We start from the raw sequence: 276,917 nt of genomic DNA, 5'->3' as shown, positions 1-276,917 counted from the left end.
TTTCAGCCAAATCGCACCGGTAGAACTTGAGAAGAAGTTCAAAATGTGTTTTCAAGATGGCGGCTGTGGCGGCCATCTTGGATTTCGGATCGACCCGAAAAATAACAACACTTTGTCGGGACCATCTCAGGATCATTTCAGGTAAGTTTCAGCTCAATCCCACTGGTCAAACTTGAGAAGAAGTTCAAAATGTGAAAAGTTAACGCACGGCGGACGGCGCACGGCGCACGGCGGACGGCGCACGGCGCACGGCGGACGGCGCACGACGACGGACGAAACATGATGACTATAGGTCATCCTGACCCTTCGGGTCAGATGACCTAAAAATGTTAATGTTATGACTATTTTTCAATTGTTAGTGAAATTCGAGATGGCGGCCATCTTGATGACGTCATAACAGGAGCTTATACAATGTTAACAATGTTTTTTTGTTGATGTTGTTTTTACTGATTGATAAGAGGTCAAATAACTGATTAGAAATAATAGTTTGCTGTTGGCAAACATTTTTGCTGCGTCAAGCCAAATATGAACAAGAGGCCCAAAGGGCCTTAACGGTCATCTGACTACCTTGGCAATAGTAAAATTAATTGTATATGGTGTCACTTTGTCAGGACCATGTTAGGATCATTTTTCAATTTCTTTCAACAAATTTAATTTCAAACAAGAGGCCCAAGGGCCTTAACATATAGGAAATTAATTAGATATAGTGTCATGGTAGCCATCTTCGATTTGGGATCAACCAGAGATGTAACAACACATTGTCGGGACCATGTCAGGATCATCTCATGCAAGTTTCAGCCAAATCGCACCGGTAGAACTTGCGAAGAAGTTCAAAATGTGTTTTCAAGATGGCGGCTTTGGCGGCCATCTTGGATTTCGGATCGACCCGAAATATAACAACACTTTGTCAGGACCATGTCAGGATCATTTCATGCAAGTTTCAGCCTAATCGCACCGGTAGAACTTGAGAAGAATTTCAAAATGTGTTTTCAAGATGGCGGCTGTGGCGGCCATCTTGGATTTCGGATCGACCCGAAAAATAACAACACTTTGTCGGGACCATGTCAGGATCATTTCATGCAAGTTTCAGCCAAATCGCACCGGTAGAACTTGAGAAGAAGTTCAAAATGTATTTTCAAGATGGCGGCTGTGGCGGCCATCTTGGATTTCGGATCGACCCAAAAAATAACAACACTTTGTCAGGACCATGTCAGGATCATTTCATGCAAGTTTCAGCCAAATCGCAGTGGTAGAACTTGAGAAGAAGTTCAAAATGTGTTTTCAAGATGGCGGCTGTGGCGGCCATCTTGGATTTCGGATCGACCCGAAAAATAACAACACTTTGTCGGGACCATGTCAGGATCATTTCATGCAAGTTTCAGCCAAATCGCACCGGTAGAACTTGAGAAGAAGTTCAAAATGTATTTTCAAGATGGCGGCTGTGGCGGCCATCTTGGATTTCGGATTGACCCGAAAAATAACAACACTTTGTTGGGACCGTGTCAGGATCATTTCATGCAAGTTTCAGCCAAATCGCACCAGTAGAACTTGAGAAGAAGTTCAAAATGTGTTTTCAAGATGGCGGCTGTGGCGGCCATCTTGGATTTCGGATCGACCCGAAAAATAACAACACTTTGTCGGGACCATGTCAGGATCATTTCATGCAAGTTTCAGCCAAATCGCACCAGTAGAACTTGAGAAGAAGTTCAAAATGTGTTTTCAAGATGGCGGCTGTGGCGGCCATCTTGGATTTCGGATCGACCCGAAAAATAACAACACTTTGTCGGGACCATGTCAGGATCATTTCATGCAAGTTTCAGCCAAATCGCACCGGTAGAACTTGAGAAGAAGTTCAAAATGTATTTTCAAGATGGCGGCTGTGGCGGCCATCTTGGATTTCGGATTGACCCGAAAAATAACAACACTTTGTCGGGACCGTGTCAGGATCATTTCATGCAAGTTTCAGCCAAATCGCACCGGTAGAACTTGAGAAGAAGTTCAAAATGTGTTTTCAAGATGGCGGCTGTGGCGGCCATCTTGGATTTCGGATCGACCCGAAATATAACAACACTTTGTCGGGACCATGTCAGGATCATTTCATGCAAGTTTCAGCTAAATCGCACCGGTAGAACTTGAGAAGAAGTTCAAAATGTGAAAAGTTAACGCACGGCGGACGGCGCACGGCGCACGGCGCACGGCGGACGGCGGACGGCGGACGACGACGGACGAAACATGACGACTATAGGTCATCCTGACCCTTCGGGTCAGATGACCTAAAAATTTGCTAAAAAATTACCATTTTTGAGCTTAAAATCCGATTTTTTTCATTTCCTGCATAGAAATAACTACATATATTGGATTATATGGTCCTGATATGTAATTGTTGTTCTATTGTGGTCATTTTGATGCCTCATTTGTCTTCTTCGGTTGAAAAATGTCAATGTTATGACTATTTTTCACATCATCTCATCGACATCGAAGACGACGCTCTGGCTTTCGACGAATTGGATACTGATATCTCGATTACTCTGATTTGGACTGCATGTACCAGCTACCAGACATGGCGAGTCAAGTCAGAGGATAGTGCAGTGAAGTGAAGTGGGAAAGCAACGCACAATGATAATGGTTATAATTGAGAACCAGCGAAAGAAATATGTGACATTGTGGTACCTATCTGACATTTTGCTAATAATATGCATAGGAAATAAACGAAACTGTGATTTGTCCTACCCGAGGCTAGATATTACTGTCAACTTTACATTCATGTTTCCTACTTATAAATCGCCAATAGTCAAACTTATTTAAGGAACTTATAACACACCAGGAAAAACTAGTGTCAGCGGTTTGGAGTTAGAAAATAGCATATAACCAGTATACGCACCCTGTGATGTTTTGTAAACTTAATGATGGTATAACAATAATTCTGTTTTGTATCTCTATATATTTTATTGTTTTTACTGAGTGATTAGAGGTCAAATAACTGTTTACGAATAATAGTTTGCTGTTGGTAAACATTTTTTGCAGCGTCAAGCCAAATATGAAAAATTTGCTAAAAAATTATCATTTTTGAACTTAAAATCCGATTTTTTTCATTTCCTACCTAGAAATCACTACATATATTGAATTATGTGGTCCCGATATGAATTTGATGTTCTATTATGATCATTTTGATACCTCATTTGTCTACTTCGGTTGAAAAATGTTAATGTTATGACTATTTTTCAATCTTTAGTGAAATTCAAGATGGCGGCCATCTTGATGACGTCATAACTGGAGCTTATTACAATATTAACATTGTTTTTTTTGTTGGTGTTGTTTTAACTGATTGTATACATGGCTTACAGTTTCAGTCTGCCAGCCAGAAGGTGTCGACGATGGCACACTGTTTCTGCCCTACCACATTATAGTACCACAGCCATGCCTCAGGGTTGATGGGCTCCCCTACGGTGGCTAACACTTTCAGGGAGGACCGGTTATACCTGGAATATAATCTCATCACAATGAAATATCACTGGATACAAGTTCTATTAAAGCCTTTTATATAGCTTTATGTACCTGCATATAATCTTATCATAATGAAATATGATTGGATAAAAATTCTATTAAAGCCTTTAATAAACTTTTATATACCTGAATTTCCCATGCTGAATATATAAAATTGTAATCAACAGCTAGATGTTTACAATAATTTTCTCACTATATATAAAGGCTATAAGGTACATCTTCAAAATCGTAAATGACAGTAATACTAACTTTGTGACAAATTCATCCCCAAACTTCATGAGAGCTCGGATAGCTGTTGGTGCCGTGTAGAACTTTGTCACTTCATACTTCTCTACAATTGACCAGAATCTGCCAGGGTCAGGGTAGAAAGGTGTGCCCTCAAACTGTCAAAAAGGATCAAATTCAATCATGTGTCTGTCTTTTGTCATAAAGTAGCTGACAAATTTCACACAGTTGGAGTCTATTCTACATCATGACAACAAATACTGATGGAATAAAACATTATTTGCACTCAGTCAAACTTGGGAAAAACCTGTGTTACTGCCTGTGTCGATTAAAGAGATGAACAGATTAAACCATGACAATTTTTTTTATTTTTGCGCATGGAAAGTTGTCAAATCTCTGCGAAGCAGACCATTTTATTTAACTTGTAAAACCATTAGTCAATGGACCATAACAGACATAGGTATGACCAGTGATCACTTACTATGACACTTGTAGAACCGTTAGTCAATGGACCGTAACAGACATAGGTATGACCAGTGATCCAGCCCACATCAGCCGTGCACCAGTAGATATCGTTTTCCTGGTAATCAAAGTCATACTTGAAGGTAGTAGCTGCGTACAACATGTACCCCGCCACTGTATGGAGCACTCCCTTAGGCTTTCCTGTGGAACCACTGAAAAGTCAAAATCTACAGTCAAACTTTAACATCAAATACTAGATCACAGCTAAATTGAATACTTGTATATAAGACTTTGCAATAAAGAGATTTGGTTGGTATGATTATCCACAGTTATTTTGTAATCCATCATAAAAATGAAACTAGAAATATGTATTATTCAAAAGTACCATCTTACATTCTACTAATAGCCCCGTCCCATCCCTACCCATTCAATAACAACCAACACAAGCGGCCATTATTTTTACCTGGTGTAGAGCATGAAGAGCTGGTCCTCAGCGTCCATCCACTCTGGTTCACACTCGGATGAGGATTCTGCCATTTCATCGTGCCACCACACATCACGTTCATGGTCAAAATGGACCTGCAGAAACAAATAAATATCTCATTATCTTATTTGGTTTTACTTTGTTGGGTATTCTTTCAGCATATTAGATCATGTAATGACAACATTCTAATAAGCCACAGGCAAATAAGCTTACTGTATTGTATGGGCATTGGTAGGGTTTGGTTAGGGTTCATAACTCATTCAGGGGACATAACCAAGTCAGGTGAGAGAAATCCAATCTCAGGGGACAGAGCCCAAGCAAGAAACAGAATCCAGCAAGGTTACATATCAGTCAAGGGGAAGAATCCAGTCAGGAGACGTAACCCAGCCAGGGGACAGAATCGGGCAGAATCAAGAATCAACTCGGAGTCTTCTGTACAAGGGTAAGCACTAGTAATCCACTTAAAGCGAAAAGTGAAATAGTATTATGGGAAACATTTGGAAGAGGAAAGTCTTTTGAAAAGAAGAGGAAAGGTAAATACTAAATTCAGTCATCTTTAACAATTATGACAGAAGGTAATAAAATGTAAACCTCAAATCCATTTAATTTGTAACAGGCCAGTAACATCTAAAGGACTGAAGGTGACAGACAACTTGTCTTTATTGTATATTATGTTGCATGTGAAATTGAACATCACTTGAAACTCCCTACTAAAATTTGGAATTCAATATCTGTCAAAGTAACTCACCTTCAGTTTACGAACTGGTCGCTTTGCTGGAATGTCATCCTCTGTATCACCGTGGCCATCCATTTCTTCTGTTGTTGTTAAGTGTTTCACAACAACACATTTCTTCACTTTATGGCCCCTATAAAATGAAACAAGTTAGTATAATCTTACACTTATTATCAGATACTTGATGATTAAAACTGTGACTTATAATTACCTTTCCCAGTCTATTATCATTTTTTTCAAATTGCCTTAAAATCACTTTTAATCAGATCATGGATATTGTAGCTTACCTTTCCACATCTACATGAATTATGGTTTTTTCAAATTATCTTAAAGTCAATCCTTTTTATAGAAATCTACACATTCCTAAGAATCTAAAAAATGCCAATTCAATGAAAATATGTTAAGAAACCCAAACTCTAAATACTTTAAAAAGATTTCACATCATTCCAAAGAGACTTTATTTCATGTTTTCTATTCTGACTTTGTATGTTACAGAGTTATCTCCCTTGTGGATATGTAATGAATGCGACATCATTATTCTGTGAGCAAACATTACATTTTTACATTTACCTTGGTTCATTTTCTCTGAAAATGCAGATAACTCTGTAATATGCAAAACAGAATTGCTTCAAGTTACCTATGTTACAATACACACACTTATTTGATTAGTACATACAATAATCATGAAGCTAAATGAAATTATTACACCAGAGTTATTAAATAACATGCATATGCCAAAAAGCGAAAGCTTTTGTAAGGCAGATACTGATATAAATGTATACCGTAAATTAGGAACTTACGCTTTCTCACAGATAATTAAGGCATCGTCTACAATCTTCTTCAGGTTCATGAGTTTTGTACCCCTCCAAACACCATCTACAAATCGTGAAATAGATAATGTCATTTTATCATACCATCTACAAACAAAAGTATATAATTAAGTTCAAGCATACAGACCAAAACTTGTACACTTATTATATACCAGGTACATAACAAAGGTATCAACTTATTTTGTAAATTGCATGATAATTCTGAAACTTAAATAAATTAGATAGCATTTTTATCTTCTAAACATATTGACTTAAATAAGCTATAATCAATAACCAACCAGCAGTCAGCACAGCAGAACATTGTGCATCTAATATCCTTTCCGCTAGAGATTCAGATGAAAACCCAGCAAACTGTAATAGAATGAATTCCCATATAAGTTATATAACGTTTTAGAATTTACCTATAAAATTATTCCCTTAAATCTTTCTTGACTGAAATGGGTGATATTTTTGTGGAGTATCTTAGTGATGGCATTAAAAAAACACAGAAAAAATATTTATGAAATAAGAAGTATATAGCGTAAAGTGAAAAATACAAGAGCTTCATAAGCTGAGACCGGGAGAGATTTTATTTCAATCTGGTGGTATTTTAAACACAGAGGCTATGTCTATATTAGGAGAACGAGCACTACTAGTTCAGTATATATACACTTGCTCAAGTAGATACGGTATTCATGTGTCAGTTTGTCAGTTATATAAAGCATTTAACTATTAAACAAACTGTGGCAAAATCATTTCACATTAAAGCGATTTTTTTTAAACAATAATCTATACTAAATATTAGAAATTACATCGAAAGAAATGTAAAATAAATGAAAATTGGATGGGATTTTTTATATGATGTGCTTCATAAATGAATACATATAACTTACCACAATTGAATGTACAATGCCAATTCGTGCACATGCCAGCATAGCAACAGACAGTTCCAAAATCATTGGCATATAGATAGCTACACGGTCTCCCTTTTTAAGCCCTACAAGTATATGGAAATATCTAAGTTATAAGTCAATGGAGCTGTGTACGTATTAAACATTGATCTGATAACAAAGTTTGCTTTGCAACAAATGTTACAAAATATTTTGAAAGCTAATAATGAAAAAGGGAATGAATTCGCATGTTTTGTCTCAAATATCCAATGTTAACTTTTAATATCTAAATTCCATTCCTTTCTCCTTCTAAAAGTTTGTAATAGATTTAGACCGTTTGAGTCCATTAATTATGTACATGTATAGCTGCATGCAATTTAAATGGACATGGTATAAATAGAAATTGACATATGAGGATCATATGATTTATATTTAAACTTATAGTCAATATGATCAAAATAATAATCAACTCACCAAGTTTCTTCAGGACATTAGCAAATTTGCACACTCTTTCTAGAAGCTCTTGAAAGGTGATTTTTCCGTGATCATCTGGATCATTTCCTTCCCTAGAATAAAAAAAAAAACGAAGTTAAATATCAGTTAGGTGTGTCTGCATTGGTGAAAGTATCATTAATTCCTAAATTTGAATGTTTAGGTGGGGAATTATTTCATCATCTTTACATACCTTTCTCTCTTAGTTCATGAGAGATCAATCTCATGTTCTATTACAGTTTATACTTTATACCAGTATATGTTACAACAGACCTGTACAATGTACATGATGTACAATGCTGCAGTGATCATGATCGTGGATGGGATTTAAGAATAACATAGCACTAAATATGTCATTTTATTTTTAAACAAGTACTCATTGTAATGGACACCATTACATAGTCCCAAAAACGCATCCCCAATTGCAACAAATCAAGAATGCAGTTGCACAGTGTATATGAACATCTTGGGAGAACTTTGATGCACTTTTATATAGGAATTCAGGTTCTCCTCAAATGTACATAACTACATAACTCGGTGATCATGACCCAGGACCTAGCCATGCCTTGTACCTGCGTATAGTGCGCAACCCAACTTTTCACTTGATAATTTATAAAAAAAGTGTGCAAAAATACGGTAATACAAGGCTATTTTAAGAGGAATTGATTTGGCAGTTATCATGACTATATGGCATCCCTTAAAATTTTAAGTTACAACCCCCATTTACCAATTTTCAATGAATTGCTGACGAAAAATTGAAAACAGGAAGTTGGCCCAGCGACAATCTTTTAAAATTTTTATCATATTGATCAGCATCCCTTAATACCCCTATATACTAATTTTTATTGAAATCAGAGACCAAAATATAAAAACAGGAAGTTAGCCCAGCGGTCATCTTGGAATACCAAAAATCTTTACAAAAATGTTTTAAAGTTGTTCGCCATCCCTTAAAACCCCTGTAGACCAATTTTCATTGAGATCGGAGATCGAAACCTGAAGAACAGGAAATGAGCCAGTGGCAATCTTGGTAAAGCGAAATCTTTACGAAAACGTTTGCATGTTGTTCGCCATCCCTAAATAATCCTATAGACCAATTTTCATTAAGATCGGGGACCGAAACGGAAAACAGGAAGTGGGCCAGCGGCCATCTTGGAATACCAAAATCTTTACAAGAATGTTTGCATGTTGTTCGCCATCCCTTAAAACCCCTATGTACCAATATTCATTGAGATAGAAGACCGAAACCTGAAAACAGGAAGTGGGCCAGCTGCCATCTTGGAATACCAAAAATCTTCACGAAAATATTTTCATGATGTTCGCCATCCCTTAAAACCCCCATAGACCAATTTTCATTGAGATCGGAGACCGAAACCTGAAAACAGGAAATGGGTCCTAGCGGCCATCTTTGAATTCCGGTCCCGTTAGTTTGTTTGTTTGTTTGTTTGATTAATTAACGTCCTATTAACAGCTATGGTCATGTAAGGACGGCCTCCCATGTATGTGGTGTGTTGCGTGTATTGTTGTGTGAGGTGTGTGTTGTGGGAGACTGCCGTATATTCATGTTGTGTCTTCTTGTATAGTGGAACTGTTGCCCTTTTTATAGTGCTATATCACTGAAGCATGCTGCCGAAGACACCAAGCAACACACCCCACCCGGTCACATTATACTGACAACGGGCGAACCAGTCGTCCCACTCCCTGTATGCTGAGCGCTAAGCAGGAGCAGAAACTACCACTTTTATAGACTTTGGTGTGTCTCGGCCAGGGGACAGAGCCCAGAGCCTTCCTCACAGGGGCGAACGCTCAACGCAAGGCCAAACGTGAGGCGGTGCCAAGGGAGGCATTAGGAAAGATAAAGTCAGTTAGGAAGAAGAGAAAAGATAAGATCCTAAATTTAGTCGCCTTTTATGATTATGCAATAGGGGCAGCAGGTACAATTCTAACGCCTTACCTGCAGGGCAAAGCCTTTAAGCACCACCCCACACCCTTTAGAGTCTGTCTACCAAGTTTCATGAGCATAAGCCCAGTAGTTTCTGAGACAAGTGACATAAACCATTCCGGCGGAAGAAAGTGGAAGAAATAAGAATAAAAATAATAATAATAATAAGAAACGGAGCAAAAACAAAATGTCCCCCCAACAGTCGGTTTTACTGTGATATGCCTGAAAAGCCCATGGTTGTGACATGTGTGTAGATGTTCAAACTTACTCACTGTCCGCCATTACACATTGTGGTCGAACTTCTCGTATGCCGAACCCTGTCCCTTGTTCGTAGAGTAATACAACTTTTGTCTAGAACTGCTCAAATCGCTCTGACAGTAGTGTGTTTACCTTATTAGGTGAATTGTCTTGCCTAAAAATCATTTTATAACCTTCTCAGAGTTTATTTGTTTAACGTGCGTGACTTTGGCTCGGGTATGGGTACAGAGTCCATAATGTACCTGCTTAATCTTATTGATCAACGATTTGATATTTCAACAATATTAATTAAAATACTAAACAATGACGTGGAATTTGTCAATATTTTATGTTATATGTTTCATAAGAAATGTAGAACAATACATTTATGCCATATTTTGCTTCTTGGTTATGTAAAAGAATTAGCCTGAGTGAATTGTCCCTTTAATTTATCAACTGTTTTAGACTTGCTATGAAAGTAATGCGACTTAAAAAAAAACTATGTTTGAAGCTCGTGTCCGTGTGATTGGATATTGGGTTTGTGAAGAAAAACTTAAGTATTTTTTTGCGAATTAGGATGAATTTATCCAGATTGATTCGTTATTAACGAAAATGTGAATGGGTAGCGTGAGCCCAGCTACATGCTGTAATATGAAAATCAATCAAAACACCACTTTTAGAAAATATCAGTGGATTTTATTGAATTATATATATTAACATGAATAGGTTTTAATGCCATGGAATACTTACAAATCCATTACATCTGTAGTATATGTTAGTAGATATGATAATGGGAGGTTTATCTGTCAATAATTTCCCGAAAAACACTTTACAGCCATTGCAATTTGATGGAGATCAATGAAGAAATGAAGCCGTCAGAGAGCTGACAATGCAATCATTTTTAATAACAATGACCTTGTACTGACCTTGAGTAAACAACTCTGAAACTATTGTCAAAGAAATTCCATTGCTTTACATCACAGATGTTTTATCAACATAAATTCATTTTATTTTAGAATATTGTATATATTATTTGAGTTATAATGTAGAAAGCTGCATTCACGATAGTGCTATGTAAAAAAATGAAATAACATGATTACTCAAATGCAGGACTATTTCCCATATGCGGTAGTGTGCCCAACCTATAAAGAGGGCTTTTGAAAGCTTGTCTGAAAACAATATTAAGTGTCAAGATTTGTCATGAACTCACAAAAGTACAAATTGGAGTTTTACCTCGCCTTAATCATAAAACAGTTGTGATTACTGATATGTTTTTTCATTGGTGCCTGCAAAGACAGAAGTTCTATCACAAAATTTGTATAAAATGAGTTTCATCGAATCTTGAAAGCACCATTTAAGGCTGTTTTGAGCATAGGGGCACGCAAAATATTAATTATATATATACCCGAGATTTTTTTTGTAATTTTTTTTTTTTTTTTTTTTTTTTCAAAAATAAAACTTAATCAAAGTACTGAAAGTACTGAGACTTAAGCCTCAAAAAAGTTACAAATGAAGAATTCTGATTTGCATTGATTACATAAATGATAAATGTCAATGCACAATAGCATATCCATCAATTGCTGTCAAATTGCAATGGTAAAGAAATTGTTTATACACCTTTTTAAAGTTAATTTTCTATTTCCTTCTACTCAATACAAAGAACATGTGTGCGATACAATAATGTAATTGAAAGACATTGCAATTTCTAAGATAAATGAATTTGATATTGGTGAACAGCATATCATACACTTCATGTAAATTCCAAGTTGGAAAACTATGAATTCCAGTTAAAAAGGTTGTTTTATAAATGCAAGCACTCTTTTATAAGATGACAATTTATTTCATTATGCATACACACATATATTAGTAGCAAATCACAAAATAGGATCACTACAGAAGATCACTGGACCGTTAGTCAATGATGCATAAATATCACTTTCTCTCTTTCTTTTGAGAAAATGGCAACAAAATGTCATTTGTCGCTCTAAAATTTTGTTATCATGTGTACCTTGTATTTATCATATCCTTTATATCCCTTTATGGCAATCTTCAATTTACTCTGACAACATCAATTGGATAGTATCCTATATCTAACTTATTTGCGCATATACATATTATTTCTTTCATTCCGGCATATTTAATCGAAATTGATTGAAAAGCTCTTTTGTATCATTAGCAATCGATCTCCATGAAGCTAGAGTGCATCATGGAATTTGCCTCCCTCCAGTTGGTATTCATATTGACTATGAATGCCAACTGAATGCAAATGCTTAATATCTACAACCGGATCTCACTCGAGGATATCTGTGTTTTACACAATATCATAAGCCACCTATATATATTTCAAGTTATTTTGTAAATGTTGAAAATATCAAAATACATTTTAATTTTCATGTATACTTTTCAAACCATAATAAAACTAGGAAATGATTACTAAACTACCAAAAATACCAGATCTTTAATTAAAGGCATTTTACCCCGATTTCATTAAATAAGTATGGTGTAATTTAACAACAGTGTTGAATGTCCAGTTACATAATCATAACAACGATGGAATGTTTAATCAGTCTATACTGATTTCATGAAAATTTTGGGTATAGTAATTGTCCATCCGGTCTTGGATTTAATCTAAAAATGAGAGGTATATTTTTTCTAGAATTAGTGGGGAAAAATAAACACAAATCAGTAAATTTACTTTAGATAAATTACATATTTTTAACAATATCTGTATTATCAAGTATTTAAACAATGAAATTATTATCATTGAAACATCTCATTAAATTCAGTATGTATTCAAAATAAAGGTAATAGGATTTCATTCTCTTTTATTAATATGAAATTTAGATCTGTGAATCAATTATTATTTGTCATGATCATATGATCGATAGATTCCAATTTCCAAAATCATTTTTTTACCCATTTGTTGTTTTTTATTCGCATATGATTTTTTCATATGTATTTTGAGGAAAAGGCAAAAAAGATGATTTCAAGGCCATTACATTAATTAGAAATGATCATGCCCCACATGTATATGGTATATGGATTTAATGATTTTAGTGAGACCCCCAAAGTTACATCTTTGTTAGGCTAGTGAGATGCAAACAACATATTTCACTTTGAACATTAGTTTACATAAATGTGATTATTTTGTATGTTTATTGGAACTAAGAGATGAAAAATAATTATTATACCCAAAAATATATAGCATTTATTCATATCAGTTTATAGCACATGATTTGTTGTATTATAACTGCAAGAATTGGCCCTGCAGGTAGGGCGTTAGAATTGTACCTGCTGCCCCTATTGCATGATCGTAAAAGGCGACTAAATTTAGGATCTTATCTTTTCTCTTCTTCCTAACTGACTTTATCTTTCCTAATGCCTCCCTTGGCACCGCCTCACTTTTGGCCTTGAGTTGAGCGTTCGCCCCTGTGAGGAAGGCTCTGGGTTCTGTCCCCTGGCCGAGACACACCAAAGTCTATAAAAGTGGTAGTTTCTGCTCCTGCTTAGCGTTCAGCATACAGGGAGTGGGACGACTGGTTCGCCCGTTGTCAGTATAATGTGACCGGGTGGGGTGTGTTGCTTGGTGTCTTTGGCGGCATGCTTCAGTGATATAGCACTATAAAAAGGGCAACAGTTCCACTATACAAGAAGACACAACACGAACATACCGCAGTCTCCCAGTACATTCACCTCGCACAACATACACGCAGCACACCGCATACATGGGAGGCCGTCCTTACATGACCATAGCTGTTAATAGGACGTTAATAAATCAAACAAACAAACAAAAAGAACAGTGTATCCATATAGCTCAGATACAGTATAGGTCAACTGCAGTGAAATTAGCATGTCGTAGGTCAACATCATTTAAATTACAGAGTTAAAATGTTACTGGATGTAATCCCTTATACTCAAACCATACAAAGTACAGCTTAATTAAATCAAACGTAAGAAATGAAATTGTAGACCACAATTTAAATTGACTTCATGGTCTGACTGTATGTACTTGTTTCACTTCACCATAGATGTAAATATAATAATTTTTGCAGTACTGCCACAAATAATAATATAATTCAAAAATGATTTTTAGTTTCATGTTATGCTGATTATATGATATTATGATACACAATTATGTTTTTACAATTATTGTTATTATAGTGAAAAAAAACTAATAATTTCCTAATGATATGAGTAATCCGGGATCCATTATAAAAACTTTAAGCTGTTAGGCAGATTTCCATTTCCCAGAAACAGATACTGTGTGTTTTAGAAACTTAATTCAAAGCTTTGTGTATCTATCAGCAGTCAAATGTCTTAAATTATAAATAAAAAATTGTGACCGACTTTGATATAGATTATTTCAAAAATATTCAACTGATCACAGAAAAACCATACTGGGTGTATGTTTTGATTGATATTCTTTTTAATCAAAATTTTTATAAATAAAAGAGAAAATTTTAAAATAAAGAAAGCAAAAGTCTTATATTCATTAAAAGAACTTTTGTCCTACACTCTTGTATTGCTCACTTATATATGAAAGCAAAACCACGCACACAATAGGGCAGCCTTATATTGTCGTATATCTCAGATCTGTTTTTAAAAACATTATTTAATGCACACAGAAAGAAACACTTAGATATGTAAGTTAGATGGGGGAGTCACCAATGTCTATAACTTGTGTGGACAGCAGTCAGCTGGAAGGTAAGGTACTTACACATGCAGGCACAGAGGGATTTGGGGGGGGATGTAGTACACAGTATAGGTCAACAGCATTTAAATTAGAGGAAAAGGGTGAGATGTAGTACACAGTATAGGTCAACGGCATTTAAATTAGTGTGTCATAGGTAAACGGCATTTAAATTACTGAGTTGAAAGGTTACTGGAAGTAGTGCCTTAGACTCAAACCGTACAAAGTACGGCTTAAGTCAAAAACATACCTGCGCACTTTAGATATGGATATGTATAATAGTCAATATTATAGGTATCATATTTTCATATTAGGATATCTTGGATATGACATACGGTGCTGATACTGTAAGTTACAAGATAAACAGAATTTACATGTCCCTGTAGTTAGAGGAAGCGCTGTTATTAGGACAAATACGGCACTCTACTCAGAATAACTCTGTAGCATCACAGAAGCTTAACGTTCTGTCAAAAATATATAGTAAAAATATATAAAAATACAACCTTTTTTTATATAAATTTTTTAACCAACTATCCATTTTCATTTCACAGAATCATGCATTTGCGTAACAAAATTATCCCTCAAATACAGGAATGTTACTCAAATGCAGGACTAATCCTGGTTATACGGGAGTGTCCCCAACCTGATGAAGTATTTGTTAGTAGCTCCAGACATTCGAAACAAATGGTTCGACCGTTTGTAAAACTCTTTATTTCAAGTATAAATCCTGACGGACCTGCAATTTGTGATTCATGCCTGTGAGGGCTTTGTCAATGGTCGTCTGAAAACACTATAAAATCACCAGGTCCGTCTTTAATTCATTAACGAACAACTAGGTCCAACCAGTCATACCGCATAATCGAAAACAGCCTTAGTTGTTGAGTGTTCGTTTATGAATTAAAGTTGTATGGTCTACAACTTTTGCTCTTTTTGTCATAGTGAAAACTGTTTAAGTTTTATACATATTTTTCTCCGTCTGTCTGAGTTTTAAACTTTCTAATTTTACCACTTTTTATAAAGTTATAGCATTGGCAGTATTTTTAGTTATAAAAGTAAAATATCTTTTTAACGTGTACACGTGAAAAATAGACTCAAAAGATGCCAATCATTCCGAGCTCTTCCGAACATCGTCGCGACAATCTCGCGTAACACGAGAATTGTGAAACCAAGAGAAAATGTCAACAATTTTTCATAAACAAAACATGTGGTTGACCTGGTTGACCTCAGCAGACTGGATCTACAAAGAAAATAATGCTCGCACATTACAATATTTGACACACAAAATATTTTACGGCAATGTGTTAATTTGATGTTTCAAATAAGCATGATTTGCTCATATTAGCCACAAGGAAAACGTAAACAAACACATGTGCGCTTACGCTAGTTACCTGGCTCACCACGTGCAGGCCGTGTCGAACGTCAGTCACGTGACACGATTCGGATTCCGACAAAACCCGAAGTAACTGAACATGGCGGTGATTGAAGGCACTTTATTCAAAACCAGGAATATATGATCCCTAGATTTCGGCTCTCTTATAGGCCGACATATGCTTTTGGGGAGCTAAATCATCAAGTTACATGTCAATGTTCAAATATCAAATGTTTAAGTGACATATTGTTACAGTGACATTAGCATGCAATATACTCCAACAATGCTAGAGGTATAGCACGACGAGACACTTTTGGAACATTACGTCGTGTCTAACCTCTAACTTCCGATAAGGCCATTGACCCGATGCTGAGGTAACATTTTCAAAGTTCGGATTGTGACAAAATAAAACATTTAAATCATATTTAAATCCTCATCAATGCCAAATACCTACCTCTTTTTCATAAATCAACAATTTTTTTGACAAATCAGCTGTAAAATCCATCTAAAACAAATATTTACATCACCTAACGTAAACTTTCATGACCCAGACAAAACTTAATGATGAAAGCGATCCGCCTGGTAAATAGAAAAAACGAATTGCAAAGTCCCCAAACACTTGATCTGTCTGAACTTTTACTTGCATTCTGCCCGCTTGAATACACGTTCCATTTTTTGTAGTAACCAACCGCCATATTTAAAACTAGCTCAAAATGTTAAAAAAAGGATTCATCATATCTAATCCGCTAAAATACATTTTTGTGAGGCCTTAAGTTATGGGTTTCCTTGATAAATGGAATAATTAATACCTAAACTGTAAGTACACATCAATGTTATCACTGTTAGAGCAATAAATATTGATATTATTGCACTTTTCATTTCGCCTTCATCTGACTTCGAAAGCTGCATCAAAGAAATGACCCTTTGGAAATGAGAGTCGACAGTCAGCAAAACAAACGTCAGATAAAAAAACAGCTGACCAGTCGACTCTCATGTTATGGGAGTACTTGCAATATAACTTTAAAGACAGACCTGGTGATTCTATATTGTTTTCAGACGAGCCTTGACAAAGCCCTCACAGGCCTGTATCATGATTCATCAACTGCAGGTTCGTTAGGATTTAAACTTGAAATAAAGACTATTACAAACGGTCAAACCGGTTGTTCCGGATAAACGAAATGGGCCCTAGACGCACTACTGTTCGGTCACCGCTACTGGTACTCCAACAATGTTAGAGGTATAGCACGACGAGACACTTTTGGAACATTACACGTGTCTAACCTCTAACTTCCGATAGGCCATTTACCCAATGCTGGGGTAACATTTTCAAAGTTTGGATTGTGACAATATAAAACGTTTAAATCATATTTAAATCCTCATCAATGTCAAATACCTACCTCTTTTTCATAAATCAACAATTTTTTTGACAAAATCAGCCGTAAAATCCATCTTAAACAAATATTTACATCTCCTAACGAAAACTTTCATGACCCAGACAAAACTTCATGATGAAAGCGATCCGCCTGAAATAGAAAGCCCAGATCCGCCACCTGGTTTGTAATGCCTAGTAAGGTTCATTGTTTCTTTTCTAAGAAATTTGAATATTTACCTCTAATTTCCCTAAAGGGCCCCACTCTTTCTTCTCAAGGGGGTCAGAGCCAAAAATTATAGGAATTCTGTTAACCCCAAGGATGTTTCTGGGCCAAATTTGGTTAAAATCCAAGCAGAAACTCTAAGACTAGTAGCAATTTATAGGATTTACCTAAATTTTCCTATTGGGCCCCGCCCCTCCTGCCCCCAGGGGGTCAGAGCCAAAATTTATACAAGTTCTATTCCCCTTCCCCCAAGGATGTTTCTGGCCAATTTTGGTTTCAATCCATGCAGAACTCTAGGACAAGTAGCGATTTATAGGATTTACCTCTATTTCCCCTATTGGGCCCGCCCCTCCTGCCCCTGGGGGGTCAGAGCCAAAATTTATATAAGTTCTGTTCCCCTTCCCCCTAGGATGTTTCTGGCCAAATTTGGTTACAATCCATGCAGAACTCTAGAACAAGTAGCGATTTATAGGATTTACCTAAATTTCCCCTATTGGGCCCCGCCCCTAATGTCCCCGGGGGGTCAGAGCCAAAATTTATACAAGTTCTATTCCCCTTCCCCCAAGGATGTTTCTGGCCAAATTTGGTTACAATCTATGCAGAACTCTAGGACAAGTAGTGATTTATAGGATTTACCTCTATTTCCCCTATTGGGCCCCGCCCCTACTGTCCCCGGGGGGTCAGAGCCAAAATTTATACAAGTTCTGTTCCCCTTCCCCCAAGGATGTTTCTGGCCAAATTTGGTTACCAACCATGCAGAACTCTAGGACAAGTAGCCATTTATAGGATTTACCTCGATTTCCCCTATTGGGCCCCGCCCCTCCTGTCCTCGGGGGGTTCAGAGCAAAAATGTATACAAGTTCTGATCCCCTTCCCCCAAGGATGTTTTCTGGCCAAATTTGGTTACAATCCATGCAGAACTCTAGGACAAGTAGCGATTTATAGGATTTACCTAAATTTCCCTTATTGGGCCCCGCCCCTCCTGTCCCCGGGGGGTCAGAGCCAAAATTTATACAAGTTCTGTTCCCCTTCCCCCAAGGATGTTTCTGGCCAAATTTGGTTACAATCCATGCAGAACACTAGGACAAGTAGCGATTTATAGGATTTACCTCTATTTTCCCTATTGGGCCCCGCCCCTCCTGTCCCCAGGGGGTCAGAGCCAAAATTTATACAAGTTCAATTCCCCTTCCCCCAAGGATGTTTCTGGCCAAATTTGGTTACAATCCATGCAGAACTCTAGGACAAGTAGCGATTTATAGGATTTACCTCAATTTCCCCTATTGGGCCCCGCCCCTCCTGTCCCCGGGGGGTCAGAGCAAAAATTTATACAAGTTCTGTTCCCCTCCCCCCAAGGATGTTTCTGGCCAAATTTGGTTAAAATCCATGCAGAACTCTATGACTAGTAGCGATTTAAAGGAAATGTTGACGGACAGACAGACGACGGACGGACGGACGGACGGACGACGGACGACGGACGCCGCGCCATGACATAAGCTCACCGGCCCTTCGGGCCAGGTGAGCTAAAAACGAATTGCAAAGTCCCCAAAACGCTTGATATGCCTTTACTTTTACTTGCATTCTGCCCGCTTGAATTCACGTTCCGTTTTTTGTAGTAACCAGCCGCCATATTTAAAACTAGGTCAAAATGTTACGGAAGGGATTCATCATATCTAATCCGCTAAAATACTTTTTTATGAGGCCATAAATTATGGGTTTCCTAGATAAATGGGATTATTAATACCTAAACTGTAAGTACACATCAATGTTATCACTGTTAGAGCAAGAAATATTGATATTATTGCACTTTTCCTTCCGCCTTCATCTGACGTCGGAAGCTGCATCAAAGAAATAAGCCTTCGGAAATGAGAGTCGACAGTCAGCAAAATAACGTCCGATAAAAAAACGGCTGACCAATCGACTCTCATGTTATGGGAGTAGGCTACTGGTTTAGACTGGTTCCCGCCTCAGTTACCTCCCTTGCGTACGCTTCACTGAGGACCGGTAGCGGGTAGCCATCTTGAGTGGGAATTCCAACTCCAGAGTAGTGCGCATCATTTCTGCGCATGATATGTCATCATGGAGACGGCTACTTCCGTTAAGAGAAAATAACGTCATTAACGTCGTTCCTGTGAACACTCTAAACTCTGTTAGCACGAAATGATTTCAAAACTTAAGATCTTATTTACTTTTGTTTATATATCGTTCAAATAAATTATTTATTCTTTACGTTTAAGATCCGTCGCTTCGTGCGTAAAGGGGTTTTTCCACGCCTAAAAAAAGTGATGCAGGCGAACCGGATATGTAGATTGACCAATCAAAAAAATCATCATGGTTACCCGCTATACCGGTCCCTAGTGAGCGGAGCGCAGCCTGGCGGAGAGTAGAGAACTAAGGGAAGGGAACCAGTCTAGCTACTGGTTGGGTCATGTTCAAGGGGAGCAACTCTAGCCAATTGTACATTATAATTGGATAACGAAACCGACAAAATAAATGACGAAAAACAAACCAGTAAAATGCTACTTTGTTTCCACGGCCTTCTTTGACATGTCTATCCACAGCGTTGTAACATATATTTGTCTGTGCTCCCTCCATCCATTTTATATAGATGCGTCCTTTTCTACAATCAAAGTTGTAATCTAAGAACATCCCGGTCGGTGGACGCTTCCAATAAAACTGCTGTGCGATTTCACTCCAAAACCCTTCTGGGTCTTCGACTGATCTTTTATACATAGCAAGGTATTGTTCAAAACTTTGCACATGACTTTCTCGTCGCAAATGGTCCAGAGGTTGGAACAACTGAACGCCTGCATTACCGTCGGCTGCCATCTTGGATGCAACTAATCCGCGCGTCGGGTAAACTAAAAATGGGTGCGTTCGAATCGAATGTATGCAGCAGGCCTAGGCCAGCGCAGATCAGAGATGATGAGGAAGAATGAAATGGCGATATATCTACATATGTATATAAATAGAATGTTCCCCAATGATTAGTTTCATAATGAAGACTGCATGTTTCTGACGACTACATATTTATTTCTAATTAAAACTATTCATAAATTGCAGAGATTTAAATTATCTACATGTATGTCTCTGATAAATTATCAATTAGATGCCGACAATTTTTTTCAATTTTATGACAGATATAGGCCTACTCCATAAATATTCATAATCCTACCTACAACGTACTCCTTTGTTAAACAAAAAGATCGATTATAGACAACACTTTTCCTGGTTTTTTTTGGGGTTCATTTTTTCACTATTATTATTTGTTGTTGAAACCCACTCCCCCCCCCCCCCCCTGTAAAGTCAGAACCATACAATTATAATCTAGTTAGTTTCTCAGTGCAAGGACGTATCTCACTTATAAATCCTTGCTCAGTGGTACAGCTAGTTTACATATATTATGCCATATAACGTTAACATAATCGTTATAGATCTAGATCATTTCCAGATGTCATGGGTCTAGATTTGAATTAATTAAAAGTTTATCATTCATGCATGGTGCGTGCCAGCTGAACTATGATACATGATTTTTATATACAGTATTAAGATCATCACCGCCAATTTTACAATCGGCAGTGGCCCTGCCGGTAGGGCGTTAGAATCGTACCTGCTGCCCCTAATGCATGATCGTAAAAGGCGACTAAAACTTTTCTATTCTTCCTAACTGAATTTATCTTTCCTAATGCCTCCCTTGGTACCAACTCACTTTTGTACGGCGACACAGAAGTAACACGAAAAATATTTTTTTTAATGTAGGACACAAAAAAAAGATTATATGTAGGGTGAAAAATTTTTTTTTTCTTTTACGTGCTCACGTAATAAGTATTACGTGCTCACGTTATAAGTTTTACGTGAGCACGTAAAAGAAAAAAAATATTTTTCACCCTACATCAATTTTTTTTTTTTTTTTTTTTTTCTGTCCTACATAAAATATTTTTCGTGTCACTTCTGTGCCGCCGTACTTATTACGTGAGCACGTGAAAGAAAAAAAAATTGTCTTAAATAAAAAAAAAAAAACATTTACTTTTGGCATTGAGTTGAGCGTTCGCCCCATGCGAAGAAGGCTGTGGTTCTGTCCCCTGGTCGAGAAACACCAAAGTCTATAAAAGTGGTAGTTTCTGCTCCTGCTTAGCGCTCAGCATACAGGGAGTGAGACGACTGGTTCGCCCGTTGTCAGTATAATCTGACCGGGTGGGGTGTGTTGCTTAGTGTCTTCGGTGGCATGATTAGTGATATAGCACTATAAAAAGGGCAACGGTTCCACTAAACAAATAGACACAACATGAATATACCGCAGTCTCCCAAAAAACGCACCTCGCACCACATACATGCAATTTATCGCATACATGGGTGGCCGTCCTTACATGACCATAGTTGTTAATAGGACATTAATTAATCAATCAATCAAACAATCGACAGACGTACCCTGTATGTTCCTGTTTTATTTATTTATTTATTTATTGCTGTTTTTATTCTACTTATTAAAGGCCCACTACCTTTCCGAAACGGCTTTTATTTTTTAAAATGGAAATGTAAAACGAGATTGATAATTTTAAAAAGTCGCAAAAGTTATCAACTTACCGGTAATGCTACACTTATCATTATCTTCTGAACAATTTAATTTATATAGATAAAATGTTAATTTTCATAACGCGGGTCGTCTTATGTTTCCCGCCGTCGTCCTAAATATCGCGCGGTAGTTGATCATCACTGCGTCAGAAGGCAAAACAGTGAAATAAATATCAAATGTTATCAGGTATATTACACAGGACATCTTGCATAAACTTCATGTTGTAACCTCATCTTAGACCATCGATATATATATTTTCTTTTGTTGTTAATGTTTTTAGAAACCTTTAAATTTTGCTCCGGAAAGGTAGTGGGCCTTTAACTGTTACACAAAGGATGATAACTTTGATATTTAAAAAAAAATCAGATGGTGTAGGCACATTTTTAAGGAAAAATATAATGCATTGATTGGAATACAATGAATAAAAGAAAAAAAAATGTACTTCTGGTGTTGAATGTAATTTTTTTGGAGAAAAAATCTCGACTGAAGTAAGAATTTTAAAATGTTTGCGAAGCACGACGACGGAAGGGAGTGACTGTCATTTTCAATATATGCATTTCAGGTCTAGAAACAATATCATAAGTAAGTCAGTTTCTAGACAGCAGATGATGATGATTATTATTAATCATGGCAGAGATGGACGTGTAGACCATTTCATTCTTCAATACCATGCATACTATATCATGCATATATATACATCTAATTAAGAGAAACTTGTATACATGTGTACCCGTTCATGCAAATACATGCAAATGGCAGGCAGGACCACATCAGTAATTATGATCTAATTTATGCAGAACATTGACCAGAATATGACGTATACATGTCTTGACACAATTTTATATTTTCGGTCAAATTGTTATTTCTCATGTCACTCAGATAGTTTCCTTTCTTACTTCTTGAGTCCAATCGTAAAAATGTGCAAGAAAATATATCATGTTATATACGCGAACACCGAGCCTTAGTGGAATCTTTGCTAAGAATTTCTTACATTAACTGGAACTGCTATGCTATGCGAATATTACTTTACATAAATCTTCAGTCAATAAATGACGCAGAAAGGATTGTGTTATTTAAAGTGTGTTTCATCATAAATGGTAATCAGCACACAAATATAGCTCCACTGAACTATAACAGTTATATACACCGATAAATAACAGCCGCACGTGTATAAAACACCAAGTCCATTTCCTAAGGAAATTTGTCAGGAAATGTTGTACGCAGGTCGGTAAAATATTCAACGATCCATAAATTACGGAAATGGATGCAAGGAAATCAAGCTCCGAATTGAAAGCAGCACACTAAGAGAGTACGTAGACGACAAGGGGATGTCTCACGGATAATAACAAGGCTGACACAGGGCGTTACCCGGAACTACATTTGGTGTATAAATAGCGGAAACACGCCTAAAAGCTTCCGATGTTCTGTTTCACTAGGCCAGATAGTGCTTGTAGAGGCCTATATTTAGACTAACACTATGAAGAATAATATTTTTGAAAGCCAAGCATCTTTGTTACTAGTAAAAAAATAACTGAAGCATAGTGACCTTTTTAACGTCTAACAAAAAAGGGACTGGAAAGTACTAAATAGAACTAAAAACGTGGGTTTATTCTTTTTATAATTACATGGTCCCAAGAATACACTTTACATTTTTATATTCAAGCCAAAATGGATCAAGCTAAATTAGATATAGGTGAAGGAAACTAACTTGTATAAACTTGGCCTCTTTATTTTTGGTAAAAATTACGTTAAAAACCCGTTTTACGCGCACTTGGGCTCACACCAAATTTTCTTTTCAAAAAACTTCTTCATAACTCACACACATGTCTCTGTCGTAATATAACACCCGGGTTGTTTTTCGCCATAACTGACATACGATCGCCATCATATGCTAATTTCAAAGGATATCGGCAAATCATTAAATCCTCGATAATCCATGGGTTACTATTACTGACTTGATATAGCATTAGTGATAGTGCTTTTTAAAAATAATTAATCCCTGGAGTATCGAGGATGGTGGCAAACAGGAGTCGCACAAATATATTAGAGCTCTATCAATACACAATCGAACCTTATTCAAACCTATTTATGTAAACTTTTACGGACTACTATGGGAATATATATATGGCCACGCCACCATTACAAAGAAATACTATGTCAGCTAGTTATCATGCTGACATATATATTTGTTGTTCTTCGTCAAAATATAAACAGATGCATATAACAATTATTATACTGTAAATTACTTAAAAAATGTAACACATGTTATATTTAATTACACTTACAATGAATTTTGTATATTATACGTAGTAGATTTCAGAAAAGATGGCGATGACGTCACACAAAGGTACATCCAGGCGCTCAAAGGTACAACTCCGTTATATCTACACATAAACATAGAGGGAAAACAGCCCCTTGCGATGTTTGTTTACATTTAATTGTAATAAATAGTACGACAATCCGAGAACTATTGCGTTATTTGAATTATAAAAAGGGTAAATAAAAATATTTAACAATAGTATTTAGATATAAACATCTGGTATTTATATATTTTACTCCGTTTATACTCCATTTTCTACCGCCACGAGAAAAAAACACGGTCGCCATTAGACCTACGTATAAACATTGACAGAAGTTACAAAATTGACAGAAACTACAAATTAAATTCCAAGTTTCCCCAAATATTATACTGATATTTTAATAAGCAATTACTGTTTTCTAAGTCTTACTTGGTAAAACACCTTACGATGTGTGATTATGACCAAATTAAAATTTGCTTTCGTAGATACCCCAAGCGCACTGCAGCCATTACGTACAGTACTGCCGAGATCCCGAATTTCGTCATTTTTCATAGTCACAAAATTATGTATTCTGGTTAACTTTTTCGTTAGAAATTTTGGAATTTAGTTTATAACATTCAAATGAGTCATTTTATAGTTACTTTTTATCATATTTTTAAACAAAACTTCGAGTATTTTAGAATTCTCAAAGCCGTGCGCAATGTGTCCTGGTCGGCATTTATACATTGTAGTAATTACGATCTACATTGTAGCTATATTCATAAATCTAAATGTAGTCTATCTAACATGTATTCAAGTTATTTAAAAGTAATATCACCTAAATTTGGGACTTCACATAACGGCACATGGAATAAAAGTGATTAAAAAATAAAAAAAAATAAACTCATGAAATTGAACGATTTCACTATTTTATTTTTCGAGATATCGGCAGCCATACTGTACGTCTACGTACACATACATGTATATCTTCATTTATGTGTAACAGTGGTTTATACCATTCATTTAAAATAATATATACATGGGAAATAACGAAAGATATATATTTTACAAGTACTTATTAAGATATGTGTTGGTAATTACGTATAAATATTATTAATTTCCCAATTATCGGCTGTTGCCCGAGGTGATCTACCAGCGAAGCCATGCACCACTCACCGTTGAGTTTTTCCTTCAATATGTGTAACACTAATATAATTGATGACCGCAATAATGTCTTATGTAGTGGTAATACAACAAAAACTGTGAGATGGAACAAAGACAATGTAGATAGTATATGCAATGACCTTCAAGCAATAGTTCAAGACCTTCTTAATATATGTGATATGTCGTTAAATTCTCAAGAAAAAATTGATGAATGTGTAACCAAATTTTGTGGTGATATAAATCATGTTGTTTTACCAAACTGTAATGTTAGAAATACAAGTAATAAGAATCAATACCCGCAACAGTATAAAGGTGATAAAGAGGACAAACCATGGTTTACTGATGAATGTAAAAATAGATATAATGAGTATAAACGTGCATTATTTAATTTTAATGTTAACAAGACACATGATAATCATGCGGTTCTTATAAGTAAAAAACAAACTTACAAAAAGTTGGAATATAGACTTAAGCGGCAATACAAACGACAAGAAGGTGATATGGTAGAGTTTCTCAGAAAGAATAACCCCAAGAAATTCTATAAATATTTTTCAAAGCGTAAAAATCATGTATCTCAACCACATATTAGTATGGATGAATTTTTAGACTATTTTAGTAATATTAGTAGTAACATTGATACAGATGACACTAGTGACGAATTGTGGCATAACGATATAGATTCAACAATATTTAATGAATTAGATGAACCATTTACTGAAGAGGAGATACATTTTGCAATTCGTAATCTGAAAAGAGATAAAAGTTGCAGTGAAGATCTAATTTTAAACGAATTATTCTTAGATTGTGAAGATATTTTTATACCTTGTATATCAAAACTCTTTAGTAGAATTTTTGAATCCGGGTTCTTTCCAGAAGTGTGGTCACGTGGCTCCATTGTCCCAGTACATAAAAAAGGTGATATAAATAATGTCAATAATTATAGAGGTATAACTTTAGTCAGTTGTATGGGAAAGCTATTTACCGCAGTGTTAAACAGAAGGCTGATTAAGTGGGATAAGGAAAATTCTGTTATAACTGATGCTCAATTTGGTTTTAAAGCTGGTCACTCAACAGTAGATGCAATATTCGTCCTTCAATCACTAATTAATAGAACTCTTAATAAAAAGAAACGTTTGTACTGTTGTTTCATTGATTATAAAAAGGCATTTGATCTTATTGATAGAGGGAAACTTTGGTGTAAACTTATAAAACACGGAGTTCAAGGAAAATTTTTAAAAATTATTAAGTCTCTCTATGAAAATGTAAAATCATGTGTGAAATACAATGGTCATATATCAGAATATTTTGATAACAAAATCGGTCTCTTCCAAGGCGAAGTTCTCTCACCAATTTTATACAGTCTTTTTGTGAATGATTGTGAAATGAATTTTATAAAAGAAAGTTGTCAACCGGTTGAAATTGGTATGATATCCCTGTTTTTACTTATGTACGCGGACGATACAGTGCTTATTGCAGAAAGTCCGCATGCTTTACAAACTATGTTGGATGCAATGTTTTTGTATAATAATGAATGGAAGCTTACGCTTAATGTAGAAAAAAACTAAAATTGTAGTTTTTAGAAATGGTGGTATTGTAAGACAAGAAGAAAAATGGTTTTACAACCATAAAGAAGTAGAAGTGGTAGATGATTTTAACTATCTAGGTATGTTTTTTAATTATAATGGTAAATTTAACAAAACTCAACAACATGTAGCTGAAAAGGGCAGAAAAGCATATTTTGCATTATCAAATAAATTAAAAAGTCATTGTTTTAACACCGAAACATTGTGTTCAGTATTTGACACTTACGTAAGTAGTGTATTAGGTTATGCATGTGAAGTATGGGGTTTTCATAGAGCACTTGAGGTTGAAAAAGTACATGTTAGTTTTTGTAAAAGAATTCTAGGCGTCGGTAAAAACACTTGTAACGATCTTGTTTACTATGAGTTAGGTAGATTGCCTATGCATATTATCAGGAAAATGAAAATATTGAAATACTGGGTAAAACTTAAAGAAACCGATAATTGTATATTAAAAGCATGTTATGAGCAAAGAATATCAGATAATGATGATTGGATCATGAATGTACAAGCCGAACTGAATAAGCTAGGATTGGGGTATTTGTGGAATAGTACGTATGAGAGTAATATTGTATATAAACTAATTGAACAAAAATTTTATGATGTATGTACTCAAGAAATTTTAAACAGGATACAGAATTCCTCAAAAGGAATTTTATATCAACATCTAGTAGACAATTTTGGTTTACAATATTATTTAAAGAAACCCATTGATCAAAAGTATAAAAACAGTATTACAAGTATACGATTAAGTAGCCATAAGTTAAATATTGAAAGTGGTAGGTTTCAAAATGTAGCACGACCTAATAGAATATGTACAAGTTTTGTAATACCAATGATATAGAAGATGAGTTTCACTTCATCCTTAAATGTCCTCTTTATACCCAACTACGAGTTAGATATCTGAACCCTTATTATTTTTATCATCCAAGTGTGTTCAAACTTGTTCAATTACTCAGTGTAAATAATGTTAAAGTTTTAAATAATCTCGGAAAATTCTTAAAACTTGCATTCCAGAAACGTTCTCAGTCTCTTAATACACCGTAACTGTATAGTATCTGATGTATGATAATTGTGTACTAATGTTTGTGTTTTATTGTATACAATCACTCTCCTGTACATGTTTAAATTGTTCAATATGTATTAAAAATGTACTTTGTGTCTTATAAGCCGCAAGGCTTACGGAAATAAACAAATTGAATTGAAAAAAATTGAATTGAATTGACCGTGGTCTGGCCAGGTGGTTCACTTTTCGTTATATTTATATTAAATAGTGTTATGAACAGATTTTTCGTGTATAACAGAAATATGATACATTGAAATCAATTATCTATTCATAACTTTTTCACAACATGGATTTCTACGTGTGAACAAAAAGCGGGTACGTGTGACGGCCCGGCACCTCTTCGCAAGCTGGCTTCAACACTAAATCTAAACAAATATATTTAGCAATAAACAATTGTAAATATAAATGTCTGTAACCACTGAAACAATAAGAAACTATTTTGAAATCAGAATTTGTAAGTATGAAAGTGTATACTTTTGTCAACGTATCGATTATGTATCAGGGATGTACGTATCTGTTATTGTTTTTATTAGTCGCCATACCGTGTTTGTACCTTTGAGGACCCGGATGTTAACTTTCTGTGACGTCACGCCATCTTTTCTGAAATCTCCTATTATACGTAGTACTGGTGAACGTATTGGTATAGTACAAGTCCCGCCTCAAATCACAGGGACCTGGTACGAATTTCTATATATAATAGTATCATAAATAAAACTCAACGACCTTCCTCTAGACTACTACTTTCACCAATTCTTGATGGCTCTTCGGGAATATAATATTATATTATTGTATCATATTTATACAAAATGTATATAACATTGTTGGTTAGAAACAGGTTCATGTGCTTCAAATTGACTTGCACTACATGTATAAAGACCCTAAATATATATTTTACATGGACATTTTCAATTGTTAAGGGCAAGGACTTAGATGATGAGGATAAGTCACTCAGGATTTTGCACGAATACGTCGCGACTGCTTTGGTGGTTGTGCACTGACCATAACGCTGGACAGGATTAGAAGTCGTGATTTATTAGACTTTTTCTTGGTGTTTCATTTGACTCATAAGACTGCATTTGTTGAGAAAAAATATTGTTGTTTTTTTGTTCCCAGTTCACAGGCGTCACGTTGTATTTAGTAGAGTAAAAACACATTGACAAATCCTTCTCACTGGTAAATCCTTGTCAAGGGGTAGATTAAAATTTGGTAAAAGATAGTTGAAAGGACGTCTGAAAATATGACGGGTCCAAACATGGATATCAAAATTTCCCAAATCCCTGTGGCTAATCTTTAGGCTATGACAACAATATGAAAGAACGAATAGATGAGTATGACGCTGATGCAATCAAACTTAAACAACACATTTCAAAGACTGATCATCAAAACGCCCAACTCACTGAGATCCTTCATCGTGAAAGAATGAAGAGAGCGAGGACATGTGATTTTTTTTATTCTAAGCTAATGGAGCTACATAAAAATCACAGAAGGTGGGGTAAGAGAAACTAATGGAACCAAAACACTGATAGAGAGCTGTATCTCCGGATATAATGGAACCATTTTCGCCTATACTTAAAGTACTTTGATTTTGTCTCAAGTGGTCAGACTGGATCTGGTAAAACATTTACCATGCTTGGTCCCAGTGAAAATGCTGATAATTTCCAACACAAGAAAAGGGGCATTATACGCCGAAGTTTTTAGTATATATCTTTTCAACCTTATTACAACAGAACAAGAGCTAAATGGTAATACAAAGGAGTTTCTCACGAAATGCACATTTCTGGAAATTTACAACGACCTAGTGTATGACCTGCTGGACCCCTCCACCATGAGTCTTTCATTAAGTGAGAGTATAAAAAGGGGGTTTATGTAAAGGGTTTGGCAGAGAAAGGAGTCACAAGTGCTACCGAGGCTTACCAGGTTTTGAATGATATAATTAAGTAACCATCTTGGACGAAGGTAATGAGGGTATATGTGGCATCAGCGTAGACAGTTCTCCGAGACCGGCTGTCATTTTGTCACTATATGCCGTACCAAAACTGGTGAACATTTCGATGACTGCCTTTCAATTCGTGAGAAAATACTGAAGAAATACCATGACACTCATGACATATTCATTGCGGGTGATTGGAACATTTTCTCAAAAAAATGCGGATATCGATTGGAAATGACAATTCATACCTTCGAACATCCGAATGGAACGGACAAATCAACCATAGACTACATCGCCGCTCATTCTTCTTACACGAACGCTCATGGCCTACCGGCAGTGCGGAAACTTGACGAAACTCTCGGTAACACCTCGTACAATATACCGATACAAACGTGCGTCTCGCTCAATATTGGACTGAAGACGGTAGACGGAAAAGTCAACATACCCAAATATCAGGACATCCTCGGAGAACAACTGAGAAGCAGACATCGACCTCACTGAGCCATCTAATGAACTCACAATTCGTTGTCTGATAAACTCGATAGTCTCTGCTGCATCGAAAGTGACACCCAAGCCAAGCATGGTAAAGAGAGGGAAACAGCACGTTTGGAACGATGACATCAAGATGCGACCAAAGTAAACAAAAGTGCCTTGAACGAATGAAAAAAACCTGGAAAGCCGAAGGACGGACCATTAGCTAAATCGGATTGATACAAAGAAAATCCTAAGAAAACAGCGAAGGATGGAGATGGGCGCAGACGAGACAACTACCTCAAGCAACTAATTTCTATCCCCCGAGGTGACTGTCGCACTTTATTAAAGATTGTCAACAAAGGGAAAGCATCTTCTGGGTCTATGCTCAGAGAGCTGACGGTAAACTCGTCCACCTTTAATACGACATAGAAAATTATGGAAGGATGGAAGTGTAACTTTCAGCAGCCGAACCCGCAGACCCCTTAACCTGACGCGAAGACAGCTCGAAACCTGGAAATTGAGATTGACTGACTTCATCAAAGCAAACAGCAGAGAGATCAGAGGTACTGGAGGAACTAGTAACCCCTACACAGGTAGATAAGGCCATATCTAACCTTTACTCGAGGGGATCAGCAGATATATACAGAACCGCAACAGAACACCTGCAGTACGGAGGTTGGGAACTGAGGAACATCTAGCAACTATTTTCAGCCTACTCATATCGGAAGGCAAGGTGCTGGGTATATTGACTGCGCCAGTGAGTGACAAATACCGCAAACACACTTCGATTTAGGCAGCAATAAACTTTACTGTGTTTCTTCAGATGAACAACAGGAAAACGAGGTCGCACTATAATAACATAACATAGGATCCGGAACCGGGTTTTATATCCGGATACACAATTACTGGCGTAACCACTTTTTCTTTTTTTCTTTTTTTAAGAAGTCTATGAATGAAATTAAGTCACTTAATGAAGTGAATACAGAAGTGAACTTGATATTTAAGATGATCAATATCAAACTTATAAACTCAGTCAATTAGTAAAGCAAAAATGAAATTGTATGCGACTACAAAATTCACACAACTACATAACGGTTTCTTGACCATAAAAAATAAAAATACACGAAAGGAAAAGTTCCACTCCCAAAAATGTTCATGTGTATATGACAAAGTCATCAAAGTGTTTTGGGAGTTTATGCTCACGTGTTGGTCGAGAGTTCATTAGAGGCTGAGTAACGGGCAAGTCTGTTGCATTTAGAGAGCCCAATGGGTCTACGTCAGTATGAAGACATGTATCGCCTTGAGGGTCAACTATTTCAACTGCATTATCAGGTTGAGGAATATTGTCCGGTGGCTGGGATATCGCACTTGGAATATCTGGGACTTCGGGCGGCCGTGGTTCGAGTGCTTCCATAGGTGTTGTCAATACAAATTCTTCGTCGGTCGACGCGTCGATGATCGGGAAAGTGTTCGGAGTGCTTGTCGCGTAGGTGGTGGTTACCTTATAACAGTCCACAAGTTTCACACGGTAAGAGGAAGATCGGATTTGGTTACCTACAAATTTGCGGATATTGCACCACTCTCCCTCCACTTTGACAACAAGATATCTATCCCGTGCTTTGTTTTTGTTCTTGTCATGATGTAGGTAGACTAGGTCACCAACGTGGATAATTTGACGAGGTGGTTGTAAGCCAGACGGGGCCTTACATTTTTCACTGTACGAGTGGTTTGTCTCTCTGGCTTGTTTCTGCTGCAATGCGAGAATTTCATCATCCAAGGGAACTTGTTGGTTGAGGAATTGGTCGCGTTGAGACAACATTTCTCTTGATGATAGACCACGGCTACGAATGCGTGTGTTGACTCGAGCAGTAGCGAGTGATAGTTGTAAGGGTGTCACCATTCGACACAATGGATCCTCACGAAGAATTTCGTCCTCGAGCTCCTGAATAGCTCTTTCAGCTACAGGGTTCTTGTTGGGGTTTTTCGCGTTACCGACTTCGATCGTCATGCGGTACTTTGCTAGAAGCTCATCGCCCACCAAAGATTTGAGTCCTGGAGCAGCATCAGTTCTTATAACTGCAAAGGGACCATCTAGCGGACAGATAGGAATGCACAACTGCAAAATTCCATCTCGGAGAGTGTCTCGACGTTCGTCTTCAATGAGCATTGTTGAGGTGTATGAAGTTACACACTCACGAACGAGCAGAATAAGTTGTCGTTCCCGCTTGATAACATCGGCTGCGAACTGACTGCCGACTGCCGCGGGAGGATCGGAGGACGTTTGAGTGACCACGAATGTCGGAGCTGTCTTTAGTGAGGCACATTGATGACAACCCTCAGACACGCGGTGGATAGCAGTATCCATATCTAGAGCGTAAAAGTATCTATGCACAACTGTTTTGAGTTGATGGTGTGAAGGATGTCCTAATCTGATATGGAGAGCTGTGAGTAATCCGTCGAGAACCTGTCGTGGGACGATAATGCTGTTTGTTGATTTCGCAAAAGGAGTATTTCGTTTAACAACCAGCAGTCCATCTCTGGAAAGCGAAGCTACATTTAAGTAGCGTTTGACGTCACGTACGTTGGTTAACTTTTTTGATGGGCGTGTGCCTTGTTTGAGATGTGCGCATGTACGACGCAAATCGCTACAGTCTGATTGAATGGCTAGCCATGCTGACCGACTTATGAATGGCATAGCTACAGATCCATTGACAATTTCACTTGACGAGACACTGCGCACGACCGATTCTGATGACAAGTGGACAAAAGTGCAGATCTGACATATGGGTTCTTCACAAGGTGGTGCGTTGCGACTCGAGAAATCAGCAGGCAGATTGGCAGTGCCTGCTACATGTCGAATAGAAACCTGGAACCGACTGGCAGTTGACAGGAAAGTCGTCACACGAGGGCTAGCAGAAAACTCGCCACGACAGAGCTTTTCGAAGGCTTGTACACATGGTTTGCTGTCTGTGAGGACACAAGTATTGACGGATGACTGGATGATATATGGTGAAAAGTGTTTGATAGCAGCAGCAATGGACAATGCTTCTATTTCACATGGGAGCCACTTGGCCTGGTTTTTCCGGAGCTTTGCGCTAAAGAAACCACTAAGTTGGGTTTTTCCGTCGCGCGTGATGTAAAGTGTGGCGCCTAAGCCGGGATTTCTGACTGCTCCATCTGTTACAATCCAGAGTTGGTCATCCGATCGTGGTAAGGTGATGGTGCGGTTGGAGAGTAAAGCCTGCTGTGCCGTTCTGAACGCGTCTCTCAGTTCATCTGACCACAAAATTTTGTCTTTTGATTCACGTCCTGCTACTGCGTCATCCAGGGGAGACATGAGTTTCGAACAGTCCTTGAGTACCCTTGCCATAACTTTGTAAGCTCCGATGAAAGATCGGAGTCCACATACGTTGTGGGGTGCGGAACATGTGGAGAAGAGCGGAGATACGATGCGGACTTGCACGGATTGTTCCGAGGCACCAGGTCCATCCCAAGATCGAGGTTTGTTTGGGCGCGATAACTGTTTTGGGTGCGGACAGGTTCAACCTACTGTGACGGAGTGCCTGGAGAACATCAGTCCAATTTCGCAACAGATCTTCTAATGTGTTTCCACCACAGTAAAGATCGTCGGCGACTTTGGCTATACATCCCTTTTCGACGAGATCTCCCAGAACACGACAAGTAAGTTCCTCTAGGGCTGTTTCTGACCCAGGCATGCCCATAGCACACCTTGCGTACACACGGACACCCTTGAATGGGGTCACTACACCACAGTATTTCATTGATTCGCGAGACAAAGGGATTTGGTAAAACGCCTTTGTGAGGTCTGTAGTGATGATGTACTTCCACTGCGCGATCTGACGTAAAGTAGAATCCACATCGGGCATGAGGGCTGGCTGTGGTTTGGCATATCGACCAACGTCAGCGAAAGCAGTGACCAATCGGTGACCCCCTTGTGGTTTCTTTACCAGAAAAGAGGGATTAACATATTCCACAGCGATATTGATGTCCTCAGGACGCTTAAAAACACCCATATTCTCAAGTTCATCAAATTTCTCTTGGAGTTCTTCGAGTTGGTTTCGTGAATATTGTGGGACCCTGCCTTTGCGCTGTGGAGGCTGGACGGGACCCATATTAACATGTGCTTGGAATGGTCCGACAGCACCATTGTAGCCTTGAAATGTTGGATTGAAAACGTCATCAAACTCTAGCTGTATTTTCTCAAACTCTGCTTTGACGTTTCGTGGCAAAATGTTATCGGGGTCTAGTTTGATACGATCAGAGTGACGTGCTGAAGTAGTAGGTGTTAAGTTAGGTGCAGTGCTGATATGGCAAGACGGGGTGACTTCGGATGATGTCGAGAGATCTGGTGACGTTGTATTCCTAACAACACAGACATGATCGTTCTTTTTCACATGTTTAGGATTGTCCGATAAGTTTGGGATTCTGATTTTTCCCGCTATGGCTATCACAATTGAAGGTTGCGGCCAGGCTGTGTGGCTATCACTGATTATCTTGTGGGGCTCCACGGCGACTTCTTGATCACGGAACTCCTCAGGAAGATCAATTTCCAAGTAATCGCCTGGCCAGATGGTGGAATGAGATGTGGCGCGTATTATTCGCCGAATGGTGTGTTTGTCTGTTGGCGATGGAGGCGACCGATAGGGGTAAGACGACTTGTCTCCTATCATAATTTGGCGTTTTGCAGGGCGGACGATTACATCGTTTGCTTCCATGAAAGGAATTCCTGCGAGAACGTCCGAATCTAGATTTTCGACAACAAGACCTTCGAAATACAATTCAGTTCCGTCGCGACAGAATGAAGCTCGTGTTTCACCAAGGACCTTCAGCGGCGAATAACCGTCTGCTTGGTTTGCGGTCTGAGAAGTTTTTGTAACCTGCAAACCCAATCCAGCTGCACATGATGCACGCATCATATTTGCAGTTGCCCCACTGTCAATCGTAAGGCGTACCACATCATGAGAATGGAAGACGTCCATGTAAGGCGATTGTTGGACCAGAACCCTTCCAACGATAGAGGGCTGAGGTTGTGTTTCCTCAATCTCGTCATATGACTCGGGAATGTCATCTTCAATGCTGATAATTTGTCTGGCTCGAGCAAAAAAATTTTTGTCCTGTGTTGGGAGGAAGCTACACTTACTGAGGAAGTGATTACTGACTCTTCCTTCAGCCTTACAAAGAGGGCAAAGTTTAAATGTTTTTTTCATAGGTAGCGCCTTTTCAGGAGGCGTGAACTGTTTAGGACGATGGTAGGAGACCGCTGTTCGCATAGCTCTAGCATCCTCATTGGTCTGAAGTTCTTCACGGAGGGATTCCAGGGCTTGAGAAATTTCAGGCTTTATTGACGCCAGAGTTCGAGACCGAAGTTCCGTGCCATACCTCTGTTTTACTAGTTTTGGAAGGTCGGCATGGATGAGTCTCAGCCATGTCAGGACAACAAAATTTTCAAGGGACGGGGACATTTCCTCATCTTCATCAATCTCCTCGCCGTGATGGGTGATACCAGAGTCGCGTCGTAATAAATTGTCTTCCGCGAATGCCATCAATCTTTGGTACAAGTCCTCTGGCCTTTCGGTTGGTTCTAATTTAATGGCACAAAAGTCAATGAGGTGCCCTCCTGTTGATTGGAAACCGAAATGAAGGCGGATTTGTTGCCAAATGAAAGAAATTGATGTTGAATTCTTAACAATGGTGTTTCTGGCAATGATTGGGGCATAGTTGGCAATTTGGCCTAACATTAACTCTAAAGAAGTTACTTTTTGCTCACGAGTTTTCCTTACCGCCCTTGGTAAATCCTCGCCGTCATTCACGAAGCCCCTGTGTGGTGTGTTTCTTGATTTTTTTAGCCAATGAACACCGTCAACGAGGAACGGGGCAAAGTTTGGGTCAAGGGAGAGTGTATAAATAAGGTTTTGTTTCCAGTTCTCAAAAGAATTGACAGTTTCTGTTTTTGTAAGACACCATTGTTTCGAAGCCCTTTGCGCCATCGTTCAAATCGAGCATGTAAACACAGCAGCAATTACACTGCGGTGCGGTTATACTGTCACCTGTTTTGTTGTGATGATAATTAAATGTTTCTGAGTTCGTAGGACGCTGCCACCACGCCAGTAAGTGACAAATACCACAAGCACACTTCGATTTAGGCAGCAATAAACTTTAATGTGTTTCTTCAAATGAACAACAGGAAAACGAGGTCGCACTATAATAACATAACATAGGATCCGGAACCGGGTTTTATATCCGGATACACAATTACTGGCGCTTGATATGCTGAAAACCGACCATCTTGTTACCAATATTCAAGAAAAAAGGATCAAAGATGGATGCGAAGAATTACAGAGGGATAACTTCCTCCCAATTATACTCAGAGAGCCTGTATCTCTGCTTGTGGAAAGACTAAACGCAGCGTTTGACCCATACCAGAGTAAACTGCAGCGAGGATTTACGAAAGGCATCTCGCCCCTTTGTAGTGGCCTCATTCTACGTAAAGTGATGAACCAACGCCCAAAGAAGCCTACATTTATCTCTGTGCGTCGTCGGTAGTCAAGTGGGAGAGACTTAACTCTACCGATGATGGGAAAAAAAAAACACAACACAATACATGAGACTATAACTCTACCGATGACGTATCTCTGATAGCTAACAGCGAGGTCAACGTATGATCTCCAATCGAGGTGCTCATTAAATGTGGTATACTACTACAGCAATGGATTTATTTTAAACATCTCCGACCCACCTAAATCGGCCACGCTCAGCACTGAAAACAACAATGGCAAACGTAAATGGATTCTCTTCGGGACTGGCCGGCGCTGCAAGAACGGTCTGAACCCGCAGACAAGTATCTGAACACTTTCGTTGACCCTACGCTCTCTTTTGGATTGGAAATTTTCTTCTACCATCAGACAATTCAATGGAGCCGCTGGAGTTGGTATTCCGCAACATATTAAAACAGGTCTTCTCGCTCCCAGATCGAGTGGCGGAGGCAGCGATATACATGTATATACTTACAGGCTCCATCCCACTGTTTCACAAGAGAGCATTGGGTTTGATGAGGACAATAGCGGAAACAGACTGTTTGGAACGGAACATAGCGGCTCGACAACTGGTGTGCAACAACCCAAACAGCTAGTTCAGAGAAGTGTCAAAGATAGCTCAGAGAAGTGTCAAAGATAGCTGCACTCTACGAGATACCTGCAGTCTCCGATTTTTTCGAGGATACGCCTACGAAACATCGTTGGAAACACATTATGGGAAAGGCCGTCAATCAGCTCTGGGAACATATCCTAACACATAGAGCTAGTAAACTCTATCCCTCCTTGGAGTACCTATGTGTCGAGAGTTTCCGGGTTGGATGTTTATACCCAAGCCTCACTTCGGTTACGTCCGATAGCCGAGACATCGACAGGTTATCAGTTAAACTGCACCTCTTAACATCGACCTACGTGCTCCAAAATGATAGGAAAATATTAAACTAGAATCAAATCGACCAAACATGCCTTCTCTGATTCGGCAGAAATTGGACTTGCGCGGACAACTGTGAATCCCTTACTCGGAGAATGGTCATGGTCATGCAAGAAACCAGATTCTTGCAATACAACCTGTCAACAGCAAACAACGCCGTAAAAAGTGAGATCAACTTGTGGCTCCGTGTTTTTAACTTGATATATCCATGAACTGGTGCTGTGTTATCCATGAACGCTTTTAATATATATTTAACACCCAAGAAATATAGCAGCAGTGTATAGTCTACTGTACATGATAGGGAACACTTTGCTGCCAGACTCAACAAATTCGTATATGCCGTATATGACTGTATATAGAGGCTTTCAACTCTACCTAGAACTTTTACGATACCAGATAATTAGGGGTGCTCCATATACTGGAGGGAATTCAGCAACAACAACAATGGCGATCGCGGGAACTAAATGTTAGTACTTGATATTATAACTCCAGTAAGAGGAAAAGATGTTTAAGGTCTTAAATGAGGTTGTTTTAACGACAAACCTCGATACCAAACTCAAAAATCTTCAAAGCAGTGACAGCAAGTTGGAAGACATCTTTCCCCTGTAACTACGGAAGCAAATTAGGCCTAACGGTATATGTGTGCATATCTAGTTGTACAGTCTGTTTTTATTAGGAACAGTGTGTTGACTATGGCCGTTTTCGTTTATTCGGAACAACCGGTTCGACCGTGGGTTAAAGTCATTATTTCAAGTATAAATCCTGGTGGACCTGCAGTTTTTGATACAGGCCTGTGAGGGCTTTGTCAAGGCTCATCTGAAAACAATGTAAAATCATCAGGTCCGTCTTTAATTAATAAACGAATAACTAGGTCCAACCTAACCAGTCTAGCCGTATATTAATCGAAAACGGCTTTAGACTTGTTTGTGTATGTTTTGAAGAAAAGTGTTAGGCCGTTTTCGTTTATTCGGAACAACCGGTACCGGTTCGACCGTTGTTTAAAGTCATTATTTCAAGTATAAATCCTGACGGACCTGCATTTTTTATACAGGCCTTTGAGGGCTTTGTTAAAGCTCGTCTGAAAACAATGTAAAATCACCAGGTCCGTCTTTAATTAATAAACGAACAGCTGCATGTACATTGTAGGTCCAACCAGTTAAATCGTATAGGCTAATCGAAAACGGCATTAGATTAGCCGGAGCCTAACTCGATTTGTCCTCTTCTACTTCCAGAATATAACTTCCGTTCACTTGATTGTAGCTCTTCTACTTCTGGAAGCTCTTCCGTCTATAGGCTGAGAAGACTTCTCTTCTTAGAAGAGCGCAAATCGAGTTGAGCTCCTGACTGTTATAGTCTGCTATATATCGATGTAATGATCCATAGTGATCATGGTAGTTTGAGCCACAGGGATCTGAGAGTTAGTTACAGTTTATATAGTTATGGACCTACCACAGCTCTAAGACAATTTTAGATTTTTTAGTAGTCTATATAAAAAAAATAGGTAAAATTCATACTCTACATCACAGGGGTCTGAGAATTAGTTACAGATTATATAATCATGGACCCACCAGAGTGCCCTAAGACCATTTTAGACGTGTTAGAGGTCTAGATTAAAAAACGATAAAAATCATACTCAACATGGTACTATATACGAGAAGGGTGGAAACCTCACAGCTAAAAATTTCTAACCCGCCTACCTTTAGCGGCTATAAAAACACATTTCTAGTACATCGTCATAAAAACGGTTACTACCGTTGGAAAGAGCGATAATATTCCTTTCATAATCATCCAACTCATAAAGTATAAATCTTGACGGACCTGCAGTTAGGCCGGCGAGGGCTTTGTCAAGGCTTGTCTGAAAACAATATAAAATCACCAGGACCTGGGCCGTTTTCGTTTATTCGGAATAACCGGTTCGGCCGTTGGTTAAAGTCGTTATTTCAAGTACATGTATAAATCCTGGCGGACCTACAGTTTTTGGTACAGTCCTGCGATCATGAGGGCTTTGTCAAGGCTCGTCTGAAAACAATATAAAATCACTAGGTCCGTCTTTAATTAATTATCAGAAGAAGAAGAACCAAGCCGTTTTCGATTATACGGGTTGACTGGTTGGACCTAGTTGTTCGCGATCGTTTATTAATTAATTAAAGACGGACCTGGTGATTTTATATTGTTATCAGACGAGCCTTGACAAAGCCCTCACAGGCCTGTATCAAAAACTGCAGGTCCACCAGGATTTATACTTGAAATAATGACTTTAACCAACGGTCAAACTGGTTGTTCCGAATAAACGAAAACAGCCCAGCTGGTCAAACCGCATATATCGAACACGCCGTACTGAACGGAATCGCTCCGGAAGTACTTCCGGTGGAATAATGGAGGAGACTGAAGATGTTGGATGTCAACATTACAAAAGGAAATGTGCACTTGTGGTAAGATGTTAATTGCTTCGGTGAATGTCATAACTTCATGAAATACATCTTGTCCATTCCTTTTCATTGTTTTCATTGTACAAATCATAGGTTACTGAGTTTATCAGTAGACTCGTTACACGGCTCTACGTTATAACTTTGCATTTCCTAACTTAATTTCGCACAGTACGTAATTTCGCACACCTGACGATTTTTCGCGATCTTCCTTTAAATGCCAGAACGATTTGCTCTGTTGTTTATGTTGTGACTAAAGGAGGCCTCTCACTGTGATTTTGTCATATTTAGTTAAACTTTTCAGGATAAGTTTGTTTTGAAAAAACGAAATCGAAACAATACGGCCTATCTCAGTAAAGAAATTTATAGAAAATAAACCACTTGACATAAAATAATTCTGGGTGATAAATAACTGATTCACGTACAAATATGTAGAGAAACTATCCTTTTTTAGAATATATCGAAACCCGTATGAAAATCCATCAAATATAAGCGGAAAACAGATATTTTCTGCGGACACGCTATGACTTTCTTGACCTCGTTTACATTGTTTACTATGGGGAGCGGTCGTTTTTCGTAACGAAAATGGCGGCGAAATTTCACTTTTTCATTTAGAAATATAATTGTGTTTTGATGTCATTTCAAGATTGGAACTGTACTTAATCTTCGTTTATGATGTTGTTGGTCCATGAAATGTTTGAAAATAATTATTTTCTCCAAAAACAAGAAAGTTTGAGGGGTGTGCGAAATTACGTCCCCCAAACCCGTTCAACTACAGGTTAACCTCAAGTTAATAACAGCTCCCGTGCGCAGTGATACGTCTGCGCATATCCGGTTACATACTCGTGTGTTGTGAAGAACTTGTACATCTGCCGATGTAAGTCCAGCCTTTTTGGTTCGGAATGAAAGTATTTGAAATTCATTAAAATCAATGCCAAAAGTGTGCGAAATTACGTAGGTGATCACAATCGTCTGGATTTAATACTTCTTCTTCTTCCAGATATAGAGTCAGACTCAAAGGGTTGAGTGCATTTGACTCTGGGAGGTGGCATGAAATTTAATGTTGGTTGCATTACATGATATTTTTTGTTTGTTTGTTTTTTAATATAGATCTATATGATAAAAACTTGTTCTTTAATGGGTGGTAATGATTGGCAAGAACAGACCTGAAGGGGTTCATGTTTGTTATGCTCGCTACTGAAGATGGTTGGGAATTCCAGTCTGTGATGGTTCTGGGAAAAAACGAATATTTGTAAACATTTTTGTTGGTGTAAACACAGGAGTTTGATGTTCTGTCAATATATATATAGTGTAGTATACATATATAAAAATACCCTTATTCTTAATGATTCTTAATGATGTTTTCCAGCACAGGCTCCTTATAGATCCTCTTTGCTGGACTCATAATATTATTTAGTTACCTATATTCTCTTTATAGTTATTGTATTTGATTTCCTGTGATTGTCCAATCTGTTTTTGAAGGTATCCAATGTCTTAGATGTAACAACATAGTCTGGTAGGTTATCCCATATTGAAGCAATCCTAACGGAGAATGAATTCTTCCTGATCAATGTTTTAGTATGCTGGGGGAATATTTTCAGCGAGTTTGTCCTAGTGCTAGATCTCTCTGATGTGTCGGACCACATCCTTATGAACTGGGTTGGTTGCTCCTTTGTCATATCTCTCTGTAACTGCCTTGTTCTGCTTTATATACTATATGAAAACATATATAGTATATAGGGGTGTTTTTTTTATATGTTTACTATATATTATTGACAGAACATCAAACTCCTTTGGTGTAAATTTTGTTATATTTGTGTGCACCTCAAGTTCTTTTGTCTCCTTGCGATAAGTGTTGAGATGGAGTTATGACAACAGTTTTATTAATTGTAATGATCTTATGGAATGTTACCAGTCTGGCTATTTTTCTTTGGACTAGGGGCTCCCATTCTAATGATTGTAACATGTTTGTGACACAGCCAGGGTCTCTTGATCTATGGTCATTATAAACAAATCGAGCAGCCCTTCTTTGTATGTTCTCTATGGCTAGGACTTGTTCAGATTGGTAGGGGTCCCAGCAAGGTGCTGCATACTCAAGTGATGGTCTTACTAATGATGTGTATGTTATTGCCTTGACTTTCCTGGTGCAAGATGACATGTTGCACCTCAGGAAACCTAGTGTTTTATTTGCTTTGTTGGTGATTGCTTGTATGTGATTGTTCTAGTTAAGATCTGATGTGAAGGTAATCCCTAGGATTTGGTTGTGTAAAGAGTATTGATTTTTAGGTCACCTGAGACAAAGTCTCAAGTGACCTATCCTATTCTAATCGCCTTTTGTCCGTCGTCGTGCGTCGTCCGTCGTGTGTTCATAAACAATTTACATTTTCGACTTCTTCTCACAAACTGCTGAAGCAATTTCAACGAAATTTTGCACAAACGTTTTAAGGCATAAGGCCAATCAAAATTGTGAATTATATGACCGCCCCCCCCCCCCCCCCCCCAGGGAGCTGTGGAAAACACATTTTGAAGCATTGTTTGGTCATTTATCATAGAAAGTTAGTCAAATGTTGTCAGAATTATCCATATAAGATGGCCATTGAATCTTATTAACGAATTTTCCATGACTGACCCCCAGGGGCCTAAGGGGCGGGGCCAAAAGGGGTCAAATAGGCTAAAACTTATAAAATCTTCTTCTGAAAATGAAATTCTGGAACTGGTAGAATCAAATACTCTTCATAGATGGAAAGGTCTTAAGGTCCTTTGCAAAAATTGTGAATTATATGACCCTGGGGTCTCATGTTTCCCCCTCAAGGTCAAGTTTACTATAGTTTATATAGGAAAAACACATTTATGAACGTTATTTGCTTATTTTTCATAGGAAATTAGTCAAACTGGGTTAGAATTATTAGCCTGAGATAGTATTTTATCGTCTTATCCATATTGGTCCTGGCTGACCCCCAGGGGCCTTAGGGGCGGGGCAAAACGGGGTCAAATAAGCTAAAACTTCAAAAATCTTCTTCTGAATTCACAGGTTTGATGGAAGCATATAATCTTGATAGATTGGAAGGTCTTAAGGCCCTTTACAAAAATTGTGAATTTCATGTCCCTGGGATCTCAGATTTTCCCCTGGGGAGGGGGTCAAATTTACAATAGTTTATATAGGAAAAACACATTTTTGAACATTACTTGCTTTGTTTTCATAGGAAATTAGTCAAACTGGGTTAGAATTATTAGCCTGAGATAGCATTTTAACATCATTTCCATATTGGTCCTGGCTGACCCCCAGGGACAAGAGGGGCGGGGCCAAAAGGGGTCAAATTGGCTAATTTTTCAAAAATCTTTCTTCTTAATTCACAGATTCCATGAAAACAAATACTCTTCATAGATTGAAAGTTTTTAAGGCCCCTTACAAAACGTGTGAATTTCATGGTCCTCGGATTTTCCCCTGTGGAGGGAGTCAAATTTACTATAGTTTATATATGAAAAACACATTTATGAACATGATTTGCTTAGTTTTAATGGGAAATGAGTCAAACTGGGTTAGAATTACTAGCCTGAAATAGCATTTTAACTCAATATCCATATTGGTCCTGGCTGACCCCCAGGGACCAGAGGGGCGGGGCCAAAATGGGTCAAATAGGCTAAAATTTGAAAAATCTTCTGAATTTACAGGTTTGATAGAACCAAATAATCTTCATAGATTAAAAAGTGAAATTTATAAAATCACTAACACTGACTGACTTTTAGTTTGGTTTTGTTTAATGTTGGCAAAGCAAATTGGAATTTTAAGCATAAGGTTTGGTAAGATAATACACTAACTATCAAAATGAAAAACAAAAAATAAAAATTCTAATACGAAGGTTCAACTTTCGTTTATTCTGATTCGTAAATACCTTTTACAGATTCGAACCAACTTTGCAATGCTCTTTCTGTATCTGCACTCAGGTGACCGTCAAGGCCTCTTGGGCCTCTTGTTAATTATATATAAGTGTGTTTCTCTTCTTGGAGATGTTTATGATTGAGCATTTTTTGGCATTGAATCTCATTTGCCATCTCTCCTCCCATGACTCGAGTTGGTTTAAGTCATTTTGAAGCTTGTGACAATCATCTATGGATGTTATATCTTTGTACAGTAGGCAGTCATCAGCAAAGAGCTTTATGTTGCATGATACAGAGTTTACAATGTCGTTGATGTATAACAAGAACAGGAGGGGGCCAACCACTGTCCCCTAGGGGACTCCAGAGAGGACTGGGGCACTGTCAGAGCAGGTACCGCTTACAAGGACTTTTTGATGCCTGTTGTGTGGAAGGAAGAAAACCAGTTGACAGTTGATGCATTAATTCCATAGTATTTCAATTTAGAGAGTAGTCGAATTTGTGGAACTTTATCAAAGGCTTTAGAAAAATCTAGAAGTGCGATATCAGTTTGTTTATTAATATTTGCCCCATAATGTGATCGACTGAGAAATCTCCAGATCTATACGTCTATACGTATAGTCAGATTTGGCTATACAGTCAAATCTAGCTATATAGCCAGATTTAGCGGTGCTACCAGACCTGGAGGAGGCACATACAATGTTGACACTTGCCACAGGGACCTGGCTCGAATTTCTAACCAACAGTATTGATATTATACCGTTGGAGGCCTCAAGTTCGTGAAATTCCAATCATGCGCAGTGCTGTGTTAATGGGTCACGACTGACGTCATTCACTAGAGACACTGGATATTATTTTTAGAACACATAAGATTGCAGTAATATTTCCTTCAAAGACATCTAAAAAGCGGATGTTATCATACCTAGAACATTGTAAAACACACATTTACATAAATCAGATAAGTCTATTTTTAGATCATATTGAGAGACGCAGAAACTGTGCTAACGCAGCTCATTGCATCAATGCATTTACGTCTGAACGATCTATTGACAAATGCAACCTATGGCTAGACCACGTTTTGATTTTAGAGATGTCCCAGACTTATGTTATCTGATAACTTATAATAAGATATGATAATGTTTTCCATGATCGCTACATGATTTTTCTTAAAACGATTAACAACTAGCAAGTGCTTTTTCATATACAATTTATGTTCAAATGTATCACTAATAGCATGTAAACTTACTGCCATAAAAACACTAAATAAATTGTGATTTAAGTAAATTATGCCGATGTTTTTTGAGATATTAAAATTGTCATCATCCGGGATCACGAACTTGGGGCCCTATCAAGGCCGCCATTTTGTTTTGTAATTATAAAACTTTTAGTCTGCTCCCAGAAGAAAAGCAAAACAATGACCGATGTCAACCAACACTTCACACAATTTCAAAAAGGACAAAGAGCACATCTGACATGCATAATGTTTTCTACGTTTCTGTTGATATCCGAGAGGATTTGATTATCATGATGAATATTGGTCCTTCAAGAATATCGTAATTGGGTTATAGGTAGACATTTGCCTGTCTGCTCTAAATGTTGTCTCCACTTAAAAGGGTTCCTCAATAACCAAGTCAAAATCACAAAATCTACGCTTGTGGTGGTACAGAGTACCCATAACTGTGTTCACCAACAATCTCCTTTGGAGGTGTAATGTCCTGTATTTTGTAGAAACTCCACTTAAACATTGTGTAGCCATGTTTACTTCTTCTTTGAAACCCTTCCTGACCTTACCAACCAGAGCTACATAATTTGCATGATGTATTCAAGATATGTAAAATTGATAAGTGTTCCAAAGAAAAAAAATGAACATGGCGGTTAGGTTAATGTAAATGAGCACCGTGATGTTTAAATGGATTTTGTTGTGATAAATACCACACAATATGAATATGGGGAAATTGTATGTAACAGCTCTAGAAAAATGCTCCGCTAAACTGGAATTTGAACCAGGACCATCGGAACACTAGCTGGATGTTCTACCAATTGAGCTACTGGTCACTGCTGTTTATTAAAATTATAGCCAAACCCAGAACTGCCACACTCCTCCTTCACTTTCTTTGCGCTCTGAAGACTCAGTCATTATGCAACTCAGGTTCTGGTATCCCTCTTTAAGCATACTCTCAGTGTTTGAAACAGGGATTGGTCACAGCCCCAATTGTAGGTACCCTAAAAACAATGATTTTGGCAAATGTTCTGAAAGGAAGTCTTCATTAAGTTTTGTTTTTATTTCAGTCACCATGTTGCAAAAAAGTGTACACATGTAGAGTGTGTCATGATGATCAAGAGAATCACCAACTTGTGAGACAAGAAGTTCAAGAAATCAAATGTCTGATTTGTGAAAAGGTTCAGAAAGTAAGTAGTAAGAAATACTAAAAAGAATATCTACTGCTAGTAATATTCTATTTAGTACTCAGTACTGTGAAGTTGCAATTACGAAAATACATTTTCCTTTTTGTTTAAGTAAATTACTCTAGGGAAGGGGTCTTTATTCAGCTTCAAAAACACATAAAAAGTCACTATTTTATGGCAGTATCAAATATGCTCCAATGCTGACAATAAATTATATTTTAGCTCACCTGGTCCGAAGGACCAAGTAGAGCTTATGCAATACCGTGGCGGTGGCGTTCGGCATCCGTCGTCCGTCAACAATTGACTTCTTCTCCATAACTGCTGGCCAGAATTTAACAAAATTTGACTGGTAGAATCGTTATGGGCTACTGACTGAAAATTGTACAAATGATATAGGGCTTACCTCATGGGGGCCTGAGTGGCGGGACCAAAAGTGTCAATTTGACTATTTTTTGATATAAAGGACTTCTCTAAAATTAATCATGGGACAACACTCATAATGTAATGGTAGTATTCTTTTAGGATGGGGTTTCAAAATTATACAAATGGTTGGGCTGACCCCCCGGGGCCTTAGGGGCAGGGCCAAAAGTGGTCAAAAAGGCTATTTTTCATATAAATAACTCGAATTCTTCTGTGAAACTAAGCATGGGATAGCACCAATTATTCAATGGTAGCATTCTTTTTGGGTGGGGATTCAAAATTGTACAAATTGTAGGGCTTATCCCCCTCCCGGGGCCTGAGGGGCGAGGCCAAAAGGGTCAATTTTACTATTTTCATATAAACAACTTCTTCTCTGAAACTAAGCATGGAATAGCACTCGTAATGCAATGTTAGTATCCTTACAGGGTGGGGATTCATAATTGTACAAATGATAGGGTTAACTCCCTGGGGCTTGAGGGGCGAGGCCAAAAGGGTCAATTTTACTATTTTCATATAAACAACTTCTTCTCTGAAACTAAGCATGGAATAGCACTCGTAATGCAATGTTAATATCCTTATAGGGTGGGGATTCATAATTGTACAAATGATAGGGTTAACCCCCTGGGGCCTGAGGGCAGGGCCAAAAGGGGTCAATATAGTGACTTTCATATATACAACTTCTTCTCTGAAACTTAGCATTGACTAACATTCATAGTCATATGATATTGATAGCATCATTATATGGTTGGGATTCAAAAGAAAACTAATCGTCGGGTCAATTTTGGTATTTCTGATTGTGAGAGTTTTTGTGATAATTAGTAAACAAAAATAAAGTTCTATCTGTTGTTCTAGGTGGCTAGAATGTGTCAGAATGAGGATTGTACTACAGTGTTTGGGAAATATTTCTGTGAGAAATGTCGGCTATACGACGACGACAACAAGAAACAGTTCCATTGTGATAAGTGCGGTCTATGCAGGTTTGTGGTTGATTTACTAAATGATGAAATGATTGCATAAAATTTCTGGCCATTTCTGGTCTACTCCTTGAAAGTGTTTTTGACTAGATTAATTATTTTTCCCAAAATTGAGATAACAATTTCTGGTCTACTCCTTGAAAGTGTTTTTGACTAGATTAATTGTTTTTCCCAAAATTGAGATAACAATCTTCTTCTTCTTAAATTAAACCATACCTACACTCTATGTGCTGTTATATTCATAATACTAGTGTTACATGTACTTTATCTATGGTGCTTTGTTTTTAACTGCTTTAGATGACTCTTTATTTGCACTATTTTAAGATTTAATTGTAAGATTTGCATATTGTACTCAAATTGAAAATCATTTTGTGAAATACCTTAATTTTTATGCAAATAAAGATTTAGTTGTAAGATTCACATATTGATTCAGATTGAAAATCATTTTGTGAAATACCTTATGCAAATTAAGTTTTTTCAATCATTTTGTGAAATACCTATATGCAAATTAAGTTATCAACCCTAGAAAAGAAGCCGTGCTTGCTAGTTTAATGTCTTCATACCACACCTCTCAATGATCTTTGATAATCTCTACATTAAATATCTTAGGTCATGCTCAAAATTAGGTCTCTATGACCTCCATTTCATCTTTAATCTACATGAACAATTGTATATTATAGTAATATTAAAAATTGTATTTCAGTCCCTCTTCATAGATATACTAACAAGATATTGTGTTTTGTTTACAGGGTGGGTGGAGAGGAGAACTACTTTCATTGTGATACGTGTGGTGTGTGTCTGGCCAAAGAATTGAGGAATGCTCACAAGGTGCGTTATCATATGTTCTGCACAAAATTAAATATGCTGTAATCAGTTGTAACATTATATATATATTACAGTCAAACTCCATTATCTCAAGATTGACTGCAAAAACATTTTTGAGTTATCAATCGAATGTCACTTTGTATGTTTCAGTGTATTGAGCAGGCATCTCGCTCTAACTGTGCTGTGTGTCTAGAGGACCTACATACGTCAAGAATAGCGGCTCACATACCCCCATGTGGTCATCTTATCCATTAGTAAGTACATACGTCAAGAAAAGCGGCTCACATACCCCCATGTGGTCATCTTATCCACTAGTAAGTACATATGTCGAGGATAGCGGCTCACATACCCCCATGTGGTCATACAATCCACTAGTAAATACATACATCAAGAATAGCGGCTCACAAACCCTCATGTGGTCATCTTATCCACTAGTAAGTACATACAACAAGGATAGCAGCTCACATACCCCCATGTGGTCATCTTATCCACTAGTAAGTACATATGTCAAGGATAGCGGCTCACATACCCCCATGTGGTCATCTTATCCACTAGTAAGTACATATGTCAAGGATAGCGGCTCACATACCCCCATGTGGTCATCTTATCCACTAGTAAGTACATACGTCAAGAATAGCGGCTCACATACCCCCATGTGGACATCTTAGTACGTCAAGAATAGCGGCTCACATACCCCCATGTGGTCATCTTATCCACTAGTTAGTACACGCATCAAGAATAGCGGCTCACATACCCCCATGTGGTCATCTTATCCACTAGTAAGTACATACGTCAAGGATAGCGGCTCACATACCCCCATGTGGTCATCTTATCCACTAGTAAGTACATACGCTTAGAATAGCGGCTCACAAGCCCCATGTGGTCATCTTATCCACTAGTAAGTAGATACGTCAAGGATAGCGGCTCACATACCCCCATGTGGTCATCTTATCCACTAGTTAGTACATACATCAAGGATAGCGGCTCACATACCCCCATGTGGTCATCTTATCCACTAGTAAGTACATATGTCAAGGATAGCGGCTCACATACCCCCATGTGGTCATCTTATCCACTAGTAAGTACATACGTCAAGAATAGCGGCTCACATACCCCCATGTGGTCATCTTATCCACTAGTAAGTACATACATCAAGGATAGCGGCTCACATACCCCCATGTGGTCATCTTATCCACTAGTAAGTACATACATCAAGGATAGCGGCTCACATACCCCCATGTGGTCATCTTATCCACTAGTAAGTACATACATCAAGGATAGCGGCTCACATACCCCCATGTGGTCATCTTATCCACTAGTAAGTACATACGTCAAGGATAGCGGCTCACATACCCCCATGTGGTCATCTTATCCACTAGTAAGTACATACGTCAAGGATAGCGGCTCACATACCCCCATGTGGTCATCTTATCCACTAGTAAGTACATATGTCAAGGATAGCGGCTCACATACCCCCATGTGGTCATCTTATCCACTAGTAAGTACATACGTCAAGGATAGCGGCTCACATACCCCCATGTGGTCATCTTATCCACTAGTAAGTACATACATCAAGGATAGCGGCTCACATACCCCCATGTGGTCATCTTATCCACTAGTAAGTACATACGTCAAGGATAGCGGCTCACATACCCCCATGTGGTCATCTTATCCACTAGTAAGTAGATACGTCAAGGATAGCAGCTCACATACCCCCATGTGGTCATCTTAACCACTAGTAAGTACAAACGTCAAGGATAGCGGCTCACATACCCCCATGTGGTCATCTTATCCACTAGTAAGTACATACGTCAAGGATAGCGGCTCACATACCCCCATGTGGTCATCTTATCCACTAGTAAGTACATACGTCAAGGATAGCGGCTCACATACCCCCATGTGGTCATCTTATCCACTAGTAAGTACAAACGTCAAGGATAGCGGCTCACATACCCCCATGTGGTCATCTTATCCACTAGTAAGTACATACGTCAAGGATAGCGGCTCACATACCCCCATGTGGTCATCTTATCCACTAGTAAGTACAAACGCCAAGAAAAGCGGCTCACATACCCTCATGTGGTCATACAATCCACTTGTAAGTACAAACGTCAAGGATAGCGGCTCACATAACCCCATGTGGTCATCTTATCCACTAGTAAGTACAAATGTAAAGGATAGCAGCTCACATACCCCCATGTGGTCATCTTATCCACTAGTAAGTACATACGCTTAGAATACGTGCTCACAACCCCATGTGGTCATCTTATCCACTAGTAAGTACATACGTCAAGGATAGCGGCTCACATACCCCCATGTGGTCATCTTATCCACTAGTAAGTACATACGTCATAGCTCACATACCCCATGTGGTCATCTTATCCACTAGTAAGTACATACGTCAAGGATAGCGGCTCACATACCCCCATGTGGTCATCTTATCCACTAGTAAGTACATACGTCAAGGATAGCGGCTCACATACCCCCATGTGGTCATCTTATCCACTAGTAAGTACATACGTCAAGGATAGCGGCTCACATACCCCCATGTGGTCATCTTATCCACTAGTAAGTACATACGTCAAGGATAGCGGCTCACATACCCCCATGTGGTCATCTTATCCACTAGTAAGTACATACGTCAAGGATAGCGGCTCACATACCCCCATGTGGTCATCTTATCCACTAGTAAGTACATACATCAAGGATAGCGGCTCACATACCCCCATGTGGTCATCTTATCCACTAGTAAGTACATACTCAGATAGCCCACATACCCCAGTGCATCTCAGTAGTACAGTCAGATCGGCTCACATACCCCCATGTGGTCATCTTATCCACTAGTAAGTACATACGTCAAGGATAGCGGCTCACATACCCCCATGTGGTCATCTTATCCACTAGTAAGTACATACATCAAGGATAGCGGCTCACATACCCCCATGTGGTCATCTTATCCACTAGTAAGTACAATGTCAAGGATAGCGGCTCACATACCCCCATGTGGTCATCTTATCCACTAGTAAGTACATACGTCAAGGATAGCGGCTCACATACCCCCATGTGGTCATCTTATCCACTAGTAAGTACATACGTCAAGGATAGCAGCTCACATACCCCCATGTGGTCATCTTATCCACTAGTAAGTACATACGTCAAGGATAGCGGCTCACATACCCCCATGTGGTCATCTTATCCACTAGTAAGTACATACGTCAAGGATAGCGGCTCACATACCCCCATGTGGTCATCTTATCCACTAGTAAGTACATACATCAAGGATAGCAGCTCACATACCCCCATGTGGTCATCTTATCCACTAGTAAGTACATACATCAAGGATAGCGGCTCACATACCCCCATGTGGTCATCTTATCCACTAGTAAGTACATACGTCAAGGATAGCGGCTCACATACCCCCATGTGGTCATCATCCACTATCCACTATAAGGATACGGCTCATACATGTGCATCTATCCTTAGTATAAGGATAGCGGCTCGCATACCCCCATGTGGTCATAGCTAGTAAGTACATACATCAAGAATAGCGGCTCACAACCCTCATGTGTTCATCTTATCCACTATAGTAAGTACAAATGTCAAGGATAGCAGCTCACATACCCCCATGTGGTCATCTTATCAACTAGTAAGTACAAACGTCAAGAATAGCGGCTCACATACCCTCATGTGGTCATCTTATCCACTAGTAAGTACAAACGTAAAGGATAGCAGCTCACATACCCTCATGTGATCATCTTATCCACTAGTAAGTACATATGTCAAGGATAGCAGCCCACATACCCCCATGTGGTCATCTTATCCACTAGTAAGAACAAACGTCAAGGATAGCGGCTCACATACCCCCATGTGATCATCTTATCAATTTGTAAGTATATATGTCAAGGATAGCGGTTCACATACCCCCATGTAGACATCTTATCCTTTTATGCTGTTTGTACAGAGGTTGCCAGTAAGGGAGCTACTGTTGCAGTGGAAGAGCTTCTGACTCACTGACTTAAAGTCAGACATTTACCATCTTTTCTGCTACAATAGCAGCTATCACTAAGGCAGACTTTGGTTAAATTCCTAGTTACTGGCTGTTTTTATATATTTTTTAATGGTAATCTAGTTTGCTTGATGTTAAAATCTGTAATAATCTCAAGTATTTTGTCATCTTACAGTATATACATCAAAACATATTTCAATCCTATACTGCACACTGTCAGGATTCAGTCCCACTCTTGTTTTACTTGTAATTGTTTTTATTTTATTGAAAAAATGTCTCATTTTTAATATTTATAAATTCATATTAATTGTATTTAAAATCTCGATTTTTGGTCTAAAATATTTGTTCCTCAAACCAATTTAGATAATGCAATTGAATGCATTGATATTGAGCCATTTTTGATAAATTGTTTCTCTGTTTTTAATAAAACGACTAGCCCGCCGGGGTTCAATTTCTGTCACAGACGTGAAAAGTTCAGGGGTTCCGATCTCTTGGATTTTATCTGGGCACTCCGGTTTCCTTTCACTCTAAGACCCCTCATGCACTTTCATACGGGCTATCAAAAACGTTTTGTATAAGTTTTATAATTAGGACTATTATCTATCAACGCATGCTATTTCTTATAATGAATGTTGCTGACTTATGAATGTTTTGAACCTTGTCAATATTCAACGATCATTCTTTTTTCCAGTGCATGTTTTAAGGAAATGTTGAAAACTGGGTAAGTTTGATTTATTTTTAGAAAAATTATATTAATGTTTTATACACAAATGAAGTTATCTAAATGTCAATAAAAGTTGTAGTTTTGAAGAACTTGGAAAATCCACGATAACGTTGTAAAACTTATCAATCTTAATTGAACCTTATCATTCTGGTGTTGACAAAAATATCTATACACACAGAATATAAACAGTTATACCTGTCTACTTGTAAAGTGTACAAACACCATGCTTGGAACAGCTAGAGGGAACTGGTCTTTATAGACAGTGATCTTTATACACAGGTTGAATTGTGTTGAGGTTGGTAATTTGGGACCATAGAAAAGTGGTGTTATTTAGCAGGTGGTCTTTATACAGGTGGTCGCTAAGAGAGGTTTTACTGTACCAAGATCAGATTATTGAGGTATTAAAATTGATGTTGTAGGAACTATGCTTGTCCTACCTGTAACCATTCTATGGTGAAGATGGACAACGTGTGGGACCACATCGACGAGGAGATTGCCAACACACCGATGCCTGACGAATACAAAGATTACATAGTACACATACTCTGTCGGGATTGTCACAAGGTCAGTTAACAATCCTTTGAGGCCAAAAACAACATGCTTAGTGTTTATGTTCCCCTCATTAAATGAAATGGTAGCAAGATGTATTACTGATATCCATCCAGTCCAGTCACACGCCGCGTCCTGCTCTGTTCTACCCTATCAGTCTCCTAGATTCCAGTGCAACATGGAGATATCAGCTGTTCACTAGTTTAAACCAATTCTTATACAACGTAATACCTGCAGATATATCAATACAAGCGATTTGTTGCTAGCTGTTTGGTAGTAATTATTTACAATGAATATTTCTAAAATTTATGTGTGTAGCGTTTCTATCTTTGGCTTAAAATCAGTTGATAATTTCATTTGACAGCAAGATATCTTAGCTTATCACATGTACAGATGAGGTTGTAAACATCCAACTAGTCAATTGTAGAGTAAACACACAACTTAACAGCAGCATGCCATGCTTTATTTGATCCTATTCCATGTTACAGGAGAGTGCAGTACTGTTTCATGTGCTTGGGCTGAAATGTCAGGAATGTGGGTCATACAACACATGTAGAACGGCAGAGCCTCAAAATGAGGAGGAGAACAACTCAAAACCAGCTAACACTGATGGATCAGGAGATTCTGCCTCTGGTACTACTTCAACATCCTAGAAGGAATCAAATCTGAGATCAAAACTTTACATTGTGGACATTGTGCTATAAAAGGCTACATCTGTGAATTTGCCAATTTTTCCTGGCTGTGAATTTAACCACTGAACATTGTGTTAACCGACAATGGAGCAGGAAGTGCTGATATGGGCTGGAGTAATATATTTTATCTCAAAATCTAACTTTTGGCATTTATATCTGAAATTATTCGCATTATATTTAATGTAGGGGTATTAACATTTATCACATTGAATCAGAAAGTTTTGGTCTAAATTTTATGGCAAAATAAAACTAATGCATTTGTAGCTGAAATTATTGGCATTATATTTTATGGAAAGTATAGTTTTGAAAATAGAAGTTTTTATATAGATCTGTTAATTAAATGTTTTGTTTTTGTTCATGTTCATTCAATTGGACCATAACATTTAGATTTTCTGTTGAATACATCGTTATGGATATTGATTAGGCGAAAGTACAGGGTCAAAGTTTACAGCTAATTATTCAGGGGGGGTGATATTTCAGACTGTTGTCATGTGATCTGTCATGATATCTGTGATTTACTCTTTTACGGATATCTAGCTTGTGTACTGTATAACATGAAAAGTGGCTTTAAACCAGATATGTTTTGGATTATACTCATAATAGAATTTTTTAGAAAATTTATGTAAAGACGTTAAAAAAAGGAGAATTGTTTTAGAAATTAATTTAAAGACATAAAATCTTATTATTATGAAGTTTTTTATTGTGATATGACAATCAAGTAGAAATCATGCATTGCACTTATAGTTCAGTAATGCATTAAGACTCTAAACAATCTGACTAAAATACAGACCCTTATTATCACTACGTTGGATAATAGGATCTGACAACATCCCATTAGGGGTCACGTTCAGATGACCTTTGAAAATGGCCAATCAAGTTGCTGCTGTCAGAATCTTGTTTGGTGATGAAACAGTTCAAAAAGCGGTCATAATTATATTCTGGGATGAAATGCCATTTTCAATTGCTGTAGCAAGTTGTAGAAAATGCATTTGATTTGGGGTATAGGTAGTATAAAGGTCATTTGAACGTGACCCCATATGGAATGTTGTCAGATCCTTTATTGAACTGAGTGTTTATAAGGATCTGTTTAATCAGATTGGACTCAGAAGGGGCATTGTTGGCCAAGCGGTTATGAGTACTTGGCATTTTATACTGCTAGCATTTCTACATAGTCCTATAGGTTGTGAGTCTGAAACCCACAGTGGGTATAGGAACTGATCATAGGTCTGTCAACTGTTACTCCAGACGATGTGACTTTCATTCATCTCAAAAAATCTGTTCATCCTCAATAGAAATTTCCATATTTTTCGGATGATAAGGTGCACCTGTGTTTAAGTTGCAAAGGCCTTGTTTTTACGTTTTTTCAGGTTTTTTTTGTACACGTTTAAGTCACACTGGTAGATAAGTCTTACCGAAAAAATGAAACTTACCAAACATGAAATCAGATGTATGACGAAAATGAATTTTTAGGCAAACAACTTTACATTGTAGTTTTGAAAATAATGTGTTCTATATCATGCTGTTTTAGTTTTCAGAAACCTTACAATAAAATATTATTTTCTTTTTTTTTTAAATAACTTACATTTATATGTATTTATTTTTCAAATAGGGTAGAAGATATCTAATCTGTGGACTACATTATATAATCATAGCAAACGTGTTATTTTGGAGTTGATTTAGAGGATGTCTTGATCTTAAAAGTGATTGAGATTACGTTTTCACCCCGTCCCATCTGGTGTAGACAGAAATGAGGGCATTCATGTCTTTCAGACATTTCTAGTATGTTTGAGGGAGTAAAATTATCTTTTATCGTTATATGATAAGATTTCTATGAATGTTTTTCAACATTCATGTTTTAATCATAATAAGGTAGCCTCATGCTAAGATAGCCATTCTTTTACAAACAATACTGCTGTTAACATTTTCTAGTGCTTTATTTGTTACACAGGCCAGTTTCTCTGAATATTTGATATAAAGAATCTGATTATGTCTATTGAATTGAATATACATTGTATATGCACATTTTATATTTAACATAGATTATCTAACCACCCGAGCTGTAGATCTTCCAAGACAATCCATGAGGATACATGTAAGATGTTTACCATATATAGCCAGGTAATCTGCGAGTCTTTGCTTGGTCACAAAATTTTTATCTGTGAACTATTTAGAATTGGTTAGATTTTAGCTTTTGATTCACGAAATTTGAAGGTTTTTTACAGGTCAGAATTGTTAAAGTTTTGAACCGAAACAATAATTGACTACATTGTATTTGCAGTAGTTATATAATTACAGTTCAATGGGCATTAGGAATAAAAGTATCCATAAAACGTCCATTGCTATAAATCATAAACGTAAGAAACATAAATAAATAGTATACAAAATTAGTTTTTTCTAAATTCAAAGTATTAATTAAGAAACTTGAGATTCATTTTGTACGTACATATAATATATGTGTACATGTATACCATAATACATATAAGGTACACATTGTTTAAAATTAGCTATCGTATAATAAAATAAGTGATACAATTATTGTAACATGAACACATTTTTTTCTAGTCATACCAGCAACAAAACTAAATTAGTATCTGAATGTTTTCCAGTTAAAATTTCACCATTTATAGATCAGTTACATAAAGTCAGTTTATCATTTTTTATCTTCAGTGTTCTTTGAATTTCTGTGTTCAAGTATATTACAATATAATTTGCCAATAATCCTCTGAATGACATTAAATGTATGCTATGGTATATATCGGTATATGTTATTTAAAGTGAAAACACTGATGAATTTGCAATTCATTCATAGTTTATTAATGAAATCTGTTTAATAACTATGTTTGATTTAGATCATCACACATGTGCATGTTATTTAAATACTGTCTATATAAATACATGAAACTGTCATAAAGCTATAAAATCTTGATCACTTTTATCAATAGCATTACCACCATATCTTAAATCTAAAATCTGAATTACAATTAGTAGTATCAAATATCAGTTATATAGATGTGAATATATAATTAACAAATTGATTAATTAAACATTTTAAGCAGACCATTTAGATATTCAATTAAATTGTATTGATTTTTCACTTTTTATCCTGTGATATTTACAACCAAAATTGATTAATTGTAATTATGAAGTAAACTGAAGTTATTAATGGTGCATTTTCAATAATTCAAACATTCTAAGCTGACAAATATTTAGTTGAAATATATTGGTGTTTTACTTCACCATAAGAAATTTACTTACAATGTATTCTTACCAGCTTACTTTAAGAATATATCTTGATTCGTGAAATTTAAACCTTGAAGTCTCATTTCCTTTTGACAAAACACAAATATTTGACCATGTTTTTTACCCCACCAGATCCAAAAGGCCAGTGAGCTTATGCCATGGCGTGGCATCCGTCTGTCATTCATCAACATTTCATAAAATTCTGCATGGATTGTAACCAAATTTGGCCAGAAACATTTTGGGGAGAAGGGGGCAGAGTTTAATGTAATCTTCGAGGAAGTACACTTCACCCGCACTCCAAACATTCCTTGGCATAACAAGCCAGGCGAGTGATTCAGACCCCCTGGGCCTCTTGTTTTCATGTACCATACAAAATGTTCAGTACATCACGTATATGACATCAACCATCCATCAGCATATTCGCTGATGTGAAAACAGTAGAATTCATTCATCATTGCATGGAAACTACATCGTAGACTGTCCACAATGTTATATTCTAGCATAGACTAACTTAGCAATTGTTACTAAAACCATTAATAAAACACGGTGTGTTATATAGTAGTGTTGTGAGCTCAAATTCTGTGTTCATTATGAATTATATCCTTTACGAATTATTATATACGTGGCTCAATACAGTGAATTTGAAGTCTGACGTTATGGATTAAAATCATGGAAAGCATAGTAGTTAATTAAATACACAGTATCAACGAATGTAAATCCTGTAATACACAAGCTATCGAATCTTATTAACGTGCTGGAACAAAGTTACTTTTAAATCATCTTTCTTACTTTATTCACCCCGAAAGTTTTTAATGAACTACCAAGGAAAGTTTATTTTAGGGGTGAATTATTTTTAGGGGTTCAATAAAGGTTATTAATTTTGATAAAGAAAATATAAGATGCATGCAATTGTATGTGTTTTAGTTTCTTTCAACATTTAAAAAAAACCATGAAAACGTGATATCTAAAAATCCAACGATTAGACAAATCTTGTCAAGGTGATTTTATCTTTGTATCAAAGAATTATTTAGTATATTAATATATGTATGATCATTTGCTATAATAAACTTTTCAAAATAGACGAAATCCACGTGTTTGCCTCTTATTTTCAAACAAATACCAAAATCATCAGAAACATGTGTCTAATTTCAACCGTTCCCACTAAAATTTTGTTTCTGTCTAGATTCTATGACTATTATTGAAATTTCAGACAGTTCCAAGCGGTGAAGGAAAGTCGCTGTAATAGAAACTATCTTTTTTTCATGACTTCTAAATTACGCGATTTCCAATGTAACAAATTCACGGCGGAGATTGCTTAATTGAATCTAAATATCTTCATATGTAGTGCAGCTAGATGTTAGTTCATATATATAAACTTTAGCGAATTCACGTTGATCGGGAAAGTAAATCGCATGCGAAAGTAGCTTTACAGTAGTTAATAACATGCCATCTGGGCACTGTCGCAAGTGGACTTTGACCTCGTGACCTTCAGTTAGAGATCTAGTGGGTGAATAAAAAAACACTCGCACTCATACACCTTTCACCCTCGCATATACCTTTCACACTCGTACACCTTCCACACACGTCCATCTTTCACAGTTGCAACAGCGAGTTTCAAAACAACACATCTATGTAAAGCACTTATACAATAGATCTTTGTATAACCAGGGAATGATAAACGCTCGACTTTTCCATGCATAAAGTCATTTACTACTAGTTTTCCTCTGCTTGTAGCTTACAGCATATACATCGCGTTCCACGTTGTGCGAGACCCCCAAATTGTCCTTCAAGGCCCTGGCTCTACTTAAACGGGCGACCTTGAAACAGCCGGTGTCGTCAGTGAAAGTGGTGTTGTGAAAACCTATCTCCTGTCTAGTGCTATGTCGTCTGCCACCAGTCGTACAAGTGTCACTTTGATTTCGTAGAAACGACCTATCTGTTATAGATTTAGATGAGCCATCACTTTTGTAAGAGGTATCATCGTCCGTTGTAGACTCCGAGAAGTCTCCATTGATGTTGATAAACAAAGGATTTCCTAATTCTATGGCGTCTATCTGAACACCAGGGTGGGATTCGCTCTCGTTTTCGGATGGAAGGGTTGCCCTCGGCACATCCTCGACTTTGCTCTCCATGGCAGATTGATAGACAACCCTACAAAGAAAAACATTCCTTTTTGTACTTAAATATTTTTTGGAAATATTTCCAAACGAGTGTCGGTTAGTTATGTCGATGGCTCCCAGGCCCGAGCTGTATTCCATCAACCAGAAACAAGAGAAAGATCCGATCTGCTGTCGAAGCGATATCACACATGCCTTTATTATTGTGTTTAGGGTTCCGTTCCACTTTCGAATATGAATTTGGATAAGGTCAACTGCAGACCAACCATGTTAAGTTTTTTTGTTCAATATTTTAACACTATGTTGGTAATCTGAGTTGTGAAACATTCCTAATATCCTATTTTCAACAGTTTTTAGATTATTCGAACACATTAAAGATGTTTCTGTTGGACAGAAAACATTTCTGTATATTTATCTTTTACAAAACTCACAGTCGTATCGAATCTCAGGACATCGGATTGATAAAATATTCCACATTACAACTCAGTTTCATGGCAGATGAACTGTTTAACTGTTCCGCCACGACTTACCTGAATATCATGGCCAGTAAAACAGCCACAATAATGACGAACACTCCTATCACTATTCCAAGCGCCACTTTGGAGTCTGGTTTATCTGTTAACACAAAATTCAGAAACTGTAAAAACAGATTACTTGATTTCTAAAGTTCTGGAAAAAAAACCAGCATTCAATTATCTATTTTGAACCTGAATTATTATTAAATGAAAATAACATTTTCTCGACAGTATTCAGAAGTGTTAATGAAAAAGAAATGACACTAAAACATTTTTAAAATGATATGCTATACCTTTCGTGTCGACTTCATCCATACTATAGTCGGTGTGGAGCACAGGAACTATAACAATTGAACAAATATCAAACAATTACTATAACGAGGAAAGACCGTAACACTGATCACGAGAAAAATAGTATTTCTACAAAATTTAGACGAAAGAAAATTTTTGTTGAAATATTTTCGTCCTTACAATACAAATGCGTAGAAAATGCGTTTTGCTGCTCATTAAGGTATTTAAATGGTTATTTATTAAAACCTGTTGAATTGTGTTTTGAAAGATCACATATACCATGTAACTAACCTTTTGTGATATGTGAAGAGCTGACCCAATCAGATGTGTTCATGCTGTATAGAAGCGCGCTGTCATTGGTCAGATGTGATAAGCTTTCTGACTGGTAGAAACTTGCGGGTGTTGGACTGATAGTTTTAATTTGATTTTCATTAGTTGATGCCAATATCGTTTGTTCGACATTTAAAGTAGTCTTACTTTCGGTGTTAATACTTGAGTTTCTGATTGTAAGCAGTTTTGAAGACAATGATAGACCTTTTAATGAACTGGAATCTAAAGAACTGGATGATATTGACGTAGCATATATCATCGTGGCAGCTGTCACCCTGCTTAGTTCTATCACGGCTGGCGAAAGCTCACTACTTCCCACAAAAAATGATGACAACGTTAGAGGAATGGATCCTGATATCGTCTGATCCAGACGAGGTGAGGACGGGAGAAGCGATGATGAGGACGAGGAGAGCGATGGTGAGGACGAGAAGAGCGACGGTGAGGACGAGAAAAGCGATGGTGAGGGCGAGAAAAGCGATGATGAGCCAGGAATACTGAGCGTAGCAGTAGTGTTGAACGTACCTGGATTGGATGGGAGGATGGACCCAGTTGGTGAAGTCAGTATTTCTGATGTTGTACTGGTGTCGACAGAACACCTTCCATCCAAACCTGGTGTGCATTCAAGAAAGGTTTTAACAATTTGATGAACAGTATTGTCGGTTCTTTTCTGAGATTTCTCGAAATATAGTCGTCTTCGCGAAAATTCGAATCGTGTAATAATAAAACAATTCCAAATTAGGGATCTGCTCTGGTGAGGTTTCAGTCTCGTTGAAGTCTCGTTTCAACAATAATCAAAGAGTTTTTGTGGTTTTCAAAAACTAATTTTCTCAATTTGTAGCAAGTTGTCATATAGAAAATATGGAAAATAAACTTCTATTGGTTGTAGAATATTTTATTAACAAATTTTAAGAAACGACAAATTTTGCGGCCATTTTGAAAAGGTGCATTTCTTATACTTTGTGGAGAGGTGGAATTTCACCCTTTTTTACATAAATATTTTCACTTAACTCGATGGTGCGACAACATTTTTAGCTTCATGTATATCAAGTTACTTTTTGAATTGAAAATGATAAGCATTTAAGTGTGGAATAATAACCTATTTGTTATAATATTTTACATTTTAATGACGATAAAGTGATTTGAAGTTTAAGCAAGAAATGCTAAAAAAATAACAAATTTTGTAACGGGACAAAACTCAAGCACACTAACCCCCTATTTTTGTAATTGTTTAGAGCAACTTGTTTTCGTTTTAACTACAAAATTGAAAAAAAGTAGTCATCACAACTTTTTCTGTGAAGCGTTAAATCTGTCAAAAAAAACGAGGCATTTTCACCTTCAAAATTTAGGGGGTAGGGGTAACATAGAAAGGTGTTCCGAGCAAAGATAATAAGTTGACTGTGTGATATCATTATTTTCTTAAAAGAAAAAATTGCTTTTGTCAATTTTGTAAATATTTATCGGACAACTAGTTTGCAAAATGTTGCTTTAGTTCGTCGTGTGTATGCTCAAAATCTTTGATTCATGTTAGCTCAAAATCCTTTTTATTATATTTCAAACTTTGGAATTAATTCCTATTTCCAAAAATCCATATATTAAGAAAAAAGTTAGTTATCAGAAAATTTTGACTTTTCACAAGAGCAGATAAGCAGTACACAAACCTTATGAAAAATTTATTTTTGAATTTTTTTCTTGTGAAATTGAAATGAAAGTTTCGTCCGCGAGATTAACCAGTTATGTATTATAATATGATAAAGTTACAGTTTCATAACTCTATAGAAATTTAATTTCTGTCGCATTCTCGTTTAAAGAATAACTTTGTTAAGGATTCAGAAAATAACATTTTTGATGATTTTACCATAATTGAGTCATTTGAATCGTAAAAAAGGTTCAGAAGGTGTATTGTGTTAAGTGACCTTTGAGCATGCAATATTAAAAATAGCAAAATTTCTTGAAAAACGACAAAAATGTATGATATAGAAAGCAATTAAGTTGCTAAGTGTCATTACATTAAGAAAGAGACGATATTTAAAATGTTTATAAATGTGTATGAATAAGTTGATATCCGAATATTTCGTCTTAATGCTTCAAATGTACCATGATACTCACATTCACTGTGAGGTATCCAGGATCCGTCTGATTGGCACGTCACTGCTTTACAAACTACTCCATCACTAGACCCGTGACACATTATATATGCCTCCTCCCCAGGTTTGTACAGATGTTCTCTCCTCCCGTTTATCTCCTCAGGTTTGTACAGCTGTTCTCTTCCTAAGTTCTCCTCCTCATGTTTGTACAGTTGTTCTCTCCTCCCATCGTCCTTCCTGAATTCATGCAGATGTTCTCTCCTCTCGTCCTCCTCCCCGAATTCATGTGGTTGCTCTGTCTTCCCGTTCCTCCTCACCGTTTGTTTATTACAATAATAACTCATCACATTTATACGTACATGTCCCCGGCAGTTTACATTGTCTGAGTCACTTTTCAGATGTGATGAAATGTTTAGTTTGAATCCATTCAGTGTGATGTTTCTCTCAGTCCTGAACTCACGGCAAGTATCCAGGCAGTTGGAATTCTGGACACAGACCTGCCAGCAGCAGCCTGGGAGGCTTTGATCACTGCTGTCATGTGTGATACGAACGCCATATACTGCTGAGTTAAACGTGAGTTGATATGTCATATCATTAGCAGGGAGGGGCACACTGAAAGAATCTTTGGGGTATGCTATATTAAAGGTAAGATGCCCTCTGTTCGCGTCTGAAAAAGAACAAAAATTAACTCCAACATGGCGATTTTTCTAGTTATGTAACAGAATAATTAAATTAAAAAATAATTTATTTGCAAAACTGTTTCACATTTCAATCAGTTTTATTGCTAAATTGTTCTTTTGTTGACATCGTGTTTATTTTGAACGAATTACTTTCTTTATATCATATCAGACACTGTAATATAAAAGTAATTTCTATAAAATTGTATTAATTTTGGAGGGGTAAACACGGGATTCGTTGTATGCTATATCGAATGTGATTATTATGCTACAACTTACCTGCGCTCAGAACAAATGTGCTGTTGAGGAACGGTATTATCCAAAGATGGAGTAGATATGCAGAATCAAGCTTCATTTTCATTTCTGATCAAAACAATAATATATTTAGTTGTTGTTAGCAAAAAATGGGGTAGGTTTGACACACAACACATCTGATATTTCGCTATGGAAGACTAAGTCAGCTTTGACGCAGTCTACGATGACGTGATATGATAATTTATCAGAGACGTGTCCATAACATGGTCCCGGTTGCAGGTGAGAGGGAAACGGGTGATAAAGAGTGATAGGGTGTAGGAGTAGCGATATCAGACACGGTGCTAACAATACCAAAAGGTGTGGAGACCATCAGAACTCTGCTGATTACGTATCTAATTGTCCCCTCCGACAGCTGCTAGATGTGGTACGTCTATGTACTCTAGTGACCAGGACTAATATGCTTATACTCTTTATCAGTTAGGATTTATTTGTTGTTAGATGATCATTAAATAAGTCGAAATATTTTAACACGTTAACTGAACTTCCCTGTAAAACAAACAAAATGTCTAGAATGAGGCCCATAAAACTGCATTTAGTTACTGGTATATTTCTAATGTTTATAATGCTAGAAATGGTGCAGAAATATGTGTTATGTATTTTTGATATAAAGTCATATAATTCATATTTTAATTCGAAACAATAACACGTGTTAGTTGGCTATATAGGTCCCAGGCTTTTAACTGTATACATTTTGTATATTAATTACCTTGTTCAATTATCTTTAACTTACTTAATTCATATAGAATTGGTGTAGGTTTAATAATAGAATAAATTTAAAGAGAAAAAATCTCAAATTATTTTAATTATATTTTACTCAGTATTTTGTAAACTATTTAGCAAGTTTATAAGTAGGTATCATGATTACCAAACATAAATAGACATCTTGTATTTTGTGAAGATTTTGAATGTCAGGAATATTGTATCTAGATTCAAACACATGATTTTCTATCAGGTGTTTAACAACTTTAATGTGTATCATTGTAAATCAAATTCTTTGCAACATTTTGTCTTTATTGGAATACATTGTATGAAATATATGTTAAAATTGTATGAAATTATTATCACTTTACATCCTGACCACTGGCATAAACAACGAACCTCTGCCGTTTGTTCTTCTCTAAAGTATGGTGTTCCGTTAGGGCCAAATTTCAATTATCGCTCCTCCGCGTATAGGTCGAAGGAGCGAAGGAGCGAAAACACGACGGCGAAGGAGCGAAAATAAGACGGCGATGAAACAATGAGCGAAAACACGACGGCGATGGAGCGAAAGTTGAAATTGAAATCTGGCCCTAACGGAACACCATACTACAGCCTCAAGTATCATCTTCTAACAAAAGGGATCCGAAAGAGAACTTACACACAAAAGTTGTATAAAATGTTCATAAGCATTTGGTAAAGCCTACACCCATTTTATAAGCATCACTACATATCTAAAAATGATTTAGATCAAGGTAGCTGTTTTTATCATTCTTGTTGACTTCAAATTCCATTTAAAGGAAGTTTGTTTTATTGGTGTTTTTATATACTTTGATATGGGCGTATAAACATCAGTCTTATTCAGCAATGATTTATACATACATTTTATATAGATGTAGAGAGCATCTAGATAAGTATATGTAAATTTGTTGTAATATGATTTTCATGTCACTAGTTTATTTTAACGCGATTTTATCATTTTTATTACAAATGCTTTTCAGTTTAATCAGAGTGATTACATGTGTAAAACAGGTATGTACGGCGGCGTATTAGGGCCACTATATAATTTATTTTGTACGTACAAGTTAGTATCTTGTACGTATAGGATAGTATCCTGTACGTACAAGTTAGTATCTTGTACGTACAACTTAGTATCTTGTACGTACAAGATAGTATCTTGTACGTACAACTTAGTATCTTGTACGTACAAGATAGTATCTTGTACGTACACTATCTTGTACGTACAACTTAGTATCTTGTACGTACAACTTAGTATCTTGTACATACAAGTTGAGTTGAACTGCTGTTCATCACTTCAGAATTAGGGCCACTATATAATTTAATTTATCTTGTATGTGCAACTTAGTATCTTGTACGTACAAGATAGTATCTTGTATGTACAAGATAGTATCTTGTACGAACAAGTTATTATCTTGTACGTACAAGTTACTATCTTGTACGAACAAGTTATTATCTTGTACGTACAAGATAGTATCTTATACGTACAACTTAGTATCTTGTACATACAAGTTGAGTTGAACTGCTGTTCATTACTACAGAATTAGGGCCACTATATAATTTAATTTATCTTGAACGTGCAACTTAGTATCTTGTACGTATTTTCTTGTACGTACAAGTTAGTATCTTGTACATACAACTTATAGTATCTTGTACGTACAAGATAGTATCTTGTACGTACAAGATACAAGATAGTATCTTGTACGTACAACTTAGTATCTTGTACATACAAGTTGAGTTGAACTGCTGTTCATCACTACAGAATTGAGTCACCCGCCTGATATTTTTCGTAATTAAAGATAGTCAGTCTACTTTGCATTGCTTCAAGCACGATCACAGGTTTATTAACTTATTTGACAATATTAAAAATATAAATATATATTAATGAGGACAATATCTTTTTCACAATCGTAATTTGAAATTGCCGGATTATGAGTTGAAACTGTATAGTCACTTGCATCCTTTTGAAACTGACACTGTTCCTTTCGAGGAAACTGTATAGTCGCTTGTTTTATAGATAAGCTATATTTAGTGATAACATGGATATGATACATCTCCGATAAATGATAAGTTTTATCTATTAAAAAGAGAACAAAATAAATTCGCAATTTTCTTCAGTAATTAAAGTTAAATACTTCACACTGGTGCCATTATTGGAAATGTGGAAGCATTTATTTTACTTCAGAATAGTACGTAGTATTGAAAATAATTAACTGCCTCCGAAAAAAATCCTAGGCATTATGCCCTAATTCGAACGAGTTACTGATTGCACTGACAACAAAAGCAAAACAAATTATTTCATATGTGTTTTTGTGTTTATTAGACATATATACACACATCAGTTATTGTCCAAATGATGATCATAGTTAATACTCCGTTATAAACAATTACATGTATATGTTCGGAAACTTATCACAGCATCACATCTCGACTAAATGTTGAAAGGTATTCTTTTTTCCATTTGGCTAAACAAAGGGTACGTAATATACGTATAGCTTCATGCGATGCCATTGTGACAGTAAACCCGTCACAGCCTTTAATACCGAGAGTTTCAATATTATACTATCTTGAACGTACAGGATAATAACTCGTACAAGATAAATACATTTTTGTAGTGTCCCTAATTCGCCGCCGTAGCATACAAATGTTTTATTCTAATGTATACAAATGTATTACTGTGAAGTATGTAAGATCATTTGTATACAGATGTATTTTGTTTGTTTGTTTGGTAAATTAACGTCCTATTAACAGCTATGGTCATGTAAGGACGGCCTCCCATGTATGCAGTGCTTGCGTGTATGTTGTGCAAGGTTCGTGTTTTGGGAGACTGCGGTATATTCATGTTGTGTCTTCTTGTGTAGTGGAACTGTTGCCCTGTGAAGTATGTAAGATCATTTGTATACAGATGTATTACTGTATGTGAAGTTAATTTGTATTAGAAATCCCCGTTTGTTAATTTTTTTTGAAATAATAAACATTGCTGAAGGACATTTGGATAAAAGTAATAAACACATTATTTTTCAAAGTAAATTATCCTTAAATTTTGCTGAATATGTTTTAAGTTACGCATAATGAGAAGATATTAAGTATAATACAGTAAGAATAGGACCAAAATTTGGGTCGGAAATTCACTCAGCAGTTTTACTTTGACAGGATAATTTATTTTGAAAAGGTAATGTGTTAAAATAAACACCTATATAATACAAGATAGCGTATAGCCGGTTAATTCCTCAGGTCAAATATTTCTTAATTTTGAGAACGCGAAAATCTGATTTTAACATTTTAAATTTCGAGGTTTGGCTAAGGTAGTATATGTGATTGATCCACCTTAACATTACAACGCCTCGTGAAATTATTATACTCCCAAACATTGATATACCGTAATTCATAAAAGAAACTCCATTTGCAATGCTCATTTGATGGTAACGTGTAATTTTCTATGAAGAATGTCATATGTCAAAGTAGTGGTCCAAACGATACTTATAGCCAACAAACCACTTTGAAAAAATAACGCACTTTGAAAAATTATTTCAAAGTGCGTTAAATATGGTGCATGTTCAACGCACTTTGAAAAAAAACCATTTCAAACTGCGTCGACTTGCACCAGATTTAAACGCACTTTGAAATAATTTTTCAAAGTGCGTTAATTTTTCAAAGTAGGTTGTAACATAGCGGTGATCATTTGGAAATAATATTAAGTAAGTATTGTAAGGATTTTCTCATTTACAGGAAATTGTATGAGTTAAAACAAGGAGCAAATAGAATCCATCAAAACATATATCATTTCAACATTTTATTGTGTTTACTAATAACATTGTAATACAATTAAAATTTGTTAAGAAATAGTAATAAGGAATCATTTATTTCCTGTAATTGAATGATGAATATCAATAATAACATTGTATGGTCATATAATACGAATAACGGTCAAGACCGAGGTTAGATTGTCGAAATTTTAAGCAATATTTCATGCTTGGTAATTTTCCAGTTTTAAATAGCATTTTGGTACAAGGCAAACCTTGTTCATTGGATCCTCTATTGAATATAACAGACGTTTTCTTCTCCCATAGGTAGTAGTTAATGAGAAAGATCATCATAATCGGTCATCATGCCTTCATCTCTAATTGTTTATTATTGTAACATAAAACTTTGAAGTTCTAGTCAAGACGCAAACAATGCTAAAAGAACTGAGTGTGTAAATAAACACTTTTAACACATACATTAAGTCTGTCTGAAAACACCTCCCTGTACAGACAACATGCCTAATGAGACTACTTTCTTTGAGACTGAAATGGACAATTTCAAAACAATTTGACTTTATATTCTGGCGAAGCTTGTATCAGACAGGTTCGATTTTATTTCAAAACTGCATCGGTTTGTGACGGTTTGTGATCAGACCATTTTAGAACTGTTGAGATTCCATCCACCGTCACCATAGATTCCCGAAGAGTGTAAGGATACCAAGAGTTCTAATATTTTAAAGATGACCTCCGTCTTATCGCAAAGAGTGCCCAAAAACTAGTTTATGGCAATTGTTATCATTAGGTCAGACCTTTTGGCCGATGACAAAATGGCGGGCGATAATATTTCAGCTCGTATAATTTTTATACTACTTAGTGCCCCACTACTCGTAAACGCGGTGTCTCCTGTAGAACATACTGAATTCACTTCACAGTTTGCAGAGTTGAGAAAAGAGTTTCAATCTAAGATAGACTATCTGTTTAACGTGATTCAGGAGAAGGATGGCGTCCACTCTACCGAGATAGCCAAACTCCAGCGACAGATTGATGCCCTACAGGAGAAGGATGGCGTCCACTCTACCGAGATAGCCAAACTCCAGCGACAGATTGATGCCCTACAGGAGGAGTGTGGCGATAGAAAACTCCACCAAGACTCGCAGTGGTCCGAAAGTGACAGGAATACAACATTGCGCAATCCTGATGATGACACGGCATCCCCAACGACCATCAGAGGGCGTCCAGATCGCCAAAATGATGTTCCTCCTGAATCACGTGACCGTCGGTTCTCTATCTCATCCCAGAGACAAGTCAGAGTTGGTATGTTAATTTATACTATTTCTCTGTCAGTTCCTTAGAAAATGCAGTTTATATTTATCAATTGATTTTCGCAGAGAAGAGATATTAAAAAAAATGTGTTGATTTTTTTAGAATAGAAGTTACCTATTCTACTGCGTAGCTAAGCACTGACAAAAAACCTGATATTTTACCAAATCGTCTCAAACAATTAGAAACTACATGTAGTATCAGCCTACCTATTTTGAAACTCATATACAAAATGAAATTGGGATTCTGACATACCGACCATGACCGCAATCACAATTTTAATAATGCAGAAATCTGCTGCATGACTTTATTCACAATGTCTGCTGACTTATTACATTCAGGACTGTGTACAGTATTCTTACAATTGTACTTATTTACAGTTCCAGACAACAGAAGAAATGTGGCGTTCTATTCGTATCTACAGAAGCCATTGACCAATCCTGCAGCCAATCAACCAATCATATTTAAACCCATGATGCTGACCAATCTGGGCTATTACAATGTGCAATATATACCATGTACATCTGGGCAATATGTACAATGTAAACACAGGTATTTTTCAATGTGGAGTACCGGGAGTTTACGTTTTAAACTTCCATATACTGTGCCTACCAGGCCACGACATCAATACAAGTATGGTGAAGAATGGAACTCCTATTGGCTACGCGTATGCTAGTGGACAAGGTGGAGGGTATGATCATGGTGGAAATACGGTCATTGTTGAATTAGCTGTAGGGGACCAGGTATGGGTTCGACCCTACGCTAACCAGAATCAAGCAACTCTAAACAGCTACTACACAAGTTTCTCTGGTTTTCTACTGTATCCATATGAACAGTATTAAAGTGTGGATATGAATGTTATAGTTTGGTAGACTTTGGAGATAAACCCTTACCTTTTCTTTCCGTTTGATGGTATCTGAATTCAAAGATAGAACATCGTAAGGGAAAAATAATTTGTTAATGACAAGTCAAATTTGACATCCATTTCTTCGATAAAGCAGACACATATCAGTTAAGTGTAGAACAATCGACAGAGGAACATATTCCTTTTTAGTAACTACTGAAAAACGTTTTGTTGTCGTGTTTTATTTTCGCGTCATCGTTAATTTCAACATACATACAATATACATGATATCGACCTTAGAGCTTTCATGTCGTCTTCACCAAGCTTACTCTGATGATTGTTGGACGGTTCAACTTGTAAATAGTAGAACTGGAAGCATTGGAAAACGGAACATTCATAGCCAGGAAATAAAATACAATTACACAATTAATAACACAATATATATAATAGATCGCAAAACTATAACAAAACAAATGGCAACAGACATGCATACACCACATACAAAATAAATTGAATATTCATCTGAATGAAATACATGCACAGTCTCAACTCGGATGATATTTTACTCGGATAATCAGGAATTATCGCCCACAAAATGACTTTCGATATTGTCATAGCTTTAGCCAAATATCTAACGTATAGATACCGAATAACCAAATGATTTCCCATAGACGACAATGTTAATGTTTGTCACTGTCCAGGTTGAAAAAAAGTTTTCAAGTCTGGTCATTCACCACACAACTGTGAATAAAATGTGTTAAAGATATACCATCTAGCTAAACTTTTAGGTGGGGATGTCATCTTTTGTTGAAGTCCGCACCAAAAAAATAATCAAAATTTTAAAATTAAAAGAATTTCAAAATTTCTTTTCACAATTTACAATTACATATATATATATGCCCAATCCACACATGAAACATTTGAAACTGATGCACTTTGTAGCACCCAATTATCAGGCTCCGAAACATTCACCTTTCTGGATTTCCAGAAATCTGTTTTAGTTTGGTTCTGTGGTTCCTGAAGGTCACGCCGACAGACGATTTCAAAATGACGATAATATGGTGATGGTCCGTGTCAACTGTTGTACTGTTTGTACACGCTCCATCGATGAAGTGTGAAAAGTGTGAAGAGTTGAAATGTGCCTAGGTCTTCTCCGACAATACCAACCAATCATTAGAAAATCCCTGAAAAGAAAATAAGTCGACAACATGTAAATTCGTCATTTTTTATAAGTGAAAATATGTCTTATTTCATATACATCTTCAAGTAAGCAAGCCAGCGTGTATATCGAATCGTTAGATATTTAATTTAGTTAGGATTAAGAGGGGATAATGATAATTGAGCACGTGTAAACTATGTATTTCCTACGAAGTTGAGATAGTAAAATATAACCTACCTTCAGTGTTGAACTCTTTAATATCCAGATGGAGGAACAATGGCTTATTACAAATAAAACATTTTTTCCAACACTCTTCTTTTCTAGTCGACCTTTTGTAGACCTTTCTAGTCTTGATAAAGTTAAATCGTCTTGCAGTACTCGGATGTCATTTCCTGTCTTCGGGATTTCTCTTTATTCGGTGCCTCAATAAGTCTGTTGGATATAAAGATTACACACTAAATATATGAACAATTTGGTTTACTGAGATTGAGTTCCTTTATATATATTCAGTAACATCGTGTTATGGTTTAACCTGTACTTTATAGCTAATCATTTTCTCGTGTGAACATTTCGTGACATTTAAGGTTAATGGATTGAAATTTTGGTATTCGGACATAAGAGATTTTTGTATACATCATTATTCCAGTACTTATCATTTCACGAATCATATATTCACCAAATTGTGAAACTATCATGTTCATGAAAATTATTGTTAAGCAGAATATTCTCAAGTAGAGAATAAAGAACTGTATATAAAGTATCATACCAATGAGTTTTGCACACGGTTTTCGACATTCTTTGAAAGCAAAATACAGTTTGGCGATGGTGGCCTGTTCACCAAATGTTTCCAGCCAATGTTGAAGCAGGTTGGAGATCATATCTAGGGCTTTGTGATGATCCATTTCTGCCAGTTCGATAGCCTCCTGTGTTACACCAAGCTCCACAAAGACAATGAAGTAGGACTTTAGGATTAGTAAACTGATCGATTCCAGCTCTTCACGCAGGGGACTCGAGTTCAAAACGCTCATCGGAACCCCGATATCTGAAATTTGTGATTGTATGACATTGTCATTTTATTTCATGAACATTGATATAGGCATGTCAAGGGACAACGAAAATGATGTAAACAGCGATGTGTTGTTTCTGCACATAGCTAACAATCGTGTAGAAATTGTACATTTATTACATCAAGAAGTCTTATTCAACTTAAGCAGGTGGTCGTTGTAAGAAGTTGGTCGTTATAAACAGGTGGTCGCTAAGTCAGGTTTTCATGTTTTATTATTAAATCTGTTCTAACATAATGCAACCTTATGCGCAAGCGATTTTTAATTACAAGTTTGCATTGAAAGGGCATATATGAACACAAAATTAAGCAAAACGACAAAATTTTCTGGATATAAAGTACATTTTGGGGCAGTATGAATTTTTAATAACAAAATAAAAAAAATACGTTCAACTAGACAACCTTTTGACTTCCCCCTATACCAGCGTTACAAAGTTTAGAATAGAAACATAAAGGATATACGTACCTCCAGGTACCAACAGTTGATCACTAGTCGGAGTTGCCCTTATGTCCGTTAACAAGGATGTAAAATCTAGATTGCAAAATTCAAAAGCATTTTTTATTTTCTGAAACGTGGCTTCCTCTTCGAATTCGTTTTTCCACGCGAAAATAATCCTGGTCACTTGTGAGAGGAAGTCTCGTTTGTATTCGTGATCTCGGCGGATCTGTTCCACTTGGATGTCACTCATTCCTAGATCAATGAAGAAGAGGATGTAATTGTTTCCAATATGCTTGGCTATTCGTATTACCTCGCGTTGGTTCGGTGTTCTTTGTAGGATGTCTTGGTCAGATTCCTGTGAAACTAAATAACAATATGATGTTAACATTACAAAAAAATCCGTACTTTTCATCTTCTCGCAATTATTGTATCACGATGTATTATTTGAATGATTGCAGTTGTATAAACTTTGTGGAATAGATAATAGTGATATATCAACGAAAGCATATTTCTAACCGACTCAAATAGATGTTATGAACGCAAATAATCATATAAATCAAATTTTAATATATATAGATATCTCAACTCAATGATTACAGACGTAATGGAACCACGCGCTCCCGAATAACAAAATGTTCCTGCTCCATCGAGTTGTCATACAAAGCAATTAGAAAATAGTCACACTAGACGTGTAAGTAGATCAGTTAATGATAGCAGAACCACGATAGATTTAATAAACAACTTCGTGCGGACTCGTATCGTTTAATCATGGTTTATCTGATTTGTTTTATAATACTTACCACTTTTCCTAGTGTCCACCAGTACTTGTGAGTCATCAATTTCATTCTGAAAACATGAAACATTTTCATAAAGATTGGTTATGTAATATTAGCATGCGTTTTATCAACGGATCCGAAAAAGTAACTATAATGAAACGCGCCGTAGCAGCCAAAAATGCATCAATGATGGCGGATAGGGGAATTGTCGTCGACGTCGCATGCTATTTTTGATCAAAACAAGAAAGATAATATTCTTTTCAAAAGGAAATTGTATAAATTGTGTATCAAAATGTTGAAACTATATAGCATTGCTTTTATATCTGCTCTGTTGTTGGATACTTAAGATACTTATTTTATAGTCGAAGTGTGTCTTAGGTATGAATGCTATCATTTTCGAAAAAAAAAAACGCTTTGCATTATGATACCGTACACATTTAGTACAACTTGTACAAATCCAATAACTGAACGCATTATTAACTTAGTATATGCTTATAAGTAAAGTTAACTACCCTCCAATAAACATCAACATTTACAACAACGGGAAATGATAAATGCTGTATCATGTCCTTCATGATTGTTGTAAGTCATGAACTAGACTAGATGTCAAACATTGAATTAATGCTGCATCCATTAGTTGAGAGACACTGTGCATACCTTATATCATTACAAAATATATACTTTGACGTTCCTGAATGTACCCACCTCCCTCTCCGAGAACCAGACTGCTGTAGATTCGGATGTCGGCTGTCTGTTTTCTTCGTTTCCTTTAACTTCGAAGTCCTCGCTAATGTAGCTATCAAACATCAGATGACCTTGGTTGTGTTTCTCCAGTGTGGCTTCAATAACCCCTTTGATGATTTCTCGGATTTTAAATCCGTCACCTGTCCGTACTTCATTGGCAACATCTGAGAATAAAGTGACTTTGAGCTTGGAATCTTTGCAATGCATCGCCATTTTCCAGTAGTGGCTGAGTATAAAGCATCCGAGACCCTGTTGGAGGTAGTATTCTTGTGGCTGTCCGGGGACCGACATCACTTCAAACCGGTGGATGCATGAGGCGAGTATCTTGTTGTGAACTGAGGGAGGAATGAAACTTCCGCGGAAATCGAAACAGAGGGTTGAAGTGCGAACTACAGACGGATTGTCAATCAGATGTTTAATTATGTCTGGAGTTGCTTCAGTCAGCAGACATGGCACGAAGAAGAAGTTTACTGATGATTCTTGTTCCTTTGGAAGAGGCTTTACAATTAACTCTAGACGATCAAGATATAATAAAATGGTGTCACGATGTTCTAGAAACCTTTCCGTTGTGTCGTTGGCCCAAGCTTTCTCAATAAAGTCCAATGTTAGAACACCTGTTTTACCGTAGTTTTCTAATGTGTCTGAGTCGTGACCATGCTGCTGAAATCTTACGAGTGTCGTCACTATCAATTTGAAAGCCTCTATGAGCCACTGTGGATCAATGATGATTTCATCGTCTTCGTCATCTAACTGGAAACACAGGACGTTTCGTATCATATGTAGGTATCTACAGACATAAATAAAAAAAGATAGTTTAAAGGCCCACTACCTTTCCGAAACGGCTTTTAATTTTCAAAATGGGAATGTAAAATGGGATTGATAATTTTTTAGAATCGCAAAAGTTATTAACTTAGCTTTAATACTATAATCATTATCAATTCCTAAACAATTTTATTAAAATAAATTAAATGTTAATTTTCATAACGCGGGTCGTCTTATGTTTTCCGCCGTTGTCCTAAATACCGTGCAGTAGTTGACTATCACTGCGTCAGACGGCAAAACAGCGAAATGAATCTCCACAGTTATCCTATATTACACAGGAAATCTTGCACATGTTTGGTGTTGTTACCTCATCTTAGGCCATCGATATGTGTTTTCTTAGGTTATTAACGTTTTTAAGAAACATTTAAATTTTGCTCCGGAAAGATAGTGGGCCTTTAATAATTGGTTTACATAATCAATCATCTTTTTCAACACAAATTATGGAAATTAAGAAGAACAAAAATATGAATGTTCCAGCGTACTCTTAATGGAAAACCACACCCTTTTTATCTTTGCTGTCTATGGAATTATTGACAAAATAAAGAAAGATGCAAAGTATCCATGATATGAAACATTAATTCTACTCACTTCAGCATAGCGATGACATCATGTTCGTCTAAAGGGACAATGAGTTGTCGTGCCCTCATTTTAACCTCCTTCAGGGTCATGACCTTCACACCTTGACCTTTCAGGAGCATAAAATCTAGTTCGAGTGTGATCCAACTGGCCGGAAGTAGTTGCCCCCAGTGAGATTGGTGTCTTGCAGCGTCCAGTACCCGGCACCAAATCTTGTCATAAGCTGTTACGTCATCTAGTGTGTTGTCGATAGATGTGAATGCTGTGACGTGTTTCCGGAAGGCGTTCGCTACACTGCTGCTCCTGTTGATCCGGTACAGAACTTTACCTTTCACTACGTCACGCTCTTCCTTAGATTTAGAAATATATACATTTGATAAGTAAACATTTAAAGTACAAAATACGAATCATGAATATAATATTTATATCGTGATAAGGAAACTGATAGATATAGGATCTTACATGAGTGATCATTTCTTATTAGATTTTATGAAACGGATCTAAGAAATTTTTATTTTTGCGAGCCTTGGCAAGCAAAAATTAAAACCTCGAGACGAGTTTCATAAAATATCATATGAAATGAACACAAATTTATGATACTTTTTATCACATAACTCCAAAAACCTACACAACAAAGAATTTCACGTCAAAATATCTTCCAAAAATCCAACAAAGGCCGTCATTTTCCCTGACGTCATTTTTTTCTGTCTGACGTCACAATGAGTTTCCAGCCGATCAAAATCACTCCAGGTAATATTACACTAGTGACATATGCAAAAATATTACACGGGCGAGATCACTGGATATCAGACTGATTATAATATATGTTTACTCTATTATGACTTGATGTTCAACACGTCTCAAGCACTTTGAAGGGTAGCAAACATGGGATATACAGTGATAATGATTTATACAGTGGTAATTATTTATACAGTGATGCTAATTTCATTTCAGATATCACAATATTATCCCAGATCACTCAGTAATATAAACGAATAATGTATGAAATTGTCCTCTGTAAATTCGATTACAACTTCCAAATGGAAATATTGTCCCTAAGCACACTACCTACCTTAGGTACTTTGTCGAGGTGGGTACCCACCAGTATGACCGGAGGTTGGTAGTTGTGATCAGAGAAGGTAGATAGAAATCTAAGCCAGAAAGAAACACGTTCTGAAACAGTGAATGCGAAACATTAACCTGGATCATTTACCGAAAGCCACTTTAGTTAAAGTCTCGATAAATTTTGCATACTGTTAAGATGAAATGTTCCTAGTATCCCTTTCATAGTTTGAAAAACAATCATTTTTCATATGTCATGTGTAGATATATTCATTGCTGGCCCTTGTCTAAATACATGTACATGTATGGAGCCTCATAAATTAGGAATATAAAGGTAAACGCGTATATTCACCTAAGATTGCGTCATTTTGAAAAGAATCATGAAGACTAAAACACATCAGGACTATTGGCACTTTGGTTGAGAAAGATGTGTTGGAAGGACGAGAATAGCATCTCTCCTCCGAAGTCAAATATGCTGACACGTGCTTTTAGCCCTTTCTGGCCAAAATCCTCGGTAGGCCCACTGGACAACATGACTGCCACATCCGACTTTTCTGTATTCATATTGGTAGGTGTACCGGACAAACTTAATCTTCTTATTCGGTTCTTTACGACGCTTGGAACAGCTAAAGTAGAAATATCAAATATCATACAACAATAAAGGTCACGTAATTAGTATTTCACCTAAGATATATTTTACACCCCAAAATATGTTCAGGCTGTAATTACAGTAAGTTTTGTATACGGCAAACCGTACAAACATCCGTATATCAATATAATATTTAGGAAAGTATTTAAAATACAAATAGAAATCCTTCGAATTTTGAAGAACAATGACACCAACAATGAATAAATCGATTTCTAATTCCGAACTTCATTTTTGTACCTTTTATGCTTTCTTTCGCCCCTTTAGCTTCTTTAGCAAACACCGAGTCTACTATGGCGTCTCTGATTTCCTGGCGTGTAATTTCCTCCTCCATTTCTATCAGCTGGCGATGCTGGTTTACAAGGTCTATGATCATGATATTCCGAAGGACATCCAACTGATTAGTAGCTTTAACTTCTCCAACATTCTGGCCAGTCATTCGGAATACTAAGGTCGTTTTCCCTACTTTTTCGTGTCCTAGAAACACCATTCTAATACAATATGAAGCGACTGTCACACCTTTAATAGCCTTTCGATACCTCTTTGATGAGTTACAGTCCATTTTACCAAAAGTATGAATGTATTGAATAACGGACCGGTTATTCAACCTCCGGATCTGTGGGGGAAGACCTGAAATATGAGACATCACTGAACAAAGTACAGACAAGAACCTTCAATTAGTAGACTGCACCATACTGTTATTATAATTTAACTAATCTTTGATATTTTGTTTATTGTGTTGATTATCAGATAAACTGTAGATCGTAGTTATGCCCATACGATAGGAAACAAAATTCACTTCATCCTTTTTAAATAGATTATATAGTATATTTTCATATGAAAATTCATTCAAGTTTTCTGCATTTTCCTCTTCTTTTGTGTAAAGAAGAATAGTCGTCATAGTTGTTGTAAAATTTCAATATAAAAAGGAATACCGCTATGTTATCTTTTAAAAGGTGTAGACCTAAAATGAACTGTCATATCTGTATTCTGTATTTGTTACTAAGCATGGGAATTTCGCGTCGAAATTTTCGCTAATACGTCAACGCGCCGATATTATTAAAAATGAATATTGTGTGATAACAATTTGATTGTAGATACACAGCGCAAAAACTTCCCACCGAGAACAATAACAAAATTGAGTAAGCAAATTACTATTCCAAAATACACATCTTGAATCTAGACAGACATACCTGTTCCATTCTTCAGTCGCCATTTTATATATTCCCGGAGTCCTTCATTCCCAGAAGCCAGGTCTAGACAGGTCCGTCCTTTGTCATCCTTGTCTAACAACCCAGCGCCTTCCACAGCCCCACACAGAGCATCTAACAAGCCTATGTTATAACCAGACTCAGTTTCATGTCGCGCCAGAATACAGCACCTGTGAATGCTAGTCCAACCACTGAACAGTTTATTCCTCCGCCGAATTAGATGTGCCGAGTCTGGATACCGCACGAGTAGTTCCTCTAGAAAATCTACGGTTCCACAGCTTGCGAGTTCGTAATAGATTGTCCAGCCAGTCTCGTCATAGAGCTCTTCTCCATCCCTTATCCTTTTCTCGATCACAGTGAAATTTTGTTTCAACACTGTCTCCTCCATCTCTTTACCAATCGCGTTGGGGCCGACCACCGAGAGCCGAATACTTTGAAAATAGGTTGACTAGATGTAATTATGAAACTTCAGAAAAAGTATTATATGAAACCAGGCTTAAAATAACAAAGTTTACTTGTATAGAATTCAATTATTTCGAACATTAAACAACTTCATTCCTTTAGATCTGCAGCTACTACTACATGGAAGTCCAGATTTAACTATTGAAGATAACATTACAATATGTCAGAGCACTCAAGAGTATATAACTGAATGTAAAAGGTTATATTTACATATGCCCCTATATAGTCAACGGGAGGGGAGTTGCGTTCAAATTAGCGTAAACGCAATGACGTATGAATACAAACGCAGTGCAGGTTCGGACTACTTCTAGTTCACGCTTCGATAAGATTTTGCGTCATAAGTTGACGGATTTTAAAATAACAATAAAGAGTTTTTATTAGATCCAATTAAATATGTATTTGACATCAAAACAAAACATGTGTTCAAGCATTGTAACGGTAATAAACTACAAAACGAATCGCTGGTCGGGGCTACAACCGGGGGGCTTTCCTCAGGAATGTTCGGGGAATCCCATAGTTACGTCAGATCTACATGTGTGTACGGTCACTCATCTCACCTAAATATACAGAACATCTGATTGTCGGTGAATAATTCTGGGAGCGTCTAAGCGAACAATAGGTTAACAGATCATATACAGGTTTCCAGAAAAAAAACATTACAGGTAGCCTATCCGAAACAGTATCATCAGCTTAAATGGCCCCGTCTTTGCATTCAAAATAGGCCTACACACACGCAAATACTTGTCTATCCTCCGTACAATAAAATAAAAGTCATGACTGCGAAGAATTTAGTGTATATCGCATTCTTAGAACGATACATACATGACAAACATTCAGCAGCTCAACGGTCATACCATCAATAGGCTTTATCACAGTCACTTTCCTCGGTTGAAAATCAAATATGGCGGCTCGCTACACTTCGGACCGCATCACTACCCTGACAACGATACATACCGGTAGTCGTTCCGCCTTGGTTATCTCAATATTATTCGAAATGGACATTATTAATATATATTATCAAATGAAAAAAAATATATGTTGAAAATAATTGAAAAGTGTCATTGTTGTATTTCAAACTAAACTGCAGCTATAACATTCAACAATCGGAACTATATCTTCGGTCATCCTGACTACCGTAGTTACCCAACTTAGCAACCATCACCGTTTTAAATTGTACGTAAAGGTAGATTTATTTATGTAAATATATAGATTGAACAGTGTTTTGATTGCGTTAAAGGTGGTATGAACGCAATGGGATACAGACATATTCTACATGTAGCGCTAACGCGCTACATTGAATATGTCTGTATGCCATTGCGTTCATACCACCTTTAACGCAATCAAAACACTGTTCAATCTCTATTTAACCCCCCTCCCTCCTCCTTTACGTTTCCTATTTATAATATGAACTATATGTAATAAAAAAATGTTTCTTAATATCCTTCCGATGCTGACGATCGAAGAGAAACGTAATTAAGAAAGCAACAGATTGACAGGAGAAAGATACCAAGGCACGGGATGTGATGAACTTTAAGTAAAGCAGCGAGACAAGAACAGCGATCAGTACAACTTCAGTCGTCAGCATCGGGAGTGATCACAAATACATACACTTCAATAAATTAAGTAATTATATACATTTATTTAAATAAACTCTCTCTTCCTCTCTCTCTCTCTCTCTCTCTTTCTCCCCCCCCCTCTCTCTCTCTCTAAAATCTTGTAAATATGTAAATATGTATATTTTGCCATTTTTGTATTCTTTGTTATAAAATTGATTATAATTCTGTAGGGAGAGGGCTTCATATAAGTTGGAAAACTTGTGCCCAATCCCATTGTATATAAAAATTACACAATAAAATATGTTTAAATCAAAAATGAAACCAGGCTTAAAATAACAAAGTTTACTTGTATATCTTAGCAAATAAAACAAGAAAAGGGCAAGCAAAACATCATATCTGTGCCAACTTTTCTTATATATTTTCATTCTTACCATTCAGTTCGTTGATCTATGATCTGATTTATTGAAAATTTGCTAAATACGTTAAGATAATATCATAAGACTACACATTGCCTTGCAGTTCATTTAAAAACATTTTTTACTTCATCGGGGTATGAAAGAAATTTTGTTTGCAAACTGTGTGATTCTGCGTAGCGGATTGTCACAACATTTTGCAAAAAAAGAAAGAAGGGGTATCACTTTGGGCCGTTTTACGGCCAATCAGTGAAAAGCAAAATAGTTTGCATGAAAATGCCTTAGGGTCAGCTGCATATTGTATGCTTATAAGAATATCCGATTTTTTCTGCGCTCATGGTTATTGCATAGGTCAAAGGTCAAAGGGTGATAATTCATATTTTCATTGTTTAAACCTGATTGATTAAATATTAAAATAGAGATAATATGTTTTGCAGGTTTTGCATGTAAATATTGGGTTTGTGAAGTTCAGTCAGAAAACTGATGAAAAATTCAAAAAGCAGGTCACAGTGACCTAGTTATGTATTTGTTCTGTTTTAGCATTAAACACTCATTTTTTGCTGAAAAATAAGATTTTTATGTCTAGTACTACATGTGAATCTTGACATTACCTGCTTCAGATGATTATATCCTAGGGTCACATTGGGTATGTCACGTTCATAAATTAGCTCATGGTATCATCTATCCACTAAGAATCCATGGTTTTCCCATGTTTTTAAATCATTTAGGCTTGTTTTATGAACTTATTTCAAGCTACGCCTTCAATGAAGGTAGGATGTAAGAATTGCGCTTGCTGCCCCAGTATATGATCGTAAAAGACGACTCAATTTGGAATATTTTGCTTATCACTGAGTGGCCGTCAAACGGCCCAAACTGATACCCCTGCTTTATTTCATAACCCGATAAAGTTAAAAAAAAAAAGTAATTACATCAATGCTTATAATTATTTTTTCGACTACCTGATAACTTAAGATACCTTCAAAAGTACGATTCCATTGATTTTCCAGTGCATTATTTTTTCTAAATCCATACGCAACGTCGACGTCTTTATTGTGACGTCATGATAACGTCCGGTTTTCGCGCAATTTTCACATTTTTTTCTTCATTTCAGTATGAAGAAAAACGTATCTTCCAAATCAGAAAGTTGGATTTAGTATAAAAACAAATAAAAATTAATTATAGGGACTTAATAATTGATGAATAACTGTATTAAGATTTATTTCTCTTTGAATTAGTACGTAACTTTTAGTTAATTTTTTCTTTTAGTTGAACTGTAAGAGAACGCTGTGTTTCCAACGTCAATAATATAAAAGTGATGGCATTATATCATAGTTTTACCTTACCTTGTATGTGACAGCTCAGAAAACTTGTTGATATCACCACAATTATCACCAATTATTAATGTTTTGGGCATTCGCTGAATGAAGCTCCTAAAGAAGATAGAGTCCCTCAACACAACAATCTATCAGGACATTGGCTGAAAGAAACTTCTAGTATCTCCCGTGACAAGACGGAGGAGTCGCAGTCACCAAAGGTCCGTAATCAAACTGGTTGTGTTTTGTTATGATTGTAAATATAAGGCTTAATCTTAATCAGCATGTTCGTGACCCACCAAATTAATCAATCTACTGTTGACTTTATTTGAAGAATCGCCAGCTGTCAATTAAACCGCACGTGACTTTGCATTTTGTATTGTGTATGCTTCGATGTCTGCTCCAATATTGAATAGGTTCACGTGAGTTTGCGGCACGTGGAGCGGCTTTTCTACAAACAAAATATAGCTATTGGGAAATCGTGATAACCCTAGCTGGTGAAAACCTATATCAGATATCTTAAATTGGTTGACATATTTTTTAATTAGATTTTTAAAAATAATGTCTAAAAATATGTTATATCAAGGTTCAAAGATAAGTTTCTATATAAATATATCATACTTATAACAAAGTTTGGATGATCGCCATATCACTATTTAAAACAAAAACAATTGTTTATTTATTGACAGATTGAAAGACAAAATAGAAAAAAAAGGTTGTCAACCAAGATCTCTCCCTACCGTGATACATTTTATATAATCAATAATGCTTGCTTTTTTCAAGTGTAAGTTATATAAGTATATAATTATACCTGTTTGGTACTCTTCATATGCAATATGTTCCTCAACCATAATTGACCTATATTTTTATGTTTAGTGTATTCATTGAACAAAAAACTCGATTTGCCCTCTTCTACTTCAACTATTTAACTCCCGTTGTTCTTATGCTTCTGGAAGCTCATTCGTCTCTATGTTGGAAGATCTTCTGAAAATACTTTTTTTTAGATGAGCGCAAATCGAGTTTATCTCTACGAGCATTATGTTTGTATTCCCCATAATTGCATATAATTGACATTTCCCTTTACATATTATGATTAGGAAGCTAATTACAGACAGACAAATCCACCAAGAAGATACATGTATATTTATTTTATCTACCAGTAATCTTTTTATAACACATACAGTACAGATTTATATATGGGTATGCTGTAATCTGATGTAACAATAGACACAGTTCCAGTTAATGATATATACCAACAATAGAACACACAGTATCAAACAAATATAGCACTAGTATATACACACGTGATGTAATGAAATAGCTTTTTTCACTCCAATATTTTTTTCAGAAGGATGTTTAATACAGAAACAATTCATAATCCTCAACTTTTACATATACATTCAAGATTTATCTATTTTATCTAATTACATTCACACATATATAACAGATACGTACAAATAAAAAGTAATGTATGAAATAAAAAAAGAAAAGAAGACGTTTTCTTCAGTGCTTTCGTGTTGTTATGATGAGCGCTAAAAATCCATCGAGCTTTCTTTTTTATTTTACACATAACATATATATATTTATATAATAGTGCAATCATAATCTGACATAAATATATCCATTTATATAAAAACAACAATATAGTATAAAACATATATAACGTGAATGACCACACACTTTTATAACAATATAATGCAAATGTGATGTACGAGTATTTTAACTATCATCCACGCGAACAACTATTAAAGAAAAAATAGCGAAATGGTATCCCACGAAACTAACAATTATACAATACTTAATATTATGTTACAATAATCTGTCTGTATGATACTGGGAGTACATCACAATCGAGAGGAGTAAAATTTATGGCATTGATGGCTGTCACGTGATATGGTTCTGGTGAAGATGGTCATATATTGTATTCTGTTGTCATTTCTGGTTTCTTGGTTCTTTAATAATCAGTTGGTCGTTGTCATAACCGGTGTTTGTGTGGTTTCCGGATTTGTTGTTGTCTCGTCTGGTGAATATTTAGTTGAATTCTCGCCTGTCGGATTTGTTGTTGTCTCGTCTGGTGAATATTGAGTTGAATTCTCGCCTGTCGGATTTGTTGTTGTCTCGTCTGGTGAATATTGAGTTAAATTCTCGCCTGTCGTTGTCCACGGCTTGTGTGTGGTTGATGATGAGGACAACTGCGTTGTGTTACTGTCTTTGGTTGTTGTCTGTGTAGAAAAGTGCATTGTACTAGACTTCTCAACACTTGTGGAATTTTCGGTTGTCATACCACTCTCAGTAGCTATCACATCAGGTAGGTGTGTTGTTATTGTTGCTTTTGTTGTTAATGTTGTTGTTTCATTTGACTGTTGCTGTGTCGTTGTCATTTGAGGCGAGTTTGTCGAGGTAAATAGTTTCGATGTGTCCTTAGTAGTTGTCGTCACAACTGGCAGCTTTGTAGTTGTTGAAGATGATAATGATGATGTTGTTGTTGGTTTTGCTGTAGTTGTTTCGTCGGATCCTTTTGTTGTCATTATGGGTGCATCCGTGGAGGTATGTATTGTTGCTGTACTCATAGAAGTTGTTGCAACTAGTAGATGTGTTGTTGTTGCTTCTGCTGTTGTTGTTGTTGTTTCATCTGCTTCTGACGACGCCTTTGTTGTTGTTGTTGGCGAATCCGTTGTGGTGGAGATTTGTGATACAGCAGGGACATATACAGGCGCGTTATTATCTAACAAAACAGAATCAAAGATTTACAGACGTTTACAACAACTGTTGAGAATGCACATTATTTTTCAAGAAATGATAAAAAGAGATATTTGTTTAGATTTCTGTTTTTGCTCTTATAACAAATATTTCCTGATTTGACTGATCGTTTTCTAATATAATATTAATGCATACATGTACATTATTGCTATAACCAGTCAGCTGGAATTGTGATGACAACTTTATACAAATATTTGAATAGAAATTAAATAAAAGTTACACTTACAAATGCCAGTCTGACTTTGTGTTTCAGAACTTGTAGCTGTTAAAAATAGATCATGAATAGATTTCATTGCATTCGTTCACATATTTGAGCAAAAATTATCCTCAATCATTATTTCTGAGGGCCGGAGTGTCCTAAGTAACTGGGACGTAAAACGAGATAAACAAGCCATTTAAATCAAGTAACTAAGGCGACTGACAAGATTGCAAAACACTATATACTTATTTTATTCATTCCTATTGATGATATCAGTTCAAAAGGATTTGAATTGTTTTTCATGCTAGTCATCATCATTTAATGGGTTTAATATAAGTGATCTTGTCTAAGCAAAATATTTGTAATTAATCTGGATCGTGGGAGTTACATGACGGCAATCTGGATCGTGGGAGTTACATGACGGCGAGTTAGCGAGATTCAACTGTAACTAGATGACTTACTGGCTAGAAAGGCAATCATTCCAATAGATATTCCTAGACCTGCTAATACAAGCACAGCTATCAGACAGTTGATGGAGGTCTTACTGCATGCTTAAAGGTAAAAACGCAAATCTTGTTATAACAATAATATTAGCATATCGTTTTTCTCGTAAATATAAATCAACGAGATAATTTTGATGATGGAGATATTGGAAATTTATTACAGATCAAATACCATATGTGAGTTATTCTGGGCTCATCGGTTTTTTGTTTGTTTTTGTTTTTGTTTTTTTTTTTTTTTGTTTTTTTTTGGGGGGGGGGGGGTTAAATATTTAATGAACATTCTCCGTTTTCTCCCTCTCTCTTTTTGTTTTATAAAACGTAACGCTAATACCGCAAATTGGGATGTTTTTGCGTTGATATTGTTGTTGTTTTTTAAACCGAAAGTGGTGGGTTTAAACGTGTTTAACGTGTTGGCGTTTTCTGTGTTATGTGGCAAAAGTTAAATTCATCTACGTTCTTTTGTTCTTTTTTTTCTTCAAATACGCCAATTTATCCTACTTTAACATAAATGATGTGTCACGTTTTAACTTACATGTAAAAAGCTGTCCAGCCTCCAGATTGTATTGTTCGCCCATTGTTTATATCACGGTTGACCTAGAAATGTGAATGGAAATCACTATGATCACAACAAGGAAGTAACGAGGTATGTAATAAGGTAAACCAGTGTAAAGAATGGCTACATATACCCACACAGTGAAATAAGTTAGATTCCGGAGCGGAGGAGGTGTAATCCCTTTTTAATCATCCATTGATTTTATTATTTTCATTTTGACAAACATTTAACGTTAATATATTGGCGTTATAACATCTTTTCCACACTTTTTTTTCTATTTACAATAGTTATCATCACTAAATGCATCCGTTTTTTGTTGGATTTTTTTTAGTGTATGGGGTGGAGGTTGCCAAACTACAACCTTTGCTTCTAAACTAATTATATATCGCCTTTTTTTCTGCCGAACAGCATGGATACATTTTGGTAGATCCGGCCTTCGGCTGCCACTTGTCGAAGGGGAAATTGCGCTCCATTGTGTTGTATAGTTAAATATTTGTCTAATTGTACCGCATTACTGTTCGTATCCTATTATGTAATCGTGTTCGTTTTGTATGTCTTGATAAAGGGCAGATCGCCTCGAAAATTTGACAATTTTTTGTCCACACGGTCTGAATTACTTCCTTGTCCTATATATATATGTACACTGTATATAGGCGTCTCGCCTTTCTATAACAATGCAAACTCTATTCATTGTTTACATGTGCTTTTATCACTACATATATTAATCATGCTTGGAGCAATGATAACACTGAAACGCCACATGTTTGTGCAATACATAGTCTCCTAGTTTTCTAAAATAAGTACATGTAACTATATGGTCATTGTTGCTATTTAATCTTTGATATCATAAAGGTTTTTTTATGTTGGTATCTTTATCACTATTAGTCTAACATTCATACTTCGGGTCACTATGCTTGCTATACTCTGATTACTGTATAATTTCAATTTTGCGGGAGTAAATATACTGTCGATTTTCTCTGAGATACCAATATTCGCGGAGAAAAAGTGTTCGTACATTGACATTTTTTATAATTTCCCGACAGTAAAAAACCTTACTGGTTATCTTTCTTGTCATTTGTTCTATTATATAAGCAAGTATTAAAGGTATTAAACACTACACAGACAATATTTCTTCATGTAAAATTCATGTGAACACTTTTTTTGTGCCGGTTCACGTGAAATTCACGTGAAAAAAATATTGCCTGTGTAGCCGCGAAAACACAGTAATGCAAATAACACCAGATATTATGCGCGATCTTGCCGTGACGTCATTACATTAGCATGTTCAAGGTTATACACAGAGTTAGCTGATCAGGGTACGCTGACAAAGGTCTCGTATTACATTCCAAATGTATAATTTACTAGGTGGCTTGGAAACATAAAATACCAGGCTTTACTTGTCGATTTTATCCAGATAAAAATAATAATAATAAAGACGTTATCATTTGCCTCGATTCGAATACCCCCGTTCAGATACATTTACGATATTATTGTTTCAAAGGTATAACATATTCATGTATATATGCATTAGTGTTTAAGCTTGGCTTATCTTGAAAAATACAAACCTTATGATAATATCATAAATTATAAATGTATTTAATTATATTCAGTAGACATTATTAAATATACATGCATTTAGGTAAGTGCTTATATATATATACATATTTACAATATCAAAGAAACACAATTTAACAAAGCATGACAATTTATTGACTCGTGTCCAATCTAGGCCTCGAACTTACGATCTACGGCACCCAATCGCCTAGCCAAATATACCTGCGCCTTCTACCACTGCGCCACATCCACATCCCCCAAAAAAAGGATGTTTCTATGACGAAGTCATAGTCGGTTCGATATGCTGACATGATCACTGTGAAAATTGTCAAATTAAATCTTTGGATCAACAACACATAGTGAATATGATACATTGTGTTATATATAAAGAGGAAGCAAAAACAAGTCATTTCAAAGCAAGCACTGGTATAACTGAAGTAATACAATATTGAAAGCTGCATAGTTTGTTTCAAATAAAACCCAAAATATTAAATTGTTTATGACGATTCAAAATCATCCTAATAAACCCATTTAACTTAATGCATACAATATTAATTTGATTTTTAATATGACATTACGTGTTAAACAATAAACTCACCTCGTCCTCTGTTAAATCAGGGTAGATGTGTAACAAAATAGGAGTGGTCACGATCTTAACCACTACAGTAACTAACGCTACTATAACACACATATCTAAAGTAACAGGAATACCCCTCTTACATACCAAAGAATGCCGGTGAAGATTGGTAGGCCCATATACCTATCAATTTGTATGCAGCGAGCGACAGACCGTGACCATATTTTTATCCTCAACCTTTAAATCTGCAATCTCTATTATCTGTTAAATGCATTTTAATAGGACTTTTTAAAAGACAAAAACGCAAATAATTATAATACAGTGACATGAAGACCAAAGTTCAATTTCAAAATCAATAAAAAAGTAGAAGTGAAAAATGTAGCCTAGACAAAAAAATGAAGTGGTCATTGAAAAATCATTGTAACATTAAAGAATCAGGAGACCCAGGAATGTGTACAGGTGATAACTGATTAGTCCAAGTCAAACTACATTTATATAGGCTATGGTGGTGAGGGTGGAGTAGATAACGTTAGCGTGAATACATTGTAAGGTTGACGGACTCTATAGGGATCAACCAACTAAATAAAAAAGACCTTCGAAATGGCCCCTGTGTATACAAGATTGAGCCCAGGATAGAATTTTAACCCGGCCGCTGATTTGCTGGCTAATTATGAATTTCAAAAGTAAAAATGTTTTCTGACAGGTAATTATTCCTAGATAACCATGATATGAATTTGGAAATTCATATTGAGATTTAGGTTCAAAATATCAACTTTGATAATGAATAGGTAAAAGCATTAGAATTTCAGGATTTTTTAGTGCAAAATGCGCCTGATTTCAATAAAGCTACCCTGGTTGGAGTTTGAGCAGAAGGACCCAAACTTTTTTTCTATTTAGTGTTATATGAGAACCTAGACCTTAATTATAGAACACAATAGCTAACTAATATTCCTTTGTTTTAATAATACGGTACAAAACTTTAACAAAGTTTAACACTGTGGTCTATGTAAAATTATTTAGTTGGTTGCTCTCTATACAGCTAAAGTCATTGGCGAGTGTGCTGGAACATAACTATTTAATAGACTTAGTGTATTTTGGCAAGGGAACAAAACCCTGGAACATGCAAGCTTTAGATAATCGAATAGTAGATACTCGGAAATGTTAACATCGTAGGTTGGGGATGTAGGCATGTCCATTGCTTACTGGGAAGTAGAAATCAGCATATGTATTCGCTGTATGTAGATGAGCCATGATTCTGTGTTAGTCGATAAAGTAATTATTCTTATAGACTGATAATGTCGTCAATGTCTTTAGGTTAAAATAAGTGACTACCTTTTCTGTAAGCTTGTTTACATGTGCTCATTCCCAGCAAAAATACTACGACCGAAACAGCTGGTACTTAAAATAAATTTTAATCGTTTACTGGAGCATTCGGTCATCAAATATCAGTCTACACTTCCTTAGCCAATCATAATCATATGATGGGCTATTCAATTCGACTTATGTCCCTGGTCCGTCCTTCCGTTAACGATTCTTGATACCGCTATTTCTCATAAACAACTGAAGAGATCTTTATTAAAATGCAGGTTCCCCAAGGGCCCTAGCTGTGCATATTGCATTTTGGGACCAATCGGTTAACAAGATGGATGACAGGCAGCCATCTTGGATTTTGATAGTTGAAGCTAGTTACCGCTATTTGTAGTTGAAGCTTGAAAAGCAAAGAAAATATCCCTCTTTGCATTGTCAGACATGAATCAGTCTTTGGTGGGCGCCAAGATCCCTCTGGAATCTCTTGGGTTTTTTATATTACTGGGACAGTTATCGTCTTTTTATTGTCACATACAGGAGAACTGTAGCATTTCACTATGAAAAGTGTGTCAAAAATCCACATATAGCTATGTACTGTATTCTGATTTAATTAAAAATGTTTATTCACCATTGAACATTCATATAATTAACAACGTGATGTTATATAATTGCAATACGTAGTATGTACAAAATATAATGAAATAAATGTCATAAACATAATTAAGAGGTTCATTTTAAGCATTAACATATTGGCTTTCGGAGAAAATCGCTACAATCTGTATTTTCCGTCTGAAACACAATGCTGATTTGTATACGGTAAGCAAATATTTTGACAGCAACAAAAAATATATTAATGTTGGAAATATGGTATTGCACAGGTCTAGAACAATGGAAATATGCTATAAAGCATCGCCCATACAACCTTATAATACACCGGTACGCTGTATTAGCCAAATATATGTCTGTGAAACGAATTAGGACTACAAATTACAATCACTTGTAACTGAGAAGTTCAGTGCATGTAGACCTAATGAGAGGACTTCTTTGTATGGAATTATCTGAAATCCTAATAATCACTGTGACAATTTGTGACTGTTTATACATCAACACGTGTCATGGTTCGAATAGCCTGATTGTTTTTTTTCACAAATAAATGCTGTATACTAATAAATATCATTACAACAAAAATTGTAAACATAATTTTGGGGAACATCCCGCAGGTATTATACAGGTAATTAGTACAATTATCATAATACCAACACCTTTAAACATTATCGACATAAGTATATCGTAGTTGGTTTTTTTCAATAATAGTATTGATATTGAGCTTCAAAGAAATTACGATTTAACTCTTGTAGACAAAAACAAAGATCATTTTAGTTGAACTTGTATGTTCAGTCCCATTTCTGAAGTTAATAAAACTTCAAACCCCATTTACGTAACAAATTATTTAACTGCGTTGCTACCTTACCTTTGACACGACGGTGGAAAACGTTTTTCGCCAAAATTGGCAGTGACATAAAAATGCAAAAGTTTCAGGGACAAAACTTGTATATCATTTCAATATATGAAAGAGATCTCGGGATATCGTTACTTACCATTTGTTTCTAGAAAGCAGTGGAATCTATGATTAAATAGCAACTAGAACAAATGTATATATCAAATAATATTTTTATTCTGATCAAATAATGCATTCATGTAGATAAATTGGTCGCGATATCTCTATATTAAAAAAACTTGATAACGAAATAATAATGTGTCTTATGACTAATTCTGCTTTTGTAATGACAAGTAAAGCAAAGAAATAAATAAACAATTGCTCAGGAAGTATCATAGAATTGTCAAACATGTATGATAATCAAGCATGAACGGTGATAATTCTGTCAATTCTTTAATCGGTAAAACCTTTAGACACACATAAAACATCTAAGTATACGATTGAGACAGTTCATTATGAAACTTCAGGGATGGAGTTACTAAAAGCTAGATAAATGGTAAAAGGCGATGATGATAAAATCAGAATCTGAAGATGTTAATTATCATACAAAATGTCTTTGTGCACCGTATATATACATAGGCACTGTATTATACTAAACAGATCTGATGTATTTCAGGACTTGATTATACATGAGTTAATGAAAACCAAATGACATATTAAATAATGAATAATGAACAAAATATAATGCAATAACTTTATATTTATCACAGATAACGAAATTATACGTCATAAGCTTTACTGATTAAATTGCTAAAACCTTCATATGCTGAAACTGCCAAGTCATCAGATCAACGTTAGAAACAAAGTTCATGCTATAGTTAATTTAGAGCCCATTTTTGAATATCGTTTATTGATTCTACATGAACCAAGACGTCTGTACACCTAGGTGAACGTTTGACCTAAGTATTAAGTTTCTGTACACCTAGGTGAACGTTTGACCTAAGTATAAAGTTTCTGTACACCTAGGTGAACGTTTGACCTAAGTACAAAGTTTCTGTACACCTAGGTGAACGTTTGACCTAAGTACAAAGTTTCTGTACACCTAGGTGAACGTTTGACCTAAGTACAAAGTTTCTGTACACCTAGGTGAACGTTTGACCTAAGTACAAAGTTTCTGTACACCTAGGTGAACGTTTGACCTAAGTATAAAGTTTCTGTACACCTAGGTGAACGAAAGTATCTGTACATCTAGGTGAACGTTTGACCTAAGTATTAAGTTTCTGTACACCTAGGTGAACGTTTGACCTAAGTATAAAGTTTCTGTACACCTAGGTGAACGTTTGACCTAAGTATAACGTTTCTGTACTCCTAGGTGAACGTTTGACCTAAGTATAAAGTTTCTGTAAACCTAGGTGAATGTTTGACCTAAGTATAAAGTTTCTGTACACCTAGGTGAACGTTTGACTTCAGTATAAAGTTTCTGTACACCTAGGTGAACGTTTGACCTAAGTATAAAGTTTATGTACACCTAGGTGAATGTTTGACCTAAGTATAAAGTTTCTGTACACCTAGGTGAACGTTTGACTTCAGTATAAAGTTTCTGTACACCTAGGTGAACGTTAGACCTAAGTATAAAGTTTCTGTACACCTAGGTGAACGTTTGACCTAAGTATAAAATTTCTGTACACATAGGTGAACGTTTGACCTAAGTATAAAGTTTCTGTACACCTAGGTGAACGTTTGACTTCAGTATAAAGTTTCTGTACACCTAGGTGAACGTTTGACCTAAGTATAAAGTTTCTGTACACCTAGGTGAACGTTTGACCTAAGTATAAAGTTTATGTACACCTAGGTGAATGTTTGACCTAAGTATAAAGTTTCTGTACACCTAGGTGAACGTTTGACTTCAGTATAAAGTTTCTGTACACCTAGGTGAACGTTTGACCTAAGTATAAAGTTTCTGTACACCTAGGTGAACGTTTGACCTAAGTATAAAGTTTCTGTACACATAGGTGAACGTTTGACCTAAGTATAAAGTTTCTGTACACCTAGGTGAACGTTTGACCTAGGTAAAAAGTTTCTGTACACCTAGGTGAACGTTTGACCTAGGTATAAAGTTTCTGTACACCTAGGTGAACGTTTGACCTAAATATAAAGTTTCTGTACACCTAGGTGAACGTTTGACCTAGGTATAAAGTTTCTGTACACCTAGGTGAACGTTTGACCTAGGTATAAAGTTTCTGTACACCTAGGTGAACGTTTGACCTAAGTATAAAGTTTCTGTACACCTAGGTGAACGTTTGACCTAAGTATAAAGTTTCTGTACACCTAGGTGAACGTTTGACCTAGCTATAAAGTTTCTGTACACCTAGGTGAACGTTAGACCTAAGTATAAAGTTTCTGTACACCTAGGTGAACGTTTGACCTAGGTATAAAGTTTTCGTACACCTAGGTGAGCGTTTGACCTAAGTATAAAATTTCTGTACACCTAGGTGAACGTTTGACCTAAGTATAAAGTTTCTGTACACCTAGGTGAACGTTTGACCTAAGTATAAAGTTTCTGTACTCCTATACTCCTAGGTGAACGTTTGACCTAAGTATAAAGTTTCTGTACACCTAGGTGAACGTTTGACCTAGTTATAAAGTTTCTGTACACCTAGGTGAACGTTAGACCTAAGTATAAAGTTTCTGTACACCTAGGTGAACGTTTGACCTAAGTATAAAGTTTCTGTACACCTAGGTGAACGTTAGACATAAGTACAAAGTTTGTGATATGTTTATGTCTGTGATAGAAATCCTGGGATTACCAGTTCACTTTGAAACTACTTTTTTTTTACGAATGTAGATAATTCTTGATAGATCTTTTATGCGAGTTGTAAATATATCGGTGTGTGTTATGTTTTAATAAGATACTTTTGAGTACAATAAAATATGTGATTTAAAGTAGTTCTTTAAATGTAGCATCCTTTTGTTTGTCTCTTATATTATCTTTTGTACATGTTGTGTTGTGTTTACTAATTAAAACAAGAGGCCCAGAGGGCCTGTATCGCTCACATGGTTTGTAATGTCTAGTAATGTTCTGAATATAGGTTTATTGTTCTTTCCAGAAGGAAAATTGAATATTTACCTCTACTTCACCTTTTGGGCATGCGCACCACCCCTCCTGCCCCCGTGGTGTCAGAGCCAAAATTTATACAAACTCTGTTCCCCTTGCCTTAGGATGTTTTTGGCCAAATTTGGTTACATTCCATGCAGAAATCTTTGACTGGTAGTGATTTAAAGGATTAACCTCTATTTTCCCTACTGGGCCACGCCCCTCATGCCCCCCTGGGGGTCAGAGCCAAAATGTATACAAACTCTATTTCTCTTCCCCAAGAGATGTTTATGGCGAAATTTGGTTTCGATCAATGCAGAATTCTAGGAATAGTAGCGATTTATAGGATGAACCTCTATTTCCCCTATTGGGCCCCGCCCCTCCTGCCCCTGGGGGGTCAGAGCCAAAATTTATACAAACTCTGTTCCCCTTCCCCCAAGGATGTTTCTGGCCAAATTTGATTTCAATCCATGCAGAACACTAGGACTAGTAGCAATTTATAGGCTTTACCTCTATTTCCCCTATTGGGCCCACCCCTCCTGTCCCAAGGGGGTCAGAGCCAAAATTTATACAAACTCTGTTCCCCTTCCCCCAAAGGAGGTTTCGGACCAAATGTGGTTTCAATCCATGCAGAACTCTAGGACAAGTAGCAATTTATAGGATTTACCTCTTTTTCCCCTATTTGGAACCGCCCCTCCTGCCCCCGGGGGGTCAGAGCCAAAATCTATACAAACTCTGTTCCCCTTCCCCCAAAGGAAGTTTGTGGCCAAATTTGGTTTCAATCCATGCAGAACACTGGGACAAGTAGAGATTTATAGGCTTTACCTCTATTTCCCCTATTGGGCCCGCCCCTCCTGCCCCCCGGGGGGTCAGAGCCAAAATTTATACAAACTCTGTTCCCCTTCCCCAAAGGATATATCTGGCCAAATTTGGTTTCAATCCATGAAGAACTCTAGGACTAGTAGCAATTTATAGGATTAACCTCTATTTCCCCTATTGGGCACCGCCCCTCCTGCCCCTGGGGGGTCAGAGCCAAAATTTATACAAACTCTGTTCCCCTTCCCCCAAGGATGTTTCTGGCCAAATTTGATTAGAATCAATGCAGAACTCTAGGACTTGTAGCGATTTAAAGGAAATGTTGACGGACGGACGGACGGACGACGGACGGACCGACGGACGACGGACGCAGCGCCATGACATAAGCTCCCGGGCCCTTCGGCCAGTTGAGCTAAAAATGAAATCCTGGGACTGACAATGCAGAATCATGTATAATTGTCCTCTAGATGGCTAACCTTAATAGTTTTATATTGGGCCTATATGTTGATTGTACTATGATGATAAAAGATTGCATTTTAAGTTGAAATACTTGTATCTGATCATTTTGTGTTTGGTTATACAACAGGAGGCCCAGAGGCCTGTATCGCTAACATGGTTTATGAAGCCAAACAATGTAAAATGTAAATTTCCTAAGGATTTTAAAGAACTACCTCCTATTGTCCTTCTATTTGGCCCTACCCCTCTAGATCCTGTCCAACAGGGGCCAGAGCCTTAAATGATAAACTCTGTTTTCCCTCCTCAAAAAATGCTTCTGGAAAAATTTGGTTAAAATCTGTGCAGAACTCCATGACTAGACAAGTTAATTTTGTCACAGAAACAATTTCATTAATGCCATGTACCAAGCTAATCAACATCTATCATTAGTTTTGACAGTGAATTATCACAAGAAAAAAATAATTTGATAAATCAATACCATTCTAAATGACTGAATTGCATTTACAACTTGACAAAAAATGTAAATAATGATATAAAATATGAAGCATAGAAACTGCATATCATATAGAATGTAGCATTCTTGAATCACAAAACACTTATTACCTCAAGATATGAAGCGCCCTTCATTATAATGAGTGACTTGCACACAAAGCATTAAAACAAAATCATTTCAATCAAGCACTTACGACTAACTGTAGCAATCACTCCTTTAAGTTTCATTTACCAAGCAAAGTTTAACAGTATATAGCAATTTAGCTAAAACATACCTTATTAGCAACTTTCACTCTCACTTACAAGTACTAAAACATACCTATCTGAAATAGAATCGTCTTGTGTCATCCTCACATATGTTTTACAACAAATTATAATAAATTAACAAGAATTAAACCAAACAAATGCCGACGAATGTAGAAGAAAGCACCATCCAGATATAGTGGAGAACATAATACAGCTACATGTTGTCAGACAAAAATAATGAAATTTAAAATAAAACGGCATGAACATGAAATTAGTAAATTCGCATTTTTTCATTTTACATAAAAAGATAAATCTACTGAATTACTTATACTGAAGTCAATAGGTTTTTGTACAGCTGCATGGTTCTGCACTAATACAACAGACCTAACAAGTGATTTATTTTTTCGGACTTAAGCAAAGGGAGATGACTGAAGATTGACAGCTATGATATCTAGGATTATTATTTATGTATCTTCAATGTAACCATTTTAATAATTATGTTTGTTGTTTTATGAAATAAACCAGTCAAGTCACAAAGTTAATCAAAAGCAAAAATCCATGTGATATTTTTTACAAAATATACATTTGTATATTTATTTGAATTACACTTTTTAGAATATGTAATATCGAATATCTTAATATTAATATCACATACTTAAACCACCCAACCAGTAGTACAGATCTAGTTAAAAGATATATTGACAAATTTTGTGTTTTTATCATTGGCACTGCAATTTCCTTTTGATAAAAGTAAAAGATTAACTTATCAGATTCATACTATGATGCTGACATAGCTGTATAATTATGAAACATACCTCTATATTGCACTTTTTTTATTAATTAATAAAAGGGATTTTCAAAATCAAATGAACAATACGAAGCTTTTAACAGCTTTGAATAACTAATTTTATGAACAATATGATGAAGTAGAATGTGCATTGTATGGAAAAGTGTATGATATCCATCAAGTTGTGAGAGAAAAACGGAATATTCTTACAATTGTTCTGGAAAGATGGAAACAGTATGACCTGTATGAGTTTGTCATCCGCTTTCATCTTTCTCGTTGGATGAAAAGAAAGTACTAATTTGCATTCCATTCCTAACTGGCAATGCAATTTATGGTGGTAGGTGTTTTGTGGTAATCAAAGCTTCTCAAAATAGAAGTATAATAATGCATTCAATTATGGGTTCTGACTACAACTTGTATTGGAACTTAATGAATAAATATGATAAATGATTATCACAGGAATTTGATTTTCTATTTTCATCTAAGGATTTACAATGACTTTTATTCAGGATATTTTTAAATTGATAGTAAGAACCCATCATTTACAAGACTGTTATAACAAACAGACGAGATCAACGAAATAAACATTCAAACAAACATCTACAAAACAACGTTACGAGAACTCTGAACATTGCTGGGGTCAGTCATCCCCCTATATGGATCGTCATCACCAGTTTCATCGTCATAATCGTCCATCAGTGGGACTGAGGAATCGTCTCCTCGGATCTGCAGTTGCATGTAAGGTTTGGCCCCTGTAGGAGAGACAGAGAAACCAATTTTACCAACATGATATCTACGTATAACCAACAAGTAGTGAAACATCAGATAGCCAAACTTCTACTGTATCAAGATGGTTTCCGACCATTCCTATGTATAGAAAGACCTGTATATCATAAATATTTATATTTCACTGACCACTCACAAATACCTCGCTAACCACTAACAGGTTGAATATAGTGACAATCCTCAAGACATCTCCTAGAAACCACTGTAGTAACATTTCTTCAACGACTACATAAACCTCTGTACAGTGATAATCCGTCAACGACTACATAAACCTCTGTATAGTGACAATCCGTCAACGACTACATAAACCTCTGTATAGTGACAATCCGTCAACGACTACATAAACCTCTGTATAGTGACAATCCGTCAACGACTACATAAACCTCTGTATAGTGACAATCCGTCAACAACTACATAAACCTCTGTATAGTGACAATCCTCCAGACATCTTCTAGAAACCATTGTAGTGACAATCCTTCAACGACTACATAAACCTTGGTAGATTGACAATCCTTCAACGACTACAAAAACCTCGGTAGATTGACAATCCTTCAACGACTACAAAAACCTCGGTAGATTGACAATCCTTCAACAACTACATAAACCTCTGTATAGTGACAATCATTTCGCCTCCAGACACCTTTGTAGTGTTATACTACAGGGAACTGTAGTAGTTCGGTTTGTAGAACTAAAGTGTCAAACCTTTAGTTCTGTATTGGAAAAATCCTTCAAATGTCACAAAGCATCTGTATAGCAACAATCCACCTCATAAACCTCTGTATAATGATTGATCTTTCACCAGTCATTTCACCAGTCATTTCACCAGTCATTTCACAAGTCATTTCACCAGTCATTTCACAGTCATTTCACCATTCACAAGTCATTTCACCAGTCATTTCACAGTCATTTCACCAGTCACTTCACCAGTCATTTCACCAGTCATTTCACCAGTCACTTCACCAGTCACTTCACCAGTCACTTCACCAGTCATTTCACCAGTCATTTCACCAGTCATTTCACCAGTCATTTCACCATTCACCAGTCATTTCACCAGTCATTTCACAGTCATTTCACCATTCACAAGTCATTTCACCAAGTCATTTCACCAGTCATTTCACAGTCATTTCACCAGTCACTTCACCAGTCACTTCACCAGTCACTTTCACCAGTCATTTCACCAGTCACTTCACCAGTCATTTCACCAGTCATTTCACCAGTCATTTCACCATTCACCAGTCATTTCACCAGTCATTTCACCAGTCATTTCACCAGTCACTTCACCAGTCACTTCACCAATCATTTCACCAGTCATTTCACCAGTCATTTCACCAGTCATTTCACCATCATTCACCAGTCATTTCACCAGTCATTTCACCAGTCATTTCACCAGTCATTCACCAGTCAGTCACTTCACCAGTCATTTCACCAGCCACTTCACCAGTCATTTCACCAGTCATTTCACCAGTCATTTCACCAGTCATTTCACCAGTCATTTCACCAGTCATTTCACCAGTCATTTCACCAGTCATTTCACCAGTCATTTCACCAGTCATTTCACCAGTCATTTCACCAGTCATTTCACCAGTCATTTCACCATTCACCAGTCATTTCACCAGTCATTTCACCAGTCATTTCACCAGTCACTTCACCAGTCATTTCACCAGTCATTTCACCAGTCATTTCACCAGTCATTTCACCAGTCATTTCACCAGTCATTTCACCAGTCACTTCACCAGTCATTTCACCAGTCATTCACCAGTCATCCATCATTTCACCACAGTCATTTCACCAGTCATTTCACCAGTCATTTCACCAGTCATTTCACCAGTCATTTCACCAGTCATTTCACCAGTCATTTCACCAGTCATTTCACCAGTCACTTTTTCACCAGTCACTTCACCTTCACCAGTCATTTCACCAGTCATTTCACCAGTCATTTCACCAGTCACTTCACCAGTCATTTCACCAGTCATTTCACCAGTCATTTCACCAGTCACTTCACCAGTCATTTCACCAGTCATTTCACCAGTCATTTCACCAGTCATTTCACCAGTCATTTCACCAGTCATTTCACCAGTCATTTCACCAGTCATTTCACCAGTCATTTCACCAGTCATTCACCAGTCACTTCACCAGTCATTCACCAGTCATTTCACCAGTCATTTCACCAGTCATCCAGTTTCACCAGTCATTTCACCAGTCATTTCACCAGTCATTTCACCAGTCATTTCACCAGTCATTTCACCAGTCACTTTCACCAGTCATTTCACCAGTCATTTCACCAGTCATTTCACCAGTCACTTTCACCAGTCATTTCACCAGTCATTTCACCAGTCATTTCACCAGTCACTCACCAGTCATTTCACCAGTCATTTCACCAGTCATTTCACCAGTCATTTCACCAGTCATTTCACCAGTCATTTCACCAGTCATTTCACCAGTCACTTCACCAGTCATTCACCAGTCATTTCACATTCACCAGTCATTTCACCAGCATCACCAGTCATTCACCAGTCATTTCACCAGTCATTTCACCAGTCACTTCACCAGTCATTTCACCAGTCACTTCACCAGTCACCAGTCACTTCACCAGTCATTTCACCAGTCATTCACAGTCACTTCACCAGTCATTCACCATCATTCACCAGTCATTTCACCAGTCATTTCACACAGTCATTTCACCAGTCATTTCACCAGTCATTTCACCAGTCATTTCACCAGTCATTTCACCAGTCATTTCACCAGTCACCATCACTTCACCAGTCATTTCACCAGTCACCGTCACCTCACCAGTCACTTCACCAGTCATTTCACCAGTCATTTCACCAGTCACTTCACCACTCACCAGTCATTTCACCAGTCATTTCACCAGTCATTTCACCAGTCATTTCACCAGTCACTTCACCAGTCACTTCACCAGTCATTTCACCAGTCACTTCACCAGTCATTTCACTCACAGTCATTTCACCAGTCATTTCACCAGTCATTTCATCAGTCATTCACCAGTCAACATCTCACCAGTCAGTCATTTCACCAGTCATTTCACCAGTCATTTCACCAGTCATTCACCAGTCATTTCACCAGTCATTTCACCAGTCATTTCACCAGTCATAAAAAAAATCCTACTCAGGTTCCAGTATTGCAACCTTTGTATAGTGGTCACTTGTCAGACCATGGAAACCTCTGTACATGTACAAACTTCTGGAAGTAACAACTGTAAAATGACCATAAACCATCTCAGAAAACATATGTACATTGTGTAATGATAAGATCTGACCATTAGAAGCCTAGGTCTACTGGACATCTTTCAGACCTACCTTCTACATCACCATCTCAGAAAACATATGTACATTGTGTAATGATAAGATCTGACCATTAGAAGCCTAGGTCTACTGGACATCTTTCAGACCTACCTTCTACATCACCATCTCAGAAAACATATGTACATTGTGTAATGATAAGATCTGACCATTAGAAGCCTATGTCTACTGGACATCTTTCAGACCTACCTTCTACATCACCATCTCAGAAAACATATGTACATTGTGTAATGATAAGATCTGACCATTAGAAGCCTATGTCTACTGGACATCTTTCAGACCTACCTTCTACATCACCATCTCAGAAAACATATGTACATTGTGTAATGATAAGATCTGACCATTAGAAGCCTAGGTCTACTGGACATCTTTCAGACCTACCTTCTACATCACCATCTCAGAAAACATATGTACATTGTGTAATGATAAGATCTGACCATTAGAAGCCTAGGTCTACTGGACATCTTTCAGACCTACCTTCTACATCACCATCTCAGAAAACATATGTACATTGTGTAATGATAAGATCTGACCATTAGAAGCCTATGTCTACTGGACATCTTTCAGACCTACCTTCTACATCACCATCTCAGAAAACATATGTACATTGTGTAATGATAAGATCTGACCATTAGAAGCCTATGTCTACTGGACATCTTTCAGACCTACCTTCTACATCACCATCTCAGAAAACATATGTACATTGTGTAATGATAAGATCTGACCATTAGAAGCCTATGTCTACCGGACATCTTTCAGACCTACCTTCTACATCACCATCTCAGAAAACATATGTACATTGTGTAATGATAAGATCTGACCATTAGAAGCCTAGGTCTACTGGACATCTTTCAGACCTACCTTCTACATCACCATCTCAGAAAACATATGTACATTGTGTAATGATAAGATCTGACCATTAGAAGCCTATGTCTACTGGACATCTTTCAGACCTACCTTCTACATCACCATCTCAGAAAACATATGTACATTGTGTAATGATAAGATCTGACCATTAGAAGCCTATGTCTACTGGACATCTTTCAGACCTACCTTCTACATCACCATCTCAGAAAACATATGTACATTGTGTAATGATAAGATCTGACCATTAGAAGCCTAGGTCTACTGGACATCTTTCAGACCTACCTTCTACATCACCATCTCAGAAAACATATGTACATTGTGTAATGATAAGATCTGACCATTAGAAGCCTAGGTCTACTGGACATCTTTCAGACCTACCTTCTACATCACCATCTCAGAAAACATATGTACATTGTGTAATGATAAGATCTGACCATTAGAAGCCTAGGTCTACTGGACATCTTTCAGACCTACCTTCTACGTCTGTAAAGTTTCCTTTGTTCTAACCTATACAATCTTAGTGACCAACATTCAGACTAGTGTTACAAGCAACCATCAAACACCAAAGAAACCCATAAAAGTATCCATCAAGCATACATTAAAACATTGTTTACAGAATAAATCAATGAGTATAAATCATTGTCACAATTATGATAATGTCTGATAAATGATGGTCCATTAAAAAGCATGAATTAAAATCAGGCAAATGAAACACATTTAAACATGCAAATAATTAGTAGTGTTAGTACAAGCAAGTTAATAAACAAAGGAAATAAAAGCCTACCACATGGTGTCCAGCATACTTCACAACATCCACATGCAGATAGGACAGTCATGCATTGCGGTATAATCGAAGGATAGCTAAATGGTCGGCCACAGACATTACATGGTCATTATATTGAGGTGTAAACAAAGTTTAGGATTGCTAAATGGTCCGCCATCGGTCATAACATGGTCATTAAATTGAGGTGTAAACAAAGTTTAGGATAGCTAAATGGTCGGCCACAGACATTACATGGTCATTATATTGAGGTGTAAACAAAGTTTAGGATTGCTAAATGGTCCGCCATCAGTCATTACATGGTCATTATATTGAGGTGTAAACAAAGTTTAGGATTGCTAAATGGTCCGCCATCGGTCATTACATGGTCATTAAATTGAGGTGTAAACAAAGTTTAGGATAGCTAAATGGTCGGCCATCAGTCATTACATGGTCATTATATTGAGGTGTAAACAAATTTTAGGATTGCTAAATGGTCCGCCATCGGTCATTACATGGTCATTAAATTGAGGTGTAAACAAAGTTTAGGATAGCTAAATGGTCGGCCATCAGTCATTACATGGTCATTATATTGAGGTGTAAACAAATTTTAGGATTGCTAAATGGTCCGCCATCGGTCATTACATGGTCATTAAATTGAGGTGTAAACAAAGTTTAGGATTGCTAAATGGTCTGCCATCGGTCATTACATGGTCATTAAATTGAGGTGTAAACAAAGTTTAGGATAGCTAAATGGTCGGCCATCAGTCATTACATGGTCATTATATTGAGGTGTAAACAAAGTTTAGGATTGCTAAATGGTCGGCCATCAGTCATTACATGGTCATTAAATTGAGGTGTAAACAAAGTTTAGGATTGCTAAATGGTTCGCCATCGGTCATTACATGGTCATTAAATTGAGGTGTAAACAAAGTTTAGGATTGCTAAATGGTCCGCCATCGGTCATTACATGGTCATTAAATTGAGGTTTAAACAAAGTTTAGGATTGCTAAATGGTCCGCCATCGGTCATTACATGGTCATTAAATTGAGGTTTAAACAAAGTTTAGGATTGCTAAATGGCCAGATAATGGTCATTACAATCAAAATTTTAAATAGGAGTGGAGGTCAATTCTATTTACACTGTCTTTTGTTTATCAACAATATTTTTGTCTCCCTTTGATCAATTTAAAAGTAAAGGGCGCTGGACATCACAATGAATGTTTGAAATAGGTCATTTTTACCTCTGGCTTAAGAGTCAAATGATCTATGGTATACAAGTTTAGAAGATTCATCAAAAGCTGTACTATTTAAAGCATGGAAAAGAATCACTGAAGTTTTCGTACTAACGTGGAAGATTCCATTCCTATCATGTTTCCTGAGAATGAATGCTCAATTGCTCAATCTACTTGGTCTTTACATGATCTTAAATCCATATTTAAAAATCTTAATACAAGAGGCCCAGAGGGCCTGTATCGCTCACCTGGTTTTTTGTTAGTAATTATCACAAGAAAATTAAGTTGCAGAGAAAAAGTCATTTATATGGAAATTGACCACTTTTGACCCCGCCCCTCAGGCCCCCGGGGGTCAGCCCTATCATTTGCTCAATTTGGAATCCCCAGCCTACAAGGATGCTACCATTGCATTATGGGTGCTATACCACGCTTAGTTGCAGAGAAGAAGTCATTTATATGGAAATAGCCAAATTGACCCCTTTTGACCGTGTACCTCAGGCCCCCCGGGGGTCAGCCCTATCATTTGTACAATTTTGAATCCCCACACTATAAGGATGCTACCATTGCATAATGAGTGCTATACCATGCTTAGTTGCAGAGAAGAAGTCATTTATATGGAAATAGCCTAATTGACCTCTTTTTGACCCCGCCCTTCAGGCCCCCGGGAGGTCAGCCCTATCATTTGCACAATCTTGAATCCCCACCCTATAAGGATGCTACCAATGCATTATGGGTGCTATACCATACTTAGTTTCAGAGAAGAAGTTGTTTATATGGAAATAGCCAAATTGGCCCCTTTTGACCCCGCCCCTCAGGCCCCCAGGGGGTCAGCCCCATTATTTGTACAATTTTGAATCCCCAACCTATAAGGATGATATCATTGCATTATGGGTTAGGGCTATCCCTCATGCTTTGTTTCAGAGAAGAAGTCGTTTATATGGAAATAGCCAAATTGACCCCTTTTGACCCCGCCCCTCAGCCCCCCCGGGAGTCAGCCCTATCATCTGTACAATTTTGAATCCCCACCCTATAACGATACTACAATTGCATTATGAGTGCTATCTCATGCTTAGTTTCAGAGAAGAAGTCGTTTATATGGAAATAGCCAAATTGACCCCATTTGACCCCGCCCCTCAGGCCCCCGGGGGGTCAGCCCCATCATTTGTACAATTTTGAATCCCCACCCTGTAAGGATGCTACCATTGCATTATGGGTGCTATCCCATGCTTGGTTTCAGAGAAGAAGTCATTTATATGGAAATAGCCAAATTGACCCCTTTTGGCCCCGCCCCTCAGGCCCCTGGGGGGTCAGCCCCATCATTTGTACAATTTTCAGTTAGTAGCCCATAAGGATGCTACCAGTCAAATTTTGTTGAAATCCGACCAGCGGTTATGGAGAAGAAGTCGATTGTTGACGGACGACGGACGCCGGACGCCGGACACTGCGGTATCCCATAAGCTCACCTCGGTACTTTGGACCAGGTGAGTTAATAATAGACATTTTCAGTAAAAGTACAGATGTCTAGCCAAGTTGTTGACACATATATCATGTTATCTTTCTTTTATTCCCAAAAATCTCTATTTCGATTGTTTTTTATTAAGCTCTAATTTAGGGTTATGTGTCATAGAGATAAACAAAAGATATACTATTATAAGTCTATTGTATCCTTGAGGTTAATCTCATGCATGGGTACTACTGACATTAGAAACCGATAATTAAACAAACATCTAGTGTTACAAGAAACACAAAACTGTTAGATACTGTATCCTCTGGAGGAGGATAGCATATCAACTGTATCGGGTAACAGAGAACTAGGCATCTCTTGTACATTCCATTGTGTTAATATATAATATTGGAAGATGAAGTTCATTTAACTAATTTATCCCTTTTTCAATTCCAAAGCTGGAACAGTTTATTTAGGGGGAAATTCTGCTAGATTTTTTTTACCTTCAAAGTAAAAAATAAAAAGATTTATAAGTAAATTTAGACATACAACTAGAGAATCGTCCATCTTTCACAAAAAGCTTATACAATTTACATATGATTTAGTTGTCAAAAGACTATCAACATCTAGTAAAAGTGTTACTCAAGCATTTTCAGGTTTAGAAACATCTAGGGTGGAATGAACATGCCTGGACTACGATAGTGTTTCTCCTGATACTGGATCTGACAGTGTTCCGTTCAAATCAGCACTTATAAGCTCCAAGTTATCATCTGAAAAATTAGACTAGAATCAACACAAAACTTACAATGAAACAGTGTGCTGAATAAGTCTCAATAACCAGAATTGGTGGTTCCCACAGATTATCTCATCATTGTTTGAAATCAGGTATCCATAAAAAATATATCAAACGTGCAGTTTTTGGAAACAAGGGACACAACCCAGTGGGAGTTAAAATCAAATGAGTACCTTGAGAAAGAGAGGAGACAATTTATATGGCCAGTAGTGCCATTTTTATTGTTAATTGATCATAAAGGATGAAGCAGGCATATGGAAACCAAACCAAATATTTAACTTGTTAAATGTTTACCTATAACAAAACCAGTTGAACAAGATGAAATTAAAAGAGGATTTATATTTGATAAACATCTATTCCAAAAATATTTTTGTTTAAATCATTTGAATTCCATATGTTTCTAAATACTACACAAGTTCTATCTAACCATTTCAATAACATGATGTAGCTCTTCTCAAAAGAACATGTTAATAAAATACATCATTAAATTCTACATTACAATGGGTACGATTGTAAATATATACCGGGCACAGACAATTGTTTCATCTTTGTAATTATGACAAATGTTTTCACTAAATATCAATTTTAGACTATGTTTTCATTTTCATAGTATCTTTAAATGTCAACAAATAAAAAGTCCACGATGTGATACCTGTGAACTACGACAGAGAGAATACTTAAGATAATCTTTGATCAGGATATGTTAGAAGTTTTAATGAAAGCATAGATTACAGCAGCTGACCTATATCCTTGTGTTACAGTAAGAACAGATATAAAGAAAATCCATATTGCACCATAAGCTGTTGTCAATTTCAAGACTGAAATTTCTTGTATTTTCATATAGCATTACTGTACAGTGCTTGGTACAGTGCTTAGTTATTACACTATACCATTTTACATGTTAAGTTAAATATGAAGGCATGCATGTTAATAAAAGCAACAAATAAAGGATTAAAAAGAAAGAAAAAAGAAAAAAAAACAATGAAAACAAAAAAAAAGTGTACAACTTACTATATATATGTTTTCCCTTTAATAGCTATTCTAATATTACACTGGTGTATTGCAGGGCATGGTATACATAAAAGGGAGACATGTTTTTGGCAAAAAGATTGAAATGAAAGTACAATTTTCATTTTAATTAGTTGAACTCTATATATATGATCAACTCATAAATTAACTCCAGACAAATAAATTAGTTCTACCACTAATTACAACACATTTACTACACATAATCTAAAGTTGTTCAGGATAACAGATTCATGGTGTCAATCCTATAACTCAAAATAACATACTTGAAAGTCTATATGTAGCGACCCCATCCCCACAACATTCAATTAGATTGTATAACAACTAGATTAACACTATAATGGAATAGCAGTATTTTGTTTGACAAACAAAATATTGACACAGACATACTTGCAATATGTGTGCAAGAAAGAAATTTAAGAATTCAAGAGTTTAACCATTAAAGACAATAATAGAACTTTTATAATATTTGTGAAGGAACTATAATTTATAAAAGCCAATAATTTATAAATATGGAATCTACAATGAAGTGTTAACCGAGTGCATTAAACAGTAACTGTTGTACATCATATTATGTGTATACACACTAAGCATGAAAAAGTGTTATATCCAAGCATTAATTACTTTATCAAGTTAAAACAAAAATTAGCATTAGGTATGATATCAAAATACTAGTATTGTTCATTTGTATGTTTAGGCAAAATTTGGCCCCCAAAACAAATCTGATTAAAGCTAATGGTAATAAGTTCACCCCAAAGCTGGAAGGTTTCATTCAGAAATTCCAGGTATGGGTAAAACAATAAGCAAATTTTAATGGTGAAAAGTTTATCCATTATTCTTTAATACGATTTAATATGATCCATCATTTATCGTATTATCCATCATTCTTAAATTTCAAAATTCAGAAATTCCACTGTTACTTTTAGTCAAAAGTTGAAAATATAAAAAAATTTGAATTAAAATTCTATAATAGAACTTGGAAATAAATGGAGCCAAATTTCTTCTGTGTTCAATTTCTCCTGTTAGGTTTAGTTTGCGTGTTAGTTTTACTGTGTCTATCGCTGCTGAATATGAATGAACATTGATATCAAAGATTACATACATCTCATGTGGAGTGTAGAGCTGAGACAACATTTACAAGAGCCCTTTTTTATTTCTTCAAGACACATTTGTGTAATTGCAAAATTGATTTTTCATACGGCTTAATTTACTAAAGTTATCAGCTTTCATGTCTTAATATTCTATCAACCTTGGTCATACATATATCGATTTATGTAAAGAAAAAATAATGGGATTTACACCCAACAAAAAGAAATAATGGGACTGGAGTGAGGACTTATGTTTTGTAATCCATTAAATAAATCAAAATTTGATACAACTTCTAATTCAGCAGTAACAGAAACATTAACAGTATATTCATTCATCATGTACAGAATACGATTCTAGTTTTAATGTGTTGTTAGGCTGTTCTGTGACTAGCTCATTGTCCGATAGATCCCCAGTAGAAATAGGCGTACCTTTAGACTTTTGTCGACTCGGTAACAGGAATACAATGGAGAGCGCCATGACAACATGCCAGGCACTGTGGGTATATTTGTAATTTTCCTCCGTTTCTAAAAAGGCAAAAATCACAAGGCCTGTTCCGGCAAACAGTATTCCAGGCAGCAGGAACTTTACATAACGCCACTTTGAGGGATAACAGTTCTTTCGTAAACAGCACTGTCGCACCTGGGAAAAGAAATCACAAGTTACAGGCAAAATGTTGAAGACTCCAGTTCTACACAATTCACTTTCAACTCTTATCAATGAGCAAAGCCATTATTAATCAGGTGGCAATAGAACTTGAACATAAGTGATGGGATACCACTACATTATTTTTCAGCACTCTGAATAATTTGCAAAGGGAGGGGTACAATATTGACGTTTCTTCAAACCTAAAACTTAACAGGAGATGTGTCAGAAAAAGTAATTTGGTTTCAGGATAAAGTAATCGATGGCAAGTTAGGAATTGTGTAAACATCTATCTGAAACAAGGGCACAGTTGATGTAGACTCCTCAGCATGACTGGAATTCTAATAATTGTCTCAATTTCTTCTGATTTTATATCATAATGATTAAATTACATAATAAAAATGTTGTAGGAGTAATTAGTATACTTTAATAGCATTTTTATGGGTAATTGACAAACTTTACTGGGTATTTTACCCATGTATGCATCTTCACTGGAGCACTGAATTTATTATAGAAGTAGATATGTGCTTATTTTAGGTCATTTCAATATCTATATGGAAAATGAATCAAATTTTTACATACCCATGATATTGACATGATTATAATTCCAGCGGCAGCAGGCACTACAAACACCCAGAGGCCATGACGGTCATATTCCACCCCTAGGGCAAGGCACAGGGCACCAAGCATGTGGAAAAATGAGCGGACTGATGAGGAAAGGCGCGCCATGGCGAGAATGGTTACCCAGAAGGACATGATGGAGCCAAGGAAGTCACAGTAACTCAGCACATCATACTTCATCATACAATAGTAGTGAGTTACATCCTTTGTGTCACAGGCATGGTAAAACTGGAAAATAAGTCAGACATGGTAAAACTGGAAAATAAGTCAGACATGGTAAAACTGGAAAATAAGTCAGACATGGTAAAACTGGAAAATAAGTCAGACATGGTAAAACTGGAAAATAAGTCAGACATGGTAAAACTGGAAAATAAGTCAGACATGGTAAAACTGGAAAATAAGTCAGACATGGTAAAAGTGAAAATAGTCAGACATGGTAAAACTGGAAAATAAGTCAGACATGGTAAAACTGGAAAATAAGTCAGACATGGTAAAACTGGAAAATAAGTCAGACATGGTAAAAGTGGAAAATAAGTCAGACATGGTAAAACTGGAAAATAAGTCAGACATGGTAAAAGTGGAAAATAAGTCAGACATGGTAAAAGTGGAAAATAAGTCAGACATGGTAAAAGTGGAAAATAAGTCAGACATGGTAAAAGTGGAAAATAAGTCAGACATGGTAAAACTGGAAAATAAGTCAGACATGGTAAAACTGGAAAATAAGTCAGACATGGTAAAAGTGGAAAATAAGTCAGACATGGTAAAAGTGGAAAATAAGTCAGACATGGTAAAAGTGGAAAATAAGTCAGACATGGTAAAACTGGAAAATAAGTCAGACATGGTAAAAGTGGAAAATAAGTCAGACATGGTAAAAGTGAAAATAGGTCACAACAATGGTAAAACTGGAATATAAGTCAGACATGGTAAAAGTGAAAATAGGTCACAACAATGGTAAAACTGGAAAATAAGTCAGACATGGTAAAAGTGAAAATAGGTCACAACAATGGTAAAACTGGAAAATAAGTCAGACATGGTAAAAGTGGAAAATAAGTCAGACATGGTAAAAGTGAAAAATAAGTCAGACATGGTAAAAGTGGAAAATAAGTCAGACATGGTAAAACTGGAAAATAAGTCAGACATGGTAAAACTGGAAAATAAGTCAGACATGGTAAAAGTGGAAAATAAGTCAGACATGGTAAAACTGGAAAATAAGTCAGACATGGTAAAAGTGGAAAATAAGTCAGACATGGTAAAAGTGGAAAATAAGTCAGACATGGTAAAAATGGAAAATAAGTCAGACATGGTAAAAGTGGAAAATAAGTCAGACATGGTAAAAGTGAAAATAGGTCACAACAATGGTAAAACTGGAATATAAGTCAGACATGGTAAAAGTGAAAATAGGTCACAACAATGGTAAAACTGGAAAATAAGTCAGACATGGTAAAAGTGAAAATAGGTCACAACAATGGTAAAACTGGAAAATAAGTCAGACATGGTAAAAGTGAAAATAGGTCACAACAATGGTAAAACTGGAAAATAAGTCAGACATGGTAAAAGTGAAAATAGGTCACAACAATGGTAAAACTGGAAAATAAGTCAGACATGGTAAAACTGGAAAATAGGTCACAGACATGATAAAAGTGGAAAATAGGTCACAACAATGGTAAAAGTGGAAAATAGGTCACAACAATGGTAAACTGGAAAATAGGTCACAACAATTGGTATAACTGGAAAATAAGTCACAACAATGGTAAAACTGGAAAATAAGTCAGACATGGTAAAACTGGGAAGTAAGTCACAGACATGGTAAAACTGGAAAATAGGGCACAAGCATGGTAAAACTTGAAAATATGTCACAGACATGGTAAAACTTGAAAATATGTCACAGACATGGTAAAACTGGAAAATAGGTCACAGATATGGTAAAACTGGAAAATAGGTAACAACAATGGTAAAACTGGAAAATAGGTCACAACAATGGTAAAACTGGAAAATAAGTCACAACAATGGTAAAAGTGAATCAAAATACTGAAAGAACTAAATGGCTCGGTCTCAATGATTGGAGGAATATATTTCTAAGGTCAACACTATTTTTGGACAACAAGAAATAAATTTTGCCAGTGTTCCTTCCAATTTTTACTTTTGAGGATTCCTTGGACACCAAGGTGTAAAATAAGAAACACATACTAAACTCTTGAGAGCCCATTCTAATATTTCCTATAATGTTATATGCCAAATGATTTTATAGCATCTTTAACCTTTTCCTTGTTAATTTGATATCAATGAAAATATCCATTCTGAGTTCTATTCCCATCAAGTTCCTGGGACCACAGTATCAGTTAACTAGTATTGTTTTGCAGCAGAGACAGACAAGAGGCATATTTTTCTATGCCAAAATGTCTTAAATGTAGTATATGTCAGTCCTCTAGAAGACTTATCAATATAGTCATACCATTTCTGAATAAATTGGTCAATTGGTCTACTTTTAACAAGTTTTTGTAATTATTCTTTTGTAAAACAGCAAGTTGATTGATATATCCAAACATGATTTAAACTAGCTCTGGATAAAATATCTTAAAAATATTACAGCCATTTTAAAAAATGCCTGGTCCATTTTCATGTAAAGTATACATTAATTTATGAATATTACTTGATAATTTATTTGATGTTATGTTTGTTTGTTTGATTAATTTTGGTCCTATTAACAGCTAGGGTCAAGTAAGGACAGCCTCTCATGTATGTGGTGTGTCGTGTGTATGTTGTGCGAGGTGCATGTTTTGAGAGACTGCGGTATATTCATGTTGTGTCTTCATGTATAGTGATGCCAAAAAGTAATCATTCTACATTTTATTTCAATATCAAATGGGTAACTTGTTAGCTCGCCATAGACCATTAATTGTTTTGTACACTTTTTTAACTTAAGGAAATTACAAATGATTTTTTCTACAATATTTGTATTTTCAAATCCCCATTCTTCTGATGAGTATAATAAAACTGTCATTACAAGTGAATAAAATATTTTCAGTTTAAAATCAACAGGAAGAGATACATTCCTTGGTTTCTTAAAAATAGCAAGCACGGATTTAATTGTTTGTTCAGCAGTTTTTTCCTTTTCTTTAAAAATGCAACCATTAATGTTAAAAAATATACCTAGATATGTATACCCTTCTTATCATAATAATTCTATATCCCATAACGTAAACTGGTGTTGTTGGGCCAATCTAAGTTTTGAGAATATTACAACTTTTATCTTTTTGATATCAGGTTATAATTTCCATGTAATCAATATTGTTCAAATCTATTTAACATTTGTTGTAGAACAGTGTCATCGGCATATAAAATGATAAAAAGTTTGGGATACATGTCAATATTATCTATAAATAATTTGTCAATAGTTGTCAGACAATTAACATTCTTTTTCCGCCAGATAAGATTCCAAGTCATCAAGGTAGATTGAAAATAGGAAAGGAGATATAAATAAGGTACCATACTGTGCCTGTATATGTTCAAGGTAAATAAACAATGTAAGCTGATCTTGCAAAATTGCCTTACAGCGTTATAATAAATGCAGTATGTCTCATTGCATTGGATGTAATTGATTTTTCAGAGTGATCAGAGAAGATTGATAGTCAAGGAGGGAAAACAAAAGATGACCTGTGTTATGGAAATTAATATTTGATTTATTTTGAATAAATTGTTCCGAAGATGATGATTAGTGTCATATATGTCATATTGTGTCATAAATTTAATTTTTTATTTATTCTTTACATTTCAAGCATGTGTATGTCATAAAAAATAAACAAATACCAAGTATATGCTTAAATCATATTAAAGTTAAATTCACAAATCACATCACTAATGTGTATTGTATATACGGAATGAAGATGATGATGGTAATTATTTGGATAAAAAATGTTTACAAAATTAACTGTATTATATATACGGAATTTGAAGATGATGATAGTAATTATTTTCAGATAAAAAACTATTACAATATTAAGCTAACACAGTTGAAAATTATTTCTTTCATTTTGTTCACACAAATTTTCCCCTGGACTGGTTCCAATTGAAATGATATTTGCATGTAGACATTCTGTAAAACATAAGGAAACAATAAATGTATTAACAGAGTAATTACTGACAAGAATTCAACGGAAGTGGATGTGTCGTCTGCACAGCATCACAAAAAATAGTTATTTACAGTTGAAAATATTGTCAATAATTAGGTGAAGTTATCCAATCCCGTAACTCTTGCAAATATTGATAGATTTTGACCAGTATCGAACCCATCTTAGATCTCATTGATATTAAGCAATACATACACCAAATTTGGTTAAAATCGGACAATAAATACTACAGTTATTGAGCAGAAACCATATTTTGACGATTTTAAAGTCCCATAACTCTTGCAAATATTGACATATTTTGCCCAGTATCAATCCCATCGAAGATCTCATTGATATAAAGCAATATCCCAAATTTGGTTGAAATTGGACAATAAATAGTTATTGAGCGGAAACCAGGGATTTATCTGTTTTGACAATTTTAAAGTCCTGTAACTCTTGTAAATATTGACGGATTTCAACCATTATTGAAATCATCCGAGATCTCATTGATATAAAGCAACTTATAAAATTTTGTTGAAATTGGACAATAAATACTATAAAAGTTATTGAGCGGAAACCATGGATTTATCTGTTTTGACGATCTTTAAGTCCCGTAACTCTTGCAAATATTGACAGATTTCAACCATTATTTAACTCATCCGAGATCTCATTAATATAAAGCACCATATAAAATTTTGCTGAAATTGGACAATAAATATTTAAGTTATCGAGCGGAAACCATGGTTTTATCTGTTTTGACAATTTTAAAGTCCCATAACTCTTGCAAATATTGACGGATTTTGACCATTATCGAACTCATTCGAGATCTCATTGATATAAAGCAGTATACTAAATTTGGTTGAAATCGGACAATAAATAATTAAGTTATCCCCAGAAACCGTTTCCCAGACGCCGATGACACCGAAGACGCCAACATAGTGATACCTAAGTGTCGCCCTTGCGTTGCAGGCGACACAAAAAGGCTGATATCATATAATCAAACTTTTTTTTCACAAATAGCAATACCAGTTTAGAGCAAATATTATTGAAATTTATTTCCTGTTGTTCTTTAGTCCTCCTGTTCTTTAAAGAGTTTTGTCCTTCATAAATTGATTGTAAAATAGCAGTTGTTATATAATGTCTCTGACAATGTGCATAAAGAAGTATAAGTATAAGCATTTGTGCATGGGCACGGTGATAAGTTATGAAAGGCGTAAAGTCTATTTTGCCGAGTAAATAGTTCAAAGAACTAATATTGTTCATACCCAAAGATGTAATCGCACTAAAAACAGTGATCATGTAGTATAGGCTTTTGTGTGATTGCATTTGTTGTAAGACTGTGCCAGGTGGTAGAGATTAGTTCCGCTCGAGTGATCACACAATGCAAGTGAGAGTCGGGAATATGGGCTGTATCCCGGAACACCTACATTTTAAAAACATCTACCAGCAAGTATCATAAAGGTAACTTTACCTGTGTGTGATCTACCTTGATTTTTTACCTGGACATATATACTATGTTTTGCATTATGGGCAAAAGGTCGTCAGATGGATTTTGGTAATTGTATTTAGAGGTATTCGTATATATTTTTTTTGCAAAAACGAACAAAAAATAACAAAGGAAAATAAAAGATATTTATCACCGATATTTTTGGCCACACAAAACAGCACTATACATTTTTTTATGTCAATATTTCTATCAATTTCGAATTAATTTCTTATATTATGGAATCTAATAAAACTTAAATAACATACGACCTTAGAGACAAACATCAGAATGTTAGAAATATGTTAGTGGAAAAATTGAAATTGAATGCATGTAGGAGGGAATCCGTCCAAATGTTCAAGATTTGTTACAACTGCTTTGAATAATCGTATATTGACATATATCCTACACTGTTCTATGTGGTTGGACAAGGAGAACACTTGTTTCATTTTTTATTTCCTACAAAAGCCCAAAATCTATTTTTTTCTAAAAATATGGTAAAGAATGGAGGTAATATACATGCACATGTACATACATGTAATATTTTACTGAGAATATACAGGCACTTAAGTTACAACTTTATAAGATAAATATAAGTTTTGTTTAATGAGGCGCTCTATGTTTTCTATACTAATATTTGAAAAATGATGTATTCGTGAGACAAAAAAGGGCACAAACCATACATGTAGTCCTTAATTAAGTTCATAAGTTATATAACCCATGACAAAATATACAGATTTTTATGAAATGTCTACTTTCTGATCAAATGGACAGCAAACTACATTGGTAAGGAGAACTAACATTTATTTTGTAAAAAATAAAATAAAAAAGATAATAAGGGCCCAATGGGCCCGAATCGCTCACCTGCAATCTGGTAATCATACATGGTTCATACTTAACAAAAAGAGTAAATAAGAATTTATATCATCCCTAAGCACATTAGAGGCCTCTTTGCCTCTTAGTTATTAAAAAGAAGTCATTTAAAGATTTTAGCCTATTTGACCCCTGTGACCTTGAATGAAGGTCAAGGTCATTCTTTTGAACAAACTTGGTAGCCCTTGATCCCAGCATGCCATAGGCCCAACATGTTACATGCCTAATATCAGGTCTCTAGCCCTCTTGGTTATTAAGAAGTTGTTTAAAGATTTTAGCCTATATGACCCCTTTGACCTTGAATGATGTCAAGGTCATTTATTTGAACAAATTTGGTAGCCCTTGATCCCAGCATGTCACAGGCCCAATATCAGGTCCCTAGGCCTCTTAATTATTAAGAAGAAGTCGTTTAAAGATTTTAGCCTTTTTGACCCCTGTGACCTTGAATGAAGATCAAGGTCATTCATTTGAACAAACTTGGTAGCCCTCTATCTCAGCATGCCACATGCCCAATATCAGGTCTCTAGCCCTCTTGGTTATTAAGGAGAAGTCATTTAAAGATTTTAGCCTATTTGACCCCTGTAACCTTGAATGAAAGTCAAGGTCATTCATTTGAACAAACTTGGTAGCCCTTGATCCCAGTATACCACAGGCCTAATATCAGGGCCCTATGCTCTTTGGTTATTAAGAAGAAGTCGTTTAAAGATTTTAGCATTTTTGACCCCCGTGACCTTGAATGAAAGTCAAGGTCATTCATTTGAACAAGCTTGGTAGTCCTTCATCCCAGCTTGTTACATGCCCAGTATCGGCTCTCTAAGCCTCTTGGTTATGAAGCAGAAGTCTTAACAAGATATTTCAGCCTATTTGACCCCTGTGACCTTGAATGAAGGTCAAGGTCATTCATTTGAACAAACTTGGTAGCCCTTCATCCCAGCATGTCACAGGCCCGATTTCAGGTCTCTAGGCCTCTTGGTTATTTAGAAGAAGTCTGTTAAAGATTTTTACCTACTTGACCCCAGAGACGTTGCATGAAGGTCAAGGTCATTTATTTGAACAAACTTGGTAGCCCTTCCTCCCAGCATGCTATAAATCAAATTTCAGGACTCTAGGCCTCTAAGTTTTGGAGAAGAAGTTGTTTTAATGGAAAAGTTGACGCCTGACGGCCGGCCGGACGACGGACACTGCACTATAGCATAAGCTCACTTACCCTTTGGGCAGGAGAGCTAAAAATTAACAAGAGGCCCAGAGGGCCTGTATCGCTCACCTGGTTTTTTGTTAGTAATTATCACAAGAATCTGACAATTAGAAAAATAAGCAAAATTGACTCCCAAAGTTTAATTTTGAATCACAACCACACAATGATGCTATTGATACCATACAAATATGCTATCCAATACATAGGTTCAGAGACAAAGTAATTTATATGAAAATAGTAGCCTAATTGACCTTTTTGACCTCGCATCTATTGCCGTTTAAGGCCCTGGGGGTCAGCCCTATCATTTGTACAATTTCAAATCCCAACCCTATAAGGATGCTACCATTGCATTATAAGTGCTCTTCCATTCTTAGTTGCAGAAAGAAGTTGTTTATATGGAAATAGCTAAATTGACCCCTTTTGACCCCACCCTTCAGGCTCCTGGGGGGGTCAGCCCCATCATTTGCAAAATTTTGAATCCAAACCCTTTAAGGATGTAACCTTTGCATTATGAGCGCAATCCCATGTTAAGTTGCAGAGAAAAAGTCATTTATATGGAAATTGACCATTTTTGACCCCGCCCCTCAGGCCCCTGGGGGTCAGCCCTATCATTTGCTCAATTTTGAATCCCCAGCCTACAAGGGTGCTACCATTGCATCATGGGTGCTATACCATGCTTAGTTGCAGAGAAGAAGTCATTTATATGAAAATAGCCAAATTGACCCCTTTTGACCCCGCCCCTCAGGCCCCCGTGGGGTCAGCCCTATCATTTGCACAATTTTGAATCCCCACCCTATAAGGATGCTACCATTGCATTATGGGTGCTATACCATACTTAGTTTCAGAGAAGAAGTCGTTTATATGGAAATAGCCAAATTGGCCCCTTTTGACCCCGCCTCTCAGGCCCCCGGGGGGTCAGCCCCATTATTTGTACAATTTTGAATCTCCACCCTATAAGGATGATATCATTGCATTATGGTGCTATCCCATGCTTGGTTTCAGAGAAGAAGTCGTTTATATGGAAATAGCCAAATTGAGCCCTTTTGACCCCGCCCCTCAGCCCCCCCGGGAGTCAGCCCCATCATTTGTACAATTTTGAATCCCCACCCTATAACGATACTACAATTGCATTATGAGTGCTATCTCATGCTTAGTTTCAGAGAAGAAGTCGTTAAATTGGAAATAGCCAAATTGACCCCATTTGACCCCGCCCCTCAGGCCCCCGGGGGGTCAGCCCCATCATTTGTACAATTTTGAATCCCCACCCTATAAGGATGCTACCATTGCATTATGGGTGCTATCCCATGCTTGGTTTCAGAGAAGAAGTCGTTTATATGGAAATAGCCAAATTGACCCCTTTTGGCCCCCCCCTCAGGCCCCCGGGGGGTCAGCCCCATCATTTGTACAATTTTCAGTTAGTAGCCCATAAGGATGCTACCAGTCAAATTTTATTGAAATCTGACCAGCGGTTATGGAGAAGAAGTCGATTGTTGACGGAAGCCGGACGACGGACGACGGACGCCGGACGACGGACGCCGGACGCTGCGGTATCCCATAAGCTCACCTCGGTCCTTTGGACCAGGTGAGCTAAAAATGATGTGAAAACTTAGGCAGCAACTAAGGGAATTAGCAAAATTGCATCTATCATGTAATCAGCTAAAATAGGAATGACAAACCTTGAAATCGAACTCATTCAACATGATATTTCCTACTTACATGCATATTTTTGTAAGTTTAACTTCTTTCCAAATCATCTTATATAAATTGGTATGGTATAAGAAGTGACTTAGAGAGTTTTATAGGTGGTATTTCATTCAATGGTGTACATATCACAGGTTTAATTCTCGAGAATATGATGTAACAAATCACATATTTTCACGACGAAGATTATGATGTCGTAAGCATGTGCATTTTACAACACACTTTTGCAGGAAATTTTCAATATGTTTTTTTCACTAATGTCTTAATCATAATAAATGTTTTATAATAAGATATTTCATCACGAGGACGATTCTATAATCACAGGAGTTTGACGTTCTGTCAATAATATATAGTATACATATATAAAAAATACTCCTATATACTATATAACAAGAGGCCCAAAGGGCCTTAACATATAGGAAATTAATTAGATATAGTGTCATGGTAGCCATCTTCGATTTGGGATCAACCAGAGATGTAAGAATACTCTGTCGGGACCATGTCAGGATCATTTCATGCAGGTTTAAGCCAGAACTTGAGAAGAAGTTCAAAATGTGTTTTTGAAAATGGCGGCCATCTTGGATTTTGGATCGACCCGAAAAATAACAACACTTTGTCGGGACCATGTCAGGATCATTTCATGCAAGTTTCAGCCAAATCGCACAGGTAGAACTTGAGAAGAAGTTCAAAATGTGTTTTTGAAAATGGCGGCTGTGGCGGCCATCTTGAATTTCGGATAAACCCGATAAAATAACAACACTTTGTCGGGACCATGTCAGGATCATTTCATGCACGTTTCAGCCAAATCGCACCGGTAGAACTTGAGAAGAAGTTCAAAATGTGTTTTCAAGATGGCGGCTGTGGCGGCCATCTTGGATTTCAGATCGACCCGAAAAATAAGAACACTTTGTTGGGACCATGTCAGGATCATTTCATGTAAGTTTCAGCTAAATCCCACCGGTAGAACTTGAGAAGAAGTTCAAAATGTGAAAAGTTAACGCACGGTTCATGGCGCACGGCGGACGACGACGGAGGAAACATGACCACTATAGGTCATCGTGCCTAAAACTTTATATTGTATATAGGAGTATTTTTTATATATGTAAACTATATGTTATTGACAGAACGCAGAACGTCAAACTCCTGTGCAATGTACATGTAATATTGATGAATTATCTAGTAAACTACTATAATTATTACTATAATTTGCATGTATAGGTAAACTCCAGTAGACAAAGTACATGTATAAGAAACTTGTATGAAACAGACAATAATTACACTTTCTTTGATCTTTTTACCTATTGTTATAGAATGTAGGCGTAGCGGGAACACACCGAAATATGTTTATCAAGAGTCAAGAGTCAAGAAGTTTTATTTAGAGTCGCATACATGAGGAACATAATAACATTAGCACTGTAGTGCTATTCTTGCGACAAACATATGTAAAAAAATCACAGTACAAACAGGTAATATATATATAGACAGACAACAATTTAACCAAAACAAGCATGCAATAGATACATAATATTTAGTTGGAAACAGCTATCACAGTTTAGCAGAAATAAGAAAATTTAATTTAAAGGTAACAAGGACATAGTCATTCAGATCCCCCGCCAATGGAGATATCAAAGCTGAAGTAAGTTTGATTGTGGAGACTTATGTGTATGAAAAAAACCCAGGAAAAAGGAAGTTGAGCTAAAGAAAAATGGAGTATAATTCAAGAAGAGCGGGACTGCAATTGTTGAATCAGGTATACAGACTTGACATTTATATTAGACTATATACACAAAGATGGGTGGAGTTTTGCAAAGTAACATTTACCATGATATTTTCAGCAATGTTTCCATGGTAACGGAAAAAGTGCAAAAAATGAAAACCTAAAAATAGCAAAAGGTACTACTAGACCATAAGAACAATGTGTCTATGAAGTTTCATGGAAATATCTCTGCTGGTTTTAGAGTTGTGCTCCGGAAACGATTCTTACACAAAAATCTGCCATTTTCAGCAATGTTTCCATGGTTACAGAAAAAAGTACAATAAGTGAAAACCTTAAAATAGCAAAAGGCACTACTAGACCATAAAACTAATGTGCCTATAGAGTTCCGTGTATATATCTCAACCGATTTTCCAGTTATGCTGCGGAAACGAACCTTGTACAAAAATATGATATTTTCAGCAATGTTTCCATGGTTACGGAAAAAGTGCAAAAAATGAAAACCTAAAAATAGCAAAAGGCACTACTAGACCATAAGAACAATGTGTCTATGAAGTTTCATGGAAATATCTCAGCTGGTTTTAGAGTTGTGCTCCGGAAACGATTCTTACACAAAAATCTGCCATTTTCAGTAATGTTTCCATGGTTACAGAAAAAAGTACAATAAGTGAAAACCTTAAAATAGCAAAAGGCACTACTAGACCATAAGACTAATGTGCCTATGGAGTTCCGTGTATATATCTCAACCGATTTTCCAGTTATGCTGCGGAAACGAACCTTGTACAAAAATATGATATTTTCAGCAATGTTTCCATGGTTACGGAAAAAGTGCAAAAAATGAAAACCTAAAAATAGCAAAAGGCACTACTAGACCATAAGAACAATGTGTCTATGAAGTTTCATGGAAATATCTCTGCTGGGTTTAGAGTTGTGCTCCGGAATTGATTCTTACACAAAAATCTGCCATTTTCAGCAATGTTTCCATGGTAACAGAAAAAATGCAAAAAATGAAAACCTAAAAATAGCAAAAGGCACTACTAGACCATAAGACCAATGTGTGTATGAAGTTTCGTGGAAATATCTGGTTTTAGAGTTATGCTCCGGAAACCATTCGTACGGACGGACAGACGGACGGACAGAACCCATTTGTATATCCCCCGCCAACTTCGTTGGGCGGGGGATAATTATGGATGTGGTAAATATTCATACCTTATTGACTGCCGTAAGTTGGAAGATTACGCCACCTTGGACATTTAGAAAATGTTCATCGTCTGTCACGCGCTATTTGATCAGTAGACAAAGTTTATCCTAAATTATGATAGAGTTGTCTTTCTTCCATTGTGTATTTACACGTACATATGACGTCGTGATAAACAAATCTCCATTTCGTCCTGAAATTTTTTTGCTCCCGAACTAATATGATTCAAATTACAAAAATCATTATTGTAACAATTTTGATGTTTGAGGTGAAATATTGATTTCATATTTTTCCGTTGCGGGATAACTGTCACTAGTATAGGGACTAAACGTGTGGGGCGAAGCTATGAAACTAGGGTGGGTTGGTATGATTAACTTTGGTTATGAAATTTCTTCTTATGTCTGGAGAACGGATTCAAAGTCACAGCTAAGAAATCTAGTACTGTTACTGTGAATCTCATCACATCACATGCGGACTATGGGATTTATAGATATGTATATGTAAGATGCATGTAAGATATGCAGTATACTCACAGTAGAAAAAAACATGGTGAAGAAATAGACTAGAGCTTCCACGAACAAGCGTCGATGTAATGCCACGAAGATACTTGGTATGAAGAAGAGGTTACTCAGGGTCAGCAGCAGAGCCGTCAACAGTAGTATCGTATCTGATTCAGCCTCAGTAGCATCGGTACAGCCGTAACCACGGTAACCTGGATAAGCAAACAAATCTTATTTAACCATCCCAGAAAATGAAACAAGACATCTAAAGATTTTCACTTCCATCATTGAATAATCTGTTTTATCCTGAGAAATTGTTCCTTTTCCTTTACTTAAAATGATGTATTGTTAGAAGTTGTGTGGATTATGAATATTTCGATCATTTTTCAAAACTTTCTGATATAACAAGAGGCCCAAAGGGCCTTAACGGTCATCTGACTACCTTGGCAATAGTAAAATTAATTATATATGGTGTTACTTTGTCAGGACCATGTCAGGATCATTTTCAATTTATTTCAACAAATTTCATTTCAAACAAGAGGCCCAAGGGCCCTAACATATAGGAAATTAATTAGATACAGTGTCATGGTAACCATCTTCGATTTGGGATCAACCCGAGATGTTATAATACTTTGTCGGGACCATGTCAGGATAATTTCATGCAACTTTCAGCTAAATCTCACCGGTAGATCTTGAGAAGAAGTTCAAAATGTGTTTTCAAGATGTTGGCTGTGGCGGCCATCTTAGATTTCAGATAGATCGGAAAATAACAACACTTTGTCGAGATCATGTTAGGATCCTTTCATGCAAGTTTCAGCTAAATCGCACAGGTAGAACTTGAGAAGAAGTTCAAAATTTGTTTTCAAGATGGTGGCTGTGGTGGCCATCTTGGATTTCAGATTGATCGGATAAATAACAACACTTTGTTGGGATCATGTTAGGATCCTTTCATGCAAGTTTCAGCCAAATCGCACTGGTAGAACTTCAGAAGAAGTTCAAAATGTGTTTTCAAGATGGTGGCTGTGGTGGCCATCTTGGATTTCGGATCAACCCGAAAAATAACAACACCTTGTTGGGATCATGTTAGATTCCTTTCATGCAAGTTTTAGCCAAATCGCACCGGTTGAACTTGAGAAGAAGTTCAAATTCTGTTTTCAAGATGGCGGCCGTGGCGGCCATCTTGGATTTCAGATTGACCCGAAAAATAACAACACTTTGTCGGGACCATGTCAGGACTTGCAATGTGTTTTCAAGATGGTGGCTGTGGTGGCCATCTTGGATTTCGGATCGACCCAAAAAAAATAACAACACCTTGTTTGGATCATGTTAGATTCCTTTCATGCAAGTTTTAGCCAAATCGCACCGGTTGAACTTGAGAAGAAAATCAAATTCTGTTTTCAAGATGGCAGCTGTGGCGGCCATCTTGGATTTCTGATTGACCCGAAAAATAACAACACTTTGTCGGGACCATGTCAGGATCATTTCAAGCAAGTTTCAGCTAAAACGTACAGGTATCTATTTTCAAGATGGCGGCTGTGGCAGCCATCTTGGATTTTGGATTGACCAGAAAAATAACAACACTTTGTCGAGACCATGTCAGGATCATTTCATGTAAGTTTCAGCTAAGTCGCACCTGTAGAACTTGAGAAGAAGTTCAAAATGTGTTTTCAAGGAGGCGCTCCTGCGGCCATCTTGGATTTCGAATCGACCCGAAAAATAACAACACTTGGTCGGGACCATGTCAGGATCATTTCATGTAAGTTTCAGCTAAATCGCACTGGTAGAACTTGAGAAGAAGTTTAATTTCTGTTTTCAAAATGGCGGCTGTGGCGGCCATCTTGGATTTCAGATTGACCCGATAAATAACAACACTTTGTCAGGACCATGTCAGGATCATTTCATGCAAGTTTCAGCTAAATCGCCCTTGTAAAAGTTGAGAAGAAATTCAAAATGTGTTTTCAAGATGGCGGCTGTGGGGGCCATCTTGGATTTCAGATTGACCCGAAAAATAACAACACTTTGTCAGGACCATGTCAGGATCATTTCATGCAAGTTTCAGTAAATCTCATAAATAGAACTTGAGAAGAAGTTAAAAATCTGTTTTCAAGATGGCGGCTCTGGCAGCCATCTTGGATTTTGAATCGACCCAAAAAATAACAACACTTGGTCGGGACCATGTCAGGATAATTTCTTGTAAGTTTCAGCTAAATCACACCTGTAGAACTTGAGAAGAAGTTCAAAATGTGTTTTCAAGATGGCAGCTGTGGGGGCCATCTTGGATTTCGGATCAACCCGAAAAATAATTACACTTTGTCGGGACCATGTCAGAATCATTTCATGCAAGTTTCAGCTAAATCGCATAAATAGAACTTGAGAAGAAGTTCAAAATGTGTTTTCAAGATGACGGCTGTGGCGGCCATGTTGGATTTCGGATTGACCTGAAAAATAACTACACTTGGTCAGGACCATGTCAGGATCATTTCATGCAAGTTTCAGCAAAATCGCATTGATAGAACTTGAGAAGAAGTTCAAAATGCGTTTTCAAGATGGTGGTTGTGGCAGCCACGTTGGATTTCGGATTGACCTGAAAAATAACAACACTTGGTCGAGACCATGTCAGGATCATTTCATGCAAGTTTCAGCTAAATCGCACCTGTAGAACTTGAGAAGAAGTTTAAAATCTGTTTTCAAGATGGCAGCTGTGGCAGCCATCTTGGATTTTGGTTCGACCCGAAAAATAACAACACTTTGCCAGGACAATGTCAGGATTATTTCATGTAAGTTTCAGCTAAATCCCACCGGTAGAACTTGAGAATAAGTTCATAATGTGAAAAGTTAACGCACGGCGGACGGCGGATGGCACACGGCGGACGACGACAGACGAAACATGACGACTATAGGTCATCGGTCAGATGACTTAAAAACATATTTTGACTTTGCCTTTTTAATGCATCACAATATCTTTTAATCCTAAGAGTGCTGTTTAATACTCATTTAAACATTGGAATTATCCGAGGTTTCAGCCCTGATTATTGAAGATAGAGAGACATTACAAAGGAAGAGGATCACAATAACAAACCATTTTTTAAAGAGAGAGAATCACAGTAAGGAAGATAATCTCTATCAAGGGAGATAATCAAATTAAAACAAGGAGCCGCAAAGCGTGGCATTATCCCCCGCTCCCCAAAGTTGGTATAAAAACCCAAATACATCAAGGTCAAAGTAACAATTATTCGAGTATGATTTTAAATGTATGCAAGTATGAAATTAAACAAGAGATCCCAGAGGGATCTTGGCTCCCACCAAAGAATGATCTATGTCTGATAATGGAAAGAGGGATCTTTTCCCTGCTTTTCAAACTTTTTCAAACACACTACATTTAAAATTTAGACAGATCGCTATAGTACTTTCTAAGAAATAGTGGTAACAAACTACAACAATGAAATCTAAGATGGCTGCCGGTTGGCCATTTTGTTTACCGATCAGTCCCGAAAGGCATTATGGATCAGTCCTTAAAGGTACTATGTACAACTAGGGTACAAGGGGAAACTATGCATGGAATTTGAGAAAGATCCCTTCAGTACTTTATGAGAAATAGCGATTACAAAATTTAACTATCAAAATCCAAGATGGCCGTCGGTCGGTCATCTTGTATACCGATCGGTCCAAAAATACAATATGCACACCTAGGGTCCTAGGGGAACCTGTATATGAAATTTGAGAAAGATCCCTTTAGCACTTTTTGAGAAATAGTGGTAACAAACTTTAACTATCAAAATCCAAGATTGACCGATCGGTCCCAAGATGCAATGTGCATAACTAGGGTCCTAGGGGAACCTACATATGAAATTTGAAAAAGATCGCTTCAGTACTTTTTGAGAAAAAGTGGTAACAGACTTTAACTATCGAAATCCAAGATGGCCGCCTGTCGGCCATCTTGTTCACCGATCAGTCCCAAAATGCAACATGCACAACTAGGGCCCTAGGGGAACCTATATATGAAATTTGAGAAAGATCCCTTTAGTACTTTTTGAGAAATAGCGGTAACAAACTTTAACTATCAAAATCCAAGATGGCCATCGGTTGGTCATCTTGTTCACCGATCGGTCCCAAAATGCAATATGCACAACTAGGGACCTAGGGGAACCTGTATTTGAAATTTGAGAAAGATCCCTTCAGTACTTTTTGAGAAATAGCGGTAACAAACTTTAACTATCAAAATCCAAGATGGCCGCTTGTTGGCCATTTTGTTCACCGATCGGTCCCAAAATGCAGCATGCACAACAAAGGCCCTAGGGGAACCTATATATGAAATTTGAGAAAGATTCCTTCAGTACTTTTTGAGAAATAGCGGTAACAAACTTTAACTATCAAAATCCAAGATGGCCGCTTGTCGGCCATTTTGTTCACCGGTCGGCCCCAAAATACAATATGCACAACTAGGGTCCAAGGGGAATCTATATATGAAATTTTAGAAATATCCCTTCAGCACTTTTTGAGAAATAGTGATAACAAACTTTAACTATCAAAATCCAAGATGGCCGCCTGTCGGCCATCTTGTTGACCAATCGGTCCCAAATGCAATATGTACAACTAGGGTCCTAGGGGAACCTACATATGAAATTTGAGAAAGATCCCTTCTGTACTTTCTGAGAAATAGCAAGAATTGTTAACGGACGGACGGACGGACGGAAGGACGACAGACCACGGACGAAAGGTGATTTGAATAGCCCACCATCTGATCCCAGAGGGATCTTGGCGCCCACCAAAGAATGATCTATATCTGACAAAGGAACTACACATAAAATTTGAAACAGATTGCTTCAGTACCTTTCAAGAAATAGCAGTAACAAACTTCAACTATCAAAATCCAAGATGGCTCCTTGGTGACCATCTTGTTGATCAATCGGTCCCAAATCACAATATGCACAACTAGGGCCCTAGGGGAACCTACATGTGAAATTTGAGAAAAATCCATTCAATACTTTCTGAGAAATAGAGATAACAAACTTTGAATATCAAAATCAAAGATGGCTGCCTTGCAGCAACCTTGTTGACAGGTCGGTCCCAAATCACAATATGCACAACTAGGGCCTTGTGGGAACCTATATATGACTTTTGAGACAGATCCCTTCGGTACTTTCTGAGAAATAGCGATAACAAACTTTAAATAACAAAATCCATGATGGCTGCCTGGCGGCCATCTTGTTGACCGATTGGTCCCAAAATGCAATATGCAGAACTAGGTCCCTAGGGGAACCTACATATGAAATTTGAGACAGATCCCTTCTGCACTTTTTGAGAAATAGTGATATCAAATCTTAACTATCACAATCCAAGATGGCCTCAAAATCTGTGTGGCACAACTAGGGACCAAGGGTACCCTTCAGGTGAAGTTTGAACAAAATCCCTTCAGTAGTTCTCAAGAAATATCGAAGACAAACTTCAACTGCAAAAATCAAAGATGGCTGTCTGGCTGCCATCTTGTTTTTCCGATCAGCCTCAAAATCTGTATGGCACAACTAGGGACCAAGGGTACCCTCCATGTGAAGTTTGAACAAAATCCCTTCAGAAGTTCTCAAGCAATATCGATAACAAACTTCAACTGCCAAAATCAAAGATGGCTGCCTGGCAGCCATCTTGTTTTTCCGATCAGCCACAAAATCTGTATGGCACAACTATGGACCTAGGGGACCCTCCATATGAAGTTTGAACAAAATCCCTGCAGTAGTTTTAAAAAATAAAGCATTGTTTACAGACGGACAACGGACGACGGACGACAGATGCAGGACAACGGACCACGGACGCAGGGTGATTTGAATAGCCCACCATCTGATGATGGTGTGCTAAAAAAAAAAACAGAAAAAATTCCAAAAATTGAAGGTCCACAACAGCAAAAGGCACAACTAAAGTACTCGTCTGATGTATACAGAAAGTTTCATCGAGCTGCGTTGAATGGTTTTGGAGTTATTGTCCGGAAAGAAAAAGAAACAGTAATTTGGTATATTTGACCAAGTTTGACTTTTCGATGGTAACAGAAAAAAATCCAAAAATGGTAGCAAAAGCAAAAGGCACAACTAGGGCACTTGTCTGATATATTCAGAAAGTTTCATGGAGATGCCTTGAATGGTTTTAGAGTTATAGTCCGGAAAGAATAGGAATTAGTAATTTGGTATTTTTGACCAAGTTTCCATGGTAACGGAAAAAATTCCCAAACCGGAAGGTCGGCAATACCAAAAGCCACAACTAGGGCACTTGTCTGACGTATACAGAAAGTTTCAAGGAGTGTGTTGGACGAATTTTGAGTTATAGCCCTTAAAAAAGGATCTTTGATGAACGGACAGAGCCAAAAACAATTTCCACCTGCAAACGCCTTTCGCGGGGGATAACAAGATAAACTATGATGAAGATAATCAAGGAAATGAGAGACTGTAAAGGGAGATAATCAGTATAAGGGATATAATAACCTGCATAACAGGAACAAGCACTGAAGACATGAAGACCACTGATGTATTCCTGACACTGGCCAAAAGTACCACACTCTTCATCCACACAGCGCGATGTAAAAGTCAGTAAAGAAATCATCGGCAGCTGGTTACATGCCTCAGGGCTCATCGTTCTAATGAAATAAAACAAATGTAAGAACATTTTAATTTACTGTGAATGTTATTAAACCAAAAGTATTTAACTAATACTAATCACTGCTATTTGCTCTGGTGAAAGGGATCAAGATCCTACACCCTCAATACTCCTGGTTACTATCACTGTTGTTATAACCACCCCTGTACTATGTCATAGCAAAACTGGGGGCTCTGTGTGCCATAACAGACGAGATATGTAGTTTGGTCCTTTGATGTACACCAAAAAATCAAATATCGGTGAACTGTGTGATTTGAAGTTGGGTATCACTCTCAGTGAGTCTCCAAAGGAAGTCTCTGTAGACCTGTGATTGATCAGTTTTTCCTCAAATGCTTTCAGTATTACATTGACATAGTTCACCTGTAGATATATAATGACAGTGATAAGTGATAGTTACCCCTGGACTATCGAGGATGGAGATCCTATTGTGTTTGGAAAGTAATGGAAAAATCCCATTTGGTATGGTAGGTAACACATCATTTTTTTAAGAATTTCATCTGATAACTACATAATCCATTAACACCTCTCAAAATACTCACTTGTTTTTGTTGAAGCACATACTGTGAAGACCAAAGTACCAGCGTCCCTCCTCAGGGTAGGGTACATATACTTTGTCCTTCATCTTCGGACCATGGATAGATGAATTAACAGACAACTTGATCCCTCCCTCACACTCGTCAATGAGGTGTTTCCCTGGTATAACATTCTTTATCATGCAAACCCATACTACAGCATCCTGGTCTGGGGCCTACAACAAAATATTGTTATCAATGTCCATCATACATAATATCCTGGTCTGGGGCCTACAACAAAATATTGTTATCAATGTCCATCATACAAAATATCCTGGTCTGGGGCCTACAATAAAATATTGTTATCAATGTCCATCATACAAAATATCCTGGTCTGGGGCCTACAACAAAATATTGTTACCAATGTCCATCATACACAATATCTGGTCTGGGGCCTACAACAAAATATTGTTATCACAGTATCTTTGTTAGGGGCCTACAACAAAATATTGGTGTCACAGTATCTTTGTTAGGGGCCTACAACAAAATATTGGTGTCACAGTATCTTTGTTAGGGGCTTACAACAAAATATTGGTATCACAGTATCTTTGTTAGGGGCCTAAAACAAAATATTGGTATTACAGTATATTTGTTAGGGGCTTACAACAAAATATTGGTATCACAGTATCTTTGTTACGGGCCTACAACAAAATATTGGTGTCACAGTATCTTTGTTAGGGGCTTACAACAAAATATTGGTATCACAGTATCTTTGTTACGGGCCTACAACAAAATATTGGTATCACAGTATCTTTGTTACGGGCCTACAACAAAATATTGGTATCACAGTATCTTTGTTACGGGCCTACAACAAAATATTGGTGTCACAGTATCTTTGTTAGGGGCCTACAACCTAACATTATTATAAAGCATCATTATCAAAACAATTGACACCACAGCATACTAGTTAGGGATTAAAACAAGATATTGTTATTATAGTTTAAACTCGTTTTCTCAAAATCGCTTGACTCGAAATTCTGGCTGAGTCAAATTAATTTTGAAGTCCTGTTTTTTTCCCTTCTTTGTATATGTATTTTAAGATTTGATGTCTTGAAACTCTGGTTGCGTCAAAGTCAATTCCTGGTCCCTAGAACGGATATTCAGCAAAAAATATAGTCGCTATTTCAAATTTTATTTCAGTCAAAATTTCAAATTAAAATAAAATCAATACAGTATATACAAACAATTGAAATTCACCTGCATGATTGTTATGTGTGTGTATATTTTCGTATTAATTTAACATCCCTTTATTTATAACGTACATTGTACTACATAAGTTTGTTGTAGGAACCGCTGAAGTTAGTATACCACTTACAGGAAATCAGGGTGCATGCCTATTATCGTGATGATCATATTATCGTAATTAAAGTTTTTTTATGCATCTTAAAAAAAAATTTAAAAACATCCAAAAAAATTTAACCAAAATAATTATATACAAACCTTATTACAATGTACTTGAAAAATCACGATAATATGCTGATCACAGTAATAACATGTACCTGGTGGTAATAGTCATTAGATCTATAAGGACTGTTGAATACCATGTTCTAATCAAACCTAATGACATTCCTTTTGAGTAAAATTCTGGATGAGTCAAATTATCTTTGTTGGTCCTTTGAATTTTGAGATAACAAGTTTCGACTGTACACATTGTATTTTGTAGCTGATACAAACCCACTTAATACATCCTGGTCAGGGACCTGTAACATAACGTTTATATGTTTAACTAGGTTTTAACAGGTGTTTTTAATGTCCTTAGTTTAAGTTTCAATGTTGTGATGAGATATTTAGGTAATTAGGTCATAGGCAATATCACATTTGATGGTGCAGCTGGATTAAAATGATGCACAAAATAATGTTCCCTAGTGTTGTACATAACATTCATCATGTTCACTGTGTTTCAATGTTGATTGTTTTTGTGCTTTCCATTGATCCGTTAATATGTATGAACTAAACAGAAATCTTTTATAAAATAATGAAATAACTCTGATAATAGAAAGGAAACAAGAAATGCTTTATGCAATTTTCATTAAATGTTTTATCACATACCATAATTGACCCGGAATCGTGAAGCCATGTCATATACGGCCATGTTATCAATTTAGTTTAACACATGTATAATAACATTATTATGTCATAGGTAAAAATAATCATATAATTGAGATATAATGTGGCATTAAAGCCACACTGTATGTAACTATCAACAAAAAGTCAAGTTAGATTCGACCCAAACATTGTTAGTATTTGTAGATGTAGTTGAAATTAGGTGATATCAAAAAATATTTATAATGATTTCTTAATAACTTTGGCACAGCGGTTGTTGAAAGTGGATACTTGTAAAACATGCCTTCAGTTTAAACTGGTCACCATAGAAGTTACGATTATTGCCGAACAGAAGACAGAAATTTCATGACCCGTTCTCGGAGGAGTTAGGGCACACGTTATATAGTTACGGTAGTCACATGACCTTCTCGGCAACGACGTTACAATGTCAGCTAACTTCAGCTTGTTTCACTAAATGAGACCCACCTAGGGATGTTCAATATTTATTTGATTTTTATAAAAAGTTTCCAAATCATTATCGCTCATCTTGACTTTGATTTAGCCCTGTCTCTGCATGATCTACAACTGGATTTTTTTTCCAACATTCTTCTAAATCATGGAAAAAATAAGACAGATACCGATATTGGAACTTTAAATTTTGATAAATAGAATCTTACACTCATGGATATATAACATATATGAAACTTATTTAACTCATCAAATAATTTGATATGTCACTCAGCTGGCATATCAAACTCTTGAACTTGTTTAATATATTTCATATTTCATTTCATATAAGATAGCCACTCATGTAAGATCCTCTATTTAGAAACATGAGAGGATAAATACCGTCTGATCTTTCACCATCTCCAACTCAACCTTGAGCGTGCTTCCCGAGTCCTGCATAGAGAAGATGTTATAGTGCGTCAGAATGACAAGATTGTCAGGGACAAAAATCTTATTGTTTGGCTGTGGGTACATCATTGCATCAGGAAACACGAACAGTGAGGCAAAGTCCTCGGAGGCCAGACGAAGGGTTCCCAGTGATGGCAGGATGAGACAGGCTTCGTGTGCCTTCAGGGATCTCGTCTCATTCCCTTCAGTTGTTATAGAGTAGTTCAGGAGGCTCTCTGAATCGTTCGACTTGACCGATATAAACCGTAAAATACCATCCATATCACTTGAACTGTTACTGTTTTGCATACTGATCACATGTTTGATGGAATCTGGAGTGTGAAGAATTTGGTGTCGTCGCTTCATCTTTGCTTCTAGTTTGTACATAAGCTGACATCCTGAAAATTAATTTAAACTTCAATATGAGTGTTTAACCAATAGCAATAATCACTTAAAAGATAACCTTCTTATTGATACACAAAGAGATATCTGTAGCATTCCAATAAACGTTTACACAGATACAGCTGACAGTACAATTGTGGCAATACCCTCCGAGCTGTGAGAATCTACTACACTTTTTAAGCACTGTTAATTCCACACTACCTTGAGATACTTTAATATTGTCATTTTTTGATAATTAATTTTTCTTCGTTTTCATACCAAATCTGGTTTTCTGATTGGCAAATTCGTTTTTGCATACCACTAAAAAAAATCCGAGAATGGCACAAAAACCTCACGTTATCCAGACCTCACAATAGCGACATTGACATCGCATATTGATTCGGAAAAAGAATCACTTGAATAATCATTAGAATGGTACATTGAAACATACTTCATTTTATCAAATAGATAATAAAATTAATTATAAGCATTGATGTCACTATTTTTTAATTTCATCAGGTTATTAAAAAATATGTGAATCTGCTTATACCCCGATGAAATAAACTCCGGATTTCAAGAAGTCAGTCGAACCATCAAAACAGTTCATAGAAACCCACTTCATGTAGTCCTACCAGAAGCTTTTGTCAAAATAAGCTTGTAATCTAAGTTACTACTCCGTGCCATCTACCATGTGTAATAGAAAACTTTCATTTTCATCATTATAAAACTATAAAATTTTCTCAATTTGATCAACTTTGCTCTAATATATTATATAGGTAGATAGAAAGTAACTACAACGACTATGATGCAATCGCAGAAGAATGAACATTTATCAGAAAAGTTGTTATTCAAGTCAATAAATGGCTTCTGAGAATTGAGAAGTACCTGTAACAAGAGGCCCAAAGGGCCTTAACGGTCATCTGACTACCTTGGCCATAGTAAAATTAATTATATATGGTGTCCCTTTGTCAGGACCATGTCAGGATCATTTTCAATTTCTTTCAACAAATTTTATTTCAAACAAGAGGCCCAAGGGCCTTAACATATAGGAAATTAATTAGATATATATAGTGTCATGGTAGTCATCTTCGATTTGGGATCAACCAGATCTAGATGTAACAATACTTTGTCTGGACCATATCAGGATCATTTCATGCAAGTTTCAGCCAAATCGCACCGGCAGAACTTGAGAAGAAGTTCAAAATGTGTTTTCAAGATGGCGGCTGTGGCGGCCATCTTGGATTTTGGATCAACCCGAAAAATAACAACACTTTGTCGGGACCATGTCAGGATCATTTCACTCAAGTTTCAGCCAAATCGCACCGGTAGAACTTGAGAAGAAGTTCAAAATGTGTTTTCAAGATGGCGGCTGTGGCGGCCATCTTGGATTTTGGATCAACCCGAAAAATAACAACACTTTGTCGGGACCATGTCAGGATCATTTCATGCAAGTTTCAGCCAAATCGCACCGGTAGAACTTGAGAAGAAGTTCAAAATGTGTTTTCAAGATGGCGGTTGTGGCGGCCATCTTGGATTTCGGATCGACCCGAAAAATAACAACACTTTGTCGGGACCATGTCAGGATCATTTCATGCAAGTTTCAGCCAAATCGCACCGGTAGAACTTGAGAAGAAGTTCAAAATGTGTTTTCAAGATGGCGGCTGTGGTGGCCATCTTGGATTTTGGATCAACCCGAAAAATAACAACACTTTGTCGGGACCATGTCAGGATCATTTCACTCAAGTTTCAGCCAAATCGCACCGGTAGAACTCGAGAAGAAGTTTAAAATGTGTTTTCAAGATGGCGGCTGTGGCGGCCATCTTGGATTTCGGATCGACCCGAAAAATAACAACACTTTGTCGGGACCATGTCAGGATCATTTCACGCAAGTTTCAGCCAAATCGCACCGGTAGAACTTGAGAAGAAGTTCAAAATGTGTTTTCAAGATGGCGGCTGTGGCGGCCATCTTGGATTTCGGATCGACCCGAAAAAAAACAAACACTTTGTCGGGACCATGTCAGGATCATTTCATGCAAGTTTCAGCCAAATCGCACCGGTAGAACTTGAGAAGAAGTTCAAAATGTGTTTTCAAGATGGCGGCTGTGGCGGCCATCTTGGATTTCGGATCGACCCGAAAAATAACAACACTTTGTCGGGACCATGTCAGGATCATTTCATGCAAGTTTCAGCCAAATCGCACCGGTAGAACTTGAGAAGAAGTTCAAAATGTGTTTTCAAGATGGCGGCTGTGGCGGCCATCTTGGATTTCGGATCGACCCGAAAAATAACAACACTTTGTCGGGACCATGTCAGGATCATTTCATGCAAGTTTCAGCCAAATCGCACCGGTAGAACTTGAGAAGAAGTTCAAAATGTGAAAAGTTAACGCACGGCGCACGGCGGACGGCGCACGGCGCACGGCGCACGGCGGACGGCGGACGACGACGGACGAAACATGATGACTATAGGTCATCCTGACCCTTCGGGTCAGATGACCTAAAAACAGGTATATTTCTCCTGGAGTATCTCAGAACACTTCGTACAAAGCAGCGTGTTGTACATTGTGATTTCATAAATACAAGATTACATTACAAAAGATTATAAAGAAGCTTGGCTTGGGGGTTTTCAAGCCTATGTAAAACGTGATACATCTCTTTATATCTGACTTTGTGAACTGTGTAGTTTACTGTATAAGCAACCCTTGTTTCTGTTTAATGTTAGTAATCCATATTACAATGATCAAACAGACTTACGTAGCAATGAGAAGCTGACATGAAACTCAACCAGGGAGGCTGTAACATTGTCTGGTACATCTATTCGTACATAATTATGTTCATTAGCCACCAGTCTGTCCACAGCGATTTGACAGCCCTCAGTCTGCTCGCGACAGTCCACAGAGAGGTCAGTGTCAGACCAATAGTCCGGCAGGTGCTCCGAGGCCACAGTGATCTTGACCGGACACACAGTGACATTGACATTGTCCACCATACAATGGCTGAGATACAGTGTATATCCTGTGGTGACATCTGGTGGCAGGAATCTGTTAATAAAACACAAAAGTTTACATTAATATGTGTAATGGTCCACATAAGTTTACACAAATGTTTACATTAATAAGTGTTAATGATATACACAATTTAAACCTTAGTAACATGGATATTCCGTATTTGCATATTTCCTTGCAAGAAGGTATAGATTGTGACGTCATGTTTAGAGCACAGCGTCATACTTATCAGAGAAAATGATGTGAGTTTCACTTACAAAGCTAAGACTCACAAAGCAATGACATCACAAGATAATAAATGACGTCACAATGGATATCTACCCCCAAGGGAGATAACTGTAATATGTAAAGACGGAATACACAATTTAACATTAGTATTTTCACAGGAAAAATATGAAAAAATATTTCTGCATTAATTCAAAACAGATAAAAACAGACGATAATACATGGAAAATGTAATGCAAGACAGTCGGAGAAACCTATAGCCATTTAACAATACATTTACTGTAAATCAACTTTTTACTTCTTACATTTCAGTTATTCTGGGGGCATTAAAAAATCATAAAAATAAATTGTCACAAAAGCGTCACACTCAGGTAAAGAACCCTATATGCTTTGTATGTTGTTCATAATGAAAATGCAAAATGTTGATGCCACAAAAATGATTTGGTAAATACAGTATAAGAAGAGAGTAAGAACTGATTAGTACCTTAGTATAGTAAATAGGGCTGGTGACTGAATTGAAACTTTAGTGTGCTTGCTCATTGATAAATCTTCAATGTTACTCAGAACACGATTAATAAATCGTATTCCCATGCCGTAACTACATGTTTTTCCATTTAAACCCTGAAACAAACAAAAAGTACACATTAATAAATCAGGCAATCATCTTCAAATGTAGCTTTTATTTATTTTTTTCTCTGTGTATTGTGTACAATGACTGTATAATCAACACATATAAATGTATACATGATGTACGGATATGCTTCATGTGAACAATACAATACAAAATCTGCTGTAATGTCTATTTACATCGCATGTTAAGCAATTATGATTATTTTAAGAACAAAACTGAGGCCACACGATCCGGATTATAATGCTCAAGTCACATATATTTCTTTTCCCTTCTGTAACTTTCAAATACAGTAAAACAGTTTTATCTCACACCCAATACATTAAGAGCCATGAAAAAAATTCCAAGCTTTACAGATATTTTGATGAGGTGAGATCAGAGAAAAGTTCTGATCAAAACCAACAAAATCCTTCAAAATCAATTCCATTATCTAATTGCACAAGCTTGAGTCAACAAACAAGGTTAACAGTATATGATTGTATTTGTTTTGAGGCATGACTTGTTATCCTTTATATCTCTCACCTTTTGTGTAATTTTTTCCTGTGTCTTTGGCAGAAAGGCAGCTACAAACCATGTCCCGGGTTTTGGACTTATCACATGATGAGGGTGAGACAGGTTGTTGGTTCTGACCTCCACAAAATGGAGGTCAGATCGATTTAAGTAAAAGTCTGCTGGGTAAGATGCATTGTATGGGCTTACTAATGGGTAGCCACCATGCTGGAAATATCTGTAAGGAAAGGAATGAAAAGGACATTTTATGTATGTGTATAAGAGTTATCCCCCTTGCTATATTCTTATGAGGATTGACCTTGGCTTTATTGTCTGACCACATCTATTATAACAACTGATTTTTGGCAGTTCACTGGCAAAATCATTTTCATTAATTATTTATGCATTGTAGATATTGCAATTCTCAAAATGTTCGTAAGTTTTAGTGGTGAATAACATATTTAAAGCTCTTCTTGATTCATGAGTATGAAAAATATGGCACATATAATGTTAAGTTAAACATTGCTACCATATATCTTATAGAATAATTCATCATTTTATATTTACATTTATGGTGTATGGTTTGCTATATACCTTTTAATACCATCAAAATTTGACGTTGATTTTTGTATGAGCATCATTCTGACTTGTAGCACTGATTCAGCAAACACATACATTTCATGTCCTAATTTCAAATGTTGTAAATTAGCTCATTCCCATAGATACTAATTTAATGAATATATTTTCAATGTACATATAAATAACCAATATCACATGAACACTGGATAAAAAAATGAAGTCATTGTAGAATTGTTTTTGTGTTGAGCTTCCGAAATTCAACACTAGGAAATCTGGATCAGCGGTTACATTATTCAATCAGTCCCCAGGCTGTCCCAATGGTATATGTATTGTATCAAATAAATATCTCATTGTGATTAAAGGTATTGTTTATGGAAAACAGGTCAAAATGTAAATTTAGGAAATAATTGTTAGTTTTTGTCGTTCCCTGGTGTATGAATGGCATTTTTTATTTTATTTCAACATGACATGTTCATATGAAATTACTTCTTAAATCAGCGACATATGACGTACTGCCTCATCTGTTAATGACAAGGACAATATTTGATTTCATGCAGTCAGAAACAAGAGGCCCAGAGGGCCTGTATCGCTCACCTGGTTTTTTGTTAGTAATTATCACAAGACTCTGACAATTAGAAAAATAAGCAAACTTGACTCCCAAAGTTTAATTTTGAATCACAACCATACAATGATGCTATTGATACCATACAAATATGCTATCCAATACATAGGTTCAGAGAAAAAGTAATTTATATGAAAGTAGTAGCCTAATTGACCTTTTTGACCTCGCATCTATTGCCGTCTAAGGCCCCGGGGGTCAGCCCTAACATTTGTACAATTTCAAATCCCAACCCTATAAAGATGCTACCATTGCATTATAAGTGCTCTTCCATTCTTAGTTGCAGAGAAGAAGTCGTTTATATGGAAATAGCTAAATTAACCCCTTTTGACCCCACCCTTCAGGCCCCCGGGGGATCAGCCCCATCATTTGCAAAATTTTGAATCCAAACCCTATAAGGATGTGACCATTGCATTATGAGCGCAATCCCATGTTAAGTTGCAGAGAAAAAGTCATTTATATGGAAATTGACCACTTTGACCCCGCCCCTCAGGCACCCGGGGGTCAGCCCTATCATTTGCACAATTTGGAATCCCCACCCTATAAGGATGCTACCATTGCATTATGGGTGCTATACAATGCTTAGTTGCAGAGAAGAAGTCATTTATATGGAAATAGCCAAATTGGCCCCTTTTGACCCCGCCCCTCAGGCCCCGGGGGTCAGCCCCATCATTTGCACAATTTAGAATCCCCACCCTATAAGGATGCTACCATTGCATTATGGGTGCTATACCACGCTTAGTTTCAGAGAAGAAGTCGTTTATATGGAAATAGCCAAATTGGCCCCTTTTGACCCCGCCCCTCAGGCCCCCGGGAGGTCAGCCCCATCATTTGTACAATTTTGAATCCCCACCCTATAAGGATGCTTCCATTGCATTATGGGTGTTATCCCAAGCTTGGTTTCAGAGAAGAAGTCGTTTTTATGGAAATAGCCAAATTGACCCCATGTGACCCCGCCCCTCAGACCCCCGGGGGTAAGCCCCATCATTTGTACAATTTTGAATCCCCACCCTATAAGGATGTTACCATTGCATTATGGGTGCTATCCCATGCTTGGTTTCAGAGAAGAAGTCGTTTATATGGAAATAGCCAAATTGACCCCTTTTGGCCCCGCCCCTCAGGCCCCCGGGGGATCAGCCCCATCATTTGTACAATTTTCAGTTAGTAGCCCATAAGGACACTACCAGTCAAATTTTGTTGAAATCCGACCAGCGGTTATGGAGAAGAAGTCGATTGTTGACGGACGCCGGACGACGCCGGACGCCGGACGCTGCGGTATCCCATAAGCTCACCTCGGTCCTTCGGACCAGGTGAGCTAAAAAGGAAAAGGAATGGAAGGCAAGGGGGTGGGCCACAATGGGGCCACAGTGTTTGGTAGAGTATAATGGTTTATTGTCAATTGTATAAACTACATCAGTAGACAAATTTGTCTGTCCTGTATTGCCAACAGAGTATTATATTGTATTTGTAGTTAACAGAAACTGTCTGAAAACTTTATCTACTATACACAGGAATAAAGTCAATCTTATTAAAACCATATATCTTCGATACACATACACTATGAAGTGTAAGCATAAACTGAAGGTTTTAAGGAGATTGGAAGAAAGTGATGTGATTTGTAAGTCTGTAACATCAGATTCCCCACATGTGTGGTAATTATAAGTTTTGATCCAGCCCAAGCAGACATTCTGACAAGAAAAGTATAAAGCAGTATTAGTTTGAGAGCTGTCTTGTGTGTGATGCTATATATATTCCATGGTGAACTACCACAGGCCTACTATAATGGTCCACCAGAACAATAAAACACATGGAACACAGACATATATCAGATCAATACACAATCCTTACCAGGCAAGTCTAGCATGACCTGTTTAATTTTCTGCTAGAAATTATTGATTCTGATCATCCGTTGGGGAGGATATGGTAAAATATCCAGATTACTCACTCATGGGCTGAGGAATGATACTAAGGTTTTGTTTTTACTGCATTACGTTTATTCAATAAAATTGTCCTGATACATGTCGTACCCATGTTGTGTAAGCTAGTTTCTCCTTGAATGACGGCAATATATCTATAATGATTTGGTGTACCATCACAGGTTTCAGAGAGTATTATTAGCTTTTTTTTTTATAAGCTAAAGATGTGTTCACAGCTCCATGGAGAATAAGGATATCTTAACCCTTCATCTAACATAGCTAAGACTAGCCAGTACTACAGCCAAATCCTAGCAATGGCCAGTCAAACCCTGCAGCAAAACCTGCCTAGCAACAATCTCTTTAATTGTACATGTGATCATCTGTAGCTAAAAGTTATATGTGTCATATTTTTCATACTCACGAATCCATAAGAGCTTTTAATTAATATTTTGTTCGTGCACCACCAAAAGTTACCAACATTTTGAGAATTACAATACTTTCAATGCATAGGTTTTAATCTTACTTTTATTTTTAAAAGTACAAATAAGAGCTGAAAATGATTTTTTACAGTACTGCCAAAAATTTACATTTACATCTACAGTGCAGTGAATTGAGTAGATATGGTCAGAAAGTCAAGTTAATGTAGTCTACAATTTCATTTCACATTTTTACATTGTAAGTATAGGGCTTGGTATTTGAAGGTCTAAAACGATACGATACGTATTGACAATACACTGAAACAATACATGATACATATTGACGATACAGTGGACCTCTTTTTCAAATTCAGTTGACCAATGTGTTTTGAATATTGTGTAAATAAAAGACAATTTTAATAAAACATTTTATAACCAGGAAATCAAAGTACTCAAAGTACTGCAAATACAACGCAACAGAAACAGAACAAGAGATCCCAGAGGGGTCTTGGTGCCCACCAAAGAATGATCTACGTCTGACAATGGAAAGAGGGATCTTTTCTCTGCTTTTCAAACTTTTACTACATATAACTACATATGAAATTTGAGAAAGATCCTATTTTCTGAGATATATAACAAACTTCAATTATCAAAATCCAAGATGGTTACCTGTCGGCCATCTTGTTGACAGATAAGTCCGAACTATGCAATATGCACAACTAAGGTCCTAGGGGAACTTACATATAAAATTTGAGAGAGATCTATTCAGTACTTTAATTCTGAGAAATAGCGGTAACAAACTTCAATTGTCAAACTCCAAGATAGTGGCCTGGCGGCCATCTTGTTGACTGAGCAATCCGAAAATGCAATAAGCACAACAAAGGCCCTAGGGGAACCTACATTTGAAATTTGAGAACGATCCCTTCAGTCCTTTATGAGAAATAGTGGTAACAAACTTTAACTATCAAAATCCAAGATGGCGGCCTGGTGGCCATCTTGTTGACCGATCGGTCCCAAAATGCAATATGCACAACTAGGGCCCCGAGGGAATCTACATATAGGATTTCAGAGAGATCCCTCCAGTACTTTCTGAGAAATAGCGGTAACAAACTTTAACTATCAAAATCCAAGATGGCGGCCTGGCGGCCATCTTGTTGACCGATCGGTCCCAAAATGCAATATGCACAACTATAGGGCCCCCAAGGGAACCTACATATAGGATTTCAGAGAGATCCCTCCAGTACTTTCTGAGAAATAGCGGTAACAAACTTTAACTATCAAAATCCAAGATGGCGGCCTGGCGGCCATCTTGTTGACTAATCGGTCCCAAAATGCAATATGCACAACTAGGGCCCCAGGGGAACCTACATATGAAATTTGAGAGCTATCCCTCGAGTACTTTCTGAGAAATAGCGGTAACAAACTTTAACTATCAAAATCCAAGATGGCGGCCTGGCGGCCATCTTGTTGACCGATCGGTCCCAAAATGCAATATGCACAACTAGGGCTCTAGGGGAACCTACATAAGAAATTTGAGAAAGATCACTTCAGCCCTTTCTGAGAAATAGCGGTAACAAGAAATGTTAACGGACGGAAGGACGGACGACGGACCACGGACGAAAAGCAATTTGAATAGCCCACCATCTGATGATGGTGGGCTAAAAATACAATGAAATCAAATGAATTTCCAAAATCAAGATACATAAACCATATTATAAAGACTTTAATATCAATTAATTTAAGAACATTCAACTGATCTCAAAAAATACAGAATTTTTTTTAACATTTTTCTTGATTTAAGTTCCTACATGAAAATTACAAATAAAACAAAAGTCTTCATTTAAATGAGTTTTATCCAATACTCTTGTTTCTTATGTTGCACATACACTTATTTTGGTAAAACCATGCACATATGAGGGCAGCCTTATAAGTTATTTTGCCTTTACCTCAGATCTGTTATTAGGTACACAGAAAGAACATCTGATTAGCTTACTTCATAACTCTTAGACTAGTAAGTCCAATTTGAATCATCATTAACAGAGATTATGTAAGTAAAGTTAGACAAAGGAGTCACCAGCAGGCAACAGTTGGGGAGTACTGGCATAAGGTAAAGTTGATGACCTAGATGGGCTGTGTATTCTGTGTATTCTACCAATCAGAAGGCAGTCTTCCCATGACTACTGATTGGTCCAAAGTAATATTGTTCAATGAATAGGGAATTTATGAATGGAAGTTTATGAATGAATGGTTCAAGAGGTCACCACTAGATGTCATTGTAGGGCAAGTCCTACTCAGTCCTACACATCAATAGTAAACCAGATAGCAATAATACAAATGCTAGTCGCGTTGTACTAAAAATCTACCAAACGTTTGATCCGGTTTATCATCTAGGTGTTAATTAATTTATGTCAATTTGTATTCTTAGTTATGAAAAGGCATTTCTAATCCATCTAGGTGACACAGATGCCTTAAACACTTCCAATTGATTGAAATGCTCTTACTTGAATGATGTTTTAGAATAAATTTTGTTTGGAATTTCCTATTTTTATAACAAAAACAGCAGTGTGAGATGTAAAACGATACAGCGATATTCAACATGTTTGCCTATCAATATTCGATACACTGGTGAAAACCGATACATATCAGTATATCGATATATAGATCCAGCCCTAATTGTAAGTAGTAATTGTAAAGTGATGGTTTTCATCTAAACATACATTAGGCATAAAAACCAAGATTTTTTTTTTTACAGTGCGTAATATCCATGTTGTAACTAATGTTTGTGAGGCATCATACAGGGTTGTCTGTCCATTTGAATGATTTTCACAGCTTAATTCATTATACCTTATTTTTTTTGATAGATCACGGAAAAAAACATGACATGTCCAAATTTTCGCTCATTTACAGCACATATAACTTTAAAATGACCCCTTTCTTAGTAGTCCCAAAATGTCAATTCCATCATAATTAAACCTGTGGTATAAACATAACAAGATATCCCAGAGGGATCTTGCCACCCACCAAAAATAATCTAAGTCTGACAATGAAAAGAGGGATCTTGTCTCTGCTTTTCAAACTTTTACTACATAAAGTACATATGGAATTTGAGAAAGATCTTTTCAGTACTTTCTGAGATATATAGCAATAACAAACTTCAATTATCAAAATCTAAGATAACAAACTGTCGGCCATCTTGTTGACCGATCCGTCCCAAAAGGCAATATGCACAACTAGACCCCTAGGGGAACCTGCACATGAAATTTGAGACAGATTCCTTCAGTGCTTTAATTTCTGAGAAATAGTGGTAACAAACTTCAACTATCATAATCCAAGATGGCAGCCTGTTGGCCAGCTTGTTCACTGATCGGTCCAAAAATGTAATATGTACAACTAGACCTCTAGGGGAACTTGCACATGAAATTTGAGACAGATTCCTTCAGTACTTTCTGAGAAATAGCGGTAAACATTTTCAACTATCAAAATCAAAGATGGCTGCCAGCTGTCGTCCTTGTTGTTCACCGATCGGTGATGCAATAGACGGTAGACCCCTAGATTCCTTCATTACTTTCTTAGAAATTAACTTCAATTATCAAACTCCAAGATGGCGGCCTTTCCACCATGTTGTTCACCGATCTGTCCTAAATTGCAATATGCAAAACTAGACCCCTAGAGGGGAACCTGTACATAAAATTTGAGACAGATCCCTTCAATTCAGTTCTTTCAGAGAAATAGCGGTAACAAGAATTGTTAACGGACTGAAGGAGGGAGGGACGAAAGGACTGAGGAATGAAAGGATGGATGAACGGACGGAAGGACGGATGGACGAAGGACCACGGACGAAAGGCGATTTGAATAGTCAACCATCTGATGATGGTTGGCTAAAAAAGGCAACCTGGCTATAAAAACTTTACTGTCACTGGAATTGGTTGGTGGTCATATGCGTACACAAGTTTGACTGTACACATATGGTATTTGTAAAATATCTGACCAGTGTATGAAGGCCACTTGGCTATAATGACCTTATTTCCATATTTGTCACTTTGGTGGTCATTATAGGAAGGTTTGACTGTACCTAGCAATCATGCAACTTATCTCAGCAACAACTATCAACATTGGAGCCCATTTAATAATTAGAGAAATGTACTTTTCAGACAAGTCTAGATATATCTATGCATCTGATAAAGCTACAAATAGTTATTCAACTGTTGTCTTGGTATATATACATAGCTAGTACCACTTAGGCCTACCATGCCAAATACACTGTACCACCAATTTGGCAGGCGATCGAGATATTCATCCCAATGGACATTCTTGACCACATACCGTATTTTCCGGAGTATAAGCCGCTACTTTTTTCCCTGAAAATCGGTAGTGCGGCTTATACATCAGTGCGGCTTATCCGTGGACGAAAACCAAAATCTGGACGAAAACCAAAATCTGACCATGTTTTTGCATGATTACGTCGTGATTCACATGTGAAAATCGTTAGTTTTACTCGCCAGTTTTGTTAAGTTATACATCGACCAAATCACTGTAAAAAGTGTTTAAAAGATAAAATATGCAATGAAAATATATTAAAGATGAAAATAAGTAGATATTTGCAGGCAGGTAACAGTGATATAGTCCAGTAAAGATAGGGTGTTACCCCAAAATAATTGCAACAGAATTTTTTCTTTGTTTTTCATACAGATCTGACTTTGTTTTATACAAGAAAAAAAGTCGCCACAAGTAAAAATTTGGGAAAGCGTTTTTCTTGACTCCCAAAAAATCAGAAAAATAGTAATATTTGCATAATTTGCCAACTTTGAAGCCAAATATAAACTTACATGGTTATCATATATGAGATACTAGAAAATTACTGTATGGCAAGAACGTTATAAGGACAGCACAGATTGCCAAAAACCTAAGTTGAAATCAACACAGGGAAAAAGTATGACAGCATGAAACTTGCATAATTATGTCCTTGTAACAGCCAAATATGCTTTTGTTGGATTGTTAAGATAAAAAAATGTTATTATCAACAATACCATTGATACTCATTTTGGTGGAATCTTTTTAAATAAAACTTGTTGATTAAAGGCTTTAAAAGTAAAACATTTTACTTCCACTACCTGAGATAACATGGTTGCTCAAAGTTGGTCTTTTGGCCTTTTCCAAGGATATGTTGAAGTCCAAATTGAATAATATGTCTTTTTTTATTCAAGAATTATTCAGTAAGTACCGTCTCAAGTGTTTAGATAGTTATTAATTCAGATTCTATGTAGGCTATATATACTCACCTAAAAGAGACAACTGTATTAAGATATTCCCAAAAATAAAAGACGTGAGGTTGATCAAATCCTCATTTAGTGCCAATTTGACTTAACTTCTCTAATTGGCTAAGTCCTTAAGTTGAAATATCAAAAATGTGAATATCTATTTTGTGACTAATCAGATTGCAAAATCCTTTGGCAGATATTACCACCATAATGGAACGTTCTTTATAAAGTGAAATTGAAGATTCTTTTTGATCAAATATTTGAATAGGTCAGTTTTTCATTTTTCCATAATGGAACCGGATGGGTGTTACATAATTTTCAATGAGATAAAAGGATAAAATAAAAGTTCAATTTCAATTTTTTAACTGACAAGAGATCCAAGAGGGATCTTGGCGCCCACCAAAGATTGATCTATGTCTGACAAATGAAAGAGGGATCTTTTCTCTGCTTTTCAAACTTACACTTCTTTTTTCTGCTTTTCAAACTTTAAACTATCAAAATCCAAGATGGTGGTCGCAAAATGCAATAGGCAGAACTAGGGTCCTAGATGAACCTACATATGATATTTGAGAACAATCCCTTCAATACTTTCTGAGAAATAGCGATAACAAACTTTAACTATCAAAATCCAAGATGGCTACCGGTCGGCCATTTTGTTGACCGATCAGTCCCAAAATGCAATATGCACAACTGGGGTCCTAGGGGAACCTACATATGAAATTTGAGAAAGATCCCTTCAGTGCTTTCTGAGAAATAGCGGTAACAAACTTTAACTATCAAAATCCAAGATGGCTACCTGGCGGCCATCTTGTTGATCGATCAGTCCCAAAATGCAATATGCACAACTGGGGTCCTAGGGAAACCTACATATGAAATTTGAGAAAGATTCCTTCAGTGCTTTCTGAGAAATAGCGGTAACAAACTTTAACTATCAAAATCCAAGATGACGGCTGGTCGGCCATCTTGTTGACCGATCAGTCCCAAAATGCAATATGCACTACTAGGGTCCTACGGGAACCTACATATGAAATTTGAGAAAGATCCCTTCAATACTTTATGAGAAATAGCGGTAACAAACTTTAACTATCAAAATCCAAGATGGCTGCCTGGCAGCCATCTTGTTGACCGATCAGTCCCAAAATACAATATGCACAACTAGGGTCCTAGGGGAACCTACATATGAAATTTGAGAAAGATCCCTTCAGTGCTTTCTGAGAAATAGCGGTAACAAACTTTAACTATCAAAATCCAAGATGGCTACCTGGCGGCCATCTTGTTGACCGATCAGTCCCAAAATGCAATATGCACTACTAGGGTCCTAGGGGAACCTACATATGAAATTTGAGAGAGATCCCTTCAGTACTTTCTGAGAATTAGCCGTAACAAACTTTAACTATCAAAATCCAAGATGGCGGCTGGTCGGCCATCTTGTTGACCGATCAGTCCCAAAATGCAATATGCACAACTAGGGTCCTAGGGGAACCTACATATGAAATTTGAGAAAGATCCCTTCAGCACTTTCTGAGAAATAGCGGTAACAAACTTTAACTATCAAAATCCAAGATGGCTGCCTGGCGGCCATCTTGTTGACCGATCAGTCCCAAAATACAATATGCACAACTAGGGTCCTAGGGGAACCTACATATGAAATTTGAGAAAGATCCCTTCAGTACTTTAAGAGAAATAGCGGTAACAAGAATTGTTAACGGACGGACGGACGGACCACGGACGAAAGGCGATTTGAATAGCCCACCATCTGATGATGGTGGGCTAAAAATCATCACAGTTCTGATTCATTTACTGGCAAAATTTTATGACAAACGAATAAAGCATATTCGAAAAATTTAGATTTTTGTATTGCAAATCTATGGACTTGGTATTTAGCCAAATTAACGTGATAGGAAGTTTTTCCTACTAAATAAGATGTGCATATTTATACCGTTTTTACAATAAATGATCAAGATAACAGGTACAAAATATACAAAAAAGGATATAACATATTTGGAAGCATTTACTTTTTTATTTTCCGAAATATTAACTATCAAAATGGGAGTTTTGCCAAAAATCTAAGTATAAAAACACTTCAAATTGGCACGATCAGTCAACTTGACGGGTTAATATTTAGTTTTTTCTAGCTAATGTATTTTCGATTATGCTTTAATATCAAAGAAAAGGTAATCCATTAAGACATAAAACATTAGCTGATATTGTTCAGGGTAAGATTTTATAAATGTTTGCATCTAAAAAGAACAATCAAAGTACTGAAAGTACTAAATGGCTCGGTCTCGATGATTGGAGGAATATATTTCTAAAGTCAACACTTTTTTTTTTGGACAATAAGAAATAAATTTTGCTAGTGTTCCTTCCAGTTTGGACTTTTGAGGATTTCTTGGACACCAAGGTGTTAAATAAGAAACACATACTAAACTCTTGGGAGCCCATTCTAATATTTCCTATGATGTTATATGCCAAATGATTTTATAGCATCTTTAACCTTTTCCTTGTTAATTTGATGTCAATTAAAATATCCATTCTGAATTGCTATTCTCATCAAGTTCCTGGGAACACAGTATCAGTTAACATGTATTGTTTTGCAGCAGAGACAGACAAGAGGCATATTTTTCTATGCCAAAATGTCTTAAATGTAGAATATGTCAGTCCTCTAGAAGACTTATCAATACAGTCATACCATTTCTGAATAAATTGGTCAATTGGTCTACTTTTAACAAGTTTTTGTAATTATTCTTTTGTAAAACAGCAAGTTGATTGATATAATATCCAAACATGATTTAAACTAGCTCAGGATAAAATATCTTACACGTACATCTTAAAGACATTTAAAAAACGTCTGGTCCATTTTCATGTAAAGTATACATTAATTCATAAATATTACTTGATAATTTATTTGATATTATGTAGTTATGCCAAAAAGTAATCATTCTACATTTTATTTCAATATCAATTGGGTATCATGTTAGCTCGCCATAGACCATGAATTGTTTTATACACTTTCCTAACTTGAGGAAATTACAAATGAATTTTTCTACAATATTTGTATTTTCAAATCCCAATACTTCTGATGAGTATAATAAAACTGGCATTACAAGTGACTAAAATATTTTCAGTTAAAAATAAACAGGAAGAGATAATTCCTTCCTTAGTTTCTTAAATATAGCAAACACGGATTTAATTTTTTGTTCTGCACTTTTTTCCTTTTAAAAAAATTTTTCTTCTTTTCTTTAAAAAACGCTACCATTAAATGTTAAAAATTAAAATTTTCATTGAGATCGGAGACTAAAACCTTAAAACAGGAAGTGGGCCAGCGGCCATTTTGGAATACCAAAACCTTTACGAAAATTATATATATACCTAGATATGTATACCCTTCTTATCACAATAATTATATATCCCATAACGTAAACTGGCGTTGTTGGACCAATTTACGTTTTGAGAATACATGTATCACAACTTTTATCTTTCTGATATTGGGTTATAATTTCCATGTAATGCAATGTTGTTCAAATCGGTGTAACATTTGTTGTAGAACAGTGTCATCGGCATATAAAATGATAAAAAGTCTGGGATACATTTCAATATTATCTATAAATAATTTGTCAATAGTTGTCAGACAATTAACATTCTTTTTCCACCAGATAAGATTCCAAGTCATCATGGTAGATTGAAAATAGGAAAGGAGATATAAATAAGGTACCATACTGTGCCTGTATATGTTCAAGGTAAATAAACAATGTAAGCTGATCTTGCAGAATTGCAGAAAAGGTAAAATCACCACTTTCAGAGTGATCAGAGAAGATTGATCGTCAAGGAGGGAAAACAGATTGATCGTCAAGGAGGGAAAACCACCTGTGTTATGCGAATTTACATTTAATATATTTTGAATGAATTGTGCCGAAGATGATGATTAGTGTATTATTAACGATAATCTAAATATGTTTTCTAAAAATATTAACAAATAATGTCATATAGTGTTATAAATTTAATGTTTTATTTATTCTTTTTATTTCAAGCATGTACATGTCATAGAAAATAAACAAATACCAAGTATATGCTTAAATCCTATTAAAGTAAAATTCACAAATCACAACACTTATGTGTATTGTATATATGGAATGAAGATGTCATGATGATGGTAATTATTTGGATCAAAAATGTTTAAACAACATTAAATGTATTATACAAATGTATATATGGAATTTGAACATGATGTTAGTAATTATTTTCAGATCAAAAACTATTACAGTATTAATTAAGTATTAAGCTACCACAGTTGAACATTATTTCTTTCATTTTGTTCACACATTTTTCTCCTGAACTGGTTCCAATTGAAATGATACTTGCACGTAGACATTCTGTAAAACATAAGGAAACAATAACTGTATTAACAGAGTAATTACTGAAAAGGCTAATATCATATAATTAAACATTTTTTTTTTATATAAATATCAATACCAGTTTAGAGTAAATATTATTGAAATTTATTTCCCGTTGTTCTTTAGTCATCCTGTTCTTTAGAGTTTTGTCCTTCATAAATTGATTGTATTATAGCAGTTGTCATATAATGTATCTGATAATGTGCACAAAGAAGTATAAGTATACGCAGGTGTGCATGGGCACGTTGATAAGTTATTAAAAAACTGGCGGATGCTGAATATGAAAGGCGTAAAGTCTATTTTGCCGAGTAAAAAAATCAAAGAACATATATTGTTCATACCCAAAGATGTAATCGCACTAAAAACAGTGATCATGTAGGCTTTTGTGTGAGTGCATTTGTAAGACTGTGTCATGTGGTAGAGATTAGTTTCGCTCGAGTGATCACACAATGCAAGTGAGAGTCGGGAGTATGTTTATGTAAGTTTTAATTGCTAATCTCTGATGATTGTTGATAAAATATAACTCAGGATAATTGCTAAACATTTAACAGTTTTCTCCACGTTTGTTGTAGATTGAAACAGCTTTTTAATGCCGTTCTACGGTAGAATTATGAAAAAGAAATCGGCATTTTCATCGATCTACAAATGTAGTAGTCCAAAAAAATCTCACTTCGAGTTATACGAACATTTTATGTATGATTTGTGTCATTCGGTTCAAATATTTACTTCGTTAATTACGTAGTTTACTGAATATGCTACATTGTATATATATTATCAGAACGTCAAGCTCCTGTAGGCCTACATTTGATGAAAGAGGCTAAAATGTATTTAAAGTATGGTTTAGTGACAACCTCTAAATGTGCTTAATATGTATATATAATCTGATAATGTATACATGTGCTTATAAAATTATCGATAATTATGGATGTGGTAAATATTCATACCTTATTAACTGCCGTAAGTTGGAAGATTACGCCACATTTAGAAAATGTTCATCGTCTGTCACGCGCTATTTGAGCAGTAGACAAAGTTTATCCTAAATTTTGTTAGAGTTGTCTTTCTTCCATTGTGGATTTACACGTACATGTGGCATAACGCAGCCGTGATAAACAAATCTCCATTTCGTCCTGAAATTTATTTGCTCCCGCACTAATATGATTCAAAGAACAAAAATCATTATTGTAACAATTTTGATGTTTGAGGTGAAATATTGATTTCATTTTTTCCGTTGCGGGATAATTGTCACTAGTAGGGACTAAACGCGTGGGGCGAAACGAAGCATTTTCGGGACGAAACGTCTTCATACGTTGTAAACAACATTTTCGGGACGAAAAGTCTAGATACATTGTAAACAATTCAAGTGAAAATTTTCCAACCTAAGATCATTTGGATAATGTATATGGTAAGGATATGAAAGCAGTAATCTACTAATCCTATTTCAACATTACAGATACGCTTATTTCAGTAACTTTCATATTCAAAATTTGCTATTTAAAATTCTCGGTAAAATCAAAGTTGTTGAATACACCGCCGTTAGGAGCGCTAGTATCTGCGAGCAAGTTTTAAGCCAATCATATTGAGGAAATTGACTGAAAGAGAATTTTGCAACCACGATCACAATGGCGAGGTGATTACCTCGCCAAAAACGGTATTGCTAGCTAAATTCAAAGGTTTGGAGCCGTTTTCATCCTTCTTTATTTCTTGGATTGACTGAAATTATTTTATCATTTCAACTTATTTGTACTTACCTAAAGGTTTTCTTACTATATACCCGATTTCATATTTCAAGTATTGCAAAAAATAGCAGATATTGTACTTTAAAAGTGGTCAAAAGTGTAATTTTTTTTAAATTTTCTTATTTTTCGGGTGTTCAAAAAACGACTTTCCTAACATGAGATTTTTGGCGACTTTTTTCATGGTAAAATACTAAGATCCTCCAACCCAAAAAGCAGAAAACAAATTCTGTTGCAATTATTTGGAGGTTAGGCCTCTATTTTTCATATTTTTACTGGACTAATACCAACTTCTCCAAAAAAAAGAGTTTTCAATGCACTTTAAAATTAGACTAAATTGTCTGAGAGCATTTATTTCTTTATGATTTTATTTATTTCTCTATGATTTATTTCGTCTTTAAAAAGACTATAACTACTAAGACATGTAGTAAACAGTTATACATGATATATATAATACAGCACAATAAATATGATATACAATCTGTTAAAACTTGAAACCTAATCCAGGAAGTATTGTTGCAATGCAAAGGAGGATCTACATCATACATGTACAATCCTACTCAGATAGTACAAAAAGTGAAAAACCTGTTTTATATAAAAGGAATTTAAATCCCCAGCAAACTGCATTCAATATCCCTGTAATGATTAACAAGGGGTTTCATTATCTTTCAGGAGAGGCTGTACAATTGCAATTTCAGGGGGTACTTTTCTACACCATCTGTATGCTATCTAGTGTAATTTAGCCCAAATCAGGCAGTACCACAGCCAGGTTCAATTGGCAAAAAGTACTGGGTACCACCTGATATTGAAACCCCTGAATTAAGAACACATTTAGTTATCATAAGTTAATATGAAAACCTGGTTAATATGTAACAATTTTGTGTTGTTTTAAACCTACATAATATGAAGTGCCAAAACCAGAAATGGTAAATGGTGACACAGGTAAGTTTTGATACTCGATCACTGCTGTGTGTCGACACATGCACTCCAATTATGTGCATACAGTGAATAATTCGCATTCATGCAAAAAACAGTTTTAATAAAAAATTTATATATCTTTATCCAAAGTCTCAATTTGTTTCATTTGAGTTTGTTCTACCCACTTAGTACGTAACATGCATAATACGAAAGGATTTGAAGTTTGTTTGTTTGTTTGATTAATCAATGTCCTATTAACAGCTATGGTCATGTAAGGACAGCCTCCCATGTATGCGGTGTGCTGCGTGGATGTTGTGCGAGGTGCTTATTTTGAGAGACTGCGGTATATTCATGTTGTGTCTTCTTGTATAGTAGAACTGTTTCCCTTTTTATATTGCTATATCATTGAAGCATGCCGCCGAAGACACCAAGCAACACACGGTCACACCCCACCCGTTCACATTATACTGACAACGGGCAAACCAGTCGTCCCACTTCCTGTATGCTGAGCATTAAACAGGAGCAGAAACTACCACTTTTATAGACTTTGATGTGTCTCGGCCAGGGGACAGAACCCAGAGCCTTCCTCACAGGGTGAACGCCCAACTTATAGCCAAAAGTGAGGCCGTGCCAAGAGAGCCATTAGGAAAGATAAAGTCAGTTATAATTAGGAAGAAGACAAAAGATAAGATCCTAAATTTAGTCGCCTTTTACGATCACGCAATAGGGGCAGCAGGTATAAATAATTCTAACACCCTACCTGCAGGGCTCATAAAATTAAGGGTCCCTCGGAATTTGTAATAGCAGGGTTGGACAGTACTGGAATGTTCTAAAGATTCTGATCCACATGAAACTTCTAACTTCTGTAAGAAGTGTAAGTTCATGTAAGTTGGTATGTTCTTTGCGTGTATGTCTGTACAATGAACAGAAAACCTGTAACTTCGATTCTTCATACATGTACATCATCATCCACTGGGATGTACTAAAGATTGGAGAATTTTTGTTACTTAACAACACATGCTACATTAAATAGCACTGTATATTTGTATAATGTAAAGGTTTTTTTTATTATGGAATATATACAGAATAAACACCATTTATGTTAAGGTCAAAATAGTGCAAGAATAAACACCATTTATGTTAAGGTCAAAATAGTGCAATACATATCACAATACAGCTGTTGTGTATCACAATATATCGTGGTGGCTTCCAGTGATTTTTCTCTTTATATAACTGGGGTCGGTGAACGACCCCATTCCAAAAGCCAACCCCCCCCCCCCTATTTTTCCCAATTACAATTAAAAATTCCCAAATCAAATATCTGAAAAACAAACAAAACCCGAAAAATCTCTCCTCTTGTTGTTTAATCTAAAAACAAACTACTCTGAAACTGTTGTCATGGTCGTCACCTTTTGATAAAATGAAACAGTTTACTGTTTTACAATATCTAATCCCTTATTATACCATGTTCAGTGTAATGGGTAACTTTTTCCCAAAACTGCTCTTTTTGCAATTAAAAAATTTCCAATTTGTTACAAAAACCTTTTTCCCCAAAATACTCTGAAAAATCACTGGCTTCTGCCCTAGCGTGGCAGCCCTACTCCTCATTTTTTTAGACCTCAAATTAACCTACTGAAAATCTTTGAAAATATTTTCTTTATTTCATTTCTTCTGCAAATTGGTCTATGTAGGTTTGGTTTATTTCATAAAAGGTCTTGTTAGGTTGAATATGGTTATAATCAGGCAGATTGGTGTGACTTACACTTGTGTGTTGTGAACTGGACAGGACCTGGGTAAGGATGAACACTGGATGTCCCAGATCGTCTCTATGGTACCGGCTGGCACATGGAGGGAAGTTAGACTCACTGTTTGATAGCCACGATATTCATTTAGGCGAATTGAGGAAGTCCATTGTACATCCATTGTAACTGGAAAATTAAAATTTAATTGAAAGTTTAATTAGAAAACATCCTGATTCTTATTTTTGCAGCCAAGAACCTATATACATGTATAATTACCTGTCATTTCAGTGTACAGTGAAATATTTAATTAATCATGATAATATCTTCATTTTTAAATTGAATTAGACCTATATGAATATAAAAATGGACAAAAAAGAAAGAAAAATAATAATACTTTTTACAGCAGTGTTTATTAGTCATACCATAGACACAACAACTAAAAAACTATAAGTAAATTCAGGTTGGGGAAAACCACTCATACGAATAGACCTGTGTCATGTTTTATGAAATGATATGGATTTCCCCTGAGTAATTTTCACTCTAAACGGAGTGAAAGTCTATATCAACTCATTCAACTGTCAGTTTCACTTTCATTTTCTACTATCATAATATCGTCAAAAACATTTGATCTGTGAATATTCCCCAGTGAAATTAGACTAAATAGGTAAAAATTAATAAAACTTGTTTTCATCTTTTCAAGAAAAACAATTTTCCATTCTAAAAAGATAAATGTACGATCACGAGAATTGAATACAAAGGCTGCATATGATGTAGACAATGCCCCGAACGGTAAAGTGCTGTCAGCTAGGGCATGTAAACATTAGGGAGTATCAAACACTGATGAAGCGGCACGTGATGAAATAATAAAACTCTTACCTTGTCCAAAACATTTCGTAAGTGCCAATAAGAATACTGAAATAGTGAAAACATAGTTGCTACCAAAGGTTTTATCTTTCGACGTAAGACATCCTTTCACCACTTTCTCCATTGCTGTTTGCAAATTCACCCCGGAAGTTGAGTTGCATCAGGGGAGGCAACCAAGACAGACTATTCTGTATTTTAGCACACAAAGTCTCATTTAATTTGAAATCTAAATTTGTTTGATACATGCGTACATTTTCGTTCCACTGACTCAAAAACAATTTCAAAAAATAAAATGTAGTAGTGATATAAGCTGTACAATATTGGTGTGAACCACAACATTTGCTAAACCTTAGAACGAATCTACAACAGTAGCTATCTAAACCTGCCTAATACACACAGTGTATGAACGGAAGTGTATAGTATTATCATTAGTTGCTTTTTGTATCGTCACTTGTGAGTATCAAAGCGGGATAAATGAAAACAGGCATGGTATACGGGTCAGTAAAACACCAAATATCTGTATTAATCGTAACTACAAATATGTTTTAACATTATAGACATCCTCGGAATATATTTCCTCTTTATAACAAGCGACTATACAAGTGCTCTCACAAGCAACTATACATCGCAGTTTCAAAACAATGCAAATGACTATACAATTTTAACTGATCATCCTACAACTTCAAAATACGATTAAATCAAAGATATTGTGTCCATTAATATGTATTTATGTGTTTTATATTGTTGGATTCATTTATAAACATGTGATGGTGCTTGAAATGATGAAAGCCAGACAGAATAGCTTAAAATAGTGCAAAACATTAGGCGGGTGTCTCAATTCTTCGGTGATAAACAGCAGATCAACTCACGAAAAGGGTTTGAAATAACACTCAAAACTTCATTAGTCACTGGTAGTTCAAATTGCTATCCATGACGCCGTTTATAACTTTAGATTACAGCAAAATTGTATAGAATAAATAAAATTGGCAAAAAATATCCACTATCCGTTGTTTCATTTGTCTTAGCAAGTGACCGAGTACCGCTATACAGACTCGCAACTACGAAATTTAAAAAATACTATACACATCCGTTCATACACTGTGCTATAGGCATGTAATTAGCGCCTTTTTGCCTACTGATAATATAGGCATCTTTAGCGTACTAGTATCTCAAATTGACTATACAAATTACCACATATGACCACTTCAAGTTCGCTATTCCTGCCTTATTTATCATTAGGGTTTTTTTTCTGTTTGTTTTTTTCCTCTAAAATACATATGTTTATCAAGAAAAAAGCCTTACAATACATGGGCAGATGTAGCGGACAATTGAAAAAGTGGTCCAGTGTAGTTTTCAGAGCTAAAAAGTCTATAATAGTCTTAGGGCACTCTGGTGGGTCCATAACTATATAAACTGTAACTAGTTTTCATATCCTTGTGTATGCAACCCGCTAGTAAACATTAAAGAGACAGCCGTTAACATTTGGTGGTACATCCCAGGGGCGCCAGCAGTATATATATTATTAGCATAAGATAAAGTAATGTAACTTTAAGCTTGTAAAGCAATTTCATTTTACATACGTGTATACGGTAGACTATCATGAAACTGAAATCCGCTTCATCCTGATTAATTAGGGCACCAGAACCAAACTTAGGTTTTTAAACTCGCGGTTTAAAGTCTTGTAGTTACTAGATTTGCAGTACTAATGTATATTAGCATATGTTTGTTGTGGACTTTAAATTACCCCCATAGCATATTTCATCAAAACGTGTTGTGGCCATATTCATAATATATAGGGTCAGATCTGGAAACCGGACAATTGCTTATATATAAACGAGATTTCAGATGGAGAATCGATAAGGCCTAGCCAACAAACTATGATATCATACTTGATTTTTTTAATCAGCGTGAAAGAGAAAGAATTAACAGACATGAGGCATATCTTTTTGCCCCATTTTCGCCGACTGAAATGTTGATATTTGAAAGGGGGAAAAAAAGATTATATAATTATGGACCAACCAGGGCCTTAAGACCATGTTTAGGCGTTTTAGGGGTCTAGATCAAAAATCGGTAAAAACAAGGAGACGCAAAGCGTAGCAATATCCCCCGCACCCCACAGTTGAATAAAAACCAAAATACATCAAGGTCAAAGTAACAATTATTCAAGTATAACTTTAAATGTATGCGAGTATTGTAAAACTGGAAAAAACCAACAGGTAACAAAAAGAAACTGTAATTTGGGTTTTTTTTTCTGAACTTCTATAGTAACAGAAAAAAAAATCCAAAAATTGAAAGTCCGCAATAGCAAAAGGCACAACTAGGGCACTTGTCTGATATATACAGACAGGATCAAGGAGCTGCGTTGAACGGTTTTGGAGTTATATTCCGGAAACAAAAGGAAACAGTAATTTGATATTTTTGACTAAGTTTCTATGGTAACGGAAAAAAGCAAAAGGCACAACTAGTGCACTTGTCTGATATACTCATCAGAAAGTTTCGTGGGGCTGCATTAAACGGTTTTGGAGTTATAGTCCGGAAACCAAAGGAAACAGTTATTTGGTAATTTTGACTATGTTTCCATGGTAACGGAAAAGTATCAAAAAAATGGAATTCCGCAATAGCAAAAGGCACAACTAGGGCATTTGTCTGATGTATACAGAAAGTTTCAAGGAGTTGCATTGAACGCTTTTTTGAGTTATAGCCCGGAGAAGAATCTCGGACGGACGGACGGAGCTCCGTTTCGCGGGGGATAATCATACTCTACATATAAACTATATCACATATTGTGTAGAAGGTTAACGGAATGTACCTGTGACTTAGGGGGCGCTTGCATTAGGCGGCATTGGGCCGGAGGTGGGGGGGGGGGGGGGGGGGGCTCGAAGCGAGAAAATGTCGTCTATAGTTCTACAGTAATATTGTAGACAAAAATATTTTTTAATAGCCAGATAAGATTGTCGGAACTTTCTTGTGAAGGTTATAATGGCTTGTAGCTTAAATTATACTCTATATGGTACTAATACATAATAATCCTTGTACAAATTAGCTTGCGAGCGCCGAAGTCTTGAGACTTTTTTTATAGTTTGGGGTTTTGGGGTATCCCCCGGGAAAATTATTACCATTTAGAACGGCTGAGATGAGTTTTAGGATGTATTTTGATGAATTTGCGAGTGCCAAAGGCGAGAGATTTAGTTGTCTATGGGTCCAGGGGTCTCCCTTGGGAAAAATAATACGATTTCAGTGGCGTAGGAAGATGAAACGTCATGGGGGGGGGGGGGGGCAAAGGTCCTCAATATTTTGTAAACCCCCCCCCCCCCCCGCCACACCTACAGGAGGAGATTAATTCAACTCCCAACCATATAAATAGATGCTTTATGTTCATTTTTCATATATCACTAAATTTAATCCTTGTACACAATTATAGACAGTGGGGTCGCTAAAAGGAATTTAACGAATACGCAAATTGGCCGAATTAGCGTGTGAGCGTCGAAGGCGCGAGATTTTGGTGTTTTCTTAGGGTCTGACGGTGACCCCCGGGATTAGTTTTATGTATTTTGATGATTTTGCGATCGCCCGACAGCGCGAGATTTTGGTGTTTGGGGGGTCCGGGGTCTCCCCCGGGAAAAAATTACGATTTAGAATGGCTTAGATGATTTTTACGATGCATTTTGATGAATTTGCGAGCTCCCAAAGGCGTGAGAATTTGGTGTTAGGGGGGTCCGGGGGTCTCCCCCGGAGAAAAAAATTACGATTTAGAATGGCTGAGATGAGTTTTACGATAAAGTTTAATGATTATAAAGCGTTCTTAACATGGTAATTTTTCGATTTAAAGCTACCTGCATTTAGAAATGATAATTGTGTCGTCATAACATTATGCAACCCTACTCAATCTGAATATACCGGCTTCACACCATCGGCACATTGTTGTGTAACATAAAAAAAATGAATTAATTGTCTCGCTAAGACATATAAACAAATTGATCTTTTAAGAGACATTTTTTTTAAATAGCACATAGAATCCCTTGATGGACATTTTTAGTCTAGTTTGTGTGTATTGAATTTTCACTATTTAAGCTTTGACATTATGTGCTTGAACGTTTTAGGAAATGCGCCGCGCAGCGGAAAATTTTCTAGAATGAAGTACGAAAAATGTGTAGGAGGACCCTTTTTTCTTTCAAATAAGCATTTTTAGAAAATTTCAGTCGGCAAAAATGGGGGGGGGGGGGGGGGCAAAAAGACATGTTTGCCCCCCCTGCCCCCCCTGCCCCCCACCCCCCCCCCCCCCATTTTTAAGACTCATATTTTTTCTCAGAATAACAACATATGCTAGCCCTACCCCTTAATTTTGAGCTGCAAAATACACCATCTTCAGCCATTTATGCCAAATTAAACCCTTTATAGAAACAGTTGTGGTATTAAACTTTTGTTAATATTTTGCATTTCAATAGGGAATGGGTTGTTCTTTCTAAATTAGGCAGAAAAATGGGGGGTCAGTGTGCTTACTTTTTTGCCCCATTTGAATATGTGTTATTTTTCAGCATTTAAGAGTAAAAAATAAAAGTGTCCAAATTACCATTAAATGCAAAAATAAAGTGACAAAAGCGTAGCACTTCACGCAATAATGCTCAATATTTTAATAACCACGAACCTAGTAAAGATTAACAGCAAAAATTAGCTCGATACAGCTAAAAATGCTGGTGCAGTGATGATTTAAGTAAAAACAATTTCAGTAAAAAATGGTTAAACTATGGCTCTACTCAAAGAGGAAAAAGACACAATTTCAAAATGGCCGCCAAATGGGCCATTTCTTAAAATCCCTGTATAAAAAATCTACTGAAAATAGAAATGTAATTTTTTGACAAAATTTGCATCTGGCAACTTACTACAGATATTGATAAAATATATTTGAAAATCTCATAAATTCTTTGATCTTTGTCGAAACGAGACTTCAACGGGACTGAAACCTCAGAAGAATACATCCTTAAGGATGTATTTTGATGAATTTGCGAGTGCCAAAGGCGCGAGATTTAGTTGTTTAGGGGGTCCAGGGGTCTCCCCCGTGAAAAAATATTACGATTTAGAACGGCTGAGATGAGTTTTAGCATGTATTTTGATGAATTTGCGAGTGGCGAAGGCGCCGTATTTTGTTGCCTGAGGGGTCCGGTGGGTCTTCAACGGAGGAAAAATATTACGATTTAGAACGGCTGAGATGAGTTTTACAATGTATTTTGATTAATTTTAAGCGTTCTTAACACGTTAATATTTCGATTTAAAGTTACCTGCATTTAGAAATGATATCGTCATACCATTATATTATGCAACCCTGCTCGATCTGAACATACCGGATTCACACTATCGGCACATTGATGTGTAACTCAAAATAATAATGAATTAATTGTCTCATGTACTGACTCCGTCACGTCAATGATCAATAATTATCAATTAAGTAATTACATTACATGGGGGAATAAAGAAAGAGTATTATAAGAATCAGTTCGAATTATGTTACACTAATTAGATAATTAATTTCACTCGCTGTTATTTACGTATTCTTAGCTGAAATGAAGACCTTGAAATTTATGCGGTGTAAGGAAGTTTGCCAAATTGCACGTGACGTGACGTCATGGACCGCCATATTGCTAAATGCAGAAGATAGGCCAAAGGTTTCGTAACGAGATAGACCTGAGGTCAAAACAATGGCCTGTTGCTGCAATACTTCTGATAATAAGGTTAGACCTTTCAAGGTAATTTCGACCAGTTTGATCTATGATTGCATGATAAAGCACATATTTTTTTAAGCAATGACGTCCCGTGTGGTCTTAGCGGTCCGTAACGAGAAACTCAGAAAGGTCAAAGGAGAGTTCATGAGTTAAAGAAGGACAGTTCCAGACTTAAGCCAAATGAGAATACCGTACTTAAAATTGAAATTAAAGTGAACCATTTATGCTATACCGCCAAATAACTTTTAAGTCCACAAGTGGCACATGACGTCACTGGATCGGCCTTGTCGTTATGCATGGACGACAGATCAGAAAGGTTTTTGAAAATTATCCAAATTAAGTAGCCTAGGCCTAACTTTGATACGTTGGTTTGAAGAAAAATCTCCAAAAGACTAGTCTAAACCTATACCATTCCTTACTTTCAATAATATTGACAAAAGTGAATAACATATGTCACAGGAGAGTTGAAAATGTAGCACTCAGCCAGACCGGGATTCAAACCCAGGACCCTATGAGCACTAGCCGAGTGCTCTACCGACTGAACTACCTGGTCACAGATGATCGACCCAGTCCAATTCAGCTAAACATACACTGTGATTAACTGTGTTTAATAACTTTGAAGTTGAGCTCACTCTCCTATCCATATACTCTTCAAAGGAAATATCTGCAGGCCTGTGAGGCCAGGCAATAAGCAACTTAGGTTGGACAGAAATGTTAAAAAAGGTTTTGAGTTCAGTACAGGTACACAAAACTCCACAAAATAGTCCACCAGAATCCCTCCTGCTCCATGGCAAACCACATTTTTTGTTCAAATCCAATATGGCCGCCTGAAGTTAATAACTATACATTCAATATTGATATAGTCATATGATTGGAACTAGTTGGCCAATAGTGCTGTAACGGTCCATGTTTTTTCAGCACAGTTCGGTTTCAATTTTTTTTTTGGATTGGTTTTCGGTTTATTTGGTTCGGTTCAGACAAATCTATTTTAAGTCTATTTACTAGGCCTATCAAAAACAAGTTTTGCTTTAGATTTATTAAATATGGTACATCGCTCAAACAAAAGTTTTTTTCTCTATCAAAATTTTGATAGAACAAACACATAAGCAGCAATGATTTATTGGTTTTTGTGTAATCTGATTGTTCTCATTTACAGGGTAGTCAACAATCTTTGGATGACGGACCCCTTAAGGACAGACAATGTCGAGACATTGTTTTCCTGCTGATTTTCATCGCATTTTTGTGTGGAATGGTATAAAACTGAAATTTCTATTACTTTAGTATCAGACTCAGCAACCAACATACCGATATACACATAAATATATAATACATAAAGATGCTCCACCGCCGACATTGCCCGACAAAGTATAAATGATATTCATCTTTTGAACAATAATTGGTGTTTAATCGTGTATATATGTCTAATTAACACAAAAAATAACATAAGATAATTTGTTTTGCCTTTGGTGCATGCGCAATTAGGACTTATTCCATATAGGATATAGTGCCACGGAATTTTTTTTGGGATGCAATAAATTTTTCATATTTTTAACTTGAAGTAAAATTAGAAGCTTAAACTTTTCAGTGGTGGTAATGGTGTGAATTAAGTTACTTTTGTAACTGAAGAAAAATACTAAATTGTCTGCTTTTGATAGTGGAGAAATACCATTTGTCAAGATGAAGCACTCTTTAAGTCAATAGATGTACAGGTAGATGGAAAATAAAAAATTACGTACAAAGATGTAAATGTACAATGTATCTTATATTTAGCTCACCTAGATCAAAGGGCAGATGAGCTTATGTCTCGGCGCGGCGTCTGTTGGCCTGTCATTCGCCAACATTTCCTTTAAAACGCTACTTAGTTATAGAGTTCTACATGGATTGTAACCAAATTTGGCCAGAAACATCCTTATGGGAAGGGGAACATAGTTTGTATATATTTTGGCTTTGACAACCCAGGGGCAGAGGGGGCGGCCGAGCCCAATAGGGGAAATAGAGGTAAATCATATAAATGGCTACTAGTCATAGAGTTCTACATGGATTGTAGCCAAATTTGGCCAGAAATATCCTTTCTTTGGTGAAGGGGAATAGAATTTGTGTAATTTTGGCTGTGACACCCCAGGGGCAGGAGGGGCAAGGCCCAATAGGGGAAATATAGATTAATCCTTTAAATTGCTACTAGTTTTAGAGTTCTACATGGATTGCAACTAAGTTTGGCCAGAAACATCCTCTGGAGAATGGGAACAGAGTTTGTATAAATCTTGGCTCTGACACCGGGGGGGGGGGCAGTAGGGGCAGCGCCTATAGGGGAAATAGAACTAAATCTTTAGAACTAAATCCTTTAAATCGCTAATAGTCATAGAGTTCTGCATGGATTATAACCAAATTTGGCCAGAAACATTCTTGGGGAAGGGGAACAGAGTTTGTATAAGTCTTGGCTCTGATCCCCAGGAACAGAAAATGTAAAATTGCCCTATTGCCCAAAGCAGGTGAGCGATGCAGGCCCTTGTTAATAGATCTGTTGACATGTATGCACTTTTACTGCAATTTGAACTAAACAGTATAATACCGGGGGAGGGGGGTTGAGGGTGGGGATGGGGATGGGGGGGGTGGGGGGGGGTGTTAGTCAAAATAAAGAAAAATAACATGGTAATTAATAATCTACTATTTTTATTTCATCTCAACTTTAATCTAATAAAAGTTATTATAATAACATAGCACAATTTAATGATTTGTAACTTATCTGTGTTGTAGGTGGGTATTGCAGGTCTTGGAATAGTACGAGGAGACCCCTATCGACTTATCTATGGGGTGGATAGCTGGGGTAACACATGTAATCGTAACAATGACCCAATCACCAGTGCTATTTACTCCGGAAAGGATATGACTGGCATGAAGTAAGTTAATCAGTTGAACATTTACATACTTGATCAGAAAGATCCAAGTGTTACATTCAAGGTATTTTGATATCGAAACTTCACCTTTGATATGTAACTTACTCCACTCAAATACCTGGGTAGATATTACTCAGCTGTTACATCTGTGTGCTGTTTTTGAGGTGACAAGATTAGGCCATAGTTGTTTTTTTTTCTGTTTTGCGTCCTTTGGATTCTCAAAAACCTACCAGCCAGCAAGGAAAAAAAACAAACACGAATAAAAAAACACTGAGCCCACGCTTTGTTTGGGATGCTTCCACTTTAACCAGTTTTGTTCTTGCAAGTGGTAGAATAGACAATATTTCATAAATAATCTCCTTGTTAATGATTCATTGGTATGGAGCACAAAATTGAATGCAACAAACATACATATTTTAATATTAAAAATTATTAAAAGAATTGTCAGATTGAAGCATGAGAAAATAGTGTTTTTCACGGTGTCTGTTGTAAATTAATCTATTAAATGCTGTTGCTCCATATAATATAGCCTTTATAAAAAAAGAACATTTAATAATAGCCTATATATGCATTGTTTTGGAACTTGTTTTCTGTATTTTATACATACATATGCAACACCCTGACAACAGTACATCCATCATAATTCTGCTTTGTCATTCTCTGCAAGTCAGCACTGACCATGGCGATTCATACTTTCATTAACCCAAGTTGTCATAACTGTTCTACGACAACTACATAATCGACATACAGTCTGATAGAATACAACTACAATATGATTTTTAGCTCACCTGGCCCGCAGGGCCGGTGAGCTTATGTCATGGCGCGGCGTCCGTCGTCCGTCGTCCGTCGGCGTCCGTCGTCGTCCGTCTGTCCGTCAACATTTCCTTTAAATCGCTACTAGTCATAGAGTTCTGCATAGATTGTAACCAAATTTGGCCACAAACATCCTTGGGGAAAGGGGAACAGAACTTGTATAAATTTTGGCTCTGACTCCCCGGGGGCAGGAGGGGCGGGGCCCAAATAGGGAAAATAAAGGTAAATCCTATAAAACGCTACTTGTCCTAGAGTTCTGCATGAATTGTAACCACATTTGGCCACAAACATCCTTGGGGGAAGGGGAACAGAACTTGTATAAATTTTGGCTCTGACCCCCTGGGGGCAGGAGGGGCGGGGCCCAATAGGGGAAATAGAGGTAAATCCTATAAATCGCTACTTGTCCTTGAGTTCTGCATGGATTGTAACCATATTTGGCCACAAACATCCTTGGCGGAAGGGGAACAGAACTTGTGTAAATTTAGGCTCTGACCCCCTGGGGGCAAGAGGGGCGGGGCCCAATAGGGGAAATAGAGGTAAATCCTATGAATCGCTACTTGTCCTACAGTTCTGCATGGATTGTAACCAAATATGGCCACAAACATCCTTAGGGGAAGGGGAACAGAACTTGTATAAATTTTGGTTCTGACCCCCGGGGGCAGGAGGGGCGGGGCCCAATAGGGGAAATAGAGGTAAATCCTATGAATCGCTACTTGACCTAGAGTTCTGCAGGGATTTTAACCAAATTTGGCCACAAACATCCTTGGGGGAAGGGGAACAGAACTTGTATAAATTTTTGCTCTGACCCCCTGGGGGCAGGAGGGGCGGGGCCCAATAGGGGAAATAGAGGTAAATCCTATAAAACGCTACTTGTCCTAGAGTTCTGCATGGATTGTAACCAAATTTGGCCACAAACATCCTTGGGGGAAGGGGAACAGAACTTGTATAAATTTTTGCTCTGACCCCCTGGGGGCAGGAGGGGCGGGGCCCAATAGGGGAAATAGAGGTAAATCCTATAAATCGCTACTTGTCCTAGAGTTCTGCATGGATTGTAACCAAATTTGGCCACAAACATCCTTGGGGGAAGGGGAACAGAACTTGTATAAAAATTTTGGCTCTGACTCCCCCGGGGGCAGGACGGGCGGGGCCCAATAGGGGAAATAGAGGTAATCTTATAAATCGCTACTTATCCTAGAGTTCTGCATGGATTGTAACCAAATTTGACCAGAAACATCCTTGGGGGAAGGGGAACAGAACTTGTATAAATTTTGGCTCTGATCCCCTGGGGGCAAGAGGGATGGGGCCCAATAGGGGAAATAGAGGTAAATCCTATAAATCGCTACTTGTCCTAGAGTTCTGCATTGATTGTAACCAAATTTGGCTAGAAATGCATCCTTGGGCTAAGGAGAACAGAAAATTGTATAAATTTTGGCTCTGACCCCCTGGGGGCAGGAGGGGCGGGGCCCAATAGGGGAAATAGAGGTAAATCCGATAAATCGCTAATAGCCATATAGTTCTGCTTGGATTTTAACCAAATTTGGCCCAGAAATATCCTTGGGGTTAACAGAATTTGTATAAATTTTGGCTTTGACACCCTTGAGCAGAAAGAGTGGGGCCCAATAGGGGAATTAGAGGTAAATATTCAAATTCCTTCAGAAAAGAAACAATGAACTTGTATTCAGAACATTCCTAGGCATTACAAACCAGGTGAGCGATACAGGCCCTCTGGGCCTCTTGTTAATATTGGAAGTTTAATTAAACCAAAGAAAAAAAAGTCTGTTACATATTTGACTAAGAAAAGGTGTGCATAAATACATGTACGTGTGTCCAATCAGCGATGTCTCTTTGTTCAGTCAAAAGAATTGCTATGGATTTTAATAGTATATCTATAAAAATGATTTAATATATTTAATATCAAAAGTACATCAGCAGATTTTTAATAATATAACCTGAACTGAACTTAGCCTCCGGCACACTTACTTGGATTGGGATATTCTAGTATTACAGTTTAACTCGTCGAAATCATGATGCCAAAGGCATTAACTTTTGAAACTTTTATTTTTTTATGATCTTGAAGTTTTAACTCAAAGAACGCACCAAACATACCAAACCCCTCTAACAATTTATTCCTAAGTTTACCTCAAGAGGGAGTCAGACTTTTATCCAAAACAGCTATTGTTCTTTAAAATCTTGTCAACAAATTGTATCTCAAGCTCGGGCACTGACCAAACAAGAATCTGCGAATAAGTTTGGTTCTCATACTTGGAATGCATATGGATATGTTATCGTTTCATCATTCTAAATGACCAAAATGTATACGACCGAATATGACAACTTTTCAGCCGTCCTCACCCTGTCATATTTCAGAGAAAAAGATCGAAAACATCCTGCATCATATCTCGATTGCTAGATGCCTTCTCGTGGTCCTTTCGGCGCTTGAGCAATTGCGAGATCAGTGTATTCGATGTGAGTCAAGCGTTGAGGTGATGCTTGCCACAATTGACTAAAATTTATTTTTGGACGTCTTTTTACAAAATCTAAAAAATAATAACTTGTGTTTGTTTTTGCCTCACAACAGCACAAAACCTACCCGCACGCGGACGCAAAACAGAAAAAAACACAACTATGGCCTTATTAAGGGATAACAAAATACTAATTGGTACCAAACCTGCAGTACATGTGTAACAGGAGAGGAGAAAAAGTTAGCGGCCACACAGGGATTCAAACTTCTACACATGCATCAAATCTTGATGTTATGAAATTATAAATTGGTTATGAAGCTAAACATTGAGTTATGCATCCTTTTCAGTGTACAGATTAAGGAAACCATTTTTTTTCTAAATTGATTTGGAATCATCAAAGTTTGTTTTGAAAACTTTGAAAGACAACAGCACTTTATTGAAAAGGTGAAAATATTCAACATAGCTCTTTTCTGCATATCTATTTTGCATCAAATGACATGTTGCCAGTTATAGTGTTAAATCCTATTCATAGCCTGCGTTAGTACCGTTATTTTCTTGTTGACAGGAAAACATACTACTTTGACCAGACATACTTTGCCAGCTTTATTCCACGTGGCCCTTCATTACTAAAGAAAACCTACTTAAAGACTTGTGTGAAAAGTTGTCCTGGACAACTTCTTGAATTTGAGTCCACGTTCAATAACTATTCTACCACAACTGGAAACAACCTGTGTCGTCACGATGTCGTTCCATATGAAGATATACGTGACAAATGTCCATCATTACCCATAATGCCCCAGTAAGTAATAATTTCAGATTTTAATTGTTAATTTGTTAAGAAAACTGTTTCAGAAGCTCTAAGTACTGAAACCTTAGCTTTGAAAGACAAATGTCCGCAATCAGCCATTAAAGGAAACGCTTAGAAGTTTTGTGTATTTAATGTCAATCATACTGGTATAAGCATCATTAGTAGACCAGACTCAGACTAAAGGTTAATCCAATAATATCAGGCGCTTATATTCTTCTGAAGACATGACATTATGATAAAAAGTGTCTCGTGCTATACCTCTAATATTGTTGTTGTAATTATATGTATGATGCCACCAATATTGCATAAGCAGTCAGAGTTAATGATGAGTAAAAGTATATAAATATATTTTAAACCAATAAAAAGAAACTTTTGAAATTTTACAAAAAAAATTTAAAAGTCAATATATAATAATAAAATAATAATACCATATATGTATATTCCAGTGTGAGCCTTTTCCATCGCTGTATACCAAAGACAATCGCTGACACAGCAGCTGCAATGACTAAGTCCTTCACGAATATCCTGGGCAGTGCCAGTCTGGGAGATGGTGTTCCTCAGGTAACATTACTATAGATATTTATAGGTCATTAGTAAGCTTAGCAGATGTATCTGTATGTGATCATGGTAGATTTAAGGAAATATTCTGAAAGTTGTCAAATTTAGCTTAAATAAAACATATAAAGCATTATATTTTTGAGGCAAAGTTAAAAATCATTCTTAGGGTTCTTAGACTTGCATGCTTTTCAAATCTTTAATATTTGAAGAATTTATGTTAAAATCATGCTCATATATTACTTAGAAATATGGATTATTTAAAGTGCCCATTATCTGAATCATATGATTATGTAGAAATAAAAAATTGGTTTTCTTTTTTTCTTCAGAAAATTCTATCCGATCTGAATACAGCATGGAAAGAAATACTCTACTTGTGTGGGATAGCCTTCGGTATGAAACTTTTATACTTATGTTACAATATTTTGAAATTCTTCATCTATTGAAATTGATTCTGTTAAGTTAAGGAATGATTTTTATTTTTTAGCCCGCCATCATGAGATGGTGAGCTAGTCAAATCACCTTTCATCCATGGTCAGTTATCCGTCAGTCCGTCCCTCCTTCCTTCTGTCCATCCATCCTTCTGTCCTCCTATCCATTAGCAATTTTTGTTACCGCTATTTCTCAGGAAGTACTGAAGGGATATGTCTCAAATTTCATATGTACTCATATGCACTACTGATTGTCCTGATGATGTGGCCCCTAATCTATATCTATAACACCACAGCCACCTCCCAACTAATTGTCCTGATGATGTGACTCCTAATTTATATCCATAACCCCACAGCCACCTCACTACTGATTGTCCTGATGATCTGACCCCTAATTTATATCTATGATAACCCCACAGCCACCTCCCTACTGGTTGTCCTGATGATGTGGCCCCTAATCTATATCTATAACCCCACAGCAACCTCCCTACTGATTGTCCTGATGATGTGACCCCTAATTATATCTATACCCATCCTATGTTGTCCTATGATGTGCCCAACAGCCACCTTCCTACTGATTGTCCTGATGATGTGACCCCTTATCTATATCTATAACCTAACGGCCACCTAACTACTGATTGTCCTGATGATGTGACCCCTAATCTATATCTTTAACCCCACAGCCCATATCCCTACTGATTGTCCTGAAGATGTGACCCCTAATCTATATCTATAACCCCACAGCCACCTCCCTACTGATTGTCTGATGATGTGACCCCAAATCTTTATCTATAACCCCACAAGCCACCTCCCTACTGATTGTCCTTATGATGTGACCCCTAATCTATATCTATAACCCCACAGCCACCTCCCAACTGATTGTCCTGATGATGTGACCCCTAATCTATATCTATAACCCCACAGCCACCTCCCTACTGATTGTCCTGATGCTGTGACCCCTAATCTATATCTATTACCCCACAGCCACCTCCCTACTGATTTCCTGATGATGTGACCCCTAATCTATATATATATAACCCAACAGCCACCTCCCTACTGATTTCCTGATGATGTGACTCCTAATCTATATATATATAACCCAACAGCCACCTCCCTACTGATTTCCTGATGATGTGACTCCTAATCTATATCTATAACCCCACAGCCACCTCCCTACTGATTGTGATCCCCTAATCTATATCTATAACCCCACAGCCACCTCCCTACTGATTGTCCTGATGATGTGACCCCTAATCTATATCTATAACCCCACAGCCACCTCACTTCTGATGATATGACACCTAATCTATATCTATAACCCAACAGCCACCTCCCTACTGATTGTCCTGATGATGTGGCCCCTAATCTATATCTATAACCCCATAGCCACCTCACTACAGTTTGTCCTTATGATGTAACCCCTAATCTATATCTATAACCCCACAGCCACCTCACTACTGATTGTCCTGATGATGTGACCCCTAATCTATATCTATAACCCCACAGCCACCTCACTACTGATTGTCCTGATGATGTGACCCCTAATCTATATCTATAACCTCGCGGCCACCTCACTACTGATTGTCCTGATGATGTGACCCCTAATCTATATCTATAACCCCGCGGCCACCTCACTACTGATTGTCCTGATGATGTGACCCCTAATCTATATCTATAACCCCACAGCCATCTCACTACTGATTGTCCTGATGATGTGACCCCTAATCTATTTCTATAACCCCACAGCCACCTCCCTACTGATTGTCCTGATGATATGACTCCGAATCTATATCTATAACCCACAGCCACCTCCCTACTGATTTCCTGATAATATGGCCCCTAATCTATTTTTATAACCCAACAGCTACCTCCCTACTGATTGTCCTGATGATGTGACTCCTAATCTATATCTATAACCCCACAGCCACCTCCCTACTAATTGTCCTGATGATGTGACCCCTAATCTATATCTATAACCCAACAGCCACCTCACTACTGATTGTCCTGATGATGTGACCCCTAATCTATATCTATAACCCCACAGCCACCTCCCTACTGATTGTCCTGATGATGTGACCCCTAATCTATATCTATAACCCCACAGCCACCTCACTACTGATTGTCCTGATGATGTGACCCCTAATCTATATCTATAACCCCACAGCCACCTCCCTTACTGATTGTCCTGATGATGTGGCTCCTAATCTATATCTATAACCCCACAGCCATCTCACTACTGATTGTCCTGATGATGTGACCCCTAATCTATATCTATAACCCAACAGCCACCTCCCTACTGATTGTCCTGATGATGTGACCCCTAATCTATATCTATAACCCCACAGCCACCTCACTACTGATTGTCCTGATGATGTGACCCCTAATCTATATCTATAACCCAACAGCCACCTCCCTACTGATTGTCCTGATGATGTGACCCCTAATCTATATCTATAACCCCACAGCCACCTCCCTACTGATTGTCCTGATGATGTGACCCCTAATCTATATCTATAACCCCACAGCCACCTCCCTACTGATTGTCCTGATGATGTGACCCCTAATCTATATCTATAACCCCACAGCCACCTCACTACTGATTGTCCTGATGATGTGACCCCTAATCTATTTCTATAACCCAACAGCCACCTCACTACTGATTGTCCTGATGATGTGACCCCTAATCTATATCTATAACCCTGCGGCCACCTCCCTACTGATTTCCTGATGATGTGACCCCTAATCTATTTTTATAACCCCACAGCCACCTCCCTACTGATTGTCCTGATGATGTGACCCCTAATCTATATCTATAACCCCACAGCCACCTCCCTACTGATTGTCCTGATGATGTGACCCCTAATCTATATCTATAACCCCACAGCCACCTCCCTACTGATTGTCCTGATGATGTGACCCCTAATCTATATCTATAACCCCACAGCCACCTCCCTACTGATTGTCCTGATGATGTGACCCCTAATCTATATCTATAACCCCACAGCCACCTCCCTACTGATTTTCCTGATGATGTGACCCCTAATCTATTTTTATAACCCCACAGCTATCTTCCTACTAATTGTCCTGATGATATGACTCCGAATCTATATCTATAACCCCACAGCCACCTCCCTACTGATTTTCCTGATGATGTGACCCCTAATCTATTTTTATAACCCCACAGCTATCTTCCTACTGATTGTCCTGATGATATGACTCCGAATCTATATCTATAACCCCACAGCCACCACTCCCTACTGATTTCCTGATAATATGGCCCCTAATCTATTTTTATAACCCCACAGCTATACCTCCCTACTGATTGTCCTGATGATATGACTCCGAATCTATATCTATAAACCCACAGCCACCTCCCTACTAATTTCCTGATAATATGGCCCCTAATCTATTTTTATAACCCCACAGCCACCTCCCTACTGATTGTCCTGATGATGTGACCCCTAATCTATATCTATAACCCCACAGCCACCTCCCTACTGATTGTCCTGATGATGTGACCCCTAATCTATATCTATAACCCCACAGCCACCTCCCTACTGATTTTCCTGATGATGTGACCCCTAATCTATTTTTATAACCCAACAGCTACCTCCCTACTGATTGTCCTGATGATATGACTCCTAATCTATATCTATAACCCCACAGCCACCTCCCTACTGATTGTCCTGATGATGTGACCCCTAATCTATATCTATAACCCCGCGGCCACCTCACTACTGATTGTCCTGATGATGTGACCCCTAATCTATATCTATAACCCCACAGCCACCTCCCTACTGATTGTCCTGATGATGTGACCCCTAATCTATATCTATAACCCCGCGGCCACCTCACTACTGATTGTCCTGATGATGTGACCCCTAATCTATATCTATAACCCCACAGCCACCTCCCTACTGATTGTCCTGATGATGTGGCTCCTGGCAGCTATAATTATCTGGGTGATGATCATAGCTGTGTGTGCCTTCACTCTCGGTATTACAGCCTACTCTTGGTAAGTTTCATTAAAATGAAATGTATGTTTCCTGAATCAAATATTGCAACTTTGATATTTCAAAACTATGCTTTGAACGAAAGATGAGGTACTTATAAAAGTGCTTGAATTTTGGTGTAGGCTTAAATAAGCTCTAGCTCTATTTAAGCCTCAAAATAGACGAAATGTTCTGGAAATCATATTTTATGTAGTAATTCTATACATTTTTTTGATTGCTCAAAAGAAAAAATTCTTCACATGAAGAATGTGAAATGACATGCAGAAAGATTTGATTATAGGTATGCCTACTATGGGTTGTACCAGGATTATGATGCCCTTACGTCGGACGAGCAGACAGAAGCAGCTGAACAGAAAGTACAGACATGGCTCATATACTCGGGTATATCCTCTGTGGTCACGGTAAGTCGTGTGATAGTTCGAAGATCTGTAGTCACGGTAAGTTGTGTGATAGTTCGTGGATTTGTGGTCACGGTAGGTTGTTTGATGGTTCTTGGATCTGTGGTCAAGGTAGGTTGTGTGATGGTTCGTGGATCTGTAGTCACGGTAGGTTGTTTGATGGTTCATGGATCTGTGGTCACAGTAGGTTGTTTGATGGTTTGTGGATCTGTGGTCACTGTAGGTTGTGTGATGGTTCGTGGATCTGTAGTCATGGTAGGTTGTTTGATGGTTCGTAGATTTGTGGTCACGGTAGGTTGTTTGATGGTTCGTGGATCTGTGGTCACGGTAGGTTGTGTGATGGTTCGTGGATCTGTAGTCACGGTAGGTTGTTTGATGGTTCATGGATCTGTGGTCACAGTAGGTTGTTTGATGGTTTGTGGATCTGTGGTCACTGTAGGTTGTGTGATGGTTCGTGGATCTGTGGTCACGGTAGGTTGTTTGATGGTTCGTGGATCTGTGGTCAAGGTAGGTTGTGTGATGGTTCATGGATCTGTGGTCACAGTAGGTTGTTTGATGGTTAGTGGATCTGTGGTCATGGTAGGTTGTGTGATGGTTCATGGATCTGTGGTCACGGTAGGTTGTTTGATGGTTCGTGGATCTGTGGTCACTGTAGGTTGTGTGATGGTTCGTGGATCTGTGGTCACGATAGGTTGTGTGATGATTCGTGGATCTGTTGTCATGGTAGGTTGTTTGATGGTTCATGGATCTGTGGTCACAGTAGATTGTTTGATGGTTCATGGATCTGTGGTCACGGTAGGTTGTGTGATGGTTCGTGGATCTGTAGTCACGGTAGGTTTGTTTGATGGTTCATTGATCTGTGGTCACAGTAGGTTGTTTGATGGTTTGTGGATCTGTGGTCACGGTAGGTTGTGTGATGGTTCGTAGATCTGTGGTCATGGTAGGTTGTTTGATGGTTCGTGGAACTGTGGTCATGGTAGGTTGTGTGATAGTTCGTAGATCTGTGGTCACGGTAGGTTGTGTGATGGTTCATGTATATGGCCATTGCAGTATGCTGAATTCAGGTTGTCTGTCTGTTGACATATCTGTCTGTAGACACAACGATCGACCAACTACTTCAACAATACACATACACAACTATTGTGTGCACACTGGTGACCGTTATATTAAGGTCATCAAAGATAGATGCCGGCAAAATCTACAAGTTTTGGTTTTTGGCTGATTTTGATGTTGAAAATTTTCTGAACTAATGCCCCTTTTGTTACAAAACCTGTTGAGTGGGGTGTAAGTTGGCCTCCTGTACAACATGATTGAACAGTTCTCATCATGGCTGTGATGCCTAGTAGTGTTGTATAAATGTGACTGCTCCAATACGGTATACCCAAGCCCTGAGCTGTACGTTACATAGGTTGTGTTAAATTCAGATTAATCCAAGCATTACAATATCTTTCCATTTATTACAGAATAATTCTATAAATTTAATATGTATATATGTACAGTCAAACCTGCCATAGCGACCACCTCTGTATATTATAGAAGACCACCTGCTTAAGATCAATTTATCATGATCCCTAATCAATTTCAATTTGCCATGTGTATAAAGACCACTTGGCTATAAAAATCATTTTCTCATGATTCCTTGCGTGGTCTATATGGCTTGCAGGGTTAAGCTTTGGTTTGGCTGATATATTTTCTCCTCTCTTGCAATATAATAAGATTATGTACATGTCGATTTTTGACTGAAGTCTGTTTATGATTACTGACATATCCACATCTTTCACTTAGGTGATTATTTTGTTGCTGTTGTTCATTATGAGGAAGAGGATAACGTTGGTAAGTTATCTGTACAGCTCTGTACTTTGGTATACTGGTAACACATAAGTACCCGCCATTGTCCAAGTCATAGATACAAAATTATTTTACAGTTAAAAAGTAACGTATCATATTTAAAGTTGGTTTAATATGTTGTGTTTAATTTGTAAAAGAATCAATTACACTGTAACTTAGCATACATTCAAAAAGTACCAGTGCTTTGATTATATATGTGTGAATGTTATATTTTTTACAACAAAGGCATCAGATTTTAAACTATCTATATCCTTGCTATCTAAAAGGTTGTGCAGTTATTTGAAGAAGCTGGGAAAGCTATTAAAGCCATGCCGTTACTTCTTCTCCAGCCGTTGTGGGTAAAGTATATAATGGATATGCTTATCTGTTTTGATTCAGCTATTGAATTAAATATTTTATATCAAATTTCATTATTTTTTCATTATCCTCCGCGAAACACGTTTGCAGGGATATGGTTTTGGACTCTGTCCGTCCGAGAATCCTTTTCCAGGATATAACTCAAAAACCCTTCAACGCAGCTCCTTGAAACTTACATACATCAGACAAGTGCCTTAGTTGTGCCTTTTGCAGACCTTCCATTTTGGGATATTTTTCTGTACCATTGAAACTTAGTCAAAAATACCAAATTACTGTTTTCTTTTGTTTCCGATTATATAACTCCAAAACTATTACACAGCCCCTTAAAACTCTCAGTATACATCAGACAAATGCCCTACTTGTGCCTTTTGTTATTGCGGATCTTCCATGTTAGGAATTTTTCCGTTACCATGGAAACTAAGTCAAAAATACCAAATTACTGTTTCCTTTTGTTTCCGGACTATAACTCCAAAACCGTTTTAACACAGCTCCATGAAACTTTCTGAATATATATATATTTTCCGCTTGATCTTGCCCTCAGCTATTGAAAGTCTGTTTAAAATCATGTCCTTGATTTGTCCTGCTTATTAATCTTTGCTACAATATCAATAAATGTGGACCAATAATAATGATACATAAGACAGGAGATCCGTCTGTTAATTCTGTTGAAATTTACAGGACATTGCTGACATTACTGGTGTTGGTTACCTTCTTAGGCTGCGAGTGGATGCCTACATAGAAACATCAGGTTGATGAGTTAACATTCTCCAAATGTAATTAAATTGACTTCCATGCATGTAGCCACCCCCGATGTGACTGATAAAATATTGTTTTTATCAAGTCAAGAAATACATATTTTAGAGAATTCATGAAATAGACTCTCAACAAGACTGAGGATCCATTGCAAAGTCCACTGAGTGCGAGATTATGAATAAAAAAACTATAAAAATATACATTAGCAAAAGAATAAAGATACAAATCTGACAAACCCCTGCCTCACCGTAATCATGGCAATATTACAGAATTCCTATATTATATCTGCTACCAAACTTCATGGTGGTATTTGGTATTTAAACTTAAACGAGCTAGCCCCCCATACATAATCCTCACACACCCATAATCAATTCCACTAAATAATTTCAACTAATTTAACCTACTTAACATTAATGACTAGGTGTACCAGTGGTCGACGACACCAATAGTACTGTCACCTTCAAGTTTGAGGAACATTGGAATGTAAGTTATGTATAAAGTTTAATGTTTCTGCAGTGTTAAAGTTGATCCATGCAACAATTTGCTGCAGGTGTTGCCATGAATAGAAAGTGACATTATAACTGCATATTAAGATCACATAGCCCCAAGGGTCAAATTGGTTAAAAAACTGAACATTTTCCTAATCAATAAAAGCCTGAGGCAAGGGTCAATTACCCTAATATTTCATTAGTCTCCTAACAACAATCAAAAGGTAAAAATCGCTGATGCAGTAGCATACTATAGTGAATTCATGAATGACCTTGACCTTCATTCATATTGTGCATTCTTTTAAAAAAATGAGGCCATGACAATGACAATGACAGGGTAGAAGTTGAATGATGGCATCTCTTTTGGTCCTTGTTTACATGTATCTGTATAAAACTACAAATCAAATGTAATGCTGTAGTTGATACTTAATTGGGTTTTTTTTTATCTGAATTGTAGTATGTGCGATGGTACCACTTGTTTGGACTACTCTGGACATCGGCGTTTGTTATAGCCTGTCAAGATATGGTGATTGCTGGGGCAGTTTCCATATGGTTCTTTACTCGGTGTGTATTGATTTCCCATAATACTTGTGTATTTCACCGATAATGTTGACTCTTTGACTTACATATTGCCTTTGAATGGATTGGAACAATCTTTTTTTTTTAATATCTTTTTATTAGAACTTTTATTATTTGGGTTATACCTAAGAGAAAAACTACCTCATCTTTCTGGCATATAGATCATAACAATGAACATTTTGCATTCCTCTCTCACTGGAAAATGCCGTTGTCAATTGCATGTATTTGATTGACATCTGGCAATCAGTCAATTTCAATAATACACAATGACAAAATCATCCACACATTCTTCCAATCCAAGTTTCCTTTTAAAAAATGATCAACCCATCACATACATCATGTACTGTTTATTTGTTACTTAATTGTATCTAACTGTATTGCGTTTTGTTTTCCCAGAAACAAAAAACAGCTGGGTATGCCGATATGTACATCAACTAAACGTCTCATAAGGTATGTTATCCGGGGGCTTAACCCATTCCAATATAATAATGATATATCCCATGCAACAGTTTGTCCCATAAGTTTTTTTAGCATTTCCTCATACAATAAACGATATTTCAACATACTGAATACATGTAACAATTTTTCTCTCCTGTAGGAGATTGTATAATGATGTATAAATACTGGTCTTCCTTCATATCCATAGGTATCATCTAGGATCCATAGCATTTGGCTCATTTATCATCGCCTTGGTCAGACTGCTTCGAATCATTCTTGGGATATATTCAGAGAAAATAAAAAGTAGGACTTGCTTGCCTCATTATTTATATTATCAAAATAACAGATAAAGTTGATTTACAGATTTCAATAAACAAATTCTGTGCAAAAATATTCAAAGTGTAACATTTTCTTTATCCAATTGTAACTTTCCCTTTTACCATGCATGTAGTATCAAAAAAAAAATACTGATGATAATACATATTCAATTTTAGCTCACCTGGGCCCAAAGGGCTTGTGAGCTTTAATGCCATGGCGCGGCGTCCGTCGTCCGACCCGGTTGGTTTCCGGTCCCGTTCAACATTTCCTTTAAATCCGCTACTAGTCATAGAGTTCTTCGTGGGATTGGTAACCAAATTTGGCCACAAACATCCTTGGGGGGGAGGGGGAAACAGAACTTGTATAAAATTTTGGCTCTGACCCCCGGGGGCAGAAATAGCGGCAAGGGGCGGGGCCCCAATAGGGGAAATAGAGCTAAATCCTATAAATCGCTACTTGTCCTAGAGTTATCATGCATGGATTGTAACCAAATTTGGCCACAAACATCCTTATGGGGAAGGGGGATAATGACAGAACTTGTATAAATTTTTCGGCTCTGACCCTCCGGGGGCAGGAGGGGCGTGGCCCAAATAGGGGAAATAGAGGTTAATCCTTTAAATCGCTACTTGTCATAGAGTTCTGAATGGAATGTACCCAAAATTTGGCCACAAACATCCTTGGGGGAAGGGGGAACAGAACTTGTACAAATTTTGGCTCTGGTCCCCCGGGGGCAGGAGGGGCGGGGCCCAATAGGGGAAAATAGAGGTAAATCCTTTAAATCGCTACTAGTCATAGAGTTCTCCATGAATTGTAACCACATTTGGCCAACAAACATCCTATGGGGGAAGGGGAACAAAACTTGTATAAATTTATGGCTCTGACTCCCCCCCCCCCCCCCCCCTCCCCCCCGTCCCCCCCCCCCCCCCCCCCCCCCCCCCCCCCCCCCCCCCGCCCCCCCCCCCGCCCCCCCCCCCCCCCCCACACCCCCCGGCAATGAGGGCGAGGCCCAATAGGGGAAATATAAGAGTAAATCCTATAAATCGCTATTTGTCCTAGAGTTCTGCATGGATTGTAACACAAATTTAAGAACTAACCACAAAACAGATACCTGGGGGAAGGAGAACAGTGAAATCCTTGTATAAAATTTGGCTTCAGGCCCCTTGGGGGCTGGAGTGGTGGGGCCCAAATTAGGGGAAAATAGAGGTAAATAGCTGTTAAATCCGCTACTAATCTATAGAGTTTCGTCATGGAGATTTAACCCAAATTTGGCCAGGAAATATCCTTGGGAGTGAAAAAAAATAAAACTGGAAGTTTGTTATAAATTTGTGGCTCTGGTTCCCGGGGGACAGGAGGGGTGCGGGCCCAATAGGGGAAATAGTGAGGTAAATTCCTTTAACATATCGCATGTTATACTAGTCAATCCAGATTTTCAGCAGGGAATAGTAACCAAATTTGGCCAACAAAACCTCCTTGGGAAAAAGGGAACAAGAAAAAAATTGTACAATATTGGCACGTGTAACGTGAGATGTGTGGTCACGCACCCCCCCTGGGGCCGAGAGGGGGCGATGGCCAAATATGGGAAATTGAAGTTAATTATAATCCTATAAAAATATCAAAGCTAACTTGTCCTAGCGAGTTCTGCAGGGATTGTAAAACCAAATTTTTGCGGCCACAAAAATCCTTCGGGGGAAAAGTGGAACAGAACTTGTATAAATTTTAATTTTGGCTCATGAGACCACCCGCCCGGGGGCAGGTAGAGGGGCGGGGCACCCAAGATAGGGAAATAGAGAGGATTATCCTTTAAACTTAAAACGCACTACTTGTAATTGGTGAGTTCAGAATGGAAATGTTAACCAAATTTTGGCCACACTCAAAACAAAACAATCCTTGGAGGGGAAAATAAAGTGGGAAACAGGAAACTTGTATAAATTTTTGGTCTGCTGGCCCCCCCGTTGGCATGACGGGTGGGGGGTCCTATTATGTGGAATAGAGTGTAAATCAATAAAATCGATAGATGGATTGGGTAGGTGCTGACTTCGTCCTCACGAGTTTTAGCATGTGGATTGTGTGACGCAAGTTTGTCCATAAAACATCCTTTAGGTGAAGTTGACAGCCCAAAGAACTTGAATAAAATTTGGCCACTGTCCATTCCGGGGGCAGGAAGGAGGTGGGGTCCCTATAGGGGATTTAGAGGTTAATATTTAAAAAATTCCTTCAGATAAGAAAAACATTGAACCTGTATTTCATTAAATAACTTGGCATTACAAACCAGGTGAGCGATACAGGTCCCTCAGGGCCTCTTGTTATTTTATCTTTAAAAATTATATGAACGCAATTTGAAATATAAACGTTATATATTGTTAAAGTTTCATTTCATTTTAAAATAATTTTATTATTTCAGGCTTAAAGGCAAAGTTGGAAGAAGTAGCAGAATTTAAGATGAAGAACTTCAGTGTTGTCACTGGTGTTTTGAGAAGTGCCTAGCCATCCTCAACAGAAAATGTCCTATATAGTAAATAGGTATATTATCATCAGAAATAGGTAGTAAATCCTATAAATCGCTACTAGGTCCTAGAGTTCATGGATTGTAACCAAATTTGGCCACAAACATCCTTGGGGGAAGGGGAACAGAACTTGTATAAATTTTGGCCTCTGACCCCCCGGGGGATCAGAATAGGTATATTGGCCCAATAGGGGAAATAGAGGTTTTAATCCTTTAAATCGCTACTTGTCATAGAGTTCTGAATGAATGTATAATTTTGGGCACAAACATCCTTGGAGGAAGGGGAACAGAACTTGTATAAATTTTGGCTCATGGCCCCCCGGTTGGCAGGACGGGTGGGGCCCATAGGGGAAATAGGTAGGTAAATCCTATAAAATCGCTATTTGTCCTAGAAATAGGTTTTGCTTGGATTGTGACCAATAGGTTTTGTCCATAAAAAATCCTTAGGGGAAGGGGAAACAGAACTTGGCGTATAGTAATTTTTTGCCCTGGACCCCCCGGGGGCAGGAGGGGTGGGGCCCATAGGGGAAATAGGTATATTATCAAGAGAAAACGTAAAATTGTTATATCGAATAGGTACGTAAATTATCATAGCGAAATAGGTTAGAATTATATGAACCATTAGAAATATAAAACTTATTGTTAATAGGTTCATTTTCATTTTAAATTATTTTATTCAGCTTAATGGCAAAGTTGGGAAAAAGTTGCAGAATTTTTGATGACGAAATTCAGTGTAAAATATGGTGTTTTTTATTTTGAAAAGTGCCTAGCCTTCCTCAATAGACTATGCCTATAGATAGAAATAGGTATATTGTCCATAGCAAAATAGGTATATGGTCATAGAAAATAGGTAAATTGTTCAAGAAATATAACGTATATTATCATAGAAAATACAGTTATCATTGTTTCATAGAAAGGTATATTGTCATAGAAATAGGTAAATCATCTCCATAAAATAGGTATATTGGTCAATAGAAATAGGTATATGGTCATAGAAATAGGTATATTGTGAGTATAGAAATAGGTATATTGTTACATAGAAATAGGTATATTCATATGAAATATGTTTATGGTCATAGAAAATTATATTGTTTATCTAGAAATAGGTATATTATCATAGAAATAGGTTATTATCATTATTGTCATAGAAATAGGTATATCATATCATAGAGGTATAGTAATATTGTCATAGAAATAGGTATATTATTATATAGAAATAGGTACATATTATATTATGTCCATAGAAAATAGGTTTATTTGTTTATAGAAATAGGTATATTGTCATAGAAATAGGTATATTGTCATAGAAAATAGGTATATTGTCATAGAAATAGGTATATTGTCATAGAAATAGGTATATTATCATAGAAATAGGTATATTGTCATAGAAATAGGTATATTATTATAGAAAATAGGTATATTGTCATAGAAATAGGTATATTGATCATCTTAGAATAGGTACTCAAGTATATATTGTCATAAGAAATAGGTATATTGTTCATAGAAATAGGTAATATTGTCATAGAAATAGGTATATGGTTCAGACCATAAGAAATAGGTATATTGTCATAGAAATAGGTATATGGTCATTAGAAATAGGTATATTGTCTAAGAGAAATAGGTATATTGTAATAGAAATAAGGTATATTATTATAGAAATAGGTTTTTTGTATATATGGTCATAGAAAATAGTTATATTGTCATAGAAATAGGTACTACTTATCATAGAAATAGGTATATTATCATAGAAATAAGTATATTGTTCATAGAAATAGGTATATTTGTTTACTAGAAATAGGTATATGGTCATAGAAATAGGTATATTGTCATAGAAATAGGTATAAATTGGTTTATAGAAATTGGTATATTGTCATAGAAATATAGGTATATGGTCATAGAAATAGGTATTATTGTCATAGACATAAAAGTATATTGTCATAGAAATAGGTATATTTATCATAGAAATAGGTATATTGTCATAGAAATAGGTATATGGTCATAGAAATATATTTTATCATAGAAATAGGTAATTGTTAAAAGTTGGTATTTGTCATAGAAATAGGTGATATTGTTATAGAAATAGGTATATGGTCATAGAAATATGTATATTTATATTAGAAATAGGTATATTGTCATAGAAATAGGTATATTGTATATAGAAAATAGGTATATTGTCATAGAAATAGGTATTTTAACTCATAGAAATAGGGTATATTGTCGTCATAGAAATAGGTATAATTGTTATAGAGAATAGGTATATTGTCATAGAAATAGGTATATTGTCATAGAAATAGGTATATTATCATAGAAATAGGTATAAAACTGTCATAGAAGAGGTATTATTGGTATAGAAATAGGTATATAGAATTATAGAAAATATATATGTCATACTAGGTATATATGTCAAATAGAAATAGGTATATTGTCTCATAGAAATAGGTATATTTACAAGAGTATATGTATAGAAATAGGTATATTCTTCATAAGAAAAAGGTATATGGTAGGTATAGAAATAGGTATATTGTCATACAGAAATTAGGTATATACTCATAGTCATGGATAGAAATAGGTATATTGGTTATAGAAATAGGTATTATGGTCATAGAAAATAGGTTATATTATCATTTATAGAAATAGGTATATTGTCATAGAAATAGGGTATATTAACTTATTATTATGAGGTAATAGAAATAGGTATATGGTCATAGAAATAGGTATATTATCATAGAAATAGGTATATTATCATAGAAATAGGTATATTGTCATAGAAATAGGTATATTGTTATAGAAATAGGTATATGGTCATAGAAATAGGTATATTGTCATAGAAATAGGTATATTGTCATAGAAATAGGTATATGGTCATAGAAATAGGTATATGGTCATAGAAATAGGTATATTGTTATAGAAATAGGTATATGGTCATAGAAATAGGTATATTGTCATAGAAATAGGTATATGGTCATAGAAATAGGTATATTATCATAGAAATAGGTATATTGTTATAGAAATAGGTATATGGTCATAGAAATAGGTATATGGTCTATAGAAATAGGTATATATGTATCATAGAAATAGGGTATATTGTTATAGAAATAGGTATATGTCATCTATAGAAATATTGTAATACAAATAGGGTATATGGTCATAGAAATAGGTATATTGGTCATAGAAATAGGTATATTGCTATATAGAAATAGAATTTGTATATTGAAACAGGTTAGTGTTATAGAAATAGGTATAATTGTCATAGGTATAGAAATAGGTATACCTGTTATCATTAGTAGAAATAGGTATATTTTGTTTTGAGAAATAGGTATATTATCATAGAAAATAGGTAATATTAATTATAGAAAATAGGTATTTTATTATCATAGAATTAGGTATATTGTTATAGAGAATAGGTATATAGTTGTTATAGAAATAGGTATTATTGTCATAGAATTAGGTATATTGATCCATAGATAATAGGTATATATTATCCTATAGAAATAGGTATATGGTTATAGAAACCCAGGTTATATTGTCATTTCATAGAAATAGGTATATGGATCATAGAAATAGGTATATTGTTATAGAAATAGGTATATTGTTATAGAAAATAGGTATATTGTTATAGAAATAGGTATAATAGAATCATAGAAATAGGTATATTGTCATAGAAATAGGTATATATGCGTTATAGAAATAGGTATATGGACTCAATAGAAAATATGGTATATTATCATAGAAATAGGTATATGGTATCATAGAAATAGGTATATTGTTATAGAAATAGGTATATAGGTGTTATAGAAATAGGTATATGGTCATAGAAATAGGTATATTCAATCCATAGTAAATAGGTTATATTGTTCATAGAAATAGGTATATTGCGTCATAGAAATAGGTATTATCTTGTAATATAGAAATAAGGTATATTGTCGTTTGAGTAATAGGTATATTGTTATAGAAAATAGGTATATGGCTCATTAGAAATAGGTATATTGTTATCATAGAAATAGGTATATTGTTATAGAAATAGGTTATATGGTCATAGAAATAGGTATACTATTCATAGAAATATATATTGTCATAGAAAATAGGTATATTGTTCATAGAAAATAGGTATATTGTATACAGCAAATAGGTAATATTGTTCATAGAAATAGGTATATGAATCATAGGAAATAGGTATCATTGTTCATAGAAATAGGTATATTGTCATAGAAAATAGGGTATATTGTTATAGAAATAGGTATATTTTATCATAGAAATAGGTATATTGTATATAGAAATAGGTATATGGTATAGAATAGGTATATGGTATGTATACAGGGCTTTTTTGTCATAGAAATAGGTATATTGTACACATAGAAATATGGTATATTGTCCATAGAAATAGGTATATTGTCTATAGAAATAGGTTATATGGTCATTTGAAATAGGTATATTATTGAAATAGGTTTATTGTTTATAGGTAATTGGTATTGTTATAGAAATAGTATATTATCATAGAATATAGGTATATTGTAGTTATAGAAATAGTATATTGTCATAGAAATAGGTATATTGTCCATAAGAAAATAGGTATATTGTTATAGAAATAGGTATATTATCATAGAAATAGGTATATTGTTATAGAAATAGGTATATGGTCATAGAAATAGGTATATTATCATAGAAATAGGTATATTGTTAATAGAAATAGGTATATTGTCATAGAAATAGGTATTTTGTTATAGAAATATGTATATATCCATTGAAATAGGTATATTGTTTATAAGAAATTAGGTATATTGTTATAGAAATAGGTATATTGTAGATAGAAATAGGTATATTATCATAGAATAGAAATATTGTCATAGAAATAGGTATATTGTCATAGAAATAGGTATATGGTCATAGAAATAGGTATATTGTCATAGAAATAGGTATATTGTTATAGAAATAGGTATATTGTCATAGAAATAGGTATATTGTCATAGAAATAGGTATATTGTCATAGAAATAGGTATATTGTCATAGAAATAGGTATATTGTCATAGAAATAGGTATATTGTCATAGAAATAGGTATATGGTCATAGAAATAGGTATATTGTCATAGAAATAGGTATATTATCATAGAAATAGGTATATTATCATAGAAATAGGTATATTGTCATAGAAATAGGTATATTGTTTATTGAAATAGGTAGATTGTTTATAGGTAGGTATATGGTAATAGGTTATAGAAATTAGGTAGGTATATTGTCATAGAAATAGGTATTGTTATCATAAAATAGGTATATTGTCAGATAGAAATAGGTATATTATCATAGAAAATAGGTATATATTGTCATTAGAAATAGGTATATGATAATAGAAATAGAAATAGGTATATTGTCATAGAAATAGGGTATATGGTCATAGAAATAGGTATATTGTCATAGAAATAGGTATATTGTCATAGAAATAGGTATATTGTCATAGAAATAGGTATATTGTTATAGAAATAGGTATATTGTCATAGAAATAGGTATATGGTCATAGAAAATGTATGGTATATTATTTTTGTCATAGAAATAGGTATATATTGTTATAGAAATAGGTATATTATCATAGAAATAGGTATATTGTCATAGAAATAGGTATATTGTTATAGAAATAGGTATATTGTCATAGAAATAGGTATATTATCATAGAAATAGGTATATTGTCATAGAAATAGGTATATTGTCATAGAAATAGGTATATGGTCATAGAAATAGGTATATTGTCATAGAAATAGGTATATTGTCATAGAAATAGGTATATTGTTATAGAAATAGGTATATGGTCATAGAAATAGGTATATTGTCATAGAAATAGGTATATTGTCATAGAAATAGGTATATTGTCATAGAAATAGGTATATTGTCATAGAAATAGGTATATTGTCATAGAAATAGGTATATTGTCATAGAAATAGGTATATTGTCATAGAAATAGGTATATTGTCATAGAAATAGGTATATTATCATAGAAATAGGTATATTGTCATAGAAATAGGTATATTGTTAGATATAGAAATAGGTATATTATCATAGAAATAAGTATATTGTCTTGTTCCATATGGTCATAGAAATAGGTATATATTTTCATATTAGAAATAGGTAATATTGTCATAGAAAATAGGTAAATTATCATAGAAATAAGGTATATTGTCATAGAAATAAGTATATTGTCATAGAAATAGGTTTCAAAAAATATATCATATCATAAATAGGTACATGTATATTATCATAGAAATAGGTTATATTGTCTTAAAACATGGTTGTGATGTCATCTATTGTTGTTTCTGTACTTTAAGTCCCGGATTATCGGACCATTACCTTTAACTGTCCTAAATGTTACCTTTTACTGTCTTATATGTGACTCTAATTTTAGACAGTCACTTATAAGACAGTAAAAGGTACGTAGCACATGGGAGAGTTACACAATACGGGTGAGTACATGTCTCCAGGCATAATCCCATAATAATGTTAACACACAACACACAATGCCGGAATATTCCATAATTTTTAAATCCAAATTACGAATAAAATCCCACACAATGAATATAAAGAAAATTTAATCCTCTATTGATGCGGAATTAAACACATTCACAGAATTTCTGTATATATCCCTGATAGAGTTTTCCTCATTATTATGAATTCACCATTTAACACTTATCTACAACATTAACTCCACATTCTGAAACCACGTTGTTTTGTACACCACTTTTGATTTTAAATATCCAAATCATCTGCACTGTGGTTTTACACTTATTTTGATATTGTTTCAACAATATTTCAGAATTTCATCTAAATCCCATTGGCTTGTTGAATGAAATTGCACATGGTATAAATAAATCCAAAAATGTACCTAGAGAGGTCGAAATTTCAAATCCCCTGAATTCAATGAAAGTTCTGGGGGCACCGACTGTTTTGAACTAGCCTGGAAATCACTTCTATATGCGATCATTATAGCAAAATGCTTTCAAACAATTGCAAGTCTAGTTTCATATGTCACATCAGACAATTTGGAAAGAAATGTCATTTTAGTAAAAGCCACCTTAATGTATCACTTAAATTAAGAAAATGATATCCCTCCATCACTGTCGGTGGACATGATGAAAGTGAATTTACAGATAGTTGTCCAACCCAAAAGCATGCTTCATGCATTCTGTTCATGAATGCTATTCATCACATATAACACGGGCAAAGGTAATTCTGTGTTGCAATTGTCTATATCGAATTTGTCATGGTTGAATACACATTGGTAGAGTTACCTTAGCTCATAGACAAAGGCAAAAAACTGGCTTATGTTAGAAATAAAAGTGTACTTTATTAACACAAAGATTTGCTATTTTTTAAGTTAGAGATAAGCCGAAAACTGTACAATATGTGGGAAGTATTCTCGCCCCTGACGGCCCTCGGATACAGTTCTCATATCCGCACATATTAAACAGTTTTCTCCAAAAGCATAGAATTGGGTATAATGGACATAGAAATAGGCTCATACTATCAATAGAAAATAGGTATTTTGGAAATAGGCCGGGGAGATCCCGTGAAAAAGGTTAGGGCCTCGATACAGTTCTCTATCCCACATATTATACAGTTCTCCATAACCATAAGAAATGGGTATTATTGTCATAGAAATAGGGTATAATATCATAAAAATATGTGTATTTTGTCATAGAAATAATGAGGTCATATTAATAGGCATATTACCATGGAAATAGGTATATTGTCATAGAAATACATATATTGTCATAGAAATTGGCATATTATCATAGAAGTAGGTAATTATTATAGAAATTGGTATGTTATCATAGAAATAGGTAAAATATCATAGAAATAGGTATATTGTCATAGAAATGGATATATTTTCATAGAAATAGGTACATTATCAACAGTCAAATCTCTTTGTTTTAAAAGAAGAGGAGGGAGGGTATATGTTTAATATTAAGATTAGCCATCACCAAAGTCTTCAAAGGACCTCTTTCACGAACAATGTTTTTTTGTCCTGATTGAACCACGAATCCACTTTATACAAATGTTTTAACAGAATGCATCAATAAGGGTCTCAAAAATTATTTTTGTAATGTTGTTTGCCTCTCAAAAATATTAATCGAATAACTGCTCCAAATTTTTAGTCTCACAAACATCACATAGAAATATATATGATACTGTCTGTTTTCCACAGCTATCTATGGCTACAGCTTCTGTGTAGCTGCACGGAAAGCCTTCATGGTACTTTTAGCCAATGCCTTACGAGTGGCTGCCATCAACTCCATCGGTGACTTTGTTCTCTTTCTTGGCAAGATCTGCTGTGTGTGTATAGTGGCAGTTGCTGGAAACGAGTTCCTCAAAGTAAGTCAAAGATAATGAGTAACAGAATTTGTACTGATACATTATATAGGTTGTAGGTGATAGCTGTCTTCTCCTACATTGTCACTTACTAGTAATACATGTGTCCACAAGGGCTCATGGAATTTAATATGATGTCAGTCAGAAGTACAAATACATACATCATAAATTAAACACAATTTTCTATTTAATTAGAAAAGAATAATGCTTTTAACAGTTGTATCTCAAAACCAAAAATAATGCATACAATACTTTTAATACCCAAGAATATGAAAACTTTGAGAAATCTCTCTGTATTGGAGTATCCGATTCGCATAAGTTTCTTCTATAAGTGCTTGAACATGTTGACAAAACGTCTGAAACACGTCTGAAAACATGTCACCTTTGTCTTGCTTTCCAAGACAATTAGAAAGAGAACCTACCAGTAAATGTTCTATGAGGAATAATGATACATGAAAATATGTAAATATTTGTTTCGTTTGCACATGTATATCATAAAGATAAAGTGTAAAAGAAAGATTAGTTTCCATTGACATTTAAGACTTCTTATCTTGCTAGAATCGAGACGACATCAACTATGCCTGGGCTCCGATATCTGTGGCCTGTGCATTCGCCTTTGCAATATCTCACTGCTGTAGACTGATATATATATAGAGAGAGAATGGTATAAAGGAACTCCTCTGTGATGCACCTTACCTTTGTCTATACATTAGTCTATAGTGGGTCTTTGACTGATATATATATAGAGAGAATGGTATAAAGGAACTCCTCCGTGATGCACCTTACCTTTGTCTATACATTAGTCTATAGTGGGTCTTTGACTGATTTATATATAATGGTATAAAGGAACTCCTCCGTGATGCACCTTACCTTTGTCTATACATTAGTCTATAGTGGGTCTTTGACTGATATATATATAGAGAATGGTATAAAGGAACTCCTCCGTGATGCACCTTACCTTTGTCTATACATTAGTCTATAGTGGGTCTTTGACTGATATATATATAGAGAATGGTATAAAGGAACTCCTCCGTGATGCACCTTACCTTTGTCTATACATTAGTCTATAGTGGGTCTTTGACTGATATATATATAGAGAATGGTATAAAGGAACTCCTCCGTGATGCACCTTACCTTTGTCTATACATTAGTCTATAGTGGGTCTTTGACTGATTTATATATAATGGTATAAAGGAACTCCTCCGTGATGCACCTTACCTTTGTCTATACATTAGTCTATAGTGGGTCTTTGACTGATATATATATATAGAATGGTATAAAGGAACTCCTCCGTGATGCACCTTACCTTTGTCTATACATTAGTCTATAGTGGGTCTTTGACTGATATATATATATATAATGGTATAAAGGAACTCCTCCGTGATGCACCTTACCTTTGTCTATACATTAGTCTATAGTGGGTCTTTGACTGATATATATATATAGAATGGTATAAAGGAACTCCTCCGTGATGCACCTTACCTTTGTCTATACATTAGTCTATAGTGGGTCTTTGACTGATATATATATATAGGAATGGTATAAAGGAACTCCTCCGTGATGCACCTTACCTTTGTCTATACATTAGTCTATAGTGGGTCTTTGACTGATATATATATAATGGTATAAAGGAACTCCTCCGTGATGCACCTTACCTTTGTCTATACATTAGTCTATAGTGGGTCTTTGACTGATTTATATATAATGGTATAAAGGAACTCCTCCGTGATGCACCTTACCTTTGTCTATACATTAGTCTATAGTGGGTCTTTGACTGATATATATATATAAATGGTATAAAGGAACTCCTCCGTGATGCACCTTACCTTTGTCTATACATTAGTCTATAGTGGGTCTTTGACTGATTTATATATAATGGTATAAAGGAACTCCTCCGTGATGCACCTTACCTTTGTCTATACATTAGTCTATAGTGGGTCTTTGACTGATTTATATATAGAGAATGGTATAAAGGAACTCCTCCGTGATGCACCTTACCTTTGTCTATACATTAGTCTATAGTGGGTCTTTGACTGATTTATATATATATATAATGGTATAAAGGAACTCCTCCGTGATGCACCTTACCTTTGTCTATACATTAGTCTATAGTGGGTCTTTGACTGATATATATATATATATAATGGTATAAAGGAACTCCTCCGTGATGCACCTTACCTTTGTCTATACATTAGTCTATAGTGGGTCTTTGACTGATATATATATAGAGAATGGTATAAAGGAACTCCTCCGTGATGCACCTTACCTTTGTCTATACATTAGTCTATAGTGGGTCTTTGACTGATATATATATATAATGGTATAAAGGGAACTCCTCCGTGATGCACCTTACCTTTGTCTATACATTAGTCTATAGTGGGTCTTTGACTGATTTATATATAATGGTATAAAGGAACTCCTCCGTGATGCACCTTACCTTTGTCTATACATTAGTCTATAGTGGGTCTTTGACTGATTTATATATAAATGGTATAAAGGAACTCCTCCGTGATGCACCTCACCCTTTGTCTATACATTAGTCTATAGTGGGTCTTTGACTGATATATATATAGAGAATGGTATAAAGGAACTCCTCCGTGATGCACCTTACCTTTGTCTATACATTAGTCTATAGTGGGTCTTTGACTGATATATATATAGAGAATGGTATAAAGGAACTCCTCCGTGATGCACCTTACCTTTGTCTATACATTAGTCTATAGTGGGTCTTTGACTGATTTATATATAATGGTATAAAGGAACTCCTCCGTGATGCACCTTACCTTTGTCTATACATTAGTCTATAGTGGGTCTTTGACTGATATATATATAGAGAATGGTATAAAGGAACTCCTCCGTGATGCACCTTACCTTTGTCTATACATTAGTCTATAGTGGGTCTTTGACTGATATATATATAATGGTATAAAGGAACTCCTCCGTGATGCACCTTACCTTTGTCTATACATTAGTCTATAGTGGGTCTTTGACTGATATATATATAGAGAATGGTATAAAGGAACTCCTCCGTGATGCACCTTACCTTTGTCTATACATTAGTCTATAGTGGGTCTTTGACTGATTTATATATAATGGTATAAAGGAACTCCTCCGTGATGCACCTTACCTTTGTCTATACATTAGTCTATAGTGGGTCTTTGACTGATATATATATATATATAGAGAATGGTATAAAGGAACTCCTCCGTGATGCACCTTACCTTTGTCTATACATTAGTCTATAGTGGGTCTTTGACTGATATATATATAGAGAATGGTATAAAGGAACTCCTCCGTGATGCACCTTACCTTTGTCTATACATTAGTCTATAGTGGGTCTTTGACTGATATATATATAATGGTATAAAGGAACTCCTCCGTGATGCACCTTACCTTTGTCTATACATTAGTCTATAGTGGGTCTTTGACTGATTTATATATAATGGTATAAAGGAACTCCTCCGTGATGCACCTTACCTTTGTCTATACATTAGTCTATAGTGGGTCTTTGACTGATTTATATATAGAGAATGTATAAAGGAACTCCTCCGTGATGCACCTTACCTTTGTCTATACATTAGTCTATAGTGGGTCTTTGACTGATATATATATAATGGTATAAAGGAACTCCTCCGTGATGCACCTTACCTTTGTCTATACATTAGTCTATAATGGTTCTTTGACTGATATATATATAGAGAATGGTATAAAGGAACTCCTCCGTGATGCACCTTACCTTTGTCTATACATTAGTCTATAGTGGGTCTTTGACTGATATAATATATATGGTATAAAGGAACTCCTCGTGATGCACCTTACCTTTGTCTATACATTAGTCTATAGTGGGTCTTTGACTATATTTATATATAAAATGGTATAAAGGAACTCCTCCGTGATGCACCTTACCTTTGTCTATACATTAGTCTATAGTGGGTCTTTGACTGATTTATATATAATGGTATAAAGGAACTCCTCCGTGATGCACCTTACCTTTGTCTATACATTAGTCTATAGTGGGTCTTTGACTGATTTATATATAATGGTATAAAGGAACTCCTCCGTGATGCACCTTACCTTTGTCTATACATTAGTCTATAGTGGGTCTTTGACTGATATATATATAATGGTATAAAGGAACTCCTCCGTGATGCACCTTACCTTTGTCTATACATTAGTCTATAGTGGGTCTTTGACTGATTTATATATAGAGAATGGTATAAAGGAACTCCTCCGTGATGCACCTTACCTTTGTCTATACATTAGTCTATAGTGGGTCTTTGACTGATATTATATATAATGGTATAAAGGAACTCCTCCGTGATGCACCTTACCTTTGTCTATACATTAGTCTATAGTGGGTCTTTGACTGATATATATATAATGGTATAAAGGAACTCCTCCGTGATGCACCTTACCTTTGTCTATACATTAGTCTATAGTGGGTCTTTGACTGATATATATATATAAATGGTATAAAGGAACTCCTCCGTGATGCACCTTACCTTTGTCTATACATTAGTCTATAGTGGGTCTTTGACTGATATATATATAATGGTATAAAGGAACTCCTCCGTGATGCACCTTACCTTTGTCTATACATTAGTCTATAGTGGGTCTTTGACTGATATATATATATAATGGTATAAAGGAACTCCTCCGTGATGCACCTTACCTTTGTCTATACATTAGTCTATAGTGGGTCTTTGACTGATATATATATAGAGAATGGTATAAAGGAAACTCCTCCGTGATGCACCTTACCTTTGTCTATACATTAGTCTATAGTGGGTCTTTGACTGATATATATATATAATGGTATAAAGGAACTCCTCCGTGATGCACCTTACCTTTGTCTATACATTAGTCTATAGTGGGTCTTTGACTGATATATATATAATGGTATAAAGGAACTCCTCCGTGATGCACCTTACCTTTGTCTATACATTAGTCTATAGTGGGTCTTTGACTGATATATATATAGAGATGGTATGGAACTTTGTGATGCACCTTACCTTTGTATATACATTATCTATAGTGGGTCTTTGACTGATGGTATATAAAATGGTATAAAGGAACTCCTCCGTGATGCACCTTACCTTTGTCTATACATTAGTCTATAGTGGGTCTTTGACTGATTTATATATAATGGTATAAAGGAACTCCTCCGTGATGCACCTTCCTTTGTCTATACATTAGTCTATAGTGGGTCTTTGACTGATATATATATATAGAATGGTATAAAGGAAACTCCTCCGTGATGCACCTTACCTTTGTCTATACATTAGTCTATAGTGGGTCTTTGACTGATATATATATATAATGGTATAAAGGAACTCCTCTGTGATGCACCTTACCTTTGTCTATACATTAGTCTATAGTGGGTCTTTGACTGATATATATATAGAGAATGGTATAAAGGAACTCCTCCGTGATGCACCTTACCTTTGTCTATACATTAGTCTATAGTGGGTCTTTGACTGATATATATATAGAGAATGGTATAAAGGAACTCCTCCGTGATGCACCTTACCTTTGTCTATACATTAGTCTATAGTGGGTCTTTGACTGATTTATATATAATGGTATAAAGGAACTCCTCCGTGATGCACCTTACCTTTGTCTATACATTAGTCTATAGTGGGTCTTTGACTGATATATATATAATGGTATAAAGGAACTCCTCCGTGATGCACCTTACCTTTGTCTATACATTAGTCTATAGTGGGTCTTTGACTGATATTTATATATAAATGGTATAAAGGAACTCCTCCGTGATGCACCTTACCTTTGTCTATACATTAGTCTATAGTGGGTCTTTGACTGATATATATATATAGAGAATGGTATAAAGGAACTCCTCCGTGATGCACCTTACCTTTGTCTATACATTAGTCTATAGTGGGTCTTTGACTGATATATATATATATATATAATGGTATAAAGGAACTCCTCCGTGATGCACCTTACCTTTGTCTATACATTAGTCTATAGTGGGTCTTTGACTGATATATATATAATGGTATAAAGGAACTCCTCCGTGATGCACCTTCCCTTTGTCTATACATTAGTCTATAGTGGGTCTTTGACTGATTATATATATAATGGTATAAAGGAACTCCTCCGTGATGCACCTTACCTTTGTCTATACATTAGTCTATAGTGGGTCTTTGACTGATTTATATATAATGGTATAAAGGAACTCCTCCGTGATGCACCTTACCTTTGTCTATACATTAGTCTATAGTGGGTCTTTGACTGATATATATATATAGAATGGTATAAAGGAACTCCTCCGTGATGCACCTTACCTTTGTCTATACATTAGTCTATAGTGGGTCTTTGACTGATATATATATATAGAGAATGGTATAAAGGAACTCCTCTGTGATGCACCTTACCTTTGTCTATACATTAGTCTATAGTGGGTCTATTTGACTGAATATATATATATGAGTAATGGTATAAAGGAACTCCTCCGTGATGCACCTTACCTTTGTCTATACATTAGTCTATAGTGGGTCTTTGACTGATTTATATATAATGGTATAAAGGAACTCCTCCGTGATGCACCTTACCTTTGTCTATACATTAGTCTATAGTGGGTCTTTGACTGATATTATATATATAATGGTATAAAGGAACTCCTCCGTGATGCACCTTGCACCTTTGTCTATACATTAGTCTATAGTGGATCTTTGACTGATATATATATAATGGTATAAAGGAACTCCTCTGTGATGCACCTTACCTTTGTCTATACATTAGTCTATAGTGGGTCTTTGACTGATATATATATAATGGTATAAAGGAACTCCTCCGTGATGCACCTTACCTTTGTCTATACATTAGTCTATAGTGGGTCTTTGACTGATATATATATAATGGTATAAAGGAACTCCTCCGTGATGCACCTTACCTTTGTCTATACATTAGTCTATAGTGGGTCTTTGACTGATATATATATATATAATGGTATAAAGGAACTCCTCCGTGATGCACCTTACCTTTGTCTATACATTAGTCTATAGTGGGTCTTTGACTGATATATATATATAATGGTATAAAGGAACTCCTCCGTGATGCACCTTACCTTTGTCTATACATTAGTCTATAGTGGGTCTTTGACTGATATATATATATAGAATGGTATAAAGGAACTCCTCCGTGATGCACCTTACCTTTGTCTATACATTAGTCTATAGTGGGTCTTTGACTGATTTATATATAATGGTATAAAGGAACTCCTCCGTGATGCACCTTACCTTTGTCTATACATTAGTCTATAGTGGGTCTTTGACTGATTATATATATAATGGTATAAAGGAACTCCTCCGTGATGCACCTTACCTTTGTCTATACATTAGTCTATATGGGTCTTTGACTGATATATATATATAATGGTATAAAGGAACTCCTCCGTGATGCACCTTACCTTTGTCTATACATTAGTCTATAGTGGGTCTTTGACTGATTTATATATAATGGTATAAAGGAACTCCTCCGTGATGCACCTTACCTTTGTCTATACATTAGTCTATAGTGGGTCTTTGACTGATATATATATATAATAATGGTATAAAGGAACTCCTCCGTGATGCACCTTACCTTTGTCTATACATTAGTCTATAGTGGGTCTTTGACTGATTTATATATAATGGTATAAAGGAACTCCTCCGTGATGCACCTTACCTTTGTCTATACATTAGTCTATAGTGGGTCTTTGACTGATTTATATATAATGGTATAAAGGAACTCCTCCGTGATGCACCTTACCTTTGTCTATACATTAGTCTATAGTGGGTCTTTGACTGATATTATATATAATGGTATAAAGGAACTCCTCCGTGATGCACCTTACCTTTGTCTATACATTAGTCTATAGTGGGTCTTTGACTGATATATATATAATGGTATAAAGGAACTCCTCCGTGATGCACCTTACCTTTGTCTATACATTAGTCTATAGTGGGTCTTTGACTGATATTATATATAGAGAATGGTATAAAGGAACTCCTCCGTGATGCACCTTACCTTTGTCTATACATTAGTCTATAGTGGGTCTTTGACTGATATATATATAATGGTATAAAGGAACTCCTCCGTGATGCACCTTACCTTGTCTATCTAGTACATTGAGTCTATAGTGGTATATTGGTATAAGGAACTCCTCGTGATGCACCTTACTTTGTCTATACATTATCTATAGTGGGTCTTTGATGATATAATATAATGGTTAAAAGGAACTCCTCCGTGATGCACCTTACCTTTGTCTATACATTAGTCTATAGTGGGTCTTTGACTGATATATATATAATGGTATAAAGGAACTCCTCCGTGATGCACCTTACCTTTGTCTATACATTAGTCTATAGTGGGTCTTTGACTGATATATATAGAGAATGGTATAAAGGAACTCCTCCGTGATGCACCTTACCTTTGTCTATACATTAGTCTATAGTGGGTCTTTGACTGATTTATATATAGAGAATGGTATAAAGGAACTCCTCCGTGATGCACCTTACCTTTGTCTATACATTAGTCTATAGTGGGTCTTTGACTGATATATATATATAGAATGGTATAAAGGAACTCCTCCGTGATGCACCTTACCTTTGTCTATACATTAGTCTATAGTGGGTCTTTGACTGATATATATATAGAGATGGTATAAAGGAACTCCTCCGTGATGCACCTTACCTTTGTCTATACATAGTCTATACATTAGTCTATAGGTATAAGGAACTCTCTGTGATGACCTTTTTGATACTGATCTATAGTGGTCTTTGCTGATATTTAGAGAATGGTATAAAGGAACTCCTCCGTGATGCACCTTACCTTTGTCTATACATTAGTCTATAGTGGGTCTTTGACTGATATATATATATAATGGTATAAAGGAACTCCTCCGTGATGCACCTTACCTTTGTCTATACATTAGTCTATAGTGGGTCTTTGACTGATTTATATATAATGGTATAAAGGAACTCCTCCGTGATGCACCTTACCTTTGTCTATACATTAGTCTATAGTGGGTCTTTGACTGATATATATATAATGGTATAAAGGAACTCCTCCGTGATGCACCTTACCTTTGTCTATACATTAGTCTATAGTGGGTCTTTGACTGATATATATATATAGAGAATGGTATAAAGGAACTCCTCCGTGATGCACCTTACCTTTGTCTATACATTAGTCTATAGTGGGTCTTTGACTGATATATATATAGAGAAATGGTATAAAGGAACTCCTCCGTGATGCACCTTACCTTTGTCTATACATTAGTCTATAGTGGGTCTTTGACTGATATATATATAAGAATGGTATAAAGGAACTCCTCCGTGATGCACCTTACCTTTGTCTATACATTAGTCTATAGTGGGTCTTTGACTGATATATATATAGAGAATGGTATAAAGGAACTCCTCCGTGATGCACCTTACCTTTGTCTATACATTAGTCTATAGTGGGTCTTTGACTGATATATATATATAGAATGGTATAAAGGAACTCCTCCGTGATGCACCTTACCTTTGTCTATACATTAGTCTATAGTGGGTCTTTGACTGATATATATATATAGAGAATGGTATAAAGGAACTCCTCCGTGATGCACCTTACCTTTGTCTATACATTAGTCTATAGTGGGTCTTTGACTGATTTATATATAATGGTATAAAGGAACTCCTCCGTGATGCACCTTACCTTTGTCTATACATTAGTCTATAGTGGGTCTTTGACTGATATATATATATAGAGAATGGTATAAAGGAACTCCTCCGTGATGCACCTTACCTTTGTCTATACATTAGTCTATAGTGGGTCTTTGACTGATATATATATATAATGGTATAAAGGAACTCCTCCGTGATGCACCTTACCTTTGTCTATACATTAGTCTATAGTGGGTCTTTGACTGATTTATATATATAATGGTATAAAGGAACTCCTCCGTGATGCACCTTACCTTTGTCTATACATTAGTCTATAGTGGGTCTTTGACTGATTTATATATAATGGTATAAAGGAACTCCTCCGTGATGCACCTTACCTTTGTCTATACATTAGTCTATAGTGGGTCTTTGACTGATATATATATATAATGGTATAAAGGAACTCCTCCGTGATGCACCTTACCTTTGTCTATACATTAGTCTATAGTGGGTCTTTGACTGATATATATATAATGGTATAAAGGAACTCCTCCGTGATGCACCTTACCTTTGTCTATACATTAGTCTATAGTGGGTCTTTGACTGATATATATATAGAGAATGGTATAAAGGAACTCCTCCGTGATGCACCTTACCTTTGTCTATACATTAGTCTATAGTGGGTCTTTGACTGATATATATATAGAGAAAATGGTATAAAGGAACTCCTCCGTGATGCACCTTACCTTTGTCTATACATTAGTCTATAGTGGGTCTTTGACTGATATATATATATAGAATGGTATAAAGGAACTCCTCCGTGATGCACCTTACCTTTGTCTATACATTAGTCTATAGTGGGTCTTTGACTGATATATATATAATGGTATAAAGGAACTCCTCCGTGATGCACCTTACCTTTGTCTATACATTAGTCTATAGTGGGTCTTTGACTGATATATATATAGAGAATGGTATAAAGGAACTCCTCCGTGATGCACCTTACCTTTGTCTATACATTAGTCTATAGTGGGTCTTTGACTGATTTATATATAATGGTATAAAGGAACTCCTCCGTGATGCACCTTACCTTTGTCTATACATTAGTCTATAGTGGGTCTTTGACTGATTTATATATAATGGTATAAAGGAACTCCTCTGTGATGCACCTTACCTTTGTCTATACATTAGTCTATAGTGGGTCTTTGACTGATATATATATAGAGAATGGTATAAAGGAACTCCTCCGTGATGCACCTTACCTTTGTCTATACATTAGTCTATAGTGGGTCTTTGACTGATTTATATATAATGGTATAAAGGAACTCCTCCGTGTGATGCACCTTACCTTTGTCTATACATTAGTCTATAGTGGGTCTTTGACTGATTTATATATATAATGGTGTATAAAGGAACTCCTCCGTGATGCACCTTACCTTTGTCTATACATTAGTCTATAGTGGATCTTTGACTGATATATATATATATAATGGTATAAAGGAACTCCTCCGTGATGCACCTTACCTTTGTCTATACATTAGTCTATAGTGGGTCTTTGACTGATATATATATATATAGAATGGTATAAAGGAACTCCTCCGTGATGCACCTTACCTTTGTCTATACATTAGTCTATAGTGGGTCTTTGACTGATATATATATATAGAGAATGGTATAAAGGAACTCCTCCGTGATGCACCTTACCTTTGTCTATACATTAGTCTATAGTGGGTCTTTGACTGATATATATATAGAGAATGGTATAAAGGAACTCCTCCGTGATGCACCTTACCTTTGTCTATACATTAGTCTATAGTGGGTCTTTGACTGATATATATATAGATGGTATAAAGGAACTCCTCCGTGATGCACCTTACCTTTGTCTATACATTAGTCTATAGTGGGTCTTTGACTGATTTATATATAATGGTATAAAGGAACTCCTCCGTGATGCACCTTACCTTTGTCTATACATTAGTCTATAGTGGGTCTTTGACTGATATATATATAGAGAATGGTATAAAGGAACTCCTCCGTGATGCACCTTACCTTTGTCTATACATTAGTCTATAGTGGGTCTTTGACTGATTTATATATAATGGTATAAAGGAACTCCTCCGTGATGCACCTTACCTTTGTCTATACATTAGTCTATAGTGGGTCTTTGACTGATATATAGAGGTGCTATATATAATGGTATAAAGGAACTCCTCCGTGATGCACCTTACCTTTGTCTATACATTAGTCTATAGTGGGTCTTTGACTGATTTATATATAATGGTATAAAGGAACTCCTCCGTGATGCACCTTACCTTTGTCTATACATTAGTCTATAGTGGGTCTTTGACTGATTTATATATAATGGTATAAAGGAACTCCTCCGTGATGCACCTTACCTTTGTCTATACATTAGTCTATAGTGGGTCTTTGACTGATATATATATAATGGTATAAAGGAACTCCTCCGTGATGCACCTTACCTTTGTCTATACATTAGTCTATAGTGGGTCTTTGACTGATATATATATATAATGGTATAAAGGAACTCCTCCGTGATGCACCTTACCTTTGTCTATACATTAGTCTATAGTGGGTCTTTGACTGATATATATATATAATGGTATAAAGGAACTCCTCCGTGATGCACCTTACCTTTGTCTATACATTAGTCTATAGTGGGTCTTTGACTGATATATATATATAATGGTATAAAGGAACTCCTCCGTGATGCACCTTACCTTTGTCTATACATTAGTCTATAGTGGGTCTTTGACTGATATATATATAATGGTATAAAGGAACTCCTCCGTGATGCACCTTACCTTTGTCTATACATTAGTCTATAGTGGGTCTTTGACTGATATATATATAAATGGTATAAAGGAACTCCTCCGTGATGCACCTTACCTTTGTCTATACATTAGTCTATAGTGGGTCTTTGACTGATATATATATATATAGAATGGTATAAAGGAACTCCTCCGTGATGCACCTTACCTTTGTCTATACATTAGTCTATAGTGGGTCTTTGACTGATTTATATATAATGGTATAAAGGAACTCCTCCGTGATGCACCTTACCTTTGTCTATACATTAGTCTATAGTGGGTCTTTGACTGATTTATATATAATGGTATAAAGGAACTCCTCCGTGATGCACCTTACCTTTGTCTATACATTAGTCTATAGTGGGTCTTTGACTGATATATATATAGAGAATGGTATAAAGGAACTCCTCCGTGATGCACCTTACCTTTGTCTATACATTAGTCTATAGTGGGTCTTTGACTGATATATATATAGAGAATGGTATAAAGGAACTCCTCCATGATGCACCTTACCTTTGTCTATACATGAGTCTATAGTGGGTCTTTGACTTACCAGCTAAACATCTATGGAGAAACCAAGCTTAAATAAATTATATGACAATAGTTTTTGCCAGTATGAACTTATTTAAATTTATCTAAATGAGGGTAGGGGTGCCTTCATAGTGGTTATAATGTATAACAACATTATGTCATCAGCCCATAATTTGTGGGTTGTATGTGACATGAAATTGTAAACAGTCGTCAGGATATGTTGGTGGCTGCAGGCTTTCAGCCTTTCTGCAATCCACAAATTTAAACCTAGCATGTCCTAAAAAGACTTAACCAAAAAATAAGATCTAGTGGTGGTATTGTGTGGCAAAAAATGTATAAGAATATAACTCCAAAGTCTTTTGAGCTAAGTTAATTACCACCATTACTTTGTTATATTGAATATATTGACATTGCTTGTCACAATTCCTACATGAACAAACCAAGGCCAGGTAAAAATGTATGGTGATAATGACGTCACTAGTGTTCACGAGTCCATAATCTTATGTATTAAATCATTGTTGATAAAAGGTTTTCTTGGTCTTATAGCCTCAACAGCTTTAAAGCAGAGACCCATAAATGAGTAAATAGATAAATATAGCAATCAAACTAAAAAATTTTAAGAAATCTATGGTCTATACAGATCCATTATGGAGATTGTCTGAAAAGCTCTGGCATCTGCATGTATATATAGACCGTAGATTTCATAAAAAGATAGTTTAATGCTTAAATAAATACCATCATGCCTCAAAGTGAGAAAACTTCATTGTCCATTAATACATTAACTTTAATCAACTATCTCGCTTATAGGTGTATTTGGACAAAAGCAAACAGGAAGCTGTGAAAACAAACAAGATAAGCAAGAAAAAGAAAACAACAGAAAAGACTGCAGTCTAGAAAGATCTTTTGTACTAAATCTGTTTCTCGTTACTGTTTGTAAATGGCAAATCCTTTTTTTTTTTTTTTTTTTTGGAAATGCTGAATTAATGTAAATATTTGTACATTTTTTGTGTTGTTGAAGTTTTGAAATGAAAAGTAATAAGAAGTAAATCTCGTGTGATTTTTTTAATGAACTGTAAACCATCCATGGCAGTCATTTGGAAACAGGTCATAAATGATCAATTGTAGATACTTCTGGCCAATAGATTGCTTTGGTCAGTCTATAGCTTTACTGAGGCATACAGAGTAAGAATGCATATGTATATAGCAATCTCCAGAGACCTGATATTGGCCATGTTAGGATAAGGTCACAGCAGTCAAGTATGTGGAAATCTTAAAACAAGAATTATGTGTAATTATAAGTATTGCCCATACCACTTTGTTTATTTATTACATAACTATAATGGAATATTTAAAAACATCTGAAACTAAAACAAAACGAAGGAAATGTGAAATGCAGCATAATTTTGTCCTACAGCATCTGAATCCCACGACATGAAATGAATCCTGCAAGATGGCCTTTAGCTATATTCCAAGATTGTTTAGGATTAGACTTACACTTTTTAGGTCACCTGAGACGAAGTCTCAAGTGACCTATTCTAATCGCCTTTTGTCCGTCGTCGTGCGTCGTGCGTTGTCCGTCGTCCGTCGCATGTCCGTAAACAATTTACATTTTCGACTTCTTCTCCAAAACTGCTGAAGCAATTTCAATGAAATTTTGCACAAACCTTCTAAGGCATAAGGCCAATCAAAATTGTGAATTATATGGTCCCCACCCCCCAGGGGGCTGTGGGAGGGGCCAAAAGGGGTAAAATTTCAAAAATCTTCTTCTCTACTCACAGATGTGGTAGAATCAAATACTCTTCATAGATAGGGGAATTATAGGTAAATTCTATAAATTGCTACTTAATTGTCCTAGAGTTTTTGTATGGTATTGTAACTAAATTTGGCCCACAAACATCCTTGGGGGTAGGAGAAAAAACTTGTATAAATTTGGCTCTGACCCTCAGGGGGCAGGGGGGGCGGTTGGGCCCATAGGGGAAATAGAGGTAAATTCTATCAATCGCTACTTGTCCTAGGAGTTTCTGCATGGATTGTAACCAAATTTGGCCACAAACCATCCTTGGGGAAGAGGAACAGAACTTGTATACGTTTGGTTGGCTCTGATCCCCTGGGGGTAGGAGGGTGGGGCCCAGCCCAATAGGGGAAATAGAGGTAAAAATCCTTTAAATCGCTACTTCTCATAGAGTTCTGCCATGGAAATTGTAACCAAATTTGGCCAGAAACATCCTTTTGTGGAAGGGGGAACAGAAACTTGTATAAAAAATTTTGGCTCTGACCCCCCCTTGGGGCAGGAGGGGATGGGGCCCAATAGTGGATTTTAGAGGTTAATTTTAAAATTCCTTCAGAAAAGAAACCCAATGAACTGTATTCAGAAAATTATTTTGGCATTACAAACCAGGTGAGCGATACAGAGGCCCTCTGGGCCTCTTGAAAATTTTAATGAACTGTAAACCACCCATGGCAGTCATTTGGAAACAGGTGTTTTTATAAAAACTGATCAATTGTAGATACTTCTGGCCAATAGATTGCTTTAGTCAGTCTGTAGCTTTTAACTGAGGCATACAGATTAAGAATGCATATGTATACAGCAAATCTCCAGAGACCTGATATTGGCCATGTTAGGATAAGGTCACAGCAGTCACCAGTATGTGGAAATCTTAAAACAAGAATTATGTGTAATTATAAGTATTGCCATACCACTTTGTTTATTTTATTACATTATAACTCTTAATGGAATATTTAAAAACATCTGAAACTAAAACAAAAACGAAGGAAATGTGAAATGCAGCATAATTTTGTCCTACAGCATCTGAATCCCACGACATGTTAAGGAATCCTGCAAGATGGCCGCTTTAGCTATATTCCAAGATTGTTAGGATTAGACTTACACTTTTTAAGAAAAAGAGCCAAATATAGTTTAGCATCACTGCTATAATAATCCAAGATTGTTTTTAGCTGATTAGACTTTGGTTAGATTACACTTTTTTTTAAGAAAAAGCTGAAGCAAAACTTTAAAGTCAAGTCATAAATAGTTTAGCATCACTAAGTTTCACAGCCTCTGAATCCCAACCCCTGAAATGACTCCTGCAATAATTAGATGTGTTGAGGTGATATTGATGTCCTTCAGCTATGTTTAAAGTTTGGTCAGGATTGGACTTAAACTTTTTGAGAAACAGAGCCAAACACAAAACTTTAAAAGCAAAATGTTGACGAAAACAGCCCCTGGAAAGGTAACACCATAGTATTGCCTTCGCAAACTATCATGGCGGGCGATACAAAAAAAGTACTCAAATATTGGTCTTAGAGTATCCTGAATGACGCAATTCAAAGTTTGTTCACTTAAATGACCCTGACCTACTTTCAAGGTCAGTGACCAATTACATCAGAAACTTACAATGTCTACTGAAGGGTTCTTTGGTGAACAAGAGGCCCAGAGGGCCTCCTGTATCGCTCACCTGTATCGCTCACCTGGTTTGAAACGCCAAGTAATGTTCTGAATACAGGTTCATTGTTTCTTTTGTAAAGGAATTTTAATATTAACCTCTAAATCCCCTATTGGGCCCCACCCCTCCTGCCCCCAGGGGGTCAGAGCCAAAATTTATACAAGTTCTGTTCCCCTTCCCCCAAGGATGGTTATGGCCAAATTTGGTCACAATCCAAGCAAAACTCTAGGACAAGTAGCGATATATAGGATTTACCTCTATTTCCCCTATTGGGCCCCACCCGTCCTGGCCCCGGGGGGTTTTTTGTATTAAAGCCAAAATTTATACAAGTTCTGTTTTGTTTCCCTTCCAACAAAGGGGCCAGCAAAGGATATTCAACGGTGATCTGACTACCTTGGCAATAGTAATTTAATTACATCCAAGGGGTTATCCAAATCAAAAATGTGTTCACTTTGTCCAGGACCATGTCAGGATCATTTCATGCAAGTTTCAGCCAAATCGCACTGTAGAACTTGAGAAGAAGTAGAAAATGTGTTTTCAAGATGGCGGCTTTGGCGGCCATCTTGGATTTATTTCAGATCAACCCGAGGAAACAACACTTTGAGTCAGGACCATGTCAGGATCATTTCATGCAAGTTTCAGCCAAATCGCTCTAATAGAACTTGAGAAGAAGTTCAAAATGATTTTTCAAGATGGCAGCTGTGGTGGCCATCTTGGGATTTCAGATCGACCCGAAAAATAACAACACTTTGTCGGGACCATGTCAGGATCATTTCATGCAAGTTTCAGCCAAATCGCTCTAATTAGAACTTGAGAAGAAGTTCAAAATGTGTTTTCAAGATGGCAGCTAGTGGTGGCCATCTTGGATTTCAGATCGACCCGAAAAATAACAACACTTTGTCGGGACCATGTCAGGATCATTTCATGCAAGTTTTCAGCCAAATCGCACTGGTAGAACTTGAGAAGAAGTTCAAAATTGTTTTCAAGATGGCGGGCTGTGGCGGCCATCTTGGATTTCAGATCGACCCGAAAAGCATAACAACACTTTGTCGGACCATGTCAGGATCATTTCATGCAAGTTTCAGGAGCCCAAATCGCACAGGTAGAACTATCTGAGAAGAAAGTTCAAAATGTGTTTTCAAGATGGCGGCTGTGGCGGCCATGTTGGATTTTGGATCGACCCGAAAAATAATAACACTTTGTCGGGACCATGTCAGGATCATTTCATGCAAGTTTTTCAGCCACAAAACTCGCACTAATAGAACTTGAGAAAGAAGTTCAAAATGTGTTTTCAAGATGGCGGCTGTGGCGGCCCATCTTTGGATTTTGGATCGACCCGAAAAATAACGACACTTTGTCGGGACCATGTCAGGATCATTTCATGCAAGTTTCAGCCAAATCGCAATGGTAGAATATTGAGAAAAGAAAGTTCAAAATGTGTTTTCAAGAGGCATATGGCGGCTGTGAGCGGCCATCTTGGATTTCAGAAGACCCGAAAAATAACAACACTTTGTCGGGACCATGTCAGGATCATTTAATGCAAGTTTCAGCCAAATCGCACTGGTAGAACTTGAGAAGAAGTTCAAAATGTTATTAATTTAAAATGTTTTTTCAAGATGGCGGCTGTGGCGGCCATCTTGGATTTTGGATCGAACCCCAAAAAATAACAACACTTTGTCGGGACCATGTCAGGATCATTTCATGCAAGTTTCAGCCAAATTTTGCACCGGTAGAACTTGAGAAGAAGTTCAAAATGTGTTTTCAAGATGGCGGGCTGTGGCGGCCATCCTTGGATTTCAGATCGACCCGAAAAATTAACAAACACTTTGTCGGGACCATGTCAGGATCATTTCATGCAAGTTTCAGCCAAATTGCACTGGTAGAACTTGAGAAGAGAGTTTCAAAAATGGTGTTTTCAAGATGGCGGCTGTGGCGGGCCATCTTGGGATTTCAGATCGACCCGAAAAATAACAACACTTTGTCGGACCATGTCAGGATCATTTCATGCAAGTTTCAGCCAAATCGCACTCGGTAGAACTTGAGAAGAAGTTCAAAATGTGTTTTCAAGATGGCGGCTGTGGCGGCCATCTTCTTGGATTGCAGATCGACCCGAAAAAATAACAACACTTTGTCGGGAACCCCCATGTCATGATCATTTTTCATGCAAGTTTCAGCTCTAAATCGCTACCGGTAGAACTTGAGAAGAAGTTCAAAATGTGAAATGTTAAACGCACGGCGAGACGGCGCAACGCGCACCGCGCGGACGGCGGAACGGCGGACGACGACGACGGACGAAACATGACGACTATAGGTCATTCCTGACCTTCGGGGTCAGATGACCTAAAAAGGATGTTTGTGGCCAAATTTGGTTACAATCCATGCAGAACTCTTGGACAAGTATCGATTTATAGGATTTACCTATAATTCCCCTATTGGGCCCCGCCCCTCCTGCCCCCTGGGGACCAGAGCCAAAATTTATACAAGTTCTGTTCCCCTTTTTCCAAGGATGTTTGTGGCCAAATTTGGTTACATTCCATGCAGAACTCTATGACTAGTAGCAATTTAAAGGATTTACCTCTATTTCCCCTATTGGGCCCCGCCCCTCCTGCCCCCGGGGGGTCAGAGCCAAAATTTATACAAGTCTGTTCCCCTTCCCCCAAGGATGTTTGTGGCCAAATTTGGTTACAATCCATGTAGAACTCTATGACTAGTAGCGATTTAAAGGATTGACCTCTATTTCCCCTATTGGGCCCCGCCCTTCCTGCCCCTGGGGGACCAGAGCCAAAATTTATACAAGTTCTGTTCCCCTTCCCCCAAGGATGTTTGTGGCCAAATTTGGTTACATTCCATTCAGAACTCTATGACTAGTAGCGATTTAAAGGATTTACCTCTATTTCCCCTATTGGGCCCCGCCCCTCCTGTCCCTGGGGGATCAGAGCCAAAATTTATACAAGTTCTGTTCCTCCTCCCCCAAGGATGTTTGTGGCCAAATTTGGTTACAATCCATGCAGAACTCTAGGACAAGTAGCGATTAATAGAATTTATCTCTATTTCCCCTATTGGGCCCCCCTCCTCCTGCCCCCGGAGGGTCAGAGCCAAAATTTATACAAGTTCTGTTCCCCCTTCCCCAAGGATGTTTGTGGCCAAATTTGGTTACAATCCATGCAGAACTCTAGGACAAGTAGCGATTTATAGGATTTACCTCTATTTCCCCTATTGGGCCCAACCCCTCCTGCCCCCGGGGGGTCAGAGCCAAAATTTATACAAGTTCTGTTCCCCTTTCCCCAAGGATGTTTGTGGCCAAATTTGGTTACAATCCATGCAGAACTCTATGACTAGTAGGGATTTAAAGGAAATGTTGACGGACAGATGGATGACGGACGCCGCGCCATGACAGAGGGATCTTTTCTCAGCTTTTCAAACTTTTACTACATATTACTACATATGAAATTCGAGACTGATCATTTCAGTACTTTCTGAGAAATAGCGGTAACTAACTTCAATTATCATAATCCAAGATGGTGGCCTGTCGGTCATCTTGTTGACGGATCGGTCCCAGAATGCAATATGCACAACTAGGCTCCTATAGGGGAACCTGCACATGAAATTTGAGATATATCCCTTTTGTACTTTCTGAGAAATAGCGGTAACAAGCTTCAACTATCAAAATCCAAGATGGCGGCCATCTTGTTCATCAATCGGTCTGAAATGCAATTTGCACAACTAGACCCCTAGGGGGAACCTGCATGTGAAATTTGAAACAGATCCCTTCAGTATGTTCTGAAAAATAGAGGTAATCAATTTCAATTGTCAAGATGGCATCCTGTCAGCAATTTTGTTCACCGATCACTCCTTAAATGCAATATGCACAACTATGGCCCAAAGGGAATCTACATATGAAATTTGAGAAGGCTCCCATCAGTATTTTCTGTAAAATAGCGAAAACAAACTCAAAATCCAAGATGGTTGCCTGGCGGCCATCTTGTTGACCGATCAGTCCCAAAATGCAATATGCACAACTAGGGCCCTATGGGAACCTACATATGAAATTTGAGAAAGATCCCTTCTGCACTTTCTGAGAAATAGTGGTAACAAGAAACGTTAACAGATTGACGGACCATAGACGAAAGGCTATTTGATAAAGCCAACCATCTTATGATGGTGGGCTAAAAAAACACACCTTTATGCTTGGCATGTTTTCAGATGTTCTATAAACAAGAGAGCTCCATATGGGATCTTGGCGCCCACTCAAGAGACTTTAAGAATCTACGTCGTGACAATCTGGACAAGAGGGATCTTTTTCTCTGCTTTTGCAAACTTTGCAAAACATACTACATATTAAAATTTGAGACAAGATCGCTTCAGTACTTTCGGTGAAAATAGCAGTAACCAAACTTCATGTTATCAAAAATCCAAGATGGCTCCTTTGGCGGGACGATTGCTTGTACCAATCTCGATCTTGAGGTCACAAATCGAGAATATGCATCAACTAGGAACTTATTGAACACCTATTATGGAAATCTTAGGACAGATACATTCAATACCATTCTGTGAGTAATAGTGATATATCAAACTTTAATCTATCAATTCCAAGAGGCAGCCCTACCTCACCTGCCCCCCTCGTCTGGTGCCGTGCCCAAGGCCCGCTTTTCGGGGGATAATCCCCTTGGACCTACCGGTTTTTGATCGTTTTAAACTCAACCGTCTTCCCCCCCCTCCCCCGTCTCAAAACCTACCCATCAGATGTATCCTTACTGATCGATCCAAAAAGCATTATGCACAACAAACTACCTAGGGTGATTTCCCTTACTTTTTGAAATAGGAGATATATAAAGATCCCTTCAGTACTTTAGTCAGAGAAAATTAGCTCGATAACTAACGCTTTAAACTATCAAAATTCCAAGATGGCAGCCTGGCGGACATTTTTTGTTATGTCCGAATCGATCAAAGAACGTCATCGTTATGCACAACAGAGAGCCATAGGGAGGAACCCCTACATATTAAATGGATTGAGAAAAGATCCCGTTCAGTTACTTTGGTGAGAAATAGAGGCGATAATACAATATTTAACTATCAAAATCCAAGATGGCCGCCTGTCGGCTCATCTTTGTTGATCCGATTCTGATACCAAAAATGCACATTATGCACAAACTAGAGACCCTAGGAGGGAACCTCCGACATATGAAATTTGAGGGGGACAGATCCCTTAGGGTACTTTGTGGAGAAAATAGCTTGGATAACAATCTTTAAGTACGAATTTAAAATCCAAGATGGCTTGCCAAAACGACCATTTTGATTAACGACTATGATTCGAGGTCCAAAAACGCCATATATTGCAACAACTCAGAAGCCATAGGGGAACCTACATATGAAATTTGAGAAAGATCCCTTCAGTAACTTTGTGAGATATAGTCGATAACATATACTTTAAGCACTATACAAAATCCACGATGGCTGCCTGGCGGCCATTCTTGTTAAACCGATTTTGGGTGGGGACCCAAACGCCAAGTATGCACAATCTAGGGCGCCTATAGGGGTACCTACATATGGAATATGGAGATATATTGCCCCTTCTTGTGACTGGCTCCTGAGAATTACGCGGAGTAACACTCTTTAAGTGATCAAAATTCCAAGATGGCTGCCTGCGCTGGCCATCTGGAGGTGTTAAACCGATTTTGGATTCCCCAAAATGCCAATATGCACAACTAGGGCCCTAGCGGGAAAATCCGCATATTGATTTGGGTGTGTTCATGTGGCGTGCTTCAGTAACTTTCCTCAGAAATAATTTAGCGATAACAAACTTTAACTAACAAATTCCAAGGAATGGCATGCTGGGCGGCCATCTTTGCGTCTAACCGCGATTGGTCCCAAAACTGAATTATGCACAAACTTAGGGCCCGAGGGGAAACCTCACATATGATATTTGAGCACAGAATCACCTTCAGTACAAATTCTGAGAAATAGCCGACAACATAGAATTGTTAACGGACGGACGGGACGGACGTAAGGATATCAGGGACCACATCCACGTACAAAAAGCTGATTTGAATAGCCCACTCATCTGATGATGGTGAGCTAAAAAAAGTAATAATGAAATACCTGATGTAATAAGCAAAACATTTATTATTGTGATAAAATATCATATCTCTAAAATGTTCTAAGTGTAATTGTTAGCGTCGCTGCCAACCATGAGTAGTTCCCACTAAATTCTCTTTACCTATATACATAAACAACCGATGTAAGGTCACTCGATGAAGTTTAAAATGCCATCCAGCTTCCAGAATTAATCCTCATGTCCAAAGAACCCTGAAATTAATATAAATAACTAAGCACTTATTCAGAAAGGTCTTTTATGTATAACAAGAGGCCCAGAGGGCCTGTATCGCTCACCTGGTTTGTAATGCCAAGTAATGTTCTGAATACAGGTTCATTGTTTCTTTTCTGAAGGAATTTTAATATTAACCTCTAAATTCCCTATTGGGCCCCACCCCTCCTGCGCCCAGGGGGTCAGAGCCAAAATTTATACAAGTTCTGTTCCCCTTCCCCCAAGGGTGTTTATGGCCAAATTTGGTCACAATCCAAGCAAAACTCTAGGACAAGTAGCGATTTATAGGATTTACCTCTATTTTCCCTATTGGGCTCCACCCGTCCTGCCCCCGGGGGGCCAGAGCCAAAATTTATACAAGTTCTGTTCCCCTTCCAAAAAGGATGTTTGTGGCCAAATTTGGTTACATTCCATGCAGAACTCTATGACTAGTAGCGATTTAAAGGATTTACCTCTATTTCCTCTATTGGGCCCCACCTCTCCTGCCCCCGGGGGATCAGAGCCAAAATTTATACAAGTTCTGTTCCCCTTCCCCCAAGGATGTTTGTGGCCAAATTTGGTTACAATCCATGCAGAACTCTATGACTAGTAGCGATTTAAAGGATTTACCTCTATTTCCCCTATTGGGCCCCGCCCCTCCTGCCCCCGGGGGGTCAGAGCCAAAATTTATACAAGTTCTGTTCCCCTTCCCCCAAGGATGTTTGTGGCCAAATTTGGTTACAATCCATGCAGAACTCTATGACTAGTAGCGATTTAAAGGAAATGTTGACGGACGACGGACGCCGACGGACGCCGCGCCATGACAAGCTCACCGGCCCTTCGAGCCAGGTGAGCTAAAGACCTAACCAACTACCATTTAGTTTCTTTCAAGCCCCAATATCCATATCTGTCTTACTTTTTTAATGATTAAGAAAAATGTTGAAAAAAAATCCTGTTGTATATTAAAATCAAAGTCAAGATGATTGATACTGATTCGGAAACTTTTAATAACAAGAGGCCCAGAGGGCCTGTATCGCTCACCTGGTTTGTAATGCCAAGTAATGTTCTGAATACAGTTTCATTGTGCCATCGTCGACACCTTCTGGCAGACTGAAACTGTAAGCCATGTATAGTATTTAACATTTTTATATAGAGGAACATAGTTGATTGTTTCAAAAGAAAAAGGGTTTTATTTGATTCTTGATTTTTGCAAGGGTGGGTGAGTAAAAACTAAACAAAAAGTGATATCGCTGTCAGTCTATCTCTAGCCTCGTAAGCTGTGGCGGTATAATGCTTAAAGTCTTTAACATTCTGTCACAAGTGGCAGAGCCTATTTACTCTGTGGTGGCTGAGAGAGTAAAGAGTCTCAATATTCTATAAGTCCTTCACTGGAAACCATGTGGTATTATGTATAGGTAATGAGAGAAGTTTGAGTATGTGTTGCTTTATTTGTAGGGCGGACACACCCTTACACCATTACCTGGTGCCACTCCTCTCAAACCTGGCTCGGCGGTAAGTATACAGTGTTTGAAGTCAAAAGGCCTGATTCCCAATATCACTCCTAGGAAAACATGGAGATGTCATTGAATTGGTGCTGTTTCTTCTGTTGGTTCATTGGATGACTTCTCTTCAAATCATTAAGCTTGTAGTATACTTACAACTTAGTCATGGTCTTGAATAAAATCACACTTTTGAATCAGTATAACTTTGATTCAAAAATAGGATATGAGTCATGTTTGCTAGGGTTGATTCAAAAATAGGATATGAATCATGTTTGCTAGGGTTAAGTACCAATATGTTAATCACATTGTAGTTTTTCTATAAAATGTGTTACTGTTCGATTGCAGACTTTCCCCTTCTTTGGTATAGTACCAACCATACTAGATGAGAGCGGACAGGAAATCACAGAGCCTGGTAAAGAAGGATACCTGGTAAATATATTCTTTGTTAACACCTTTAAAATGTCCATTAATAGTAATTACAAAAGAAATTTAAGTCATAGAAGATTATTTTCGAAAGAATATACATTTATTGTATGATCACCTTTCAATGATATGAAATTAACTGCACTACATCTATACAAGATACATAACACTATGCAAATTGTTTGATATGATTAATATCAAGTGAACTACATATATACAAGGTAGCGATATTCAAAGTATTTATGATTTAAATGACAATACAAATGCCCTGATTTTAAAATTTACAGGTGTTTAAGCAGCCATGGCCTGGTATAATGAGAACAGTTTATGGAAACCATGAGAGATTTGAGACGGTGTACTTCAAGAAATTCCCTGGATATTACTGCACAGGAGATGGTATGAGAGTTATTTGTTAATATCTATTTTACAGACATAAGTCATGCTAAATTGAATTAAATATATTGTCATTTATTGTGTTTTCTTTTATGTAATACTCCTAATATTCAAGATAAATATCTGAAGCACAATTAATGTAACCTAATCAACTACCTGTAATAACGATAAAATGCTTTTCATTTATTATTCTTAATTTCAGATTAAAAATAAATCGATTTGTTATATTATGTATTTTTTTAACATTTCTCCTTACTCATGGAAAAAAAATCCACAGTTTGAATTAAAAAAAAAATATGTGTAAGTCTCTCATTTAAAACATAAGCAAATATTGGATTCAGATATTGGAAAATGCATACATGTGTATACATGTACATGTATGTATGATTTCTTCATAGAGTATATAAACTATTTATTGTGTATAATATAAATGGTGTCTTTGCTTTGTATTGCAGGTGCCAAACGTGACGCTGATGGATATTTCTGGGTTACAGGACGTATTGATGACATGGTCAATGTGTCTGGCCATCTCCTCAGTACGGCTGAGATAGAGAGTGCCCTAATAGAGCATGAAGAAGTATCCGAATCAGCTGTGGTGTCGCACCCACACGAAATCAAGGGGGAGTGTACCTACTGTTTTGTTACTCTCAAGGAGGTGGGTAGTAGCCTACAAATACACTGAGGTCTTCAGCTGTTAATGTTATTGTGTGATCTGTATGTTGTCAATGGAACCCTCAATACAGTCATTTTGTGTAACATGAATGTCCTGTTTAATTTGAGGTATTCTGCTGCTTCTGAGATTTGTTCTATGATTTCATGACACGTCCCCATGATTTAAGGAATCCAGATTTGTATAATATTGAGAAACAGTTGAATCAGATATACCCTGAAAGCCATATCGCAAAAATTTAAAACTGCTCAAATTTGATTTCCTCATTCTAACTAAAATCAAGAAAATTTTCACCCACGTAAATACCTGGCTATAATGTACTTGTGTAGCTATACCTCAGTATGGACTGAATATTCTTTGTGATGGTGTAAACACATAGAAGTTAACATCATTGTAAATGTTCAAATTCTTGGTCTAATCAACTAAAATGTCTTAATTAAACAAGATGATAAGATTACAAAGTGTCAAACATGGGGTATGATGTGTGATTACAACTTTTTCTGTAGTTATTAATTAGTCTAGGTATTAGCTGCTGACAACAAATAATGGTGTCAAATTTTTGATTATTTTATTTGGTTTGTATTTTTGTTTCAGGGCTGTGAGTTTAGTGAAAACTTGGTTGTGGAATTGAAGAAAAAAGGTATAATCATTTTTGTTATGTTTTGTTTTCCTTTCAAGAATAGGAGAATTACCCAAGCATTGTTTCTTGTTCCAATACAATTTTATCTTTTCAAAGAATGTAAAAACTGGTTCTGGGTGATTTGGTGTAATGGTTAAGCCATTCATCTTTCACCTAGCTGGTCGAGGTCGGATCTCACACGGTAATGGCTAAGTCATTCACCTTTCAGCAAGCTGGCTGAGGTTGGATCCCATACTGTAATGGTTAAGCCATTCATCTTTCACCAAGCTGGTCAAGGTTTGATCTCACACTGTTAAGGTTAAGCCATTCATCTTTCACCAAGCTGGTCAAGGTTTGATCTCACACTGTTAAGGTTAAGCCATTCATCTTTCACCAAGCTGGTCAAGGTTTGATCTCACACTGTAAAGGTTAAGCCATTCATCTTTCACCTAGCTGGTCAAGGTTTGATCTCACACTGTTAAGGTTAAGCCATTCATCTTTCACCAAGCTGGTCAAGGTTTGATTCTCACACTGTTATCTCAGTAAGGTTAAGCCATTCATCTTTCACCAAGCTGGTCAAGGTTTGATCTCACACTGTTAAGGTTAAGCCATTCATCTTTCACCAAGCTGGTCAAGGTTTGATCTCACACTGTAAAGGTTAAGCCATTCATCTTTCACCTAGCTGGTCAAGGTTTGATCTCACACTGTTAAGGTTAAGCCATTCATCTTTCACCTAGCTGGTCAAGGTTTGATCTCACACTGTTAAGGTTAAGCCATTCATCTTTCACCAAGCTGGTCAAGGTTTGATCTCACACTGTTAAGGTTAAGCCATTCATCTTTCACCAAGCTGGTCAAGGTTTGATCTCACACTGTAAAGGTTAAGCCATTCATCTTTCACCTAGCTGGTCAAGGTTTGATCTCACACTGTTAAAGGTTAAGCCATTCATCTTTCACCAAGCTGGTCAAGGTTTGATCTCACACTGTTAAGGTTAAGCCATTCATCTTTCACCAAGCTGGTCAAGGTTTGATCTCACACTGTTAAGGTTAAGCCATTCATCTTTCACCAAGCTGGTCAAGGTTTGATCTCACACTGTTAAAGGTTAAGCCATTCATCTTTCACCTAGCTGGTCAAGGTTTGATCTCACACTGTAAAGGTTAAGCCATTCATCTTTCACCTAGCTGGTCAAGGTTTGATCTCACACTGTGTAAGGTTTAAGCCATTCATTTTCACCAGCTGGTCAAGGTTTGATCTCACACTGTTAAGGTTAAGCCATTCATCTTTCACCAAGCTGGTCAAGGTTTGATCTCACACTGTAAAGGTTAAGCCATTCATCTTTCATCTAGCTGGTCAAGGTTTGATTCACACTGTAAAGGTTAAGCCATTCATCTTTCATCTAGCTGGTCAAGGTTTGATCTCACACTGTAAAGGTTAAGCCATTATCTTTCACCTAGCTGGTCGAGGTTTGATCTCACACTGTAAAGGTTAAGCCATTCATCTTTCACCTAGCTGGTCGAGGTTTGATCTCACACTGTAAAGGTTAAGCCATTCATCTTTCACCAAGCTGGTCGAGGTTTGATCTCACACTGTAATGGTTAAGCCATTCACCTTTCATTTAGCTGGCTGAGGTTTGATTCCAGGCATGGATGTGAAAAGCCAGGAGCCCCCTGCCTGATCATGCGAGTTTTATCCATTCATTCTGATTTTTTTCCGCTCTAAGACTTAAATTGATTTCGGTATCAGCTGTAAAACTCGTTTCACTATCAATGCAAAATAGATGAAGTTTATTGTTTTAACTGATTTTGCATATTCAAAATGTATGTTAGTCACAAATTTTTGCTTTTCAGTGAGAGAAAAAATTGGACCATTTGCATCACCAGACTTTGTGCAAAATGCTCCTGGGCTTCCAAAGACAAGGTCAGGAAAGATCATGAGAAGAATTCTTCGTAAGATTGCTGTTGGTGACAGGAACGTCGGTGATATTACAACAATGGCTGATGAGAGCGTCATTGAGAAGCTGTTTCAACTCCGCCCAGAAACTGCATAAAAAGGTTGTCTATTGACTTTTATTGGTATCACTTAGGTCTCGCCATATTATGTAGGATTTGAGATTGAAAGTGTTATTTTAGGTGTATTAATCATCGTTGGCTTATTTCAGTATATACTGAGACAAATAAACAAAAAGCAATTATCGTTATATGCGAACATAGGGTAATGTATTTAGCAAAAATTACGTCAATTTACTCTGGTTTCAAAAATACTTCAATGTTTGACTGAATATGTGCTTTCTAGCGATTCTTACACACGTAGATTGCATTTATTAGCAATATGGGTTTGTTCATATAAAGATACTATTTATTACAAAGTATTGTTTCAATATGCTGTATTTGATGTTTAAAGCTTAAATCTATTCATTACGCAGTATAGAGATACAACACATTTACTGTGTTTGATTATCGAACTTGCTCATTATCAGAGGTTTCGCATAAAAGTTAAATTTCTGTTATTGACAATGCATTTGAATTTGAACCATTTTCATTATATTTGTGCCTTTTTCATTTCTTAAAGTTTCAACTTATTTCTTTAAAAAAGTAACATGATATATATTTTTTTTATATATATATATTATCTCGTAGATATTTTGTCAACACTGGATTCTTCAGTATAAAGAATTGCTTTGTTAAGCCATTCCTCAGGTGAATCCAAGAAAGCTATGAACTGTATTAGTAATGGCCTAATGGTCAATACCTTGGTCAAGTTATTGATAAAGAAGATCAGAGCTCGAGGCAGCAGAAGCAATCACATCGTTTAGGTAGGAGATGGTCGTTGGTCCGTTCTTGGAGAAAATTCCAGTTTTCACCCCAACCACAACTGTCAATGTTTAATTATAAACCATACTGCTGTAAATGACCCTTCAATGCCAAATAAGACTGAAGATAAAGCAAGTCATGATATCCTTTTCAAACCATATCATAAAGTTATGCTGATTTTATGTTAAACAGGATAACTGAAAAAACCAGTGACAGAATATACTCATAAAGAAGAAATGTTTTTATGTTTTGCATATTCACTTGTGTGTGTTCTATGCTCAAATGCAAACTCATTCAATTTAGAGAAGAGATTTGTGGGTCATTATAAATAAATTAAATGTGATTTGAACGATTTGTGAGTCATTGTAAATATGTCACCATAGTGCTCAGTTAACACATTAAGTGCCTATTGGATGGTGTAAGCATTTCGTGTACCTCACTACAAAATAGGTTGAACAGCAGGTCAAACACGCACTATATACACCCAACTTTAACGCAAGAGTTGTTTCCCCTTCTAATTGGTACAGCTTTATGTATTGTGATGGAGTACATGAAAAGGAAGATTCTCAAGAACAATCAAACAGCATAATATTTTGTGTCTCTGTCGTCTCTACATACCCAGACTTACATATATCCATGTAGCATTTAGAGTTCTTGTTTATGTGTACAGGGTATTTCTACAGAAAGTGTTCACACAAATGGTTTTGTTTAGAAGATCACATTGGTTCAATATTTTCAGATTATCTTTTTGTATAATGTGCTTATATTTACTTGTATATATAGTATAGATTTATTTACACAGTGTGTTCCCATGCTTTTATGTCACAAATATGTACAAAATATTTCTTGTGAGGCAATATTACATTTGTAGCAGAGTTTTTTCCATGTAAAAAACCCAATGTTTTCAAAGTGTATTTTAAAACAAATGCATAATGTATTTGTTTTCCTATTGATGCACTAAAATTTTCATTTTAATCTAAAATGTTTATTTTCTTTACTAAGTCTTTTTCTGATGATTTTAAGTCTAAAATGTTTATTTTCTTTACTAAGTCTTTTTCTGATGATTTTAAGTTTAATTTGCTACTTTTTCGGATGTTTTTATAATAATTTTGTGTATTTTCTAAAACCTGTTTCCTACTATCAAGTATACCAGGTGTCTGAAAAGGAGTTAAAAATGGCAATCTTTTCAAAAAAGTGTTCCTTTGCATTTATGCTTTTAAGTATGAGATTTTTATATTCATAGTGCTTGCAATCTTTACGTCAATCTGAAATAGTTTTCTAATACATTTATAATTTGCATTTCCGGTTTATATAGATAATTGATGTGCTAAAAGTTGAATACATGTACACCAAAATAAGTAGGTGTCTGTATTTAAATACTTGTTGCATTATTTTGTATTTTATTATTAGCCCTACAATTTCATTCTTGGCTGTTTGTGCCATATTTGTTGATGACTGTAGTCAATAATTCATTGGTCAATATTTAAGAGGCCTATAACATATAATGTTCTGCCTGCGTATATCTGGTAAATATATTGTTTATATGTAAATCTTTCATGTCTTACAATGTCCCAAAATTAAATATGCAAAATAACTCAGGGATTCACAGTAAAATTTGCCTGAGGTGAGACCTTTAAGTCGTGATGGGACAAAGAAATAGCACACAAACTATCCTGATGTTGTATTAAAACATGATAATGCTGAAATAATATTGAGACCTTTCAGTTCTGACAGGAAGAGAAATAGCATTATCACACAATTAGCCACTTACAAACTAACCAATGATATTGTAAACATATATGACATCATAATGCTGAAATGATGATTGTGTTGTATTCAGATTCTGTTTATAAATGCAAGGGTTTGCTTACAAAGCATAATAAAGTAGTAAATCTATAAGCAATAGGTTAATATGCACTGGTATTAAAATGCACCACCATAAGGATATTTGTAGCAATTTGAAACATACATGTATATACAGATATGCATATTAACAAATCTCAAAATTGCTTTTGGAAATTGTGTATAAACGAGATAAGAAAATACCCCAATATCAAAGGTCCCCTCCTCTCACCAGGATCTTTATACTTAGGATTCACATATAAAACAGTCCTCGTCATGTTTTGATTGTCTCAGTTTCTGTGATATTTGTAAGTTTCATGGATGTTTTTCGTTATGTCTAAATTACATGTTCACAGAAAATGTTTGTGAATGTTTTTTACAGGACTATATGTATGTCCGTCATCAATCCAGCCAAAGTTTGCTCAATGGAACATGTCGTACAATCGAGTTATGACAAGTATACAATTTTGATCTGTTCTGGCTTTTCGACATTTCTGAAATGTCACAAACGGTTGGATTGATGGCTGTTTTATGGTTAAATAATCTACTGATGAGGGAAGTGTTTTAGTAGTATACAAGACAATAGTTATAGATATAGCAGATATTTTATTTAAACAGTTGTAGTTTAGAACATTTAATAGATTTGCTTACTCGAAACATTTTCCATTGATCAAATAAACCATTAAAGGTGCTACGAGTCAAGTATACCTTTGGTTGCACTTTCATGTTCAATATCCAAAAGTATTTGATCAGGAGAATGATTTTGGGTGTGAGTATTTAGGTTTAGTTACCGGTAGGATATTATGTTGATGGTTTAACTATGAGTACTAATAACATGACATAGTGGTGTATATATATATATATTTCTGTAATATCAATAAATAAACAAGTAATACAAGTAAAATTGTTATAACTTTTAATTTCCATTTTTTTCCCTTTATTTTGTTAGAATGGCCTACATATTCAGTGATCAACAAGTTGTTATTTAGTCGGGACATTTGTACCAATTGTTAGCACCAATTAATACTACTATTAGTACAAATCAAATCACCTCATTGCAATTGGCTATCGCTGAATAGTAGACAACAACGTCTTGTTGGCTCATCACCATCATTTTGAAGGCACAGCATTATTGATGTATAGACATGCCATCTCTGACAAGCAGTTAATTTTAAATGAAAGGACACAATCTTTGATTTGCAATGTCAATCATCCGGTATCAAATAATATGCACATCATGTATGGTTTGCGATGTCAGTCATCCAGTATCTCATTACAGCACACAGTAACTTCTTAGACTCTGGGGAAAAAACAAGGATACTTCATTAATACTCCAATTGGATGGAATACACAACTGGTTGTTTGAATCTCCATGTTGTCTAACTGTCACTGATTAATTCTATGATGACAAGTACTGTATATTAGACCATGAATGTTTATATATTGTTTAATTGTCACTGATTAACTCTATGATGACAAGTCCTGTATATTAGACCATATATGTTTATATGTTGTCGTTTTACATAATGATGTATAATTTATAAAATGGTTAGTTCATCCAAGATTTAATGGTGGAGAAAAACTGGAGATCCCAGGCAAAAACGCTGAGCAAAATTCAGTAAGTACCTAGAAAACATAAGTGATCCAGGAGTGAAGGACCAAATGTGTAATACAGCAGATCTATTATCATGTTATTTCAATTACCAAGTAGACTGTTACATGTATTTCTAAGTTGCTTTATGCCTTAATGCATAGAGTCCACTAAACTAGTCCATATACACTGTATTAGGTGTTTTTTATTTAGACTAACTAAATAAAAGGCCTCAGATATAGGCAGGTTTCGTAGTGGATTTCTGAATTTTTGTAACAGAACCTTGGATCATTTTCCTTTTTAGAGATGATAGCAATGATGATGGCCATTGGCCAAGTAGTTATATTATACCTCTATGACTCTAGGTCTAGTTAGAACTTTCAGGTTACACTAGAAGACACACAACTAAATAACCAAAGCGGTTGTATAAAACCAGCCATACCAAAACAAAATAATACATACCATCATCAATTGTTACGGTTGACATGTTTTCAAGATGTCTGATATTTTCCTCAGCTCTCTGATGGTCATTGAGTACTAGCAGAGTTTTTAAATGCCAGAGATGATCAAATTCATCCAACACTACATCCTCCTCTATATCTTGTGTAGAGAAAATCTGTATGAACAATCTATCAATGTTTTCTTTGTTATGTGTAGGGTCTTTCACTGCCACTGAGAAATGAATACAGAATTAAGCATTAAACATTTTACAAGCTACTCTTTCCTCAACAACTGTCCCATTCCAGTAACATACCTTTACCGTGAGACATTTTATGTATTGTCATGTTACCTACCGGTTAGAACGAAGAAGACACGGTAAGATTAATTGGCAGATAAATCAAATTTGTTTTAAAAGGGGCATAACTCAAGCACAAAAACATGGAATATCTCATTCTAATGGTACAATCTTTGCCCTTTCTTTCCAAATATTAAATTAACATTTTTACTACCATATATTTCACTGCAAAGCCCTGATTTTACATATCATTTTTAAGTTCAACCATTATATGAATGCCTCACAATTATCCAAAGATACCTTACAAATATTAATATATGTATTATGATATGATATATAGATATACCAACCATCTTGATGGTACACTTCCCATACAGCCCTGATAAATTCTATCAGGTTTGTTAATTTGGTACCCAGCTCATCTCTCCGACTGAAATCAAAATGGAGATTAACAAAATATAAATTCACTCAAATTTCAGTTACAGTCATGTAAAAAAATAACAACTTTTAAACAAGGTCAAGCAAATAACAGTGAGCAATAAAATATACCTGGTACAAACTGAATCTCATAGGGAGCAAAGTTGATGGGTACAAAAATTCTACATGAAAATATTTCAAACATGCTCTTTTGCTGAAATGTTTGAAACACTTTAATAAAGTGACATTTGTGTACAATATATATACATGATGACAATACACATATTTACAGCTATTATGATAAATTAAAATTAGAATGAAACAAAACTAGAAAAATTCTAGAGCATGTCAATGATTATACCTTTTATTTGATTTACTGCTGTTTTCCTCTGTATCAACAGAATATGTAAATCCCTTCTTATTTTCTCCATGGTCCTCTTTCTTTTCACGTTCTTTTCTCCTCTTTTTCTTCAATTTTCTCTTTTGATTTTTTGTGAGTACTGTATTTGATTCCTCGGTCTCCTCTTTTGTCTTTTGCTGTCTTTCCCGTGGCTCATTATTTGCATTCTTTCTTTTCCGCCTCCTCCTCCTCTTAACTGTTTAGTTATGAAAGGACAGTGAATTTAAAACATGTACAGTATTGACTTCTAATGTATTGCATCACAAAGTCTTGAAATTCAAATTGCACAATTTTGCACTTTCTTATACATGTAAATGTGTCCATATAAATACAAAACCTAATACCTGGTAGACCTTCCTCTGATTCAGATTCACTCTCATCCCCCTCTCTAATGAACTCTGTTTCGTTTTGATCATTAAATTGGCCATTGTCTTTGTCTTGAGGAATATGAAGTGGTCTTGGAGTCACACCATAAACTTTTTTCTTTGTGATCACATTACATGTATAGTTTGCAGTGGTATATGCTGGATCAACACTTGTCTCCTGTGTTGATGTGTTATCCAGCTCCTGCTGTGATGAATGTGCAGTTTCAGCATCCCCGTAAAGACGCCGAAGCAGCTTTCTTTTGAAAACTGAAATATTGAAAAAATATTGAGTCGTTACCAGTATATTTTGAGTTTCATATGTTCCTGGTTTGAACTGCCAAGAAAATGATAAAATAAATAATGATGAGGAACTTAAATTATTATTATTATTATTACCTAGGGTGTGAGATGGTTCGTGTGTTCAAATAACAGATGTAAAGAAAGTAACTCTGAACAAATTTGAGTCTTCCAGGATATCCGACAATAACCAGATAAGTTGATAACAGTGATATATTTGGAAAAAAATATAGATCTACAACAACTAGACTCAAAGCAAAACAAAATATACCACCTATCAAGATTGATGAAAACGGACTTAAAAAACTACTATTGAAATCTTATCCATCTAAAGCCTCTGGTCCAGATAATTTACCAAACCGAATGCTAAAGGAATGTGCGGAAAAGTAGCACCCGTACTGAAGATTACACTTTTAATAAAATTGAATAAGATATTTTATGGACACAGGCAAGTAACATGCCTCTATGTCCATATCTAATACAATGAAATAATATCCATGATGTACGTTAAGTAACTAAGTGATATCAATTATTAAATGAAGTAAGTTAATTGGCACGTCCCGTGTTCCATTTTATAGCTCCCCAAGTGGTTGTATTTAAGTTCCAAATTAGCCCAGTACTTGTCTAGACTTATCTCGTAGTCTCTTATTGTTGTTGAGTTTATGATATTTTCTGGTAAACTGTTCCATATATCGACAGTTCTAAATCCAAAGGAATACTTCTGTATATCTAACTTGCAATGTTTTTTCTTTAATTTTTGCGAATGACCTCTCGTCCGGTATGCTGTATCATGCTCAAATAATCCAATGGTAACCCTTTCGTCATGGAAATTGTTCATTATCTTGTATACATTTATGATGTCTCCCCTCAGTCTCCGATAGGATAGTGAAGGTAAGCCTAGTCGCTTTAATCTCTCGCTGTAGGGTAGATCTCTGAGCTCCGGGATTAGTTTGGTTACCCTCCGCTGTACTTTTTCTATGGATTCGATGTCCTTTGTTCTGTATGGATTCCAGACGCTTGCAGTGTAGTCTAAATGTGGTCTTACTAATGCTTTGAAAAGTTCTTTAAATGATATTTCATCTATGTAATGTATACAAATGATCTTATTAGTCCAAGCTTAAGAATACTATTAGCTTTATTGACTGCTTGTTGAATGTGTATAGAGAAATTTTGATCCTTGTCCACATGCACTCCTATGTCTTTTTCCGATGATATGTTCTCAAGATTAATTTTATTACCTCCTGCATCTGTCATGTTGTACTTCCGACTTTCATTGGTTTTCCCTTTTATGGTAAGAACCTTACATTTCAGCGGGTGAAATTTCAGTAGCCATGTGTTTGACCATTCTTGCAGTTTGTCCAAATCCGATTGTAAAGCCTTTTTATCATCTTCATTTCTAATTTCCCTGTAGATTTTGGTGTCATCGGCAAATAGGAAAGTATTTGATGTAGTATGTTCTGGTAAATCATTTATATAAATCACAAATAGGATCGGACCCAAGACACTACCTTGGGGAATTCCGCTCAATACTGGATAGTCCTTTGATGATTTCCCATTTACTATTACGCGTTGCTTTCGTTTACTAAGAAAGTTTTCCACCCAATTAACTATTTTTGTGTTTATTCTTCAACTTCGGAGTTTGGCAATTAATCTCTTATGAGGCACTTTGTCAAAAGCCTTCATAAAGTCGATGTAGACAATGTCTATTTCTCCTCCATGGTCCAGAATATCGGTCCAATCTTCTAGTACCATCAGTAGTTGTAGAACTGTTGACCTTTTTGCTATGAATCCAAATTGTTTATCACTGAATAGATTATTTAGGTCCATGTGGTTGACTATTGCATCTCTGATTATCTTCTCCATTGTCTTTCCAACTACACTTGTTAGGCTCACCGGTCTGTAATTTCCTGCATCTGATTTTGATCCCTTCTTGAATATAACCGTTATGCTGGCTTCCTTCCACGCCTTAGGTACTATACCTCTATGTACTGATTTGTTGAAAATTATACGAAGTGGTTTACATAGAATTAATTTTAGTTCCTTTAGTAATCTTGTGTGTATCTAGTCTGGACCCTGTGATTTGTTGCTGTCCATGCTTTCCAGCAATTTCATTATTAATGCCTCGGTACATAAAGGTTCATTAGAGTCATGTATGATTGGTTTATTATTCGAAGTTGGCATATCTCCTCTAGGTTCCTCTGTAAAAACACTACTGAAAAATTGTGCAAGTACTTCTGCTTTGTCCCCATCCAACATAGCAATTTTTGAATCATCTCCGTCTAAACCCCTAAGTTCTGAAATCCCTGTTTTTACCTTTCTTTTCGAGTTGATGTATTTCCAGAAACGTTTCGGGTTTCTTTTGACATTTCCTGCAATGTCTTTCTCCATATCTCGTCTCGCCTTCCTCAATGCACCCTTTACCTGATTTCTGATTTTAGTATATTCTCTGTATTTCGACTCTGTTGGCACTTCTAAATATCGCTGCCATGTACTATGTTTTTTGTTGATTTTCTTTCTAATGTTCAGTGGAAGGTATGGTTTATTATTTGCGTTGTACTTGTTGCCTTTTATCATAGGTATATGTTTATCTATACATCTATTCAATATTTCGATAAATTGTTCGTACATACTGTCCGCATCTCCTTTTAATATTTCCTCCCAAGATATGTCTAGATCCGTGCGCATGCCAGCATAATTCCCCTTATTATAGCATGTAAATTTGAACTTTAGTACCAAGTGGTCGTTGTGCCCAATGGGACTTTCATGGATGATTTCCCTGATCATTTCTTCTTCTACAGATGGCTTCTTATATGCGATATTTTCGATCCGCCATTTATAGCAGCCATTTGCATTTACTACACTAGGCTCCTGCGCTACATGTATTTGCTGGTCCGATTTTGCCAAACAAACTGTTGGAGTACCTGGCATATTCACAACTGAACACGATGGCATGATAATTTGGTTCCATCAATGCAATTCACACGAGTTCTATGTCTTCTCCAGAACTATACATTTTTCTCATATTTTACTGTATTTTACACGCAGCTCCACAAATTACATATCAACAGTAAGACTGACAGTTAGCCAGGGTATTAGCTACTGTTGTAGCGGAAAAGATATCACCTAAGTCAGTCAGAAGGTAATATCTTTTCCGCTACAACAGTAGCTACCAGGGTATATACCAACAATTAATGAAATTAGTTCTGTTCAATTGCAGCACAGTAATGCGTTTTAGGCTTGCAAAATATCACTGTTTAAAGCCATTACATGAACCTTAAATCAACTGGAAAACAACAGAATTTTCGCAAACTTAAATCTACGACAGATGCAGATATATCGATATACCTACACTGACTGTACACACAAGTTTCACATATACTGTACATATTTCTGACATTAATTAATTAGCATCTGCACAAGCCATAAGTATGTATGTCCATGCAGAGCTTTCAAATAAAACTTACCGGCACCTCTGCTGTCAGAATCACACATTTTTTGTCATCAATGTTGAAATGAGACTTAATGATTACACTATTTTCTCGTTTGATTGAAGCGCCCCGTAGACGTTGATGTGGCGTCTACAATTCAGGTGCATTCGATTATAAAATATAGTGGACTGTATTGATCACGGAGATGTTTGGGTACAAGGGATGTATTCATTTATATTGATAGATAGCTAAATAAACACTTGAAATAAATATCGACATTTTTTCTTTCATTGCATTAATGTTCAATTCCAGCGTGAAAATATCCTCATGACATGGCCTGGGGTGATCATCAGGAAGCGGCGAATCTATTGAGTTCAGTGCAGCATTTGAAAATTGATTATTTGTCATCTGTTTTTTTTTTTTTTTTTTTTATATAAATGATGTCAATGAAATTGTTAATTACATGCATGTAATTAATCTGAAGTCTTCAGAAAATAATGAGTTTTCTTTTCCATTTGTCATGCAGGTTATGGTACGGTCCTAATCATTTTTTGACGTTCAGGCAAATTTGCGTAAAATAAAGGTTCGGCTACTTAATACTACGAACATCTTTGTACTGATTTTATCAAACAATGGCATATTGAGGAAGTAAAAAACATTTAAAGAAGGAAATGAAATACATTGAATGATTTGCTTTTAATCTTTTAAGCACTTGCTACCAAAAAAAGTAACTATATATATTCAATATGTATTAAATTACTCTAAACGCGAATATTTACGCGAGTGTTAAATTTCGCAATTTGCGTGCATACAATTTTGCAATGTTACTTTCGCGACGGATACACCATCAGACTTTATACATCTTTACATGTACAAAATATTATGCGCGGGAGGAATTTTCGCGACCAAGCTACCTCCGCGTAAATTGCGGAAATTCCCCTACGACTAAATGTGCACATTTGCATTATCCTAATTAATATCTATAGTTTTGGTCGTGTGGATGTACTACTTGTCATCCATTGATATAGAAGGATATTGTTCAGCGTGAGATTTTAGTACCTTAAGCATCTAAAACAACACAAAGGTCAATTTTGTCAAAATTCAAAAGGGTTTGAAACATTTGCATCATTCATTATTTCTTTAACACGATGAAATTAGCAATAAATATTACAAATAGGCTGATATTACACTTTAAAATTGATGACATAAAACTTGTGTGATTTTTTTCTTTTGGTGTTGAAAGAAACCCATTAAAAATGTTATTTTAGATTAAATTTTTGTTGTTTATTTTTTTTAATTGATTCATAATTTTTTAATTTTTTAATCGAAAAGATTTTTTTTCTCTTATATGGAAATCTTTGATGATGTTACTTACTAATATATCATTTGTTTGCTTTATGCTGTCTTGGTAACTGTCATAGTTGAGTTTTGGCTAAACTAGGAACCTTGAGCGTATTTACCCAGAATAGGTTAAATTACACAATGGAACGCTCGCCAAAGAAGAAAATTATTTCAATCAATTAACCGATTCTTCTCCATTAAATGCACAAGTGATGATTTCTTTAGTACGAGTTGTCGACCTTAAAGTTTTCCCAAACCTAAGATATTTTTTATTTAGTTTAGTCAGTACATTGTAATATATATTGCAAAACTTACAATTAAGGATTAAATGTCGCCATATCTACTTGATATTCATAGAATGTTTATGTTTGGACATTTAAATTGTCATTATACATTACCAAATCACGTGCATGCACCAATATTGTAATCTGTCCCCTTTTTTCTCATAAAACGTCACACTTTGATGAAGCCATTGTATGTTCCGATATTAACAAAAATATAAACAAATTACCCTTATTGTTATTCTAACTTTATGTGTGTTTAGACTATGAATTAAGCTTTGTTATTTGTTTGTACCGCACTACACCTGAGGCTGCTGCTACGGTATCTAGGGAACAACAGTAAGATAGTGCCATCATTAATGATTCACACCCAGTGTTTCAGTGAAGGTGAGTGTCCCTAATACAAACATACGTAGATAATAGTCCGGATCCACGTAACCCACCCTGTCTATAGTACCAAGAGTTATCGATTGTGTTTCTATCTACCAGGAAGTCCTTTATGGTCAACCTATAGGTCTACATAGTCAGAATAATATTAGCCAACAGGTGAGTGTTATCTTAATCACATTCTGTTATTGAAGATAGAATTACAGTTTAAAAGTGTCGTGTGGAATTAGTCATGGCATTCGTTTATAATAAATGTGAGAATGTCGGAGGATGTGAATTCTTCAGACCAAATAGTAACTTGTTAATCATTTATAAGTCCGACAACCGAGGCAAATTACCTTTGAAAATCTATCATGAAACTTTATACTTAACCTGTAAGCCCAGATGCGGGTTCGGGTAGAAACACGTGCTCGATATAGCATGATAGGGATATTTAAAGAAAATTCTAACAATATACATTTGTTAGGTATACTTAGGCCTGCGTATAACTATTTTTCTAATCATTAGTTTGCACGTCGTTGTTCAAAAAGCTTTTATATATAGTATAGGAATTTTGTGCTGCACACATGTTATGACATTATAATTTACATAGCATTTAATGTGTACCATGAATTACTTCAGCACTCTCTTATCTATTGTATTATTTAGTATTAAACACACAAGCGGTCTGGAACTGTTGGTTACCATACTTCACTGTGTACATTCCCTTTATCAATAACAGTAATGTGCAAGATCAACGTTCTGACAAGATAAGACTCCATACCCAATACACGCACGTATGTGGTGTGTACATTGTCAAACAAAACATTAAACATTTACCCGAAATTCTGGCTCTTTTACTACAAGTGCACATTGGGCAGGGGGTTACACATTCTGGCTTTCTTACAACAAGTGCACATTGGACAGGGGATTACACTTTGCAGTCAGAAGTTTGGATGTGATTAATTGTGATACTGGCTTCATATAGAACCTCCCAGAACCGTAAGTAATCTATAATAAATCAGCAGTAGAATAGAGGATATCATTCTCTGTTTACTAAGTGAAATTATGTTGTGGAGTCTTGTTTCTCCCAAAAATGCCAAATCAATACATACATTTCTTCTCATTTAGGAAACGTTACATCTACTTCTATTAATTACACTTCTTGATTTGGTCGAAAGCACAGAAGTTGTCGGTGCGAAATCTAGAATGCCTGAAGAAAAACACTTTGCGGTCGTGTGGTAGACTTGTAACCGTGCTTTACACAGAACAGTTATAGATCCAGGAGAAAGAAATTCTTTGTAGGTAATATATGATTAAATATTTACTGCCGAAATCAACCTCAGCGGCTAGCGATACATTGGCTTTTGACGATGAAAAATCAACGTACATTTCATTTGTATAGTTCTAAAATTGATAATTTTTTGTTCAAAAGTTAATTTTGCAAAATTGAAGTACCTTTTAACATTTCTATTAATAAAATACAATAATGAGAATTAAACAATTTGCAATTAGCTTCTCTTTCTTGGGCTATGATCATATGTAGTATGAATGTATGAGTTGTTTGTTATTAACCGACATGGCTTCCATAGACACATGATATTGATGGAAAAGCGTTCATAGATCAATGAATAAAATATTAATTTCATACTTTATTGACGTGGAAATCTAAAATATATCATTGACGCCGCCAATGCCACTGTTACCTTGACAAGTGAAGGTTAACGTTAGTGCATTAAATGTATGTATACAGCAGAGTCAGGTATCTACTTATAGCATACAAACATACATTTATTGTGGTAGATCATTGGTGTAAAGACCGTGTGATAATGCAGCATTAAAATGGAAAATGAGAAAGTCTGTGATTATAGAGATCGTGATATCAGCAATGGACAGTATGGAGGTAATAGCATTGAAGGAACTTAATGATATTTAAATGCTTTAAGAATCTAAACAGCCTTGTAATCAAGGAAAACAATGGCGAAAAATACAAATGTAGTACTAACAGTAATACACTATGGTGTCGTTTGGGAAATTTCTATGACGATTTTAAATGAACCACAGTTTAAATAAAGGTCTGAAAAAATGTTTTCAGTTAAAACAAAATGTTTTAAAAGAAATAACGATATTCAGTGTATCACGATATCAGTCATTCACAATGATTTGGCACGATGTACAGTTAACCATTATTGTAGCACTTACGAATCCTATATCTTCCTACATATAATCCTACTGATGTAGCACTGCTAATGAAAACGCAGTTCCTGGTACTGTTTCACTATTTTGTTACTTACGAAGTTATAATACTAACGGAAATATCACGCAAAATTAGCGAACAGGCATGTATTTTTCCCAACAGAACTCTTTAATATAGTTTCCCATATCTTACGACATAGTCTTACACGCCCAACATAACTCGTCTACCTAATTACAATGAACCCTATTGGAAAAAACTTCCACAATAAGGTTTTCTGACAAACCGGAATTAACTCGACTTTCCATATGTCCGTTTTCTCATTCTTTATAAGTAAAACTCTTTTTAGTATCTGTAAATTGTGCTTATGTCTTATCTAAGTAGCAATTCTAGAACCTAATCTTTATATTATGACCCGGATTTGAAGATGTTTATGGCTGACCTTGTCCATGAAGTAGGGAATATGTGTTTTTAATACTTGTTCCTCCAGCGTACACTGACCTACTTTTGTGTCCTTTTTTCTGGAGTCCTCACAGATATACAATCTATCTGCCATTGTTTGAGAGATTATAGGGCTATGTCACTCTTTTATCATAGTGGTACTCGTTTATTTTACTTTTTTTTGCAGAACATGCACTAAACATTTTAGAATATTTTTTTTATCAAATTTCATACTAAATACAACTCTCTGATTGGCAGATTGTTTTTCTTCATATACTATGAAGAAAAACTCTAAGAAAACCCGACGTAATAATGACGTCACAATAGAGACGTCGACGTTCGTATTGATTTAGAAAAAAATATCCATTGGAAAATCAATGGAATCGTATGTTTAAAAGTATTTTATGTTATCAAGTAGTCTGAAAAATTAATTTTAAACATTGATGTAACTAGTTTTTAACTTCATCGGGTTATGAAATAAATTACATTTGCGCATTCACACAGTTTGCAAACACATTTATTTTATAACACTATGAAGTTAAAAACATAGTGACATCAATGCTTAAAAAAACAACCAGAAGTTGATATTGACTTGAATTTAGGCCAATGACAATCGTCTCTATTTGAAAATGCGGGTCTCTTAATATGATCTCTAATATTAGTTACATGAACAACGCATTTACGTTTGTTGAAATCTCATGGCTGGACGTAAACGAAATGTACCTAGACACACTTTGTTTCTACATAAATCTTAAATGTCGGTTATAGCCTACCCAAACTTCAAGGTACACATTCCTTGTCCATTTGAATGTGTACCTGAATGTCGATCATTTCCCAGTTATTGCATTCTGATGTGTTCAGTATTTACTTTATCATTGACCCCTTGTTTTACACTTTAAGTGTGAAAGTAGTAAACCCATTATCCATTTAACACTCTGTAAACATCAGTACTATATAAATCAATTATGACACCACATTAAGCCTAGTAACACCAAAACCAATAGAAACTACAGGTTTGGTACTTTTGTGAGCGAAGATACAGTGGCGTAGGAAGATGAAACGTCATGGGAGGGCAAAGGTCCTCAATATTTTGAACCCCCCCCCCCTCCCCCGCCACACCTACAGGAGGAGATTAATTCAACTCCCCACCATATATTTTATATGCTTTATGTACATTTTTCATATATCACTAAATTTAATCCTTGTACACATTTATAGACAGTGGGGTCTCTAAAAGGAAATTAACGAATACGCAAATTGGCCAAATTAGCGTGTGAGCGTCGAAGGCGCAAGATTTTGGTGTTTTATTAGGGGTCTGAGGGTGACCCCCGGGATGAGTTTTATGTATTTTGATGATTTTGCGATCGCCCGAAAGTGCGAGAAATTTAGTGTTTGGGGGGTCCGGGGGTCTCCCCCGGGAAAAAATTACAATTTAGAATGGCTTAGATGAGTCAACGATGCATTTTGATGAATTTGCGAGCGCCCAAAGGCGCGAGAATTTGGTGTTTGGGGGGTCCGGGGGTCTCCCCCGGAAAAAAATTACAATTTAGAATGGCTTAGATGAGTTTTACGATGCATTTTGATGAATTTGCGAGCGCCCAAAGGCGCGAGAATTTAGTGTTAGGGGGGTCCGCCGGGAAAAAATTACGATTTAGAATGGCTGAGATGAGTTTTACGATAAAGTTTAATGATTATAAAGCGTTCTTAACATGGTAATTTTTCGATTTAAAGCTACCTGCATTTAGAAATGATAATTGTGTCGTCATAACATTATGGAACCCTACTCGATCTGAATATACCGGCTTCACACCATCGGCACATTGTTGTGTAACAGAAAAAAAATGAATTAATTGTCTCGCTAAGACATATAAACAAATTGATCTTTTAAGAGACATTTTTTTAATAGTACATAGAATCCCTTGATGGACATTTTTAGTCTAGTTTGTGTGTATTGAATTTTTACAATTAAGGTTTGACATTATGTGCTTGAACCCTTTAGGAAATGCGCCGCGCAGCGGAAAATTTTCTAGAATGAAGTACGAAAAATGTGCAGGAGGACCTTTTTTTCTTTCAAATAAGCTTTTTCAGAAAATTTCAGTCGGCGAAAATGGGAGGAGGGGGGCAAAAAGACATGTTTGCCCCCCGTCCTGGGGAACGGGGGGCAGTTGCCCCCCTCTGCCCCCCGCTTCCTACGCCCCTGAGATATGCTAATTTACAGAAACAAACGTCTAAACTGAATGATAATGAAGTACACGAATTTGTTTTTCCATACTAGTATTTCCATATCTTTTGTAGTGCTATCCAAACGATGCGTGTGACAGAAATATGCGTATATTAAATATACACATATTTCTGTTATGTTTCCCGCCGTCTTCCTAAATACCGCGCGGTAGTTGATCATCACTGCGCCAGAAGGCAAAACAGCGAAATGAAACCCAACTGTTATCAGGTATATTACACAGGACATCTTGCATAAACTTCATGTTGTAACCTCATCTTAGACCATCGATACAGTTTATATATTTTCTTTTGTTATTTATGTTTTTAGAAACCTTTAAATTTTGCTCCGGAAAGGTAGTGGGCCTTTAAACACTTCTTTTATAACAGCAACAAGCAACGACAAATAGTAACGTTTTTGTGTAGTAGTGCTGTGAGAGGCACAGAATGTCGATTGATTTTAATATTTACAAAGGTAGAACGATTACTAGCATTTTAAGTTTTGAATGAAAATATTCTCCTCTTGTTACAACAGATTGTTTATTTCTAAGTAAAGTGTGACATAATACCAACAGTCAATAACCGGACTGAGCCAGCGGAATTTGTAAAGAAACATGAATATTTGTGCGTGCACATTATCTGATGGTAGTAAACGAATGCTATAATTATGTCATTAACTTATACGTTTACAATATTATCAAAGCATTTCTTTATGTAAAGGCAATATAATTTCATATGTGGAGTAATACCGAATTATTTTGCCGTTATCATTTTTACATGGACTTAAAGCCGATGATATAAAACTCTACGATGAGGATAATTTAGACTTTCGTGGAATACATTAATTCATTATATTAAAATTTCTCTGTATATGATACTAATATTAATGAGTAGATAATGTGATATTATCTCAGATATAACATGATCGATATTGGATTTCAATATGTTCATTACTTAATCACTTTAGACATATTTAATAATTTACTGCCTTAAGAAGCACTGTCAATGGTATGTGTATGGCTGTCCAATTTGTCTCCAAGTAGATACTTCAAAAAGCCAATTCTAATTGCTGAATACATTTCATTCAGACTCGAATGCCAAAGATAACCATACCATAGCCTTCTTTATAAATCCATGAGTGATTAGCGTCATTTCCCTTTTAGAACTTTGTTTTGGCTGGTACTTTTCAACAACAAATTGTAATCTTCTCTCTGTGGAGTTATATATAATGAACAAACGATATAATGAACAATACGTAAGGTAATGATAATTACCGAATAGAAGTTTTGGGATGCATGACTTGGTTTTGAACTAGTTATTTCGTTTTGTACATAATAGAAGGCTTCCATTAAGCACGCAACGCTTGTAACAAAGACACCAAGTTTTGGTAACATTTGTTACACCGTGATAATATAATGACATCTATTGTTAATATAACTCAGTATGTCTATTTTCTAGCTCTATTATTGATTTGAAAAGGTGTCCAACAGTACCTCACGTGCTCGACACTTAAGTACATTTAGATAAATTTTGATACGTGTATGTTAGGATTTCAGAACACGTTAATGATATTGCAATTTAATCGATTAAAGTTTTATTTACGTTTTTTCCCGTTTATTTTGATATAAAGTATTCATATGTTTTTGTTTATTTAGCTTTGAGATATTTTACAGAATCACATTCTGCTAGTAACAAGCCTATCAGACGACATCTACAACTATAGACGTGTATCATGGTATTTCTATTGTAAAACTCTCCGTCTTCATATCTGTTTACTTGGACACGTAAACACATCTCTTATGCTACGGTATATCCGCAAAACCCGAAAAACAATATTTAGTTATACTTTGTGCCAAAGCCAAAATATAAAGTTCAGTCAAAATGTTTTAATAAAAAGGAAAAGTCCTTAAACGATTATAGGGAGCCTATTGATATAAAGATACTGTGTACACGTTGAATTCTCTCTATCTGCTTTAGGCCACTATACTAGAATACTATACAGTATGTACTTTAAGCCACTATATATATACCAGGATAATATTCAGTGCTGTTATGAGGTAACCAGAACTATAGTTTGTGTATTACATGGTAAAGAATGCACAGGCATTAAATATTAGATCAAACTATATTAGGTATTTCAGTTCGTTGAGGAATATATCATCACATGCAGTGACGTATTGAAATTTATATATACATACATTGATTTATCGGTGATACCCTTGTAAGGTCACATTTAAATCATATACCGATCGATAAGATATCATTATTGATTAATTACGCCTAAAGTAGAAATTTTCAGGTGAGCAAAATCTATCCAGGTACGTTGTATAACTTTAAGATTATATATAATCTTAAACAATAGTTACCAAACCCCAACTATTACGTGACCTGTGTATACTACCAGACTTACACCCTTACAGACCCCCGCTAAAACCGTAGGGCCATATTAAATAGCTCTATAATTCCCGACTCCCTTACTATGAACAATACCATTTACTTTAATACCAATATAGTAAATGAAGTCTGTTATTTTACGTAGCGGGTTTTAATCCAAATCCGCCGACTTCACAATAGAGCCAGTCTTTGTTGGAAACGTCATGCGTTACCTGCCATAACAATTGGCTAGGTAAATTGATTGTGTATGTAGGTCCCCCTATACATTCCTGTTCACTGTGGAGTGTCCGAGGAAATGTGTCCATAATAAACGGTCTGGGTCGATCTCCGGACATATGTTGACCATGTGAGATTTCCTACGCTTCACGGATCTAGTTTTTGTGAAAACGTTGGTACGCACCGGTAAGTGTTATTTAGTTTATAAAGGTAACCTGTTGTGAAGTTAATGGTGTGGTCACGTACTCCATAAGGCGGATGTAACGTTAATGTAGATGATTGAGCTGATACCTTGGTTATACAAGTTTGAACATATGTTTTCAGTGAACTCACTTCGTATTACTGAAAGTATATGTACTTCTCACCTTCTCAGTGTAATCGTCAATACCTGAGGTCCCCGAACCGCCTTTCCACAATTTTTATTTATTGTCTATGGTGTCACATATTATAATTTCAAGATATATCACATCAAGAACATTTGCAATCGTAAACATATAATTTGGAGACATAACATCACCACAAATTAGCAGTTTTCAATATTTGTACAGAAACCTCTCAGTTTTCAAAATAATACAATTCACTAGGTAAAAATTTGTCAGAAAAACACGAGTCATTCATTATCCAGGTTCAAGAAGCTCAATATTGCTTCAGCTGCATTTTTTTTACCTTACGAGATCTAAGCACAAGGTTTTTTCATAGTGAAACCATTTTATACTTTCTGATTTCTTCATAGAATTACGAAAATATGCATAACTAACATATACTTTATGTCTTAAATTACTTTTGTGACTGACCGCAACTATTTTGATACACGTATCTGTAAATATGTGCAATACAGCAATGTATAAATGTCTGACAATTTCTTTTCTCCTAAAAGTTTGATATCATTGTTTGTGGACCAATACGCCAATACCTTATGTTTGTCTGATATGGTTATACGTTTACAACTTATCGGTATTGTACTGCAAGTTACGTAGAATTACAGAATGGATTCCTTGTGTTATATATTATATCATGGCTACTAATCTGATAAGCACAGGTAGATAATCCAAGCCTGACAGATATCTAGATATGTCCCCACGATAAAACCCCGGAACCAAGTAAAGCCAATATTCCTCGATATAATGTACACTTATCAAGATGTGGTATGAATTAAACAGTGTTTTTGTTCATTAATTATATGTATATCCACTTTTAAAAAAACATTGTATCGAGAACCCCCCTCAAAAAAAAAAAAAATAAAAAAATAGATAATGATCAATAGAAAAATAAAATAAATAAATAAATAAATAAATAAAACTACTACCACAGCCTTTGTGAGGTTCGAATAAGCAAGTCTTGAAAATTTAGGGAAACTAATCTAAACTATTTGATACAAATATTACTAACCAATCATCCTTATCATTTAATTGTGGTATGAAAAAAAGCTGCTTTTGGGGACGACCACGTATATTCTGACACATTGACCTATAACTAAACAGAATACTAAGATTAATACAAACAACATCACACAGATATAACGTAACCAGCTGTCGTAAATCTATGTAATATAAATAATTTAAAACACGTTTATAGACGTTTTAAAATGAAAGGTAAATTTACCCTTACCTATTAATGTCAGAGTTGAGTACTATGTCAATATGTCAAGTCTTTTAAGAACTGAAGAAAGGGTCCAGGTGTCCCCGATATCTGATTTGACGACCATTCAGGGTTGATGTAGCATTTCTATATATAAGGCTTCATTTATTTACACACGTCCACATATTTTCAATTATCGTGTTTGTGTGTTTACATTCTCTCCGTGATTATAGAAAATATTGTAATAAGTAGAGTTATCATGTAGCAGTTAGTCTGACATTTGTAATTATACAGTTACATTTAAAAGTAATTTAAAATTTCACTGCTGTGATTAAAAATACGGATAATCATATACACAGTAGTTAGTCTTTGTAGTTTGTCACGAGAGTAGCCGTTCATTAAGAAACACGTGATTAGGCCCCGAAGTGTACTGAGTACCAAGTAAAGAATGAATCGCCTAAGCCAGTTCAGAGTTAGGTCATGCGTTCAGTAAAGTAGCAATAGGTTAACTGGTATGGTTTGTAATATTCAGAATTATTGATCCATGTATTCAGCCTTTAAAAATTGATGATAACGAGAAAAACTATAGGATGTGTTTTACTCCGATACTGTATCATTAAGAAGAAAACATAGGGAAAAAATGAACAGATCTTGGTGTCTGCGAGTAAAACAATAAGATACATTTTAACTTAATGCCATTCAGTACCTGTATTTCACGGTTAGTAGTAAAAAGGAGTACTGTATATTTCTATTCAGTTTAGTGAATAATTTCTTTCCTGCACATCAAAGAATCGACTCACTTCGAGCAAAACCAAGTAAAAAAAATAGACAATTCGATTTCGTTTTGAATCTCATAACGGTTGCAGGATAAACAGAATACACGTTTAGTTTCTTACTATATTGGTGTGAGACTTAGGAAAACCGAGATGCCGAGGCTTTTCGAGCACCAAAATAAACCTTGTATTGTAAGATACTAACCATGTATTTTCTATGTCACTTGAAATCTAAATATCTCCATGATTGGCGTAGCGAACCTTCAAAAAATAAATTAATGTCTACCCTTTCCATCTGCTTTATTCGTATAGATTTGCATTTAAAGATAAAGTCAAATATGAAAAATGACCCTATTTTTATATGGAGCGGAAGTCATGCCTATATCTGTACTAGAACATGAACAGAGATGTCCGAATTGCATTAGAAAACGATACTAATATTTAGGAAGCTGTGTAAAATCAACATTAAATGTTTCACTTTAACACTATTATCTAAGTATGAACCAGTAAGCATTATGTGGTTGCTTACGGTGAAAACAACCATTCAAACATTGTATATGAACTATTACACTTAAACTTAGTTAATTCAAACTAATTTAATAAAACTTGGTTTTAAGTTTTGTTGTTCTTCTTTAAAACTGGCCCGTCACTGTTACCCATGTGAACACAGAAATACATTTTTATAACAATTGTACACCAGGTGCTCTATTTACTATGAACAACAGAATGACAGGATATCTTGTGGTGAAGAGAAACTGTACTGTCACATACAATGTAAAATATTATTAACTTTGTAATAATGGTTGTGGAATTGCACAGACAACAATTAACATTAACCATACCTGTCTGGGCCTATAGAAATCCAGACCCATAGCCTACTATTATAGAGGCATTTATATTAACGAGATCAATCAGGCAACACGTGTAAATTTATGTTCTATAGAGCAGAACAATAGTTTAGGTGGTAGACTGGTGTTTAACGTATCAAACACGTGTAATTTAGAAATGTATTGCCTGTAAGTTTTAAACTGGAATTATTCTTTATTAATTGAGATTTTTTTGTGTGTAAGGTTGGTTTCAGTGTTATCTGTTTAAGTTTGACAAACATTATGTTTCTGATTAAAATTATTTCTCCAGAAAATATCCAAAGTGTGACAGTTATAATATATCAATATTTTAGGAATATTCATAACAATAAGCAAACGACTGGGGCATTAAATAGTGTGTTAAGAATTCATATAAAATTATACACGTCAACGCTAAACAAATTTTTCATATATTATAGACAAATAAAAAAAAAAAAAAAAAAAAAAAACACCAACAAAACAAAAAAATCATTACATCATTGTAACAGTGGAGTGTCAATATACAATTTCAAGATAGAATTCCATGACGTATATCTATTTGTTAACACTGTACATGGCCAGTAATCAAATAGATTTAAAATACAGACAATGGCTACTTTAAACCACTGAAGACCAGCTTCCTGTTTCATTTTACATTTGCGCAATTATTGGGCATTTATTATTTGAATAAACCTAAGGAACCAATGTTGGAGAGCGTTGATGACCTTTTGCCAGTATAATGGCTGCTTTATCGTTTCCAATTATCGTATGGTGTTTATGGACAATTCTGATGTACTTTCGGCCTATGTAATTTCTTATTTTATCATTTCTAGTAAGCGTGTGTCTACTCTAGAATAACCAGGTGACCGTTTGATAGTACATTATGTACTGTATGGCTATTCGCGGATGTAAAAAAAAATAGAAAAAGATTTATTGTGAGAAACTTATTGGCGGGGATTATTTTTCGCGAACCCTTTGAAATCATCAATCATGTGATCACGTCAAGAGATGCAATATGTATAATAGTAGTTCATGAAATTGCACGAATTTGGGGAGTTCGCGAATTTAGTGAAATCAAAACTAAATTATTAAGTGATGTTTTATTTTCCGATATCCTGTTGTCACTTTATTGTAAATTTGCCTTTCTCAAATCCACCTCGATGGAACTATACTTGAACGTCCAGATACTGACACGAATGTTTTCATCATTTATGGACATGATTGCCATATGACATTATCACTGAACGAGCTTGTTGCTAATATGTTAACCCAAACAAACACATAATAGTCAAATAATATGTCGGGTAACTACGCTCTACGGTTAATTAAACTTTCTATCGGTTGGTTTGCGCGGGTTTGTGATGCTTCAGTCGTACTGAACAATCGATGACAATGACCTCAAGTACAATGCTTCTAAGGATATCATACGATATATATTTTGGTTCACTATTTCTGCTGATAAAAACAGTTTTTATTCGCGATTTCTGATGACAAAAATTTGGTTCACTATTAACAGTTTTTCTTGTGATAGAAAGGGGGATTATTAAAGCTGATATTAGCATCCAGTATTTCATAAATCCCCGTGGTTGATGATTATACAAGTGGATCTAAGGGACATGAGAACGCGGATGTACCATAACTCTAGGATAGATACCAATCTATGTCGGTTCAATCCTTTTAACGTCGGTTTATGTCTTAAGTACGTATTTTAAAGATTTCAATCAAACGATCACTCACTGCCACACGAGCATGAAAACAGATGTCTGATCTAAGGGAGATTTGGTAAGACTAAAGTTGCGTCTAAGAGAGACAAATGACAAATGAAAGCTAATCTATTATATGTAAACTCTGTAGAGATAAAGATGACATACCTGAAGATCACAAACTAATCTTGTCACTTCCCTTTGTATCTTATCTCCCTACGAGACACGCGTACCTGTTCCGGACAGGTGTCTGCTGGACATCTCCTACTTCAATGTCCCGGATAGGTGTCTGCTGGACATTTCCTACTTTCCTGTCCCGGACAGGTGTCTGCTGGACATCTCCTACTTCCCTGTCCCGGACAGGGGTCTGCTGGACATCTCCTACTTTCCTGTCCCGGACAGGTGTCTGCTGGACAACTCCTACTTCCCTGTCCCAGACAAGTGTCTGCTGGACATCTCCTACTTCTCTGTCCCGGACAGGTGTCTGCTGGACAACCCCTACTTCCCTGTCCCAGACAATTGTCTGCTGGACATCTCCTACTTCTCTGTCCCGGACAGGTGTCTACTGGACATCTCCTACTCCCCTGTCCCGGACAGGTGTCTGCTGGACATCTCCTACTTCCCTGTCCCGGACAGGTGTCTACTGGACATCTCCTACTTCCCTGTCCCGGACAGGTGTCTACTGGACATCTCCTACTTCCCTGTCCCGGACAGGTGTCTGCTGGTCATCTCCTACTTTCCTGTCCCGGACAGGTGTTTATTGGACATGTCCTACTTTCCTGTCCTGGACAGGTGTCTGCTGGACATTTCCTACTTCCCTGTCCCGGACAGGTGTCTGCTGGACAACTCCTACTTCCCTGTAACGGACAAGTGTCTGCTGGACATCTCCTACTTGTTTGTCCCGGACAGGTGTCTGCTGGACATCTCCTACTTGCCTGTCCCGGACAGGTGTCTGCTGGACATCTCCTACTTCCCTGTCCCGGACAGGTGTCTGATGGACATCTCCTACTTCCCTGTCCCACACAGGTGTCTGCTGGACATCTCCTACTTGCCTGTCCCGGACAGGTGTCTGCTGGTCATCTCCTACTTTCCTGTCCCACACAGGTGTCTACTGGACAACTCCTACTTCCCTGTCCCGGACAGGTGTCTGCTGGACAACCCCTACTTCCCTGTCCCAGACAATTGTCTGCTGGACATCTCCTACTTCCCTGTCCCACACAGGTGTCTACTGGACATGTCCTACTTCCCTGTCCCGGACAGGTGTCTGCTGGACATCTCCTACTTCCCTGTCCCGGACAGGTGTCTGCTGGACAACCTCTACTTCCCTGTCCCGGACAAGTGTCTGCTGGACATCTCCTACTTGTCTGTCCCGGACAGGTGTCTGCTGGACATCTCCTACTTGCCTGTCCCGGACAGGTGTCTGCTGGACATCTCCTACTTCCCTGTCCCACACAGGTGTCTGCTGGACATTTCCTACTTCCCTGTCCCGGACAGGTGTCTGCTGGACATCTCCTACTTCCCTGTCCCGGACAGGTGTCTGCTGGACATTTCCTACTTCCCTGTCCCGGACAGGTGTCTGCTGGACATCTCCTACTTCCCTGTCCCACACAGGTGTCTGCTGGACATGTCCTACTTTCCTGTCCCGGACAGGTGTCTGCTGGACATCTCCTACTTCCCTGTCCCGGACAGGTGTCTGCTGGACATCTCCTACTTCCCTGTCCCGGACAGGTGTCTGCTGGACATCTCCTACTTCCCTGTCCCACACAGGTGTCTACTGGACAACTCCTACTTCCCTGTCCCGGACAGGTGTCTGCTGGACATCTCCTACTTCCCTGTCCCATACAGGTGTCTGATGGACATCTCCTACTTGTCTGTCCCGGACAGGTGTCTGATGGACATCTCCTACTTGTCTGTCCCGGACAGGTGTCTGATGGACATCTCCTACTTCCCTGTCCCACACAGGTGTCTGCTGGACATGTCCTACTTTCCTGTCCCGGACAGGTGTCTGCTGGACATCTCCTACTTGTTTGTCCCGGACAGGTGTCTGCTGGACATCTCCTACTTGTCTGTCCCGGACAGGTGTCTGCTGGACATCTCCTACTTGCCTGTCCCGGACAGGTGTCTGATGGACATCTCCTACTTCCCTGTCCCACACAGGTGTCTACTGGACAACTCCTACTTCCCTGTCCCGGACAGGTGTCTGCTGGACATCTCCTACTTCCCTGTCCCGGACAGTTGTCTACTGGACATGTCCTACTTTCCTGTCCTGGACAGGTGTCTGCTGGACATCTCCTACTTCCCTGTTCCGGACAGGTGTCTACTGGACATCTCCTACTTCCCTGTCCCATACAGGTGTCTGCTGGACATTTCCTACTTCCCTGTCCCGGACAGGTGTCTACTGGACAACTCCTACTTCCCTGTAACGGACAAGTGTCTGCTGGACATCTCCTACTTGCCTGTCCCGGACAGGTGTCTGCTGGACATCTCTCCTACATTCCTGTCCCGGACGGGTGTCTGCTGGACATCACCTTCTTCCCTGTCCCGGACAGGTGTCTGCTGGACATCTCCTACTTTCCTGTCCCAGACAATTGTCTGCTGGACATCTCCTACTTCTCTGTCCCGGACAGGTGTCTGCTGGACAACCCCTACTTCCCTGTCCCAGACAATTGTCTGCTGGACAACTCCTACTTCCCTGTCCCGGACAGGTGTCTGCTGGTCATCTCCTACTTTCCTGTCCCGGACAGGTGCCTGCTGGACAACTCCTACTTCCCTGTCCCGGACAGGTGTCTGCTGGACATCTCCTACTTCCCTGTCCCGGACAGGTGTCTGCTGGACAACCCCTACTTCCCTGTCCCAGACAAGTGTCTGCTGGACATCTCCTACTTCTCTGTCCCGGACAGGTGTCTACTGGACATCTCCTACTCCCCTGTCCCGCGTAGGTGTCTGCTGGACATCTCCTACTTCCCTGTCCCGGACAGGTGTCTACCGGACATCTCCTACTTCCCTGTTCCGGACAGGTGTCTACCGGACATCTCCTACTTCCCTGTTCCGGACAGGTGTCTACTGGACATCTCCTACTTTCCTGTAACGGACAAGTGTCTGCTGGACATCTCCTACTTGTCTGTCCCGGACAGGTGTCTGCTGGACATCTCCTACTTGCCTGTCCCGGACAGGTGTCTGCTGGACATCTCCTACTTCCCTGTCCCGGACAGGTGTCTGATGGACATCTCCTACTTCCCTGTCCCACACAGGTGTCTGCTGGACAACTCCTACTTCCCTGTAACGGACAAGTGTCTGCTGGACATCTCCTACTTGTTTGTCCCGGACAGGTGTCTGCTGGACATCTCCTACTTGTCTGTCCCGGACAGGTGTCTGCTGGACATCTCCTACTTGCCTGTCCCGGACAGGTGTCTGATGGACATCTCCTACTTCCCTGTCCCACACAGGTGTCTGCTGGTCATCTCCTACTTGTTTGTCCCGGACAGGTGTCTGCTGGACATCTCCTACTTGTTTGTCCCGGACAGGTGTCTGCTGGACAACTCCTACTTCCCTGTAACGGACAAGTGTCTGCTGGACATCTCCTACTTGTTTGTCCCGGACAGGTGTCTGCTGGACATCTCCTACTTGTTTGTCCCGGACAGGTGTCTGCTGGACATCTCCTACTTGTCTGTCCCGGACAGGTGTCTGCTGGACATCTCCTACTTGCCTGTCCCGGACAGGTGTCTGCTGGACAACTCCTACTTCCCTGTCCCGGACAGGTGTCTGCTGGTCATCTCCTACTTTCCTGTCCCGGACAGTTGTCTACTGGACATGTCCAACTTTCCTGTCCCGGACAAGTGTCTGCTGGACATCTCCTACTTCCCTGTCCCGGACAGGTGTCTGCTGGACATCTCCTACTTCCCTGTCCCATACAGGTGTCTGCTGGACATTTCCTTCTTCCCTGTCCCGGACAGGTGTCTACTGGACAACTCCTACTTCCCTGTAACGGACAAGTGTCTGCTGGACATCTCCTACTTCCCTGTCCCGGACAGGTGTCTGCTGGACATCTCCTACTTTCCTGTCCCGGACAGGTGTCTGCTGGACATCTCCTACATTCCTGTCCCGGACGGGTGTCTGCTGGACATCTCCTACTTTCCTGTCCCGGACAGGTGTCTGCTGGACATCTCCTACATTCCTGTCCCGGACGGGTGTCTGCTGGACATCACCTACTTCCCTGTCCCGGACAGGTGTCTGCTGGACATCTCCTACTTTCCTGTCCCGGACAGGGGTCTGCTGGACATCTTCCTACTTCCCTGTCCCGGACAGGTGTCTGCTGGACATCTCCTATCTTCCCTGTCCCGGACAGGTGTCTGCTGGACATCTCCTATTTCCCTGTCCCAGACAGGTGTCTGCTTGACATCTCCTTCTTCTATGTCCCGGACAGGTCTCTGCAAGACATCTCCTACACTGCAATCATCGTATTAAATGCAAAAATGTGTATGTAAAGAGAGAGAGATAAATATATTTATTATTGCAGAAATATATACTCGTTTTGACTAAAGCTACCAGTATTATCTCATCCTTCTTTATGGTTATTTAACATATAGCTCTGTTTTATGCTGATACCCATTCTCTTGAAATCAACGTGATCTTTGAACATTCATATCACGATTGATAACTTTGGAAGAATGAATTGTATTTGATCTTAATAGGAAAACAAGCAAAATAAAACCAAACAATATAAATGCAGATTAATGTAATTAAAAAAATCTCTATTGATTATATGGGTTTAGGAATTGAGGTACATGTCTCGTAAACACGCATTATTGCTAGAATGTTATAACTGATGGGACGGTTTAGATTCATCTCTGAAAATAAAAAGCATAGTTCTTTATCAACTGCGCTAGGAAAGGGTATTAAGTCTGATTCTCTTAGAAAGAGAATCGGACTAATACCCTTGGCTAGCGAAGTTGAGTTCTTCATATACATTGATGAAACAATCATTGTTCAAAGAAAAGAGTATTCATGAAAATGTAATCGTGATAGTTACTATAACTAAAATAAAATATTTGGAATAATACTGTTTAAAAGATTTGATCGCTAATACATATATGATACGATTAATCTGCCAGCCATTCTCACCTTTAACTATTCCAATTTATCACCCGAAATAAAATGCTCGAAAATTGTTCGAGTGCCTCTAAACCTATAGATAAGAGCAGTAAACTAACAGCTGAAAGGTTTTAAACTACTTCAATTCTGGAAAGAGGATTATTTCTTATTTATCTTGTTAATGTTCAATCAGTCAGAGATGCCATATAATAGATAGGGATTATAGCACACACCTGGCGTCCATTACCATGTCATAACCGTTAATAATGGAATCATATCTTCAATAAGGTAATCACCGATCCGTACTTTCTGTACTTTGTAAAACTTGATTCCTGTGGTAACCCGTTTTTCCTTATACCTCGGGTGTAATACTGGTTTATCCCATATAATACACTCTTGTTGTATGAGGCTGTAGTACATGGGTACCCCTGCAATATAACCTCCTCACGTCACCCCGTCAACAAAATTACTATTTACTAGGTAAACCTGTATTCATGTGCTAGCCTGATAGATTGTCAATTACAGAGAATGTTAACATTACACGTACATTGTGTACGAAGAATCGTGGTCAAGTCACCAGAGAATACAAATGCATTAGCAACAATGATACAATTTTTATATAAGTACAGATAGCTTCACGCGGACTCATACTCTAAAGTTTGAGGCGCTTAGATTTTGAAGCAATCTTACACTCCTAAAATTTTCTTTCAATAGCAAATGACGGAGTATTTATTAAAGAAGCCTAAATAAACCCCAAATCACCTGTAATTTATTTCGGTAAATTATAATGCTACCCCATAGTGTGCTGAAATAAAAACAAATAGCGGTATACATTTGCTTCCCTAGGTATTTTCGGGTGACGGTGGAACCCTATACTATTTGTTTGATGCCAATCTTTACTTGCTGTGCATATATAACACTATCTATAAAAATATGTCTATATTTTCCTCATCATCTTGTCCTCGCTGCAGAGAATTAAAAATAATCGATTTTAGAGGCCGTGACATCCAACAGGCACATCTATCCTTTTAACCACTTTTATTGAGATCCCATATTAAAACAAACAATTTTTAAAACGTTCTTTTTCGTTTTTGATTCGGAATTTTGACAAGCGGATGTTTCATCGTTAACACTTAACAAAGTATACATTATGTGTTATGGTTCATTTTCATGCGTAACAGAAAAAACAAATCTATTGAAAAAACACCTTTTTGTTAAAAAAATGTTTACGATAATAAGGGTTTCTGATCATGTCGTCGAAATAAAACATGCTTGGATCATTCGATAAAATAATTTACCTTTCAGAGCTTAAAGCCTGAGGCCAGTGTTGATTACTGTAATAGATGCGCAAAAACCTATTTTGTTTTCAACACTGTTTGTTGGACATGTTATCTGCTTGTTACAATGTTTAACAAAAGGTTTATACAATGTTTGTGACATGCATTCAACATTGGACGACAATGTTGAATACTGTATTGAAAGCTGATATGGTATTGATGGTTATTTTCGTCTCTCACCTGATATATCAGGTAAATAGTAGTAAACTGATGTCAGCATCTATCGATTTAATCACAGAGTTACCGTTCATTATATATGAATCATCAAACGTTTCCTGTATGCTATGTTTGTCACATAATCTATCCAAAAATATAGGTTGATTGCTATTCGAAATTAATATTCATACGTTGTCAAACATTATCATAAATTAATTTCCCTGTTCAATTGGGAATACGTTGGTCGAGTGGTTAAGATGCCTCTATTTATTACCATAAGTCTTTTACCTTTTGGTCACAAGTTTGAATACCATATGGGATAGTTGCCAGGTAATGACCGTTGGGCGGTGTTTTTTATCGGGGTATCCAAGCTCCCCCCATCTAAAGCTGACATGTCTTTAAATGTCCCTGGCCGTCAATAAAGCGGCAAATGAATCAAACAAAACAAACCTCTTCAATATATCAACCATAAATTAGGATCGTTTGGTGTTTAATGTCATAGCGCCATGGTTTGTTGTGGAGTAGGAACGTCGGAGGTTCCAGATGTAAACTTACGCTTATGTTCTACCAACCACCACATGTAGAAGTCGACCTTGCGTTATACAGTGTCAGTCATTGCAAACACTTCACTGCCGCAGCTCCCTATTGATTAACTACAACAGTGAACGTTTTAGGACTTAGGCATATCAGAAAACATTTCAATGATTGCTACCGTATTTTAACATGTCTAATCAAGTATTATTGAAACCATGTAGCTAGATGACACGAAAATTTAGATCAATTACACGGGTATTTGTATACAATTATGTCTATAAAAGTTGCAATTAATACATTCTAAAGTGCTAAGCGAGAATTGATTTTCTCAAGCAAATGTGCTAACGAAGATAAAATTGCTCGCTTTAGATTTGTCGACTAGTCTGTTGACTTTAAGTACACAGGACTGAACGATATAAGCAGGATTCAAAGCCAATGTATTATTGATCTATGTTACAAACCCTAGTGGTTTTACAGCATATTTGATATCGGTATTTGCAGTCATGTGAATATTCATAAATTAAAAATTGATTAAAGGTGATAAAAACAGATTTTAAATATGCTATTTTTGTGTTGATATTTGTTTATTGTGGTGCACTTTATGATTTCCAACAAAAAATACAGGTTGTATTTGACGTAATTTCCATAAAATGTGCTTGAAACGAAGTCCACAACGACCCTTGTCTAGAACAATCGCATCGCTTATCGCCCCTGATATCACCAGGTGGCCGTAGATTCGTGACGTCATCTGAGACCAACAGCTGTGACAAGAGCCGGGAAACTCAATGGGGCAGTGTTGCGGTATTGGCGATTATAGATATTTAAAACAGTCGCGCTACGTGTAGTTGCTATATTGAATAGTGGAAATGAATCCGTATACAATATATAATCTATAACATACAATGATATAATAAAAAACGATAGCTTACTCATTCTTATCGTCATATTCTGGGCTATAAAATTGTTATGTTCAGTTTAAAGATGCTCCACCGCTGACAAATGGTAAATTTTAACTATCAAAAACAGGAGCAGACGATTTAGTATTTTTCTTCAGTTACAAAAGTTACTTACTATACACCATTACCACCATTGAACAGTTTGTGAGCTTCTAATTTTACTTCAAGTTAAAAACATGAAATATAATTAATTGCATCGCGAAAAAAAATCCGTGTTACTATATCCTATATGGAATGATGTACTGATTGCGCATGCACTAAAGGCAAAATAAATTATTCTATATTATTGTTTGTGTTAATTAGACATATATATACACGATTAAACCCCAATTATTGTTCAAATGATGAATATCATTTATGCTCTGTCGGCGATGGAGCATCTTTAAAAGCCATTTGACACCGTGTACATGTGTGTCACTGACTCAGGTTCAAGGGGGTTGCGCTTGACTTTTGTCTGTAACTTAAAACTCAAAACATAGACTTTAAAGTTAAACCAACAAGAAGAAATATGACTTTACAAGAAAATGGACCCAAATTACAATGAGACTACATGCTACATGCACATACATGTACATATAATGCATATTTATAAAAAAAAAAAAAAAAAAACGCCACCCTTCATACCCTATCCAAAACCCTATCATACCGCGATAAACGTGCCCCTATCCCGCCTTATGTACGTACTGCACACCTCTATATTTCCTATTTGAAGCTTAATCCTTCAGAACACCGCACAGAAAGGGCTAGACTTATTTATTTTCTTAAAGTTCTATAATGAGTTTTACTGATGTGTACGAAATAGAATAACATGTACAGTAGTAACAATACACGCACGGCCGATAAAAAAAGACGGGACACAAAACACAGATACTAGATACAATGACCTAATACATGTACTCGTGGACAAGATACACATGTAATAGTTCAACTAACACAGGACCATGAAACAACATATATTTCTTATAAAACACAAATCATTTACAAGACCGCTTCATTATATTTTCTAACCGTGCGGAGTTTTGGAAATAAGAAACCTGTCGACCTTAGTAAATTTTAAAAGTATACGCACAGACCACAGCACACTAGATAGCCTATTGACCATTATGAGACGATCTAGGGGTCTAAATAAAAAAATCGGTAAAATTCGCATTCTACATATATATACGCAAGTGTACTATGTAGAATATAACAGGATATTAATGAGTACTAAAATTGGCCAAATTTGCAAGCATTGTGGTGTTTTGAGGGTTCGGGGGAGACCGATGATGATTTTGCAAGGGCTTAAGGCGAGAGATTTTGTTTTTTGGGGGTCCTAAGGTCTCCCCCGAGAAGGAAAAATATTACTAAATGTATTTACGATTGCTGAGATGAGTTTTACGATGTATTTTGATGACTTTAGAGCGTTCTTAACATGGTAATTTTTTCAAATTTAAATTCCTGCAATTAAATAATGATAACTGTGAATGTCGTCATATCATTATGCAACCCTGCTCGATTTGAACTAGTCCGCTAAACCTGCCTATATTATTAGTTGTTGTTTTTCCCTATATATTAGGCAAAAAATAAATAAATTAAAAAAAAACTAATAATATAGGCAGGTTTAGCGGACTAGATCTGAACATACCGGTTTCATACCACCGGCACATTGTTGTGTAACCCAAAATAAATATGAAAATCCCTAAAATGAAGTATGAAAAATGTGCAGAAGGACCTCTTTTATTTTTAATGCGCATTTTGAGAACATTTCAGTCGACGAAAATGGGGGGCAAAAAGACACAACTTATAGATTATTGGATTTTTTTTCTTTTAATCTGCATGTATTTTTCATGTCTCCGTATGTTTGTAACAGATGATTTTTCTATTAAAACGTAGGTCTAAAGAGGTGGGCCCAATTTTCGCTACGATCTTATTTCGCACATAAAATTACCAGTAGATTCTATGTATATCAAAACTCCTCGGTTAATTTTATGTGTAAACTATAAATTACATACATGCACAGTCGTATTACTCCAGGGTGGACTGAATAGGAAAGAACTACTTATTCATTCGTGGTTTAACCCCTGGCACACCATAAGCCACATGACATATGTACCCGCGACATTAATGACATCATTATTTACATGTAGTGACGTCATTTCATAGGTTATGACGTCAATAATGTGTCATTATGTAGGGGATAAATCACGCTACCCAATAAGTCGAAATATAACATATTTTTCTCCGTGTGTATTTCCGTAAGTACTAAGACATGTGGCTAAAATACACATGCATGTTGACAGTTCCGCGATCGGCACACCGGCTTCCGGTAGTTGATTGTCTCAGATGACGTCACAACTCATCGGAACTCAAGGGAGGTAAGTCATAGAAAAAAATCTGTCGTCGAAAAGATGTGAAAATTGCTTTCATTAATTTTACTATTTAGAGACAAAATATAAGTAAATATCAAACTGGTATATGTTCAGATAGGCATTACAAATGTTTCTAGCGTATTATCTCATTTTCCATGTCCGTTCTGTTTTTATCACCTTTAAATTACCTTTGAATATATAATAAGTACGGAAACGACTAAGACTACCTGCTAAATTTACTAATGCCAAACAAATTCTGAGACTAGTAAATATTCCATTATCAGAATTGAGTCACTTGATGTAGAACCCAAAGACAAAACACGCACAAAGCATCAATGATGATGGACTTGATAGACCCACTTGTGCCTGGAGCACTGTATTCCTATGTGAACATAAGTTCATCCTTCTGTTATAGACTTGTTGTCTATTTACCTTACAGAACAAGTGTTAACATCATAATTGATTCTCACCATTTAGAATCATATAAACTAGCAATTAACTTATTTTTCTCTTTTGATGGACATTACTGGATAGAATTATTATCAAATACATTACAAGTAAAATATTGAGAGTTTTCAATATGCATTTGGAATGAAAGTAGTCTACATTATCTTGTCTCTGCAGAGATAAGATATTTTTATAAGTAGGGTCCTATCATCATGTCTTGTCATGGACTATACCCGTGTGATTGGCATAGACCCGGGATATTTATAATGTTAGTCAGGCTATGTAGGTACAGGATGTCCCATAAGTTATGCTACACTTTAAATAATTTGTTTAATACAGAAAGCAAATCACCAATAATGCACACGTGACGCTCACTTTTACACGCATTTGTCTATGCTATCTATGTTATGTGGATTATTGTGCATAAAACATTTTCATTGTTCAAGCCATTTGTGATATTACATGTAAGTTTGTTTAAGCAACACACTGTTGAATTCATACGAAATCAATCAATAATATACATTAGTAAAGTTATGTTTTATCGGACATTTCTCCATTAATACATAAAAGGTTGCATTATCAATTTACTTTATTTATGTTTAATACACAGACAATGTCGTGCTAACATGGACTCAGACCGTCTATTTACTCTGTTCCTAGAGGCTTGCGACAAACAAGGCTATCTTGGTCACGTGTTAAAGATAAGTTTACAAGTACATTGACAGGCGGAACAATACACCCGATTACTGTTTTCATAATTGTTCTGTTGGATAAGCTCACTTTTATGGCGAGGAAATGTAGATATATACCTGTGTGTGTTCTAGACATTCATAACATAGATGGATATTTAAGAATGCCTTTTCATGCTCGTAACCCAATTATTTTCTAATTTGGAAAGATAACAGAACTTAAGGTAGGTATAGATGCAGTCAACTCTATTAATATTGTGAACACATAAATAGCGGTCAGGTAAAAAGGTTATTAACCGTGTAGCATGCTTAGTGATGGTGTTAAATTGACGACGAAATACTCGCCATTATTAAATGCCTACAAAGTGGATAGTATATTTAATATCTATTTAAACCTTATTTCTGTGTATCCCGAATATAGAAGCGTAATAACCAGGATATATAGTTCTCTCTATATATATACATCAAAGACATGCGTTAACTGGCTTGAAGTATCGGTAAATTGTAAACAGTGGGCGTCAATGAGGTATACACATACCATTTCATAGACAGGAGATCATGTCTCGTATCAGGACCATTTAAACAGTAAAACGTCGCAGTGATTGAACGGTCGAAACGTTAACAGTAAACTGTACTTTAGAGTTCGGATTGTCAAACTTTCTTTTGGATTATGATGTATTTAATATGTAAGTGGCATGGATATATAATGTGCATAATCGGTAAGTTCCTATACACACATTGTTTCTATTCACTTTATATTAATTGATGTATTACAATGTAAATATAGAAAATCATAATACTCTTAAGGAAGGGATGTAATGGTTTCAGTTGTTGCTACGTGTCTATTTCGGAATCTGTTGCTTGTCATTTTGATCAATACAATTAACAGAGAGTGTAATTTTTATTTTAACTTTCAGATCAGGAAGTAATGTAAACCATCATCCACACGTGAACAGACATAATGGGATCAGGAAGCAGCTCGGCGAAAGCAGAGCAGCGCCCCGCCACCTCCCCAAATGTAGGCAAGACAGCTCTGAACGGCTCGGCCAAGGCACCTCAAGTAGATCGCACACCTCGTTCTGCTGCCCCTGTGAGTTCTTCCATCCGCTAGGTTTATGTTACAAGATAGTTGTTAGATCCTTTGGATACATCAGTCTTTAATCTATAGTAGTTCCCAGATAACAATGACGATCTTACAGCATTACACTGTTAGACCTACAGAGGTGACTTCTTATTTTTTCATTATCATTCATTCGATTAGGGACAATATAATGTATTTCATATGCTCAATGTCCATCCTTTCACCAAATGCTTGGTTTTCTGTAGTCTGTAAAACAAATTTGAAAAAAGAAAATCAGTAAAAGGCTTCAAAATACAAGTCAGGAAAATTTACTAGTATTTAATACGATGCCACATAAGAGGAACAATGCAATATATTGAAAAATAAAAAAACCGATGACAATCAAAGCTTTTCGGCTTTCAAAACATTCAATGACAACATGGACCATCATACTGCTACTACGTGATGTTACAGATATACGTATTTTTTACTTACCTTGTTATTAACCCTTGCTCTATCAGCTAATATAGGTAATACGAGGTGAGTTTTGTAGCCCCGAAGCAATGCTTGGAAGAACTCATGTGAAATGCACCCCGCTGTTGTATGATGAATGGTGTAGCATGCGTATACACATTGTAAATCTATTTTTGGTATTCTTATGTTTTGTTTTTCATTGTAGCCCTAAATATTCTGTTTATTTTTTCTGTAATGCACAACTTTGATCCATTTCAGTGCATGTTATTTACTGAATAATTACGTCTTAGATTAAAAAATTACTTTGCCGAAGATTCCCAGAATTTTCACTCGCATACACAAACAGGTAGTGAAAAGTAAATTGCACTTTAATTCTAAGTGCTAAAATGATAAGAGGCGAGATAAAGAATATGTGTAATGGACAGGGTTAAAGGTAAGAAACTGAGCCTTAAAATCACTTCGTCGGAGCAAAATTGTAGACACAGTACATACCTATGGTATGGAATGATATAAACTTTGGTACTACTGAGGGAGATGTACGGATGAATGGGAAGTATTTATTAAACTTTAAAATTGAGGAGGGTGAATGTTCATGTCTCTAAAATGAATGTCTTTACTCGATGGATTAAGGTTTTATTACAAATTTAGATAATAGCTCTAAGTGGTGAGGGTGAATATTACGTTGATAGGTTGTGTAAGTTTGCACGGAGTTTTAAACACATTAGACTGTGTCTTAGGAAGGTGATAATAACAAGAAACGATCATCACATAGATTTGGAATTACATTTCCCATAGAAAAGTTTTATGGATTCGTTTGAATTTCAAAAATACTTTCTACCATTTTAGCAATTATTTCCATTAAACAAGGTTCCACGTCGGTAAAATTGTGCCTGGATATTTCTTAGTCCAACAGATGGATATAAGTGATGTAAAATTTCCAACTTATCAATCTTATAGGGTTTTTATTATAAACACTGAACAAATGCCCTGTTTGTCAATTCCAATATATATGTGTACTCGATGTGTACAGGTAACGAACCAAGACAATGGACAACAGGTAAGGCCTGACTACTAAAGATAACACCGCAGTAGTAACAGCTACACTGATAATATATTTATACTTTTATTGATCGACACCATATTGGCTTTTTACAGTATGTTTTGTGTGAAAACACAAATCAAGATAGCATGTTTAACAGCAACAACGACTAAGGAAATAATATTTGCTGTACACATTCACAAACATTAATATAAAACCAGATTTAAGATGAAATATACACTATTAGTCACTGTAGAATTCAGAATTATCTTCTTATGTGTGTGGGTTTTGATTGTTTCATCACGATTTTTGAGTTTAACGTCAGGGATTTACGAGAAAACCTTTAATGCACAAATTATTGATGTTACTAATGCTATCAGCTCACAAGAGTAAAGAAACCTACACCACGGAAAGGTTAAATTAATTACGTACACAGAGGAAGCATTCGTTTTCATACAATCCCATAACAACGTATATTATAACATTTGCTCATACATATCATTCAGTTGTGTCAGTTCTATCCAGCTTCTAAAAATAATTTTTCCCAACGTTTTTAAGTTTTACTCCCACCGATCACCAATTCCCATGTCCTAATAACCTCTTTGATTACCTTTCAGATACTTTTCGTGTTCTCACTTCTTATAAACAGGCTTCCCTTTGCTTGTCATCTGGCTGTTAGCCTACCTTATACCAGAAAACAAATGCTATCTCTTCTAATTTTGGAATTAAGGTGTCCGCACATTTAACAAGACAGTGCACAATTATCAACAGTGGTGTTTCTGGTTTGTACAAGTTGTGCACATAGGTTAATGTAAGCTAACTTTAACTTAATTGGCTAGAAAAAATTTTCCTGCAGAGGTTCTTAAAATGGCAGGTTAGATAAAGTAGAACTTACATAATTGTGTTGCAGTAACGCAGTATGAGATATTATCTACTATCTACAATAGATATATATGCTAGTGTGCCAGTGTATTATACATCTTCATGCTTGAGTCTGATATTGGCGCAATGGTCCTACATTTGTAACATATCAAATCCGATAATATCAATACACGATATGATTGTAAAGGTGTATAAATGTGAAAGGTTATCTTATCTTTTGAATGTAAAACAATACAAATATCAGGCGTCAAAAGACAAAGAAAACTACAGTAAATCATTTAATATACTTTGCTAAGGATTTACGGGAAGGATTTTCTTTTCTTGAAAATTGACCAGGAATTCAAATCACTCCAGATTACTTCTGCGAAAACGACACCTCAATGAAGTTTCAAAATAATCTGTGTTAATAATTTTGAATTCTCGAGTTATTCGTATAACTCTGCTTGTGAAAATATACACGAGATAATGCTTGAAGAGGTAAAATCGTGAAATCAAATATTCAAGAAAAGAATTGATTGGGACCGTTTTTTTTGTTTTCCGAATATCTTACATTTCATTGATATAAGCTGAGGAAAATATGACCAATTTTATAAAGCGTATGTAAAATCGGACGTTACTAGTACACATGATAGTAGCGGATATCAATACTGGGTTGGTAAGTGATTGGTAAGCGCTTGCTTTAAACATAGACGGTGTTAACTAATTCTAAAGTATATTGTACAGAAGAAACAAATTTGTCAGTTATTAAAAGGATCGTGTTTTCCTGTATGGGCAGCCAGACGTAGCTTCAGTCACGATTCATGCATTAAAGTATATGTTTACATCGATAAAGGCGGCAAGTCGAAACTGGCCAGATTTGTTAAATCCACTCGTCGGTAAACGCGCTGATTTTCGTTTTTGTTATTCCCTTAATATTTAACCAGACAGAAAATATTTGTGCGACAGTTTAGAAATGTTTATTATGTTTAAAACCTGGTTGAGAAAATATGTTGTTACTGTGAAGATTTCCTTGCCTGCATCTGATATATTGTTATAAGAACCATTGTTATTATTTACCTGAAGTTTTATAACAATGACGCCAGGCTTGACGTGATGGTCACGGTTGATTTAAATTCGATTTCGGTGTTGTCACAATTTAAAGTCATTTTAAACGATTCACTTATCAAGCAATACATTTGTTCATCGCCCTCAGCATGTTTATGTACCGTTAAGAAATTTCAAATTACTCTCAAAACATGTGCCACTCCTTAATAGTTTTAGCTAAATTCTTTATTTCGTAAAATCATTTTACGATTCTGTCTTGTCATTTTTCTATATGTTAATAATGCTTTATAATGTCATATTTTGAATCTTAAAACACTTGTTCAGAAAAGACATGTTCCTAACATACCGATAAAATACTCTGTTTTAGTAAGATGATTATAACATTATATGAAACATGGCATACTTGATTTTATAATTGACGGTTTTCTTTTAAACGAGATATGTCGGAGGTAATATTTGATGCAAATTGACCTATGAATAGTTAACATTTTTTCATGATTTTTATAAACTCACACAAAACCATTAATATAACCTGATAATGTCTGAAACATTACTTCACCGACCATTGAAAATAACATAATATACTTGTGTTGACCAAAATAGTGAAGGTTACTTCGTCGATGAAACAGGTATTGAATTATCAGTGTTGGATATAGTATTTGCTAATAAACAATTGAAACAAACAAACATCAAATCAAATTGAAGAATAATTAAATATTGTTGATACCAATGGAACTCAAATGATTAATCCTATACTCAGCTTTAAACACATACAGAAAAACAAGTGTAGGTATGCATATCAAAATTTGTTTTCTTTATTATGAATTAATCTTATATGACATTCATTCTGAAGGATTGCGCTCGTTTGAAGTTTCATCGATTTATTTTCCTTTATCTATGGAATATTTGTCCCGATTGATTAGTTCGAAAGGCCATCATCGTTTTCTGGGACTGTGCTTTCAATACTATGGTATCATGAGGAAATCCGTGATAATTTTAACGCTCGACAGGTAGGATCGAAGACCTTTGTCCGTCGGCAACCACTGAAGTTGTTTGTTTAGATGTTCATCAGAACCTCGGTCAAATCTATTGTCCTAATTCTAATTACAATCTCATCCGCCACTAAAAAATCTTTGCAAAATTCTAATTAGTATTGATTGACATAAACCATATCCTTTTCTGGCCATTGCGGTTTCTTTCTATTTGATGTTACTAGCGTCTCCTACATATGCAGACGGTCTCCCCACGACATCAAAATTTCATATTTGTGGTTGGGATTAAGGATATCTATACACTTACGGTTATACAAGGCTTGTACAAAACTCGTGTACTTATTTTTGACAATGGCGGATGCGGTAAGTTTGCTAATAATTTGGTATAATAAGTCTTTTCGCGTCCGAGTATGGACAATATTTATGTTTATGTTTAAATAACTAGCATCACTATAAAGCACAACACATACTAGGTTTTCCCAGAATTTATTTTCATCTCAGCTCCTAGTTAAGGTAATGAAAGTAGACTTTTAGATGTCTGCAGAGTAAGATTGAGTTCCCCATCCCAATGAAACAAAACATGAAATACAAAAGAGTATCTTCCTAAACTATCTTTCACCTGACGTAAGCAAAGTATTTTACCATGAAGTAGTCAAGTAGTGTAATCTGTTAAGTGGTCATTTCCGGGGGTTTACCATCGAATCAAGTTTTGATTCCCCAAACCTAAGGGAATGTTCTGTTTATTATTATGATTTTAATCAAACTCTCCGATTATAAAATTGCTTTATAATACAAATACAGTAGACGCTATTCGATATTGATATAGATGCGATCTTTCAAATAAATATAACCGTTGTTTACCTCATTATTGTATAAATGGTTGGGGCCGCGGTGGCCGAATGGTTAAGATGTACCGACATATTACCACATGCCCTCCACCTCTGGGTTGCGAGTTCGAATCCCATGTGGGGCAGTTGCCAGGTACTGACCGCTGGTCGGTGGTTTTCCTCCGGGTACTCCGGCTTTCCTCCACCAACAAACCTGGCACGTCCTTAAATGACCCTGGCTGTTAATAGGACGTTAAACTAATCAAACAAAAAAAATGTATAAATGGTAGCATTGAATTTATGTCACAAGATAAACACAGTCTGTGTGTGATTTGTTAGATGGAACATTAAGAGTGGTTTAGAATTACTAGCGTTGATACATAGGTCGATAGAAAACTGGGCTTTAATGGGAAATTCCTGTTCAAGCTATCGACCGCCTGGTATCAGCTATATAAAATTTCAAGAAAAAAAATCGTTATTGGCCGACCAGACACTATTTGGATTTATCAAACATATATACAGTATCACGGCAGGTAGATACAATCAGTGTGTTAGGTGTCCTTCGGAACAATGGCTGATAGTGACTCTGATTATACGGACGACTCATGTGGAGAGGACTCCGAGGTATATTTCGTGAATGAAACATGCCAAAATTTAGAAATAGTTGAAATGATGAATGTACTAATATCACTTTATAAGTCTTGATACTTTATGGCCATAAATATAGCTATCATCTAATCTTGTTTTGATGTTTCGTTCAAATCTATATCAAAGTGTTATATTATGAAATTTGTTTTAATCCTAACGCAAATGCTTTCCATGACGATGAAACTGATTTGAAATATCAGATCTATTTTGGGGATTAAGAAAGTTTTCCAAACTGAATAATTTCGTCTTTTTTCTGAAAACACAGATTTACGCAATAATGAATACATAATTTATTAGTTTTCTCTGAAATTGATTTCTTTTAGTATTTTTAGAAAAAGTCATTCACTTTTTGTTGTCTCAAATATTTCCTTTCTTCATTAGGTAAACACAGACTATGTTTTATTATGTTTATCGTGTTAGTAATCCTAATGTTAATCTATGTTATTTTTATGTAGTTCGTGTTTATACTTTGTTGTCAATGTTGTTCTTGTTAATTTGTGATTTCATGGCATACTTTCATACACATGTTTGTACTGTTGACTTAGATCTATGTTCTGTATTTGCATATTACAGAGTTATCTGCACTTGCGGGTAGGTATTTTGTGTTTGCGAGCTTAAAGTCGTATTTTTTCGGAGAAAACGACGTGAATTGCGCTCATACAATAATGACACAAGAATCGATACCTACCCGCAAGGGAGCTAAATCTGTAATATGCAAAGACGGAACATGTTGGTGTTCATGATTTCGATACATGCTTACTTGATAACAGAGGCGCACTGAGAGTATAATGAGAGATAAAATAGGCAATTTGCCTTTGATATTTATTCAAAATTTTGATAAAACTTTACATCAAGAACATATTACAAAATATATAAATTAGCGTACTTCAGACTTAGGGGCCTCGGTGGCCGAGTGGTTAAGATGTCTCGACATATTACCACAAGCTCTCCACCTCTTGGTCGCGAGTTCAAAACCCATGTGGGGCCGTTGCTGACCGGTAGTGGGTGGTTTTTTCTCCGAGTACTCCGGTTTTCCTCCTCTATCTTAAACAATACTTCCGAACATGTAATATACGAATTGACATTTCATTCTATTGTTGTAAATATTCTATATTAATAGGTATAGTCTGTGATACAAATTATGTTTTCTTACTGTACTTCACGCTATTCGTACAAGTTTACCTTCATTGATTGGGATATTTCTGTATTTATCTAACCGTCAATGCTGGTGATGTTAACACAAGAATCAATAACGATATCTGCAGATCGAATGCTTCTACATATTCATGATTTCCATGTTTCATGAAACCTGCTTTGTCTATTTTTATTCGCCTTCATGTGAATATATATTATAGAGTCAACAAAAATAAAGTTTAAAGTTTAAACAAACTTCAACGAATGTGTACATTTCAAAAGTCCGTTATGGAGCAACAATTAATAACCATATGTATTAAATTACATCAGTAAGCTTGTTTGTTTATATTGTAACATGCTAGGGATTCATACGAGGGGACTGGTTTCAAAGGGAGCTGATCCGTTATCCCTTATCTATTCTAGCTAGATCGGAAAATCTAACTCGGGTCTTCTTATTGATCTAAACAACGCTGTTCTACTACTCAACAGCCAATGAAAAGTTGTTTTTGAACTTACAAGGTTTTACTGCTTACTTAGTTTCGCGGGCGATTAAAATTCGCGGATTTCACGGGCAAAAAGACATCGCGAAAATAATTCTCCGCAAAACTATTTCAAATACAGGTAACGAAGACCTCCGTAATTTTAGGTTGCGGAATTAAATCTTTGCGAAATCATGCTTCGACATCAAATTGCGAAATGAAGTGACCGCGAAAATGAGTTGGTTAACAGTACATCATCTGAAATATCTAGAAATGATTATATAACGTTCATAATATGTGATTATTTAAATACTTACTTTCATCTTGAATTGTGATGATGATGTAAATATCATCTTTTTGACTGTCTTGTAGTGATGGTTTTTAAAAGCAACTTCAGTATTTATTTGTAACTGGGAACATGTTTTTTGTTTATTTTTTTAAAATTTATTGCCTTGCTTATTATGTGCATTATCAATAAAAGTACTTGTATATTGTTGATAGTACACACCAGAAAAACATGTTTTAGAGAGTGGGTATTTATTTCTCTTACTTCCCATGTTATTGATAGCAGACTTCGAAACTTGAATTTCACGACAACAATACAAACGTCCATGGCTAGACAACAGTGGCTCAGCTAAAGTCCGGTAACAAACACACAATAAATTTATATTACACTATACCAACGGAACAATACACACAATCAATTTATATTACACTATACCAACGGAACACTACACACAATCAATTTATATTACACAATACCTACGGAACAATACACATAATCAATTTATATTACACTATACCTACGGAACAATACACATAATCAATTTATATTACACTATACCTACGGAACAATACACACAATTAATTTATATTACACTATACCTACGGAACAATACATACAACAATTTATATTACACTATACCTACGGAACAATACACATAATTAATTTATATTACACTATACCTACGGAACAATACACACAATCAATTTATATTACACTATACCTACGGAACAATACACACAATCAATTTATATTACACTATACCTACGGAACAATACACACAATCAATTTATATTACACTATACCTACGGAACAATACACACAATCAATTTATATTACACTATACCTACGGAACAATACACACAATCAATTTATATTACACTATACCTACGGAACAATACACATAATCAATTTATATTACACTATACCTACGGAACAATACACACAATCAATTTATATTACACTATACCTACGGAACAATACACACAATTAATTTATATAACACTATACCTACGGAACAATACACACAATCAATTTATATTACACTATACCTACGGAACAATACACACAATCAATTTATATTACACTATACCTACGGAACAATACACACAATCAATTTATATTACACTATACCTACGGAACAATACACACAATTAATTTATATTACACTATACCTACGGAACAATACACACAATCAATTTATATTACACTATACCTACGGAACAATACACATAATCAATCAATTTATATATACTATACTATACTATACCTACGAACAATACACATAATCAATTTATATTACACTATACCTACGGAACAATACACACAATTAATTTATATAACACTATACCTACGGAACAATACACACAATCAATTTATATTACACTATACCTACGGAACAATACACACAATCAATTTATATTACACTATACCTTCGGAACAATACACACAATCAATTTATATTACACAATACCTACGGAACAATACACACAATACACATATAATTTATATTACACTATACCTACGGAACAATACACACAATCAATTTATATTACACAATACCTACGGAACAATACACACAATTCAATTTATATTACACTATACCTACGGAACAATACACACAATCAATTTATATTACACTATACCTTCGGAACAATACACACAATCAATTTATATTACACTATACCTACGGAACAATACACACAATTAATTTATTATTACGAACATACACACAATTATACGAACAATACACAATCAATTTATATTACACTATACCTACGGAACAATACACACAATCAATTTATATTACACTTACACACCTACACCACGGAACAATACACACAATCAATTTATATTACACTATACCTACGGAACAATACACACAACAATTTATATTACACTATACCTACGGAACAATACACACAACAATTTATATTACACTATACCTACGGAACAATACACACAATCAATTTATATTACACTATACCTACGGAACAATACACACAATTAATTTATATAACACTATACCTACGGAACAATACACACAATCAATTTATATTACACTATACCTACGGAACAATACACACAATCAATTTATATTACACTATACCTACGGAACAATACACACAACAATTTATATTACACTATACCTACGGAACAATACACACAATTAATTTATATTACACTATACGTGCGGAGAAAGGCTCAAAATCTGAAGGATTTGTTTGTGTTAGATTTCGTTCTTCTGGCAGATAGGTGTACAAAGCAAGAAGATAAGGACTCATTAGTAAAACTGTCTTCATTGATTACGTCATATCACTCGAACTCTGATCGGTACGTGTGGTGACACAGGTTTTTCAGACACGTTTTATACATAGACTGTCGGTTATTGTACCCAGTCTTATTCAGATAAACACTTCAGACAAATTGATTATACCGCACGTTACTTTCTGCTACGATTCACTTAAATTGACATTTGCTTTTTACGACAAAAGTCGCTGTCATCTTTATAAAATGAATGACTAGTAGCACGGTGTGGCCCTTCTTTGTGTTGTATGTTAAATACAAGGTTTTATGTTTATGATTTAAGGAATAGATTTTTATTTTGTTGTGGTTATGAGGGTATAATGACAATGGAGCACGTGTAAATCATGTAACCCCGACGAAGCCGAGTTACATAAAATTTACACGGGCTCCATTATCATTATACCCCCATAACCTCAACAAAGTCAAAACCTATTCCTTATATTTACAGTTTTTCACGCAAATTCATATAATTTATTTTCGCTAAAGTTGCAAATTTTTCATTAAAATAACCATATTTTTTTCTCTACCGTCATCGTCAACTAATTCGATTGAACAGCTGATCGGAATAGTCATTCATATGTTCCCACCAAAAGTGGGGGCATGACCCCACGTTGCTACACCAGCGACTATTAACAATAACAGTGTAACAATAGAATCGCTGCACGTGTTGTACTATCATTATACACTGATAATGATTATAATAGAAAGCATGGTTATTGAGTCCATGTCAGTGCAAACTGTAAATATTACATAATAAATGCAATAGTTTTAGTCTTTGAACTATTGTCAACTATGGAATATGTTAGTTATGCAGGGGATTTATCTCTAGAAAGGAGGTGTTGATAATAAGTCATTCATTTCTGAGAAATATGATAAATACGCCATTCATTTTTAATAAATACACCAAGCATTTTTAAATGAACTAGTTCAATTGTAAAAAAGCGATGCATATTTCCTAGTTTTACATTTATTCAAATAAAAATCAATTCAAATTATCTATCAACTTTAGGGATTCAGATATATCCAATCAAACATCTTCCATTCAAAAGATGTCAGACTTATCGTTTCTTTTGGATTTTTGCCCATGCTGCTATCGTACAAACGAATTTCATTTTGCTCTATGACTTTGTGCTTTCACAGATGTACTAAAACAACATTTAAAACTTTGTAAATATTTCAATTTCAGCAAATTTTATTCAAAAAAATAAATAAATCCTATTTTAACTTTTGTAAATATCCTATCTACAGTCCGTTGTATTGACAGCAAAACAATAAACACATTGTAGGCTTGTAGATTATTTGTCTCTGATTCGTCTTTTGTTTAAAGGTAACCTCCCTTTCATTTAAAATAATTTCAAACATGAACTTACCCAAGTGACTAGATTGCCGCTAGGTAGCTTATTTAATATATTTACAAATATATGAGTCAAGTTTATTAACATTTTAATCAACAATGCATAATCAGATATGCATGCATGGTATTTTGCACGTCTACACTTCGTATAGCACCGCTTCCGTTATCTTTGGTATCATTTGCACATTTATGACGTGACGTATATACATTTGTGGTATAAAGTTACATTTCAGAGCGTTCTTTGTTGAAACTAGAATTGTCAGTTAAGTATATCTATTTTATGTAAAACTATAATAGGCATTGATTCGTCTTAACCAATACAGCCAGATATAACCGCTTATATCTTCTACAGAACACGACAAGAAAAGTTTCGTCAATTTCTATAATAGTTTATCATAGATAAACGGGAACACTTAAATTTTTATTTCACAAATTTAAAAACGTTGTGCTTGCTTGCATAAATTATGACATTTTGTGGTTAATTGTGAGGAAATATTGCTAATTGTTACAAACTTAATGTGATATTGTCTGTCAGAGATAACGACTATGTACCGATACATTGTAGGGATCTAGAACACCGGCTGCCGGTAATGAAGATGATCAAATAAAGAAAACGAAGTTACCTCCCCCTGTCCCCTCCACAAAGACAAAGGACGAGGTGTATGTCAAAGAAGATTACAGACATGTTGAGGATTACGTACTCAAGGTATGGATCGGCCATCAACTATATCATCTAACTCAGCTACCAACACTTGTGATCAATGATAACTAGAATTTGTTCAACACATGTACGTGGCTATACAAAGAACTGAACAAGAAAAGAAACACCATTATTATTTATAGATTCAGTGACCATTGTTTGATTTCCTCTGATACTCAATAACAATTAAGAGCGCTACTCAGATGATTGAGTGAATAGCTATGGTATACAACCTCGAAGGGATGGATACGTTTGGTTCGGAACAACATTATCAAGTCATACACGAAGTAGATTAACTTTTCATTCACTTCATAGATGTGTCGCTATTTGTTCGCGATTTAGCAGCACATTGGTTTGGTCCTTGTTGAACAAATTGCAAAAAAAAATCAAATCAGAGAATTTTCGGAATCTGTAGTTATGCGGATCATATAAATAAATGGTGTAATTTTGTAATATTCAACACTAAATGGCAAATTTGGAAAGCAAGGAATCTAAAGAAATTTGAAAATGAGGAACAAAACGCAGATTCTGTAGTGAACGAGATAAAAAAAACAACTGAAACTTAAAGCAGATAATTTACTTACATGTACAAATATTATTAAAAATCCTGTAATCATTGTTTTAATAAAGGCCTTAAAATTACTTCTAAATAGCTAGTTAAATATGGTCAATTATATATTTTACTTTTTTTCTGTTACATTTAAGAAGGTTGTATGTAAAATAATGAAGTGTGTGGTGAAATTGACAGAAAAAAAATCAAGGGAATGAAAAAATAAAGGAATGTTGAATGACAGAACTCAATGCTATTAAATGAGTGAAAGGGTGAGATTCCAAAATGTGTGATTTTCTGCGAAATTTAAGAAGGCTGTATGTAAAACATTGAAGTGTGTGGTGAAATTGACAGAAACAATCTATGGAATTGAAAGACTAATGGATTATTGAATGACAGAACTCAGTACTACTATATGAGCGAAAGGGTGAGATTCCAAAATGTAATATTTATACAAATATTAATTAATATTGATACAAAATAGTAATTCATAAATTATGAGAGAATGAAATAAGAATGTTGCATATGTATCAGTATTTGCTGATTACTGAATAAAAATATATTTAGAAAGAAAAAAAAATCAGATCCACTGAAACGTATTTATCCCTTTTTATCTAAAACCACTAAAACTGTATTCGCCTCTAAAACAGTGAATCATTATTTTTCAGTACAAAACACTTTTTAAGTATCGAGAGTAAGGTTTCACGTGTCTGTGTATATACAGATGTCTAGCACTATAATATTACATTTTTGTTTTGTAATTTTACTCTGAAATTTTTGCTTGCAGGCGCCAACGAGCTTGCTGGTCGGCACATTCAAGGAACTCATTAAATACCTGACCTCTAACGATAGTTGGGACGATGTGGCCAAAGCGAGGGCAATCTTCCGATGGGTAACCTCAATTAATGTATTTGAACTGGTGGTAGATGATGAACCACCCCAACAGTGCCCCCTCGAGTACTTCCTCAAGATCAAGAACAACCTGGGCAACCATGCTCATCTTGTTTCTGGTCTATGTCAGTAAGTACACATTTGGTCTCTAAAAGTGTCTAGTTAGCATTCAATGAACGATTATAGAACACGTGTTTCAATATAAAATGTAATAGAAATGTGAAATGCATTAAAGTTTAGCAAGAAAGTTCTGATGGAGTTTTTATTCATAACTTTTATCCTATATATAGGGGCAATCAAGCGATTTATCTGAAGATGGCTAAAATGGGCTTTACCTGATGAAAAAGCCCTTGGTTTGTTTTGAAATGAAATTTGTTAAAATTGAAATAATCTAGGTCCATAGACTTCTGCGCATTTATTATTTGCTATCACGTATTAAGTATCCACACTTGTATTGACAAATACGTATTATTATAATTTGAACTTAAAAAAAATGTATTCGATGTTGTGTTTTTTAATTTTTGTATGAAGAATATTTTAAAACTCTTAATATTGAACACCTCATGGAAAATCGTGTAATTTTGTAATCGTATGATTCTACCTTGTAGCTTACATTTTAAAATTAAACCACAGTTTATCTTTATATTAATAATTTAAAGATAATACCTTGCCCCTAAAGGGCATTAGCCTATCTGTTGATTGGCAGTAACACTTAGATTAACAAACAAACAGTAACGCGAATTTAATTTGTTTTTAACAAACACGTACTGTCATACACGTAAAGCCTACCTGCCGAAGAGAACATACAAAGTGTGGATATGTCCTGTATCTAGAAAAAAAATGTACTTGCATTTGATGACAGAAGAATGAAGTATAATGTTAAGATATTTTTATTGACAGAATGGCTGGCATCCCCTGTGTTATTATCAGTGGCATGAACAAAAGTGCCGCATTCGAGGTTGGAGGTAAAGTGGACCGCAAGAGTATGGGTGCTCAGTGGAATGCCGTATATGTCAAAGGAGAATGGCGTTTCATCGATGCCTTCTGGGCCTCCGCTTGCGTGGTAGGTAAGAAGTCTGGAGAATGGACGCTGATTGACTCTGATGGAAATATCGCACATGATGAGGACGAATCTTCTGACGGAGAAACTCAGCACCGAATTAACGAATTCTACTTCCTGCCAAACCCTGATCAACTAATCTGGACTCATTTCCCAGACGAGTCACAGTGGCAGTTGTTAGAAAAACAAATTACACAAAAGGAATTCGAAACACATGTGTACATAAGAGAACGGTTCTACTATCTCGGAATGTCTTTCAATGACGAAAGCGAGCAGCAGTGCTTACTTAATGCAAATGAAGGTGCCGTTCAGCTATCATTTAACATACCTTTCCGTGAAAGCGAACATTTCCGGTACAAATACATGTTGTATCAGGCGAAAGGAAGTGCTGGATCTAATTCCGATATGGTGTTGGATAGATTTGTCATGTATGAACACACAGCAGAAACACTTCGATTTGCCTTACGCTTTCCTATGAAAGGGAAATTCAAGATGGACATATTTGGTTTAGATGTTCGTGATTCTGATATTTTTGATCTTACGTGTACATATGTGATCAACTGTTCGACGCCGCAAAAGAACTGCCAACCTCTTCCTGACTGCCCCGCTATTGGCTGGGGTCCAGGAGCTGACGCAAAGAAGGCAGGCCTGACAGCAAAGACCCACGAAGATGCAGTGATCAAAACAGAAGATGGCGTGGTGGATATCAAACTGGGATCTCACAAAGATGTACAGCTACACCAACTTCTCAAAAACACCATGGTTGACGAGGCAACGCTAAGCAGGTTTGCTCTGGTTCGAGAGGAGAACGGCGAATTTATAGTCAGCGTTCGCCTTCCACAAACAGGTGAATACGCTATAAAGCTTTACTGTAGTGACGAGGGCGAGGAAGGCGACGCTGAAAACGTCCTCAATTATCTGATACAGAGTCTCAGCAATGACATTCATAACAAACCGTTCCCAAATGTGATCGACGGAAGGCTGGGCAAGAAACCATTTGCCGATGTGATGGGGGTGAAGGCAATGAGTCACAAAGACTCAAAGCTAGATTTAAAGGATGACAAACTAAAAATGAATTTCATCGCAAAGAACAATTTAGATCTTCTATTCGAGCTACATACCAATGACGGCGAGGCAGCAAAACAAATGAGTATGGTTGTACGAGAAGTAAATGGCAAATGGACATTTGATTGTGACCTACCAGTTGCCGGAGAATACGCTGTGAATGTGTTCTGCAGAGAGAAGAACGGAGGCCCAAGGGTATACAACACACACAGTTATCTAGTTACATCTCCTGGACACTACACTGGTAAGGAGAAAGGTGATGATTCCAAAAGTGTGTCGAGCGATACAGAAGACGGTAAAATTATTATGGAGACCGTGCAGACCTCGGACAGCGAAGTGCTAATCCCTATACCACATGGATACGACGAGGTGCTGGCTTCGTATCAACGACGACATGCCAATGACCTTCCAACTGCTGACGAGATCAAGGTTGTTAAACAAGATTTGATGAAATTCTTCAATGCAAAAATGCAGGAGTATGGCGAATACATGTTAGATTTATACCAAAGGGAATCAGGCAGTAGAACTATAAAACACATAGCAAAGTATCAAGTGGATAGAAAACCTGCGTCAGAGCTGTTTGAGGACAACGCGAAACTTCTGATGTCTAACCTCGGGATGGCACAAGAGGAAGATACGGCCTCATATGGGGAGACAGACGAAGAGAAGAACAGACGAACGGCTAAGAAAATGATTCAAAGAGCTATGGACTTAAAGGACATCGAATTGCTATCACGAGGTCTTTTTGCCTATGAATCGACAGATCCGACGGACATGGATAAAGACCCACTTATTATAAAGGCCAAAAGACTCCTGGAACTGTTGCAAGCCAAACAAGGTAAGTGTACTTTAAAAAATACTTAATTTCTGAGACATTAAAATTTTTTTGTGTGTAAAAACCAAAACAACAAAAAATACCTGATTTTCAATATAAGATTGTTGCTTAAAGAATCTCCCGAATAAGATAAAAACACTCATCAGAGAAATGAACATGGATAGCAATTTTTATATAAGGAAACGTTTCCGTAGCATTAGTACTGTTTCAAAAATATCAATTTTGAACTTGTAGAGCTGAACACCGCTTCGTCCAAAAGAGACCTTAAAGCACTTGACAGTGCAATTGCCCGGGCTAGGGAAGCAAACTACGACAACCTGCTTGATCTCCAAATTGCCATGGCATCCCGTCTCAGGGACCAGCTAGCGAGAATTGAAAAACTACGCCATTCCGTACTCAGTATGGATCAAAAGACAGTATCTGAAATCCGAACATACGGCAACCCGCCTGGTGGTGTCCACGAGTCTCTCATGGCCACTTTCTTATTGCTCGGTCACGCGAAGAAGGACGTCAAAGTAAGTATCGGAATCATAGCACATTGCCACATTTGATAGATTGAATTTAAAACACTTTAGTACAGAATATTTACTCATGTAGTTATTGATCATTATCCTTGCTCTAAAAAATCACGTTCATTCGTAACCATTGGAACCCTTAAAAGGTCGATGTTGCTCAAGAATGTGATCCTAATCCCCGGAGTATCGGAAATACAGAAAGAATATTAACACCTACCCCTAGAACAAGACAAAGAAAGAATTTTTCAGCGTGAATAAAAGGAATAGTTGGAAGTGCATTTTATCGTGGATTGTAAAAACAGTTTTGGCGAGCAAAGCTTTTGATATTATTTCCAAAGAATACTTAACTCTGTCTCAATAATATTTCTATCTCTCTTCGATACTCTGTTCCAAATCACATTCTTATTTCAGGTTTGGAAGAACTGTCAAGCAATTTTGGGCAAAACTGGAAGAGAATCCGTAATGAGAAAGATTTCTCAGTTTGATCCAAAAGACTGTTTCCTTGATGTCGCTTTGGCAGCTCGGAAGGCAATAGAACCGTACTCCTTGGAGGTCATTCGTGACGTCAGCGCCGGAGCTGCCACGTTTTACGTCTGGGTAAGTAAATTATACCAACTTTCAAGAAATATATATTTGTTTTAAACACTTCTTTTTATGTTATATCTGTCATTTTAGTGGATTTACAGCTTGATGATGTTTTAATATAATATTTATCAAACATGTAAATAATTTGATGCAATATTATTACAAACATTACGGGTAGTGACAAAGTCAACAAGCATACTGCTACTTTCAATTTCGTTTTTATAAGGCACAAACTGTGGGTCAAATAGAACGTTTTCTGTCAGTAAAGACATTTAGACGACTTAATGTGTATTATTATCGCGTTAAGATTTTGCTTAGTCATTTTGCCCGAACGTCAATGTTTATTTGATAGATATTTTATCAATGTTTTACCTTAATTAAAGAATAAAAATACTGTTAGTTACATGACTGGCGATATGATTTCAGTCTAAAGGTATGATTGAAGAGGTTGAGAACACAGGAGGTGCACAGGTCAAGGACGGCATGGCCGGAGGAGGGTCAAAGAAAACAAAGTCAGTACCAAACAAGAAGCGGTAACTCCAGCTATGGTCACAACAAGGTCACAACGACAGCTCTAACATCTGGACTCACCAGTCACGTGTTGACGGCGTGCTTAATGACGTCACGTATACCCCAACCAACGTACGAATAAGTTTAGAAAACATGCTCTGTACAACTGTATGGACAATCCAGATGAAAAAACCAATAAAAATATAACTTTTTTATCAAACAAATTTTCTAAAGAGTCAATGAAATTGGGGTATGCTCATTTACTAAATGAAATTCACTATATATATTTTTAATGAATTTTGCATTAAACCTTACTTTGACTATTCCGAGTTGACACCATTAAATCGAGATAAATAGAACAGAAAACTTATATGGAGATGATACTTAATAAATATGATGATGTATATCAGTTTAAATTACGATTTGTATCAACTCAAAATAGTCGAAAGGGTAACATTGATACGTCATATTTTAGCTTTGTACATTGTCAAAAATGATGAGAATATTGCTTAATCTTACAAATATACAATGTAAAATGTAAAATACGATATTTCATTTTATCATATATTATTTTTGTGAAGTTTAACGTAATTTCCATATCTATTTTTTTCATTATAGTTCATCTTAGTATAAATAGAAAAAAGATATGTTTAGAAAAGTTAATAAAATTACACATTGATATGGAAACTGTAATTAATCTGTATATAGATTGATCAATGTATAGTTACAGCAGTTCAGCAGTGGTATCTTTCGTCTTGCCTTGTCTGTCATTAGTTTTACATCACTGAGATAGTATACAATCAATGCCAGAAAGGTATATATGTATTTGCTATGAGGTAAGCTTACCTGTTAAACTAGCCCAGTAATAAAGGTAGAATGCATCAATAAAATCATTTATAATTATATCAACATAAACTATGACGTACCAATATCACTAACTTCATACCCATAACGACACCATTATAGCGTTTGAATTTCACTTTGTATAATTTCACAAAATGCCTGATATACAAAACAAAATAATTACTTTTTGAATCTTGATCTTGATTAGGAAAAGATTGATAATTGAAGCATTCTACCTTTCAAATATGTTGTTATTGGTATATAATGTATATATCATATATGTATTTTATTTTTGTTAGGCAACTGTGATAAGTTATTGAGTACATTATAGAAATATATTTTAGGTATGTGTTACGTGAATTTTTTAAATCCAAGTGACCACTGAAAGTATTAATGAAAGAAAAAATATTCATTGTCGAAATGAAATGAGTTTTATATGAAATATTTTCTTGCCTTTCATTGATACGATAATTCAATTCTGTTTAAAACTATAACTGAATTAACTAAAAAAATCAATTGAAAAAATAATCATGTACATTTATTTGGCATAATATTTCAGCCCTTTGGGCCCAGGGAATTTTACTTGGAGGGATTTTAACATTGCTGATACCGGGAGACCGATGTTCCTATCAGATGTTATGATGGACTTTCTCACGGACTTCGGTCCGCCAAAGGATCTAGGATTAGACCGACACCACGCGCTAAAACATATGCATTTCCGGTTTGTTCGACCGGCGACTGCATTATCCCAATATGGAAGTCTGTCATTGTTGCCAGACTCCAGGACCGGAAGTTTCCGGTCTACACGATCGTTACGGTCTGTTCGATCAGCAAGGTCAAGATCACGGGGGAGGGCTAAATCAGCTTCTGTAAGATTTCGGTAGGTCAAGGTCATGAGACGGCTAAATCGGTTCTTGGGACAATGTGATAATAACACAACCATACGTATTGTTAGAGTATATAAAAAAATTCCAATCTGTGATAGGTTTACTAAGTATTTATTTATTTAGTCTGCTTTTACAAATTGAGCATATGGGTCATTGCACACTTTTAGTTAGTTATACTTTTTATCACCTAAGACGAGTGATTTTTGTTAAAATATATGATTTTGTATCATGCAGATCATTCGGGGATTACCGATGTATAGAAAACAAAAACAAACCTGTGTTAGAATATTGTTTTTTTTCTTTAGTTTTGTCGTATATTAGATCATGTTCCGTCCAAAGCTATTACTTTGATAACGTAAAGGGTTGTCATTTCTATTGACGATCATTTATACATTTTACATAATTCGCATGAATTTCATTTTTATCTTATCCTAACAATCTGTTGAATTGTTGTCTAAATAAAACACTGAAAGTAGAAAAGAATTGTTCTGTCTTGTTATTATATTTTCATCACATAATTCGCCTGATATCCTGTGGTGTCACCTACGTACATATTAATATAAAGTGAATATATCACTAGTCTTTTTCATCGACTAAAAATTCACTGTGACGTCGTGACTCGACGTCAGTAAACAAGCACATGACATTAGGATTAGTGGACGTCGTGGCAAAGTGGTGGTCTCGCATTTTTTTAGATATCAGAAGATATCAATTGAAATGAGCACTCAATTAAGATCGTATAGGGAACAACCAACTAAATGCAAAATAGACATTCAAATTGACATCTGTGTACAGAATAAAAGACCTTGGAAATGTCGTCCGTGTATTGAATAATAGACCTTCGAAATGACCTCTATGTATAGAATAATAGACCTTCGAAATGACCTCTATGTATAGAAAAATAGACCTTCGAAATGACCCTTGAGTATAAAAATAGACCTTCAAAACGACCTCTTTGTATAGAAAAATAAACCTTGGCATTGTCCTCTGTGTATAGAAAAATAGACCTCCGAAATGATCTCTGTGTATAGAAAAATAGACCTTCGAAATGACTCCTGTGAACAGAAAAATAGACATTAGAAATGACCTCTGTGTATAGTTAAATAGACATTCGAAATGACCTCTTTGTATTGAAAAATAAACTGTCGAATTGTCCTCTGTGTATAAAAAATAGAACTTCGAAATGGCCTCTGTGTATAGTAAAATAGAACTTTGAAATGGCCTCTGTGTATAGTAAAATAGAACTTCGAAATGACCTCTGTGTATAGAAAAATAAACCTTCGAAAAATTAATTAATTGCATCCCGAAAAAATTCACTC

General features: G+C 36.3%; 9 protein-coding genes and 1 pseudogene across 19 annotated transcripts; 4 read left to right on the top strand and 6 right to left on the bottom strand.

Annotated features, from left to right (window-relative positions):
• Positions 1 to 3,346: 3,346 nt before the first annotated feature.
• LOC138325966 (acetyl-coenzyme A synthetase, cytoplasmic-like) lies at positions 3,347 to 20,278 on the bottom strand. Its single transcript, XM_069272005.1, has 10 exons — positions 19,936 to 20,278; positions 7,582 to 7,673; positions 7,111 to 7,214; positions 6,517 to 6,589; positions 6,209 to 6,284; positions 5,424 to 5,541; positions 4,655 to 4,770; positions 4,211 to 4,403; positions 3,754 to 3,887; positions 3,347 to 3,479 (listed from the first exon to the last, which is right to left on the bottom strand). The coding sequence occupies exons 1-10, from the start codon at positions 20,253 to 20,255 to the stop codon at positions 3,347 to 3,349; spliced, it is 1,359 nt and encodes a 452-aa protein (XP_069128106.1). The 5' UTR covers positions 20,256 to 20,278.
• Positions 20,279 to 40,119: 19,841 nt separating this feature from the next.
• On the top strand, positions 40,120 to 59,198 carry LOC138325965 (RING finger and CHY zinc finger domain-containing protein 1-like). The gene is made up of 8 exons (XM_069272004.1): positions 40,120 to 40,406; positions 46,566 to 46,685; positions 47,955 to 48,079; positions 48,826 to 48,904; positions 49,052 to 49,155; positions 53,599 to 53,628; positions 54,051 to 54,195; positions 54,669 to 59,198. The coding sequence occupies exons 1-8, from the start codon at positions 40,350 to 40,352 to the stop codon at positions 54,831 to 54,833; spliced, it is 825 nt and encodes a 274-aa protein (XP_069128105.1). The 5' UTR covers positions 40,120 to 40,349; the 3' UTR covers positions 54,834 to 59,198.
• A 601-nt stretch (positions 59,199 to 59,799) lies between these two features.
• On the bottom strand, positions 59,800 to 64,507 carry LOC138325964 (serine-rich adhesin for platelets-like). Of its 2 annotated transcripts, none has more exons than XM_069272001.1 (6): positions 64,406 to 64,507; positions 63,472 to 64,116; positions 61,327 to 61,974; positions 61,038 to 61,085; positions 60,760 to 60,844; positions 59,800 to 60,263 (listed from the first exon to the last, which is right to left on the bottom strand). In XM_069272001.1, the coding sequence occupies exons 1-6, from the start codon at positions 64,485 to 64,487 to the stop codon at positions 59,816 to 59,818; spliced, it is 1,956 nt and encodes a 651-aa protein (XP_069128102.1). In that variant the 5' UTR covers positions 64,488 to 64,507; the 3' UTR covers positions 59,800 to 59,815. The 2 variants fall into 2 exon arrangements, with proteins under 2 accessions (XP_069128102.1, XP_069128104.1); XM_069272003.1 differs by having other exon boundaries at positions 61,888 to 61,974.
• A 6,241-nt stretch (positions 64,508 to 70,748) lies between these two features.
• Positions 70,749 to 78,234, bottom strand: LOC138325963 (uncharacterized). The gene is made up of 9 exons (XM_069272000.1): positions 78,056 to 78,234; positions 77,714 to 77,814; positions 76,654 to 76,991; positions 75,205 to 76,030; positions 74,524 to 74,569; positions 73,751 to 74,086; positions 72,988 to 73,263; positions 72,459 to 72,653; positions 70,749 to 72,246 (listed from the first exon to the last, which is right to left on the bottom strand). The coding sequence occupies exons 1-8, from the start codon at positions 78,099 to 78,101 to the stop codon at positions 72,607 to 72,609; spliced, it is 2,016 nt and encodes a 671-aa protein (XP_069128101.1). The 5' UTR covers positions 78,102 to 78,234; the 3' UTR covers positions 70,749 to 72,246; positions 72,459 to 72,606.
• Positions 78,235 to 84,432: 6,198 nt separating this feature from the next.
• LOC138325962 (integumentary mucin C.1-like) lies at positions 84,433 to 89,627 on the bottom strand. Its single transcript, XM_069271999.1, has 5 exons — positions 89,472 to 89,627; positions 87,299 to 87,360; positions 86,725 to 86,814; positions 86,291 to 86,326; positions 84,433 to 86,029 (listed from the first exon to the last, which is right to left on the bottom strand). The coding sequence occupies exons 2-5, from the start codon at positions 87,339 to 87,341 to the stop codon at positions 85,266 to 85,268; spliced, it is 933 nt and encodes a 310-aa protein (XP_069128100.1). The 5' UTR covers positions 87,342 to 87,360; positions 89,472 to 89,627; the 3' UTR covers positions 84,433 to 85,265.
• Positions 89,628 to 91,357: 1,730 nt separating this feature from the next.
• Positions 91,358 to 156,919, bottom strand: LOC138325961 (post-GPI attachment to proteins factor 6-like). Of its 2 annotated transcripts, XM_069271997.1 has the most exons (13): positions 156,763 to 156,919; positions 155,907 to 156,072; positions 138,348 to 138,552; positions 137,682 to 137,818; positions 136,722 to 137,008; positions 133,543 to 133,985; positions 130,618 to 130,826; positions 129,907 to 130,058; positions 123,473 to 123,651; positions 110,631 to 110,897; positions 109,835 to 110,045; positions 107,187 to 107,268; positions 98,703 to 98,839 (listed from the first exon to the last, which is right to left on the bottom strand). In XM_069271997.1, exons 1-12 carry the CDS (start codon positions 156,872 to 156,874, stop codon positions 107,192 to 107,194), a joined length of 2,445 nt encoding a protein of 814 aa, XP_069128098.1. In that variant the 5' UTR covers positions 156,875 to 156,919; the 3' UTR covers positions 98,703 to 98,839; positions 107,187 to 107,191. The 2 variants fall into 2 exon arrangements, with proteins under 2 accessions (XP_069128097.1, XP_069128098.1); XM_069271996.1 differs by lacking the exon at positions 107,187 to 107,268 and having other exon boundaries at positions 91,358 to 98,839.
• Positions 156,920 to 162,366: 5,447 nt separating this feature from the next.
• LOC138326531 (choline transporter-like protein 1) lies at positions 162,367 to 191,131 on the top strand (annotated as a pseudogene).
• A 22,888-nt stretch (positions 191,132 to 214,019) lies between these two features.
• On the top strand, positions 214,020 to 222,406 carry LOC138326530 (acetyl-coenzyme A synthetase, cytoplasmic-like). Its single transcript, XM_069272629.1, has 8 exons — positions 214,020 to 214,085; positions 214,313 to 214,354; positions 214,692 to 214,748; positions 215,084 to 215,167; positions 215,449 to 215,557; positions 216,010 to 216,209; positions 216,819 to 216,864; positions 218,689 to 222,406. The coding sequence occupies exons 1-8, from the start codon at positions 214,020 to 214,022 to the stop codon at positions 218,886 to 218,888; spliced, it is 804 nt and encodes a 267-aa protein (XP_069128730.1). The 3' UTR covers positions 218,889 to 222,406.
• On the bottom strand, positions 222,396 to 228,852 carry LOC138325960 (transcriptional regulator ATRX homolog). Its single transcript, XM_069271995.1, has 6 exons — positions 228,764 to 228,852; positions 224,982 to 225,269; positions 224,599 to 224,833; positions 224,171 to 224,250; positions 223,547 to 223,756; positions 222,396 to 222,793 (listed from the first exon to the last, which is right to left on the bottom strand). The coding sequence occupies exons 1-6, from the start codon at positions 228,789 to 228,791 to the stop codon at positions 222,729 to 222,731; spliced, it is 906 nt and encodes a 301-aa protein (XP_069128096.1). The 5' UTR covers positions 228,792 to 228,852; the 3' UTR covers positions 222,396 to 222,728.
• Positions 228,853 to 230,613: 1,761 nt separating this feature from the next.
• Positions 230,614 to 276,081, top strand: LOC138325959 (uncharacterized). 9 transcript variants are annotated; one of them, XM_069271989.1, is made up of 10 exons: positions 230,619 to 230,736; positions 231,583 to 231,717; positions 255,552 to 255,724; positions 257,199 to 257,225; positions 267,723 to 267,863; positions 269,195 to 269,427; positions 270,199 to 272,261; positions 272,493 to 272,773; positions 273,185 to 273,370; positions 273,785 to 276,081. In XM_069271989.1, the coding sequence occupies exons 3-10, from the start codon at positions 255,596 to 255,598 to the stop codon at positions 273,893 to 273,895; spliced, it is 3,171 nt and encodes a 1,056-aa protein (XP_069128090.1). In that variant the 5' UTR covers positions 230,619 to 230,736; positions 231,583 to 231,717; positions 255,552 to 255,595; the 3' UTR covers positions 273,896 to 276,081. The 9 variants fall into 9 exon arrangements, with proteins under 9 accessions (XP_069128093.1, XP_069128090.1, XP_069128092.1 ...); XM_069271987.1 differs by lacking the exon at positions 230,619 to 230,736 and adding an exon at positions 230,790 to 230,895; XM_069271992.1 differs by lacking the exon at positions 231,583 to 231,717 and having other exon boundaries at positions 230,614 to 230,736.
• The last annotated feature ends 836 nt before the right edge of the window (positions 276,082 to 276,917 follow it).

The sequence above is a fragment of the Argopecten irradians genome, chromosome 6 (assembly GCF_041381155.1).
Source record: "Argopecten irradians isolate NY chromosome 6, Ai_NY, whole genome shotgun sequence".
Lineage (NCBI taxonomy): Eukaryota > Metazoa > Mollusca > Bivalvia > Pectinida > Pectinidae > Argopecten > Argopecten irradians.
Note: the sequence above shows the minus strand (reverse complement) of the source record. Positions and strands in the feature narration are given on the sequence as shown.

Excerpts from the sequence above, each read along its gene's own strand:
- LOC138325964 (XM_069272001.1), bottom strand. The coding sequence starts at position 64,487 with ATGAAAATGAAGCTTGATTCTGCATATCTACTCCATCTTTGGATAATA. Across the intron at positions 64,117-64,405 it reads CACATTTGTTCTGAGCGCAG|ACGCGAACAGAGGGCATCTT; the intron begins GTAAGTTGTAGC and ends GTTCTTTTTCAG. Across the intron at positions 60,264-60,759 it reads TTACTGGCCATGATATTCAG|GGTTGTCTATCAATCTGCCA; the intron begins GTAAGTCGTGGC and ends TTTTCTTTGTAG.
- LOC138325966 (XM_069272005.1), bottom strand. The coding sequence starts at position 20,255 with ATGGCAGCCGACGGTAATGCAGGCGTTCAGTTGTTCCAACCTCTGGAC. Across the intron at positions 7,674-19,935 it reads AACAAAGTAGCATTTTACTG|GGAAGGAAATGATCCAGATG; the intron begins GTTTGTTTTTCG and ends TTTTTATTCTAG. Across the intron at positions 6,590-7,110 it reads GCATTGTACATTCAATTGTG|TTTGCTGGGTTTTCATCTGA; the intron begins GTAAGTTATATG and ends ATTCTATTACAG.
- LOC138325960 (XM_069271995.1), bottom strand. The coding sequence starts at position 228,791 with ATGTGTGATTCTGACAGCAGAGGTGCCG. Across the intron at positions 224,251-224,598 it reads AGCAGTAAATCAAATAAAAG|TCGGAGAGATGAGCTGGGTA; the intron begins GTATAATCATTG and ends TTTTGATTTCAG. Across the intron at positions 223,757-224,170 it reads GGAAGTGTACCATCAAGATG|TGGCAGTGAAAGACCCTACA; the intron begins GTTGGTATATCT and ends TTCATTTCTCAG.
- LOC138325963 (XM_069272000.1), bottom strand. The coding sequence starts at position 78,101 with ATGTGTTTTAGTCTTCATGATTCTTTTCAAAATGACGCAATCTTAG. Across the intron at positions 76,031-76,653 it reads GATGTCATCGCTATGCTGAA|ATACCTACATATGATACGAA; the intron begins GTGAGTAGAATT and ends TTATGTCTGTAG. Across the intron at positions 73,264-73,750 it reads TCAACTGTTGGTACCTGGAG|ATATCGGGGTTCCGATGAGC; the intron begins GTACGTATATCC and ends CACAAATTTCAG.
- LOC138326530 (XM_069272629.1), top strand. The coding sequence starts at position 214,020 with ATGTTGACGGACGACGGACGCCGACGGACGCCGCGCCATGACAAGCTC. Across the intron at positions 214,086-214,312 it reads TCACCGGCCCTTCGAGCCAG|TTTCATTGTGCCATCGTCGA; the intron begins GTGAGCTAAAGA and ends TTCTGAATACAG. Across the intron at positions 215,558-216,009 it reads ATATTACTGCACAGGAGATG|GTGCCAAACGTGACGCTGAT; the intron begins GTATGAGAGTTA and ends TTTGTATTGCAG.
- LOC138325962 (XM_069271999.1), bottom strand. The coding sequence starts at position 87,341 with ATGGGCGAACAATACAATCTGGAGGCTGGACAGCTTTTTACAT. Across the intron at positions 86,815-87,298 it reads GGCTGGACAGCTTTTTACAT|CATGCAGTAAGACCTCCATC; the intron begins GTAAGTTAAAAC and ends TTTACCTTTAAG. Across the intron at positions 86,327-86,724 it reads AATGATTGCCTTTCTAGCCA|CTACAAGTTCTGAAACACAA; the intron begins GTAAGTCATCTA and ends TATTTTTAACAG.
- LOC138325959 (XM_069271992.1), top strand. The coding sequence starts at position 255,596 with ATGGGATCAGGAAGCAGCTCGGCGAAAGCAGAGCAGCGCCCCGCCACC. Across the intron at positions 269,428-270,198 it reads CTTGTTTCTGGTCTATGTCA|AATGGCTGGCATCCCCTGTG; the intron begins GTAAGTACACAT and ends TTTTATTGACAG. Across the intron at positions 272,774-273,184 it reads ACGCGAAGAAGGACGTCAAA|GTTTGGAAGAACTGTCAAGC; the intron begins GTAAGTATCGGA and ends TTCTTATTTCAG.
- LOC138325965 (XM_069272004.1), top strand. The coding sequence starts at position 40,350 with ATGGAGGAGACTGAAGATGTTGGATGTCAACATTACAAAAGGAAATGT. Across the intron at positions 46,686-47,954 it reads TTTGTGAAAAGGTTCAGAAA|GTGGCTAGAATGTGTCAGAA; the intron begins GTAAGTAGTAAG and ends CTGTTGTTCTAG. Across the intron at positions 54,196-54,668 it reads TCTGTCGGGATTGTCACAAG|GAGAGTGCAGTACTGTTTCA; the intron begins GTCAGTTAACAA and ends TCCATGTTACAG.
- LOC138325961 (XM_069271996.1), bottom strand. The coding sequence starts at position 156,874 with ATGGAGAAAGTGGTGAAAGGATGTCTTACGTCGAAAGATAAAACCTTT. Across the intron at positions 137,819-138,347 it reads AGGAAAAAATTACACAAAAG|GGTTTAAATGGAAAAACATG; the intron begins GTGAGAGATATA and ends TGTTTGTTTCAG. Across the intron at positions 123,652-129,906 it reads TGCTTGTTCCTGTTATGCAG|GTTACCGTGGTTACGGCTGT; the intron begins GTTATTATATCC and ends TTGCTTATCCAG.